The following is a 288,358-nucleotide window of genomic DNA, read 5'->3' as shown; positions in this document are numbered from 1 at the left end:
AGGCCCATTGCACTTACAAGCTGCCTTTGTAAACTTTTTGAAAAGATGATAAACCGCCAACTTTTGCATTTCCTTGAAAGAAAAAATCTGCTCAACCAATTCAAGTGTGAGTTTCGAGAGGGTAGATCCACCACCGACCATCTGCTGCGTCTCGAGGCAGAGACCCGAGACGCTTCCGTCCACAAACAATACTTCCTCTCTGTGTTTCTCGATAGCGAGAAGGCTTACGACACAACATAGCGTTTTGGAATAATAAGGTACATGTCTCATCTGGGTGTGAGCGGTAAAATGTTTTCCATAATCGAGAGTTACTTGTCCAATCGGACATTCCGTGTCCATGTGGGCAGTGTTCTCTCCCAAAAATTCGTCTAAGAAACGTGAGTACTGCAAGGTGGTGTACTTAGTTGTACACTTTTTATTTTTATTATCAAAACAAAGCCCTTGCACTTGTCCATCCCCCGCAATATGTTCTATTGTACATATGTCGGTGACGTTTAGCTTGGATTTAAGTCATGCAACCAGGATATGTGTTAGTGGCAGGTTCAGCTAGGTTTAAACGAGGCCTGTAACTGGCCAGAGGGAAATAGTATCGACTGAACCCCAAAAAGGTCGTGTGCCTTGTTCTCCTGAAAGAGAGGCATTCGCTAAGAACCTGACATATAACATAACTGTCAACGTCTGTCTGTCAAAGCCGAGCGTAAATTCTTAGTCCTAATTTTGGACAACAGGTTAACCTTCATACCGCACATCAAGTATTTTAAAACAAAATGTGTAAAAGCCATGAATGTTCTAAATGTGTTGTCACGATGTACGTGGGGTAGTGACAGGCAATGTCTCATGAACTTGTATAGAAGCCTCATTCGCACCCGCTTAAACTATATGGCTGCTGTTTATCAGTCTGCGACTTAAAGTGCTTTGAAGATGCGGGACCCCGTGAACCATTTTGGCATTCGCCTTTTTACGGGTGCTCTCCCCACCAGCCCTGCTGAAAGCCTGTATGCGGAATCGAATGAGTGGTGACTCCACTTACAGACAAGTTACACATCTTTTTTGTACTAACTCAAGATGAACGCAGACAAAGAACACCCCTTAATATGACAATGAGTGATCAGTCTTACTCGGTCCTGTTCTACAGCCGGGTTTCGTTGAGGCAGCCCTACTCACTTCGTGTGAAAGGCCTCCCTGAGGAAACCGGTGTGCCACTTCTAGAACACTGTTTGATGGCTCCTGTTGTATATGTGCCGCCATGGCAGTGCCAGTTTATAGACTGTGACATATCTTTTGGGGAAGTCAGAATGCATGCGCCTGTTGCACACATCTGCACATGCTTTCATGAACTCCAACACAAATACAGTTGTTCCGAATCATACACCGATGCCTCAAATACGAACACTTCTGTCTCGCACGCATCAGTCGGCCCATCTTTTTCAGATACCGGTACTGTTCATCCTAACAAGAGCATCTTTACTGCAGAAGCTCATGCGATACTTGCGGCCGTTAAACACATTAAAAAAACAAAACTACAAAGCGCAGAAATATGCACAGATTCACTAAGCGTGGTGAAAGCCCACAATACCCTGAAAGAACACAATAATTTCCTTCTTGTATCTATTTACTTGCTCCTATGCACAGTATACTCTCTCAAACAGGATGGCGTAGTGATCTGTGTGCCAGGACACAAAGGGATAGAAGGAAACGAATTGGCGGACCACTTGCCTGCATCTTCCAAGCGAACCAATGCCAATACAACAGTGGCGATCCCTACACTCGACCTGAAACCTCTCCTCAAATGAAACCTCAGGGCTTTTTTGGCAGCGCACATGGGATACGCACACACGAAATAAACTGCATGTTACCAACCCGCAACTCGGTCAGTGGCCGGCAATATGTAAGTAACGCCGCACGCAAGTTATGCTACCACGACTAAGAATAGGACGCACATATATTTTGTCTGGTGATGATTCACCATTGTGTGATTCATCCCTTGTGATTCAAGGAATGTATCACCAAACTGTGACACATCCGGTGACTCATGAAATGGCACTCTTTGACCATCATATGGCCCTTGTGCCATATAGCACCACACATTATAATGCTTAAACGTGGAGTTGTACAGCCTTCTCAAAGCGCTTGGTGATCACCGGTGGTTCTATAAAAAAAAAGATGGCATCGTTCAATTTTGCGTAGACTATAGCCGCTTAAACAACAATACGAAAAAGGATGTCTACCCGCTACCACGAAAAGACGATGCTCCTAACTTTTTACAAGGTGCCGAGTACTTTACATCGTTGGATCAGCGTTCTGGGAATTTGCAGGTGCCAATGGCTGAATGTGATCGCCCTAAAACAGTCTTTGTCATGCCGGATGGCATATATGAGTTCATAGTCATGCCAGTTGGGCTCTGGAATGCGCCTGCGGGATTTGAGTGCATGATAAATACCATCTTGCGTGCCCACAAGTGGAATACTTGCTTGTGTTACCTGGATGACATCGTAGCCTTTTCAGCTGATTTCCCGCCACATCTTGGGCGTCTCCACAAAATTCTTACGTGTCTAACTTCTGCAAACCTACACTGCAAAAACTTTTACGCCCTAAAGGACGTAAAACGGGTGTACGCATTAACGCACCCATTTGAACACCCTGTTTACTCTCCATTTTTAAATTTAAGGTCTTCGTGAATGAAACACGCTCAGAACACCCCATTTACATTCTTATATTTGGGGTGGTATGAACACGACAACAAATGATTGATTAATAAGTGGGGTTTAACGTCCCAAAACTACCATAAGATTATGAGAGACGCCGTAGATGAGGGCTCCGGACATTTCAATAACGTGGGGTTCTTTAACGTGCACCGAAATCTGAGCACACGAGCCTACGAGGCTGCAAATTCACAAAACTTTCGGGCTGATTGCCTATATTGTTAGTATACATTAACCATCTTGATACCAGCAAGGCTCCTACTACTAGTTGCTTACAGGTCTAGTAAAGAATCGAAGCAAAAAGTGATGTGACCGAAACGCAGTTTTCATTGATGAAGCACGCAAACTACTATAAGACGGAATATACAACAGGAGCGCCGCTTGTCCAATGGAGTAAGGGCCGATTCTCCTGTATCTGTTTCTTTCATCAGTGTCATTTGCGAATTAGCAACATTCACAAAGTGCACTGATTTGCCTGAACAAGGCAAAGTTGAGCACATTGAGCCTTTCCCCCGTCGCCCATAAGATGAAGCTTTTAAAGCTGGAGGTAAAACGTCCGCCAGCTGCAAAAGAAAAAAACAACAACTGCACCGTAGTTATTTTTTTGACCACCACGTCAACAGGCCAACAGGTGCCTTAAAAACGAACATCGACGTGATGTATTTTTAGTAGCCACGTTTTGTTTAGTTACTGTAGCGAATGTTCCGCTTCATGTGTCCTTAAAGGGGTCGTGAAACGGTCGCCTTACAACGACAATGAAGTACCATCGGCAGCCACATGCACTAACTGTATCATGAGCCTGAGTGGACCGGCATAGAAGCTTTGCCTATGGAGGAACATGGAACTCAATGGTATATCGAGCACGCGCAAGAGGCGCTCATTGGCGTCTGGCATAAGCTATCCGCGTCCCCCAAGGACGCTGCCTAATATGACGTCAGAGTTGAAGTTAGTGCTGATTGCGTATGACAAAGACGCTGACGAGTGTTCCAGTTGCACGCACGCAAATGCCGAAAAGTTCCGCGTGCCTCGATAGGCAAAGAATTACCTATTATGATGTCACCTAGTTAGTGCGTGTGGATGCCGGTGGCTTCGCATAGTCCCTTTAGAGCGAGCCTTTCACGACCCCTTTAAAAATGCGTCATGAAAATTAGGAAGAGGACACCGACCTTAAAGAAAAATGCACAATAAAGACATTTCGGTGACCTTAACGCAGCCTCGTTCACAATGACCGGAGCCTTGTTGACTAAATTGCGAACAAAGCTCTCCTCAGGGGAGCCGAAACGCATTCTCCAGTTCTCTCTCTCTCTCTCTCTCTGTTTTTTGTGGATCCCCTTCTTTTAATTTATGTTACTTCCCCAGCAGACGAGCTTCAGTCAAAGCCTTGACTATGTAGGTAGTGAGAAATCAACATTGATGAAATATTTTCAGCCACGGTGTTGTTCCAAGGGCTACAAGCTAAGTACTAATATATTGTCGCGACGTGGAGACAGAAGTAGTATTTAACAGGTTGAGAAAGAAGCAGCAAGTCAGTATTTTTATTTACCGCGCGCCAGAGCGTTCCTATTCTTTCTTGTTATTGCTTTCTGCATAAAAGCGTGCAGATGCGCGTATGCGCTGTCGTCTTCGTCTTCCTAGCAGCATGCACGTAACAATATGTTCTCATCGAGAAGTGTGACGGCCGATGCATGCAATGTTGCGAGGAGCAATGTCTTTACCGAAATGAAAGTGCTGTTAAAATATTGCCTGCGTGACCCTGAATGCGCAGTTCCTAAAGACCCATAGAGGTAAGCAAAGCCATCAGCCTAGCTTTTTACCAGTATTCCATACATTAGGTCGGTGAAGGTGCGCTAAATATTGCTTCTGAATATTACAAATGCGCATTCTGACTAGCAGCTCGTGCTGGCCGCACTGCACCGTCACGATGTTCACTGCGATTCAGATACACTGTTATAAAACGAGTATAACGCCACAGATCACTTCCGCAAAAAAAGAAAAAAAAACGAAAAAAAGCAGCGACCGCGCAATCAGTATAGGGCTGGAGCTAGCCTTAAACTGCATCTAGCCAGTCTGAGAGCGCCCCAAGGAGCCATCAAGTCTCGTCGCCTAGACAACCTCGGCTGCCTGGACGCAGAGAGCGGGAAAGAGACCGGGGTCGTCTTACATGTCACTGCGTGCGCTGGTGAAAAACTCTCCCATGTGTGCGTGAGGGGCGCGTGGCTTCTCGATCGCTAGAGTTTATTAGTCGGTGTTTAGTTTGAAATGTGCCTGCGCTCTGTGCTCGACCTGTGTGTTCTGTTAGTGCTGATTATTGCGAAGGTGCCCCATGCTGAAGGCTGGACCTGCGGAGTCGTATTGTGGAGCACTCGAAGTGAAATAGTGAGTACCGCTCTCACGTTGTTCCGTTCTGCGCTTTGTTAACTGCGTGTGCACGAGAATAACGCCTTCGAACGATTTTGTTTTCAACTAGTTGATGAAAAATTAGCTTTTATTTACTTAGCGAGAATATTTGTCCGAACTGTTTCACGGCGATGATGGCGAAGTGTGGTTGTAGGCAAGTTTTTTGTTTGTTTAGATTGCTTGGAGTGCAGAGCGAACGCGCGCCGCTAAGGTTCGGCGAAAAATTTGAACAAATTTTTGCGATGCCCTTTGTGGGCCGCCGTGTTTAACGGGGCCCGCTCGTAATGAACATCAATTTTAGTTTACCAATTATTACATGCGTGATGACGGCGCCAGTTAGCTCTAAGCATCAACCGTATCTAAGACGCATTTGCTTGGGCATGTTCGTAGTTCATTTGCTGTCTTTTTTTTCTTATTGCACAAAAAGACCGAGAACGACAAACAAGGGCGTGGTGTCCATGTCTTTGTTTTCGGTCCTCTTTCGTTTTGTGCGCTAATACTACCGTGATAACTCGGGTTGATGCATTGGATGACAACACAGCATATTGCTTCACGTTAGGTTTGCCTCGCGAAGTTTGCCTACTTGTTAATACCATTGATTTTGTTAAATTCGTCTTCACCTGTATTTTCGTCTTCGCTAAGTACTTCAGATGTTAAAAGTATTTTCGCTATGTTAAGTGTATAGTTAGTTTTTTTGTTGAACGAAAATACTTTAATGGTATACATACTGCGTGGTATCTAAGCATATGTTGCAGCCAAATTGTAAGACTGGGCAGCAGTTCAAGGAACACAACACGCACAGCCACTGAACAGCCTACCCTGCGTCGGAAAAAGTTCTGCTTTCGCAGCCTGCCAGCATGATTGAAAGAAATGGCCCTAATTTAGCAGTATGCAATGATCATTGAGTGAAAGTAACAGCGTCACTCTATTTCAAATTTCCCAGCCAATTTGGCGGCTATGGCAAATGTGTTAAAAAAAGTCGTGATGATTTCATGCACTGAAAACAGTGAACTGCTTGTAAATTTCGAAGAGAAAAATTTTTTTGGTCACGTGGTTGCCTTTTAAACTTCCCAGAACGTTGTATGAGTGTTGTTTGTGAAACAAAAATATTTTACAGGTACCGCTCCGTCTTTCTATACCAAGTATGATACATGTTAAGTAAAGGGGCTTATGTATGGTGATTGATACTCAGTAATATTATTATAATTTTTCGGCCACATACGTCTACAAGTTTTTTTTTCTCGTAAAGCTTGACAGCTTGAGAGGTATAAAATATGTTGCCTCAAAACATACCTTATGTGGATTAAGTATTCACTCCTCAGATATTCATTCAAAGTGCAGTGTTGAAATAGAAAAATGCAGATCTAACACATTTTGGCTAAATTATTTGAGGCGTATGTGGTCGAAAATTGATAATACTATTACTGAGCATCAAACACTTTTCGTAAGCCCTTTACTTAACTTGTAGACAAAATTCGGTACGGTAGAATGAGAAGTACTTATAAAATTATTTTTTTAACAAACACATAGACGAGATTCTGGGAAGTTCAGGAGGCAGACACGTGAACAAAAAATTATTTTTCTGCGAAATATTCTGGCAGTCATCTTTTTTATTGCGCTAAAGCAGCGCGATGTTTTCAAATACATTTGAGATGGTGGCCAAAACGGCTGGACGTCTGACGTGAAATAACCTCATAGCCAATTATTCCATTATATAATCTTGTCAATGTGAGCTAGTTCAAGAACACTAGTATCATTCGCATTTTTACACGTAACTACACAGTACCTAATTTTACAAGTTACCTGCACTGAATACCTTCTCAATGCGCATACCGTCATGTATGCCCAGTGGCATTGTGTTTTTGTGCAAAACAGATAAAATATATATATTGGCGACTGTTGGCGACGCACATAAACAGGCAAGAGCTCTTTCAACACGTTTTAAGCATGAATAAAGAGGTCCTATCGAAGAAGCGGAAGGCGCTTCGAGCAAATGTGACAACGCTTACGAGCGAAATTGATAAGAAGATAGAAGAAGACGCCAATCGAGTGCAACTTATGACGCTTCTAAACCAGATAAAGAGCGTCTCACAGACGCTAAGACAAGTTAACGAACAGATTGAACCGTTCATTGAAGAAGACGACGTGGAAGCAGAATTTAAAAGAGTTTTGCATTATGAGATGAAAATCGTTTCTGCAACGACAAAAATAGAGGAGCAATTACGCGAGTTAGAACAAACGACTCAACTGACTACGAGATTAGTCACAGAACAGGCGAGCTCAGTGCAAGGTACTAACCAAATCTCGGAAACGCAAGAGCTTGTTAAGTTGCTACGTCTTGAGATGATCATGTTTGATGGGAAAAAAACAGCATGGCCAAGGTTTTTGCAAGATTTCGAGACATCGGTTCATAACAGAGTGAACATGCCGAAGAATAAAAAAATGGCAGCATATCCACGGAGTGAATGATGGGAGAGTGGGGCGAAGCATCCTTCCGTCCATTCGTTCTTGCTTCCGTCCGCCCACGCGTGCGTCTGTGTGGCCGCCCGTGCGTCCATCCGCCCGTCCATGGGTGAGTCTGTTTGTGTGTCCACACGTCCATCTTTGCGTCCGTCCCTGCGTTCGTCCATGCATCCACTCCTGCGTCCGTCCATGCGTCCATCTATCCGTGCAGCCATCCGTGCGTCCGTCCACGCATCTTTCTGTGTCCGTTCGTCCACCTATTCAACACTCCAAGTATCACCATCTAGCATCTTTTAATCATATATTCCTCATATAGAAGCACCGCCATCCAGTGGACATTCCAAGGACTGAACGAGAGGCAGACGCACACTTTCTTATGGGTTGCGCTTCGTGTCTACTTCCCACCTTTAACCACCTCGAGTTCATGGTATATACTAGTTCACTGTATTCATGGCACTGCGGCTCAACGCTCGCTAAAGCTTTCCAAAACCAAGGAGGTTACGCCTAGTGAGTATAACGTAGCAACCCTTCCTTGTCAGATGGTGCTCAATGTACAAGCCAATGGCTGCTAAGGGAGAGTGAGAGACAAGAGCATGCGGCTTTTAGTTAACGCGCACGCTGCGAATGTTTCATTGTCCGACAACGCACACAAGAAATCTCATATCGGCACCACCTTTGAGGTCAAAATGTAAGACTGGTTACACACTGCTACTACGACTACGAGGGATGAACGGGTGCCGCAATAAGGAGTTACCTTATTGCGGCACCTGTTCCTTCGGCACCCGCCAGAAGGTAATTATTATATAATTACCTTCTGGCGTCTCTGAGCGCTGAGGCTGCGTCCCTCATAGAAGGTTTGCAGTTTTCTGATCAGAATTACGAGCACGCAGTCGCTCTTTTGAAAGAAACATTCGGACGACAAGATCATTTAAGAGAGACATACATAAAAGAGCTAGCAAACGTGGAAGCAGTGAAGAGTCCTAAAGATTTATATGGGTTGAAGAAACTCTTCCAAAAGTTGCAAGTGAACACACGAGCATTGCAGTCGTTAGGAGTGGAAATTGATAGTTATGCCACAGTGATAGCTGCTGTAAATTCTGTGCTACCGGTAAATATGAGGATTGAGATGAAGATGAAGGAGATAGAGAAATGTGACAACAGACCAGTAACTACAGAATCGGACTCAGCGTCAAGAGACAGCACGAGCAATTTGAAAGAAATTATGGAGGTTTTGAAGATATATATACGCAGCAGAGAAGGAACTCGAGAGGAAAAATACGACGTGACCCAGTCACCGCAGAGTACGAGGCGGACTAGAACATCTACGCTTCAAAGCACCTTGATTAAAAAATGGATCATCTGTGAGATGACTGGACACTACACGGAAGATTGCAGAAGAAGCACAACTATGCAACAGAAAAAAGAAGCGTTGCAGCGGGAGCGAAGATGCTTCAGGTGCGCCAGACCTCTCCAGACGGCGAAGATATGCCACGCTAACGTGCGCTGCAAAACATGTAGGGGAAGGCACATGACATCCATGTGTCGACCACGTACGCCTGCAGGAAAGTCAGCACAGCAGCAAAGCGGTGATGATGTTGAGAAAGTGCGTAAAAGCGCGCAACCTGACCGGTTAGTCACCAGCAAGTCCTGCAACATGCACGCACAGCAGTGTGGTGAACACAAGTGCATACTACTGCAGACAGCCTTTCCATGGATGGAGGGAGAAGACAGTGGATGCTACGCACAGATTCTGCTGGACATTAGGAGCCAGAGGACATTCATCCGCAAAAAACTGTCAAGAAAACTAGTGTGCAAGGTAAAAACATCTGAAAGGATTACTGTGGGATCGTTTGGAGGAGGAGAGATGGAAGTAGACATGAAAGTCGTCGAGGTCAGCATGAGGAAGGACCCCACATCGGAGCCAGTCAGGATTGAGGCACTGGAGATAGAAGTTATATGCTGTGACGTGCTACCATGGTCACCATTGACAATACACGAAAGAGCGAAATTGATGGGAATTCGTTTGGCTGACGACAATCAGAAGATGGACAATGAAAAAAATGGAAACTTCGATATTGATTGGAGCAGATTAATACTTGACCGTAGTCACTGGTTGGATTTGCGAGATCCATCCAAAAGTAATGGCAATAGAAACGATGTTGGGATGGACGCTCCAAGGTCCTGTAGTACTTCATTGTGTGCTAATGAAACCATCGACGGTTATGGTACTCAAGGTCAGTGCCAAGTCGGGCACGGCTGTGAACGAACTGCAGCGATTCTGGGACTTGGAAAACATGGACATCAAGGAGAAACGAGCAACAAAGATGAGCGATGAACATGTGCTAGAGTACGCCCGACAAACAATGGAGTTGAAGGCGGCTACCATGCAAGAAAAACGTAACATTGGGCGACAACAGCACCATTGCGAAGAGGATTCTTATCCAGGTGACAAAGAAATTGTGCAAGGGTAAAGATGAGCTCCTAGCCTATGACAAAGCTATATATGAGCACTTCGAGCATAAAATAGCAGGAAGCGTCGAAAAAGATTGATTGATTGATATGTAGGGTTTAACGTCTCAAAACCACTATATGATTATGAGAGACGCCGTAGTGGAGGGCTCCGGAAATTTAGACCACCTGGGGTTCTTTAACGTGCACCCAAATCTGAGCACACGGGCCTACAACATTTCCGCCTCCATCGGAAATGCAGCCGCCGCAGCCGGGATTCGAACCCGCGTCCTGCTGGTCAGAAGCCGAGTACCTTAGCCACTAGACCACCGCGGCGGGGGGCGTCGAAAAAGATGCTGGGTCAGATACACAGATCAAATTTGTATACTACATGCCTCATCAAGTGGTAATTAAGAAGGACCGAACAACGACGAAAATACGGATCGTCTTTGACGCATTGTCAAGCCAGAATTCAGGCAAATTCTTGAATGACAACTCTGAAAATGGGCCAAACCTAAACCCCGAACACACAAGCTTGCTGATGAATTTTCGATTTCACAAAACCACTATATCAGCCGACGTGGAAAAAGCATTTTTGCAGATCAAGATACATGAAAATGACCGAGACGCACTACGATTTATGTGGTGGGAAATAATACCCAGCGAAAAAATGCCAACCCCGAAGATAAAAACGTAGAATACGATGAGGGTTACTTTCGAAACTACACCAAGTAGCTTTCTTCTAGCGGCCACAATTAATCGTGATTTGGATAAATTCGAAGAAAAATATCCTGCAGTTGCGGTGCAACTCCTGAAAGGAATCTACGTCGATGACGTTTTACTAGGAGCCGACGAATACTCGACATCGACAAAGATATACAAAGAAGCACAAGACATTTTTCGCAATGCGGGAATGAATTTAGGAAAATTGATTTAAAATGACGCCGAACTTTGATGATGCCGAAGTTTGATGAAGAAGGAGATTATCTGGATGGAGGGATAAGAAAACAGAGACAAATCAAGATTTTGGGACGGAAATGAAATTTCGTAGACGACGTGTTCAGTTTTTTCGACACTACATGGCGAAATGACAAGGACACGAGACAACTCTCAAAAAGACAGGTTTTGCAAGCCATGGCAAGACTATATGACCCTCTAGGTTTTTTGACACGATTTTCAATTAGAGCAAAAATATTGCTGCAAAATTTTGGATGGATAAATTGAAATGGGACGACCCGTTACCAAGCCAGCATCTATCAGCTTGGAAGGACTGGTCGGAGGAGCTTCAGCACTTAGATGACTTCAACGTTAACAGATGCTATGACAACAGGCAAGCTGAAGTTAAAGTATCGACTCTAATCGTGTTCTCCGATGCAAGTCCAATGGCGTATAAAGCAGAGGCATACATTGTAACAGAATACTCCGATGAAAGCAATGCAGCCAATTAAATCAGTGGAAAAGGTAGAGTCCCTCCTACCAAAAAGATTACACTAGCGAGATTGAAGTTGTTGGGTGCCACAATATCAGTCAGATTGGCCAGTCTGAGAATTTCATCAGGAAACTAAGGAGTGTGAAATTATGGACTGACTCTCAAATTGTATTATGCTGGATAAAGTCAAACAAGACGAAAGATCTGTTTGTTCGCAACCGCGCAGCAGAAATCAAGAGCAAGTCCAATGAGAGTCAATGGGGTTATGGTAAAAGCCATGAAAATAATGCAGATTTGATGACAAGGGGGGGGGAAGATGAAACACTTGATGAACAGTGAATTATGGTGGAAAGGCCCCTCGTGGATCAAGAATGAAAAACAAAAGCCTGGTTATGACATCACGCAAGAATTGGACAGTGATGACAACAAAGACGAAGAAAAGACCGTGGCAAGCTTAACTACCACCACGAGTCAAGAAAAGATAATCGATGGGAACAGGTTTAGATCATACTAGAAAGCAATTCGAGTTGCCGCGTGGGTGATGTGTTATATAGGAAACCGATGAATAGAAAGGAAAACAGGTTCACTCACAAGAGAAGAATTTGACAAGACAGAGTTTGTACTGATGAAGCAGGAGCAGAAAACGTTACAAAATGCAGTGACACGAATATATGACAACACGAATCTGTACAGCACTAACATCTTCGAAGAAGATCAAGGTGTCCTAAGAGTAAAAGGGAGGCTTAAGTGGAGTGATTTGAGCTTTGATGAGAAGAATCCTATTATTTTACCAAGAGAAAGTCACTTTTCAGAACTCCTTGTTCTGAACGCGCATCAAGTGACAATGCACGGTGGCGTTGCGGCAACATTGACACATCTAAGAAAGAAGTTTTGGATTGTGCGTGCCCGACAGATGGTGCATTATGTGATAAAGAAATGCATCACAAGTTGGAGATTTAATTCTAGACCAATGGCACAAGAAATTTCACTACTACCAGCTGACATAATAACACAGACGAGGCCATTTGACACAGTTGGTATAGACTTTGCAGGACCGCTAAATGATCAAGAGGAGAAAGGCGACAAAATTACAAAATTTTACATTGTGATATTTACGTGTGCAGTAACAAGAGCCATACAACTGGAGTTGGTCAAGAGGATGTCATCAGAAGCACTTATACAAGCATTACGAAGATTCGTAGCAAGAAGAGAATTGTGTACAACTATTTACAGTGATAATGCAAGAGCGTTTAAGAAATCTGAGAAAGAGACAAACAAGATATTAAAGATGGAAGATGAAAGTGTGCAATGGTATATAAGTAACCTGAAAATAAAATGGAAGTTTATTGTAAAGTTAGCTCCATTGTGAGGAGGATTTTATGAAAGATTGATCAGAAGCTTTAGGACGTCCACGGCAAAAACTATAGGTGCTCGATTTTAGAAGAAGAACTACGGATTATGGTTGAAGCAGAAGAAGTAATTAACAACCGGCCTCTTACTTATGTGTATTACGATCCTAACAAGCCACAAGCCATCACACCGGCGGAAGTTATAGGAGGCAGGAGCAATGAACACACAGAAAGAAAACAGACTCGGAGAATACAGTTTGCTCAATTACTAGAGTGCAAGAAAAGAGGCAATGATAACATGGTGGACCAGATGGAAAAAGAAGTAGCTGAGGGAGCTTAAGTGTGCCAGCAGAAAAATAGAGGGTCACAGAACCATACAAGAAGGAGATGTACTTCTGCTTGGAGAAGCGTGAAAAGTAACACAGTGGAAACTCTGCAAGGTCGAAAACATTTTCTCAGGCAAGGATGAACTAGTGAGAACATGCTTGCTTCGTACACCTGAAGGAAAATTAGTCAAGAGGCCGATTCAACTGTTGTATTCGCTCGAAGGTTGCATCGGTTGAATCTGGCTGGCGGGAAGATGTAGAAAACAGATTGAAGATGGAGCTCGGGGACGAACAAGAAGAGGTGGCCTGGCGATATCACCACTATGCAACTTTTGTTCAAAATTGGTAACTATAGAGCACTTTTTTTTATTATGTCGCCGATACAAATTGCTCAGGAAAACATTCTTAGCCCTCCCAATCGCTAGCCTGGGGTTGAATTTCACTATAGAAAACATACTTTCCTTCGGTGCTTACGATCTGGGCTTCAGCCACGATAACGTTTTCTACGCAGTTTGCAAGTACCTGAATGAAAGTAAAAGAATTAGGCTTTTAATTGCGTGATTATTAATCATGCAAAAAAAATAATTCCAACGAACACAAGAGTATTGTTTAACCATGCTGATTCTTATTCAAGGTAATGAATAATTGTCTTATCTGCACGAGTGACAAGCAACTATTGCACTCCTTTCATTCTGACTAGGGTGTCTTTTCTTTTTTCATTCTTTTTTCTGGTGGGTGGTTTCGATATTAAAAAAACTTACTTAATTAAGTCATCGATTCTTGGCCGATCCCCCTGAGTGGGTACGAGCCATGTCCGTGGATTCATCATCATCATCATCAGAGCCACGCTCTGTATACCTTTGATTTCTCGTTCTGTCAACAATAAACCGAAGACGTATCGGTCCTGCGTTCTCTCTGGTCCTTCTGAAACAATGCAGTCATCAGACACAGTTTTTCAGGTTAGTTGACTGTGTGCAAGCTGCTACACCTTTTCTTTACTGTGAAACATAGTTTATTAATAAACGTAACCATAATAATTGCAAATAGTAACACTGCCTTATGTTACGTAAATATAAAGCACAATTTAGTTGTTACTGGCGTGCCTCATAAACAAATAGAACATCATCTTCATGAGTTCGGTTGGTCTCCCTACATTGGTTAGGATCTGCTTCATTACGTCACATCTGTACTGGCCCTCCTCCTGGCGCTGTCGCTTTGCCTCACGGGATCGCTGATCGATGTGCACGAAACATGTCCGTTTGTGCAACACAATTGAGGGGCAACCTTAACAAAATCACAGCGATTACTGGTCACTGCTTATATTTTAGAGGAGATGAGGAATTTGTGAACAGGGGTTGTGCAACGAAGCCGATGTACCTTTCGACAAGCGGATCTGCATACTTCAGTTGCTACACTTGGAAAAGACAAGTTCACAATTCATAACATCGGCTTCAACAACACCCAGTCTTCACGGAGCGTTCATATCTGCGACCTTCTTCAATAGACGGCGTGGTTTACACTTAATACAGTTAATTAAAGAAGGCGTAGAAACCCACGTTTTCAGTTATTACACAAATAACTACACCAAATACAGTGCGCGTGTAATAAATATTTCGCAGCACAACATTTCAGACACGTCTCATGAAAACGCAATATCTGTGTCCTTGAACGTGCAAACAATGTTGTTGCACCGATGGTGGGTGTACTAGTTGTAATGCTAAACTATCTCTCTCTCTCTACACACACACACACACACACACACATATATATATATATATATATATATATATATATATATATATATATATTAGGGGTAATATATTCATGGGCCAGTGAAGGTATGGAATATGGCACAACGGTAGCGTTGACAACAAGGATAAACATATTTATTTCCCAACAGTTTCCGGAGGGGTCCTCCCTTCGTCAGGGGATGACTTTAACTGACCTAGACGTACAACCTTCGTTGCAAGCGCATCCCTCTCACCATGAAAAATGTTTGCGAGAGTGAGAAAAAAAGAAAACCCACTGTAATCGCTGAGCACCAAACCAGCCTGCGCGCATCCGAATGTCGGTGGAAGTCTACATCTGGTTCTCATGATGTGCCGGCCAGTTCTCGACGTGTGTCGGGCCACCCAAGATCGTCGCCGCGGTGGCGGGAGGGGTCTGCGACGGCGTTGTCGTGCTAGCCGGCTCTGTACGAACTATAACCTGCTATAGTAAACGTTCCTACTTGTTGCGGTTTTAAAAACGATTGCCTTCGTAATCGCCTTTGGGCGAAGACTTCAGCGACGTCCGTTTGACTGCTAGCCGCTTTCGGCTACCGCTACCGTCACAACAAACAGGAAATGCTAACAGTGGTGGCAGCGGTGGAATGTCATCACACTCACATTTATAACAATGGTGGCAGCGATAAGATGCTATCGAACCCGACTTTATACCAGTCTAACTGTCGCAAACATTTTTCAAGGCGAGAGGGATGCGGCAGACAAAGTGTGAACGTCCATATTACTATAACTCATCCCCTGACGAAGGAAGGACCCCTCCTGAAGATGTTGGGAAATAAATATATTTATCCTTGTTGACAATGCTCCCGTTGTGCCATGTCCCATAGCTGTCTCTCTTCTCTCTCTCTCTCTCTCTCTCTCTCTCTCTCTCTATATATATATATATATATATATATATATATATATATATATATATATATATATATATATATATATATATATATATATATATATATATACGAAGTCTTGGTAGTCTTGACTGCGTCAGCGTTTATTTGAGGAAAGACCTCGCAAAATGAACGGGCAGAGCCAGTACACAGACGATGACGATGATGATGACCCAGAGTGGCATTGAGGACAAAGAGACAAAGGGATGACGGTGATTGTAATCACGCAGGGATGAAGACGATGTAAGTAAACAATAACCAATGCCCACACTATATATATATATATATATATATATATATATATATATATATATATATATATATATATATATATATATATATATATATATATATATATATATATTGTTACGCCTACGAGGGGTTTATTCGAAGCAGACGTAACGGTCGACTCGACGGTATACCGCAGTGAACGCGAAGCAGCGAGCTCTTGCCACGAACCGAACGTCCTCTTCTGCTACCACCATGTTCCCCGCTACACAGGTGCACATACCTAAATTACACATGTGGTAACACTTCCCTCCGCGCAGACGAAGCCCACTGGGCGAGTCAAACAGTCTCTCGAGGAATAAAGCGCTTCAAACGTGCAACATGGACAAGTTCAGTTTTTGCAGACCGTCGGCCGTTTGAATGGAGACGCGCTATGCGGTAAACTAAATCACTAATACGGTCTGCAACAAGATAAGGTCCCGCATAGTGCGCTAGCAGTTTCTCGCTCAAACCGCGTTTTCTAGTTGGTGTCCACAGCAACACTAGGTCGCCGCGATTGTACGTCACGTGTCGGCGTCGGCGGTCAAAATGTGCCTTCGAGCGATCTTGCGAAGCAAGAGTGCGCAAATAAGCAAGGCGTCTAGCTTCTTCTGCCCGGCAGATGATCTCGGATATGCAGGGATCACGGTGGTCCAAACACGGGAAGATGGTATTCAGGGTATGACAAGGTGGTCGAGCATATAGAAGAAAGAAAGGACTGTAGCCGGTAGTTTCATGCTGAGCGGTGTTGAATGCATATGTGATAGAGGGTAGAATACTGTCCCAGTCCTTGTGATCGGATGCAACATACATAGACAGCATGTTCGAGAGAGTTCTGTTCGTTCGTTCAGTTAGACCGTTCGTTTGGGGATGGTATGGCGTAGAGTGCCGAAACCTTGAAGCACAGACACGAAGCATCTCTTCCATCACGTCTGCTGTGAATTGTCGGCCACGGTCACTGATTACGATTTTGGGAGGTCCATGTCGAAGAATTACAAAACGTAGCATGAAGGAAGACACATCGGCTGCAGTTGCCGATGGTATGGCAGCTGTCTCGCAGTACCTGTTAAATGGTCGGTGCAAACGACTATCCAGCGATTTCCATCAGACGACCGGGGAAAGGGTCCAAGGAGGTCAATCCCGACTTGTTCGAATGGAGCTCTAGGGGGCGGCACCGGATGTAATCGCCCTAAAGGAGCACTTGTTGGGCGCTTATGACGTTGACACTCGCTACAGCTAGACACGTATCGTTCCGTCGTCTGGCGCATTTTGGGCCAGTAGAATCTTTCTTGAAGACGGCACAGAGTTTTCGCTGTGCCTAGATGACCGGATGTTGGGTCATCATGCATAGCCTGCAAAACATAAACGCGAAGACTCTTCGGAACAACCAGAAGATATCGTGAGCTGGTGTTGGTGTAGCTCTTTTTGTACACTAGCCCGTCTCGGATGCAAAAGCGCGTAGGCGATGACTTTGGTTTGGTAGCAAGAAGCTGTTGTACGGTGCTGTCCCTTTGTTGCTCATCCTTAAAGGTCTTGTTATCGGGAAATGGGTGGTCGAGTGATGCAATGTAGGTATCGAAGGTGTCCGCGTCACATTCAATCGTTGGAAGCGGCAGTCGCGAAAGACAATCCGCGTCAGCGTGACGTCGGCCGCTTTTATAGGAAACCGTGAAGTCATATTCTTGTAGACGAAGTGCCCAGCGCGCCAGCCGACCAGATGGGTCACGCAGGTTGACCAACCAGCAGAGAGAATGATGGTCTGTCACGACGGTAAAGGGGCGTCCGTACAGGCAGGACCGGAAGCGCTGCACTGCAAAGACTACTGCAAGGCATTCTTGCTCTGTGACAGTGTAGTTACGCTCGGTCTTGCTGAGCGAGCGACTTGCATACGCTACGACGTGTTCTTGATTATCCAAGCGTTGAACCAGGACAGCACCTACACCAATACCACTGGCGTCTGTGTGAATCTCAGTGGGAGCGAGAGGATTGAAGTGGCGAAGAATCGGATGGGACGTCAAAAGAAACTCCAACTCCGAAAAAGCAGACTCGCATTCCGGGGTCCAGTCAAACTGCGCACCTTTCTGAAGCAGACACGTGAGCGGGTATGCGATATTGGCAAAGCCAGGAATGAATCGGCGAAAGTATGAACAAAGCCCCAAAAAGCTTCGCAGTTCTTTCACCGAGCTTGGCTGCTTAAATGCCTCCACTGCGGCCGTCTTGGCGGGATCCGGTCTTATGCCTTCTTTGTTCACTAAGTGTCCAACGAGTGTTTGGCGCTCTCCAAAACGACATTTCTTTGAGTTCAGCACCAAGCGTGCTTTGCTTAGACAGTCCAGTACGAGACCAAGGCGTGTGTTGTGCTCACAAAAGGTGCGCCCAAAAATTACAACGTCGTCCAAGTAACACATACACACTTCCCACTTCAATCCACGTAGAATGTTGTCCATAAATCGCTCAAAAGTTGCGGGCGCGTTGCAGAGTCCGAACGGCATCACATTAAATTCAAATAGTCCGTCTGTTGTAACAAATGCCGTCTTCTCCTTGTCTTCCTCGTGCAGTGGAATCTGCCAGTAGCCTGACCTCAGATCCACAGACGAAAAGTAAGAGGCCGATGATAGACAGTCGATAGCATCATCAATCCGCGGGAGTGGGTATACGTCTTTTTTAGTGATGGCGTTGGGACGGCGGTAATCAACACAAAATCGCCATGTCCCATCTTTCTTCTTCACTAGAATTACTGGAGCGGCCCACGGACTACATGATTCTTGAATTACATTTTGCTTGAGCATCTCGCAAACCTGTTCATTGATCACTGCGCGTTCGGAAGGTGATACACGATATGGTTTCTGTCGGAGAGGTCTGTGAGATGTCGTGTCGATTCGGTGCTTTATACGAGAAGCAGGGAATGACGGTGAATCTTGCTGTGCGAAATCAAAAATACCAGCATGTTTGCGCAGAATACTCGCCAGTTCATTACGTTCCTTGGTGCTGAGTGACTTATCAATCATAGCCATAATGGTGGCGTCCCTGGCGTGCAGATTATCGCAACGGGTCTTATCCGGGGAATCATTGCTTTCTGCGAGAGTGGCAAGCGACAATACTTGGTGTTCACGAATCTCTGCAAGTTTCAGACCCTTCGGCAGCACTGTAGGTTCACTAGAGCAGTTAATCGCCCATAAACCAGTATGCCCTTGCGCAACCGATAATGTACAGTAGGGTATTAAAACTGTCTTCTTTATGCAACTGAGATGCACGGGCTCCACAGTTGCGTCAAATGTTTTCTCGCTTGCAGGTGAACAGGCAACAGGGACACATTTTGCAGACAACGGCGGCACAGTTGTGTCCACAGACACGCAAAGAGCACTTTCTTGAGAGGGCGAGTTTTCCATAAACGAAACTGGGATATCAGAATCTACTGTAATTTGTCCTGTGCGGCAATCAACAGTAGCACCACATAGCTTCAAGAAATCGAGTCCCAGAATGACGTCGTGCGTAGTATGAGGGAGAACAGCAAACTCCGCGACAAAGTTCTGGCATGCCAAACTAACAGTCACAGTGCAGACACCAACAGGTTGTAACACCTCTCCGCTCACTCCACGAAACGTATCAGGACGATCCCAACGAAACATAACCTTTCGTCCAAGAAGGCGGGTGAAAACTAAACTCATCACTGACACGCTTGCACCTGTGTCCACCAACGCCATCGTCGGTACACCATCGATAAGCACTCGAACCTTATTTCTAAGCATGGAAGCTAACGGAGGTATATCTGTTGAAATCGAGGAATGTCCGGAGACCTCACCTCCAACGGCCGCGCCGGCTAGTTTTCCGTAAGAGGCGAGGAGTGGCGGCGCCGAGGAGACGGTGATCGGTTGGCACGAGGGGCAGGTGGTGGTGTCACACTGCGGTCAGAGGCCGGAGATTGGTTTCGTAGTGGTCCTGGGATCTCGTAAGACGCGCTTCCCGGGAATGTCGGTGCTCGGGTAAGGCCAGAACGGTTAAATCTCGGTGATCGGTCGTACCTTGGCGGCTGCCGGTAGTTGCAATACCTGGCAATGTGTCCTTCGAAGCCACAGTTGTAGCAGACTGGTAGAGGATGCTCGCTGAACCAATGCTGAGACCGCTCAGCTGTGAAGGGTCGGTGACGAGCTTGCTGAGCGGGGGCTGCCCACCTCTGTGTGGCGGGGCCGTGCCGAAGGCGTTGGCCATATCGCTGGTCGGCCGTGAATGAGTCACGACGTGGCCTCGGATTTCCAATTTCGCTGATGTCTGCCACACATACCGATGGTGGCAAAGTAGCTGATGGTGCCGCCGTGTAGTAGGGTGGATTGGTCGGTGGATGAGGAATGGTTTCGTCGACCCTACCACCTTGTCGCTGCAGCTCTTCACGCACAATTGCCCGAATAGTAGCCGCAAGGTCGGTGGGCGGGCTCACGTCGACGCTGGCAACCGTTGTCACATTTGCCAGCCTACCAAATTTCGGGGCGATGCGACGAGTCTTCAATTTTTCAAACGTGCGGCATTGGCGTTGGACGTCGGAGGCAGAGGTGAGGTCATCCCTGCCTATCAGAAAATTGTAAACGTCTTCCGCTATGCCTTTCAATAGGTGTCCGACCCTGTCTTCTTCGGACATCTGCGGGTTTATAATCTTGCAAAGCTTAAGAACGTCCTCTATATAAGGAGTGCAGGTTTCTCCAGGAGTCTGGGCTCTTCCAGCAAGAGTCCGCTCCGCGCTTTTCTTTTTTGAGTCGGAGTCACCAAAACACTTCTTGAGTTCTTGAGTAAAAAGAGCCCATGTTGTCAAGGACTCTTCGTGGTTTTCATACCACATCAGTGCAGTGTCCGTGAGACCGCTCAGCTGTGAAGGGTCGGTGACGAGCTTGCTGAGCGGGGGCTGCCCACAGAAACAGCGCGACGTTTTCCAGCTGATCGATAGAGTTCCAGTGATTGTACCGGCTCACCCTTTTGTAGTGCGTTAGCCACGCGTCCACATCTTCTCCTGCCATTCCCGCGAACGGGCGGGGTTCCATGTAGTGATGCCGAGGTGCAGTCAGTGTAGATTGACGCGAAGTCGAGGCGGTTGATTCCTGACCTTCGCTCTGGGTCATGACGACTGTTGTCGGCGGCAGACCGGCAAGACGACGGCTCCGGCGAACTCCGAACAGCTGTGGCTCCGTGGTACGTCGACGTGTCGTACCCCGCACCTCCACCACTCTGTTACGCCTACGAGGGGTTTATTCGAAGCAGACGTAACGGTCGACTCGACGGTATACCGCAGTGAACGCGAAGCAGCGAGCTCTTGCCACGAACCGAACGTCCTCATCTTCTGCTACCACCATGTTCCCCGCTACACAGGTGCACATACCTAAATTACACATGTGGTAACAATATATATATATATATATATATATATATATATATATATATATATATATATATATATATATATATATATATATATATATATATATATATATATATATATATACACGCGACCAGCCACGGCGGTGTCATTACGGGTCTTCTACACATCGCCGCATCCGTGCCATAAAAAAAAAGGCCATGACTGTTCTTCGGCCTCGTTTGCCAGCTCTTGTAGGCAGGCTCTTTAGATCCTATTGAGAGAAAGTAGGCCGTAATAAGAAATCTAGCGAGACACACACTTTCAAAAATATTCAAATAAACGCTGGTTGCACTACAAACAAATCAGGGCACTGCTCAAACCTGCTAATGTATAAATGCCAATTATCTTACACCTGTTCATCAGGTTGAGCCACTTCTTCCGGTACCTTTCGGGCGTGGCTAAATGCAGGTCAATATGTTGAATTATTTTTCTGTAAGCTCAAAATAGCTAATTACCGATAAGTACAACTAATGTTACATTCATATTTCAGAACATGCTCTTCGATGCCCTGACACAATCACAGCTACTTTGCCTTTTCCAAACGCGAATGCTAATATTTGTTTGCACAGTCATGAAGTCTTAATAGTTTCACCAAGCAAACCGAGAGCGTAGCTGCCACACTCTTGTTGCGAGGCTGCTACGTGCAACGAGCAAGCGTCGTTAGATCACTAATCAATGGGAGTGTGCTAGCTGCATTCGCAACTACATTTCGCACGGCAACCGTATGTTAAAAATTGCACATCGAACAGCAATTGTTGTCATAAGCTACAGTTACAGTCACTGGCACTTCAGTCAAGGTTTCGCTGGTAAATGCATATTAACTCTAAAATAAATAGCAGAAGCTGCCTTTTGGTAACTTAAAATCAGCAAGAAATTCTCAACAGGAAGGCTTTCAGTTTTATTACTTGATCCAGTGTCTCTATTGATTTAAAGGTTCATTATTTTATTTACTTATTTACTGCAGCTGTTGATTGTCGTAATTATGATTCGGCTACAGCAGAAAAAAGTATGAGGTGAACGCACCGAAAAAAAAATAATCTTTTGCGGATTTTTTCGGCACTTCTTAAAGCAATTACATATTTATTTATCCATACACACACACAAAATTATAGCGGACGTTCGTAAACTTGTGGATCTTTTACAAAATCCTTCATAAGCGGCTGTCGCTGGAGCGAAAGTTTCGACAAACCAAGTTGCATGCGTCAGTTGCTGCCATGACAAAGACAAATGCATTTGTCTTCTTCAACTAGACTCCAATGACGCCCCTAATTCCAGGAATTGTCATCACATATACACATGTCAACCACAAAATGCCATCGCCCAACGGCAATTTACTGCGAGCCTTGCTTCGCAGCATTACTTTGTCCGTGACGAAGTGCCGCAGTTCATGCATTCTACTTATAAGGCACTTGGCTTGATCCTCGGTAACTGTAAGATAAAGTATTTTGCACTGATATACGCATGCAACCCGCATTTTGTTCTTACTTAATCAAAGCAAAGGGTGAGAGGGCGTGCTCAATTCTACGCAGGCACTGTTTCAGGTAGCAAAGAGCAGGCACACACGCACAGCGGGGCATCTCGGTGGGCGCCGCGCGAATACTACCGGAGTATTGTGCCGCGGCGCCGAACCAGAGGATACAGCGTAGTTCACTGTGCATCGTCTGCCACGGTGTCACCGACGTCGCCGCGAGCGGCGATATATACCCTGCGCGCGCAGTTTTACCAGCTCATGCGACGAAGCAAGAGGAACCGAAGCAGACGACGTGCGCCTGCGCACGTCGTCCCAATTTTTTATTCGACACCACGCCCCGTCCCTTCCATTTACCATCTTTTTTTAGTGGTTTTGCGCTGAATCGATTTAGGAACTAAGTGCTGATACTACCACAATATCATTCTTGAATGCTTTTACAACGAATAATGTCATCATACGAAAAATTGTGTCGTTGTGTTTCTCAAGGCTTTCGCACTCTGTGAGATTTTGGGCAGGAATCTTGGCTGCGAAATTTTTAAGTTGGCACGGCGACGGGATTATTACTTAGGTGGTAGTCGTTTTTGTGCGTGCCGGAACGGATCTCACTGGAGTCGATCACTACAACAATTTTCAAAGACAGTGGTTATTTCTAATGGAAAAAAGCCAGACACAGTTCCAAGGCCTGAGAGTGCACGTTCAAGCATATTACTATGTGATTTTTTGTACTTGTGCCAAGATAAACTCAGGCCAGAAAATAACATTTCTTTTATATCTTCGCACGTTCTGCTGATATCTAACCCCCCTCCCCCCCACACACACATGCACGCGACAAAATATTCGGTTCATACACCTAACTTGGCTTGTTATGCTGTGTACAATATAATTGTACATATCCTTACTCTGCCCTAACGGCTAAAGGCACTCTGAAGTGTTATGTATTAATGAAGGTGCAACACAGGCCAACTTGCAGGCCAATCACAGCCCTAGAAAGGCCTACTAAAATGCTCTTCATGTAACTTAGACTGATTAATAAAAAGATGGTGGTCATAAAACTAAATACGCGTAATGAAAAAGGCAGTGTATGCAGCTGCAGTGAGAATATGCTTTATTGTCCAGCTCTGTGACAAGCAGCGCAAGAATAAGGTACACAAAGCTGAAGAACTATACCACATATTGTATATAGTGACTCGCTTCAACTTTTCGTTTCTTTACATTTACGTGGCTAGAAGGGCAAAAGGAGCAATTTCTGCAACTAGCGCCATGGCACGCGACAAAAAATGCACATAATGAAGAAGAATGGGTGGGCATTTTCTCACGTAAAAGGAGGAGCAATATACATCGCAGCTATAATTTTTGAGAAAAATTAAAGATACCGTTACAAGCAACGTTTCACGTAGCAAATAGAAACATTAAATCGCGGAGTACTGCTGAATATGTTTTTCAATTGATATGAAGATTATCCTGCGCATTACGTGTCATATTATATGCCACATATGTTACCCAGATTGGCAAGCATTGTTACATGCAAACTTTGGTTGTTGCATTGTCTTTCACAACTTTCTTATCCACGAACCACGTCTGCAAGTGAAAGGTGCCACCGAAAAGCAAAAAGTAGGCAATGAGAGAGAACTGAACCACTCAGCCATGCTGTCATATAGTAATTTTCAGCAATATATTTCATATAGTTGAACATGCTCCCTTACAGCTGGACGATAAAATGCGTATACTGATTCTACCAAAACTGTTTTTTTTACTACCCGCCAACGCCAAGGTAGTGCAGTGGTTATGGTGCTCTGTTGCTGACCCGCAGAAAGCGAGATCAAATCTCTGTCCTTTTTTGATGCAGGCGAAAAGTCTTGAGGCCCGTGCACATTGATTTGGGTGCATGTTGCAGATCCAAAGTCGTAAAATTTCCAGTGTGCTCCACTTCGGCGTCTCTCGTAATCATATCATGGTTTTGACGTGTAGAGCCCCATCAGTTCACTCTAAAAATTAAGAGTGTTGTGCACTCTCTCTGGGAAAGTACTTTCTTGTTTTATAATTCACTCTTTTTTCGAGAGGAAATCTCCTTTTGTTGAGCCAGAGTTCAGCGATTCTCCCATAATGGGTCAAAGCACTCTCCCTAAGCAGGGTAGCATGACGCTGCCCGAAGGAGAGTAGCATGACCCCTCCGAAGAGAATAGCAGCAGACCTCACGAAAAAAAAGCAGAAGTAAGGCCGAAATTGGGATTTTAATTGTTTTTGACGGATTTGCTCATGTGCAGACCGTAAGCATAGTTAAATACGAGCACTGCGACAAAAAACAAAAAAAAAACAACAGGAAATAAAATGTCACAACAACTTGGTTTAGCGGGACTTATTTCAGTGGAACCTTTGACCTCTAGACGCCTAGCAGATTGCGAGCCCGACGCGCTAAACACTACACAACACTAAAAAAAACACGAAAGGGGTGTTTATTTCTTCACGGTATAAGTAACGTTGATTATATGCCCGTATGTTTTTGTTCGGATGCGTAGATATAGTGTCTTCGCGCTTGTCAAATCCAGCCGGACTGTAGCTAACGTGTTCACTATCTTCGTTTTGTGCTTCGCGAGATCAGGACGTCTTGACGATACGCCTTTTTCAAAGTAAAAAAAGGAAGATTAGCGCTACCAAATTATATGAACGTCATTTGCACTGACTCACTAAGTGGTTAGTCGTTTCTGCCTACGAAACACCACGCAACTGAAGTGCACACTAAACAAATTAGTTTTATCCCACCCCCTTGTTCATATTTTCGGTCATTCTTGTTCACGTTCTACGACTAAAGCCACCATACTTCTTTTTAGCTACAACGTAGCACGTAAGGTTTACGGCACCATCGCCCCTTGTTGATTGTCGTAGTGAAAAACATGAACTTTATTACGAGGAGAGACTTATACTTGTTTGCGCTGAGTTTCGATCGTGACTAATTGAAAAAAATTGGTATTCGCTTATTTCCCTACACAGATCCAAGGCTAAAAACACTATTATTAAACGTTTTCTTCTAATGCTCAGAAATACACTAGGGAACGCTGAAAAGGCTCTTATTTTTTTTAATGATCTCTAACGTCTGGACAAGCAAATACAGAACGTTTTTACAGCATATATGCGTGGTTATTAGGTGGTGCTAATCACTCGCGGTGTGCCGATGCATCTAAAAGTAATCAAGAGCAAGAGTATAGTATAACCACGTTTTACTCCATCATGCCTCAAGAGTATAAGGGAATTTCACTCTCTCAAAAAGACGAAAAGTAGAAAACTGTCTTACTCTCTCGTTTCATACAGAGTGAAAATTAATTGCACTCTATCTGATGCTTTGGGAGAGTAGAAGAACACTCTAAAGAGTAACTTGGCCTTTTTATTCCTGCGATGCCTTCCACAGTTTTTAGTGTTGATCATTAACAACTATGTTTTTACTGTTGCTCAGAAAAAATTTCAATAAAAAATCTGCAACTAACTTTCTTCTTAACATTTAGCAGGTGCCTATGTTGGTGCTTCGCACACATTTAGCTGAAACTGTGTATGTTCTCGGTAAAGAACAGATAGAATGTCTTCCGTGTGGACATGAATTTCAAGGTCCATGCTCAGAGAGCGAGGCCGAATAACCTTTCATTTGGTGTTGTCGCTCGCAGGTACAGCGTTAGGGGCCTCAGGGATGAAAAAACAACTTTCTACTTCAGTTGCGCTCACCGGCAGAGTTGCTAGAATGTTTAGTAGGTGGTGCACGCTTGGTGGCGGTGGTGAAAAACATTTACTGAAACTATTTATATTTGAGAAAGAAGGACGACTCTAAGAGCCGACTCGTTACAAGCTCTAGGAGGAGTCCCTAGTCCGGGACCCCTGTGGCTTCTGCGGTGGCACGCGCACTGGCCACGAGGGCTCTTTGGCCCGCGATGGCCGAGCAGCCGAGCAGGACAGCCTCCCAGCTCTCTCTGATAGTGGATTTAGGGGAAGTGCTTGCGGGGACCGCCGGGATAGAAAGGATGCCCACACCATGTAAAAAGTATCCGCAAGCGGATGGGCACAGTGCGGGCATTCCTCGCAGAAGGCCGGATTGAAGTGCTTAGGTATAGGCGGGCACAATACTGTGTTGGTGTAAAGGAGCAAGAGCCAGCGCTCGTCAAACTAAGTCAGGCCGGGCGATGGGGGCGGAAATCGCAACCGCTTGCATCGCAGACATGCTCAGCGTTTCTGGCTTCTCTCGCTATGGCTTCGCAGGCCATACTGCTAACTCCCCTTGCAATGCCGAAGTTGAGATAACGTTCGCGTAGACCTCAGCAAACTTCTCGGCTTTGGGAAGAGTGGCAGATTCGGGAATATTCTGTGGCAGAAGGAAAGAAAGCATCTTCAAGCTGTGCTGATCGATTTTAAAGCGCTCAATTAACTGGTATAATATAAAGTCCAGACAAGGCCAGCAGTACTGAAAGCCTAATGTCCTCTTCAACGCTAGCCCCTGGCATGTAACTTCGTTGAAGCTTGCTACCTGTTACAAGCGGAATCCTCATTTTCGCCAATTGTCAAATGTGCCCTGGGAGCAGCGTCGCCTTTCAGAAAATAATCAAGCGTTCTACCGTACGGCATTTCGGCGCGACCATCGAGTCTCATAGAATGGCGCTGATCGACCCAGGACATGAACTACCCAGCAATACATGTATAGGTAGCGTATTTCAAAGGGGTGACTTCGCAATGCAAGGAAGCAACGCGCCGAGCAAAGTTCGGGCAGTGACCCTGAATGCGAAAAACGATAACTTTAGCGACGATGCATGTCGGCTGGTAAAGTTCCGCATTAAACACTAGCGCTTGTTTCTCACCTAGCAGGAATATTAGCGGGTATACATTTCCTCCACTTCCCTTCAGGCGCTCGCCCAGTATCTTACTCACGTGAGACGTCTCACGTTTATGATTGCGCCCACATAAAAGGCAGCTGGTTTCTGTAGGGTTGCGGTGAAATACCACAAACGTGAATGAACGCGAAAGTGTTTGTGGCAGCAGTGAAACTCAAGCGACTTGCATCAAAATGCCCCAAACAACAAACAGGCATGGATCGTGCACGGTAGATTGTGTCGCATGCGCTGCAGTTCTCGTGAAGTTCACGCGTTCCGAGAAATGAATTACGGCGCACTATGGCTCTGAACAACTCCAAAGTTCATTCCTTCATCACTGGTGAATCGATCACTGAAGATTTTGTGTGGTTCGAGGCTGCTCCTGCTCACGCTTGTGTGAGTGCTAGAAACACGAATGCACGTATGCGGCGCGGTGAAATGTTCTGTACAGTTCTGAATGTGTTGACGTATAGGGAAATGTCAGCGGCACAATTGCAAACAACGGATGACAACTTCCTGCAACGTTATCGCTTCAGGGCGCCGAGTGACGAAATCTACGAAAAAATAACGAGAACTTTCCGCATTTTATTGCTTGCATCTAGGTGTTTTAACACATATACGCAGCGAACAAGCTATTTTTTTTTGTGAGTAGGTACAGTCCGGTCGCACATGCACTTTTGATTGAGTCAAAGTCAACATTAATGATCAATGATTACCTTGCCCTCCGAGATTGCATGATAAAACCTCTACGATTGGAGTACTTCATTGCTATCAAACGTCACAGTGCAAGTGAAAATCTGCCCAAAAAATAACGTGTGCAAAATCGTGTTGCGAACGTGAAGCATATCTTTAAAAATACTTATTGCGTATCTCAAGTATGCTAGGATTCGCTTAGTAAAGGAAAGAATGTTGACCTAAAGCTACTACTGCGTCAGCAATGCTTGAGATATGGGGATTAACATAAAAATATTACCCATAAGCATGCATATTCTAAGGCAAAATTACCCAAAAAAGGAGTAACGGAGCCCAATAGGCGCTCGCGAGGAACGAATAGACCGTTGAGGAGCAACCAGAGAAGGAAGCGTGCCGCGTGCAAACCACTTAGTCTCTAAACACGCTTCAAAAGGATGAGCCGCCCCCAAAATGCGAGCAGTGCGCAAACTGTTGCCAAGGTCACAAGCCGTCCTTCTCCTCCCCCGGCTCAGATTCTCCCCGTATTTTGCTGGCGACGGTTCGCGTTGTGTCGTCCTCGTAGTGCTCGACCACAGCCGTCTTAATTCGACGATCTAGGAAAAACGACGTGGTGCTTGATGTACGCTTGGATGAGCGTGCGTTGCTGCTTTTACGTTTCGCCGCACCCATGAAGTCTGGAGCAGGTCTCGACACGTCACCACGCTGCGCTCTATATCCCTGGCTTCAAGATAGCCACGACCAACACACGACAGCAGTTGGGAACGCCAACATGGCGGCCGAGAAGAGAGCAGGCCTATCGAATACATTACTTCAGTCCGACTCCGGGCATAAATCAACGCTGGATTCTTTCGCAAGTAGGTGATTATTCTTTATTCTAGTCTAATTATCGCGTGTGCGATACGGATGGCGTTTGCCGGCAACAGGCTTGGTCATGTTGTATATCGCGCGCACGAAATGCACCGCGAAGGACAGCTTGGTCGTCTGCAGTTCACCCGTGTTTTGCGACCACCTGGAAATTAGCCGCCATTGCTGTCGGCCTCCCGTACGCTCCCTCGTCAAGTGCTCACCTGTCTTCCCCGCCGCGTTGAGCTCCAAGCTCACGATATTGAGCTGAGACCTCGTCGCTGTGTTGAGAGTCGTTGAAAACATAATGCGGGTTTTTGTAACGAGCTTGGTTGTAGTATGTCGGGTGCTGTAATTGCACCAGCACGGGCTGAAGGGGCTTTCGCTAGCGTCAGAACTCCGTGAAATTTTGTCGCCATTACAGTTGGCTTCTCCGTCTGTCGGCCGCAAGCAGCTCGGCGCCGTCCGTTGGCAGCGGCGGCGGACACATATTTGTGCGCTGCACTTTCACTCGCTCGAGTTTGTGGAAAAGGGCCACATTACCGTCGATTTTTTCGGCGCTAGCTCCAAACTAGCGTGGCGCTGTTAGTGGTTGCGGCTAAGCGTATGCTCGCTCTCCTGTTTGAAGTTCGCTGGTGGAAGACACTCCGCGTGCCGCGCCGTGTTTGGTCTCGCGTTCGCTTGCTCGAGCTGAACGACGTCGCTCGCTTAGAACTCGCTGACTTCTTGGTGGCGCGGTGGTTCGCGGAGTTGTGACTGTGGCCGCCGCTCCTAAGCTGTTGCACTACGGGGATCGAAATGAGTATTTGACAATATGTGACTTTACGGGGAAATTATTAGCCTGCCATATCTCAGGTATGTTTTTATTTCACCTTGCATGTATTTCTCATATGCACTCGTATTCATCCTCTGTCATGTGTGACTCACCATTTTACATACTTATTCTGCAGCCGTGGGCACACACCGTGTTGAAGGCTGTGTGTGCTGAAGTCTGCGATGCTTGTTATCCATCTCTTACGTCAGAGCAGCTTCAGAAAGACTGTACAAGATGTGAAGGTAAAGTTATTTGTCAGTCATATTTTACACCCATGTTTTTATACTAACTTGCACGTACTTGTCATATGCGTGCATCTTCATCTTCTGTCACGCGTGTCTAACTGTTTCCACAATGTTATTGTACGTACAGCCGTGGGAACACAACAGGCAGAAGGCTGCGTGCGCCGGCGTCTGCAATGCCTGTCATCTATTGCTTCCGTCGGAGGAGCTCCACAAGGAGTGAACAAGACGTGACAACGAGACTGAACTTGTGTACTTCACCATGAATTCACTTAAAAGAAGGGAGAAACTTCATGTGTATGTAGAAAAATAGAAGATTTGGACGTCTCACTTTTGTCTTTCGTTGTCGTCGTGACTGTGAAAGCAGTTTCATATAGGGGGGTAACTACTTTTTTGTGCGTTATTTTCTGCGCTATTTGTTGCTCACTGCGCATAAAAACAGGCGAAAAAAGTATTGGGCCTGGCAGAAAATAATAAAAAAACAATGTTTGAACTGGGGATAAAAAGTTCATCCGATTGGAGTGTTTGAGTGGATTAACCGTTCGTCCGGCGAGGTGCAGCTGTAAGAACTAACGGCTGCCCGGTAAGGTGTAAATGTGGGGATTAACAGTTGCCCTATAAGGTGCAAATGTGAGGACTAAGTGTTAGTCCCTTAAGGTGAATTGTGGTACTTATTGTTACTCACTAAAGTCTAAATGCGAGGACTAAATGTTAGTCCCTTGAGCTTGTTGGTGGGGATATTAGACCAGGTGCTGTTAGTCCCTAAAAGAATTAGTGGTTGTGGGAGCCCTATATGTCCCCCAAAAGACGAACCACACACCCTTTTAACACCATTTTGGCTTAGAGTGCAGTCAAAAACATCGACAGTAATAAATTTGCTCAGTAAAGTAAGCTAAAGCAAATTGTATTGATAAGTGTACAAAAACATGCTGCTTATACCTGTCATTCCTCGTTGTAAGCGGAACCGTCCTTGACCTGTAAAACACACTGTAAACACAGATGGCGTAGTGCACTTCGCCGCGAAGAGCACTACGCCATTTTCACTTAATATTAACCAGTAACGATGTCTTCTCCAATTGGGTGGGTCATCGCAATAATGCGTTTTTGAAGACTAGTCCATTTCATGGTGTGACGAGAGACAGTTGCTCCAAACGGTGATCGTACCTGTCGTTTACTGTATTTTACTGTACTTCTTACAATGTGGCCCAACCGCCGTGGTCTAGTGGCTAAGGTACTCGGCTGCTCAACCGCAGCAACGTTTTTAGATTTAATATCTAAAAACTTTGCCCGCAAGTCCTGAGATCGAATCTCGGCAGCAGCGGCTGCATTTTCGATTGACGCGAAAATGCTGTAGGCTGGTGTGTTCATATTTGGGTGCACGTTAAAGAACCCCAGGTGGTCTAAATTTTCGAAGCCCTTTACTACGGCGTTTCATATAATGATTTGTGTTTTGCAATCAATCATTCTTCCAGTACTTTTACTTTCTGTCTTCACAACCATACACATGGGGAGAGGGGTAACCTTATGACTTGATATACATGCACACCACTTGCTTAAAATACCGCCGATAGTGACGTCACAAAGTACAGCTGATGCCTGTGCCCCCCCCGCCCCGGCGTCGGGTCGGTGTGACCCGCCCACCAAAAAAAAAATTGTGGCTACTCCTCTAGCCGGCAGCTTGCGCTCTTGCCATAATACGCGTGGTGCCTGCTTCTTGGTCCAAGGAGCACGGTCACGCAGGCCGTGTTACCTGTATTAGTGGAGGCGAAGAAATCGGGAGCAGTAATTACGTGTCCAACTAAACCTTTTCTCCCCCCACCCCCCTGAACACACACATTGCATATACACATTTACAATAGCTCGCGCTCTAAATTTTTATCTCTCGAGTTGCGCAGCGCTTTATGAACACAACAGAACCAACAGCAAGCCAGTAAGGCACATTACATAAGCAGAACAGTGGCAGAAAGAACTGTCGTCTTGCGCCCTCAAGCAAGCACATATATTTGCTCTGTAAAAAAAAAACTCGTACTAGGATGCCGTGTACTGAAACCTAAGCAATTTTAGACTCGCGATCGCATAAGCACATCTCAAATACAATGCTTGCATCTACACGAGCCATTAGAAGGTCACGAAATGATTTCGATTCGTATCACTGGGCGTTCTAGGTGTTACTAGATGCGAAACTGACTAGTCTGTGTAAACTTGTCCCTCCTCACCGAGAGGGTGCCAGTAGGTCACGCTTTCTCTGAAAGTGCGCGCGCGTGACGTCACTCACTCAGCCTGTCGCCGCTCGCGGCGTGTATATCGCTCGCTTCCCTCTCCACTGCTCGAAACGGTCGAGCCCACCTCTCCCGTCGGCGTCATATCCTCACCCGCGCCCTCTCTCTCCCTCTGTCGGCGAGAAAAAGCCGCGTGTAGCCACGTTCGCGTGCCGTCCTTTAGCTAGGCTTTGGTCCCGCGGCGCCGGCAATGTGGACAGCGCGCCGCGGCTTGCCGCGCGATCACGTCTACAGGCGGGACGCTGCCGGGGCATGCTTCCCGCAAGTGTGCACGTACCTTTCCCGACTGTCGCTGGCATTGCGGCTTAGCGAAGCCGATCGCGTTCCTGACTGGTGACGTTGCGCCTGGAACGCCAAGGAGGCAAGAGCCAGGGATGGCGAATGGAAGCGTCGGCAGTGGAAGATCAGCCATACCGACGAATTGCGAGTCAAGAACGCCGATCGCGTACGATTATAGAGATGGCAAGTGGGTAACACTGACGAGGCGCGGGTCAAGGAAGTCAAGCCCAAGCGTCTTCATTGCATCCTTCTTCCCGCGTCTGTGTTTCAAACAAACGCTTACTCCAGTAGGAGACGCTGGAGCATCAGGAGCGAGCGGACGTGCGTCGCATGCGCTCCGTTGAACGTGTAATCTCGTTGACATGATAACTCCAGTATAGTCGCCGGTGCTGTGTCAGGTCATCAAGTTTTAACCGTCCGCGAACAGCACACCCTTCCTGATGCTCTAGAGCCCCCCCCATTCTTCTCTATAGCCTCCAGAAGAACCCATGTGAGCGAAAAGATTGGCCGCTAAGGGTCTCGGAGTGCGGCAACACGTTCGCTTCGGCTCCGTACAACGACATCGAAAATTGCTAATCGCTGGTACCTCGAGTGCCCTCAACTCGTAAAAGTGAGCGCTTTCTACTGACACCTCTTGAGGCTTCGGTGAGCGTCAGGAGGGCCGTAAGGCTAGTACATCAAGCCACGTCACGCCAACGCTGTGCTAGGCCCCACGACGCGCCGCCCTGCAGCCTACCCACCAGAGGCCAGCATGGAGGTTCAAGTTCCGGGTGGCAGTATCCGGGTGAGTTGGGTCCCCCAGTTTATAATCTTGCAAGTATGTGACAGAAAATTGCTGTAGATACAGGTACGCCATTCATTATCGGCTCGCACACACCTGCTGCAGTTCGCCGCAGCCAGGCGACTGGTGGCGGTCCACAGGACGTGGCACCTGTGGACGAATTTGACGCCCGTGTAGCGAATGCGCTGAACCGAAGCGATTTCCGGAATCTCTAGCAGCCTGGATGTAGGTGCCCCATTGAAGGTATGAATGCAAACACGTGTGCTTGTATACTCAGCTAGACAGCACGCTTGCACGGCGGTGTCAGGAATGTGGAGATGAACTTATGTCGTCATAGCTAAAAATTGAAATAATAACAGTTCATTTATACCACTAACCTTCTCGCAGCAGCTCATCTTGACAAATGTGTAAAAAACACTGCATTTCAAGCTGCTTGAAGATAGGACGAAGCTTTCGGAGGTGATTATTTTGATTAATGTTGAGATTGTACTGAGGCTGATTGTGGTTGCGATAGTTATATATTTTTTTATTCAAAGAGATAGTGCTGAGACCGATTGTAATATAGCGGTGATTCTTCTTTATAGCTGATATGAAGTTCTGAGTTCCGCGTTAGGTTTTGACTTCATAATCACAGCTTCATTAGCTATCGTGTCTGGTGTAGAGTTTTCTTGTCGGTATTGCCGCCTTGCATCCGCTTCAAATTGTCTCAACTGCGCGTCAGCTTGGCGTTTTTCCGGCTTAGCCTTTGTTTCCTTAGCCCTAGTCTGTGGTGTAGAACTTTGTTGTCGCCGTTGCCGCTTTGCATCCGCTTCCTTCTCTTTTGTCTCCACGGTAGCTTCCCGCTGATGGGGACGCTGATACTCAGCACGTCGCGCTTTCCTGCGTTCGTCTTCTTCCATATGAGAGAAGAGAATGTGTGGTATGGAACGTGGTTATATATACATATATAGCGTTGACAGCAGCGCCATAACATCTACAATTAACCACAGCGCCCTCTGTTGCTTATATGTTGAAGGTTACATGGAAAACGGTTACCACCAACGCCCTCTGTGGCTTACAGTTGAAGGTTACATGGTGTTACGCACAGACGGGAGAGGGCGGACATCGAGAAGTGTTAAGGAGCTTCGCCCCTCAAACACGTCAAGAAGTTCTGATGAGCTCAAGCTTTTAGGCAGTGGCAGCAACAAGCCAAGTAGCTATTGAACGAGCAAATTTTGCAAAGAAATTGCTCATGCAGAGGAGCAGTAGATAAATTGCATACAAAAATAGTGAAAAGAACACTGAAAAAAGGTGCAACAGCGGGTGTATTCATAAAAGAAAGCCCATCATGAGCACCGCTTGGATTTTGCCTTTCAGGGTGAAAACACTAGTTGCATCGCAGCGGGAGCGTGGAGGGAGGTGACAGAACAGTGGTGCTTTCAGGGTGTGCTATACGTGCTGATGTGGCATGAGATGGGCATGTGACCATTTTGCAGCCCCCCTCTCCCCCTCCACACACTCCAGAAACCTATATGCAATATGAAGAATACTAATTGTGCACTCTAACAAAAACATAAAAAAACGACAAGAGAACGATTTCAGAGCAATGCAGATGATCACTGACAAGAACGCAACAATGGTAAAAACGGATATCAATCATGAACATTGCGTTTTTGAGGATCTTATGAGCATAACGGCGAACCACTGCATCCATATCAGGCATGCTGCAGCGGAAGAATAGGCATGCCGTATTCACAAATGTAGCCAAAGAAATTAGATTAATTTTCATTTCCTTTTTTTTGGTATGAAGGGCAGATGGACTTTATTCCCGCAGTTCTGTATGACTTGACCCTTGGAAGAAGCTATCCTGCGTATGCGACACCCTCAGAAACACTAAAACTTCTGTTTCGTGTTTTAGAAAAACAGCAGAGAACGTATACCTCTGGCAAGGAGGAGCAAGTCGACTGCGCCGGGTGCCTGAGAGCATTGTAATCGAATACACTAGGTGAAGACACCGTTGACACAAACCGATAACGAGTACAGAGGGAACAGACCTTGTTTGGCGAAACTATACGGTTATCAAGCCTTTTTGTGTGCAACGCTTCTGTTTGCTCTTGCATGAAAACGAATTTCGCATACGGTGCTTGTGCATGAGTTGACCATTATTAAATGGTGTACTTATGTTCTCTTGTTAGATGAACAGCAAGACAATCATTCCATTGCAGATCTGTCAAGACCACGTCGAGAAACTCTTACAAGACTGTTTAAAATACCAAGTAATATAAAAAATGATGTCGCATTTTTTAGGCCTAGCCAACCAGAAATTTGCATGCCATATCAAGAACTCACGGAAGGTTTGTGGCCCATCCGCCAATATTAGCTGGTTTTGCTTGTACAAATATTTGTTTGAGCACTGTAGCTAATTGTGTGTTCGCACCTAATATCTGAATATCGCGAGCGAAAACCACACACACTAAAGCGGCAGTTTACTGCAAGCATACTTCTCTATCATTTTTTAGTACCCAATAGTTTTATAGAAGGCGTAAATAAATGCACAGAACTTATAGTACAACCAAGTTGAGACACAGCTACAACAAAAACAATGATAAACCATAACAATGAAGAGACAGTTCTGCATGTTCGTATGTAAACCACAGCCACAATGCTATTCATTTGGCATGGTTTAATAACTTTAGGTGGGCAAGCAGTGAGGGTCCATATTTCATACACTATGTATAAGAAAATGCGAAAATTCATACACAATTATTCTGCGAGATCGAAGAAATGCCTGTTTGCACTGAATCATTTTTTCATGAAGTTTAACAGTGCAAAGTATACCACTTTACGGTTGGTGATCTGTGTGTATATGAATGTTGGAAGTTCTCGACGAGTTGCACTTTTCAGTGTGCCCTACTTTTGGTTTAAACAAGGAGGAAGCCTAAATGAATAGTTGTACTAACGCAATATCGAACAAATAACGCCACTGCAGGCCACCTTTTACAATCACTTGTCAGGGCAGCAGAGTATCTTGTGACTGGCACACACGTGCAGGTGTTGCAGCTTAGCGTTTGTGTAAAGTACGTATTATTGATGATCTGGTTGATTTAGGCACATAATTGTCGCTTTCAGTATTTCAAGCAGTAATGTTGCATCAAGAGAAATAGCTTTAAAAAATAATGGTACGCAAATAATGTAACACTTTCAAAGCAATCTAAATTCATACACAATTATTTACATACACAATTTGGCAGTTGTGACGGCTCGTAGGTGCAGGACTAATTGAACACATTTTCGTAATGTAGATAGCCATTGACTCACCACAAGAAACCACTACGCACTTCGGTGTCCTTCGCTGGAAGCCTGAAAGCAGCGCGGCATTGGAGGCAGCCCGGCAGCTACCCGCAACGCAGCATTGGGGGCAGCTCGTCAGCTATCCACTGCACAATTACCAGGACACTTGCCGCAACAAACCGCTAGCTGCAAGGTGCCCTTCACCGACGGTTCAAGGTCGGCAACGCATCGGCGAATTCCGGAAGCTACTCGTAGTGCATCAGCGTGAGTACAAAAGGTAGCAGTCGACACTCGGCGAGACATTTGGCAGTGGTGACGGCTCGTAGGCGCAGGGCTAATAGAACATATTTTCTTACGGCAGGTTCGTGTTTTTTCTTTTGTTTGTTATAGATACACTTCAACCTCTGCGGTCACTGCTGCCATCTTGTTGTGTGCTTTCGTACTTACCGAATTACGTTTGTTAATGATTCCATGGATGAAATAAAGCAGTTTATACAATATACTTACGAAAATGAATCTGAATCAAAGCGTACGTTAAAGGCAATTACTCTTTTTCCTTCCAGGCGAGAGGCTCGTACTGCTTCCTCGCGAAAAGCTCGCCGCTGCCCAAATGCCTCCTCCACGGCCAGAGTGCAGCATTCATGCCCCCCTTCAGTGTGACGAAGAACACGTTCTGGAGCCCGATGACTCGCCTGTGGAAAGACAGTATACTGCCACAACACACGGATGGTGTAAGGAGAGTCACCTTCTTATTTGTTTTTTCATTAGGTTGCGGAGCTCCTTTCCGAGTCGTGGCAGTATCCCCAAAGGCGCAACGTACCGAATTGTCACGACGACTACTTTGAAAATTATGGTGAAAAATCTCAAGAAATATATATAGCAGCAAAATCCAATAGAATTACCTGAAATTGCCACAGAACTTCGCACCATGTCGAAGTCCAAACGTTTCGATGGTTTTGTTGGAGCTATAAATGGCAACACATAAGTATAGAAGCTTTAACCAGTATGCCAGAAGGCTATTTTACCAGGCAGCATTTTCACTCAATTCAACTGCAGGCAGTCTTTGGCCATCGGGGCATATTCGTTGACATTTCTCTTGAATATCCTGGAAGCGTCCATGATACCCTGGTTCTAAAGAATAGTCCTATGTACACCAGAAGCCTTTATCCACCTTTCGGATACGCTATTTTAGGCGATTCCGTGTATCTCAACAGGGTCGCACCAATCGTGATCCTAATGCCGTATAGCACAACCCGACCTGTGCAGGTCCACCTCAACAGAGCCCACGCAAGAGTGCGTGCAATCGTTGAGCGTACCTTCTGCTTTATGAAAAGCCGCTGGAAGTCGGTGTTCACAATGGCATTGGAGGTGTTTGTGTACAAGGCAACGGATGTAATCGCTGCATGTGCAGCCATGCGTATGCGTGATGCATCAACTGAAGAACTCGAAGAAGACTTCGACATTAGTGGGGACTACGACTATGACACGGAACCTCCGTCCAAGGACCTAGCAGCAGAACAAAGAGACTGTATGGCCGCCCGATTTTGCTGCCCTACGCCGTGCGGTGATCATGAGTACAATGCATGTAGCAAACAGATTGAAGATAGAGCTTGGAGGCGAGGAAGAAGGGGCGAGGGGCACGCTCTGTAAATTTTTTATTCTTGTTCTGCTAACAATAAACCGAAGACGTATCGGTTCTGCGGTCTCTCTGGTCCTTCTAAAGCATGGTGCCGTGACCCGGGTATCTGAGGACAGACGCAAAGACTTCAACCTTATTCGTAACAACGGGTTGAAGAACGAAGCAGGTCAAGGACGAACCATCGAGGTAAGGACCACAGCCGACGACTGTTGGCGACGCACATAAACAGGCAAGAGCTCTCTCAACACGTTTTAAGCATGAATAAAGAGGTCCTATCGAAGAAGCGGAAGGCGCTTCGAGCAAATGTGACAACGCTTACGAGCGAAATTGATAAGAAGATGGAAGAAGACGCCGATCGAGCGCAACTTTGACGCTTCTAAACCAGATAAAGAGCGTGTCACAGACGCTAAGACAAGTCAACGAACAAATTGAGCCGTTCATTGAAGAAGACGACGCGGAGGCAGAGTTTAAAAGAGTTTTGCTTTATGAGATGAAGATCGTTGCTGCAACGACAAAAATAAAGGAGTAATTACGCGAGTTAGAACAAGTGATGCAACTGACTGCGAGAATAGTCACAGAACTGGCGAGCCCAGTGCAAGGTACTAACCAAATCCCGGAGACGCAAGAGCTTGTTAAGTTGGTACGTCTTGAGATGATCAAGTTTGATGGAAAAAACAGCATGGCCAAGGTTTTGACATCATTTCGAGACATCGGTGCATAATAGAGTGAACATGCCGAAGAATAAAAAATGGCAGCATATCCACGGAGTGAATGATAGAGAGTGGGGCGAAGCATCCGTCCGTCCATTCGTTCTTGCTTCCGTCCACCCATGCGTGCGTCTGTGTGGCCGCCCGTGCGTCCATCCGCCCATCCGTGCGTGAGTCTTTTCGTGCGTCCACACGTCCATCTGTGCGTCTGTCCCTGCGTTCGTCCATGCATCCACTCCTGCGTCCGTCTATGCGTCCATCCGTCCGTGCAGCCATCCGTGCGTCCGTCAACGCATCTGTCTGTGTGTCCGTTCGTCCACCTATTCTACACTCCAAGTATCACCATCTAGTATCTTTTAATTATATATTTCTCATATAGAAGCACCGTCATCAAGCGGACATTCCAAGGACTGAACGAGAGGCAGACGCACACTTTCTTATGGCTTGCGCTTCGTGTCTACTTCCCACTTTTAACCACCTCGAGTTCATGGTATATACTAGTTCACTGTATTCATGGCACTGCGGCCAAACGCTCGCTAAACCTTTCTAAAACCAATGAGGTTACGCCCAGCGAGTATAACGTAGCAACCCTTTCTTGTCAGATAGTGCTCAAAGTACATGCCAATGGCTGATAAGGGGGAACGAGAGACAGGAGAATGCGCCTTTTAGTTAACGCGCACGCTGTGAATTTTTTATTGTTCAACAATGCACAGAAGAAATCTCATACCGGCACCACCTTGGGAGTCAAAATGTAAGACTGGTTACACACTGCTACTACCACTACGAGGGACAAACGGGTGCCGCATTAAGGAGCTTCGCCCCTAAAATATAATACCTTCTGGCGTCTCTGAGCGGAAAGGTTGCGTCCTTTATAGAAAGTTTGCAGTTTTATGATCAGAATTACGATCATGCAGTAGTTCTTTCGAAAGAAACATGGGGACGACGAGATCATTTAAGAGAGACCTACGTAAAAGAGCTAGCAAACGTGGAAGCAGTGAAGAGTCCTAAATATGTAGATGTATTGAACAAACTTTTCCGAAAGTTGCAAGTGAACACACGAGCATTGCAGTCATTAGGAGTGGAAATAGATAGTTATGCCACAGTGATAGCTGCTGTTGTAAATTTTGTGCTACCGGTAAATATGAGGATTGAGATGAAGATTAAGGAGATAGAGAAAGGTGACAACAGACCAGTAACTACACAATCAGACTCAGCGTCAAGAGACAGCAGGAGCAGTTTGAAAGAAATATAGAGTTTTTGAAGATATAAATACGGAGCAGAGAAGAAACTCGAAAGGAAAAATACGACGTGACCCAGTCGCCGCACAGTATGAGGCGGACTAGAACATCTACGCTTCAAAGCACCTCGATTAAAAAATGAATCGTCGGTGAGATGACTGGACACTACACGGAAGATTGCAGAAGAAGCACAACTATGCAACAGAAAAAAGAAGCGTTGCAGCGGGAGCGAAGATGCTTCAGGTGCGCCAGACCTCTCCAGACGGCGAAGATATGCCACGCTAACGTACGCTGCAAAACATGTAGGGGAAGGCACATGACATCCATGTGTCGACCACGTACGCCTGCAGGAAAGTCAGCACAGTAGCAAAGCGGTGATGATGTTGAGAAAGTGCATAAAAGCGCGCAACCTGACTGGTTAATCACCAGCAAATCCTGCAACATGCACGCACAGTGGTCTGGTGAACACATGTGCATACTACTGAAGACAGCCTTTCCGAGGACGGAGGGAGAAAACAGCGGACGCTACGCACAGATTCTGCTGGAAATTAGGAGCCAGAGGACGTTCATCCGCATAAGACTGTCAAGAAAACTAGTGTGCAAGGTAAGAAAATGCGGAAGGATTACCGTGGGATCATTTGCAGGAGGAGAGATGGAACTAGACAAGAAAGTCGTCGAGGTCAGCATGAGGAAGGACCCTACATCGGAGCCAGTCAGGATTGAGGCACTGGAGATTGAAGTTATATCCTGTGACGTGCTACCATCGTCACCGCTGACAATACACGAAAGAGCAAAATTGATGGGAGTTCGTTCGGCCGACGACAGTCATAAGACGGACAAAGAAAATAAATATGGAAACTTCGATATTGATTGGAGCAGATTATTACTTGACCGTAGTCACTGCTTGCATTTGCGAGATCCATCTAAAAGTTGTGGCAATAGAAACGACGTTGGGATGAACGGTCCAAGGTCCTGTAGGACTTCATTGTGTGCTAATGAAATCATCGACGGTTATGGTACTCAAGGTCAGTGCCTTGTAGGCCACGACTGTTGACGAACTGCAGTGATTCTGCGACTTGAAAAACATAGACATCAAGGAGAAACCAGCAACAAAGATGAGCGCTGAACATGTGCTAGAGTACGTCCGACAAACGATGGAGTTGAAGGCAGGAAGATACCAAGTGCGGCTACCATGGAAGAAAAATGTATCATTGAGCGACAACAGCACCATTGCGAAGAAGAGGCTTACCTAGGTGAGAAAGAAATTATACAAGGATAAAGATGAGCTCCTAGCCTACGACAAAGCTATATGTGAGTACTTCGAGCATGAAATAGCAGGGAGCGTCAAAGAAGATGCTGGATCAGATATACAAAACAAATTTGTATACTACATGCCTCATAAGAAGGACCGAACAATGACGAAAACACGGATCGTCGTTGAGAGCATCGTCAAGCCAGAATTCAGGCGAATCTTTGAATGACAACTTAGAAAATGGGCCAAACCTAAACCCTGACATCACAAACTTGCTGATAAATTTTCGATATCACAAAACCACTATTTCAGACGACGTGGAAAAAGAAAGGAATCTGCGTCGATGACGTTTGATTAGAAGCCGACGAATATTCGACATCGACAAAGATTTACAAAGAAGCACGAGTCATTTTTCGTAATGCAGGAATGAATTTGAGAAAATTGATTTCAAATGTTGCCGAACTTTTATGACGCCGAAGTTTGATTAGGAAGGAGATGATCTGGATCGAGGGATAAGAAAAAAGGGACAAATCAAGATATTGGGACTGAAACAGAATTTCGTAGATGACGTGTTGGGTTTTCCCGACACTACATGGCGAAATGACAAGGACATGAGACAACTCTCAAAAAGACAGGTTTTGCAAGCCACGGCAAGACTATATGACCCTCTAGGTTTTTTGACACCAATTTCAGTCAGAGCAAAAATATTGCTGCAAAATTTTGGATGGATAAATTGAAATGGGACGACCCGTTACCAAGCCAGCATCTATCAGCTTGGAAGGACTGGTCGGAGGAGCTTCAGCACTTAGATGACTTCAGCGTTAACAGATGCTATGACAACAGGCAAGCTGAAGTTAAAGTATCGACTCTACTCGTGTTCTCCGATGCAAGTCCAATGGCGTAAGGAGCAGAGGCATACATTGTAACAGAATACTGCAATGAAAGCAATGCAGCGTAATAAATCAGTGGAAAAGGTAGAGTCGCTCCAATCAAATAGATTACACTAGCGAGATTGGAGTTGTTGGCTGCCACAATATCAGTCAGATTGGCCAGTCTGAGAATTTCATCAGGAAACTAAGGAGTGTGAAATTCTAGACCGACTCTCAAATTGTATTATGCTGAATAAAGTCAAACAAGATGAAAGATCTGTTTTTTTGCAACCGCGCAGCAGAAATCACGAGCAAGTTCAACGAGAGTCAATGGGGTTATTTTAAAAGTCATGAAAATCATGCTGATTTGATGACAAGGCGGGGGGGGGGGGGCGAGATGAAACGTTTGCTGAACAGTGAATTATGGTGGAAAGGCTCCATGTGGATCAATAATAAAAAACAAAGGCAGAATCGGACAGTGACGACAACAAAGACGAAGAAAAGACTGTGGCAAGCTTAAGTATCTCATTTATTGTAATAGAGTCTCTGTCTTACGTAAAAACACTTTAGGAGCCGTTTGCCATCTTCTCGGAATAGATTCAAATACTGAAAACGTGCTTTCTTTCGGGGCTTTGTGTCTAGGCCACAGAGACGGGAAGATGGTTGACGCATTGCAGGAGTTCGTCAAAATTTCAAAGAGGTTTAACTGTTGAAATCATTGTTCGGTAGATTTTGAAATTTCCAAATTCTTAATAAATCAAATACGAGGCTTCATTGCATTACACTACAGACTATTTACAATTCAACTATCAGATATGTCTTGTTCCATCTTTATTTTATGACTCGTAAATGAAGTAATTTCAATCGGTTATTAAACAGTCCGGTTCTTGGCCAATCCCCCAGCGTGGGTATGCGCCACATCGTCAAGGATCTTGACTTGACTTGACTTGACTTAAGTACCACCACGAGTCAAGAAAAGATAATTGATTGGAATAGGTTTGGATCATACTAGAAAGCGTTTCGAGTTACCACGTGAGTGTTGTGTTATATAGGAAACCGACGAAAAGAAAGGAAGCCAGGTTCACTCACAAGAGAAGAATTTGTCAACGCAGAGATTGTGCTGATGAAGCAGGAGCAGCAAACGTTAGAAAATGCAGTGACACGAATAAATGACAACACGAATCTGTACGGCACGAACATCTTCGAAGATGATCAAGGTGTCCTAAGAGTAAAAGGGAGGCTTCAGTGGAGTTTTTTGAGCTTCGAGGAGAAGAATCCTATTATTTTACCAAGAGAAAGTCACTTTTTAGAACTCCAAGTTTTGAACGTGCATCAAGTGACAATGTACGGTGGCGTTGCGGGAACATTGACACATCTAAGAACGAAGTATTTTATTGTGCGTGCCCGTTAGATGGTGAATTATGTGATAAAGAAATGTATCACATGTAGATTTATTTCTAGACCAATGGCACCAGAAATTTCACCACTACCAGCTGACATGATAACACAGACGAGGCCATTCGACATAGTTGTTATAGACTTTGCTGGACCGCTAAGTGATCAAGAGGAGAAAGGCAACAAAATTACAAAATTTTACATTGTGATATTTACGTGGGCAGTAGCAAGAGCCATACAACTGGAGTTGGTCAAGAGGATGTTATCAGAAGCGTTTATACAGGCATTTCGAAGATTCATAGCTAGAAGAGGATTGTGTACAACTATTTACAGCAATAATGCAAGAGCGTTTAAGAAAGCTCGGAAAGAGATGAACAAGATATAAATTATGGAAGATGAAAAGGCGCAATAGTATATCAGTAACCTGAAAATAAAATGAAAGTTTATTGTGGAGTTAGCTCCATGATGAGGAGGATTTTATGAAAGATTGATCAGAAGCTTTAAGACGTCCATGGCAAAACTATAGGTGCTAAATTTTGGATGAAGAAGAACTACGGACTGTGGTTGTTGAACGAGAAGGAGTAATTAACAACCAGCCTCTTATGTGTATGACCATCCGAACGAGCCACAAGCCATCACACCGGCGGACGTTTAGAAGGCAGGAGCAATGAACAAACAGGAACAAAACAGACCCGGGAAATACAGTTTGCTGAATTACTAGAGTGCAAGAAAACAGGCAATTTTAACATGGTGGACCAGATGGAAAAAGGAGTACCTGAGGGAGCTTAAGTGTTCCAGCAGAAAAATAGAGGGCCACACAAATATACAAGAAGGAGATGTACTACTGCTTGGAGAAGCGCGAGAAATAACACAGTGGAAAGTCAGCAAGGTCAAAAAGATTTTCCCAGGCAAAGATGGACTAGTGAGAGCATGCTTTCTTCGTACACCTGAAGGCAAATTAGTCAAGAGGCCGATGCAACTGTTGTATTCGCTCGAATGTTGCTTCGGTTGAATCTGGCCGGCGGGAAGATGTAGAAAACAGATTGAAGACGGAGCTCGGGGGCGAAGAATAAGAGGCGGCCAGGGGCACGCTCTGTATACGTTTTATTTCTCGTTCTGTCAACAATAAACCGAAGACGTATCGGTCCTGCATTTCCTCTGTCCTCCTGAAACAAAGCAGTCAACTGACACAAGTTTTTCAGGTTAGTTGATGGTGTGCAAGCTGCTACACTTTTTCTTTACTGTGAAACATAGTTTAATAATAAATGTAACCACAATAATTGCGAATAGTAGCACTGCCTCATGATACGTAAATATAAAGCACAATTTTGTTGTTACTGGCGTGCCTCATAAACAAATCGAACATCATCCTCACGAGTTCAATTGGTCTCCCTTCATTGGTTAGGATCTGCTCCATTACGTCACATCTGTACTGGCCCTCCTCCTGTCGCTGTCGCTTTGCCTCATGGGATCGCTGATCGATCTGCATGAAACATGTTCCTTTATGCAACACAATTGATGCGCAACCTTAACAAAATCACAGCGATTACTGGTCACTGCTTACATTCTAGGGGAGATGAGGAATTTGGGAACACCGGTTGTGCACCGGAGCCGATGTACCTTTCGACAAGCGGATCTGCATTCTTCAGTTGCTACACTTGGAAAAGACAAGTTCACAATTCATTACGTCGGCTTCAGCAACACCCAGTCTTCACGAAGAATTCATATCTGCGACCTTCTTCAATGGACGGCGTGGTTTACACTTAATACAGTTAATTAAAGAAGGCGTAGAAACCCACGTTTTCAGTTATTACACAAATAACTACACCAAATACAGTGCGCGTGTAATGAATATTTCGCAGCACAACATTTCAGACACGTCTCATGAAAACGTAATATCTGTGTCCTTGAACGTGCGAACAATGTTGTTCCACAGATGGTGGTTGTACTAGTTGTAATGCTAAACTCTCTCTCTCTCTCTCTCTCTCTCTCTCTCTCTCTCTATATATATATATATATATATATATATATATATATATATATATATATATATATATAAGGAGTAATATATTAATGGGCCAGTGAACGTATGGAATATGGCACAATGGTAGCGTTGTCAACAATGATAAACATATTTATTTGCCAACAGTTTCGGGAGAGGTCCTCCCTTCGTCAGGGGATGAGTTTAACTGACCTAGACGTACAACCTTCGTTGCAAGCGCGTCCCTCTCACCCTGAAAAATGTTTGCGAGAGTGAGAAAAAAAGAAAACCCACTGTAATAGCTGAGCACGAAACCAGCCTGCGCGCATCCGAATGTCGGTGTAAGTCTACATCTGGTTCTCATGGTGTGCCGGCCAGTTCTCGACGTGTGTCGGGCCACCCAAGATCGTCGCCGCGGTGGCGGGAGGGGTCTGCGACGGCGTTGTCGTGCTAGCCGGCTCTGTACGAACTATAACCTGCTGTAGTAAACGTTCCTACTTGTTGCGGTTTTAAAAACGATTGCCTTCGTATCCCGCCTTTGGGCGAAATACGAAGCCGCTTTCGGTAGCCGCTTTCTGCTACCGCTACCGTCGCAACAAACAGGAAATCCTAACAGTGGTGGCAGCGGTGGAATGTCATCGCACTCGCATTTATAACAATGGTGGCAGCGGTAAGATGCTATCGAACCCGACTTTATAACAGTCTCACTCTCGAAAACAATTTTCAAGGCGACAGGGACGCGTCAGACGAAGTGTGAACGTCTATGTTAGTTTAACTTATCCCCTGACGAAGGGAGGACCCCTCCCGAAACTGTTGGGAAATAAATATATTTATCCTTGTTGACAATTCTCCCGTTGTGCCATATCCCATAGCTGTCTCTCTTTCTCTCTCTCTTTTTCTCTCTCTCTCTTTCTCTCTCTCTCTCTCTCTCTCTCTCTCTCTCTATATATATATATATATATATATATATATATATATATATATACATATATATTGTGAAGTAATGGTAAAGGCAACCTTTATTAGGCCCACAAGACACGATAAAGCGATTACACCTAAGGCACAGAACTCAGGCAAGCCAAGTCCCCACTGCAGATGAAGACGACGACCACACATGATGATGAATATGTGTAAAGATAGTAGATGTGCGTAATGCATGCCTACACTAACTCCCCCCCCCCCCCCCCCAACGTGAAAGCGGTCATTTTGACTGCAGTTCTTGGCCGCAGTTTAAAGCGAAGAGGAACGCCGTATGAAAGGCTTCATGCGGGATACCTGGACTGTTTCTGCTGCCCTGTAGCGGCGGTCCGTCGGAAGAAGAGCTGGTGCCACGCGATAATTCACAGGAGACGTTTGCTCCAAGACAGTGTAGGGGCCAATAAAACGTAATTGAAACTTCTCGCACAGGCCGGGAATGCGAATGGTTGTAAGAAGAAGGACTTCGTCGCCAGGGCTGAAGGACATGGCACGATGAGAGGCATCATATTCAAGCTTGCGATCCTGTTGCTTGGCTTCAGTGTTGACGCGAGCCAGCTGGCAGCAATGAAGTAGACGAGACACGTATTCTTCACTTGAAGATGAACATGGTTTGACAGGCGCAGAGAAGAACGAAACATCGAAGAAAGAAGAGGGAAAGCGACCGTGGACGAGGTAGAACGGCGAGTAACCGGTTGTGTGCTGTACAAAGGTATTATACGCAAAAGTGACAAATGGCAAAATGGTGTCCCAGTTTCTGTGGTTGGGTTCGATATACATCGCTATCATATCTGACAGTGTACGATTAAAGCGCTCAGTCAGGCCGTTCGTCTGAAGATGGTAACTGAAGTTTGTTTTGTGTGTAGTGCCGGATGCCTTGAGCACTTCTTCGACGAGTTTTGAAAGAAATACTCTTCCACGGTCGCTCAGGATTACAAGAGGAGCTTCGTATTTAAGGTTTATTGCTCGAAGGATGAAGTCAGCCACTTACGAAGCTGATGCAGAAGGCACGGGAGCTGTTTCGGCGTAGCGGGTCAGGTGGTCAACAGCTGTAACTATCCATCAATTGCCCGTGACAGTCATAGGAAGTGGACCATACAGGTCAAGGCCAACTACCTCGAATGGTTGCAGAGGACACGGGAGCGGTTGTAATTGTCCACTTCGAGTTGATGTAGGCAGCTTGCAACGCTGACAAAGGGCGCATGAGGCAACGTACTTTGCGGCACAGGTGGACAAGCCCGGCCAGTAGTAGTGACATCTTATGCGGTCATACGTTTCCTGAAAGCCCATGTGTCCAGCAGACATGTCATCGTGATATGTCTTGAGGAGTTGAGCCCGAAGAGAGCGAGGTAGAACGGGCACCCAGCGTTATCAGGGTGGTAGATATGACGGTACAGGACGTGATTGTTGAGCCTGAATTGCGTCAGCTGTCGGCGAAGACGGGCGTTAGGGGACCGGCAAGTCTCGACAAGACGGTCCATGATGTGGCGACAGTAAGGGTCAGCACGTTGGTGAGATAAGAACAAACCACACTCGCTTGGAGTAGTTGGATTCACAGTAGCTAATGACGAAATATGCAGGGAAGAGCCGGCCGAAAGCTTCTCGAGTGTGGCAGTGGAGGGTTTGTTAAGTGGCTCCGAAGAGAGAGGGCGACGCGAAAGTGCGTCGGCGTCTTGATGTTTGTTTCCCGACTTGTATGTAATTGTGACGTCGTATTCTTGCAAGCGAAGAAACCAGCGACCAAGGCGGCCGGACAAGTTCTTGGTTGTTGAGAGCCAGCACAAGGCGTGATGGTCCGTAACCACGGTAAAGTGGCGGCCGCGGAGATAAGGTCGAAACTTTTGTATCGACCATACGACCGCTAGGCACTCCTGTTCGGTGGTGGTATAATTCTATTCGGCGGGGGTCAGTGCACGGCTCGCGTATGCGACGACTTTCTCACGTGAAGATTTGTCTCGATGTAGGAGAATTTCACCGTTGCCTCGACCACTAGCGTCTGTATGCAGGAGAGTAGGCGTGGTTTCGTCGAAACGGCAGAGGACTGGGTTGGATGTGAGTGCACACTTCAGTTGGGCAAACGCGGCTTCACATTCAGGAGACCACACAAAGGCGACGCCTGATCTGAGCAACTTGTGCAATGGTGAAGCTGCTGAGGCGAAGTCTCGAATGAATCGGCAAAAATAGGAAGCAAGGCCGATGAAACTGCGCAAATCTTCGGCTTTTTCAGGACGTGGGAAGTGTTGGACAGCGGATATCTTGTCTGTATCGGGACGAATACCGTCCTTGCTTACGATGTGGCATAACACTTCAATCGTCTTGCTCGCAAAACGGCACTTCTTGGTGTTCAGCTGAAGGCCTGCGTTTGCAAGGCACGTAAGAACTTCGTCCAGTCGTTGCAAGGGCTGAGGGAAGGTTGACGAGAAAATAACGATATCGGCTAAATAGCACAAGCAAGTCTTCCATTTCCAGCCTCGTAAAACTGTGTCGACCATCCGCTCGAATGTTGCTGGAGCATTGCAAAGGCCGAATGGCATGGCGTTGAATTCGTACAGCCCATCTGGTGTTGAATACGCTGTCTTTTCTTTGTCATCCTCGTGCATGGGTATTTGCCAGTAACCTGAACGCAGGTCTAGGCTTGAGAAGTACTCGGCACCTTGCAGTGAATCCAAAGCATCGTCTATGCGTGGCATGGGGTAAACATCCTTGTGGGTAATCTTATTGAGTGCTCTGTAGCCAACGCATAATCGCACGGAGCCATCTTTTTTTCCTTACTGAAACAACAGGGGATGGCAAAGGACTCGCGGAGGGACGTATTATGTTTCGGTGCAGCATATCGGCTACATTTTGTTCAATTCTCTCACGCTCAGACGAAGAGACGCGATATGGTCGATGGCGTACGATGGAAGTGCCATCGGTCTGGATACGATGCCTAATAATGAACGTCTGTCCCAGAGATGAGGAATGGGCATCAATCTCCTATGCTTTTGTAGCAAGGCAAGCACCTCATCTGTCTGTGAAGAGCTCAGTTCTCGACTAATAGTCGCAGCAAGAACAGAAACGCTTGATGAACGTCCAATAAAAGGAAGGTCAGAACATGCTGGCATAAGCGGGACAACAGAGACAGGTTGGGATTCAGTAACACAAGCCATTGTGGTGTCTTTAGGAATGAGAATTTTGTCAGACGACTGGTTTGTAGTGTAGAGAAGTCCCGAGCCATTGTGGAACCGCGCTAGACCTGAAGCAAAGACTATACCTCTTGCGAGACAGCGTGCAGATGGTTGGACAAACACGTCACCAGAGTCGATCACATTAGAAGTGATGGGAACTATTCGCTGATGACCAGGTGGTAGCTCGGTATCTTCAGCAGCGAGCAAGCGAATGGGTTTGTCATCCGCATACTGGGCATAGTCAGTTTCCAACATATGAACAACATTTTCTCGACAGCAGATGGAAGCGTTCGCCGTAGACAGAAAATCCCAGCCTAATATAAGCTGGTGGGCACAAGAACTCAGCACAGAAAATTGCACAAAATGAAGAAGACCAGCAATGAAAACACGAGTGATGCACATAACAGCAGGTCAAATGGCGTCCCCTTGAGCAGCGAGAGGTGTAGGTCCATCATAAGGGGTGGTGGCTTTTCGCAGACGTGAGAACAAAGAACGATCAATCACAGACAAACAAGCACCAGTGACTATTAAAGCGTCCACGTACACACTTTCTAATAAAACAGATATCGTATTGTATGGACGCGCTGGAGGAATTTCTGTCTTTTCGTTCGATGCAGCTTTTCCTCCAAAAGCTGCAGAGGTTAGTTTTCCGGGTGTTGGCTAGTGAATTGCGAGACAGGTCGCAATGGTGACGTGGAGCGGCGGAGGGGTAGGGTGAGCGGCGTCTAGTAGAGCGGTAAGAACTGGTTGGCTCAAATGTCGCAGTTGGAGACGGTGAGCGACGTAGCGGTGGATCATAAGGATGACGTTGGAAAGCGTACCAGCTTGTCCGATCATCACGTTCGTAGGTGTCGAATCCACGACGCTCGTCCTGCTGACGCTTTCGACAGACGCGTGCATTGTGACAGACGCGTGCATTGGGGCAGTAATACCGCATATTACTGCGGTATTATAGCCGCAGTATTAACAGATCGGACGAGGCGGCCGCTATGGCCGCGAAAGGGCTGGCTAGGCGCACTCAGAGTTAACGAAGGCAGTGGGACAGGCGTCGAGTGTGCGGGCATCGGTTGTACGACGGGTGGTGAGCCAGCGAGGACTTGTGCGTACGTCGGCTGGAGTCGAGGTACTGGAGAGTCTACATACGCTTGCCCGGTCATGGACACCAACTCCTCTTTGATAACGTCGCGCAAAACAGTGTTGGAGGGGGGAGGTGGACTCGGTGTCGTTGAGAGCCCGAAAGATTGCAGCTCTTCCCGAATAATCGCCCAGATCATGGCACGCAATGAGGCATCAGTCCTGGTGGTGTTTTCAGCGCTCTCCGGCGGTAACGGTTCGGATTCAAGTTGCTCTAGGCGTTGGCACGTGGCAACAACGTCAGCGACTGTGGTCGGATTTTGTATGACCAAGGCATTGAACGCGACCGTGCCGATCCCTTTCAATGGATGACGAACTCTCTCTGATTCAGACATGGAAGTGCTGAAACGGTGACAGAGAGCAAGCACATCCTCTATGCACGATGTGCAAGACTCGCCACATTGTCGCTTGCGAGCATCCAGTGTCTTCTTTGCGAGAGCTGAACGAACCACTGGGGTGCCGAAAATTTGGCGAAGCTGTTGCTTGAAACTTGTCCAGTCCGTAATGTCCATTTCATGATTGAAAAACCATGTTTTGGCTACGCCTGTCAGATAGAAAGAAACACGGCGAAGCTTGGTAGGATCTAGGATCATCCCAGTTATTAGTGGAACTCGCTCGATTGAACAGGTCCAACCAATCCTCCACATCTTCACCTCGAAGTCCGGTGAACGTGGGCGGCTCACACTGGTGCGCGGTGATAATCGACGATGGATAGGCCGTGGTAGCCGGAGCCGTGAAAGTAGACACAGAAGCGCCGATTGGCTCGTCCTGAGGCATGTTACCGGACACCTGGCACAAACGACGACCTGAGAGGAGCTCCAGGAGGCAGAGCGGGCTGGGATAGGACGGAAGATCGTAGAGCACACTCCACCACTTGAGGTGTAACGGTGAAGGCAACCTTTATTAGGCCCAGAAGACACCATGAAGCGACCACACTCAAGGCACAGAACTCAGGCAAGCCAAGTCCCCACAGCAGATGAAGATGACGACCACTCATGATGATGAATATGTGTAAAGATAGTAGATGTGCCTAATAAATGCCTACAATATATATATATATATATATATATATATATATATATATATATATATATATATATATATACATGAAGTCTTGGTACTCTGTACTGCATCAGCGTTTATTTGAGGAAAAACCTCGCAAAACGAACGGACAGAGCCAGTGCACAGACGATGACGATGATGATGACCCAGAGTGGCAATGAGGTCAAAGAGACATGCGGATGATGGTGATTGTGATCATGCAGGGATGAAGACGATGTAAGTAACCATTAACCAATGCCCACACTATATACACACATATATATATATATATATATATATATATATATATATATTATATATATATATATATATATATATATATATATTGTAACGAACAAATACAGTGCCGGAAGCTGCAGCAGCTATTTATTAATGGCGAACTTGTGCTCGTCAACTAAATACACAAAGGTTGTGAGCTCACTGGTCAAAACCTCGTCAACTTCTCTTGCGTCTCGCCTTGAGCTGTCCTCGAAAAACCGCCAGCGTTCCTTGTCCAGCGCGTGATGTGGTGACACCTGCAGCCAGCGTTGCATGGCGCGATTAGAGCTTGGCGCAAACCGCCAGCGTTCCTTGTCCAGCGCGTGATGTGGTGACACGTGCAGCCAGCGTTGCATGGCGCGTTTATAGCTTGGCGCGTTTGGCTTGTCCGTTGGTGTGGCAGAATTCAAAGTAACAGGAAGCGGCGCAGGACTTCGGCAGGTGCCTAACAACATGCGGCAATATATATATATATATATATATATATATATATATATATATATATATATATATATATATATATATATATATATATATACGCAACCAGCCGCGGCGGTGTTATTACACATCGCCGCATCCGTGCCATAAAAAAAGGCCATGACCTTTCTTCGGCCTCGTTGCCAGCTCCTGTAGCGGGCTCTTCAGATCCTATTGACAGAAAGTAGGCCGTAATAAGAAATCTAGCGAGACACGCACTTTCGAAAATATTGAAATAAACGCTGGTTGCGCTACAAGCAAATAAGGCAACTGCTCAAACCTGCTAATGTATAAATGCCAATTACCTTACACCTGTTCATCAGGTTGAGCCACTTCTTCCGGTACCTTTCGGGCGTGGCTCAATGGAGGTCGATATGTTGAATTATTTTTCTGTAAGCCCAAAATAGCCAATTACCGATAAGTACATCTAATGCTACATTCATATTTCAGAACATGCTCTTCGACGCCCTGACACAATCACAGCTACTTTGCCTCTTTCAAACACGAATGCTAATATTTGTTTGCACAGTCATGAAGTCTTAATAGTTTCACCAAGCAAACCGAGAGCGTAGCTGCCACACTCTTGTTGCGAGGCTGCTACGTGCAACGAGCAAGCGTCGTTAGATCACTAATCAATGGGAGTGTGCTAGCTGCATTCGCAACTACATTTCGCACGGCAACCGTATGTTAAAAATTGCACATCGAACAGCAATTGTTGTCATAAGCTACAGTTACAGTCACTGGCACTTCAGTCAAGGTTTTGCTTGTAAATGCATATTAACTCTAAAATAAATAGCATAAGCCGCCTTTTGGTAACTTCAAATCAGCAAGAAATTCTCAACAGGAAGGCCTTCAGTTTTATTACTTGATCCAGTGTCTCTATTGATTTAAAGGTTCATTACTTTATTTACTTATTTACTGCAGCTGTTGATTGTCGTAATTATGCTTGGGCTACAGCAGAAAAAAAGTATGAGGTGAACGCACCGAAAAAAAAAATAATCTTTTGCGGATTTTTTCGGCACTTCTTAAAGCAATTACATATTTATTTATCCATACATCCACACAAAATTATAGCGGACGCTCGTAAACATGTGGATCTTTTACAAAATCCTTCAAAAGCGGCTGTCGCTGGAGCGAAAGTTTTGACAAACCAAGTTGCATGCATCAGTTGCTGCCATGACAAAGACAAACGCATTTGTCTTCTTCAACTAGACTCCAACGACGCCCCCAATTCCAGGAATTGTCATCACATATACACATGTCAACCACAAAATGCCATCGCCCGACGGCAACTTACTGCGAGCCTTGCTTCGCAGCATTACTTTTTCCGTGACGAAGTGCCGCAGTTCATGCATTCTACTTATAAGGCACTTGGCTTGATCCTCGGTAACTGTAAGATAAAGTATTTTGCACTGATATACGCATGCAACCCGCATTTTGTTCTTACTTAATCAAAGCAAAGGGTGAGAGGGCGTGCTCAATTCTACGCAGGCACTGTTTCAGGTAGCAAAGAGCAGGCACACACGCACAGCGGGGCATCTCGGTGGGCGCCGCGCGATTTTTACCGGAGTATTGTGCCGCGGCGCCGAACCAGAGGATACAGCGTAGTTCACTGTGCATCGTCTGCCACGGTGTCACCGACGTCGCCGCGAGCGGCGATATATACCCTGCGCGCGCAGTTTTACCAGCTCATGCGACGAAGCAGGAGGAACCGAAGCAGACGACGTGCGCCTGCGCACGTCGTCCCAATTTTTTATTTGACACCACCCCCCGTCTCTTCCATTTACCCAACTTTGTTTTAGTGGCTTCGCGCTGAATCGATTTAAGAACTAAGTGCTGATACTACCACAATATCATTCTTGAATGCTTTTACAACGAATAATGTCATTATACGTAAAAATGTGTCGTGTTTCTCAAGGCTTTGGAACTCTGTGAGATTTTGGGCAGGAATCTTGGCTGAGAAATTTTTAAGTTGGCATGGCGACGGGCTTATTACTTAAGCGGTAGTCGTTCTTGTGCGTACCGGAACGGATCTCGCTGTAGTCGATCACTACAATAATTTTCAACAGACAGTGGTTATTTGTAATAGATAAAAGCCAGACACAGTTCCAACGCCTGAGAGTGCACGTTCAAGCATATTACTATGTGATTTTTCGTACTTGTGCTAAGATAAACTCAGGCCAGAAAATAACATTTCTTTTAAATCTTCGCACGTTCTGCTGATATCTAACTTCCCTCCCCCCACACACACACACATGCGCGCGACAAAATATTCGGTTCATACACCTAACTTGGCTTGTTATGCTGTGTATAATATAATTGTACATATCCTTACTCTGCCCTAACCGCTAAAGGCACTCTGAAGTGTTATGTATTAATGAAGGTGCAACACAGGCCAACTTGCAGGCCAATCACAGCCCTAGAAACGCCTACTAAAATGCTCTTCATGTAACTTAGACTGATTAATAAAAAGATGGTGGTCATAAACCTAAATACGCGTAATGAAAAAGGCAGTGTATGCAGCTGCAGTGAGAATATGCTTTATTGTCCAGCTCTGTGACAAGCAGCGCAAGAATAAGGTACACAAAGCTGAAGAATTATACCACATATTGTATATAGTGACTCGCTTCAACTGTTCGTTTCTTTACATTTACGTGGCTAGAAGGGCAAAAGGAGCAATTTCTGCAACTAGCGCCATGGCACGCGACAAAAAATGCACATAATGAAGAAGAATGGGTGGGCATTTTCTCACGTAAAAGGAAGAGCAATATACATCGCAGCCATAATTTTTTAGAAAAATAAAGATACCGTTACAAGCAACGTCTCACGTAGCAAATAGAAACATTACATCGCGGAGTACTGCTGAATATGTTTTTCAATTGATATGAAGATTATCCTGCGCATTACGTGTCATATTATATGCCCCATATGTTACCCAGATTGGCGAGCATTGTTACATGCAAACTTTGGTTGTTGCATTGTCTTTCACAACTTTCTTAACCACGAACCACGTCTGCAAGTGAAAGGTGCTACCGAAAAGTAAGGAGTAGGCAATGAGAGTGAACTGAACCACTCAGCCATGCTGTCATATAGTAATATTCAGCAATATATTTCATATAGTTGAACTTGTTTCCTTACAGCTTGACGATAAAATGCGTATACTGATTTTACGAAAACTGTTGTTTTTACTACCCGCCAACGCCAAGGTAGTGCAGTGGTTATAGTGCTCTGTTGCTGACCCGCAGAAAGCGAGATCAAATCCCTGTCCTTTTTTGATGCAGGCGAAAATTCTTGAGGCCTGTGCACATTGATTTGGGTGCATGTTGCAGATCCAAGGTCGCAAAATTTCCAATGTGCTCTACTTCGGCGTCTCTCGTAATCATATCATGGTTTTGACGTGTAGAGCCCCATCAGTTCACTCTAAAAAGTAAGAGTGTTGTGCACTCTCTCTGGGATAGTACTTTCTTGTTTTATAATTCACTCTTTTTTCGAGAGGAAATCTCCTCTTGTAGAAGCAGAGTTCAGCGATTCCCCCATAATGGGTCAGAGCACTCCCCCTAAACAGGGTAACATGACGCTGCCCGAAGGAGAGTAGCATGACCCCTTCGAAGAGAATAGCAGCAGACCTCCCCAAAAAAGGCGGAAGTAAGGCCGAAATTGGGATTTTAATTGTTTTTGACGAATTTACTCACGCGCAGACCGTCATCATCATCATCAGCCTGACTACGTCCACTGCAGACAAAGGCCTTTCCCATGTTCCGCCAGTTAACCCGGTCCTGTGCTTGCTGCTGCCAATTTATACCCGCAATCTTCTTAATCTCATCTGCCCACCTAACCTTCTGTCTCCCCCTAACCCGCTTTCCTTCTCTGGGAATCCAGTCAGTTACCCTTAATGACCAGCGGTTATCCTGTCTACGCGCTACATGCCCTGCCCATGTCCATTTCTTCTTCTTGATTTCAGCTATGATATCCTTAACCCCCGTTTGTTCCCTAATCCACTTTGCTCTCTTCTTGTCTCTCAAGGTTACACCTACCATTTTTCTTTCCATTGCTCGCTGCGTCGTCGTCAATTTAAACTGAACCCTCTTTGTAAGTCTCCAGGTTTCTGCTCCGTAGCTAAGTACCGGCAAGATACAGCTGTTATATACCTTCCTCTTGAGGGATAGTGGCAATCTACCTGTCGTAATTTGAGAGTGCTTGCCGAATGTGCTCCACCCCATTCTTATTCTTCTAGTTACTTCAATCTCGTGGTTCGGCTCTGCGGTTATTACCTGCCCTAAGTAGACATAGTCTTTTACAACTTCAAGTGCACTATTACCTATCTCGAAGCGCTGCTCCTTGCCGAGGTTGTTGTACATTACTTTCGTTTTCTGCAGATTAATTTCAAGACCCACCTTTCTGCTCTCCTTGTCTAACTCCGTAATCATGAGTTGCAATTCGTCCCCCGAGTTACTCAGCAATGCACTGTCATCGGCGAAGCGCAGGTTACTATGGTGTTCTCCATTGACTCTTATCCCTAACTGTTCCCATTCTAGGCTTCTGAAAACCTCCTGTAAGGACGCGGTAAATAGCATTGGGGAAATTGTGTCCCCCTGCCTTTAAAATACGAGCACTGCGACAAAAAAAAAGCAAATAAAATGTTACAACAACATGATTTAGTGGTACTTAATTAAGTGGAACCTTTGACCTCTAGACGCCTAACATATTGCGAGCTCGACGCGCTAAACACTACAGAACACTAAAAAAACTCGAAAGGGGTGTTTATTTCTTCACAGTATAAGTAACGTTGATCATATGTCCATATGTTTTTGTTTGGGTGCGTAGATATAGTGTCTTCGCTCTCCTCAAAACAAGCCGGACTGTAGCTAACGTGTTTATTATTTTCGTTTTGTGCTTTGTGAGATCAGAACGTCTAGACGACACGTCTTTTTCAGAGAACAAAAAGGAAGATTAGCGATACCAAATTATATGAACGTCAATTGCACTGACTCACTAAGTGGTTAGTCATTTCTGCCTACTAAACACCGTGCATCTGAAGTGTACACTAAACAACTTAGTTTTTATCCCCCTCTTGTTCTTATATTCGGTCATTCTTGTTCACGTTCTACAACTAAAGCCACCATACTTCACTGTAGCTGCAACGTAGCACGTAAGTTTTACGGCACCATCGCCCGTTGTTGGTGGTCGTAATAAAGAACATGAATTATATTACGAGGATTCAATTATAGTTGTTTGCGTTGAGTTTCGATCGTGACCAATTGAAAAAGAATGGTATTCGCTTGTTTTCCTACACAGATTCAAGGCTAAAAACATTGATATTAAACGTTCTCATCTAATGCGCTGAAATCGACTAGCGTGCGCTGAAAAGCCTCTTATTTTTGTTTATGAACTCTAATGTCTGGACAAACAAATACAGAATGTTTTACAACTTATATGCGTGGTTATTAGGTGGTGCTAATCACTCGCGGTGTGCCGATGCATCTAAAAGTAATCAAGAGCAACAGCATAGTATAACCACCTTTTACCCTCTCATGGCTCAAGAGTATAAGAGAATTTCACTCTCTCAAAAAGAGTAAAAGTCGAAAGTTGTCTTACCATCTCGTTTCATACAGAGTGAAAATTAATTTCACTCTATCTGATGCTTTGGGAGAGTAGAAGAACACTCTAAAGAGTAACTTGGCCTTTTTACTCCTGCGATACCCTCCGCAGTTTTTAGTGTTGATCAATAACAACCATGTTTTTACTGTTGCTAAGAAAATGTCAATAAAAAAAACCTGCAGCTAACATTCTTCCTTGCTTTTAGCAGGCCCCTTTGGTTGGTACTACACACACATTTAGCCGAAGCCGTGTATGTTCTCGGTAAAGAACAGAGAGAATGTCTTCCGGGTGGACATGTATTTCACGGTCCATGCCAAGAGAGCAAGGCCGAATAATCTTTTATTTATTGTTGTAGCTCTCAGGTACGACGTTAGGGGCTTCAGGGATGAAAAAAGAACTTTCTACTTCAGTTGTGCTCACCGGCAGAGTTGCTAGAATGTTTAGTAAGTGCTGCACGTTCGGTGGCGGTGGTGAAAAACACTTCTGAAACTATTTACATTTGAGAAAGAGGGACAACTCTAAGAGCCGACTCTTTACAAGCTCTAGGAGGAGTCCCTAGTGCGGGACCCCTGTGGCTTCTGTGGCAGCACGCGCCGTGACCACGAGGGCTCTTTGGCCTGCGAAGGTCGAGCAGCCGAGCAGGACAGCCTCGCAGCTCTCTCGGGTAGGGGGTGTAGGGGAGGAAGTGATTGGGGAGACCGCCGGGTTAGAAGGGCATGCTCACACCATGTGAAAAGTATCCGCAAGCGAATGGGCACAGTACGGGCATTCCCCGGAGAAGGCCGGATTGAAGTGCTTAAGTATAGGCGGGCACAATACTGTGTTGGCGTAAAGGGGCAAGAGCCAGCGCTCGTCAAGCTTAGTCAGGCCCGGCGCTGGGGGCAGAAATCGCAACCGCTTGCATCGCAGACATGCTCAGCGTTTCTGGCTTCTCTCGCTCTGGCTTCGCATGCCATAATGCTAACTCCCCTTGCAATGCCGAAGTTGAGATAACGTTCGAGTAGACCTCAGCAAACTTCTCGGCAGTGGGAAAAGTGGGAGATTCAGGAATGTTCTATGGCAGAAGGGAAGAAAGCATCGTCAAAGTGTGCTGATCGATTTTAAAGCGCTCATTCAACAGGTCTGTTATATAGTCCAGACAAGGCCAGCAATACTGAAAGCGTAAAGTGCTCTTCAACACTAGCTTCGGTGATACTGGCTACCTGTGACAAGCGGAATACTCATTTTCGCCAATTGTCAAATGTGCCCTGGGAGCAGTGTCGCCTTCCAGAAAATAATCATGCGTTTCACCGTACGGCGTTTCGGCGCGACCGTCGAGTCTCATAGAATGGCGCTGATTGACCCAGGACATGAACTACCCAGCAACACGTGTATAGGTAGCGTATTTCAAAGGGGTGACTTCGCAATGCAAGGAAGCAATGCGCCGAGCAAAGTTCGGGCAGTGACTCTGAATGCGAAAAACGATAACTTCAGCGACGATACATGTCGACTGGTAAAGTTACGCCTTAAACACTAGCGCTTGTTTCTCGCCTAGCAGAAATATTAGCAGGTATACATTTCCTCCACTTCCCTTCAGGCGCTCGCCCAGTATCTTACTCTGTGCGCGAGACGTCTCACGTTTGCGATTGCGCCCACAATCGAAGGCAGCTGGTTTTTGTAGGGTTGCGGTGAAATACCACAAACGTGAATGAACGCGAAAGTGTTTGTGGCAGCAGTGAAATTCAAGTGACTTGCATCAAAATGCCCGAAACAACAAACAGGCATGCATGGTGCACGGTAGATTGTGTCGCATGCGCTGCAGTTCTCGTGGAGTTCACGCGTTCCGAGAAATGAATTATGGCGCACAATGGCTCTGAACAACTCCGGAGTTCATTCCTTCATCACTGGTGAATCGATCACTGAAGATTTTGTGTGGTTCGAGGCTGCTCCTGCTCACGCCGCGCCGCATACGTACATGAATGTACGTATGCGGCGCGGTGAAATATTCTGTACAATTCTGAATGATTGACGTATAGGGAAATGTCAGCTGCACGATTGCAAACAACGGATGACACCTTGCTGCAACGCTATCGCTTCAGGGCGCTGGGTGATGAAATCTACGAAAAATAACGAGAACATTTCGCGTTTTATTGCTTGCATTTGGGTGTTTTAACACATATACGCCGCGAACAAGCTATTTTTTGTGAGTAGGTACAGTCCGGTCACATATGCACTTTTGATTGAGTCAAAGTCAACATTTCTGATCAATGATTAGCTTGCCCTCGGAGATTGCATGATAAAACCTCTATGATTTGTGTACTTCATTGCTATCAAACGTCACAGTGCAACTGAAAACCTGCCCGAAAAGTAACGTGTGCAAAATCGTGTTGCGAACGCGTAGCATATCTTTAAAAAATACTTATTGCGTATCTCAAGTATGCTTGGATACGCTTAGTAAAGGAAAGAATGTTGACCTAAAGCTACTACTGCGTCAGCAATGCTTGAGATGTGGGGATTAACATAAAAACGATTCCCATAGGCCTGCACACTCTAAGGCAAATTTAGCCTAAAATGAGTAACGGATCCCAATAGGCGCGCGCGATGAACGAATAGACAGACCATTGAGGAGCAACCATAGAGGGAAGCGTGCCACGTGCAAACCACTTAGTCTCTGAACACGCTCCAAAAGGATGAGCCGCCCCTGAAATCCGAGCATTGCGCAAACCGCTGCCAAGGTCTATAGCCGTCTTTCTCCTCCCCCGGCTCAGTTTCTCCCCGTGTTTTATTGGCGATGGTTCGCGTTACGTCGCGCTCGTAGTGCTCGACCACAGCCGTCTGGATTCGACCATATAGGAATTACGACGTGGTGCTTGGTGTACGCTTGGATGAGCGTGCGCTGCCTCTTTTACGTTTCGCCGCACCCATGAAGCCGGGAGCAGGCCTCGACACGTCACCACGCCGCGCTCTATATCCCTGGCTTCAAGATAGCCACGACCAACACACGACAGCAACAGTTGCGAAGGCCAAAATGGCGGCCGAAAAGACAGCAGGCCTATCGGATACATTACTTCAGTCCGACTCCGGGCATAAATCAGCGCTGGATTCTTTCGGAAGTAGGTGATTATTCTTTATTCTAGTCTAATTATCGCGTGTGCGATACGGATGGCGTTTGCCGGCAACAGGCTTGGTCATGTTGTATATCGCGCGCACAAAATGCACCGCAAAGGTCAGCTTGGGCGTCTGCAGTTCCCCTGTGTTTTGCGACCACCTGGAAATTAGCCGCCATTGCTGTCGGCCTCCCGTACGCTCGCTCATCAAGTGCTCACCTGTCTTCCCCACCGCAGTGAGCTCCAGGCTCACGATATTGAGCTGAGACCTCGTCGCTGTGTTGGGAGTCGTTGAAAACATAATGCGGGTTTTCGTAACGAGCTTGGTTGTAGTATGTCGCGTACTGTAATTGCACCAGCATGGGTTGGCGGGGATTTCGCTAGCGTCGGAAATCCGTGAAATTTGGTCGCCATTACAGTTGGCTTCCCCGTCTGTCGGTCGCAAGCAGCTCGGCGCCGTCCGTTGGCAGCGGCGGCGGACACACATTTGCGCGTTGCACTCTCAATCGCTCGAGTTTGTGGAAAAGGGCCGCATTACCGTCGATTTTTTCGTCGCTAGCGCGGCGCTGTTCGTGGTGGTGGCCAAGCGTACGCTCGCTCTCCTGTTCGATGTTCACTGGCGACGGACACTCTGCGTGCAGCGCCGTTTTTGGCCTCGCGCTCGCCTGCTCGAGCTGAACGACGTCGCTCGCTTAGAACTCGCTGACTTCTTGGTGGCGCGGTGGTTCATGGAGTTGTGGCAGTGGCCGCCGCTCTTAAGCTGTTGCGCTACGGGGATCGAAATGAGTCTTTGACGATGTGTGACATCACACTGCAATAAATAGCATGTCATATCTCAGGTATGCTTTTATTTCACCTTGCACGTTTTTCTCATAAGCGCTCCTATTCATCCTCTGTCATGTGTGACTCACTATTTTACAGACTTATTATGCAGCCGTGGGCACACACCGTGTTGAAGGCTGTGTATGCTGGCGTCTGCGATGCTTGTCATCCATCTCTATCGTCAGAGCAGCTTCAGAAGGACTGTACAAGATGTGAAGGTAAAGTTATTTGTGAGTCATATATTTCACGCATCCCTGTCCTTCCTCATTTATTCCTCCTCCTCCTTCTCCTCCTCATATTTTACACGCATGCTTTTATAGTAACTTCCATGTACTTCTCATATGCGTGCATCTTCATGTTCTGTCATGCATGTATAACTGTTTTTACAATGTTATTGTACGTACAGCCGTGGGAACACAACAGGCAGAAGGCTGCGTCCGCTAGCGTCTGCAATGGATGTCATCAATTGCTTCCGTCGGAGGCGCTCCACAAGGGAAGAACAAGACGTGACAATGAGACTGAACTTTTGTACTTCACCATGAATTCACTTAAAAGAATGGAGAAACTTCATCTGTATGTAGAAAAATAAAATATTTGGATGTCTCACTTTTGTCTTTCGTTGTCGTCGTGACTGTGAAAGCAGTTACATATAGGTGGGTAACTACTTTTTTGTGTGTTCTTTTCAGCGTTATTTGTTGCTCACTGCGCAGAAAAACAGGCGAAAAAAGTATTGGGCCTTGCGGAAAATTAATAAAAAACAATGTCTGAACTGGGGATAAAAAGTTCTTCCGATTGGAGGTTTTGAGTGGATTAACCGTTCGTCCGACGAAGTGCAGCTGTAAGAACTAACGGCTGCCCGGTAAGGTGTAAATGTGGGGATGAACAGTTTCCCTATAAGGTGAAAATGTGAGGACTTAGTCCCTTAAGGTGAATTGTGGGACTAATTTTTACTCATTGATGACTAAATAGGAGGACTAAATGTTAGTCCCTTGAGCTTGTCGGTGGGAATATTAGACCCGGTGCTGTTAGTCCCTAAAAGAATCAGTGGTTGTGGCAGCCCTATTGGTCCCCAAAAAGACGAACCACACACCTTTTTAACACTATTTTGGCTTATAGTGCAGTCAAAGACATCGACAGTAATAAATTTTCTCAGTAAAGTAAGCAAGAGCAAATTGTATTGATAAATGTACAAAAACATGCTGCGTATTCCTCTTATTCCTCGTTGTAAGCGGAATCGTCCTCGACCTGTGAAACGCACTTTGCCCTGAAGAGCACTACCCCATTTTCACTTAACATTAACGACTAACGATGTCTTCTCCGATCGGGTGGGTCATCGCAATAAGGCCTCTTTGAAGACTAGTCCTTTTCAAGGTGCGACGAGAGGCAGTTGTTCCAAACGGTATCGTACCTGTCGTTTACTGTATTTCACAGTACTCCTACAATGTGGCTCTACCGCGGTGGTCTAGCGGCTTAGGTACTCGGCTACTAATCCACAGCAACGTTTTTAGATATAATATCTAAAAGTGTTGCCCGCAAGTACTGAGATCGAATCTCACATGCTTTGGGTGCATTTTTAATGGAGGCGAAAATGCTGTAAGCCGGTGTGTTCATATTTGGGTGCACGTTAAAGAACCCCAGGTGGTCTAAATTTTAAAAGCCCTTTACTACGGCGTTTATTACTACGGTGTTTTTCAATCAATCATTCTTCCAGTACTTTTACTTACTCTCTTCACAACCATACACATGGGGAGAAGGGTAACCTTATGACTTGATACACATGTACACCATCTGTATAAAATACCGCCGATAGTGATAGGACAAAGTACAGCTGATGCCTTTCCCTCCCTCCCTGCGTAGCGTTGGTGTGACCCGCCCCCCAAAAAGTATTTCTCGCTACTCCTCTGTCCGGCAGTTTGCGCTCTTGCCATAATACACGTGGTGCCCACTTCATGGTCCAAGGAGCACGGTCACGCAGGCCTTGTTACCTGTATTAGTGGCGGCGGAGAAATCGGGAGCAGTTATTACGTGTCCAACTAAACCTTTTCTTCCCCTCCCCCGAACACCCACATTGCATATACACGTTTACAATAGCTCGCGCTCTAAATTTTTATCTCTCGCACTGCGCAGCGCTTTATCAACACAACAGAACCAACAGCAAGCCAGTAAGGCGCATTATATAGGCAGAACAGTGTCGGAAAGAAGTGTTGTCTTGCGCCATCAAACATGCATATATATTTGCTCTGTGAAAAAAAAACCTCGTACTAGGACGACGCGTATTGGAACTTACGGAATTCTAGACTCACGATCGCATAAGCACATCTCAAATACAATGCTTACATCTACACGAGTCATTAGAAGGTCATGAAATTATTTTGATTTGTATTACTGGGCGTTCTAGGTGTTACTAGATGCGAAACAGACAAGTTTACACTAGCCTGCGTAAACTTGTCCCTTTTCACCGGAAGGGTGCCAGTAGGCCACGCTTTCTCTGGAAGTGCGCGTGCGTGACGACACTCTCTTAGCCTGTCGCCGCTCGCGGCGTGCAATATCGCTCGCTTCAACCTCTCCAACACTCGAAACGCTCGAGCCCACCGCTCATGTCGCCATCATATCCTCACCCGTGCCACTTCTCTCCATCTGTCGGCGAGAAGAAGCCACGGGTAGGCACGTTCGCGCGCCGTTCTTTATATAGGCTTTGGTCCCGCGGCGCCGGCAGTGTAGACAGCGCCCCGCGGCTTGCCGCGCGATCACGCCTGCGGGCGGGACGCTGCCGGGGCATGCTTCCCGCATGTGTCCGCTACCTTTTCCGGCTGTCGCTGGCGTTGCGGCTTAGCGAAGCCGATCGTGTTCGTGACTGTTGACGTTGCGCCTGGAACGCCGAGGACGTGCGAGCCAGGGATGCTGAACGGAAGCGTTGGCAATGGAAGATCAATGATGCCGGCGAAGTGCGAGTCAAGAACGCCGATCGCGTACGATTATAGAGGTGGCTAGCGGGTAACAGCGACGAGACGCGAGTCTAGGAAGTCAAGCCGAAGCGTCTTCAACGCAGCCCTCTTCCCGTGTCTGTGTTTCAAACAAACGCTTACTCCAGTAGGAGACGCTGGAGCATCCGGAGCGAGCGGACGTACGTCGCTTGCGCTCCGTTGAACGTGTAATCTCGTTGACCAGATAACACCAATATTGTCGCCGGTGCTGTGTCGGGTGTTATAACCGTCGTCTGTAGGCGCCTTGCTGTCGCTGAGAAGCGTAGCCGGGCAGCGCTCCCACGCCTGGAACCCCAGTTCTCTCGGAATCAGCGCCCAGAGCTGACGGGGGAGCGGCGCTCTTTTAATCCTCAAACAAGTAGCTGACTGGCCGGCTGCCTATGCCCACCAGGTATTCTCCCTGCTAGCCGGAGGATGAGATAACAAAGACAGCATCTTCTTTGGAAGAAACCGTGGCCGCCGCCACAAATTGCCCTGCTAGTTGAGCGGACAGATAGGCGGACCGTTTAATCTATGCTGTCAGGAGCTCGGGACCCCTCGACGAACGGCACACACATGACAAAGAAGAACCCCTCTGGCGGCACCTTGCAGTGCAGTGATCACGACTTAATATTGGATGTTCACGTGGGGCGTGCATGCTCGTACCACTCGCCTGTTGTGTGTGTGTGATTGGTCTTCCACTCAAGGAAGCTCATAATGACGCCGCAGTGTGCGGGACGTCGTTCTAAACCATGTAACGGTTCAACCACCACGTTTGTGGTTTGTGAACTCCTAACCTTTCTATGCTGTAAAATAGTGTAAATAATTGCCATAAACCTGTTTGTTTTTCATATCCCCATTTTGTGAGCGTTCGTTTCCTCAACCCGAAGCTGCCCCACGCTACCACAAGAGACCGGGTAGACCCCGGTCCACAACAACTGGTAAACAGTGCTGAGATCTGCAACAACTGGTGAACAGCGCCGAGAGCCGCAACAACTGGTGGCAGCGGTGGGATACGAAGCTACAAGAGACAACAACAGTCGGCACAAGGGAAGCAACTGTCTCGAGACATGGATCACGTATGGGTGAATGCTTGGCTTTTCCTTTGAGTGAACCAGGTTCTAAACGAAGGTAAATTTTAGAACTCGTAGTTAACTCTACTGCAAGACTCAGTTTCGCCGTTTCGGGAAGTGGTTCTAAAAGAAGGTAAATTTTAGAACTGGTAGTTAACTTTACTGAAAGACTCAGTTTCGCCGTTTCGCGAAGTTATTTTTGGAAGTAGTGAGCACTGAGTACGATCATGGACTTACGGGAGCTGCAGAAGTCAGACTTGTTGCTGTTGTGTGAGGAATATGGGATCAATACAAAGGCTTTGGCACGAAAAGCCATAATCATAAAAGCGATTAATGATTTGGGAGCTGATGATGAGGAACTAAGCGAAGAATGGCACCTCATCATTGAAAGAAAGTTAAGAGCAGCTCAGATAGAAGGAAAGGGAGTAGACGAAAAATCTAGACCTCGATATAAAGTTTTTCAAACAAGATAACGAGTTGAGTAAGAGGTTGGGACCCCAGCGAGGAGTACTTCTTCTCGAAAATGAGGCAGAGTTCGGGATGTCTAGGTACATGCAGCCATATGAGGTATCATGAGATATGGGCCTGTATCTTAGACTCTTTGAACGAATGTGTAGTCAACGGAAGTGTGAGCGAGACACCTGGTCTACGAAGCTACGCATGGTTCTGCCCTGCGAGGCCGCGGATGTTGTTGTGCGACTCAGTGAGTAGCACGCGAACAATTACGAAGTGTTGAAAGCAGAGCTAATCAGGAGATTTGGAAGTTCTGTTAGCCAAAAAAAAAGACTCGCACCGGAGTCTGAAAGCGAGGCGCGTCACAAAGCGCTGGAAGTTGAGGCGCGTCATGAAGCGCTAGAAACAGAGATCGCGCCTGAGAAGGGCCCGCGTATTCTAAAATCCATCAAGGTAGAGTATGCTGAGAACGAGGCCGTGGCCGGTCTGGAAGTAGGGACGATGTCGAAAGACGCTCCTTGCGTGAATGAGGAAGGTGCCAGCAGCCCTGATGGGCCCAGTAAGAAGCTGGAAATTTTCTTCGTGCCTCAAGAGGACGTTTCGACATCGTCAAATGTAGGCATGGTTAGCGCAGTGGCTGATCAGAGTAAGAACGCCACGCTTCAGCAGTGCAGCGATAATACCGAGCTTGTTTCCAAACATTGTAGAAAAATAAAGAAGCGGAAGCGTTCGGCACTGCCTAAGCCAAGGACAAGTCCCACCCTGTCGCCAGAAAGACGAAGGTGTAGGCATTCAATCAGTTTTGGGAAACGTCAATGGTGGCGTTCGGAGAGGTACAAGCGGCAAGCCAGGTGTACAGGGGGAAACGAGGTGCGTTACCCCAACGAAAAGCGCGGTCGCGTTCGATGACTTCGGGAAACCGGCCTTGCCCGATGGGTTAAATTCGAAAGGGCAGAGTGGATAAATACCGCGTAGGGGAGAACACAAAAGAAAAATGGCGAAGGTTTCAACCCTGCTTCTGGCGTCCCTTTCAAATTCTTGAGGGGAACAGGCAGAAGTGAAAAATGAGGTGTGACGGCATTGCACTGCTTAGAGTTTGTTCATTTTTTAACCTCTGGCGTGCTCGAAAACCGCCGGGACCGTGACTCCAACGTGTGCGATTAAAAATAATCTAGTTGAGAAAGGGGGAACGGTCAGTTAGAGTAACTTTTGCACAGGCATGTTAAATATTGTTACTCAGTGTTGCTTTGGAGATGCAGACGTGAGTCATTTAATTTTGTAGGTTACATGATGCGGTGTAAATATTTCAGAAAACCGCCGAACCAAAGGCTGAAAGATAGCACAGAAGTAATTTATTCATTAGTGGAAAATTTGCATAATGTTAAAAACCGAGAAAATGTGTTATTTTTCTAGTGTTTCATAGGTTTAGTGTTATGTCGCATGCCTTCACTGTAATGTGGATATGGCGTGAATGAGCATTTGAGGGAAGATGTTAACATAGGCCGAATAATTTGTAAAATGATTAAGCTTGGCGCGACACGGTGTAGTTGTCGTTACGCGCTATGAGAATCGAAAGCCATTGGGCACAGTTTTAGCATAAACCAGTGCAATTGCTAAGAGGTGCGTTTGATGAGTATAGCACCTGAGATTATTTTTGTGTTGTACACAGAGTGTTACAACATAACGTAAGTATGTTAGAAACACTTTGAGGGATTATGCGTTTGGTTAATAGTGCCGTGTCATTTGCAGTGCTGTAGAAATGAGAATAATTGAAAACGCTCAGGAGAGCTTAGTGGTTTTTTTCTCCAGAAGCGTTTACATAAGCAGGTAACTTTAACCAAATGAGCCTTTTAAAAAGCAGTGTTTGTTTCGTATGTTTTGCTGGTTTTCTTTGAAGACGATTGATCAAGTGATCATATCAGCGAACAGTAAGCTTTTTTTTAATGTTAAGCAACGAAGACTTTTTCAGCCACAGCGTAGGCCAAAGTTAAAGCTAGATAGCTTACTGTATCAGTAGTAGACAATTATTGGCGGCCGTAAAAAAGACGGACAATAGAACAATTTTAGCGCTCGCTGAATTCGAGTTCCGGATCGATGCTCTCAGCGGGACAGAACCGATGAAAGTAGTCAGTGACGAAAAGAAGGAGGCTGCGTTCTATGTCTCGACGACAGTGGCAACGAGTATGATGCGCTCTACTTGAGCCAGAATTTGGGCTCTCGTGAGATAACGTACTGCGCTTCAGGAAATGAATGCGCTTTCCTTGTGTAGGCCATTCATCAGTTGCAGTGTTATCTCAGAGGTGCTAAATTTAAAGTAGATACAGACCATTTCCCCGTTACTTGGCTGCAAACCGTGACATCAAAGAACAGTCGCCTTGTGAGGCAGAGCTCGATTCTTCGAAAATATAATTTTGGCATTAGGGAAAGGGCAAATTGAATGGAAACGTTGTCGCGCTCAGCCGCTCTTTCCAGGCCATTTTGGGGTGCTCTTGATGTATCGAAATTGATATTTTAGTTTTTTCGTGCATCTTTTTATGTGAATTGTGTAAGGTAGCATGTCCCTGCGAGCAGCAGTGGTGACTGCTGCCCTCCGTGACGCTTCTGGCGAGGGGGAAACTGTTATGACCGTCGTCAGTAGGCGCCATGCTGTCGCTGAGAAGCGTAGCCGGGCAGCGTTCCCACGCCTGGAACCCCAGTTCTCTCGGAACCAGCGTCCAGAGCTGACGGGGGAGCGGCGCTCTTTTAATCCTCAAGCAAGTAGCTGACTGGCCGGCTGCCTATGCCCGCCAGGTATTGTCCCTGCTAGCCAGAGGATGAGACGTCGTGCCGCCACGACGCCGTAAGCCGTTCCAGAGAGGACAACGAAGACAGCATCTTCCTTGGAAGAAACCGCGGTCGCCGCCACACATTGCCCTGCTAATTGAGCGGACAGTTCGGCGGACCGCTTGATGTATGCTGTCAGGAGCTTGGGACCCCTCGACCAGCGGCACACACACGACGAGGAAGAGCCCCTCTGGCGCCACATTGCAGTGCAGTGATCACGACTCAATATTGGATGTTCACGTGGGCCGTGCATGCTCGTGCCTCTCGCCTATTGTGTGTGTGTGATTGGTGTTCCACTCAAAAATGAGGAGTCTGAAATGGCTCATAACGACGCCGCAAATTGCGGGACGTCGCTCTGAACCATGCAACGGTTCAACCACCACGTTCGTGGGTTGTGAACTCTTTCTATGCTGTAAGTTAGTGTAAATAGTGCCATAAACCTGTTTGTTTTTCGTATTCCCGTTTTGTCACTGTTCGTTTCTTCAACCCGAAGCCGCACCACGCTGCCACAAGGGACCGGGTAGACGCCTGTCCACAAGAACTGGTAAATAGTGCTGAGATCCACAACTGGTGAACAGCACCGAGAGCCGTAACACGGGTCATCAGACAGCGAAAATTGCTAATCGCTGGTATCTCGCGGGGCCCTCAACTCGTAGAAGTGAGCGCTTTCTACTGACACCTCTTCAGGTTTCGGCGAGCCCCAGGAGGGCCGTAAGACCAGTACATCAAGCCACGTCACGCCAACACTGTGCTTGGCCTTGCGACGCACTTCCCTGCAGCCTGCCCACCTGAGGCCAGCATGGAGGTTCAAGTTCCGGGTTGCAGTATCCGGGTGAGGTGGGTCCCCCAGTTTATAATCTTACAAGCATGCGACAGAAAACTGCTGCAGATACAGGTATGCCATTCATCAGCGGCTCACACACAGCTGCTGGTGTTCGCCGCAGCCAGGCGACTGGTGGCAGTTTAGAGGACGTGGCACCTGTGGACGAATTTAAGACCAGTGTAGCAAATGCGCTGGACTGAAGCGATTTCCGGAATCTCTAGCAGCCTGGATGTAGGTGCCCCAGTGCAGGTATGAATGCCAACATGTGTGCTTGTATATACAGCTAGACAGCACGCTTTCACGGCGGTTTCAGGATTGTGGAGATGAACGTATGTCGTCATGGCTAAAAATTGAAATAATATTAGTTCATTTATACCACTAACCTTCTCGCAGCAGCTCGTCTTGAAAAATGTGTAAAAAATCACTGCACTTCAAGCTTTTTGAAGATAGGGCGAAGCTTTCGGAGGTGATTATTGTGACTAAAGTTGAGATAGTACTGAGGCTGATTGTGGTTGCGATACTTATATATTTTTTTATTCAAAGAGATAGTGCTGAGACCTATTGTGATATAGCAGTGATTCTTCTTTATAGCTGATATGAGGTTCTGAGTTCCGTGTTAAGTTTTGACTTCATAATGACAGCTTCATTAGCTATCGTCTCTGGTGTAGAATTTTCTTGTCGGTATTGTCGCCTTGAATCCGCTTCAAGTTGTCTCAACTGCGCGTTAGCTTGGCGTTTTTCCCGCTTAGCTTTTGCTTCCTTAGCCATAGTCTGTGGTGTAGAACTTTGTTGTCGCTGTCGCCGCTTTGCATCCGCTTCCTTCTCTTTTGTCTCCGTGGTAGCTTCGCGCCGACGGGGACGCTGATAATCAGCACGTCGCGCTTTCCTGCGTTCGTCTTCGTCCATATGAGAGAAGAGAATGTGTGGTATGGAACGTGGTTATATATGCATATATAGCGTTGACAGCAGCGCCATCACATCTACAATTAACCACAGCGCCTTCTGTTGCTTACAAGTTGAAGGTTACATGCAAAACGGTTACCACCAATGACATCTGTTGCTTAAAGTTGAAGGTTAGATGGTGCTACGGACAGACGGGGGGGGGGGGGGGGCGGACATCGTGATGTCTTAAGGAGCTTCGCCCCTGAAACAAGTCAAGAAGTTCTGATGAGCTCAGACTTTTTGGCAGTGGCAGCAATGAGCCAAGTATCTATTGAACGAGAAAATTTTGCAAAGAAATTACTCATGTAGAGGAGCAGTGGATTAGTTGCATACAAATATACTGAAAAGAACACTGATAGAAGGTGCAACAGCGGGTGTATTGATAAAAGAAAGCCGATCATGAGCACCGCGTGGATTTTGCCTTCCAGGATGAAAACACGAGTTGCATCGCAGTGGGAGCGTGGAGGGAGGTGACAGAACAGTGGTGCTTTTAGGGTGTGCTATAAGTACTGTTGCGGCATGAGATGGTCATTTGACCATTTAGCAGCCCGCCGTCTCCCCCTGCACACGCTCCAGAAACCTATATGCAATATGAAGGGTACTAAATGTGCACTTCAACAAAAATATGAAAAAAAACGACAAGAGAACGATTTCAGAGCAATGCAGATGATCACTGACAAGAACGCAACAATTGTAAAAACAGATGTCAAATATGAACATTGCGTTTTGATGATCTTATGAGCATAACCGTGAACCACTGCATCATTATGAGGCACGCTGCAGCGGAAGGATAGGCATGCCGTATTCACAAAAGTAGCCAGAGAAATTAGATAAATTTTCATTTCCTTTTTTTGTATGAAGGCTGATGGACATTATTCCCGCAGTTCTGTATGGCTTGACCCTTGGAAGAAGCTGTCCTGCGTATGCGACTCCCTCAGAAGCACTCAAAGTTTTGTTTTGTGTTTTGGAAAAACAGCAGAGAACATATACCTCTGGCAAGGAGGAGCAAGTCGACTGCGCCGGGTGCCTGAAAGCATTGTAATCGAGTACACTAGGTGAAGACACCCTTGATACAAAACGATAACGCGTACAGGGGGAACAGACCTTGTTTGGCGAAACTATACGTTTATCAAGCCTTTTTGTGTGCAACGCTTCTGTTTGCTCTTGTATGAAAACGAATTTCGCATACTGTGCTTGTGCATGAGTTGACCAAAATTCAATGATGTACTTATGTTGTCTTGTTAGATGAACAGCCAGACAATCATTTCATTGCAGAGCTGTAAAGACAAGGGTGAGAATAACTGTCACAAGACTGTTTAAAATACCAAGTTATATAAAAATGATGCCGCATTTCTGAGACGCAGCGAACCAGAAATACACATGCCATACCAAGAACTCACGGAAGTTTAGTGGCCCGTCCGCCAATATTAGCTTGTTTTGCTTGTACAAATATTCGTTTGAGCACTGTAGCTAATTGTGTGTTCGCACCTAATAATTGAATATCGCGAGCAAAAACCACACACACACTAAAGCGGCAGTTTACTGCAAGATTACTTCTCTTTTATTTTTTATTTACCAATTTATGTCATAGAAGGCGTAAAAAATGCACAGAAATAATAGTGCTAACAAAGTGACACACAGCTACAACAAAAACATTGATAATCTTTAACAATGGAGAGTTGTTTCTGCATGTTCGTATGTAAACCACAGCGACAGTATTATTCAATTGGCATGGTTGAATAATTTTAAGCGGGTAAGCAGTAAGCGTCCACATTTCATGAAATATCTATAAAACGTTGGGAAACTTCATGTACAATTATTCTGTGAGATCAAAGAAATGCCTGGCTCCATTGAATCATTAAGTTTAACAGTGCAATCATTAAGTTTAACTCATTAAGTTTAACAGTGCAAGGTATGCCACTTTATGGTTGGTGATGTTTGTGTATATGAATGTTGGATGCTTCTCGACGAGTTGCGCTGTTCAGTGGGCCCTACTGTTGATTTAAATAAGGGAAAGCCTAAATGAATAGTTGTACTAACGCAATATCCAACAAATAACGCTACTGCAGGCCAGCTTTCACAATCACTTGTCAAGGCAGCAGCTTATCTTATGGCTGGCGCACGTTTTATCTAAAGTACGTATTATTGTTGGTCTGGTGGATTTAGGCACATCATTGTCGCTGTCACTCTTTCAAGCAGTAGTGTTGCATCAAGAAAAGTAGGTTTACAAAAATAATGGTGCGCAATAATGTAACACTTCCATAGCAATCGATATGCCCAGTGAAAGTATTTAACCTAGGTCATATTTTTATATATTAAAAATACCGCATATGTAACAGGGAGAGGTGCACAACTTACATGAAGATTTTTTCACGCACCACCGTTGCAGGTGCCCTCACTAACGAAAATGGACTTTTCCGAACATCTGTCCAACAACAGTTCCTATTTAATGATCTTACGTTAAATTGTTTGTCATTGATGAAAACTTAGACTATAAAATAATGTGTCACTCCCCCCCCCCCTTCCAAGCAACAGCACACTGTAAAAAAATATATGAGATTTAAACAACTCGTTCTTTACTAGATGTAGACTCGCATTGCATGTTTTTGAGATTCTTGTACCTTATACTGCAGGCACCTATGACGCCATCAGAGATGTATCAGGTAAGCCTGAAATAATTCAAAATGTCGTATTCTGCATATCAAATTTTTGTGCATCTGTACAGTTCAAGCCAGCAAAAAAGAAAATTGTGCAACTGGTGAGCATAGAGAACCACGTATTTTTATTTTCTTTTAAACCACACAAAGTACAGCAACCAAAAGTTCCTCGAAAAGTTGCTTATTCGGATTGACTAAATATTTGACCCTACCCGTATACGTCTACAAATACAATTTATTTATTTATTTGTCTTACTGTTAACGCTCACTTGAGGGTCATTACAGGGAGGGTGAATAATTGAGTTGCACAAAATTAACTGTTTGAAAAATCGTAAGATGAGGCTGTAACATATAGCATAATTATATGAGAAACACGGTGACATGCTTTTTCACTCAATATATTTACAACATAATCTCTATGACCAATGAAACATTTCTAAGGAAACACATACATGAACACTGCAAACTATACATTCTCAACAAAATGCCCATCAGGAGCAACCTCAAAATCACTGAAAGTTCTTATTTGCACCATATCGTTCGGTAATTCATTCCACATAATAATAGCATCGGGAAAGAAGGAAAATTGGAAGATATCTGTTCGAGCATGTATTGGTTGTATGAATGTAGTGCATGTTGTTCTTGGAAACCTTTTGTAAGAATGCTTCAAATAATAATCCCAGTTTATTTTCCCTCCGTCATGCAGGATTTGAAAAAGAAGTTTCAACCTTTCTTTCCGCCTTCCTAATTCTAGCGATTCTAACTTACATTCATTTAGCATTTGAGTAACAGAGTCCTTTCTTCGATATTTGGAGCAGATGAAGGGAGCTGACATTCTCTGAATGCGTTCTAAATTATTTTTTAGCACCTTTTGGTGTGAACTCCACACAGCGCTAGCGTATTCTAATCTCGGACGCACATACGTTTTGTAGGCAAGCAGCTTGACATCTTTTGTGGCTTGGCCTAGCTTCCTTCGTAGGAAGCAGAATTTTTGACATGCTGATTGACATATGTTATTGACATGAGGACGCCAGCTCAACTTATCTGTTATAGTTACACCCAAGTATTCAAAAATCAGACTTTCACCAGCATATTATCACCAATGTTATATGCAATCAAAAGCACTTCCTTCTTTTTTGTAATGTGTGTGTAAGTGGATTTTTATTGTTAATTTCTGTACCCCATTTAGAACACCATAATTTTAGGGTTTGCAAGCACTGATTGATATTCACTTGATCTTCGCTGCATGATACCGGACAATAGATTAGGCAGTCATCTGCAAATAGCTTAATTTTTACTGGTGGTTGGACAACTGATAATATATAATTTATGCATAAAAGAAAGAGTAGGGGCCCCAATACAGATCCTTGAGGTACTCCCAAATACACCTCCCGATTTCCCGACATAGCATCTCCCACTCTAACTGCTTGTTGTCAATTGCTTCGATAATTTCTGATCCAACTGAGAACCTTCTCACTAATACCGACATTGCGAAGCTTGAATAGCAGCTTACGGTGTGAAACTCTGTCGAACGCCTTCGAAAAATTGATACATATAACATCTATTTGCATACAGGCATATACAGCTATACACAAGTCATGTATAACTTCAACCAGTTGTGTGACTGTTGAAAGGCCACCTCTAAATTCATGCTGAAAGGGGCATAATAATTGATTTTGTTCTGGAAATTCCCGAATATTTTTTGCCACTATATGTTCAAATATTTTACGACAAACCGATGTGAGTGAGACAGGCCTATAATTTTTCAATGTCGTTCTATCACCACCTTTAAAAATTGGGACAACAATTGCTCTACGCCAATCTTGAGGTAACGAGTGGCATTTTAAAGATTTCTCGAAAATAATCACTAGGTAGTATGACAGCCACTCTGCAAACCGTCGCAAAAATTGATTCGATATACCGTCAGGTCCACATGACGTTTAGGTATTTAAAGAAGTATTTGATTGAATATACCTTCTCGATTAATATTTATATCATCTTCCTGAAGTGTCACTGTAGTAACTGATTCAATTTCTTCATTGTCACTCTGATACTTACAGAAAACCGATTGAAAAAATTGATTGAGTCTTTCAGCTATATCTGACTTTTCTGTGATTACTTCTTTCCTTCTACAATAAGATCAATTCCCTCATTCGCTTCCTTAAAAAAAAGCCAAAACTTACGTGGTGAGTTCGTTAGAAAGTTAGGGAGTGTGTTATTGAAAAAATGTTTCTAGGATTGTGCTATCTCTGCTGTCAAGTTTTTTTTAGCACAAGATATTTCGGTCGAGGCCCTATGAGTTCTGCGCAGTGTTTTTAGTTTACGCTTCGCGTGAATTATTTTCCTACTTATCCATAGATTTCTTCGTTTTGTCTTTTTAACGCGAGTGGGTATGAAGTTGTCTGAACAGTAAGCTACAATTTTCTTGAAACGTTTCCAGATCTGTTCAACGCACTCAAGTTTTGATTGATTGATTGATATGTGGAGTTTAACGTCCCAAACAACCATATGATTATGAGAGACGCCGTAGTGGAGTGCTCCGGAAATTTCGACCACCTGGGGTTCTTTAACGTGCACCCAAATCTGAGCACACGGGCCTACAACATTTCTGCCTCCATCGGAAATGCAGCTGGCACAGCCGGGATTAGAACCCGCGACCTGCGGGTCAGTCGCCGAGTACCTTAGCCACTAGACCACTGCAGCGGGGCGGACTCAAATTTTGATGCCTCCTGAAATTCGCTAAGCGACATTTCTAAAAAAAAGTCCAGGATCGCCGTATCATCAGCACGATCGTAATCTTTGATATGTGCATACACATGACGCTTTGCTCGAAAGCCGGTATCAAAAAATGCGTCAACCACAACCATTCTGTGGTCTGATATGCCGTCTTCTACTGATACGGCCTAGTCAGTCACTCTACTCGATACGAAAACCAAGTCTAACAATGACTGTGACGTAGGGTATAATCTTTTAAGATTTGTGTGAGGTTATGAGAAAACATCAGCTCTAATAACCTATCAGCAAAACGGGTTTCCGCATGACCAGTTGAAAAGCTTATCCAATATATACGCGCTAAATTAAAGTTACCAGCCATTATCAGACTTGTGTTTTCATTTACATATTCATACAAAAACATATTTAATTCTTCTAAAAACTCGGGTGGACTTCCGGGTGGTCTGTACACGGCTCCGTTGAGATGCGTATATTTAGCGTACTTCACCTTGCACCACACTGTTTCTGGCAACTGGCAATGTACTATTGTTGCCGCTACGTTGTTTTTGATTTTCACTGCCACACCACCACCTCGGGTGTCCCTGTCCCACCGGAAAGACCTTGTATCCTGGCGGTAGGATGCAGTAATCTGTTATAGCATTATTCAACCATGTCTCCGTTAAGACAACAACATGGGGGCTCTGTGAAATCAACAAGGTTTCTAAATCTGTTACTTTATTTGCAATACTTTGCGCATTCGGTGGAAGAATTCTTAGCTATGAACGCGCCATCTCCGATGATTTTAAGCCACTTCCATCGGTCAGCTTTGGCACATTCGAGCTGCTAAGAGCGGAAGTTGCAGAGCTGTGGTTACGATCCTTGTTATCGTTTTGTTGCTTGCATTGAGTATGAAAATTTCGTGTCGGATCCCACTGATAAATCTCGCCGTTCACTTTTAGCTTGTCATGGATGAACTTCACTTTTGCTCCTTTTGCCCTTTCGGTTTCGTAGCTTTGCTATAACTTTTTCCTAGCGTAGACAATTTCCTTTGGGTAATCATTGCTGACACTAATAGTATTCCCTTTCAATTTTTTGCAGTTTTTAGCACACTTTCTTTTTCGCGTTAATTGTAAAAATTAATGATGACCGGTCTTGAGCTACTTGGTTTTGCTTGCCGAGCCGGTGGATTCGGTCAACTGATTTTACTTTAATATCCAATTTGGCGTCAAAAAGTTTATGAACAATAGTTTCCGTCAGGTCTGACTCGGTTTCATCAGAATCATCCGGTAGGCCAAAAAACGAGTAGATTACTACGTCTACTCCTGTTTTCGTAATCAACTAACTCCTGTTCTTGTTGCCTAACTATAGTTTCCAGCCTGCTAATTCGCTCGCTCATTTCTTCAATAACTCTAAAATAGTCCGTCAACTTGTCAGTTTTAATATTGAAATCGGATATTTCTATCCTCATAGCATCTATCTTGATTTCGGATGCTACTTGTTTTTTTAATATTTGCTCCAACATCTCAGCAGTTCTTGGCGCCGGGTTTTCCTCAACATCACCAGACTTTAAAAGCATCAACACCACAGACCAGCAATCAATGACACAAGCAATACAAAGTTGAGGGCACGGCAATACTAACAAAAATCGATTTTCACTACTATAACATGCAGTGTTAGAGAGGTAACGAACCTGCATAAACAGCAATGCCGACTTAGACATGTTGCCTGCAGACCATGTGCCGTGCCCTCGGAGGGTTCCTTGGTTGGGCTGCTCCTTTTCTAGCCGAGGTGTTGATGACGTCACTGATGATAGACGAGCCGTCCAGGTGCTGCTTTCAGAGTCCTGATAAGTTCCGTCGAAAGGCAGCCAACTTTTGCCACCAGTTGACACCGATGAAGGTTGATCCACCCACTTGTTGCTCACAGTTATCTGATGAGACTCGTGGGAAGGTAGCCAGAATGTGCCGCTCGTAGTTGTCGCTCCCGCAATCCACGAAAGTGCCTGCATAAACAGCTATGCCGACTTAGACATGTTGCCTGCAGACCATGTGCTGTGCCGTGCCCACAATAATAGAGAGTAATAGAAAACATAGGTACAGGTGCGCGCAGTCATGAGCAAAAGTTTGGGGAAGAATCGTTGTAGACAAGCTTTTTCTATCCTTGAGGCATGTACAGTATCGTCCACTCTTGGAGGGAACACGGCAACGCGTGGCTGGCGGCCCGCGCGGCGCAAACTGGTGGCGAGATTTGCAAACACAGCGCATGCGCATAGACGCGAAAGGGTGAGGCTTGCCGTGTTTCGTCTGCTACTTTCCGCTCCGGCGCTTGCAGTGCGCTGGATACCGCGTTCGCTTTTCCACGATGCGATTTATGTCCCCGGCACTCTCGCTGCTCCTCCCCAGGTAATCAGCGTGAGGAAAAAAGTGCCGTTTGTTTGTTGTGGTGCTTTCTCGGCAGCTTTGTTGTGATTTCATTCATGGCCACAGCATCCAGTTTCAGAATTCATGCGAAATGAAAAAAAAGCCATGTGCATATAGTATTAAACAAACCTTAAAAAACACGTGCTTGAAAACACTTCTATGTATTCCACTACACCGAGACACAAAATTATATAATTATTGTGGATTGCAGTATCCAGCAAATGTTAGCTATAACTCGCGTTACATTTCGTTTTCTTCGTTGAAGCGAAAACGCTAGAAGCTCCTTATTTGAAATATGCGATAGCATTCACTTTTCTGAGAATCATTACGTTTCACCAATACGCGCGCTGGAAAACGGTGTACGTAGAACACTACGGAGTAAAAAAATTTTATTTCTAAAACCTTTGTGACAGACAGGTCGAGTGAGGTCAGATCTGTACCCTCGAAACACAAAATAAAATTCAGATCTGTGTAAGCAAAGTAGGACTACGCATTACAGAACAAGGCACTGAAAATTTTTTGTAATACTGATGATTGCGCTGGCAACGAGAAAGTGGCTTTTTCGCGATAGAAGTGACAGCATGCTGGCTCTATTCTTTGGTGTACAGCTTGAATATTCGAAGCCTTTCGTCCTCAGGTACTCTAGCTATGCCGCTTCTAAGAACTAGCTCTGCCGAAAATGCGATCAGCGAGTAAATACGCCCCCAGCTGTGGAATTCTGTGAAAGTGATAACGCAGCCCATCACTCGCGTAGCCTGGTGTTTTTGCTTTCCAAACGAAAGCTTAGGAAATCGGAAGCTTTCCAAACGCTGTTCAAACCAGCCAGCTGGTTTTGATAACAAACGTGGAAATCGATCGCCGATGAAGCGAGCAAGACAATCTTGTCGCTGGCGCGAGCAAAACTTAGGGCGGGGAAGTAGCAGACGATGCGGGCAAGTACCGCCCTTGCCTTTCAGCGCGCATGTTCCGCGTTTCCAAATCTCGCGATCAGTTGGCGCCCCGCGGACTGCCAGCCACGCACTCGCGTGTTCCCCCTAACAGTGGATCGTACTGCACATGCTTTTTGCCATCAAGTCATCTGCATTAAGTGCCCATACCTCACTATTCCGCGAAAGCGATGTACACTACGTTGTATTTGTAAAAGAACGCAACAAAGATCCCAGTTCGTATTTCCGGCCTTTTAACAGCAAGTAGATAAAAAACAATGCTCATACATGGCATTAGCCTGTCATAAGCAGTCAAAATTCACAATCACTGGTAGTACCATGCAAATCTAAGCCCCGATGGTTTTGCTAGAATGTGAAGCCATAGCAGAAGGAGCACGCAAGTGTTCCCTTTATTAGTGGGCCCGTCTGTAGAAAGAGCGTAGGTGGAAGAGCTTTGCGATAAGACGCCGTACTTCTGTCTTTCCGCAAATGCTGCATTAGTAACGCATTGGATGGAAAGACGATGCACTCTGAGACATTACAAAAAAAAAACGTTATCGCACTCAAATTCAGACGAGTCTGAGTGACAGCACTCTGTAGCCTTCTGGCGTTTTACGTAATATACCTGTATGAATAAAAAGAAATACTACCACGGCGTAGCTGGTTGTGTCGCAGTAAGGGTGCACTGCGATTCTTTGCAATTATTTAATTTTTTTCCGGAGATTCTAAGTGTGGGAGGAGTCGACCTATACTCCGGCTTTTGCAGCACATAAAAAATAGAGCTAAACCGTGTATATGCGTGTACACATTCAGCATGGCACAGCTTTGGCCACTTTGTTCAAAAATCTCGTGGTGACTACTCTGGGAGCACTCAAAGTAGGTTTGAGGAAAAGGCGCTCTATCACACCAAAGGTGTTCAAAAGCTTTCGCTCATATTGACAGGTAAATATCCAGTACGCTGAGACAACAGCTGCCAGACCCTCTTCTGCATTTTTAACACTGAAGAGCTTCTCCCGGTCAGGTTGCACGCAAAGGAAGTTGCCTTCCTCAATTTTTTCTCCTCCAGAAAACACCACACAAGGTGTTGCAGGAACGCACGGCTCCTGTAAAAGCAAGAAAAATATTGCACCATTACCGAGAGGCTATAAAAAATTAATTTTATTTCTTTGCACATAGTTCGCTATTGTAGAGCTTCCTGCGGTTATACATGACATTATTATAACGCAAAGGTAGTAAAAATAGGAACAGCAAGTCCAATTTTTGTGCGCGCAGTTTAGGTGTTTGATTTCTACAACATATTCTTCAGTAAATCAGCAGGGGCAGATAAATGCTGAGACAAAATGGTGCCTCAGGGCTGAAGAAGGAAAACCACATGAGCAGAGATGGAATTAACATTTTGCTTTTTGGAGCAGATTCAGGAGCAGAAAAAGTGGTGCTTTGGAGAAGCCTTAAGTGTCTTTGGAGCAGCAAGAAATTATAGTTTAGCGCGGCTATTAGTGTTTCCAGAGGAGATGCATGTTCCTAACAACTCCTGCAGTCTGAAGCATCCCATAAATATTTATATTTATTATTAAACAGGCAGTATGCTATATGCAGCTAGTACCCAACTAGTATAACAGCATCACTCTCATAAATCCAGGGGGAGTCTAGAGTTCCCTTGTGTTCAGGTTGGGAGGGCAACCCTTGCAAGTGTCCCCCTTGAGATTTAGCTTTAGCGCATGATATAAGTGAGTTAGCAGTTAAGCATAGTGCAATCAACTTTTTAAAAGGCTGTTCAATATTTGCTGCTTAGCTGTGTTAAACGCTTCTCAGCTGTATAAACTATGAGAAGTGCAAAGAGGTTAAAAAATAGACTCAGTAGAACTGTCTATTTGCTCTCGCTCAGGCCCCATGCTACCTTTTTAAAATTTTATATCGAAGCATGATATTGCCACGTTCCATTTCCCAAGTTTTTGTTATCGTCCCAAAACACCACATGATTCTCAGCGCAAACCGCGCCTGCAGTTTTCGAGAAGGTTCCGGACTGTAGTAGATCATTTCGATAAGATCACGCCCACTGTGCGAACGGTACAGATTGTTCTGGAACCTACGCCACGGCCAGCGATAACGCTAGAACATTCGACGGCAAGAGTATAAATGCCGACGCGCTTCGCCGCTTGTCAGTTGTTGATCGAAGGCCGACGCTCCGTTCGCCGCTATCAGTCCGAGACTGCTATCTGTGCGAGACAGCTGCTGTAATTGGACTTTCCGTTTACCGGGCACAGGTTCGCCCAAATAATTAGTTAAATCCCAACACGAAGTCTCCTGTCTTCGACCACGTCACGACCCCGTGACATCTGGTGGAGGTGCTGCTTCGTTCATGTACCGGACGCCCCCGTCAAGCCGTGAACCCAGCCCACGTCGCGGAGAAGACACCGACGCCAACCAAGAGCAGCGAACAAGCCGCCGACAGCAAGGGCTACCACCGGAGTACGGGCCTCTACAAGACAAGGCGCGGAAGACCAAGGCCATGACCGCGACTGCAGCGACAATGACAACCGCAGCGTCCCAGCCCACGATGGTCATGCATCAACCCAGGGAACCACCAATTTTCCATGGGTCATCGTTCGAAGGCCCGGAGTCCTGGCTAGAAATATACGACCGTGTGGCCGCCCTCAACCACTGGGACCATGACGAAAAGCTGCGTCGTGTGTTCTTCTATTTGAAAGACACCGCAAGGACCTGGCTCGAAAATCGAGAGTCCATGCTTCGAACGTGTGATGTTTTCTGCGGCGCATTCCTGCAAACGTTCGCGAGCATCGCTCGCAAAGAGAGGGCCGCTGCTCTACTAGAGACCCGGGTTCAGCTACCAAATGAGAAGGTTGGAATTTTCACAGAGGAGATGACCCGCCTGTTTCGTCACGCTGACCCAGACATGCCTGAGGAGAAGAAAGTTCGTTTCCTCATGCGAGGGGTCAAACAGGAGCTCTTTGCGGTACTAAAGAGGAATCCACCGAACACCGTCCAAGAATTTGTATCCGAGGTGACCACCATCGAAAAAACCCTTGACATGCGCACCAGGCAGTATAATCGTCGCCTGACTCCAGAATGCGCTGCTGCTCAAACCAGTGACTCCGAAAACCTGCGTGAAACGATCCGAGCGATCGTGCGGGAAGAGCTGCGCAAGCTGTTGCCTTCGGCGCAGCCTCCAGTGGATTCAATCGTTGACATTGTGCGAGAAGAAGTTCGGCAATCGCTTCAAATTCCCCACGCACCGCTGCCCGAGCCGGAAGCTATGAGCTACGCCGCTGCACTGCGCCACAATGCTCCTCCCCGTCCACGCCAAAACGCCGCCCCATCGCACTTACGTCGACAGACGCCACCGCCGCCACCACCCCCACCAACGTCATACTGTTCGCCAGCGGCCCAGCGCAGTGCACCGAGGAAGACTGACGTCTGGCGTACCCCTGACCATCGCCCGCTCTGCTACCACTGCGGCGAGGCCGGACACACATACCGCCGTTGCCAGTACCGACAGATGGGACTGCGTGGCTTTGCCGTCAATGCACCGCGTCCACAGCCAGGAGAACGACCACGTGACATCGCCGACTACCTGACAAGAACTCGGTGGACACCACGAAGCCCTTCGCGTTCGCCGTCGCCCAGCCGCCGCACGTCACCGCACCACCGGCAGTACTCTGGCCCAACGCGGGGCCGGTCCCCTAGCCCGTATCCGGGAAACTAAGGGCAGCAACCGGTGGAGGTGCGGTTGCTGTGCGACGAACTACCGAAGATCCTCCGACGACGACGACGCCGCGACGGAGCTTTCCGAACACAATGTTAACCAGGCAAAGCCCTGACGGCGAAAGCTCACTTACCGAAGGTGGCCTGACGACGCAACACGGAAGCAGCGGAACAAGCCGACGCAGCCATGACCCGACACCACGCCCTAACTGTAATGCAAGACGGCGAACTAGCGACCTCGACGTTCTTATCGACGGCCACAGTGTGACCGCTCTCGTCGATACTGGAGCTGACTATTCTGTCATCAGTGGGTCGTTCGCCACGAAGCTAAAGAAAGTTAGGACAGCTTAGAAAGGCCCTGAAATCCGCACAGCCAGAGGACATCTCGTAACGCCTGCAGGAATCTGCACAGCGAGAGTCACCATTAACGACCGTATTTATCCTACAGACTTCGTAGTCCTACAGCATTGCTCGAAAGATGTCATCCTTGGCATGGACTTCTTATGCCTCCATGGTGCTGTCATCAACCTAAAAACAAAGTCGATAACGTTATCCACAAAAGAAGCACTACCGCCGCGCACGCCGTCAGGACACCATTCCTTGAATGTGCTGGAAGAACAAGTCACCATTCCGCCTCGCTCAAGCGTTATTATTTCAGTCGGCGCTCTTAAATCACCTGACTTGGAAGGTGTCATTGAAGGCAGTCAGCATCTGTTGGTCACCCGAAATATTTGCGTCGCAAGAGGAATTGCAGAGCTGCGGGGAGGCAAAGCAATGGTTATGCTCACAAATTTCAGCAGTGAGTACAAATATGTGAACAAAGGAACAACGGTCGCATACATCGAAGAAATTGTCGAAGCCACCAGTGCTTTCGCCCTCGCCGATTCTGCGGAACCTGCTCAGAGGAACCAAGCCCCTCCCATAGCTTTCGACGTCAATCCCAGACTTCCGAACGATAAGCAAGAACAGATCAAGGCCCTGCTCCTGCAATACGAAGATTGCTTTTCGTCGTCATCGAAAATTCGGCAGACCCCAATCACGAAACATCGCATCATAACTGAAGGAAATGCCAGACCACTCCGTCAGAGTCCGTACAGGGTTTTGACGTGAGAACGTGAGGCCATGAAGAGACAAGTTGATGAAATGCTGCGGGATGACATTATCCAGCCGTCAAAGAGTCCATGGGCATCCCCCGTGGTGTTAGTGAAGAAAAAGGATGGGACCCTACGTTTCTGCGTCGATTATCCCCGCCTGAACAAAATCACAAGAAAGGACGTGTATCCTCTCCCACGAATAGACGACGCACTTGATCGGCTCCATAACGCCAAGTACTTTTCGTCAATGGACCTCAAGACTGGCTATTGGCAAATCGAAGTCGACGAAAGAGACCGAGGGAAGACGGCGTTTATAACACCGGACGGCCTCTTGGAGTTTAAGGTGATGCCCTTCGGCCTTTGCTCAGCACCTGCAACTTTTCAACGCGTTATGGACACAGTACTGGCAGGATTGAAGTGGCAGACTTGCCTTGTGTACTTGGACGACGTCGTCGTGTTTTCCTCGAGTTTCGACGAGCATCTTCGGCGCCTTGAAGCTGTACTCCAAGCCATCAAGACTTCCGTACTCACACTGAAGCCAGAAAAGTGCAGATTTGCGTATGAGGAGCTTTTGTTTCTGGGGCACGTTATCAGCAAGTCTGGAGTTCTTCCCGATCCACGGAAAACAGCCGCCATCGCCAACTTCCCGCCGCCAACTGACAAGAAAGCCGTGTGCCGATTTCTGGGCCCGTGTGCCTATTATAGGCGGTTCGTGAAAAACTTCGCCCGCATCGCCGATCCTCTCACTAACCTTACCAAGGCCGACGTGGAGTTTAAGTTGGAAACGCCGCCGGAAGACGCTTTCCAGGAGCTTAAACATCGCCTCCAGACGCCTCCGTTACTTGCCAATTTCGACGAATTCGCCGAGACAGAAATACATACTCACGCAAGCAGCGTAGGTCTTGGTGCCGTTCTTGTGCAGAGGGCTGACGGACTTGAAAGGGTTATTAGTTACGCCAGCCGATCGCTATCCAAACCAGAAGCAAATTATTCCACAACAGAAAAGGAGTGCCTCGCCATCGTCTGGGCTACGTCGAAATTTCGCCCCTACCTCTACGGCAGGCCCTTCAAAGTTGTCAGCGACCACCACGCATTGTGTTGGCTAGCCACCTTGAAGGACCCTTCAGGTCGCCTCGCACGGTGGAGCCTGAGACTTCAAGAATATGACATTACTGTCATTTACAAGTCCGGCAAAAAACACTCCGACGCCGACTGTCTCTCTCGTGTGCCTGTCGACCAACCGCTACCCGACGACCCGGATGACGACTTTTTCTTAGGAACGATAACTACCGACAACTTCGCTGGACGACAGAGGGCCGACCCGGAACTTAAGGCCCTAATAGAATACCTCGAAGGCAGGACCGCCGAAGTCCCGAAGGTATTCAAGCGCGCACTTGCGTCGTTCTTTCTACGAAACGGTCTTCTACAAAAGAAAAACTTTTCACCGCTTCGAGCTAAGTACCTCCTTGTGGTGCCTTCAGCTCTGCGACCAGAACTCCTGCAGGCCCTGCACGACGATCCGACGGCGGGGCACTTCGGTGTGTCTCGCACGCTCGCGAGGATACAAGAAAGGTACTACTGGCCACGTCTTACCACCGACGTCACTCGTTATGTGAGAACATGCCGGGACTGTCAGCGACGCAAGACACCGCCGACAAGGCCAGCGGGACTTCTGCAGCCAATTGATCCACCTTGCCGACCTTTCCAGCAGATTGGTATGGACCTACTGGGGCCATTCCCGACGTCGGCTTTCGGAAACAAGTGGATCGTGGTAGCTACCGACTACCTCACCCGCTACGCCGAGACAAAAGCCCTGCCAAAAGGCAGTGCATCCGAGGTAGCTAAGTTCTTCGTCGAAAATATCGTCCTACGTCACGGCGCCCCAAAGGTCCTTATCACCGACAGAGGAACGGCATTCACTGCCGACTTAACTCAAGCGATCTTGGCATACAGCCAAACAAACCACCGCCGGACGACAGCGTACCACCCACAGACCAACGGCCTCACCGAGCGGCTTAACAGGACGATCGCCGACATGCTGTCAATGTACGTCGATGTCGAACACAAGACGTGGGACGCCATTCTTCCGTATGTGATCTTCGCATACAACACGGCGGTGCAGGAGACGACGCAGATATCTCCATACAAATTAGTCTACGGAAGGAGCCTGGCAACGACGCTCGATGCCATGTTACCCAACGTCACCGACGAAGAAAACCTCGATGTGAGCGAGTACCTTCAACGCGCCGAAGAAGCCCGACAACTTGCGCGTCTCCGTATCAAGAATCAACAGACGACCGACAGCCACCGTTACAACCTTCGACGACGCTTCGTGGAATACCAGCCCGGTGAACGTGTTTGGGTGTGGACGCCGATACGCCGACGTGGACTAAGTGAAAAGCTTCTGCGACGGTACTTCGGACCGTACAGGGTGGTTCGACATCTCGGCCCACTTGATTACGAGGTTGTCCCCGATGGCATCACGAACTCTCAACGACGCCGATCGCAACCTGAAGTCGTCCATGTCGCGCGCCTCAAGCCGTTTCATGCACGTTAACAAACTGAACCTGTGTTTTTTTTGTATTATTGTTGTATCGTAATTTATTCATTGTTCTTTCTTGCATTATTATTGTACCGTCACCTTTAGTTAAAGCATCGGGACGATGCCTTTTTTCATAGGGGGGCAATGCCACGTTCCATTTCCCAAGTTTTTGTTATCGTCCCAAAACACCACACGGTTCTCAGCGCAAACCGCGCCTGCAGTTTTCGAGAAGGTTCCGGACTGTAGTAGATCATTTCGATAAGATCACGCCCACTGTGCGAACGGTACAGATTGTTCTGGAACCTACGCCACGGCCAGCGATAACGCTAGAACATTCGACGGCAAGAGTATAAATGCCGACGCGCTTCGCCGCTTGTCAGTTGTTGATCGGAGGCCGACGCTCCGTTCGCCGCTATCAGTCCGAGACTTCTATATGTGCGAGACTGCTGCTGTAATTGGACTTTCCGTTTACCGGGCACAGGTTCGCCCAAATAAACAGTTAAATCCCAACACGAGGTCTCCTGTCTTCGGCCACGTCACGACTCCGTGACAATATAAAGGACATGACGATTCTTATAGCGTAAGGTCAGAACGATAACGGGACGTAAATACCAGCACTACTTCTTCTAGTGCTCGTCTTCTTGTCCCTTTGTCGTCATTTACAGCTCGCACTTGGGCAATCGTCATGTCCTACCAACTAGCCCACACTGCCGCGCTTCTAAGTACGATTAAAGGGGTCATGAAAACAAAGCTTGCTTTTACATGATAATACGACCTCATTGCAAGTCACACGCACTGACCAGGCGACGCCAGCCTGACTATACCTGTATGGACGCTTTGGTTATCGAGGAACGCGTAACTGCATGACATCTGCAAGCGCATGCAAGGGAAGGCCATTGGCGTCTTTGCTATACACAAACCGCTTCCTACAATTACGCTGCTTAACATGGCACGAGCTGCAGATTTCAAGCTAGCACACAGATTGCGTATGGCAAAGACGCTAATGGGTGTTCCAATTGCTCGCACTCGTGAGTACCGTGGAGCTCCACTTACCTTCATAGGAAAACGTAAATGCAGCTTTACTCTACTTACGCTTACATCACCTACTTAGTGCGTGTGCATGCCGGGGGTTGTGCATTGTCATTTTATGCGCAACTTTTTCATGACCGCTATAATGCTCATAGAAGAAAAGATACAACCCCTATTAGAAAAAATTTGCAACCACGGCCTAATTGTGGTCACCCCTTAGGATTTTTGAGCATTTATGTTACTGAGTAGAATAATGGTGTATGCAGCTTGCTTTTGGTTTCCTTTAGGCTCACTGCATGGTCAAATGGTTCGAATTCTTTGTTTTTAGTTGCAAACACCATTTCGGGGCAGGTTTGGAGCAGATACTAGGAAATATTGCATTTTGTAGCAGCATGGAGCAGCATATCCCTTTTGGAGCAGTTTAAGCAGCACTTCCATCACTGCATGAGAGGTTTCAGCCTAATGTACTAGACAGAGAACAATGAGATCAGCTTTTCCATTTGCTCACGGGAAGCAGAAAAAAGTTGTGGACATGCAACATTTGTACACTGAAGGATGTAAAGCAAAGTTGCATTTCGTATGTAAGGAGCACTAAGACCTGAGCGAGTTGGATGAATTTAACGCTGTCAAACTTCGCAGTAGAACTTAACATGAAGAGTTAAACAGATAGGCCCAGTTTCTTTTTTGTACATGACACCTTTGGGTACAATACGTGTGTATACTCCTGTGTATGTACACGTAGACACACGTGTACAGTACGCATGTGTATATGCGTGTACACATTCTTCCTGTCAACTTAAATATATACAGTTTGCATTACTGTCACCGTGGCCACCACCCTCTTAGGACCCCCCGCTAGTTGAGATGCTGCGCGAGCTCTAGCAATGACATCAAACTAGTGCTATGCCTCTCGCATTTCTTTATGTTTTCCCTTTGTGCGGCTTGCCAATAGCAGAAAGCAGGGAGAGTACAGAAGAACGTGGAGACCTAATGACCCTGTCCTCCGCTACACTTCTAATTTGTAATGAGATAGAGCGTCACGGTTCCGCCATCTTAGAACACCCAACGCAAAGAACCTGTCTGTGACATCACGTAAAAATTATGTACTGTATGCACAAACTGTGTATGGTTGTTGGTTTCAATGCATCTTAGCGAGCGAAATCTAAATAACCGGTGCCCTGCTGGAACGCATGTGGTTTGTTGTACTGCAAACAGTATTTTGCACACTATCGCACCACTTTTGTGCAGAAAGAATATAATTTTTTATTAGCCTGCAGGTCTACCTACGCAGGTCTACCTAAAAGCAGAGAACAATCTTCTGCTTTTTGTCTGCAATGAATACATGTCTTCACAGAAATTCAGGGTGACAATTTAAAAGTTGTGTATTTTTTGAATTAGCTCAAACAACTGTCGCGTATAAATCAGCTCTATAAATATAACGCTTTGTTTGTTGACTGTAGGACTATCACCGTGAAGCAAACCACACTTGTGAGCACTGTTTAGAGCAATACTTATACTCAAGATGCAATCTACGTGAAAAAACTCGCAAGAAAATTACTCCCTCTTGAACAAACAAAGACGACAGACCACCAAGTTTTTTGACATTTCCAGACAGACTTTGAAGGGCTCCAATTGTCAAAATGTCTGCAGGGATGGCAACAAAATTGATAGTGAACACTTAAGTGCACTTTTTCAATCGTTTCCTAGAAAGTGAAAAAGGTTAATTTTCTTTAGTATTTGCCGATTTCCCACAACATTCTTTATCGACGCATGTAACTATGCCCAACACTACATCAGCTCATTTTCATTCAGATATCAAACAACATGCCAACATGCCACCTTCATTATTCCGCTTGGTCACTGTCAAAGAATTTCAGTTCAGCACTAGACATGAGTTGAAAAACTCAAGAGCTAAAGAACCAAACATTCATGCACAGAAGTACTCTAGAAGCTAAGGGAAAGGTAAGGGAAAGGGAAAGGTAAAAGATGTGCTATAAAGGGACGACTATGAGACGAAACCCAGCAAGACTTATTTGTCATGAAGTGCCAGTCTAAGGGGTGCCCTGAGGCGTTTTCAACACTACTCACGACGTGTTTGCAGCCTCTCTGGAGACATTTGTTGCGCCTGTTCAAGCAATATCATTGCAGCTGTTTCGCAAGGAATCTGGCACGTTTCTGCCACTTTCACAATTTTGTTGATCCCGTGTGTGATACCAGGCAATGGGTCAATCTTAGTGAGTCCCGCAAAGTCATTGCATAACTGGAGAAAAAAGAGAGAAAAAATGCATACAAAGTGCTATGAAAGTCGGTACAAGATTTAAGTAGCGTTTAAATACAGCAATTGAAGAAGGCTAGCACATCGAGAAATTTATTACTGTCAGTCCTTCTTGTACGGCCGTCGGGTGTACATTTCCACCAGTTTATGCCTGGGTGATCAAGATCACCCGTTAAAGATACGGAAGATCGGCGATAATAACTACATTTTATCAGGCTGAACGAATCATCGAGTTTTTTTTGTTGAAGTTGGCTGGAGAATTAGGTGGACGGCAACACACTCTGACAGCACAGGTTACAAATGACAATATCTGTAGCACGACCTATAACATTTCAATGTTGATTTCTGCTTCAATTATGTGAGCGTGGAAAGTGTTATTTACAGCAACAAACACACTGGCACCCCTAGAGATCGTTCCATCTTTCCTATGAGAAACAAAATGGCCCTTTAATTGTTTCTTGCAGAAGAGGGGAGCTCACACTTTGAAAATAGGTTTCTCAAAGTGCTACAAAAGCTACATCTTTATGGCATCTTCAACTGGTGGCAACCATGGCGTTTTTTGTGCAGTCGTGCGGTGCCGCATGCTCAGCTGGGCTAGCCATGACACGATGCACGCCACCGTGAAGGTCGACCGCGGAGCGTGGTGATATCCAATCAACTCGCGCACATTCAGACCGCGCGCGCCGGCAGACGACACGGTGACGTTTCATCATTTCAGGCGTTATTTAAAGGTGGTGCTGCGAGAGAACACGGCCGGGTGGGACAGAAAAAGGTGCGTGAGCTGACATCGCCCGACTGTACTCGCACAAGGCTACTTTGGTGCAACGATTTCACTGGACATCGAAGGCGATGCGAAAATTACCGTAAACCTCGTTGAGTTGGTACAGAACTGATGCAGCACAACCGCCGGGAGAACAGATGTACCTACTGTACACGTAGCGTCTCGCAAGTATATCTCAGTACATGGTCTTCCATTGTTTGCTCTTTTATTCCCAGTACAAACAGGACGCTGGAAATTGTCATCTCCTGAATGGCGTCTCCCACAGACGGTGCTACTGTCATGAATTCGAGTCTTGTAGTTCACTGGTCGTATGGCTTGTAGTGGGGCGTGAAACTCGAGCAGTGTTTCAGAGATCGTGCTACAGAGCGCCCGGGTATATGACGTTGAATTTACGTACATCTGTTAAAAACTCCAGCAATGATTTATGCGGAAAGGGGGATTCTCTACCGATGAACAATCATGGTTGCAGGGTATCTGTTGTCGGTAAGGCAATAAAAATTGCCTTTTTTGTGATAGCATGTAAATCACTGCACTGGATGAGGATGTGCAGGACCATGAGCTGTTCTCCCCATCTCTCTCAGGATAGTTCATCACGACCAGACAAAAGGTATGAATCTGTCGAGAGTGTGTGTCCTATCTGTGGTCTTGTAAGTGCGAATTGTGTGTAGCGTGATTTGGATACTGTTGGCCAATTTCTAATTCTCGGTTTGACAACATGTCGTTTGTTTTCTGTTTGCCTATCCCATAGGCACTGCCAGCATGCCCTGAGCTCTGTTGTAGAAAAGCTTTCAAATGAAGTGCAGGGACAGCTATAGAAATTGGTGTGACGTATGCTCGACAGTGGATGTTCGTCAGCCTGTTTCCAAAATCTGGCGGGTTTTCAGAGGCATGCGCATGCCTCTCCAGCAGCTTCACCCTTTCGCCGAATTCTCCCTGCACGAACAAAAATCCCCCAAAGAGCTCCCAGAAGGATACTGCGCACTACCATCAACAACTTCAACGCCTTCGAGCTCATCTGCATGTAATCAGCCTGGCAACTCACGGGTGGCAGTGCCAGCGCTAGACATACTGCTCACAATTAAGGAACTCGTCACTACTATCGATGACTCGAACAGGCGCACATCACCCGGCCAGGACGAAGTAAACCTTTGAATCCATTGCAAAGCTACCCCATGCGTCCCGCCTACGATTCCTAGAATATTGTAATTCCTTGTGGATGTCTGGAGTGGTCCCCACTGAGTGGTAGCTGGCGAAAATAAGGCCTATTTTGAAACCTCGTAAGCAGCCAAAGGGCTACACCTTTTTCCGGCTTCTCGCCCTACTGAGTTGCGTTGGCAAGCTCATGGAGCGAATGATTCACGATTTGCATGATTCCTTAAAAGCCGTAAAGAATTTCTCCTAGAAATAAATGACTTGCACCAAGGCAGGTCGGCTATCGAGAATGACATTGCACTTGTCGGTTCCCTTGAAAAAAACCTCTCCGTGGGTCGAATCCCGACAGTCGTATTCCTCAACGTCAAAGCAGCTTTCCACTCAGTGTTTCACCATGCCATTCTCGCAACCATGGACGATCTCGGCGTATAGAATGGGAGCTATACAAATTGATTGACAGCTATCTACAAAAGCAGGAAATATATATGAGCACTCCAAACGGTTCCGGACAGTTCTATACAATAGATAAGAGTGTATTCCGGGGAGCCCTGCTGAGCCCGCTGCTTTTCAACCTTATCCTGACAAATATAACAAAGACAGTTCCTCGAGAAGTACACATCGCCATTTACGCCGATGACATATGTATTTGGAGAACTTCAAGTTCACGTTACATCACCACACAGCGACTTAAAGAAAGCTTTACAGAACATCTTCACGTATCTAGCGCCCCAAGGCATGCACCTTTCACCAAAAAAGAACGCAGTCATTGCTTTCATGAGAAACAAAATGAGCAAGTACGCACTACTTCTGATTGGACGGCCGCTGACCTATGTATGGTCTCAAAGATTTCTGCGAATCGTCATTGACAGAAATCTTTCCTGGTCTCCTCAGGTAAAAAAACTTCGAAATAGAATAGTAGAAACAATTCGACTCTTGAAATTCATGGCTGAACACAATGAGGATGTAGGGGCCGCTCAGTGCAACTGCTTGAGAAAGCATATATTGAAGTAACATTACGCTACTGTCTACCGGTGATTCACCGGTAATCTCTAGTAAATAAGAGGCTTTTGGAAGCCGCACGCAACAGCTGCCTACGAATATGTCTAAGGCTCTCAAAGAGCTCATCAGCGCTGGGAACTGTAGCGGTAGCAAGATGTCTCCCACTGGATGTGATCTCTATTAAAGAAACCATGCGTACTCATCTTCGTCATGTGTTACACGGCAAAAAGCATTTCCTCTACCGCCTTCACCTAACGCACAGCAAATCTCTGTTCGGCCAATCTGAGCAAATGCTTCAACTCTCCTTTGTTAGCCAGTCACAAAAATTGATCCCTACAACATTTCCTCCCTGAACGCTTTCGTCTCTAACTATAAAAGAAGTCGTACCTGACATCAATAGGGCAAAAAGAAGAATGTCACAGGTTGTGCTGTTTTACTGTACTCTCCTCTTCTTAACCAAAAACTGTGCTCACTCGCATATGTACATCCAAGCTTCAACCACTCAGGAGACTTCCGATTATGGACTTTATATCTCTTCCACAAGACAAATGCTATCCTGTCGACTGCAGCGGAAGATATTGTCGACGGCAGCAGAACTTCATGACATCAAGAAGCGGTCCTTTACATCTGGCGCCAAACGCCGGACTGATGGGTAATTTTCACCGACTCCAAGGGAGCACTACAGATATTGTTTAACATCCTAAATAAAGTAACTTCTTACCCTGTTTCATTCAAAATAACATACCTACATCACTTGGCTATTACCGCAGGGAACTCGAGCATATTTCTGTGGATACCGGCTTACGAAAAAGCAAGTGAAGTAGCACGCAAAGGTCTTTGACACCACAATTACAGACGAACTTATTTCACGAACTTGGATGCTGGACTAGCTCGCTGGATTCCATGCCGACCGGTTTTGCCCCCGCGATCTCCGTCGCCGACCGGCTCGCCCTCCGCTGTTTTCTGACGCCGCGAAGCTCTCGCTGAGTGGTGCCCCGTCCCTGGACTCTTTGAAACGTGTACATCTATCCTATCTTCTCTTTACTTCTGTACGTGGGTGTCCTCATCTCCATCCCTATCGCTTTTAATCCACCCTATCCTTTTTAACCCTTCCTTACTCCCATCTTTCATGAGCAACTGTTGAGGCGAAGCACTATGATGGAGACAGTCATGGAGCTCACTTTTATCTGCCTTTCTCTTTTTTAAGAATCAATTACACAATAGGTGCTGTTCAGATGGCTAAAAGACTTGCGTTTGAAGAAAATAAGAGACGCTGGACCCTTTCGATGCATTGTTATAACTTCCTTCACTCAATCAACCCGTATGTCAGAAGAAGGCTCTTATTCGAAATTACTCGACATCTGAAAACGCTATACCATCGTCTTCTACATAGTGCCTATGTTAATAGCCTACGGTACCGCTTCGGTCAGTCAACGAGCCCGTACTGCAACAACTGTCGCTTCATCAAAACTGTGGAATATATTGCAACGGGTATGAGCCGAGAGAAGAGAAGAGGAGGAAGAAGTGAACTTGCGCAGATACCGATGCCAATACGACCGAACCATCAACTTCGCCCTGCTAATAAACACCGTTCGACTTTAACCGTAACAGTTTTGTGGTCAAGGTGCGGGGTACTCGCCGAAGACGACGGAGTCACTGCTGCTAGGTCCTCGCCGAAGCCGACGCCTCGCGCGACTGCCCCCAACACTACCGGAACTCGCGATGTCAAACAACAGTGACCTACAGTCATCTTCAACTCCTGTGGTGCGGACACCCGGTGCCTGGATGCGTCAGTTGGAGCCACGGCCTTTCTCAGGAAAACCCGGCGAGCACGTGTAAGAATGGCTGACACACTACAAACGCGTGAGCAAGTGCAACGGCTGGGATGCTACGGCTCAGCTAGAGTATGTTGCTCTCTTCCTGACAGACACTGCTCTTGTGTGGTTCGAGAACCACGAAGAGCCGCTAACAACCTGGGATCACTTCGCTATCCAACTCACAGAGTGCTTTGGGGATTCCACTGCGAAAAGAAAGCGTGCCACTACTTCAGCGTGCTCAAGTGCCAGGTGAGACTTGTACCACATACATTGAGACGATCCTGAAGCTGTGTAAGACGGTGAATCCTCGTATGTGCGAAGAGGACAAAGTCGGGCATCTTCTGAAAGGTATTGCCGAAGTCGTGTATACCTACTTGATTGGCAAGGAGAGCCTCAATTCGGTAGCTGAAGTGATCCATCATTGCCGCACGTTTGAGACCTTGAAGCTACACCATATCACGCCAAAGTTCAGCAGGTTGGTGAATGTTGCGACGGTTGCAAGCATTGAGGACAGCTGCAGTATTCATTGGGGTCTTGCTACCTCTGTGAGACAAATCGTCCGAGAGGAACTCGAGCGACACAGCAAATCAATGAACGCCGTGAAGGCCGAACAGCTCGGTTGCGTTTTTAGTCAACCTCACGAAGCACCAGTGGTTTCTCGCTGTAAGCTACGCCAGGCGTTGCAGACAGTCGAACCGATCCCATGCAAGAGCACCACCGTACGTTTGCCTGACAACGTGACGCATGGCCAATGCGCTTATCGGGGTACGATGACGAATCGGCACTTAGAAGATCGTATCTTCTACTCGCAGCGTCCGAGCATGGCTTATTCTGAAGTCTACAACGGCGGTCGCCCTTCACTTGTTTGCTACAGCTGCGGTGCGACAGGACACATCTCTCGTTTTTGTCGCTGTCGCCGCCAGACGAGGTTTGGCCCACCATCGACTTGGCAGAACTTTGAAGGCGTCAACGATGATCATTGCCTGGCAGAACGTCGCGCAACAAACGCTATAGGCTCGCCACCTAGGAATTATTTTAGCCATTTTAACAGGAGGAGTGACTCGCCAGCATCAAACCGCAGCCTGACACCACCAACCAGTCGCTCCCGCCGTTCACCATCCCCACGGCGACGTTCTACACCACCGCCTCCATCGGGAAGCTAGCCGGCGCGGCCAATGGAGGTAAGGTCGCCAGCTGGTCTCCGTTTCTCCAAACTGCTCCTCTTCCGATCATGGTGTCCCAAAACAAAGTATGTGTGTCAATTGATAGTGTGCCTGCAAATTGTTAGTGGATACTGGTGCTACGGTTTCCGTCATGAGTGCCACATTCAAAGAAAGGCTTGGTCGGAATGTTATGTTCCCGTGGAATGGTCGTGTGACGTTTCGTGGTGTCAGTGGAGAGTGCCTCGCTTCTTTAAGTATTTGTGTTGCAAGTGTTTTGTTTGGTGCTGAATATCTTGTCACGAAATTTTCGGTAATACCGCGGTGAGATCATGATGTGATTCTTGGGATCGACTTTCTTCAGGATTGTGGTGCTTCCGTTAATTGTGGCACTGGCAAAATTACGGTGAATAAAGCGCTTTTGTCTACGCGTCCTGAGATATCTTTACCGGGGAAAAGCTGTTTCGTCGTGTCGATTGATTCTCTTTTAGCGCCATGGTCTTTATCACGTGTTCCTTTTAATCTTGCTGTTGCCGACCTTTTATCGTTTGACGCGCAAATTCAACCACTTGCGACGGGTTGAGTGAAGAAAAGTGTACTTGCGCCTCGTTTTCTCGTGACAGTTGTGGATGGCACTTCAAGCTTATGGACTTTCAGTTGTTCTTCGGTGCCTGCTGTTCTTCCTCGTGACATGAAGCTTGCCGAGTTCGACGAAATCACGTACGGCACTATAACCGTTTCAAGCGAAGAGCAGCAGTCTGAAAGAAGGGTACCCCAAAGAAGCAGTTCTGAAGAAGAGATGTTAAGGATAATCAGCAAGTCGCTATCCTCACATGAACGCCACGCTCTTGCACGTGTCCTTATGACACAACTTTCGATGTTAGATTTCACAGAAGGTGATACGGAGACTTCACTAGCACGTTCTCGTGCTCATCACAGAATTGACACCCAATCTGCACAACCCGTTCGTCAAAAACCTTACCGCGTATCGTCGACAGAGAGAGCAGTTATTGCTGAACAGGTCACCGATATGTTGCGGAAAGGTGTCCAAGAGTCATCTAGTCCGTGGGGAGCGCCTGTGATCTTAGTAAGAAAAAAGGATGGATCATGGCGCTTTGGCGTTGATTACAGAAAACTAAATACGGTCACCGAAAAAGATGTGTATCCGCTTCCTAGAATTGATGACGTCATTGATTACCCGCATTCTGCTGGCTACTTTTCGTCACTGGATTCGCGATCAGTATATTGGCAAATACCCATGCACCCAAACGACAAAGAGAAAACGGCCTTTGTGACACCTGATGGCCTTATGAATTTACTGTTCTGCCGTTCGGTCTTTGTAATGCACCGGTAACATTCGAACGATTTATGGACACAATACTTCGAGGACTTAAATGGGAAATTTGTTTGTGCTGCCTAGATGGTTTGGTGATTTTTGGCAGCACACTGAACGAGCATAACAGACGTCTTGCATACAAAAGGCCGGCTTGATCGTAAACTCTAAGAAATGTCGTTTTGTTGAAACGGAGACATTAGTACTTGGACATCTCGTTAACCAAAATGGAGTAAGGCCAGACCCACGAAAAATTGAGGCCGTCAGCTCTTTCGAACCACCAAAATCGGTGCGGGAATCGAGGAGCTTCTTGGGCCTATGCTCATATTTGCGTTCCGAGGTTCGCTGACGTGGTGCATCCCCTAACATGTCTTCTTCAGAAGGACGTCCCTTTCAACTGGACTTCAGCTTGCGACGATGCGTTCCGCCAGCTAAAGTTTCTACTAACGTCGGGGCCGATACTGCGTCACTTCGATGCATCTTTGGCTACGGAAGTGCATGCCGATGCTAGTGGCATCGGCATGGGTGCTGTACTTGCGCAGCGTCATCAAGGAGCTGAGCACGTAGTGGCTTATGCCAGTCGCTCTTTCAACAAAGCTGAACGCAATTATACCGTAACATAACAAGAATGCTTGACAGCTGTTTTTGCGGTACACAAATTTTGACCTTCTATCTATGGACGTCCGTTCACTATCGTTACCGACCATCACGCTTTATGCTGGCTGGTGAATCTTCGTGACCCGAATGGTCGACTGGCACGTTGGGCTCTTCAACTTCAGAAGTACGACTTCGTCATCTTGTTCAAGTCTGGACGCCACTACGCAGATGCCGACTGTCTCTCCCGCCTTACCCTGAACACGACTGAGTGTCAAGAAAACAGTTTTGACAACTGTTTTGCCTCCATTTCTTCTACATTCCCAGACTTGAGTACTTTAAAAAAAAGCAAGAGGCTGATATTAGCTTGGAGCCATTACTTGCAATGGCATCGCGTCCTCAAGCCAACGGCTGCTTTTGTGTCCGTGACGGCCTTCTATACAAGACAAATTATTCGGCTAAAGGCACACGCTTCCTTCTAGTCGTACCACAGAGCCTACGATTTGACATACTCAAGGCCATGCGCCGATGTGACAGCTGGTCATTTCGGGTTCATCAGAACTTTGAATGGGACACAAGAGCGCTTTTACTGGCTCAGAATGCGGGGCACAGTCAAGCACTATGTCGCAATTTGCGAACAATGCCAACTCTACAAGCGGCCTACGACTCCTCCATCAGGTCTTCTCCATTCGCTGCCACCTCCTCATCTACCATTTAATCAAGTTGGTATCGACCTTTTGGGCCCATTTTCACGCTCGTCTAACAACAATCGATGGGTGATAGTGTGCGTCGACCATCTAACTCGTTACGCACAAACTGCAGCGATACCATCCTCGACAGCTTCATAATTCTTCAGCATGGCGCTCCTAGAGTGATCATTAGTGATTGTGGTCGTCAGTTCGTTGCGGAAGCCATCGAAGAACTCGTTCGTCTGTGCAATTTGCAGTTCCGCCATTCATTTTCATATCACTCTCAGACGAATGGGCTCGTAGAACTTACGAACAGAACTCTGACTAACATGTTGGCCATGTACGTATCGTCTGACCACAAGGACTGGGACGGCGTTCTTCCCTTCATTACTTATGCCTATAACACGGCCAAACATGAGACAACCAACTACAGCTCTTTTTACCTCCTTTACGCACGTTCACCGTTAAGCTGCATCGACACTATTCTACCATTTGACTTCCATAGCGACAACTCTGTCTCCCGGACACTCTGCCTAGCCGAAGAAGTCCGGCGTTTTGCTCGTCTTCGTACTGTGGCTTCGCAACACCAATCAAAGGAAAACTATGACAGCCGCCATCAGTCTGTAACATACTGCAAAGGAGACTTTGTGTGGTTGTGGACGCCACAACGTAAACGGGGCCTATGCGAACAGTTTTTACCTCAGTACAGTGGGCCTTTCGTTATTGTTGATCGCTTGAGCGATTTGACATACGTGGTAGCCCGGCTGACATCAGCTGGCCGTTGGTCAAACCGCACCCAGCTGCTACATGTCGCCCGCCTTAAACGGTTTCACCCTCAACATTCAGAATGATTCATACTCGCCCAGCGGGCTTCGTCTGGAAGCTGGGAAAAGTAACGGGTATGAGCCGAGAGAGGAGAAGAGGAGGAAGACGTGAACTGGCGCAGATACCGACGCCATTACGACCGAACCATCAACTTCGCCCTGCTAGTAAACACCCTTCGACTTTAACCATAACAATATATTGTTTGAGTGTAGAGCGTATGCTGAGGAGCGTGCGCTTTATGAGCATAGCATGCATTCGATAACCGAGAGGAATTTTTTCCTTGACTGAGTATTGGGACCTTTAAACTGCCCCACTTCACAGAGGCGTGCTATGAAACGTTTGTTTGCGTGCTTGGACAGGATCGGTCAGCTAGACAAACTCTAGCTGTAGTTTAACACGCACGAAAAAAACTATTACCGCGCGTCCTCATTCAATGGTCAGAAAGGCTGTCTTTTCCTTTCTTTCATATTTTATCGTTACATGTTGTTTTTATTTTGTCTCTCTCCCCGTTCGTACTTTCAATCCTCAATACACTTCTCCATGCAAAATAGCAAGTCAGCGATTTATATATACTGGTTAAATCCTCTGCTTTTCAATAAAGAGTTCTCTCTTTCGGTTGCTGTGGCCATGAATGGAATCGCAACAAAATTACCGACAAAGCACAACAAGGAACGAACGGCACTTCTTTTTCCTGCTTGCTGATTACCCGGGGAGGCCTAGAGAGAGTGGCGCAGACATGAATCACACCCCAGAAAAGCGAATGCGGTATCTAGCGCATGGCTAGCGCCGTAGCGGAAAGTAGCAGACGAACCGCGGCAAGTCTCACGTTTGCGCGTCTAGGCGCATGCGCTGGGTTTTTTCAAATCTCGCCGCCACTTTGCTCCACGAGAGTCCCCGGTCACGCGTTGGCGTGTTCTCTCTAAGAGTGGACCATACTGTACCTGTTGAAGCGTTCTAACCGACGTAAATTACAAATGCTATGTGGACATTTGATTATTTTGCATTATTTCCCCATCTTCTTGCGGCTGTGGAGAGGCACCTACTTCCTCCCCCTCCTCACCATAACCAGGTGTTCTTGGAAGCGCATCAAATCTTTGGGAACATTGGACTAAAACACCGGCTTTAAACGCCGCCCCCAACGTCCTAGGCCATGAATGTCATTCTCTCCTTTCGCCTCCTCTTCCCGTCTTTGCTTTAATTTGCTCATTTTATTGTATACGCTAGGACGTTCTCTCATTTATGATTACCGAAATCGCGTCTGTTCCTCGCTTCCTTCAACCTCTCGCGCAATCTCATGGCCGTGACAGATCGCCGGCGTGCTCCATTTCAGTGCTGCTAGCGGCTGGTTTCCGGAAGTTTGCTGAAATACAGAACTAGATTGTACTCCATAATAGTTACAAAAGGTCAGTTTTGCCAGGTAATATATATAACAATCACCAGCTGTACTGGAAAACAAAATTTGAGGTCAAATAGTGTTCATGTAGACGATCATCTTGAAAACAGGCATTTATAAGCATATTTCGAAATTTAGGCCAAACGGTCAAACATACACATTTCCAGGCATTATAAAAACACTATAAAAGCTCTCCTTGACCTCAAATTTATGCTCATATATCAAAGTGGTAAGATGGGAACGCATGGAACAATATAAGCGCCTGCATATAATCTGGTCTGCACTAACGACCGCGTAATTTATCGTAAAATATTTAATGACAACGACATTCATTCTCTACAAGCTGAACTCGATAACTTACTTCATTGGTCTCATTATTGCGAAATGGTTCAAAAAATTAAAATTCAAGCTTATGATAATTTGTCGGTCGAATGCAGCTTGTCCAACTTACTTTCTTTATAGTCAGCACTCAGAAAGTGTAACATCTTACCGTTACCTGGGCTTCTACACAACTAGCACTCTCTCCTGCACAATACATACAAAACATACAACATCCAAGGCTAGCATATCTCCGGGTTACCTTCGAAGGAACTTCTGTCTTGATATATTTTCACTAAAGTTCTTATTACTACATACCACGCATATTCATCTTCAAATGAAATATGCTTCATTTGTATGGGAGCATGATCAGGCAACATTATCTCACATGTCAGAATTGTTCAAAATTGTGTAGCTCGTTTTGTCTCAATTTGGCTGATTACCATCGATAAAGTCGTCACCCCAATGAAGGTATCTCCAAACCTAGTCCTTTTAGCTGCCTGCCGAAAGTACAGTCCCATTTGCCTGCTTCACAAAATTTTATGACAGTCTGATCTTTTATTACCTATTAATCAAACCTGCTCAGCAAAAAAGTCACAGTCCCCATTGCCACACAGTAACACATGCCCAATGAAATTTCCGAATAGCTTCTACTGATTTAAATTCCTTGTCTTCATCTTAGGCAACCATCCCTGACACCACAATTTTAAGCATATCATTAAAACAATCTTCACCTAATTACGACGTCTTATGTTTTACCCAACAATTACTTCATTTTGCTTAATGCCTTACCACCTATAAAACTAAATATATTGGTAATTCCTTACTTTTTCGTTACGTTGTAGAGTTTGTTAGTTGTACTCATTGTTCTGCCACAATCACTTGCTTTACTTGTGTGATATCTGCTTTGTATTATTTTTTAATGTCGTACAGTGCCCATTCCCTTCTGAAAGATACCGTGTACCCTCAGGGTAAAATAATAAAAAAATTTGTAAACTGCTTTTGATGTCCATGATCGGCTGCCTGAACAAACAAAAGCGCGCGTGGCTGCATCTATCATACCCACAGCTACTGCGTACTTTACTTTGACACTGTCGTTTCAGCGTTGCCTGGTGCCCTTCAAAGAACGATGCCGGCTCTTCATAGCATTCACACACACGCACAATAAACAAACACGATATCAACGCAAACACGCGAGCTGTACAGCCGAGAGCGAACGCTGGAGTATCAACCCGGCCAAGCCTTCACCTTATAACTGAGCAATGAGACCGGCGTCGTGTTATTCTCACGGCGGCCTACCTGTTAGCCAAGATGCTCACTGAACTCGTTCTCATTTGCACAGCAGGGATGAAAATGCCTGCACCAGTGACAGCGCTGAAAGCTAAAACAGTGCGTTTGTGTGGTGGTCATCTGAGTGAGTATATGGTATCAGGGCTGCAAATTTTTTTCCGTACACATTTGAAGAAATAGAAAACAAAAAAGTTGCACTTGTTTTTGGAAAAGGATAACGCACTAGCTTATTAGCTCACTTTTTTGTGATAGTGCATATATAATAAATGTTAGTCTGGACATGAGGTGGTGACTCCACGTAAATGAAGAACACAGTTTTCCGTGTGATCACCAAAGAGTTGAAATTTTGGCGCAGCTTTGCAGGGATAAATTATTCCTTGGTAGTTCGGCAGGTTCAACTGATAGCAGGAATTCTGCACGTTGCTGCAGTGCTCACCGCATTTTTGGCCTGTACGTGTTTCGGCAAAGGGTGCATGGCGTACGGCTGTGCTCTTTAGATTTCAGAAAATCGTCCCTGAGATTTCCTTTTAATTGTTTCTTTGAAATGCGGGTCACGTTAGAGACCCGGAAGTCGTAAGCTGCTGTAGCCGCGTGACGTAACGCTCCATATGTGGCATATTGAGCGTGCGCCAATGCCAGGAAGTCTTGTTCTTGTTCTTGTTCACCTATTGTACGTAACGCATACCCACAATGGGGGATTGGTCAAGAATCGAGTGGTTTTAAACAATATTGTTCAGATTCAGAATGATGGAGATATAATAAAGGATTACCGATGACCTAGGAAAGTGTGGTGCTTGATCTAATGCACACAATTATTTAAATAAAGAACAAATTTATTCGTAGAATAGAGCAAATATCTTATTTATATACGCATATAAATTCGTAGACACGTTAGGGTAACAAAACAGATTAATTAGTTAAGCTATTAGTTTTATCAATATAGTCCCAGACAGCCGTGCATACTGTCGCATTAGAGAACCCTGAAATGAAAGCTGCAAAAGCAAAATGACAGGCACAGATAAGTCCTTACCAATAGCACGTGAAGGAATTTCTAAAAGCGTTTTTCGTAATGTGTGAAACAACCTGCAGGTCGAAAAGAAATGATCTAGTGTTTCAAATTCATCACAGAACGCGCACAGAGGCGAAGGTGCCTGAGTAGACCTGTGTTTATAGAAATATAAATGTGGCACCCGGCAACGCAGCCTTCTGATAGCTACTTCTTGTCTACGAGTGCAGCAAAAGTTTCTTCGCCAGGGATATAATAAATGGCGATATTCTGTAGAGTTAGTTTGTACCTTTAAGACTATCATAAGCGTACTTCTGCGGAATCGAGAAGCAGTCACATAAACGGCTGATGGACAGTGCGGTAGAATCGGTTCGCAAATACGACTTAGCTAACTAATATGCTATTTCCTTTAGAAATAAGCCTTTATGTCCAGGCGCCCAAACTAATCAGACTTTTCTCAAATGCGCAAGCCCTAGTGCACGGAACGCCTTTGTAACTTGATTATCAGCACCAACAGAAAGTGCCGCACAGGGAGATAAGGAATGTGTTATTGTTACAGCTGATGTAATTGCTGCAGTCTTCTTGCTGTTGTTGTTTAAGTGTCTCGATGATGATGAGTACGCAGCGTCAACAAGAACATTAATAGCAAAAAAGCGACTCGTGCGCTTCGCATGACACAAGAAAAGCCACATATAAAAATTGTTAAATAAAAAGAAAAAAAGCGTGACATATGAGGTTAGAGAACGGGAAAATAGAAGGATCAAGCGAAAGAAAAGCTAAATAAAGAAGTAGGAAAAAAAAGGCATATAAAGTATGAAAAAACAGCAAAAAGATGGAAAAGAAACAAATGACAGAAACTGAGAGAAACTGAAGAGCAGAACTCATCAGAAACTGATGCACATCAGAAACTGATGTGCAGTATCTTTTAGGCTTGGCACTCCTAGTGGGATTGCAAGAGCCTACCGTGTAGGTTTGGGGTGTTCAACCCCAAATATCAATCAAGAGCCTACTGTGACATGGTCTTGACATTGACGAAGGCAGCAGTGGACGCGTTCAAGGCAAAACCTTCAACAACTAAATGACACACTACGTCACGCTGCAAGTGCCACATGCTTTAGATGTATAATAGGCGCAGGCTGTGGGTAATTTGAACATCGGCGGAACGCCTCCTATTTTGCTAGGCATCCTCTGAAACTACACAGAAAAGAATGTTTTTTGAAAATGAAGTGAAATTTCCTAGCAGCTCTCTTCACAGAAAATTTCTGTAAACCTATGTTTTGTGTCTTGAAGTTTTTTTTGTGTTCTTACATCTTTTTATTTTAGTTTACATAAATTTAGAGCAATTTTGTGCATGCATATTTTTCAGTTTTGTCTTACACAAAAAAGCTATTTTTTGTTTTCTTCTTTCGATTATCTTACAGCTCTTTTTTGTTTCATTGTACAGAAATTGGTGCTGAATAACAAGTTTCTGTTTTCAGTCAAAATAACTGTTTCTCTTATTGTCTAGTGTTATTTATTTGTTGCATTTCGTTTCCCTAAGGGAAAGCTTATGCATAAAGATTGTCTTTTATATCGCTTTACAAAGGCTTTCCACAACCGTAATAAGTAGTTGTTTCGTTTGTAGTTTCGTCATGCAAGAATGCTTTCGCTTAGCGCAAGGCAATGCCATAAAGATGAACAAATTTCGCTTCTACAATTCACAAACATTCCAAATTTTTTTATAATATCTGCGATTTTACGCGCCAAAGCCAGCATACGCGTGAGAGGCACACCACTGTGGATGGCTTTCCAAACTAGGATCATCTGGTGGGCTAAACATCCACTGAGCTAGTACGCTAGACGGGCCTATAAATGCTGCGGGAAAAAGAGAAGCCGCCAATTTCAGGTCAGTTGCTGAACACTATAGCCCCTGGCCTACCACGGCTGTAATTATTACGATAGCGAATATGCGGGCCCTCTCGGCTAGAATTTGCCGCCGGCGTCGCCGTCACTCACCGTGTAAATATATATATATATATATATATATATATATATATATATATATATATATATATATATATATATATATATATATATATATATATATATATATACATAAACGGAAGAAAGGCAATTCAGAAAGAGACTCCGGTGCGCGGAATCGAATGTGGGACCAGCGAAGTGTGAGTACAAGGCGTTGACCACTGAGCCATGAAGGAACACCTCTTCCAACATTCAAACCACAAGCTATTCATAACTACCACTTACCACTAGTGAGGATCATCTCGAGGTGCACTATCAAGTTTTCAGCATTACGAGCAAGATGGCGCATTGAACGGGCGTCACCACATCGTCACTACGTGGCCGCGCGCGCTGTCACTTCCCACGCCTACTTTGCCCCGCGGAGAGGGAGCAGGGTAAACGCTAACGTGCACGTTTATCTGGCGGTGGGAACAATCGTACCTCTTGGCTGGCCTTGGGATTCCACCGGAACGATGTTGTTGTAGTTACCGGGCGCACAAAGGTCTCGGCAATCGTTCCACAGTCTCTATTTGCGAAAAGGACGCGCTTTTTGGACACAGCAAAGTAACCATTGAGACGCTTATTCGCGTTCATCTGTACCTGTGAGCATATTCCTTGCGGCGCTTGTGCGCGAGAAACGTGGGCACATTTTTATTTGCTTGCCATTGCGCGTGTGACCTTGAAAATTATGGCTCTCGCGTTCATTTATTAGATTTGCGGCAAAAATGTGACTCTTTGTAGAATTATCTCAAGAACTACACCGGCGAAAAGATGCTTGCACCACTCAAATTAATAACACTACGAAAACAGACACGCTTCAGTGGATTATTGTGCCATAATAAAAGACGTGAAAGTGTTTAATCAAGCGTAAGAACCACCACTTTTAAATAGCCAGCTTCAAAACATTAACAACAGTATCAATCTTGTCACTGTATATGCAAATAAGCCATATATATATATATATATATATATATATATATATTTATTTATCTATTGCCACGTTCCATTTCCCAAGATTTGTTATCGTCCCAAAACACTACACGATTCTCAGCGCAAACCGCGCCTGCAGTTTTCGAGAAGCTTCCGGGCTGTAGTAGATCATTTCGATAAGATCACGCCCACTCTGCGAACAGTACAGATTATTCTGGAACCTACGCCACCGCCAGCGATAACGCTAGAACATTCGACGGCAAAAGTATAAATGCCGACGTGCTTCGCCGCTTGTCAGTTGTTGATCGAAGGCCGACGCTCCGTTCGCCGCTATCAGTCCAAGACTGCTATCTGTGCAAGACTGCTGCTGGGATTGGACTTTCCGTGTACCGGGCACAGGTTCGCCCAAACAAACAGTTAAATGCCAACACGAAGTCTCCTGTCTTCGGCCACGTCAGGACCACGTGACATCTGGTGGAGGTGTTAGGTAGAACCGGCGTTGACATGGTCGCCGTGGTCGACGTCAACGTCTTGGTTTTCTGAGCCTTGTCCAGTAAAAGCCCGTACTCCAGTGGCAGACCTTGTTGCCTGCGGCTAACTCACTGCTCGTTGCTGGCGTCGGTGTCTTCACGACGTGGGCGGGGTTCACGGCTTGACGGAGGCTACGGCATGTGTATTTCGCCTTGGAAGATGCTGCTTGGACCTGGTTCGAGAATCAAGAGCGAAGCCTCACAACGTGGGACGCCTTTCGCGCCAGGTTCCTCTCCACTGTCGCAAGTGTGGTGCGCAAGGAGAAGGCCTCCTTGCTCTCCTCGAAACCCGCATGCAGATGCCAAATGAAAACGTGGCGCTATTCACAGAAGATATGATTAAACTCTTCCGCCACGCTGACTCTGACATGTCCGAGTAGAAAAGGTCCATCTATTTATGCGAGGAGTAAAGCAGGAACTCTTCGCCGGGCTGATCAAAAACCCACCAAAGATGGTCGCCAAATTCATTTCAGAAGCATCTACGATAGAGAAGACGCTCGAGATGCGCACGCGGCAATATAACCGTAGCCTCTCGTCTACAAGCTACGTCGGCATTCAAGCGCTAGGAACCACTGACTTGCGTGAGACGATCCGAGCGATCGTGCAAGAGGAGCTGCGAAAATTACTTGCTTCAGCCGCGCCTCACGTGGAATCCATCGCGGACGTCGTACGCCAGGAGATCCAGCAGTCACTGGGCGTTCCTGAGCCTCAAGAGCCGCAGCTGCAAGTCATGAGCTATGCTGCTGCAGCACGACACCACGCTCCCCCATCGCACTTCCGTCTCCAAACGCCACCACCGCCACCACCCCCACCGACGCCCTACCGTTCGCCAGCGGGCCAGCGCAGTGCGCCGAGGAAAACGGACGTTTGGCGCACCCCTGACCACCACCCACTGTGCTACCACTGCGGCGAGGCCGGGCACACTTACCGCCGTTGCCAGTACCGACAGATGGGACAGCGTGGCTTCGCCGTCGATGCATCACGTCCGCAGCCAGGGGAACGGCCACGTGACATCGCCGACTACCTGACAGGAACTCAATGAACACCACGAAGTCATTCCCGTTCGCCGTCGCCCAGCCACCGCATGTCACCGCACCCCCGGCAGTACTCTGGCACAACGCGGGGCCACTCTCCTAGCCCGTATCCGGGAAACTAAGGGCAGCAACCGATGGAGGTGCGGTTGCTGTGCGACGAACTACCGAAGATCCTCCGACGACGACGACGCCACGACGGAGCTTTGCGACACAACGCCAACCAGGCAAAGCCCTGACGGCGAAAGCTCAATTACCGAAGGTGGCCTGACGACACAACATGGAAGCAGCGGAACAAGCCGACGCAGCCGTGACCCGACGCCACGCCCTAACTGTAATGCGAGACGGCGAACTAGTGACCTCGATGTTCTTATCTACAGCCATAGTGTGACCGCTCTTGTCGATACTGGAACCGACTATTCCGTCATCAGTGGGTCGTTCGCCCCGAAGTTAAAAAGTTAGGACAGCTTGGAAAGGCCCTGAAATCCGCACAGCTAGGTCATCTCGTAACGCCTGCAGGAATCTGCACAGCGAGAGTCACCATTAACGGCCGTATTTATCCTACAGACTTCGTAGTCCTACAGCGTTGCTCGAGAGATGTCATCCTTGGCATGGACTTCTTATGCCTCCATGGTGCTGTCATCAACCTAAAAACAAAGTCGATAACGTTATCCACAGAATAAGGACTACCGGCGCGCAAACCGTCAGAAAACCATGCCTTGAATGTGCTGGAAGAACAAGTCACCATTCCGCCTCGCTCAAGCGTCATTATTTCAGTCGGCGCTCCTAAATCACCTGACTTGGAAGGCGTCGTTGAAGGCAGTCAGCATCTGTTGGTCACCCGAAATATTTGCGTCACAAGAGGAATTGCAGAGCTGCGGGGAGACAAAGCAACGGTTATGCTCACGAATGTCAGCAATGAGTACAAACACGTGAACAAAGGAACAACGGTCGCATACATCGAAGAAATTGTCGAAGCCACCAGTGCTTTCGCCCTCGCCGATTCTGCGGAACCTGCTCAGAGGAACCAAGCCCCTCCCAAAGCTTTCGACATCAATCCCAGACTTCCGAACGATAAGCAAGAACAGCTCAAGGCCCTGCTCCTGCAATACGAAGATTGCTTTTCGTCGTCATCGAAAATTCGGCAGACCCCAATCACGAAACATCGCATTATAACCCGAAGAAAATGCCAGACCACTTCGTCAGAGTCCGTACAGGGTTTCAACGCGAGAACGTGAGGCCATGAAGAGACAAGTTGATGAAATGCTGCGGGATGACATTATCCAGCCGTCGAAGAGTCCATGGGCATCCCCAGTGGTGTTAGTGAAGAAAAAAGATGGAACCCTACGTTTCTGCGTTGATTATGGCCACCTAAACAAAACTTGGAAAATGGAACGTGGCAATATATATATATATATATATATATATATATATATATAGTGTCAAGTGAATCCTCCGTGAGCTGTCACAACGTGGTTTATTTCGACGTTTCAGCCTAGAGTGTGGCCTTCATCAGAATATATATTAAAATAGACGTGTTGTACGTCGAAAAAGGTTCAGACGCAGCTTGGCAAAATATGCTTTATCAGGCAGGTCTGGCTAATGGCGAGCGGCGTGCGCGAGCTACTACTGCAGCCCCCCCCCCCCCCGATCATCGTCGTCTTCTTCATTGCCAGCAGAGCATCCGTTATTCAGATTCATTAATTCATTACAATTACTCCCCGCGAAATAAGGAGCCATCCTGGCGACCTATGGACTAGTAAACACGGGAGGGTCTTAGCAGGGCTTAAGTCTCGAGACGTGGACAATTTCCTGGCCACGACGACGTTGGTCAGAAGATGGTTCCAGTGGCTCAATGAGGTAATTCACTGGTGACGTTTTTTGTAGCACACGATATGGGCCGTGATACTTGGGGACCAACTTGGTAGAAAGGCCAGGTGTAGCAGAAGGGACATGCAGCCAGACGAGTGAACCTGGATCGTAGGAAGTAGTGTTACTTGATGCGTCATGGTGGTGCTTTTGGCGTCCTTGGTCTTGGGTTGTGAATGATCTTGCCAGTTGGCGGCATTCTTCAGCGTATGTAGCGGCTTGAGACAAAGTCGTGGACTCTGAGGAGTCAGGTTTGTACGAAAGAATGGTGTCCATAGTGCAAGAAGGTTCGCGTCCGTAAAGGAGGAAAAAAGGAGAGAACCCAGTAGTGCTTTGAATGGCGGTATTATAGGCGAACGTGATAAACGGGAGCACTCGGTCCCAATTGGAGTGGTCTGACGAGATATACATAGACAGCATGTCACCAAGGGTGTGGTTGAAGTGCTCTGTCATTCCATTGGTCTGGGGATAATAGGCGTTTGTAGTGCGGTGAATGACGTGGCACTCACGCAGCAATGCTGTGATGACGTCTGACAAGAATACGCGACCACGATCACTCAGTAACTCCCGAGTTGCTCCATGACGTAATACGATGTTGTGAAGTATGAAAGTCGCAACGTCTTTTGCTGTAGACGAGGGAAGGGATGAAGTTTCGGCATACCGCGTGAGATGGTCGACGGCAACTATGATCCAGCGATTACCGTCAGCTGTGTTGGGAAGGGGACCATAGATATCGATGCCGACGCGGTCGAATGGTCGAGATGGGCATGGTAAGGGTAACAAGGTACCGATGGCGTGATAAGGGGGAGTTTTTCGTCTCTGGCATGTCGAGCAGGCCCGAACGTATTGTTGTATAAAACGGTGCATGCCACGCCAGTAATATCGGAGACGTATGCGAGAATAAGTCTTCAGGAAACGTGCGTGTCCACATTGGGGGTCGTCATGAAACGTGGAACAAATTTCGGATCGCAGATGACGTGGAATCACGAGTAGCCACTGACGTCCACCGGGTGCGTAGTTGCGTCGGTACAGCACGTCGTCGCGAGTGGCGAAGTGCTCGACTTGCCGACGCAAAGAGCGAGAAGGGGGGGAAGCCGTCCGCCCAGCCAGGATGTCCACAATCGAAGTAACCCACGGGTCCTTGCGTTGCTCAGATGGCATGTCGGCGATGGTGACGGCAGTGGCATCACAGGTTAGCCTTTCGCAGCAGTCCGGGTCTGGGTGTAGGGGCGAACGGGGTAGGGCGTCTGCGTCCGAATGTTTTCGGCCGGAGCGATAGACCACTCGAATATTATATTCTTGGGGGCGTAATGCCCATCGGGCGAGGCGACCGCTTGGATCCTTCAGTGACGACAACCAGCAGAGGGCGTGGTGGTCAGTCATGACGTCAAAAGGGCGTCCGTACAAGTAAGGTCGAAATTTCTTTATCGCCCAAATAATGGCCAGGCATTCCTTTTCAGTGACGGAATAGTTGATTTCGGCTTTGCTAAGAGTTCGGCTTGCGTAGGCAACGACGTACTCTTGGAAGCCGTCTTTCTTCTGTGCAAGAATAGCGCCTAGCCCGACACCACTAGCGTCGGTGTGGATCTCTGTGGGTGCCGATGGGTCGTAGTGTCGCAGAATAAGCGGCGACGTGAGGAGGCGGCGCAGTTCATTGAAAGAATCATCACAGGTGGCAGACCAGGCTGAAAGGTCTCTAGAGCCGGCGAGGAGCTTGGTCAAAGGAGCGATGATCGTCGCGAAATTGCGAACGAAGCGCCGTAAGTAAGAGCACAGGCCTATGAAGCTTCGGAGCTCTTTCATGGTGGTCGGTTTGGGAAACGCTGAAACGGCTGTAAGTTTGGCAGGGTCAGGATGAATGCCGTCTTTTGAAACCACGTGGCCAAGGATCGTAAGCTTTCGAGCGGCGAAATGGCACTTCTTTAGATTCAGTTGCAGCCCCGCGGCAGAAATACACGCGAGAACTTTCTCGAGGCGGGTTAGATGGGTTGCGAAGTCAGTTGAAAAGACGACAATGTCATCTAAATAACAAAGGCAAACGTTCCATTTGAGGCCTCGAAGAATAGAGTCCATCATTCGCTCGAAAGTAGCCGGCGCGTTGCAGAGGCCGAAGGGCATGACTGTGAATTCGTAGAGCCCGTCAGGCAAGATGAAAGCTGTTTTCTCGCGATCGGCCTCTGCCATGGGTACCTGCCAGTATCCAGAGCGCAGATCTAAAGAAGAGAAAAATTCGGCTCCCTGTAGGCAGTCCAAGGCATCGTCAATGCGTGGCAGCGGATAGACATCCTTGCGCGTGATTCGGTTGAGACGTCGGTAGTCCACGCAAAACCTGATGAATCCGTCCTTCTTCTTCCCCAACACAACTGGAGAGGCCCAGGGACTGCTTGACGGTTCGATTATGCCACGTGTCAGCATGTCGTCAACCTGTTCAATAATGGCACAGCGTTCGGTAGTTGACACACGATATAGACGCTGCCGTAATGGCGTCTCTTGACCGGTATCTATACGATGAACAACAGATGACGCTCGACCTAAGGAAGGCGGATTGTGGTCAAACGAGGCCCGAAAACGCTGTAGGAGCTTGGTCAGCTGTTCCTGCTGCCCAGGCGTGAGGTTGCAATCAATGAACTTGCGGAATACATCCATAGGTTCATTAGCGTCAGCTGCGAGTGTAATGGCACAAGTCGGTAAAAATGGCTTGTCTGGATAAATCTGGTCTTCGAAAATACAATTTAAGGTCTCGGGGCTCCCCAGACATTCGCCGCGTAGCAGGATGTATGGGCAAGCAGAAACGTTGCACGCATAAAGTACCGCCGAACCATTGGAAAAGTTGATGACGGCAAACGGGAGGACGATGGTTCGGTGTTGCACACTAGCTATAGTTGGTTGGAACAGGAGCGTCGAGTTAGTGGCAGCAGGGGAAAACACAGGCACTAAAACGGCGGACAACGGCGCGATGTGGACGTCAGCTGCGGCAAACACTTTTGAGGGACTGTGGTGGTCGATATCAAGGTACGGATTCGTCAACGTGAGTTCAGCACGAGCGCAGTCGACGAGGGCCTGATGGGTAGAAAGGAAATCCCATCCTAGTATGACGTCGTAAGATGAACGTGGGAGAACAACAAAGTTGACGGCGTACGAAACATCTTGAATAAGAACGCGTGCTGTGCACTGAGCTGCCGGCGCGATGAAATGGGAGGTGGCTGTACGCAGAGCAAGATTCGTAAGCGGCGTTGTAACTTTTCTCAAATCGCGACACAGTTTTTCACTAATTACAGAAACGACGGCGCCTGTGTCGACAAGTGCACGTACAGCAACACCTTCTACTAGCACATCAATTTCGTTGGTCGGACAAAGAGGAGGTCTTAGAAAGTTCGATGACGACGCAGTTCTTGCCTCCGGAACTGCGGCTGTCAGTTTTCCCCTCGAGCGGGGCTCGTGCGCCGAAGCATCGGGGAGACAGATCGGCGATGGGGTGGTAGTAACCGGCGAGAATCGACAGGGCGTCGTGGGGACAATGAGTCGGTGATAGGAGAAGATGGTCGCTGTGGATTCTGGGCAGCTTGGTAATTTGCAATATTCCCATGGTCTGGAGGCTGGAAGTTGCGATGGCGACAGTAGCGTGCTATATGTCCCACGAAACCGCATGCGAAACAGATGGGTCGATTATCCAAGGTGCGCCATGGGTTAACGACAGAAGGTGCAGGTGGCGAAACGGGATGGGATACCGTGTATGTAGGCAGCGTCGTAGGGTAGGAGGACCCGGTGCCCCGGTATGCGCCAGAGACAGGTGGGGCTGGGGGTCTAGCAACGACGGCAGCGTAGGTCAACGGCGTAGGGACGGGTGGCGATGGAGGCAGTGCCTGCGTGACCTGTGTCTCAATGACCTGGCGTAAAGGTGGGTCTAACGAGGTCACTGGCGCGAATGCTTCTGCCACAAGAGAAAGCTGACGCGCAACTTCTTCACGAATGAATTGTTTTATGTGGGGCAGTAAGACGGTGTGATCCGGAGCGACGTCATGCACGAGGGCGGAAACCTCAGCCGTATCTTCAGCGGCCCTGCGCGTCAAGACACGCTGCTTACGCAACTCGTCGTACTCCTGACAGAGCTGGACAACATCGGTGACGGTCTGTGGGTTCCTAGCGACGAGCATCTGGAAGGTATCGTCGTCAACTCCTTTGATGATGTGCTTGATGTTGTCGCGTTCGGTTAGAGATTCATCAACGCGCTTGCAAAGAGACAAGACATCTTCAATGTAACTTGTAAAGGTCTCATCTCTGCGCTGGACTCGACTACGGAGACGCTGTTCCGCGCGAAGCCGGCGCACTGCGGGACGACCGAAGACCGTGGCGATGGTGGTCTTGAAGGCGGACCAGTTGGTGATTTCGCCTTCGTGGTTCTTGAACCAGAGGCTGGCCACATCAGCGAGGTAAAAGCGCACGTTTGTGAGCTGGTCGCAGGCGTTCCACTTGTTGGAAGCACTTATGATTTCGTACTCGACGAGCCAGTCCTCGACGTCTTGTTCGTCGTTGCCGCGAAACATTGGTGGGTCGCGTTGCCGAGGTACGCCAGTACAGTAGAGTGTCGTTGGTAAGGCAGCTTGAGAAGGGCCAGGAGCAGTCATGGTGAACGGTGAGGGTAGCGTCCGATTGCGAAGTTCCAGGTTGATGGGAACCCCGGCTCCTCCACCACTTAAAATAGAGGTGTTGTACGTCGAAAAAGGTTCAGACGCAGCTTGGCAAAATATCCTTTATCAGGCAGGTCTTGCTAATGGTGAGCGGCGTGCGCGAGCTACTACTGCAGCCCCCCCGATCATCGTCGTCTTCTTCAATGCCAGCAGAGCGTCCGTTATTCAGATTCAATAATTCATTACAATATATATATATATTGCCACGTTCCATTTCCCAAGTTTTCGTTATCGTCCCAAAACACCACACGATTCTCAGCGCAAACCGCGCCTGCAGTTTTCCAGAAGGTTCCGGACTGTAGTAGATCATTTCGATAAGATCACGCCCACTGTGCGAACGGTACAGATTGTTCTGGAACCTACGCCACCGCCAGCGATAACGCTAGAACATTCGATGGCAAGAGTATAAATGCCGCGCTTCGCCACTTGTGAGTAGTTGTTGATCGAAGGCCGACGCTCTGTTCGCCGCTATCAGTCCGAGACTGCTATCTGTGCGAGACTGCTGCTGTAATTCGACTTTCCTTTTACCGGGCACAGGTTCGCCCAAATAAACAGTTAAATCCCAACACGAAGTCTCCTGTCTTCGGCCACGTCACGACCCCGTGCCATCTGTCGCTGCAGTTGCGGTCATGGCCTTGGTCTTCCGCGCCTTGTCTTCTAGAATCCCGTACTCCGGTGGTAGCCCTTGCTGTCGGCGGCTTGTTCGCTGCTCCTGGTTGGCGTCGGTGTTTTCTCCGCGACGTGGGCTGGGTTCACGGCTTGACGGGGGCGTCCGGTACATGAACGAAGCAGCACCTCCACCAGATGTCACGGGGTCGTGACGTGGCCGAAGACAGGAGACTTCGTGTTGGGATTTAACTGTTTATTTGGGCGAACCTGTGCCCGGTAAAAGGAAAGTCCAATTACAGCAGCAGTCTCGCACAGATAGCAGTCTCGGACTGATAGCGGCGAACAGAGCGTCGGCCTTCGATCAACAACTACTCACAAGTGGTGAAGCGCGTCGGCATTTATACTCTTGCCATCGAATGTTCTAGCGTTATCGCTGGCGGTGGCGTAGGTTCCAGAACAATCTGTACCGTTCGCACAGTGGGCGTGATCTTATCGAAATGATCTACTACAGTCCGGAACCTTCTGGAAAACTGCAGGCGCGGTTTGCGCTGAGAATCGTGTGGTGTTTTGGGACGATAACGAAAACTTGGGAAATGGAACGTGGCAATATATATATATATATATATATATATATTGTAACGACGAGAAATAAGACACAACGCCTTTGCTGCAGGCCGGCTGTTCTTATTCTGCTTCGTCTTCCTCCTCGACCTCCTAGCATGCGAGTCTGTGCCAGAGAGAGTTCCAGTTTCGGTTTTCGTCATTACACTCGGCCATGACTGCTAGCGCGCAAAGGGCAATTTTCTCTGGAGGGCGGCACTGGGAGTGCCGTGGTAGTCTGTCATGTGCACGCCTCGAGCTGTCCTGTGGAACTGTCCTGTACTCTGGTGGACGACCCTGGCTGTGTCGAGGTGGTCGTTGCAGGTCGCGTCCGCGCGGCAAGTTAATGTAGTCACCTGGAGAATGTAAACCCAGCAGGTGATACTGGCTGGTGCGGAGTGATCGCATTGGTGGCGGACCATCGCGATGACTACCCCTTCGCTGCTTGGATGACATTGCAGGGACACCAGTATGCAGTACTGCGGCCCACACTGAGCGGGGACGCCTGCGTTGTTCAGAGCGAGGGAAGGTACGATGGGCTATATCGATAGATATCAGCGACATCGCTGTGTAGACTTTGCGCGTAGACTTGCGACGCAAGTCGTGCTCTAGCGTCTTCGCTGATGCACTGCTGGTCGAAGTGGAGGTTTTTGCCAATCCGTCACGTGCGTTCATGTCGACATGGCCAGTTGCCTCGCCATCCGGAGCAACCGTGAACTGCACCGGAATGACTTCGATGGCATCCTCCTCAGGTGGAGTAGGCACTTGTGGCTCGTTAGGGGAGACGGCATTTGGCAAGTTACGAGCGTCCACGCACTCGGCCAATGACGGCAAAGGTGGCAGGGGATGGTGCGGCTCCTTACTATGGGTCAAACTGGCCGTTGTGACGTGTGCTTGGTCTCCGGCTGGTTGTGAAAGAGCCGCCGTCGTCACGCAGCAGGTCAATGGATCCAGGCCATTTGGGGCTGACCAGCTTGGAGGCTGGCTCACTGGCTTCTGTGCTTTATAGGCGGTCCTAAGTTGGGTCAAGGGTAATTGTGTGTCAGGTGTCGACGCGGAGTCAGAGATCTGCCCGGAGGAGTACACCGTCCAGCTTGTCTCGATGATTGCCGCAGGGTACTCTGGGAAGCTGTCCGGGGAGGGGGCACGCGGCACAGCTGTAGGGGGGCGCGGCGCCTCGTGAGGTTGATCTCCGAGGTAGGGCAGGTTGGCAGAGGGTGCAGCTGCCTCGTCGTTGTGCTTCTCAATAGCCCCTTGCTCGGTAGTGGCGAGGGTAGAATGAGAGGTAGCAGTGAGGTCAGACTCAATTCTTCCAAACGCAGCAATGAGCTTGGCGCTCCAGTCCGCCCAGGACTGCTGCCGCACGCCTTCGTACCTGTGCCACGCAGCAGCAGGATTTTGAAGGCGGTCTAAGGCCACGCACCACTTCTGATTGTCGCTCCATCCCTTGCGAGCTCCGAGAGCATTGATGGTAGCCACCCAATCGACGGCATCGTCCTGGAAGCCGCGAAACTCGGGTAGCTCGGAGGCAGCCGGTGGTGGTGTCACGGCAGGCGAAGCTCCAGAAAATAGCGACGCCACACAGCCAAGTTGGTGTGAAAGAGCCGCGAGAGTATACTGGAGCTTGCTGCGGCTCTCGGGGGAAGTTGTTGAATGGTCTTGCGAGGCGGCCGCGGCCAACGCCTCATCGATAATGTGAAGTCCCGGCAAGGCAGCAGGGAATATCGCAGAACTCGACGCTGTCAGGGCGCCGACCTCGAGGCGGAGTCGCGCAATGGTGCGCGAAAGCTCGGTGGCACTCTCGGGCGGCCCACATGCGGAGCCAGTGGGGACGTGTTCCCCGATCAGCGTACTCACTGCTGTGGTACCCTCGGCCGAGGGAGCTTGAACAGCACCCCTGAGCGGCTGAGGTGCCGATGAAGCACTGAGCAGGACGTTGTCGCAGTGGGAAGCGTGAACGGCATTCCCGGTCAACGACAGGCCATGTACTGTCGTGGTGGGGCCGGGGCAAGCCTGCCCAGGAGCCATCGAGAAGGCCTGGACGCCGTCCCCGAATGGCGGCACAGGTGCTCCCGGCTGCAGGAGGGCTGTCGGCTCCATGATCGAGGAAGCGTGAACAGCGTTTTTACGATGAGAGAACCACGCTGCCGATGATCCACGAGGGTACGGACAGGTGGCTTGTGCCGCAGGGTTCACTTGTCGACCTGTGCTCACGGCACAATCCGTGGCGAAGGACGCGTAGACGGTGTCCCTTTTCATGAAGAAATACCGGTGATGGGTATACTAAAGCCGCCGAGGAGGCCTTGGCGCCATCCCCGAACGGTGGTGGCAGTGGCGGCAGGTGAACAGCTGCTGAGGAGGCCTTGACGCCGTCCCCAAGCGACGCTTACCGCATCTGCATGTCGGCGGGCGTCCTGGATGACGAAGCCGGGACGTATGACGTCTTCTTCGTCGACTGCGCCATTGTAACGACGAGAAATAAGACACAACGCCTTTGCTGCAGGCCGGCTGTTCTTATTCTGCTTCGTCTTCCTCCTCGACCTCCTAGCATGCGAGTCTGTGCCAGAGAGAGTTCCAGTTTCGGTTTTCGTCATTACAATATATATATATATATATATATATATATATATATATTTATTTATTTATATATATGTGTGTGTGTTTGTGTGTAAGTGTGCGTCTGTGTGTGACGCTACAAAATGGAGACACGCCGTGGTCTACATGTTATGCATTCATTCTAATCCACACAAACACACACACACACACACACACACACACACACACACACATATATATATATATATATATATATATATATATATATATATATATATATATATATATATATATATATATATATGATCTAACAGACACTAATGCCAAGGAATGTACAGGGGAAGTTATTAGAACCAATGGAACATAAATAAGAAGAAAGAAAAGTGGGTGAATAAATAACCAGCCGTGAGCAGGAATCAAACCTACGACCTTCGAATAACGGGTTCGATGCTTTCGAAGGTCGTAGGTTCGATTCCTGCTCATAGCTGGTTATTTTTTCATTCGCTCACTTTTTTCTTTTTATTTACATTTCATTGGTTCTAATAACTTTCCCTGTACAATCCTTGGCATTACTGTCTGTTAGATCTCATTGATATTGTGTCAAAAAACGGGAAAACGAGCCCTTAGGTATACACCTCTTTACATATATATATATATATATATATATATATATATATATATTGGAACGGGGTTTATTGGCGCAAGTAGTACTTGCACAGCAGGTCTATTGATGCGGGAACCGGGCGGCAGGAACCGACGCAGGAAACACAACGCTCGAGGCCACAGGTCGTGCTCGGCTCCTCTTGCTAAAGGCGTGACCCACTGCGGCACATATTCTTCTTCCTCTCTACAATACCCCGGCGACGAAGACGAGCCATCCTGGCAAGTCAAGGTGATGAGATTAGGAGTGGGTCGTGATATGGCTTGAGACGACTCACGTGGACAGTCTCACGACCAAGGCATCGCCTGTCTGTAGATGGCGTGACCGGCTCGATCACGCATGTGACAGGAGATCGACGTTCGACGACGCGATGAGGACCGTGAAACTTGGGGGCAAACTTAGCGGACAGACCTGGGGAGTGGAAGGGCAGTCGAAGCCAGACAAGCGAGCCCACGGCAAAAGTCTCGACTTGCTGGTCGCGGTCGTGGCGGTCTTTTTCGAATGCTTGCTTGTCCGAGGTGAATGATCGGGCCAACTGACGACACTCTTCAGCGTGGTGCAAAATTTCAGAAAGAGGGCTGAACTCTGAGGCGTCGGGACGATACGGCAAAATGGTGTCAAGGGTGGAGCATGGCTCACGCCCATATAGAAGAAAGAATGGCGAAAAGCCTGTGGTTGACTGCGTCGCGGTGTTGTACGCATAGGTCACAAATGGGAGAATGACATCCCAGTTTGATTGGTCGGAATTGACATACATGGCGAGCATGTCTCCTAGCGTTCGGTTGAAGCGCTCAGTTAGACCATTATTCTGCGGGTGGTAGGCTGTAGAGGTGCGGTGCACCGTGCGGCATGCCTGAAGGAGTTGTTGTAGAACTTCGGATAAAAAGACACGCCCTCGATCACTTAGTAGTTCACGTGGTGCCCCGTGACGCAGTACGATGCGTCACAAAATGAAATTGGCTACGTCACGTGCACCAGCCGTAGGTAGTGGAGCTGTTTCAGCATACCGCGTCATATGGTCGACGGCGACAATGATCCATCGATTTCCAGTGGCAGTGTAAGGAAGGGGACCATATAGATCGATACCAACGCGGTCGAAAGGGTGCGCCGGACACGGTAGAGGCTGTAATAATCCGGGTGAATGGGCAGCTGTCTTTCGTCGTTGGCATAATGAACAAGACCGAATGTATTTCCGTACAAAAGTGTACATACCATGCCAGTAGTAACGCTGGCAGATCCGCTGATATGTTTTTAACACACCAGCGTGAGCATGTTGTGGGTCGGCATGAAAATACGCACAGACATCAGATCGCATGTGGCGTGGTATAACCAAGACCCATTTACGACCATCCGCGTGGTAGTTTCTGCGGTATAGTTGCACGTTCCGTATCGCGAAATGTGTGGCTTGGCGGCGAAGAGCGCGTGGGTACGCAGACGTTGAAGAGTCGGAAAGAATGTTAAGAAGAGATGTTATCCATGGGTGTTTCCGCTGTTCAGACGACATGCTTGTGACGGAAATGGGAGCGATGGAGAAGTTGGTGTCCGAATGCAGGTCTGCGGTGGATCTCACTGGTGATCGTGAGAGGGCGTCCGCATCAGAGTGTTTTCGTCCTGAGCGGTAGACGACACGAACGTCGAATTCTTGTAGTCGAAGAGCCCAACGTCCAAGGCGACCTGAACACTCTAAAAAAAAGGGAGCGAGAATGGAGAAACGGGCTCCGTTCCTCCTTCGGCGCAGCGACTTCCTCCCTTTCGGGCGCTTTACCCGTCGCGCCCTCTCGCGGCAAGGACCAAAGGAGCAACGTTCCTCCTTCAGCGGTCAAGTTCCTCCTCAATCACGGGGGTCTTGCTCGCGCGCGTGCGCACGCCAAGCCTATAGCCGCCCGCTGCCAGTCGCGAGCGATTGCTTTAACCTAACATTGTTGTAAGCAATGCAGGAATGATTTTTCTTTTGTTTTATTAGTACAGAGTAAAAGCCTCTCTTTTTTTTATCGTCAGGCACTCGCACGATGCTCCGCACACTTCCATGTGTGTCTCGTGTTGTTTCATACTACCAATTTGTCACGAATACAAGGAGCTCTGCTTCCCAAGCAGTCTTGCTTTATCGATTACCTTAGAGTGTAAAAAAAAATCATGATTTTTTTCGGTGTCGACATAGTTGGTAAGCCCACGCATTTTTAGTTTCGCACGGCACCAACAGCACTCATGAATTCAACGAGGCGCGTAAAAAAGCATCACACTTATTTTTTCAATAGTGTAAGAAACCTGATACCACTCTACAGTCCATGCGTGAAAGTACGATCATATACAATTGATAGAGTTATACGTGCCACTACCACCATATGGATGTTCTTTGCAGTTTACCCCCATTCGAATACGGCCGCCGTGGCCGGAAGTCGTAGCTGCGTTCATCAGCATAGTCACACGACACCCAATAAGGCTATGCTACCCCGGCAGGTGAAAGCACAAAGGGAAACAGGCTGCGAAGTTTCACCAAGCGTTTATTCGCCAGACTAGACTACAACCATCAGAAACTTTTTAAACATCATCATAACTAAACTTTTGTGAAAAGTGAACCAATGACTTCTGTAGGTTAAACCAAATTCTCAATCGCATTCGTTTTGAATTGCCCATGCCAGCACTGAGAAGTAGGAAGGAATTATGCACGCGAGCAGTATGTCTTTCTCGTCCATGATTCTCCTTTGTCGTGAGAAACTCAACACAAAACGCACTTCTAGTAGCAGCTGTGCACAGCAAGTAAGTACTAACGCTCACTCACCTTTGTGAAAAGAGTATTCCGAATCCAGAGTAATAACCACCACAGCCACAGCGCTAACAACAAAGTTGTGGCACGCACTATGATTGCAAGTTGACACGCGAGGCGAATCGCGAGAGGCATCTGAAGCAGAAAAGTATGCAGGCACAACATTCTATAAAGTTATAGTAAACTTGCGCACTGCAGCGATAGTTCCTCCACTCAAGTATGAGAGCTCCCGCAACGCCAACAGCCACTGTCATGGCTCACGAAAAAATACCGTCGGATGCGAGGTCATCGCTTATTTATCTCGCAAGACCCGTGTTGTAACGTACGTATACACTGCTAGGACGGTCGTTACCGCATTAAAACATTGTCATTGAAGGGCTAGTGGTGTACTATATCCATGGCTAACGCCCACACTTGTGGTACGCACGTAAAAAGAATATAAGCAAACGTTAAGACGAAACAACTAAACGAGGTCGACGTGACCACAGAACACCTAACACGACGAAGACAAAGTTTGGTCTGCATGCTGCGCCCTCTCCAAGTAAGAAGAAAAAAAAACGTGACCTCCGAAATGGCTAACGCGTGGCAAGTGTTTGCAATCTCAGAGGCTTCAAGAAAAAAAAAAGTAACTGTGGCAGTGGTCGACAGATGGCGCAGCGTTCGAATTGCCGTGGGCATTCTAAGCACGGTTTGGGGCATCCGCCTTCGTGAAAACCTGATAAGCTCTAGTAATTATTCCGTTCATTACTGTGCAACCATTGATTAACTAAGGTTTACCTAAGCATCAGATACAATATATTTACGTGTGCGCATGTTGTGGTATTGATAAAAAACGTGAAAAAAAGTGTAAGAAAACCTACTTGTAACCTGTGCCACTCAGGTCAGTTGAAATTCATCGCTGTATAAGCTGGCGCGCTTCACAGTAGAGTGTGAGTGAACACGTCGAGGTGTGAGCCGTTGGTTTTGAATGGTTGATTGGGCTGTTGTTGCGTACTTGTTAGCGTATACGCTAGTGTACTTGTTGCGTACTATTTGTGTACTATATATGTGACCATGTGTGCATGTGTAGCTATATAGATTGCATCAGCACATAATAGGCTTTCGGTGTCCGTAAGTAGTCTTGAATGGGTTGATGCGTAAAATATCCGCAAGGGAGCCGTGATAGTGTGTAATAACAACAAACGTCGCAACAGTCAACTTTTTTTTAACTTTGATCACTCCCTCCAGATGGCGCCACCTACCACCTACTTCATTGCTTTGACGCTCTCACACCTCCAGCCATTTATATATCGTTGAACATCTATCTATCAAAGCTGCACTACGGATTCGGAATGGTTTCGCTGCGATCGAGTGTACGGTTTGGAGGCACATCTCGTGACCTGCGGACCCGTAAGCGCATGAATAACGTCGCTACACTATGTGAATCTGCGAGAAATAAATACAGCAAGCCTAGCATGCACTCTTCAGGTGAGGGCTCTGCAGAAACCGTGTCTTTCGGAGTGAACGTGGCTTCGCTGACCGAACGAAACGTACTTGCTCCATCGTTCTCTTTCGCGATGTGTTCACTGCCACAGGTTCGTCTGCTTGTTTTTATAATAATTTCGTTCAATATCAAGCTCAGCGGGACCGTTTTTTGTAACTTTCAGTGCCGTGTACTCCTTACCAGTCGAGAATCGTTGTATTTGCTAAGCCTACTCGCTTCGCCGGGGGGCAGCCATGTTGATTTTCATAAGGAGGAATGTGTTTCTCCGTGGATGAGGGAGCAACGTTTCTCTATTTGAAGACGAACATTGGGGACCGCCGTTCCTCCCTAAATGGAGAGTACGTCACTCCATTTTTTTAAGAGTGAAGGATCTTTTAGCGACGCCAACCAACAAAGTGCATGGCGATCGGTCACAACGTCGAAACTCTGTCCGTACAAGTAAGGACGAAACTTGCTTAACGCCCAAACGATTGCGAGGCATTCTTTTTCAGTTACGGAGTAGTTCATCTCCGCTTTCGTGAGTGCGCGGCTTGCGTATGCGACGACGTACTCTGGAATACCTGGCTTTCGTTGCGCGAGTACTGCTCCCAGACCAACGCTACTGGCATCTGTGTGCACTTCAGTGGGGGCACTTGGGTCGTAATGGCGTAGAATCGGCGGGGACGTAAGTAGGCGGCGCAGTGTAAGGAAAGCTGAAAGCTTCGTCACATGCCGGGGTCCAGTTAGAAAGATTAGCTAGACCGTTCAGTAGTTGTGTAAGTGGGGCTATTATTGTTGCAAAGTTGTGGACCAAACGACGAAAATACGAGCACAAGCCGATGAAGCTCCTAAGTTCTTTGAGTGAAGTCGGCTTCGGAAAGTCTGCTACGGCTCGAAGTTTGTCTGGGTCGGGGCAAATTCCATCCTTTGTCACAACGTGACCAAGTATCGTAAGTTGGCGAGCCCCAAAGCGGCACTTCTTTAGGTTAAGCTGGAGGTTTGCCTTGGTAAGACACTGAAGAATGGTGCGCAGACGGTCGACGTGGGTAGGGAAATCAGGAGAAAATATAATAACATCATCGAGGTAACATAAGCATATCTGCCAATTAAGGCCGCGTAAAATGCTGTCCATCATTCGCTCAAACGTTGCAGGTGCATTGCACAAGTCGAGCACATCCTCGATGTAGCTTGTGAAGCCTTCTCCTTGAAGCTGTGCGCGTCCCCGTAGGTGCTGTTCGGCACGGAGCTTGCGTACCTCGGGGCGGCCGAACACATCGGTAATGCGTAGCTTAAAGGCACCCCAAGTGGCAAATTCCGACTGGTGGTTGTTAAACCAGAGACTCGCCACCTCTTTCAGGTAGAAGGGTACATATTGCAGCTTCGAAGGGTCGTCCCACTTGTTGCTTGCGCCTACCTTTTCAAATGTCGACAGCCAATCTTCTACGTCTTGCTCATCAGTACCGTCGAAAAAAGGTGGATCGCGCACGCGTAGCGCAGTGGGAACGATGACCATCGGAGGCTGGGTCGTACCTTGCTGGATGGTTTCTTCAGCCATGTCTGGGATGGCACGTAGTTTCCTGTTGCGGAGTTCCAGGTTGAGTTACCCCGCACCTCCACCACTCTGGAACGGGGTTTATTGGCGCAAGTAGTACTTGCACACCGACGCAGGAAACACAACGCCCGGGGCCACAGCTCGCGCTCAGCTCCTCTTGCTAAAGGCGTGACCCACTGCGGCACATATTCTTCTTCCTCTCTACAATATATATATATATATATATATATATATATATATATATATATATATATATATATATATATATATATATATATATATATATAGCTCTTTCTGTATGGTTTGAGTGCTGAAATTGCCCTGAAGGCTACTGGTAACGGGTTTTGTATACGTCAGGCTGGTGCATAACTATGCGGAATTCGGCGCACTGAGAGCAACAATGAGCGTGTTTGTAAGCTGCTCAAAAAACCTTCACATTAGCTCTTTAAGGTCTGCCGTCTGCAATCAGTGACAAACATTGACCCAACATAGATTGATTTGTGGGGTTTAACGTCCCAAAAACACCATATGATTAAGAGAGACGCCGCAGAGGAGGTCTCCGGAGATTTCGACCACATGGGGTTCTTTAACGTGCACCAAAATCTAAGTACACGGGCCTACAACATTACCGCTTGCACCGGAAATGCAGCCACCGCAGCCGGTATTCGATCGCGTGACCTTCGAATCAGCCGCCGAGTACATTAACCACTAGACCACCGTGGTGGGGCGTTCCTATATCTCGAAAAGGCATATGATACAACATAGCGCTTTGGAATACTAATAGACCTGTCCCACCTTCGCGTGCGTTGCATAATGCTTACTATACAAGAAAGTTAGCTGTCAAACCGGACATTCCAAGTTCGAGTAGGCAGCGTTCTTTCCCATACAATTGCCCAAGAAACAGCCGTGCCGCAAAGTGGTGTACTTAGTAGCACACTTTTTATCATCAAAATGAATTCTTTGTGCTTGGCCATTTTTCGCAGTATGTTTTATTGTCGACGACGTGCAGCTTTGTTTCAAATCTTGTAATCTGGCCATGTGTGCGAGGTAGGTTCAGCTTGGTTCGATCAAAGTATCCAATAGGGCAGATGAAAACGGGTTCCGACTGAATGCACCGAAAAGCGCGCGTGTCTTGTTCTCCAGGAAGAGATACATTATTTCCGAACCCGATATTCAACTACATGGGCACCGTCTTTCCGTTAATACCGAACACAAATTCTCAGGCGTAATCTCGGACACCAAGCTAACCTTCGTACTACACATCGAATATTTAAAAACAACTGCATAAAAGCTATTAACGTTCTAAATGTGTTGTCTCGCACTACTTGGGGAAGTGACAAGAAGTGTCTAATGAATCCATATAAAAGCCTCATACCTACCCGCCTAGACTATAGGGCAATAGCATATCAGTTGGCGGCACCTACTGCCCTGAAAATGCTTGACCCTGTTGATGATCAAGGTATCCGTCTCTCTACGGGTGCTTTTCGCACTAGCCCCGTGAAAAGGCTGTGCGCGGAATCGCACGAGTGGTAGCTCCACCTAGAGAGATTTTACATGTATTTTAAATATTATGGTAATGTAAATGCAGACAAGGGTCACCCATCACACTACACAATTATTGACATGTCAAGCCTCGCTGTGTTTGACAAACGGCCTTCTATGACAAACGGCCTTCTATGCCCTAGTCACTCCGTGAGAGAGGCCTAGTGAAGGAAACCGGTGTGCCACTTGAACACCGTTTGATGGCTCCCGTAGTATGCCTGCCACCGTGGCAACGGCAGGTGATAGATTGCGACGCGTTTTTTGTAGCATGGCTGAGTCATTCCGACGTCACCGGCCATTTCGTTAAAATCACATGACCTGTTACGTCACCGTTCTTGCCTGTATCTACTTCGTTTCAACCACAATAAACGTTGTTCATCATCCGACTGCAAGCTCGCTTACATGGTGGCAGCTGTGCCTAGCTGAAATGGCCACGCCGCCAGCGATTTTGCCGTCAACAATCTTGCCACCGCCAAAGCTACTGGACACATTGGGCAACAGTTGGCTTGCATGGAAAACTGGGAAGAGTGAGTTCACGCTATTTTCCACTGCTACCCAGTTGACAAAACAAGCGAAAGAAGTGCAAGCAGCCACGTTGCTAGTGATTATTGGCGAATAGGCAAGGAAGGTATACACCTTCTTCACGTTTGACGATGAAGAGGACAAAAATAACGCAGACGTCTTAATTGCCAGAAACGAATTCAAGCTGTCATGAATTTCTATTTGGGTCAAAAAACCAAAGGAAAGGCGAACCTTTCAATGAGTGGCTGACGGAGCTACGAATGTTAGCCACAAACTGTGAATTTGGGGTAATGGAAGACCGGCAGCTGCGCAGTCGTATTATTCTGGGTATTCGTGAGAAGGGCCTGCAGCAGAAACTAATTGCGGAAAACCCTCCGTACAATGAGACTATCGATATCTGTCACACGCAAGAGCAAGGGAAACAGCAGTTTCGTCAAATCAGTGAAGCCGCGGGACCAGCGCAGGATACGGCAGTTAACGCAGTCGCAAAGAAAGGGGATGCCTGTGGCAGCTGCGGCTATCGCTCACACCGCGGCGAAAGATGCCCCGCCACCTGTAGAGCATGCAATAAGTGAGGAGGATTTAACCGCTTTGCCCGAGCATGCGAATCGACTACGCCTTTTCGAACCGTTCCTAACAAGAAGAAAGAACTACGGGAACTATGCGCAGAAGACGGCGATTTTTTTCTGCAAACATTATAGGTGAGCACGGTCAACACAGACCACTGGAGTGCGACGGTGGACATTGAAGGCCAACCAATGAACTGTGAAATAGACAAGGGGGTTAATTCTTGCGTCGTTTTAAGGAGGAGCGTTGCAAAGCTACCGGATCTACCAGAGCAGGCTTGCTGGGTCGCGCAAACAGCATTTTTCGGTCACAAGGCAACCCCAAGCAAAAGTGAACCTGCTGCTTTCAGCCAATGGGAGGGTTCACGAAACATTCTACATCATAGAGCAAAGTGTACCAGTGACTCAGCCATGCTACATCTTACTTGGAGGTTACGAAGCATGATTCAATTGCACATATCCAGACATACTTCCTAGAACTACAACAGAAATACATATGTCCTGAGTTCTTCACGGATGCTTTAAAGTCCGACACTTCTGTCTCATACGCAGCCGTCGGCCCATCGTTTTTGGAAGCCGGTGTTGTGAACTGTGATTCAAGCATTTTTACCGGCGAAGCTTATGCGATACTGGTGGCCGTCAAACACAATAAACAGTTAAAACTACAGACGACAATAACAAATACAGATTCCCTCAGCGTAGTAAAACCTCTGAAAACTCCTAAAAAGCACAAGAACCCTTCCTTTGTCTCGCTTTATTCACACTTATGCACCGTCTACTCATTTAAGCAGCATGTTGTAGTCTGCTGGGTGCCAGGACACCGCGAAATTCAAGGCAACGTTTTGATGGACCAGCTAGCTTGATCCGCTAACAAAACAGCTTCATCAATACCAGTTACTGCACTCGACTTCAAACCTTTTTTAAAACGAAGGCTTCATTGGCAGAGCACCTGGGACACACACACAGATAATAAATTGCATGTCATCAAGACGCAACTTGGTCATTGGCCGCCTGTCTCGAAATCACGCCACACAGAAGTAATCCTTACAAGGTTACGAACAGGACCTACACTCACAACAAATTCGTTTCTTTTGTCTGGGGACGATCTACCTATGAGTGGTAGATGTGGAGAAGCACGCACCGTACTGCACATTCTAATACAGTGTAAAGAATTAGACACGCTAAGAAGACAACAGTTTCTGTTACCCTACCGACAACAGATACCACTCCATCCTGCAATGTTCGTCGCTAGGGAACCACTTTTTAGTCATAAATCATTGTTAGATTTTTAAGAGAAATTCGTACTTTTCATATCATATCCCCGGGCATTCCGTAGCATGACTTCACCAGGGAGGTCTCTGCTGCGGTGGCTACGCTCAACGAGGCACTTGCCTCACGGCCCTTAGACGCAAGGGTGTGAATGAGTGAGGCAGTTGTGCTGATACTATAGATGTCCACCATCGTTTTTATTATCACAAACTTTTTCCATCCATTAGCATCACACACCTTTCATGGCATGGTCATGATTTTATTACTACGTGTTTTTTAAACGCCTCAGCGCGAGGACTTTATGGCCCTTATACAGCTGCTTATCACAATCATTGTCCATATCTCTAGTAAGGTGAACTGGCACTCATTGGCCAAGGAATGGCGCTTGCGCCACCAAACATCAAACATCATCAATATTTCCCAGAGGAACTGATTTTGGGCCTCTATACAACCATAAAACAGCCTGTCATCACAAACATTGGTCACCGCGAACACCGCAAAAAACACCTGGTGCTCTTTGGCTGTTTATGGCCCTTGTGCCAAAAAATCCACTAATTATTATGAGCAGCTTTAGATTTCATGAATGATCGATGCGCACATAACCCCAGCTGTGTGGTTGTTTGAAAGCACAAATATGGCGGACGTCGCCGGAGCAGTGACATGGCCGTGACGTGGTCAGTGTAATCGCCCTACTGTGGCGTCCCTGCCCGAGGCATTCGCCAGACTTACATACAGAGCAATGACTCACCACCTTCATAGAGAAGGCGATGATCTTTCATCGACATTTCCAATGAAGCACGCAGATATGCTGCCATTTTTATCGTGTTTTTTATCGTGTTCTTGTGTTTATCGTGTTCTCTGAATTAAGGTCTATCCCTGACGTGAATATTCAAGAGCAGTTTCAAAAACCAATTTCAGCGCAGAACGCGTGTGCCGCACGCCAGCGTCAAGCGTGCTTTGTGTATTGTGGAATGCTTCGAAGCAGTGGCGTATGAACTTCATTGTGAGTGGGGGGAACCTGCCCCACTTGTCAGCCAGTATATATTGTTAAGAGCAAGTTCACGTATAAACACTTGTTATTATTGAACAAGCGTTAGCCGCACCAAGCTGGTTCAGGCAGGAACCCGGCACGCACGAGCCACACGGACGTCAACATCTTTCACGCTGGCAAAGAGTTGGCGCCACTATGCTCTGGTACAATACTCCCTGCGCAGAAAGAAGCCAACCTGGTGACCTTATGAAATTACACGACAGGGGAGTCACAGCACGGTTTGAGGCGTGATACGCGAAACGTTTCACGCCCACGGCAGCGTTGGTCTGAAGGTGGATCGATGCGTTCAACTTCATAGTTGACAGGACATGTTTGTCGCACCACATGGTAGGGGCAATCACATTTCGACGAAAGTTTTGGGAAAAGACTGGGAGGGTTAGGCGGGATCCAGAGCCAAACTAACATTCCTGGATTGTAGTGGGTCCTAGACGCAGAGGCATCGTAGTCAGTTTTCTGGCGCCATTAGAATTGCGCGGTAAACGAGCGAGCGAGTTGACGACAATCTTCGGCATGAGCAGCTGCTTTGTAATTAGACGTCCCTTCGGTAGCACCAGGTCTGTAGAGGAGAAAGGTGCCCATGGAGCTTGATGGTTTGCGTCCGTACAGGAGGAAGAAAGGAGAGAAGCCGGTGGTTGTTAGTGGTGGACAGTTTTACGCATACGTGACAAATAGCAGCACTTGGTCCCAATTAGTGAGGCTGTCAGACGCGTACATGGCAAGCATATATCTCCAAGGGTACGATTAAGACGTTCTGTAATGCCATTGGTTTGAGGATAGTATGCTGAGGTTTTCCGATAGACAATGCGACATTCCTTGAGCAGCTCGTCAACGGCGTTCGAAAAAAACACGCGTCAACGGTCACTCAGTAATTCACGAGTTGCACCGTGTCGCAAAATCAGAGGGTGAAGAAGAAAGGAAGCAACGACTTTCGCATTCGTAGCCAGCAGCGCAAATTTTTCAGCGTAGTTTGTCAAATGATCAATGGCGACGATAATCTACTGGTTGCCTCGAAGAGTGTTGGGTAGAGGACCATAAATGTCAATTCTGACGCGGTCGAATGGTTTCGCTGGGCAGGTTCAGAGTTGCAAAGGGCAAGCAGTGCTGTGAGAAGGCGTCTTGCGGCAATGACAAGTAGCACATTACCGAACGTACTTGCGAACGTGCCGATACATGCCGCACCAGTAGTACCTTATGCGAAGGCGAGAGTAAGTCTTGAATACTCCATCGTGGCCACACTGGGCTCATCGTGAAAAGCAGCGCAGATGTTCGAGCGCAAATGAGGGGGGATGACAAGGAACCACCTTGGGCAATCCGTTAGGTAATAGCAGCGATATAAGAAGCCTTCACAGACAGCAAAGTTTATTCCTTGACGAGAGAGGGAAGGTGAAGTCGATTCTGACGGACTGGGAGAAAGAAATGTCGACCAGAGAATTGATCCAGGGATCCTTGCACTGCTCGGCTGATATTTCGATGATGCTCAGTGATGACGAATAGAAGACGACATTTAGTTCGCAGGCAAAGTCAGGAGGCAGTGGAGAACGGGATAAGGCATCGGCGTCTAAATGTCTGCGTCCTGAGCGATAAACAACACAAATGTTGTGTTCCTAAAGGCGTAAAGCCCAACGAGCGAGGTAGCCAGTAGGGTCTTTCATTGACGCTATCCAGCTTATGGAATGGTGATCTGTGACAACATCCTCGGCTGCTGACCCGCAGGGCGCGGGTTCGAATCCCGGCTGCGGCGGCTGCATTTCCGATGGAGGCGGAAATGTTGTAGGCCCGTGTGCTCAGATTTGGGTGCACGTTAAAGAACCCCAGGTGGTCAAAATTTCCGGAGCCCTCCACTACGGCGTCTCTCATAATCATATCGTGGTTTTGGGACGTTAAACCCCACAAATCAATCAATCAATCAATCTGTGACAACATCAAACTGGCGTCCGTAAATGTAAGTGCGACATTTTCCTATAGCCCAAATTATAGCCAAGCACTCCTTTTCCGTGACGGAATAGTTGGACTTTGCCTTCTTTAGAGTACGGCTGGCATAGGCCACAACGTACTCGTCACAGCCATCCATGCCTTGAGCAAGAATAGCACCGAGGCCGACACCGCTAGCAACCGTGTGAATCTCAGCAGGTGCATTCAGATCGAATTGCCAGACAACTGGAGGAGACGTGCGTAGCCGGCGCAGCGCCGTGAATCCGTCATCGCAAAAGGAATTCCAGCCCGAGATGTGCGCGCTATTAGAAAGAAGCTGAGTCAGGAGGGCGATGATACAAGCAAAATTGCGGATGAAACGACGAAAATACGAGCACCAGCCTACGAAACTATAGAGCTCCTTCATGGTAGTAGGCTTGCGTATTCGGCAACGGCACGCAGTTTGGCAAGGTCTGGCAATATTCCGTCTTTTGAGACGACGTGGCCAAGAATTGCTAGCTTGCGGGTGCCAAAATGACATTTCTTTAAGTTCAGTTGAAGCGCGGCTGCCATAAGGCACTGGAGAACTTGTTCCTGACGAGAAAGCTGCGTTTCGAAATTTTCAGAGAATAAACTATGCCATCAAAATAGCAAAATGAGATGTTCCAAAGTCCCCAGAGGACACTGTCCATCATCCTTTCAAAAGTCGCCGGCGCAATGCAAAGACCATTAGGCATTATATGAAACTCATGTAAGCTGTCAGGGATTACAAACGTTGTTTTGGACGGTCTAGTATGGCCATTGGCACTGGCCAAATCCAGAGCGCAGATTCAGGGAAGAAAAAAACTCCGCACCTTGAAGGCAATCCAAGGCGTCATTATAGCGTGGCAGCGGATGAGCATCTTTGCGTGTGACCTTTTTTAGTCGCCGATAATCCACGCAAAACCTAATGAAGCCATCTTTTTTCGCACGAAGACCACTGGCAAAGCTCAAGGAATGTGGGAGTGTTGAATGACACCACATTGGAGCATCTCATCGACGTGTTGAGTGATCACGTCACGATCAGTTTGCGAGAAGCGGTAGGGGCACTGACGAAGTGTATTATGATGACCAGTGTCGATTTAGTGAGCAAGAACTGACGTGCGTCCCAAGGGAAGTTGTCCGTAGTCGAAGGAGGCGCGGGAACGGTCAAGCAGTTGAAGAAGCTGATTGAGCTCGTCTTGCGTAAGCCTGGTGTCCACGCTCCACAACAGAACGTCTTCGTAAGGTAGTGAGGGTGCGGTGGCAGCCGTGACAGCATCCACGGACATCGGCGTCATTTCATAACGGGCATCGAAAGTAAAGATGGCATCATAAGCGTCCAGATGCCCAATACATTCGCCATGTAATAAGGTAGCGGGAGAAGGGAACAGATTGCACACGTACACGGCAATGGAACCATCGGCAAGTGTTATGACGGCAAACGAGACGACAAGGTTCCGGCGACGAGCGCATTCTTGCGAAGGTATAAAGAGGGCAGCTGAGTCAGGGACGGAGTTGCACAAAATAGACACCGCGGCGACCAAAAAAGCAGAGATGACGACGTCAGTGGCGATGGTCACCTTTTTAGGTGAGCAAGGGAGATCTATGAATGTCGTGCTGAACAGAAACAAAACGAGTTGTGCACGAGCGCAGTCGGCAACCGCATGATTAGCGGAAAGAAAGTCCCATCCCAGGATGATTTGATGAGACGCATGCGGAAGGACGACAAATTCAACGATGTACAACACCCCCTGAACCACAACACGAGCAGTGCATGTGGCAGAAAGCTGGACGTGCTGCGAACTCTATGTGCGTAAGTAAATATCAACCAGTGGAGTCGTCACTTTGTTCAGTTTGCACAATAACCTTCCACTCATTACACAAATAGCAGCACCTGTGTCGACAAGAGCAGTTGTGGCGAAACCGTCCACAAACACGGCAATCTCTTTAGGGGGCGAAAGTTGAGGCCTCGGAAATTTCGTCAGTGGCGCAGTTCTTGCCTCGGGAACTGCGACTCTTAGTTTTCTTCCTGGGCGTGGTTGGAACGGCGAAGCATGGGAGAAGGAGACCGAAGATGGGGGGGGGGGGGGAAGGAGATCGACGTGGGCTGAAGTCTGGTCGACGTGAGTGGTGGTCAGGTGCACCAGGTGTAACACGCGATTGTGATTGCCAAAGGATGTTGCCGGCATGCTGAGCATCAATCGAATAGAATTTATGGCGACGACAGTAGCGTGCGACATGTCCTGAAATACCGCAATTGTAGCAGACGGGCTGGTTATCCGGAGTATGATAAGAGTTTACAGGTGCTTGAGGTGGCAAGAAGAAATTATTTACCGGATAATAAACTAAAACTGGTGACCTTTAGTAGTTGGTGGCTGTAATGTATAATGGGAGCGGCGGTTGGGAAGGAGGTTGATGGACGGCTTCTGAATAAGTCACTGGTGCAGTAACTGATATTGGGGATGTGGGTGATGGGAAAGCCTCAGCAACTTGCATCTGAATAGCCCGGCGAAGTGAGTGGTTCAGCGATGTGGGGGTCTCGTTGATGGTGGCCACAAGAGAGGGCTGTCGAGCAACTTTCTCTCAAATGTACTGTTGAATTTGAGGCATCAATACGGTGTAGTCGATGCCACTGCTTTTGCACTCCAAAGCCGATATATCCGCTGTTTGCGTATTAGGGCGACATGTAGAAATTGGCTGCTTGCGCAGCTCATAAAAACTTTGACAGAGCTGAATCACGGCTGTGACGGCCTGTGGATCTTTGGCCACAAGCATATGAAAAGCATCGTCATCAGCGCCTTTCACTATATGCTTTATTCTGTCAGCTTCCGTCATCCTCGCATCCACTGACCTACACAGGCCGATCACATCCTCAATGTAGCTCGTGAAGCTCTGAACCTTTCGCTGAAATTGTCTCCGCAGGCCAAGTCCAACGCGAAGCTTGCGCATAGCTGGACGACCGAAAGACGAGGTCACGGTCTCTTTGAAAACCGACTAGGCGGGGATGTCGGTGTGGTGGTTGGTGAACCATAGGTTGGCCAAATCTGTCAGGTAGAAGGTGACGAGAGTGAGCTTCACAGGGTCATTCCAATTGTTAATTGTGGTGGCATGCTCGTACTCTGCTAGCCAATCCTCGACATCGTGATCTTCAGTGCCCTTGTAGACTGGTGGGGCACGCAGACGAAGTACACCAGGGCACATGACAGTCGGCAGCGTGGAAGAGACTTGTGGGGGATCGACGTGCTCGGTCATTGTGGAATCAGATGGTAGCTTTGGAGCTCCAGGATGTTACCCAGCAAGTTTCCAGCAAATGAAACGAGCGAGTTCACGTATACACACTTGTTAATAATGAAGAAGCGCTAGCTGCGACAAGCTGGCTCATGCAGGAACCCGGCAAGCACGAGCCACACGGACGTCAAGGTGTTCTTTCACACTGGCACAAAGCTGGCGCCTTTATGGTTCGGTACAATATATATATATATATATATATATATATATATATATATATATATATATATATATATATATATATATATATATATATAATCAAAAGAAGTGTATACATAAGGCCTCGTTTTTCCGCGTTTTGACACAATAACTCTGAAATGTAACGCACTATAATGCAAAGGAAAATATAGGTGAAGTTATTAGGCCGACTTGTAAATGTGACAAAAAAAAAGTGGGTGAAAAGATAACTTGCCATGGGCAAGGGCTGAACCTTGTATGTATATATATATATATATGTATATATATATAAATTTATATATATTATGACGTTTGGGCTGAGACAGCGTTTATTCAGCCCAAGGGCTCAGCAACGAACGGTCAGTCTCAGACAGATCGTGCACACAAACGATGATGATTGTGGTGACACTCAGAGAAGATGAGGACAGAGACCCAGGCGGATGATGATGATTATGATAATGCATATATGAAAAGAAGCGCATGAAGAATGCCCCCACTAATTCCACCCCACATCGAAACGGATAACCTGGCCGTACAAAGTCAATGTGACAGAGAACGTCGCTTGAAAGGCTTCATGCGAGACACGTGCACGATCTCTGTGTTGCGGTGACGGCGGTCTGTTGGCACGACAATTGGGGTCACACGATAATTAACGGGCGAAGTCTGCTCGATAACTATGTAGGGCCGAATGAAGTGTGGCTAAAGCTTTTCACACAGACCAGGGGTATGAATAGGTGTGAATAGGAGCACCTCGTCACCAGGTCGGAAAAGTACAAGGCGATGGAATGCGTCATAAATGACTTTTCGATGTTGCTGTCGCGCTTCCTTGTTGATGCGAGCATGATAGCGACATCGGGCGAGTCTTGAAATGTATTTCTCGCTGGAAGACAGAGATGAGTTGACGACATTGTTGGAAAAGGGAACGTCGAGGAAGAAAATAGGGGAACGTCCATAAACGAGGTAGAACGGCAAATATCCGGTGGTGCGCTGAACGGCCGTGTTGTAGGCCAAGGTGAAGAATGGCAGAAGAGTATCCCCGTTTTCACGGTCTGGATTGATGTAGACGGCTATCATATCAGCAAGAGTACGGTGAGTTTTCTCGGTGAGACCGTTGGTTTAAGGATGGTAGCTTGAAGCTGTCTTGTGTGTTATTCCAGAGGCGCGCAATACTTCATTTAGCACTTCTGACAAGAACACCTTTTCGCGGTCAATAAACAATATACGAGGGGCGCCATGGCGCAGAATGATGGCGTGCAGAACGAAGTCATCAACTTCTGAAGCAGAGGCAGTTGATACAGACGTGTTCTCCACGTAGCGTGTCAAGTGGTCTACTTCAGTCACTATCCATCGTTTGCCAGTAGATGTGACGGGAAGAGGGCCGTAAAGGTTATTACCTACAACCTCAAATGGCGTTGTGGGGCACGGAATTGGCTGCAGAGGCCCGGCAGGTGCAGTTGTCTGGATTTAACGACACTGGAACGGGACACAGGAACCGACGTAGCGCGTAATGCTAACAGAAATACCAGGCCAGTAAAAGCGACTTCGGATGCGGTCGTAAATTTTGTGAATATCAAGATGTCCGGCAGTCAAGTCGTCGTGTAAGGCTTTAAGCGCGTCAAGTCGAAGAGAGCGTGGTAGCACGGGAACCTAGCGTTGGTCATCTGGCTGGTAGATGTGACGGTACAGAACTCCATTCTCCAGCTTAAATCGCAAGAGTTGACGACGATGTCGCGCGTTATGTGGATGGAAAGCTCCCGAGAGCTGGTCCATGATACGCCTAAAGTACGGATCAGACAACTGTCAGGAGTGAAATGTGCGCTTGTCTTCCGAGAATAGCTGGTCTATTGAGGCGAGCGCAGGCGCTGCAGTAGAAGTGATGGCTGAACTTCGACTGATGCTGAGCTGGGTATTTGGTAGCGGGCAGCGGGTAAGGGCATCGGCTTCTTGGTGTTTTCTACCTGACTTGTAATTGATATCGAAGTGATGTAAACGTAGAATCTACCGACCCAAGCGTCCAGACAAGTTCTTCAACGTGGAAAGCCAGCATAGGGCGTGGTGGTCGCTAACGATCGTGAAATGACGGCCGTGGAGGTAGGAACGGAACTTTCGCACTGCCCAGACCACAGACAAGCACTCCTGCTCAGTTATGGTATAGTTCTTCTCGGTTGCGTTTAATACTCTACTTGCATACGCAACTACTATCTCTTGTGAAGAGGTGTAGCGTTGGAGCAGAACGGCTCCTATAACGCGGCCGCTAGCGTTCCTATGTAGGATGGTCGATGCGGCCTCATTAATGTGGCGGAGTACAGGTTCGGACGTGAGGGCACACTTTAACTGGTCGAATGCCGTTTGACATTCTTCCGACCACAGAAAGGGCACGTCAGAAGCAAGAAGCTGGTGCAGCGGAGCCGCTATTGATGCGAAGTTTCGTATAAAACGGCGAAAATAGGAGGCGAGACAAAGAAAACTTCGCAACTCCTGCGGCCTTTCGGGGCGCGCGAAGCGACGCACCGCAGCAATTTTGTCCGGATCCGACTGAATTCCGTCTTTGCTCATGATCATGACGTGGCCCAAAACCTTGATAGCTTTTGTGGTGAAACCGCATTTTTTCGTGTTGAGTTGTAGACCAGCAGTGGCAACCACGTCAAAACGTCATCCAAACGTTGCAGGTGCTGACTAAACCTTGACAAAAAAATGACAGTTTCGTCCAAGTAGCAGAGACAGGTCTTCCATTTAAGGCTGCGCAGCACGGTATCGATAATGCGCTCAATTGTAGCGGGCGCGTTGCACATCCCGAAAGGCATAACGTTAAATTCGTATAGCCCGTCGGGCTATACGAATGCGCTCAATTGTAGCGGGCGCGTTGCACAGCCCGAAAGGCGTAACGTTGAATTTGTATAGCCCGTCGGGGGTTGCAAATGCCGTTTTCTCTTTATCCTCCTCGTGCATCTTAATTTGCCAGTATCCGGAACGCAGGTCGAGGGAGGAAAAGTATTTCGCGCCTTGTAGAGAATCAAGGACATTGTCGATGTGAGGCATTGGGTACAGATCCTTGCGAGTTATCTTGTTGAGCGCCCTGTTATCGACGCAAAAGCGCACGGAGCCATTCTTCTTGCGAACCAGAACCACAAGCAACGACAAAGGGCTAGATAAGGCGAATTACCTCTCGCTTGTGTATGTCAGCTACGTTTCAATGATTTTTCGCTCAGCAGGAGACATGCGGCAGGGCCGGCGGCGTACAACAGATGTTCCGACTGTGTGGATTTGATGCGTTACAGTAGTAGTGCGGCCCAAAATCAAGGTGTAAACGTCGAAGGAACTTGCGTGTTTCTTTAACAAAGCAAGTAGCTGCTGCGTCTGTGAAGGTGTCAAGTCGTCGCTAATGGCTGCAGTAAAGGCGGAAGAAGAAGCAGGCTCACTCCTAGGGCTGTCGTTGGAGGAGACGGCATGAATTGGCACGACGCATACAGGCTCGGGATTTGTCACGCAGGCTACCGTGGTGTTATGGGGAAGTAGAATTTTTCGGATGTTGTATTCACAGCGGTGACAAGTGCGGAACCATTAAGAAACCTAACTACATTGGAATCGATAATGATGCCTTTAGCGACGCAACTAAATGATGGTGAGACCAAGATGTCGCCATGGTCAATGTGCTTGGAGGTAATAGCTACAATCTGCTCTTGACCTAGTGGTGATTCGGTATCTTCCGCAGCTGTCAAATTAAGTGGCCTCTGCGGGTCATTGTTGAGCGTGCAGCCCGTGTCGGTGAGGTGGACGACGCGTTGGCCACAGAAAATAGCCGCGAAGGCAGAAGAAGGAAGATCCCACCATAAAATAATTGGTGAGAGCAGTCAGTCAGGACGGCGAACTGAATGTGGTGTCGGATACCATCAATAAAAACGCGGGCTGTACAGAAAGTGGAAGGGCGAATTGTATACCCCTGTGCCGCAACCAACGTGGGTACATCGTAAGGGGTCATCACTTTTTTCAGACGTTGGCCTAAATCGACGTGCATAACACAAAATGCCACACCCGTGTCCACCAGAGCATCCACGGACACTCCTTTCACTACCACCGAAATTATGTTTCACGGGCCTGAAGGAGAAATATCAGTTCTGATTCGGGATGCAGTTTTTTCCCCAGAAGCTGCATCACTTAGTTTTCCGAATGACTGTTAGTGACGGATGAGGCGGGCCGAAGTGGGGAGGAGGAGCGGCGAAAGGATGATGTTGAACGGCGTTTAGAGTTACTGCTGTTCCGAGGTACTCGATGCGGGCGGAGAGGGAGACCGGTTTGGAGGTGATGAATGGCGTTGAGCTTGATAGTGCACACCTCTTCACGCATGTCGTAACCGCGGCGTTCATCTTGTTGGCGCTTGCGGCAGAAACGAGAAATGTGGCCGCGATACCCACAGTAATAGCAGACAGGGCGGGAAGAATGCCAGGGTGGGGAGTAAAAGGCGTTAGGGGCACTTGGATATAGCGCGCTCAGGTGAGCCGTAGAAGGGTCAGGTGGCATCGAACAGTAGTTGACCGGGGGAGTGGCAGCAATCGACGCGTAGTATGGTTGCGGCAATGTCACGTGTACGTTGCTCGGAGGCGTGGCAGCGACTTGAGCGTAGGTTGATATGGTGCGAGAAACAGCTGGTTGTACGAAATCAGGGCCAGTCACGGATGTAAGTTCATCCCTGATGAGGTCACGCAAAGGAACTCCAGAAGACTGTGTTGAACGTGGTGAAGAAGGTGTGAAGCCCATAGACCGCAAATATTCTCGTATAATGTCCCGGATGAGGTCACGCAGATGGCCTTGGGACGTGGAGTGGTGGTCGCCAATGTCCGTTTGGATACGAACGGAGTAAAACGGAGTAGAATGGTAGCTGGATTTTGCGCAGCGAGGGCATTAAAAGCAACCGGTCCAATGCCTTTAAATATGTGGCGTACTTTGTCCGATTCTGGCATAGATGAATTCACACACCGGCACAGTGAAAGGACATCCTTAATGTAAGAAGTGTAAGATTCGCCGGGATGTCGGCGAATATCGAGGGTCATCTTCGCAATGGCGGAACGAATCGCCGGTGTCCCAAAAACATGTCGCAGATGGTGCTGGAAGGTCGCCCATTCGGGTAAGTCAATGACGTGGTTGTAATACCATGTCTTCGCCACACCGGTCAAGTAGAAAGAGATGTAACGGAGCTTGGAGCTATAGTCCCAGTGATTAGCAACACTCACGCGGCTTTACTCATCGAGCCGCCAGTCTTCCACGTCTTCCCCGTGAAGACCGGCGAAGAGAGTGGGATCACGCTGGTGACTTTGTATGTAAACAGGAGGCACGGCTGAAGACGGCGGGGGGAGATGGCAGCAGCGATGGTAGCAGCGCCGGCAGGCTCGTTCTGTGACATGCTGCCAGACAGTGGGGGCAATCGGCGGCGTGAACGCAGCTCCAGGGAGTCGAGTGATGTGGGAGAGGACCGAGAACCGAAAATGCACCTCCACCACGTATCACGTTTGGGTTGAGGCAGCGTTCATTCAGCCCAAGGGCTCAGCAACGAACGAGCAGTCTCAGACCGAGCGAGCACACAAACGATGATGATTGTGGTGACACCCAGAGAAGATGAGGACAGAGACCGAGGCGGATGATGATGATTATGATAATGCATATATGAAAAGAAGCGCGTGGCTAAGGTACTAGGCTGCTGACCCGCAGGTCGCGGGTTTATTCCCGGCTGCGGCAGCTGCATTTCCGATGGAGGTGGAAATGTTGTGGGCCCGTGTACTCAGATTTGGGTGCACGTTAAAGAACCCCAGGTGGTCGGAATTTCCGTAGTCCTCCACTACGGCGTCTCTCATAATCAAATGGTGGTTTTGGGACGTTAAATCCCACAAATCAATCAATCAATCGACGAAAAGAAGCGCATTAAAAATGCCCACAATATATATATATATATATATATATATATATATATATATATATATATATATATATATATATATATATATACTGCAAGCGAGTTTAATAGCGACCCCATGTAGTAGGCTGGCAGCCGGTACGGACAGAAATGCTCGAGCCGTCCAGCGTCTACAGCTCGTGCACCCACTCGCGCTTCGCACTCAGAGAGAGATGGTCCCACTAGGCAGTGCCTTGCGAATTCCCCACTACAATACCCCGGCAACGAAGACGAGCCATCTTGGCGACTCAAGGTGACGAGAGAACAGGAGGGTCGTAGCAGGGCTTGAGGTGACTGATGTGGACCGTCTCACGACCAAGGCGGCGCTTGTCCGTGGACGGCTTGAGCGGTTCAATCACATAGGTGACAGAAGAAGGGGGCTGTATGACGCGGTAAGGGCCAGTATACTTCGGTGCAAACTTGGGAGTCAGGCCAGGAGAGTGGAAAGGCAGTCGGAGCCACACGAAAGAACCGACGGGGAAAGTGTCCTGAACAAGATCACGGTCGTGGCGATCTTTTTGGAGGGCCTGATTATCTGCTGTGAAGGACCGTGCAAGCTGACGACACTCTTCGGCATGTTCGGCCATTTCAGAAACTGGGCTGAACTTGGAGGCATCAGGATTGTATGGCAGAATTGTGTCGAGTGTGCTGCATGGGTCACGACCATATAAAAGAAAAAATGGAGAAAAGCCCGTTGTTGATTGAATCGCCGTATTGTAGGCATACGTCACGAAAGGAAGGACAACGTCCCTTTTGGAGTGGTCGGAATCAATATACATAGCGAGCATGTCTCCGAGGGTTCTATTGAAACGTTCCGTCAGGCCGTTCGTCTGAGGGTGGTAGGCTGTTGATGTGCGGTGTACCGTACGGCATGAATGTAGGAGCTGCTGCAGAACATCGGACGAAAATTCGTGACCTCTGTCACTCAGGAGCTCGCGTGGTGCACCATGACGAAGAACAAATCGGTGCAAGTTGAAGGTTGCAACGTCACGAGCGCCGGCCGAAGGTAGCACTGCCGTTTCGGCGTACCTTCTCAGATGGTCGGCAGCCACAATCACCCATCGATTACCACCAACAGAGCACGGTAGTGGGCCGTATAGGTCAATCCCAACACGGTCAAATGGGCGTGCAGGACATGGCAAAGGCTGCAATTGACCGGGTGAATGATGGAATGTCTTGCGCTGCTGACACTGGGAACATGAGCGAATGTGTTTGCGTACAAACGTGTACATACCCCGCCAGTAGTAACGTTAGCGGATCCGCTAATACGTCTTTAGCGTACCGCCTTGTGCGTGTTGCGGCTCAGCATGAAAATATTCGCAGATATCAGACCGTATATGGCTGGGTATGACTAGCAGCCATTTACGACCCACCAATTGGTAGTTGCGACGGTATAACAGGCCATCCTATATGGCGAAATGCGTTGCTTGGCGGCGAAGAGCATGCGGGTAACCGGAAGTTGATGCGTCAGAAAGCATATTCAAGAGCGAGACAATCCAGGGGTCTTTCCGCTGTTCGGATGACATGTCTGTGACGCTGATGGGAGAGAGGGGAAGGTCAAGGGCTGATATTTCCGTATTATCAGATTTGACGGGTGATCGTGAAAGCGCATCTGCGTCAGCGTACTTTCGCCCCGATCGGTAGACGACGCATATGTCGAATTCCTGGAGGCGTAGTGCCCAACGTCCGAGGCGACCAGAAGGATCTTTTAGTGAAACCAACCAACAGAGTGCGTGATGGTCAGTTACCACATCAAACGTTTGGCTGTACAAATAGGGGCGAAACTTCTTTAACGCCCACACAATCGCCAGGCACTCTTTTTTCGTAACAGAATAGTTGGCTTCTGCCTTAGTGAGGGCGCGGCAGGCATAGGCGACCACATACTCCGTAAAACCTGGTTTGCGTTGCGCGAGCACTGCACCAAGGCCGACGCCACTTGCATCCGTGTGTACTTCGGTCGAGGCAGTAGGGTCGTAATGACGCAGTACGGGTGGTGAGGTAAGGAGTTGGTGCAGTGTTGTGAAGGATTCGTCACAGGCTGCAGTCCAATTCGAAAGATCTGCAGGACCAGCAAGGAGTTTGGTGAGCGGAGCGATGATGGAAGCAAAGTTCCGGACAAACCGACGAAAATAGGAGTTCAGGCCCACACAGCTCCGAACAGCGCCTACGCGGACAAGCACAAAGGCAGGGCGAGAGCTTCACAAGCTATATTGAAGATGTCATCGATTTATGCCGCCGCTTTAACCCTGAGATGGCCGAACAAGACAAGATTAGGCATATCTTGAAAGGAGTAGACGATGATGCCTTTCAAATGTTGCTGGCAAAGAGCCCAAGTACCGTGTCCGAACTTGTGACCCTGTGCCAGAGCTTGAAAGAGATTCGGAAACAACGTGCGTCAGTTCGGCGGTCGACGACAGCAGACGACTCTCTCACTGCCCTGGCCGTCGGTGGTGACAGCACCCTGCTGGAGCAGATAAAAGACTATGTACGCGAAGAGGTCGCCTGACAGCTTTCGTGTCTTTCGTATCTGCCGACCACCGAAGCACGAACGAACCGCCTAACGCCGACAATCAGACAGGCTATTCAAGAGCAGGTCTCCGAGGCGTTGCCATTACCTACTTCTGCTTTTCCACCAACACCTGTTGCCGCGCCACTGACTTATGCGGCCGTCGCGGCAATGCCTCCACCTCGTATGCCACTGTATACGCAAAAACCTGTGCGACCTTCCACCGCGCCGTTTCCACCTACACAGCTGCACGGTGGAAATCCTTGGCGCACTGCTGACAACCGGCCCATATGTTACTTTTGCGGAATTCCAGGTCACGTTGCACGTCCATGTCGTCGGCGCTTCGCAGTTAATGCACCAAGATACGCTGACTTCTCGTTTCGGCCTCCATACCCAGCACCTCCACCACTTTGCAAGGGAGTTTAATAGTGACGCCAGGTAGTAGGCAGGCAGCCGGTACGGACAGATATGCTCAAGCCGTCCACTGTGTACAGCTCGTGCACCCACTCGCGCTTCGTACTCAGAGAGAGATGGTCCCACTAGGGAGTGCCTTACGAGTTCCCCACTACAATATATATATATATATATATATATATATATATATATATATATATATATATATATATATATATATATATATATATATATATATATATATATATATATATATATCTTGTGAGACGACGTCAGGTACGAAGGAGCGACCGTTTTATTGTCAACCCAGACGCGCGAGCCAGCAACCGAGCAAGCAGCGAGCCGCTACGATGATGATGATCACGGTGCTTTGTATGCGCAGGTGAAAGTGAAAATGATGAGCAACACAATCAGCGCTCACACTATTTCCCCCCTACACGAAAGCGGTCTGCAAGACGTTCATTTAGTAAGTGTATGAGCGCTGGATATAAGGTTTCAGGCGAGACACATGGACGATCTCGGTCCCGCGACGACGGCGATCAGAAGCCGAAGTAACCGGCGCGACGCGATAATTTACGGCCGATGTTCGTTCAAGCACGGTGTAAGGACCCAGGTATCTGTGAATGAATTTTTCACAGAGGCCGGGTGTGCGAACAGGTGTCCAGAGGAGCACTTCGTCGCCTGGGTAGAATGACACAACTCGACGTGTCGCATCACAACGAACTTTTCGCTGGGCCTGAATGGTAGAGGTGTTGGCGCGGGCGATTGTGCGGCAGTGGTTGACACGGGCAGCGAATTCTTCCGGAAGGGACGCAGATGGGACAGAAGGCGTGGACAAAAAGCTGGTGTCTAGAACAAAAGATGGTGCACGGCCATACACAAGAAAAAACGGGCTGTAACTTGTAGTGCGTTGTATGGCAGTGTTATAGGCAAACGTGACGAAAGGTAGTATTGTGTCCCAGTTCTTGTGATCGGGTTGGACATACATAGAGATCATGTCTGACAAAGTTCTATGAAAACGCTCAGTAAGACCATTGGTTTGCGGATGATATGCCGAGGTGGTCTTATGGATTGTGTCAGAGGCCTGTAAAACTTCAGCGAGCACACGAGAAAGAAATGTCTTGCCACGGTCACTCAGGAGAACACGAGGGGCGCCGTGGCGCAGGATAATGGCACGCAGAACAAAGTCGGCTACTTCGCTGGCAGCTCCAGTAGGAAGAGCTGCCGTCTCAGCGTAGCGAGTAAGATGGTCTACGGCAGTAACGATCCAGCGGTGACCGGCGGCGGTAAGCGGAAGGGGTCCGTATAAGTCTATGCCGACGAACTCGAAGGGAGCGGATGGGCACGGGAGAGGCTGTAGAGGGCCGGCGGGAAGAGATGTCGAACGTTTTCGGTGCTGACATGATGAACAGGAAGTGACGTACCTGGAAACACTAGTGGAGAGGCCAGGCCAGAAGCAGCGAGTCTTAATGCGATCGTAGGTTTTATGAAAACCCAAGTGGCCAGCCGTCGGGTCGTCATGAAAGGCTTCTAAGACTTGGAGTCGAAGTGAGCGAGGTATGACCGGGACCCATCGGCTACCGAGAGGATGGTAAGTTTGTCGAAGTAGCGTTCCGTCATGAAGTTTGAAACGCGTGAGTTGTCGTCGCAAGCGGCTGTTGGGAGCACGAGATGAGCCGGTGAGCCGATCGATGATTGTACGGCAGTATGTGTCTGCACGTTGGAGCGAGGTGAGGTCTGCGGATTGAAGGAAGTCATCCGGTGCAGTGGGCTCGATGGGACTAAGACTGGTCATCTGCGTGGTCTCTTGGCTGGGAGGTGCTGCGCAGCAGGTAGATGCGTCATGATTTTGCAACAGCGGACAGCGTGACAAAGCGTCGGCATCTTGGTGTTTGCGGCCCGACCGGTATGTGACACTGTAGTCATACTCCTGCAGTCGGAGCACCCAACGACCGAGGCGTCCTGACAAGTTTTTTAATGATGACAACCAACAGAGCGCATGATGATCCGTGACGATCGTGAAGCGGCGGCCATACAAATAGGGGCGAAATTTTTGCACGGACCATACGATAGCGAGACATTCCTGTTCAGTGATGCTGTAATTGCGTTCCGCTGGGGAGAGAGTACGGCTCGCGTAAGCCACGACTTGCTCTTGTGAAGCCTGGTCACGCTGCAGCAGAACAGCGCCGATTCCGTGCCCACTTGCGTCAGTGTGTAATATAGTAGGGGCTGTGGGATCAAAATGGCGAAGAACTGGCCCTGACGTGAGGCATCGCTTCAGGGTCTGGAAAGCAGCTTCACAGTCATCTGTCCAAAGAAATGATGCACTTGTGGTCAGGAGTTTGTGAAGAGGAGCCGCGATAGTGGCAAAATCACGGACAAAACGGCGGAAGTAAGAGGCTAAGCCGAGGAAGCTGCGAAGGTCTTTGAGCGTGGTGGGCTTAGGAAAGTGCAGCACAGCGGCCACTTTGTCGGGATCAGGTTCGATGCCAAGCTTGCTGACAACGTGGCCTAACACTTTGATGCTGCGGCTCGCAAACCGACACTTCTTGGTATTTAGCTGGAGACCGGCTTTGGCTAGACATGTGAGCACCTCGTCTAGACGTTCTAGGTGTTGCGAGAAGCTGGATGAAAAGATGACGATGTCATCCAGGTAACAAAGACAGGTCTTCCATTTTAGGCCACGCAGCACTGTATCGATCATCCGCTCAAATGTGGCTGGGGCATTGCAGAGCCCAAAAGGCATCACATTGAATTCGAAGAGACCATCAGGAGTAGCAAACGCTGTCTTCTCTTTATCAGACTCATGCATCGGGATCTGCCAATACCCAGATCGTAGGTCGAGACTTGAGAAATATTCTGCACCCTGTAAGGTGTCAAGTGCATCGTCAATTCGAGGCATAGGATATACATCCTTGCGCGTAATTTTGTTTAGTGCCCTGTAATCAACGCAAAATCGGACTGATCCGTCCCTTTTCTTAACTAGGACAACAGGAGAAGACCAAGGGCTTGTGGAAGGTCTGATAACGTTGCGTGCGAGCATGTCATTGACTTGTTCCTCGATGACCTTGCGTTCTGAAGACGACACGCGGTAAGGGCGACGGCGGATAATACGAGAACCGTCTGTGGCGATGTGATGAGAGGTCACCGTAGTTTGACCTAAGCCATCCGAACAAACGTCAAAACAAGTCTTGTGTTTTGTTAAAAGGGCCATTAAGTCATTAGTTTGCGTTGGAGTGAGATATGGACTCAAAGTGGCTTTAAGCGCATTAGATGAGCCTCCTGGTGGCGTACACTTAGCGACTGACGGCGGAGACGATACAGTGACGACACATACCGGTGCTATGTCGATAAGGCTGGCAACAGTGGACCCCTCTGGCAGTAGTTGTGGCTCTGTTGTCGTGTTGTAGGCGGTGAGACTGGCATGACCACGCGAAAACCGCACTAGACAACATGCGATGGCGATTCCTCGGAAAATGCAGCGCTGATCGGGGACAACCACTGCGTCACCGTCAATGGTATCGCTGGATCTAATGGTGAGGATACGTTCTTGGGCCGGGGGCAGTACAAAGTCTGCAGCTGCAACAAGGTGAGGCGACGAAAAATCGTAAGCACTAGAATTTTCAGTGTCCGTAATGCGAATAACGGGCGGACCACACGAAATGACAGCGGAAGCGGCTGACAGGAAGTCCCAGCCCAATATAATCGGATGAGCACATGAAGAAAGCACAGCCAATTGTATATGGTGACGAATTCCGTCGATCAGAACACGAACAGTGCATTGTCCAATAGGGTAAATTCTATTTTCATTAGCACCACATAACACCGGACCAACATATGGAGTTTGCACTTTTCGTAGACGATGACATAGTTCGCGATCAATGACCGAAATGGCTGCTCCAGTGTCCACGAGTGCGTCAACCGAAATGCCTTCTACACAAACAGTTAGTAAATTTGCAGGGCGCGCAGGAGGAATTGGGACAATTCGACGACAGGCAGTTTCTCCTCCAAAAACTGCAGCTGCTAGTTTTCCGAGTGGCTGTCGAGGGGCATCAGGGCAGAACGTAAAGGCGAAGTAGTACGGCGGAAGGGCGATGGTGAACGACGGCGGGGTGAGCGGGAAGAACGAGGTTCACCGTGGGACAAAGGAGGCGAAGGCGAACGTCGTGACGAGGGAATGTAGGTTCCTGGAACGTAGGGGTCAGACCTCGCAGCCCGGTCACTCTCGTACGAAGAATAACCTCGTCGTTCATCTTGCTGGCGCCGACGGCAAAAGCGGGAGATATGTCCTCTTATGCCACAGTAGTAACAGACGGGGCGCGTAGGGCGCCAGGCAGGGAAGTGTGGTTGTGGTGGTGCCTTGGCTGCCATCGCAGCCAAATGGTCGTATACGACGTCCGTAGTTACAGGTGGAGTAGGTGGAGGAGGCCGTGACACGACTTCGGCATACGTAGGCACATGTAAGGGCACAGGAGGCGGGGCACGTGCGACGCTCGTCATCGACGCCAATTCGTCCTTTATAATTTCCCGCAGGTTAGGAGGGGGTGAGCGGGCAGGTGAAGTCGGTGCGCTGGCAGGAACAAGGCTGTGAAGTTCCTCTCTCACTATGGTGCGAATTAGAGCTCGCAGCTCATGCTCGCCAGTAAGACGAGTGTCATAGGAGGCGTGTGGAAGGCGCATTGAGTAAAGTGCGTCCAGGCGCTGGCAGGTGGTAATAATGTCCTGAACTGTTGTCGGGCTCTGCATGACAAGAGCATTAAAGGCGACGGAGTTGATGCCTTTCATTACTTGCCGAATACGATCGGCCTCCGGCATGTCCTTTTGGGCGCGGCGGCAGAGGGTCAGAACGTCTTCAATGTACGATGTGTACGATTCGTCAGGCCCCTGGATGCGGGTAGCGAGCTTCTGTTTAGCTACCTCAGAGCGTCCTGTAGAAGTGCCGAATATTTGACGCAGCTGCACCGTGAATGCTGACCAATCAGGAAAGTCGCGTTCGTGGTTATGATACCACGTCTTAGCAACCTCCTTCAGATAAAAGGGTACATAGCGCAGCTTATGTGCCCCATCCCAGTAATTGCAAGCACTGGTACGGTCGTAACTGTCCAGCCATTCTTCTACGTCCTCACCGCGAAGGCCAGAAAACACTGGAGGGTCTCGTTGCGAGGTACTCACGGTGTGGTGAGGCCCAGCAGGCTGAGCGGGTGGTGCGAAGAAGGCGGTAGGGGGTGGGTCGTTTTGCGCCATCACTGTTGGCAAGCACAGCCGTCGACCTGATCGGAGCTCCAGGGGTGACCGGTAGTGCACGAGGACTTGGGAATCACAGCACGCTCCACCACTTGTGAGACGACGTCAGGTACGAAGGAGCGACCGTTTTATTGTCAACCCAGACGCGCGAGCCAGCAACCGAGCAAGCAGCGAGCCGCTACGATGATGATGATCACGGTGCTTTGTATGCGCAGGTGAAAGTGAAAATGATGAGCAACACAATCAGCGCTCACAATATATATATATATATATATATAAATATACACACGGTTGATACGGTATGAGCCGAGCCATGTTTTGGGGACAAAGGTAGAGGAAGAGGAAGGTACTTGGTTCGGCCTACAATCGCCATCATCGCCAATCGTCGCCTGATTTCTCCTGTAAATAAACATAGTTAAACTCAATCTAACCGTAACAGGTTTACGGTGGAGGCGCGGGGTACCTGACCAAGCAACACGGTTCTGCAACAACCTGAGCTACGCCGAAGCCGCCGAATTGCTGGGCTGCCCCCGTCACCGTTGGTGGTCGAGATGTTTCACGGTTAAGACGGAACCCTGAACCCTACAGCTGACGGTGCTGCACCACCAGTTACTGTGACACCTTCACTACCAACCTCAGCCACGGCTGGTCTTTGGCAGCGTCAACATCTGATGGAGGCCCGTGCTTTCGGGGGCAAATCTGGCGAGGACGTGGACGAGTGGATCAAACATTACAAACGGGTGAGCAACTACTACTCATGGGACGCGGCAACTAAGTTGACTAACGTGGTGTTCTTCTTGGGGGACACGGCGCTCATATGGTATGAGAACCATGAGGACGCCCTCATGACGTGGGAACGCTTCGTGTCTGAATTCAAGGAGTGTTTCGGGGACACCGTGGCAAAGAGGAAGCAAGCAGAACAAACGCTGCTGCAAAAAGCCAAGTCCCAGGCGAAACGTGCACGATGTACATCGAGGCGATTCTGAAACTATGCAAGACTGCTAACTCTTGCATATCCGAGGAGGACAAAGTCGGCCACCTGTTGAAGGGCATCGCAGAGGATGTTTATCACTTTCTTATCGGCAAAGACAGCATTGGTACAGTAGCCGATGTCATACGGCATTGTCGTAAGTTTGAGACGCTGAAGATGAGGCGCTTTGCTCCTAAATTTAGTCGATTACCTAATGTGATCACGGTAGCGAGTGTTGACAACTATGCGCCTTCTGATCTTGCGTCTACAATACGCGAGATCGTGCGTGAAGAACTCAGTCGACAAACTCGCGCGACGCCTTGCGAAGCTACACCCTTGCCAGTTTCACGCCAGCATCAGCATCCTGTTTTCATTGCTGCAGCAGGCATTGAGGAGTACGACTACGTTTCTGGCAAACCACCGCGGCCGCAGCGCAGTCACTACCAAGACACCAGGCACCAGCACCGCTTCAGTTACCCTCGACAGCTGGCCACCGACTATCAGAACCCGAACGATTGCGCACCTGTGTTACTACGCCCTTGCGATGCTTTCCAAAGTGCATATCGTCAACCTCCTGTGTGCTACAGCTGTGGTGCTCCAGGACACATTGCTCGGTTTTGCCGTCGGCAGAGAGAGATGACATCGAAATACGAGCCATTGTCAAGACTTCCTCGTGGTGGCCACAATTATTTTGACGATCCTCGGTGGTCCACGTATCCCAATAGCACTCTACGACAAGGGAGCTGGCGTGGAATCTCCCCCGCTTCTGACCGCAGCTTGACACCTCCGCCTGGCCGAACGCATCGCCCTCCTTCACCTCTACGGTGGCGGTCGCCACGACCACCACCGGGAAAATAGCTGGCGCGGCCGATGGAGGTGAGGTCGCACAACAGAATTCACCTCATGTACCTGATTGATTTGTGGGGATTAACGTCCAAAAACCACCATATGATTATGAAAGATGCCGTAGTGAAGGGCTCCGGGAATTTCGACCACCTGGGGTTCTTTAACCTGCATCCAAATCTGAGCATATGAGCCTACAACATTTCCGCCGCCATCGGAAATGCAGCTGCCGCAGCCGGGATTGCCACATATACCCCCGCCAGTTACGATCGACAAAAACCGGATATGTGTGTCTATAAACGGATTGTGTGCAACGGTTTTAGTGAATACTGGTGCCACAGTTTCCATTATGAGCAGTTGGTTTAAAGATAGCTTAGGCCGCAAAGTTTTGTTTTCCTATCAAGTTTCTGGTAGATTACGTGGCATGGGCGGGGATGTACTTCAACCCGTAGGAGTAAGTGCCGTGAACGTGTTAATGACTGGAAAAACATTCCCAACTGAATTCCTGATTGTGAATCAGTGCACACATGATGTTATTCTCGGCATTGACTTCCTCCAAGAGTGTGGCACTTTCGTTGACTGCGGTACGGGTGAAGTTTCTGTTTGCGGCGGTGATGCCCTTCCCGCTTTTGTTGAGCAGCAGCTGCCTCCGGAAGACTTACTGATTGTTTCCAAAGAGCTGACATTACCACTATGGTCTGTGAGTTCAGTAGCCGTATCTCCTGCAATAGCTGCAGTATCAGTCTTTGATGCCGTCGTTCAACCTCTCATGGTTCAGTGTGCAAAGAACGATGTAATAGTGCTTCATTCAATTATTTCAATTACTAATGGCTGCGCGTTTTTGTAGGCACTTAATTTTTGTCTGCGCCGATTGTCCTTGCTCGAGGAATGATGCTCGCACTGTTTTATGGTGTCACAGAAAATTCAATTGTCGCCATCAACGAAGAGGAAAGTGAGAAACACGTGGGCACCTCTAAACAGAGTACCTTCTCTGAGTCCCACATTCTTGCATGGTTAGCAAGACGCTACGGTCACATGAACAACAACAATTGGTCCAACTATTACACCTACATGGGTCAAGGTTTGACTTCGGGGAAAAGGGTAAGCGACTGTTTTTGCCATGCTCTCGACCACAGCATGCCATCGACACTGGCTTTGCTCATCCGGTTCAGCAAAAGCCTTACAAGGTGTCGTCATCCGAGCGGAAAGTTATAGCTCAAGTTAAGGACATGTTGCAGAAGGGCGTTATGGAAGAGTCGTGCTGCCCGTGGGCAGCATCTGCGGTTTTTGTACGTAAAAGAGACGGTTTCTGGAGGTTTTGCGTCTATTATAGACGATAGAATGCATTGACTAAAAAGGATGTATATCCGCTGCCTCGGATCGACGACGTAATTGACTGTCGAAATTCTGCTTCGTAGCTTTGTTCACTCGATCTACGATCAGTATATCGGCAGATCCCCATACACCCTGCTGACAAAGAGAAAACGGCATTTGTGACACCGTATGGACTATATCAGTTCAATATGATGTCATTCGGGCTATGCAATGCCCCCGCAACTTTTAAAAGGTTTACGAACTCGATTCTTCGCGGACAGAACTGGGAGATCTGTTTGTGCTATATGGAAGTCGTTGTCATCTTTGGCCGCACATTCGAAGAACACAACGTTCGTTTGAACCTCGTTCTGGACTGTGTGGGAAAGGCTGGCTTGGTCTTGAACTCTAAGATGTGTCGGTTTGGTGAACGGCAGGCCTTGATCTTTGGCAAAGATGGGTCAAGCCTGAGCCCCGGAAAATTGAAGGTTTCAGCGCCTTTAGGCCACCTACGTCTGTAAAAGAACTTCCCAGCTTTCTGGGGTTATGTTCTTATTTTCGACGCTTTGTGCCTAAATTTGCGGACATCGTGTACCCATTGACTAGCCTCTTGCGAAAAGACAGTGCATTCGAGTAGACATCTGAATGTGACGCTGCGTTTTGTCAACTCAAATTTCTGCTGATATCAGAGCCGATTCTACGTCATTTTGACCCATCTGATCCTACTGAAGTACACAGCGATGCAAGCAGTATTGGCGTCGGAGGCGTTCTTGTTCAGCGCATAATGACAGAGAGCATGTCGTTGCCTATACAAGTCGTTCCCTCAGCAAGGCTGAAAAAAATTACACTGTGACCAAACAATAATGCTTGGCAGCCGTATTTGCTATTCAGAAGTTTTGTTGTTACCTGTATGGGCGTTCTTTCACGATTGTAAGAGACCATCATTGCCTATGCTGGCTAGTTACTCTCCGAGACTCACTGGACGCCTGCACCCTGGGCTCTACGCCTCCAGGAGTTCGACTTTAATGTTGCATAAAAAAGTGGACGGCGTCATACTGACGCTGATTGTCTTTCTCGCCTTTCATTGTCTACGAATGACGACAATACAGACACGTTCGACATCTGCTTTGCAACTGTTTCACGCGCGTTTCCTGATGTCAACACGTTCTAGCAGGAACAGCGCAATGACTTGACTTTAGACTCCTTATTCGCCACTGTCGGAAGCCGCTAGGGCAGTGGTGGCTTTTGTCTTCGCGATGGACTGTTGTACAAGGTGAATTTCTCGGCAAATGGTGCGCGGCATTTGCTAGTGGTTCCCCAAAACCTGCGGTACGACGTTCTCTATTTCATGCATGCTGACCCGACGTCTGGCCATGTTGGATTCATCCACACTTTGCAGCGAATTCAAGAACGCTTCTACTGGCCTAAATTGCAACAATGTACGAAGCAATACGCCTCCAGTTGCGACAAATGACAGTGCCACAAACGTCCTACAAGCAGTCCACATGGCCTCCTTCACCCTATAACGCCGCCTACAACACCTTTCGAACAAGTTGGTATCGACCTGCTAGGACCGTTACCGCGGTCTTGCAACAACAACCGCTGGATAATAGTCTGCGTCGATCACCTTACCAGATATGCGGAAACTGCTGCGATACCATCATTTACAGCGGATTCCGTTGCCTCTTTCTTGTTACAATCCATCGTTCTTCGCCATGGTTCACCTCGTGTCATCAACGGTGATCGCGGTCGCCAGTTCGCCGCCGACACTGTAAAGGAATTGCTTCACCTCTGCACATCGCTGTTTCGCAATTCAACGCCATATCATCCCCAGACGAGTGGTCTTGTGGAGCGCACAAAGCGCACGCTTACTAATATGCTGGCTATGCATGTATCCTCAAATCACAGGAATTGGGATGACATTTTGGCATTCATCACCTATGCTTATAGTACGGCGAAGCACGAAACCACGGACTTCACTCCATTCTACCTACTCTACGCTCGACCATCGCGCAGCTGCCTCGATACGATACTCCCATTCAAGCTCCATACGGACGATTCAGTTGTCAAACACTGTGCCGAGCTGAAAAAGCCCGCCAAATTGCCCATATTCGCACACTGGCATCGCAAGGTTGCTCCAAGGAGAGGTATGATCAACGCTATGACACCATTTCATTCGAAAAAGGGGACCTCGTGTGGTTGTGGACCCCTCAGCGGAAACGTGGTTTATGCCAGAATTTTTTTGTGCACTATGTCAGGCCATTCCTTATCTTAAATCACCTGAGTGACTTTACCTACGTGGTGGCACGCTTGATGTCAGCTGGTCGTCGGTCAAGCCAAACACAGTTGGCGCATGTAGCTCGTCTCAAGCAGTTCCAACTCACACTACGCCAATGATTCGGCTCGCCCAGCGGGCTTCGTCTGTGAACCGGAAAATGATACAGTATGAGCCGGGCCTTGTTTTGGGGACAAAGCTAGAGGAAGAGGAAGCTACTTGGTTCGGCCTATGTTCGCCATCATCGCCGATCGTCGCCTGAATTTTCCTGTAAATAAACATAGTTAAACTCAATCTAACTGTAACAATATATATATATATATATATATATATATATATTGTGGGCGTTTGTTATATCGTTTTCATCCCTGCATGATCACAATCACCATCATCCGCTTGTCTCTTTGTCCTCATTGCCACTCTGGGTCATCATCATCGTCATCGGCTGTGTACTGGATCTGGTTGTTCGTTTTGCGAGGTCTGTCCTCAAATAAACGCTGACGCAGCCAAGACTACCAAGACTTCATTATATATATATATATATATATATATATATATATATATATATATATATATATATATATATATATATGACGCTATGAGGAATGTCAGACGTGGCCTAGCTCATACTGCTTGTTTATTTCCATTTTCACTTCTTCCTTCTCAGCTTCTACACGAATCATTGCTAGCATTTTACGTTACGAGATTCCCCTTCTCCCGAAGAAAAGCGCGTGTTGCATATAACAATCCATGATGAACAAGAACTCTTAGAACACAATGCTCAAATGGGCAGTAGTTCAACATCACATTGAAGTTGTGTAGGGTTGCACAAAGACTTCACAGTTGAGGGCCACAACACGGGGTTATCAAGGACAGCTCTGGTGGGCGAGGCTGGCTGTTACGCTCTGGACAACATAAGCATGCTTTGAGCGTGGAAAGAGATGAAAACGCTGCAGGCATTCTGGTGCGGAATGAACGAGGTTAAAACTCCTTGCAGGACGGAGAGTTTTGTAGGTGTCGAATTTTTCGCCGTGAGTGATAAAAACGCCGTGCATGCAGTTTACGTGCCCGTTGATCGTGGCTGATTGGGGGCTGCTTGTGTTCTTGCAGCGTACAAGTGGTTGTTTTGGGGTTTTAGGAATTTTTCTATGGCGATAGTGCAGATGTTCAGACCGACAGCGCAATCTTGAACAGTGGTGCAGAAAAGTTCCTTCGCCTTTCTTTCTGCGAAGCGGGCTCAGATGCGGAATCGGTCTTTTCTTTGCGGTCATTGTTCACGTAATTCTTTAAGCCGCAAGTATGCTTGCGATGTAGCTTTAGTCCTTTGTTGTCCTTGTTTGTGTGGCCGTTTTAGGTTTCGGGGTTCTCCTTATTGCTTTTGTTCGCGTTGCTGATGTTGCTGTGGAACGTGTTGCGGTGGGAGCCATTCTTGAACATCAGGCTGGTTTTCTTGACAACTTGAGCTAGCGTCCAGCCGGCAGCTGGTAGTCTGTGGGCTGTTGTAATGCAGCTCGAGCAACGAAGATAATGCTTCAGAGTTGACAGAAAGCTCTTCAGAAGCCTCTGCGACACTGTTTACTACAAATAGCTCTTGCGCGTGGCAGCGTGCGATGTTCGATGCGTCTCAGCCTTTCGGTTTGCTTCCACTGTCGGGTGTGTATGCACTGGACAGTGATGCATGAGCCTGTGTGGGAGGAACTTGGCTCGACAGGATATTTTCCCGGTACGTCAGCTCGCATCCCACACATGGATCCATGTGTGGGATGCGAGTAAGCGGCAACATGTTCCACATTTTTCCGTTTTTCTTGGTCGCCTCCGCTGGCGGCGCGTCTTACCTATACCCAGTAACAATGCCTGAATTACCCGCTCGTTTCCGGCGGCTCTCCGTCGCTCCTTTCTAGTTCCTCTCCTTCTTCTGCTTCTTGTTGTCTGTTGCTACCTCGTTCGCCCGTTTGTCTTTTTTTTTGGAGGGTCTTTAAACTGTGAGGGTGACCCTCTGCTACGGGAACTTGTATCATTTCACTTACATCCTCCGAAGAAGGCTGGTCCACCAGCCGTAACTGTTAGGATTAAATAAATATTTTATTGTTTTGTTACCTATACTGCACTATTCTCGAAGTTTATAACTTTTTTACGGTAGCCGGAAGAAACTCTGATCATCTATTTCATCTATATATATATATATATATATATATATATATATATATATATATATATATATATATATATATATATATATATATATATATATATATATATATATATAGGTATGAGATATGGCCCAACGGGAGCGTTGTCAATAAGGATAAATATATTTATTTCCCAACAGTTTCGGAAGGGGTCCTCCCTTTATCAGGGGATGAGTTATACTGACATGAGCTTCCAAACTTCGTTGCTGCCGCGTCCCTCTCGCCTTGAAAAATGCTTGCGAGAGTGAGAGGGAACTAGAAAAAGAAAAAAAAGAAAAAAAGGGGGGGGAGAAAAAAGACGAAAAAGAAAAAGAAGGAAAAGAAAGAAAGTAAAAAGAGGAAGAACCACTGTCAACACTGATAACGAAGCCAACTGTCCGTCTACATCCACATACGGATCATATCACGTGCTGTTCAGTTCTTGACGTGTGTCGGGCCACCCAAGATTGTCGCCGCGGTGCCAGGAAGGTCCGTGACGGCGTGCATAAAGAAAGAGGTTTCCCCGTAATGGGTCGGTCGGCGGGCGGCGTGCGTAAAGAAGGAATTCCCGTTAATGGGTCGGTCGGCTATTTACCTTTATTCTTCGTCCGTTTTCCTTCAATGGTCATCAAGTGTATATATATATATATATATATATATATATATATATATATATATATATATATATATATATATATATATATATATATATATATATATATATATATATATATATATATATATATATATATACGTCTGTCCAGATCACCCATGTCACCCGCAAGATGCCATGTGCCTCGTTGCGACCTTACTCTCCATGATCGCCCCGGACCTCGAACCTGAGAAGTCAGCCACGCTATGCAGCCTTATGGCTTCATACCATGACATATTTGACATCGATTGCCGTCCACTCACCCAGACTTCACTCGTAATGCACTGCATTAACACTGGTGATTATCTTCCCATTCATGGCCCACCATACCGGGTGTCTGCCCCAGAGCGCTAGGTAATTCAGCAATAAGTCATCAAGATGCTTGCGAAAGGGATTATTGAGCCTTCAAGCCTACGGCATTTTTGTGGTTGTCCGTTCAAAAGATTACACGTGGCGCTTCTGCGTTGACTACCGCCGTCTGAATAGAATCACGAAAAAGGACGCTTGTTTTTTCCCCCTCATTGATGACACCCTCGATTGCCTCCATGACGCCCGATACTTTTCTTCAATAGACCTACGTTCTGATTATTCGCAGATTGTTGCCGACAAAAAAGGCCAAGAGAACAATGCATTTATTAAGTGCAGACGGGCTATACCAGCTCAAGGTAAAGTCGTTTGGGCTATTCAACGCCCCATCTACGTTCGACCGCATTATGACCTCTCTGCTACAAGGGTTCAAATGGTAAACTTGTTTTTATTACCTGGACGCTGTCGTTGTATATTTCCCAACATTTGAGAGACACCTTAAGTGTTTGTCAGCTACTCTGAACATTTTCCGAATTACTGGCCTTCAATTAAACTCGTTGAAGTGCCACTTCGAACGCCGGCGAATGACAGTGTCGGGCCACATTGTAGACGCATCAGATGTGCAGCCGAACCCGGAGAAAATTCGTGCAGTGCTAGTTTTTCCGTACCCTAGTCAGTCAAATACATCCGCAGTTTTGTAGTACTTTGTTTCAATTATAAGAGGTTCGTGAAAGATTTCGCAACCGTCGCTCGACCCCTCCCAGAGCTTCTCAAGAAAGCCATCACATTTTTTGTCGGGTACCACCCAAGCTGCCACTCTTTCTCACCTAATCACGTTACTGAAGACTCCACGTTTATCGGCTCACTTTGACCCATTCACTCCGACAGAAGTCTGAACCGATGCTAGTGGTCACGAGGTCGGAGCAGTCCTAGTTTCATGCCAGTGGGGACACGGCCGAGCTACTACCTATGCTAGCCGCCTCCTCACATCTGCTGAGCGCAACTATTATATTACAGAGCGTAAATGTCTTGCTCTTGTTTGGGCAGTCTCAAAGTTCTTCCCTTATATATAGTGCACAAATGTCTGTGCACTGACTGACCATCATGCGCTATGTTGGCTTACGTCGCTGAAGGATCTTGCTGGCTGGCTCAGGCACTGGGCTCTGTGACTGCAAGAGTACATCTACACAGTGACGTACTAGTCCGAACGCCTACATGAGGGCGCAGACTGCCTGCCCGCTACCCGGTCGCTGAATCGAGCACTATGCCTGACACCGACACAGACCCTTGCGTCTTTTCCTTTTCGCAAATGACACGCATCGGTGAAAAGCACGGCTGTGATGCGTCCTTGCGTGCTAACGTGGAACACCTTGAATCGACATTTTCCGATCAGTCCTATCACTCTTTTGTCCTCCACGATGGCATATTATGAAGAAAAATATTTGAGCCCGATGTACCGGCGCTGCTGCTTGTCATTCCGAAACACCTTCGCCCAGAATCGCTACACGAACTTCGAGGCCTTCCGAATTCCGGTTACTTTGGTGTGTCACGCACTTACTATCCAATACGCCGACGCTTCATTGGGCCATGGCTTGCACGCTCAGTCAGAAGATACGTTGCTGCTTGTGAGAAATGTCAGCCCTGCAAAACAACGTCGACGCTTGCCGCCGGGCACCTTTGACCTCTTGCAATTGTCAGCACCGTTATTCCATGTTAGATTAGAGCTACTTGGCTCTTTCCCCTCGTCTCCCTCGGTCAACAGGTGAACAGCCGTGGCCACTGACTACGCCACGCGTTATGCTATCACACAAGCTCTTCCTACAAGCTGCGCCACGGATGTCGCCGACTTCCTCCCAAAAGACGTAATTTTGTAACACGAAGCTCCATGGCAGCTCCTTACAGACCGTGGCCGCACCTTTTCATTGAACGTCATAGCCGACGTCTTGCAGTGCTGTCAAACGAGTCACAAGCTCGCTACTTCATTCAACCGTAGAAAAATGAACTCACGGAGCTTCTGAAACGAACTCTTACAGACATGCTCGCTAAGTGTCTATCTTCCAAACACTCCGACGGGGATCTTCCGTTCCTGTACGTCACATTTGCCTACAATTCTTCACGCCTTGACACTGCTGGTTACTCTCTATTTTTTTCTGTTATTGGACCAAGAATCAAAATTGCCTCTAGACACCCTCATCTCGTCTCCTACAGTACCGGCCAGTGAACATGCCATGGACGCCATAAGTGGTGCTGCCCACGCGCGTGATATCACCCGTACTCGCCTTCTGACCTCTCAAGAGAAGCAATGGCGTATGTTATATCAATGACACAACGACGTACAGTTTTCATCTGGTTCTCTAGTCCTGCTATGGTCTCTAACCCGGCAAGTTTGGCTTGTTGGCAGAACTGCTTACTCGCTACACAGGTTCATGCCGAGTCCTTCCTGAGGTTACTACCTTGACATGAAATTGGTCTTGTCATCCTGTGCCCTTATGCGCCCCGCAGGCTGCCGATATTGTATGTGTTGCGCGCTTGAAGCCATACCACACTCCCAGTGACGTTGACATTAAAACGAGTCAAGACAGCGCTTCTGCCGCCGGGGATTTAACTACATGCATGCAAGGAGGAATAAAAAAATGCTGGAGTAAAAATAATTGCCAAGAAGTGAAGCCATGTCTGTGGCAAGATGGTGGTTGCGGCAGCCATCTTATAAGGGGCATGATAGAGTGTCACAATTTAGCGGTTAAGAATGCAGCGTATCCCTCACACGCCCAACGAATGTAATGTGAAAATTTTTCGGGTGACACAGTGCTCAAAGTGCGTCTTTAACTTACTAGTTTTACTTAGTGATCCCGTGAATGGAGGCAAATGTTTTGGGAAATTCAGTCACCCATACTCGTTTTTGTGTGTTATTTCGTCGGGAACAACTTTCTTTTAATATAGAACTAACGTAGAACTTACGCTAGCATATCAAAACCGCTTGATCTCTAAGTGGGCACTATCAGAAAAGAGCATGTTTCCTCCATATTGGCAGTGGCAAAAACTGGCTTCACTTCTGCTGGCAAGGCATTGTGGGAACTTCCACTCCAGCAATTTCTTTTAATCCTCCTTGCACGCATGCATGCATATTGACATTCTAGGGGGCGATGCGCGTGTGCGCCTGACGAAGAGGACGAAGGGTTGTCCCCGCTCTGTCGCTGGTCAACCGGGCACGCTGCTGCTACTGATTTGAAATATATCTCATCCACAGCCTCGTCAACACGGCGTCTCTTCTGTTCCGTAACAAGATAATGACAGTGATCGAAAGAATACGCTCAGCCATTGCCTCCTCTATTTTTCAGTGCACGGCGAAGGAGCGGATTTCAATGAGAAATGGCCGTCGTTGCTAGTGCGGTGTTTAGCTGCGAAGCGCCGCATCTGGAATAGACATGCCGCCGCGTCGTCTCTCGCGCAAACGAATGCCACGGTTGCATTCGAAACTGCTATACGGCTTGATTTTCGGCTGTATTCACTTTGTTTAAGGTGTAATCGAAACTTGGAAATGAGAATCGTGAAGCACATGTTGTTCTGGACACCCAGCGCATTTCAAAGGCATCTCTCGTTCGCCACTTGATCGAGGTGCTCGCGCGTCGTCTGCTAGGCCGATACCAGATAGCTCATGCCAGTAGTCAGCGGAAAATCGTTTTGTCACCATTGCGTTCGCTTGTCTGAGAGTTGCTTTTTTGATTAATTAAAAGTGGACTTTTGAGAGAAGGCTTTGCCAGTGACTCGTATAAAAAAAATGGGTGCTGGACATTCCCCGACGCTTGCTACTCTCCTAGCAGACTATGCGCAAGCCTAGAGTTCTTGCACTAATAGCACAAAATGCCACTAGACTTCTTCCAGGGATATAGTTCATCATTCGTACCCTTCGCAAAGCATTACATTGTTGCAACCGAGAAAATTCAAGCACAACAAATTAAGGTACTATTGCAGGTGATTTCACCATAAGAGAACCTAAACAATGAGATTGTCGTGAAATAAAAAAAAGAACATCTCCATATGCGGCGCGATTTCTGCTATCATGGTCCATGTTCTGAACAGACGCTATTCAAAACATAGTCAGATGTCTTACACCGAATCTCAACTTGATACGAGGTGACAGGCATGAAAGATGTGGCCTTCGGTCAGTTGATTAAGCTTGTCTGTGCATTCGTGGAAGGATTGTTGTAGCCTCAATATTTGGTTGTTGGCCCGTGTGCTCAGATTTGTGTGCACGTTAGAGAACCCCAGGTGGTCGAAATTTTCGGAGCCCTTCCCTACGGCGTCTCTCGTAATCATATGGTGGTTTTGGGACGTTAAGCCCCACATATCAATCAAGCCTCAATATTCGGCTGCTCAGCTCTGTTTCTTCTTCCCCGGTAGCGAGCAGAGTGGAGGCCGAATGGCGGTGTGGTGCCCATGTGCTCTCATTCACCTTAGGGACACAATGTTAGCGTTGCACATGGCAGTGATCGCGAGGCAGCGGTGCTATACTGATAGACTCATTTGTTGACGGTTCGGATGCAGTTCACTCCCGTTTAGTGATAACAATTGCCATGTTGCCAAGCGTGACGGGTAGTCTTGCGCCACCACTACCTATAATCTATAAAATAGTCGGGTTGTAAATGACGGCTACATGTGAGGATGTAGTACGAAGCTTTTTTAGGAGACCAATTGTTCTGCCTAAATACTGCAAGCACGGTACCCCGAACAGCAGCGAAAGCTGCAATTTCATGAAGCTACAGCCGTACAGTGCATTAAGGCGATAACTATAAATGCCTAATAAAGAGCGAAAACAGATCGCTGGCGGCGTCCGCCATCGTCTCGAGTCGACTACGTGAACATGAATGATGCAAGAATTTGTATGCTAAAATGTCATCATATGACGTCACATGTCATAAATATTTGTGACGTATCGAAGGTCACATAACGTGACGGCATAATACAACATTTTCGCTTGTTGAAATGGGCCGACCATGAAGGCAGGTCATAACCAGCTGAGGGGTAGAAACCTAGCTTTGTCTCCGATCCTTAAAGCAGAAAGAAAACAATTCTGCGCGCAGAAATATCCCGGAGGAAAGTAGAAAACTTTCAGTGCATGATTCTCTCACAGAACGCTTGTGCCCGTGCTCAGTATTTGGAATTTGTTTTCCTAAAAATCCTGGGAGCTGCCGCTCCCTCAATTGCGGTGATGCTTCAGGACACACCTGGGAATGTTCCAGGCGTGCAATCGTCGCGCCGGGCTTCGTCGTCCAGGAAGCGTAGCAACGCGTCGAGCGACACGGAGAGCGAGGCAACCGACTTGTACTCGGATGGCTTTGAGTCATCGAATGATGACTTCACGGTCGTCATGAATCGAACTACAACACCAAGACTGCTGCGGATGGCATTGTCGGCAAGTGTTTCCAGCGTTAAGACTGCACCACAGCGGTGGCCGCACGCTATGGTGTTCATGCCCGAAGACCCTGCATCTAACTTGTGACTCCTTAACAGGCAAGTTCTTTCTGTGCTTCTCGAGGAAACCGCGCCGAATGAGATCAAAGACGTGAGGATCAATGCACGGAAGAATGTCCTTGCTGTAGACGTTATGCACCGTAGCGCACTGCAAATCCTTCGGCGCATAACAGAAATCGGCAACGTGAAATTTCGGCCAATGGTCGCTACAGGTTGTAATGGCACTGGAGGCGTCATTTATGATGTGGATCTTTCCAACCCAGCTAATGACCTGCCAATACTAATAAAGCCAGTGACAGAAGGCACCCGCATCACGCACATTACCAGACTCGGCAACTCACGCTGCTTGAGGCTTGTGTTCGAGGGAGACAGGCTTCCCTCGTATGTCAATGTTGGCCATGTTCGTCACTCAGTGCGTCCATACGTACCGAAGCCACTGCAATGCTACAAGTGCATCAAGATGGGACACGTAAAAGGTGTCTGTGAGAACAAAGTTGTGTGTGCGCGGTGCGCTGCATCTCACTCAAAAGACGCCTGCGGTGCCTCCATGTTACGATGTCCAAACTGCCACGGTGCTCATGAGGCCTCATGCAAAGATTGCCCGCGGGTGCGAAACGAGCACGTGGTACTCAGGCGTATGGTGCGGGACAATTCAATGCACAGGGAAGCTGCCGCTACACTACGCCGACGACGGCGTCATGGGTGAAGACCGTCACGAAAAAACTGCTCTACCGATAGAGAGATGTCATCCTCTATCAAATAGGCTGACCCACAAACACCGAGCTCACTGAAGACGGATACTGCCAAACAGAAGGAAGGGACAGCAGTCGCACCTTCTGGACAGTGGCCCTCACTTTCACGAAGTCAACCTACTTCGGAGCTGCATGAAATCCCGCCGCCCTCGACGACCGCTCAAACCAGTGATGCGATGAATGAAGATCAAGTGATAAGCTTGCTGCAATCGCTGATGAGTACCATGCGTGTCCTACTGAGTAATATGAAGACTTCGGCTGCGCAGACCGCACTGCATATGCTGGACGCCCTGAGTCCGGTGCTTTCAGCTCTAAGTTAAAATCATGGCCAGCGAGGCACCGTCGTTTCGAGGGGAAGTCAAGAATGCATCTGTCTTTCAGTGGAATGCCAGAGAACTGAAGTCGTGCATGTCTGACTTTAGACAGTTTGTATTTGTGAACCGCTTCCTCATTATCGCGATTTGTGAACCCAACCTGTCTGCTTCAATCAAGCTGTCAGAATATGAGTGCTTTATGTCCTCCACTCACAGAGACTGCAGCAAAGTTATTGTATTCATGCGCCATGACCTCGCTTACTTTCATTACAGAGTCTCGCCTGATGAAGGAAATGAGTATGTGTGCCTTACTGTGAAGAAGGATAAGGTTGCTTTCATGATTGTGACTTTATGATTATGACTTTATGATTATGATTATGACTTTCATGACTAACACGGTATTCTGACATTGACTGCAAGGCGATGGGTGATCACTGGTGACTTCAATTCCCACCAGTTCCTATGGGGAAGCTCCAGGGTCAACTCTATAGGAATAAAATTGGTGTCCTTAGCCTCGGAGTACAAACTCTGCGTTTTTAATGATGTAAGTCCTACATATTTACGCGGTTCAGCCTATAGCAGCTGCCTGGACCTTACATTGGTTACATTGGTTTCTCGCTCACTTACCAGGAAAGTGCACTCACTGGTTTTCGGATCTTGAACACGGGGCAGCGACCATATACCAACTTACCTGTGTATAGAAGGTTTCACCTGCTCCAAGTTTTCAAAAGGCCTCAAATTCACCGATTGGCCGAAATTCAAAATGTTAAAGGAACACTGCCGTATCGACGGCTCATCATATAACCTAGAGGAGTAGATAAAGGATGTCCTGCAGAAAACCACGCATTGACTTTTGACTAGTCACAAGCACACCGATTTCGACATCGAGCTTGAGAAACTTCGCGCATTACGCCATCGTGAAGAACGAAGGTACCGGCGGACAAAGTGCATGGATTATTTGAGGCTGGCTAGACGCTATAAAAAGAAAATTCAGCGGCACATGGATAAACTGGTTAGGCGACGTTGGACATCCTTTTGCGAGTTGTTGGATCCACGAAAGCCACTATCACTGATACGGCGAACTGTCCGGGGTCATTGCACAACCTTGGGTCAGCGACACCCGTTTACATCTGTGCCACTTCACCTTCAATGCGGAGAGACTGACGTCGCAGAATTTTTCTGTAGAAGAATTGCCGGTGATTTCAATTTCAGAGTATCAAGAATGGGAACTTTGGCAACCCACCTCCCTCAAGTGATCCCCGTATGGAATGCCAGTTTTCTATGGATGAGCTAGAGGCTGCACTGGGCCTGTGCAGACGTTCATCAGCACCCGGACCTGACAGCATTACCTATCGTGCCCTTTGTAATCTTGGAGACGAAGCTCGGAAGGCACTCTTACGCCTATAAAACGACTACTGGTAGGCTGGTATGGTTCCCCAGGCATGGAAGTCAAGCCGCCTCATTCCACTTCTAAAGGCTGGTAAATCTCCTTGGGATATTGCCTCATACCGTCCTATCGCACTTGCCAGTTGTGTGAGAAAAACAATAGAACGAATGATTCTAGCACGAATGGAGTGGTATTTAAAGCACTACGAAGTGTATAAAGTATCCATGACCGTATTCAGGCGCGGCCATTCGTCAATCGACAACGTTGTTGATCTGGTGACATATGTTCAACACCAGAAAGCCTGTAAAAGACTGTGCGCCGCCCTGTTTCTAGACGTTAAGGGGGCTTACGACAATGTCCCCCATGAAGCCATTCTTAATGCTTTGGAAACAGTACGCCTTGGTGGCAAGATATATATGTGGGTGTACAGCTACTTACAGCTGAGATCATTTTACGTGATGACAGCGAATGGCCCAACACCTGATTATTACAGCAGCCGAGGAGTTCCTCAGGAAGGAGTGCTAAAGCCCTACAGTTTTCAATCTAACTCTCATTGGTCTAGTGGAGCAGCTACCTAGCACTGAGCAGCTACCTACGCTGATGACATCTGCATTTGGTCATCAGGTGTGACAAGGCCTCAGCTTCGCGCCCGCCTTTAGAAGGCTGCTACAACGACGTCATGCTACCTTCGTAAACAAGGCCTCAAGGTGTCCTGCGAAAAATGTGCAGTGGTAGCGTTCACGCGGAAACCAAAGTCTGCTTACAGCATATCGATTAATGAAGAATACATATTGTTCAGCAAAAGCCACAGGTTCTTGGTAGTCATAATAGATAGAAACTTGTCGGGGATCCACACGTGAACTATGTGAAGAAGCGGCTGATCGCAACATGCCACGTGTTCTAATTCCTTGCAGGAAAGAATTGGGGACTGCCCATACCATCCATGCTACAACTGTACAGAGTGCTGTTTATCGGATTCTTACGGTACACCTTACCTGCAATATCTAACACCGGCAAGACCAACCGGCGCGCAATTCAGAGCATTCAAGCCCAAGCACTTAAATGCCTTGGATTATATAGCAGTGCTTCAACGGCTGAAACGATTGCCTTCGCTTAAGATCCCTCGATAAAGACGCATATTACTACCAAGACAATGCGCATGCACCTCAGGCGTTTTGCCAGGACCCCTTCTCACCACCTGGCGAGCCTAGCTGCTAAAAGGCCCCGCATGACATACGGCACTACTGGCTACAAGCGTCGTTCATCACTTGCTGAGACGTACGCACCTGCATCAAAGCCACTGCTTCCTCTTTGAAGCTTGAGCCGACCGCGAGATCACTAAATGATTCAGGGAATGAGGAGAAAATCGGACTTACCGACACATGTCCTGAAACAACTGAGTCTATTCCTACTGGAACAAAAGTACAGTAACCACGTGAACATTTACACGGATGGCTCTACTACGCTGTCTAGTGGAGTAGTGGTTATACAACCACAAGGGTTAACTCGTGGTTTTAAGACTTCACATGTGACAACGCCAACGGCGGCAGAACTCGAGGCTCTGCGCAACGTACTGGAACACATCAATTCAGAAGAAAGACCAGGTAAATGGGCTGTGTTTTCTGACTCAAAACCAGCGTTACAGTGCCTGATATCAGTTCTCCGACGCGGATGCCACGACAAGTTGACCTACCAAACCGTGAAACTTCACCACCTTTTCATACAAAAAGGCCACGACATCGTCTTTCAGTGGTTACCTGGGCATTGTGGTATAGGCAGCAAGGATTCTGCAGATCACACTGCTCACACGTCACATAAAGAAGCGAACAGCGTTCCGATTCCGCTTTCAAGAGCGGATGCGGTGAGGCAGATTCCTCAACTGGCCCGCAGTCTCACACTTACTGAGTGGAACACACCAAGGTAACAACGTACAAGAATGCACGAGCTCGACCCTTCACTACAACTCCGGCCTCCACCCGGCCTACATCAACGTGCATCTTCGCTTCTCTATCGCCTTTGGCTGGGAGTTGCTTTCACGAAAGCTTGTACCACGTTAATCGGAATTACTGACAGTGCGACGTGCGATGTTTGCGGCACCGACGAAAATATCGAACACCTGCTGTGGCATTGTCCTCGATTTGCCTCCAATAGACAAGTACTTGCCAACGCGATGCGGCGACTGTATGATCGGTCTCTTTCTGTGCAGGTGCTGTTACAGCAACGTCCACATGTCTCGACAACCCACAAGGCAGTGAAAGCCCTACTGTGTTTCCTGAGAAAGACAGGCTTGTGTGAACGCCTCTGACATGCGGTAGAGTTCTACACGCTGCAGTAGAATTCCTGTCAGGCTCTCCCTCCTTTTTTGTTTTCCCTCTCTTCCCTCTTTCTCGTCTTTCTTGTCCCCTTCCCTAATCCCCTAGTGTAGAATAGCCAACCGGATGTTTTTCTGGTCAACCTCCCTGCCTTCTCCCTTTTGTTGCTTCCTTCGTTCCTTCAGTGCATTGAATAGGAAGAAAATGAGGATAGTTTTTGCCTTTCAGTCGTCTCAGGTGAATCCATATGGGGAGAGGCGTTTTTTTGTAACTAATGAGAAATAAAAAAAGACAATAAGATTTATTTCCGTCAGTTATGCAGAGTGGTACACGGCAGTACTATATACTGAGGCATTTGTTTTGCAACTATTGAGAAATGAAAAAATACAATCAGATAGCTTTCCGTCAGATATGCATAGTGGTACGCTGCAGTACGATATATTGAGGCATGCGGATGATGAGGTTGCAACAGCTTGAAAGAGAAAATAAAACGCAAACCCTATAAAACTCGAACGCATTTATTGCACCGGTAGCACGGCCCTACAAAGCCTGGTGAAATCAGTGCGCCGCTAAGTTCGTGTTACTTTTCAACCTCCTGCATTCTTGAATGTTGGCGAGAAGCACGAATGCAAATTAACTCGCATGAAAACGTGAATTCGCGTGCTTCCTAATACGAGCGGCCCTTCTGTTGGATGGATGGATGGTTAGATGGATATGGCTGTACCCTTTAGATCGGGCGGTGGCTAGCGCCACCAAGTCGTAATACTTAATGAACCAAAAACTAGATTTATTTTTTTTCTTTAAAAAGTGAGTTTGAGGATTCGTACTTTGCAGTGAAGTGTTTAATTTTCACTCGTGCCTTGACTTCAACCACCAATTAGATAACCTCTTTCTAGTTAGGTCTACCCGCTTAAAATTTATTTTGCCTTCCCGGTCCCTAAACCCCAGTGCTTTGAAAGACTCAGCGCCATCATCCTGAACTATTAGGTGAAGCCCTTTACAGAACATTATCAAGTGTTCGACAATTTCTTCTTCCTCTCCACACGCACTGCATACTGTGTCTACCCCTTCGTATATGGCCCGATATGTCTTGGTTCGCAGTACTCCCGTCCTGGCCTCAAACAGTAGAGAACTACCCCGAGTATTATCATAGATCCTTTGCTTGGCAATTTCCTGCTTAAAGGTTCGATAGATCTCTAGTGCGGACTTCTTAATCATGCCCATTCTCCACATGTCAGTCTCCGTTTTCTTCACTTTCTTCTTAACCGATAGTTCTTTTTGGTTTGGCCACCTGCTGTTTTCTAAGTATTTACCAGTCAACTTCCTGGTTCGCTTCCTCCATTTTGTATCGACATTCTTCATGTACAAGTAGCTGAAAACCTTCCTAGCCCAACGCTCTTCCCCCATTTCTCTCAATCGCTTCTCAAATTTTATCTTGATGCTAGCTTCCCTGCCCTCAAATGATGTCCATCCCATATCACCTTGTACTCCCTGATTTGGTGTATTCCCGTGTGCTGCTAAAGCAAGGCTACCTATTCCACGTTGCTTAATTTCTAATCTTGCTTGAACTTCTGATCTCATGCACAAGACCGCATTGCCGAACGTCAGCGCAGGAACCATGACCCCTTTCCATATTCCTCTCACAACATCATACCTATTGTAATTCCACAGTGCCTTGTTTTTCATCACTGCTGCATTCCTGTTACCTTTAGTCGTCACGTATATTTCGTGTTCCCTAATGTACTCGGTCCCATTGCTTATCCATACGCCCAGATATTTGTATTTATCTGTTATCTCTAGCGTGACCTCCTGTATTCTAAGCTCACTACCTTCGTTAGCATTGAAAATCATGACTGCTGATTTTTTCTTACTGAATGTGAAATCTAACCTATGTCCCTCATTACCGCAGATGTCCATCAATTTCTGCAAATCTTCCTTGTTGTTAGCTATTAGCACTATATCATCTGCGTACATTAATGCTGGTAGTGCATGATCAATGAGGTTTCCTTGTTTGACTAAAGAGAGGTTGAAGCCCAGTCCACTTCCCTCTAATTTGGCCTCTAATCCTTGTACGTACATCATGAATAATAAGGGTGACAGGGGACACCCTTGCCTAAGCCCCTGTTTTACCTCTGCAGGCTTGGATACCTGTTTTCCCACTTTATAACTACCTTCTTACCTTTATAGATATCCTATAAAAGATTAGTGAATACGTGTTCCACGCCTAGTGCGTCCGGTATTCCCCACAATTCCTCTTGAACCACGCTATCGTACGCTCCCTTGATAGTCAAAAATGCTTGCCACAGGGGCCTGTGTTCCTTTTCTGCTATTTCTATGCACTGCGTCAGTGAGAACAGATTGTCTTCCAGCCTCCTGTGTTTCCGAAACCCATTCTGCAGTTCCCCAAGCACCCCCTCATCCTCTATCCATGCCTGCAGTCTTTCCTTTATAATCTGCATCGCCAGCCTGTAGACCACTGATGTAACTGTTATGAGACAGTAGTTGTTTATGGCATGGTGGTCTGCTCGTGCAGCGCCACCATGCGGCACCGGCAAGCGGAGGCGAAGCGCGCGCTTGACGGCTTGAAGAGAGCGTTCGCTCTGGCACTGAAAAAAAATAGAGGCGGCACTGGCTCAGCTTGCTTGCCATATTGTCGGGGCGCTCACGGAAATGTTGGACATTCCCAATAATACTTTCACTACTTGTTTCCCTGTAAAATGAGCAAAGCCTAATACAATTTCGGATACATTCTCATGAAAGATCGTCCTTGATGACCTTCTTTGTCAGGTTGATCCATTTATAGCGCTACAAATATGCACTGTTTTGAACTATAAAAAGACACGCTGGACCGCCAACAGAAAAGATCTCTCACGCGAATGCTTTCAGGACGGAACAGCGGCTGGCGGGTACTTCACCCGCACCGCGCTCTCGATGCGCCATCCAGTTCTACCGAGTGAAGACAGCCGGCCAGACCACACAGATACGCCAGATACCGCGCAGTAACAAACAGCCAACCGGAACTATGAGTTCCTAGCAGGAGTGGTCAGCACCGCCATGTTATGCAGAAGAAACGACACAACATTAAATAAGTTGACATTATACACAGGCAGGGCGCCACGAACGGCGCTGCCGTCTTTTGCAGAATGAAGCGAGTTGAAGGGGAATGCAGCAGGCTAATTTTGCGATGGTGTATCTATAGTCCTACTTTAACATTTCTAAACAAATTTGGCTATTTATTTGTGGGAGGCGTCCGACTCATACCAAGATGTTTTTATGCCAAGCGCGCAGAGTTGTGGACGATGCCTATAAAAACACCAGATGGTAGAAATGTCCATAGCCCTCCACTACGGCTCCCGTAATCATATCGCGGTTTGCAGACGCAAAACTCCAGGTAACACTATAATTAAGCACCATTCCTTTGCGAATAAAAGATAGCGCGACATTCTTTGAAAGGTAGCGAGTTGCCGTGCTTGCCAGAGGCGTTACCAGAATTATTTTTAGTGGAGATTGGCGTTAAAGCACCTTTTGAGCACGTTGATGTGTGCGTTTCTACGTCTTAAACGTGCTTAACTGTGGTACTTGGACGTTAGGATGTTTTGAATATGTCTTACTTGCCTTTAAGCAATGAAACAGCTCCATTTCTTCTTTATAATCCAGATCCAAGGGAGCATGGCGAGGCGATGCGATTTGCTACAAGTTTCCTCTATTCTTGCAAAGGCGAAATTCGACGCATGAACATTCCTTCAGTCGCATTAGAGGTGACGTTATTATACAGTATGTAACCTAGCGTGTGATCCAGTGCTTGAGATAAATATCATTGCCATAAATTATTTTCTTATGTGAAAGAGGGGGAACACTTCTTGGAGACCTGAAAAAAAACTATTTTTACTAGTTGTACTTGGTAAAATAGCTTCTTTCATCCGAAATTCCGAGTGGCGGTGGGGCTTTAGGGCACTCCTCGGGGCTGCAGGCCTCGTAGAGAAAGACTAAAGGTGCTTTAAAAGGTACTAAGATGCGAAGCAGACGCTGGATTGTTTGTATTGGGAAGTCACTAGGCTTTGTGGACGAGCAAAGCTTAGACCTCTCTTTTTTATTCATTTCTGTATTTATTTTGCTTTTTCGTAGCAGCTCTGCGCTAATCACTGCCACCTTTTTATGGCTTATTCACATTCAAGTGCTTTTTAGAAAAGATAGGTGCCGCTGCTATGCAGCCATGTTACGTTTATTTCAAGTGATCAATATTGGTGTTAAATCGTGATCATTTTTTCAGCGCTCCTGGTCATATTGTGGCCGTGAGCTAGTCCCTCCAATCACTGAATGAGTGATTGAAATTCGATTTCAATATATATATGGTCTGGGTCATTGTTTTGTGGGTAGTGAGTAGGTCTGTATATGTTGCGGCTTAGCTTTGGTCCAAACGAACTGCTCCGCACATTTTTAATTACCTTATAACGTCAGCAGGATCTCTGCAATTTTTTTTGCTGTATGCACAAATATTCCACATGAAAAACAGTAATTTCGCAAACGTGGCGTAAGGCGTTAATGTATTTTTGGTATAGCTGAAAAACGAAGCCTGAAGGGGTCGTTTCACGTCCACAAAATTAGCGACTCTGAAGATTTCTTTAGAATCAGACAAAAAGCCAAATACGAGGATGCTTTAAACAAATCCATCTTGCGAGGAAGCGCAGCCACTATTACAAAGAACACACAACACAAGCGCTTGTGTTGTGTGTTCTTTGTAATAGTGGCTGCGCTTCTTAGAAAGATGGATTCTTACCAACTGGCCCAATAAAATTGTTGATTGCTTTTAAATAAACATAGCAATAACACCAAACTGCATTTTTTCTCATTATTCAGAACCTCCACAGGGCCTGTACTGCATTTCGCATGTGCTATGCTGTCATAGACGACAACTCAAACGTAAGTATGAACCCTAGACTTATAAAGACAAACCTTCCTTACGTAGCAGCGAAAGGCATAAATAATTTCGGGAAGAAAAGCATTCTAGCTTAAACGTAGTAAAATAGAAGTCGGATGTCACGCACATCAAAGCCCTGTGGAAACGGTAATTTATGTGGGTAAAATGACACCCTCCCAATTACTAGGGTGCCGATATTGTAAGCAGACGGCTAAATCGTAGCGTTAGTCATGACTCATAAGTGTGGCTCGCCTTCTGATAAAGAAAATAATGTTGCAGGTTAAAGAAAACCAAAAAAGCCTCTATTCATACTGGCGTGGGTTTGATACACTGTCGCACCTTGGTCTAGATAAATATACATGAGAGTCATCGCTTGATGGTCATAGACGTCTTTAATAAAAATGATTTGAATATTTACGTACGCGCTTACTCTGCTTACTCCTAGTAGTGCGCATGATGGAACTTAAGAAGATGAAATTATTAATATAGTTAATGTCAAGGAGAGAACCTCCTTTAAAAAAGGCACGGAGATGAATCATATACCTATCCGATTTGCTCTGGCGCTAAAGCAGTAAAAGCGGAAGCGTCGACGCCGCGCCATGGCCACCAGCCTCTGAATGGGTGAGCCCTAACTCACCGCCCCAGAGACGAATTCTTTTTCAGAGACATGCACTGCCCCACAACAGACGATGGACACAATTTCAAGCGCCCCTGTTCGACAAAAAGCGAGGTTGAAAGTTCAGTTACAAATTAACGGTCTGTTACATATTCATGTACAAATTAACGATAGTACAGCCTTTTTATAGAAATTGGTGCTGATATGAGAATTTGACGTAGAGCTCGTCGCCCCACTTCAAGGGATTGTTGTAGGCAGCAGCGCTACACACACTCATTGTCCTCAAATATGTACATCCCCTTTATTGGTTTATTTGCATATTTGTCAACATCGATGCCTAACGAGTCATTATTATGAGTTTAACGTTGGATCCAATAGGTGTGCCATTTCGTCAAATATCTGAGAGGCCAATTTACAGTCATAGTGCACGTATCGGCAACCAACCATTTAATAGGTAATCTGCGTATGGTTCTTTTTGGACCCACCTTCACCGCTATCCCCCATTAAACCTGAAAGTGCCCATTTTTTACCGATTACTTTGCTGTTTCTTTTGGGTATTGCGTGTCTGGAGTAAGTCGTGCGTGTAAGCAAACCTTTATTCTCCAGTTATATTGGCCCATTTACCAGCCCCACGACGTTCCGAATATTTCAGCGTGCGAGCAGAGTAAATTGGCCTATGTTGTATGTCATTGCTGAAGTCACCTTGAGCAAACCTTAGCGCTCTTTTTTTTTTAGTTTTGCTTCTTCAGCGTTCAGCATTGGGCCTTTTTTCACTTGTAGTTCGAGCACCTTCCTGACAACAGAAGTAAATAAAGATAAAGAAAAAACAGCAACAGAAAATAATAGAGGAAGAAAGAGAGAAAAACCAGGAGAGCTGTTTGAGCACATTTATGACGATAGAAGTAAAAAGAAATAAAGAACACAAAACAGGAAAAGCGAGAAAGCGAGGAAGAAAAAAAGAAAACATAAGCAGAAAGATAATAAAGGCTGCACTGCTCCGCACTTCAGTAGATTGCAGCATTCTGATGAACCAACCAAGCAGCCAACCGACTTCCGGCTTCGCACTACCAGTGCAAGCTGACTGCAGGTTTTTTAAAACGAAAATGTTTTATACCGTAGCCAAACCAGACGAAAGTGACGTGTTTAACGTCGGTAAAACGTCTAAATAAGATTAAAAAAATGTCAAAATAAGGCTGAAAAAACGTCGAAATAACGTCTAAAATACACACGTGACCAGAAAGCAAAAGAAAGTAGAAGTTCCGACAAAGAGGAGTCGAAATCATGACTTTCCAGTCCGCGACAGCAGAGGTCCAGAACGCTAGCCACTGTGCAACAGCCACATTTTTTTCTTCATTGCGGCATGTAACATTGAAACAACACCAAGCACTCTCCACCTACGTGGAGTGTGATTGCTATTGTTTGAATGTTACATGCTTCAACGCTTAATGTTTGTTTTTACATGCTGCAATGTTTGTTGTTTGTTTAAATGTTACATGCTGTTGTTGAACAAAACTCTATGCCATTGTTTCAAGGAAGAAATGAGCCATTTGCCACAAATACCTAAAATTATTTCAGATGACATAATTCACCATACCATTTAGAAAACCATCATTGTAGCAAAGTCTTGAAAAAAACGTCTTGCAGCGCGCACATATATTCAATAAAATAAATACGAACTGTCTGAGCGTATAAATCACAATGTGTGACTGCCATGCGGCTTCGCCATATGTTGAGCAAGCTAAGAAAAAAGAACATGTCGTATTATAAAAGGCCCGGTTCTATTGCTAAAAATCGAATCTCATGTGGAGTAAGAAGTAAAACTTTCCTAAGTGTTTCACGTAGAACATCCCAAAACAAAAATGCGTTCAGTGGGGGCGTCAGCGCAAGCAGGCGTTTTGTGTGTAGCGACACTACGAACCCGAGCTAACAAGGGGTTTCGATGTCTTCCTTAGCATAGCCGAGCGTGGTGGAGCCGTGTCCGGGGAAGAGGAGATTTTCTAGGCTGAGCCGACGCTGGGTGATTGGACCTTTAAGGCCCCCCGGCAGAGGTAACACACCCCTTTGACCCCGGCTTCACGTAGACGGCACCCCTGGGCTTACCCACCCAGGGGAAATCGGCAGTCGCCTTTTTCTTTCTCACCCTACATAGTCTTTGTCTTCGTCTTCGTCTTTGTCTCTCACTTTTCACCTTTCCTTTGTTCTACTTTCTTCCGTTTACTTCCAAACTTCGTGGCAGCTAGGGTTAACCCTGAGCAAGTAGCCTACCTTGGTCTAGGTGCATTGGGTTAAAGTTGCGTTGTACAGCTGGCGTGTGCAGGTTTTAGCATCCGCAAGCTTGTAGCGTCCCATCGTTGGGCTTTGTGGTGGGTGGCCGCACACGCTTTCGAAGAAAATGAAACAGGCATGTATAAAGCTGTTCCTCTGTAAATCATCGTACCGCCTTAATGCGCATACGCACCGATGACTTTGGTTTTTTTAACCGTTCAAATAAAAACTTCCTCCATTTCCATGTCATACATAGTGATAAAAGTGGCAAGCAAGCCAGAACTTTAACCCCCTTTGTAGTAGCCAGGTGTCTTACATAAACTCTTGCGGCCGGGTTAAAAGTTACCAAAATGGTCAGTGGAGACCTCCTCCTCGAAGTTCGAGAAAAAGAACAGTTTGAGGAGCAGCATAATCTTTCAAAACTTGGTGACACTCTGATCACTGTAACACCACACCGATCAATGAACACAACTCGTGGAGTGGTATCTGACGCTGATTTGCTTGGTCTGACCGAAGAGGAACTCCTGAAGAGGTAAAAGAGTCAGAATGTGACCAATATACAAAGGATCATCATCAGAATAGACAACAAGGAAACACGAACGGAACACCAATTACTCTCGTTCGCTTGCAGTAATCTGCCAAATGCTATTCAAACAGGGTACACGAAGACCTCTCTCAGGCCTTACATACCCGACCCTCGTCGTTGCTTCCAATGCCAGTGGTATGGACAAGGCATTAAAAGCTGTCGTGATCGCCAGTCGTGCGCACAATGTGGAGTCCTAGGCCACGTGTCTGAGAACTGCAAACAACCGTCACACTGTGTAAACTGTGAAAGAAGCTATGCCGCATATTCACGCTGCTGCGTATAGTGGAAGAAAAAAAAGAGATAATTATGTTGAAGGTGAATGAGAACCATTCATTTAAGGAATCACGGCGAAGAGTCTCGCCATTCTGTGAACCTACATATGCTGGTGTGGCGCGTCAGGGGGCACCGCCGCACCAGCCTTCGCCACTCCTTCGGCCCGCGCACACCGAGCCGGTGGTTGTGGCACCTGCCCTCAAGGCGGCTGTAGGCCAGAATACACCGAATACTCCCGAACAGAGACCGGAGACTCCAGGGTTCTCAGGTCTAAAGGCCTCACGTCACGAGGCGAGGCCCTAAATTCGAACTAACAGCTCGCACGTGCGGGCATTCAGTGCCTCCAAAGAGGTAATTGATACGTCTGTACCCTTTGTGCCGAAAGAGCGGCGTGGCTCCTTAGATCGCGCCGCTCCAAGAAGCCATGCCACAAAATGCAGGCATTGTTATTCGAGCGCCGCGGAAACAACCGTATAATAGTAGACTATCAGGTTATAGCTAGCGCCAGCAATGGCGAGAAGTTGAACGAGAGGGCCGACACGCATTCCAATGGGAGAGCCACTATCTAGGTATTCAGTAGTAAAGTAGGCCGTATTCTAGGAGCGAAGCTCCTTAAACCGCCACCCGTTCGTTCCTCGTTGTAGTACGTAACACGTCTTACGCTTTGACCCGCAAGGTGATGTCATTTAGAGATTTCTCCTGTACGTTGTTCAACAATAAAAAATTCGCAGCATGTGCGTTAACTGAAAGCCGAATTCTCCTGTCTCTCAATCCGCATTAGCAGCCATTGGCATGTATATTGAGCCCTATCTCACAAGAAATGGTAGCTGCGTTACACTCGCTGGGCGTAACCTCCTTGGATTTAAAAAGCTTTAGCAAGCGTTGGGCCGCAGTGCCATGAATACAGTGAACTAGTATATACTATGAACTCGAGGTGGTTAAAGGTGGGAAGTAGACACCAAACGCTAGCTGTAAGAAAGTGTGCGTGTGGCACCTCTTGTATAGTCCTTGGAACGTCCGCGGGGTGGCGGTGCTTCTATATGCGGAATATATGATGGAAACATGTGACAAGGTGGTACTAGGAGTATTGACTAGTGGGACGAATGGACACACAGACAGATGCATGGACGGACGCATGAATGGCTGCATGGACGGATGCACGCATTGACGGACGCAGGGGTGGATGCATGGATGAGCGCAAGGACGGATGCACGGATGGATGTGCGGATGCACGAACAGACGCATGCAAGTACGGTTGGACAGATGCACGGATGGTCACACAGACGGACGCGTGGACAGACGGAAGCAAGAACGAATGGACGGATGGATGTGCACCCCACTCTCCATCATTCATCCCGTGGATATGCGGCCCATTTTTTCACCCCCACCCGAATGGCCCTAAGCTCGCGCAAGCCGGCCACCCGCTGAGACGCGCTGAGCGTCTACTCTGACGTGGGCGCTCTCTTCGCCCATAAACGATGAACGTCCAAGTGAACGGGGAGGATATCTCCCCCGAAGAGTTCTGGAGGGCACGGATTTGTGCACCATAAGATCTAAGACCCAAGTTAACCACGCAAACGCGCAGAGCAACACCCAGAATGGAGCCCGCTCCTGCACCAGTGAAAGAGCGGACTGCAACCGACAGCGTTCACGTTGACAACCGCGTAACATCAAGCAGCAAGTCATCAGAAACAGCGAAATTCCACTACTCCGAAGGTTTGATTTCAAGATTGTGACGAGAAGCCTCGACATGGCCACCACTAAAACCGTGCGCCTCACATGGGCGATTTATCGCACGGCCAACATACTGATGTACGAAGCAAGGGAGGACACGGATTGCTCCAACAACCATCAAAACATCTTCGTCGTGAGCACAACCGATGCCTCTCACGCCGATAAATACAGACAGCTTCAAGCCATCACCATCGGTACGAGGTTAGTGCGTACGAGACGGCTCCCGACTACACGGTTTGGAAGAAGACACCAAGTACAATCACACCAACAATGTTAACGTGCAGATCCCTCACGCCCAGGCAGCCAAACGGCTCAGCAACACCACGACCATCTTCGTGGTGTTTGAAGGATGGTGCGTGCCCACTTACGTTAGGTACGGCGGCGCTCTTCTTCTCTGCACCCTCTATCGCAAGCAAGTTGACATGTGTCACTGCTGCGGGAGACTTGGTCACCGCATGGACGTGTGCCCGAATCCCAAGGACAAAGTGTGGCGTGGTCGCGACGCCCATAACCCAGACCCCAACCACCAGTGTTCCCCCGATGCAAGCTGTACGCGGGCGCACACATGACAGCGAACCGCACTGCCGCGCAATGTACAAGACGACCTACATCGTGACGAAGAGGCATTGGGAACGACGCAGGGCCACAGAGAAGGCAGAGGCCACGACTACAACAGATCCCACCGGCAAGCCCCGCTCGAAATCCAGGACCCCCAGTCAAAGCCACTCCTGGTCTCATAGCGGCCCATCGAGACCCCGAAAGCAGCAGCAATGCCGCGCTTGGAGCCAAACACCTGGACGGACCCCAACGAGGGACGCCAAGGCTACTGATTCGGTGAGCTTTGCAGATGCGGTGAAAGGGAAACGCGCAACGAACGTGGAGGCTGGCGGGAAAACACACGATATAGGCGGAGACAGCTCAGTTAACACGAATGACACAAACCATGCAAAAGCAAATGTAATGCATGCAGGCACAGATTAACGCAAAAGACGAACGCATACAAAAGCTCCACCCTGCCGTTCGCAGCGAGGCTGATCAACAGTCAATGCAAGAAACCCAATAACTCATAGAGCATGGTGAGGTTGAAGGTCTCATTACTGAACGCATACCCGTTATTTCACTTAAAGGGGCCCTGCAACACTTTTTGAGGGTAGTCAGAAAACGCTGCCGATCAGTAGTAGAGGGTCCCGACAACACGCGAGTCAAATATTAGAGCGCAGCACGTGGCCTGGAATCCACAATAAATTATCGAAATCAGCGAAAAATAGCTTTCTCTCCTTTGGACAATTCAGGGAATATGCACAAAAAATCACACGTAGCAAGCCCATCTATCAGCCATTGTTTGATTTGAACATGGCACGCTGGCTCGTTACTGTGATCACTGTGGGAGGCCGCCACTTGTCCCCGCGTACTTGAGCGATGACACTGAGAAAGCCGCGCCTTCGAAGAAAAAAAAAATGGGCAGATCCAACGTACAAAGGGAATCGATCATATGTGAAGCACGAATGAGAAAGGTTGTTATGCCCCTTAAAATCAGCACAACGCTACGAGGCAGAAGTAAACGATGCCGCACATGATTTCCGTGTCATAGTTATTATGTTTGGATGTATCGTTTACCTTCATCATCAATTGACATCACGTAATACCAAATGTAGTGTATGTGGAGCTAGCGGAATGATTGCAAGCACGCTGTGAGCATGGTATGTTGTCATCTTCTCACATGACACGCGTGTCAGAATTATCATGGTTGCACCAGTCATATACTTTCATCATCCGTTGACGTCACCAAATACCAAATTTCCTATATGTAGAGCCAGTGAAACGACTGCGAGTGCATCATGAAGGGCTCAATATGCTCCGACGTAAGGGTGACGTGTGCGCACGCTGGGCGCAGCGACGCAACGCGAGCGAAATGCGACGCCAGGCGTGGCTGGCGCAACCAGCGTCCGTCGGCGTCACCCGGCGGCAACCAGCACAAAATGCGGCATGCTGCCATTAGCGCTGACCACGTTACCCATCCAACACTACGTCTCCCTCTTTTGGTGATGGCGGGACGCCGGAGGCGCTGAAACGCGCAAGCGTCAAAGCAACGCAGCACGGCGCGCGCTAGTATATGGCAGGACTGGTGCCTGGCGTGGCAACGCCGGTGTGACCTGACGAAATGAACGCACTTGAGCACGCGCACCGTGTCAGGTCGAAATGTATTGTTGCCCTGGCTGCGGCATGTAATCATGTTCTCACACGACACGTATCTCACGATTATCACGTTTGCAACAGTCACATGCCTTCCTTATCAATTGACGTCATGGAATACCGAATTTGGCATTAGAAAAGCTAGCGAAGCGGCCTCAAGCGCATCATGAGTGTGGCATGTAGTCATGTTCTTACCTGACGTGCATGTCGTGGTTATCATGTTTGTATGCGTTATTTACATAGCTATGTCATCCGTTCGCGTCACGTAATACCGAGTTTGGTACATGTGAAGCTATCGATACGGCCGCGAGCGCATCATGAGCGTAGAATGTAGTCATGTTGTTACAATACACGCATCCCATGTTTATCATGTTTGCGCCAGTGTTTTACCTTCGTCATCCAAGGTTAAGTTTAAGGATGTTGTAGGTAGCCTTAAAAGCACTCGCGAGGTGTATAATGACCACCCCTTCTCTTGTTTTGCCGTGGAGCGCAGTCGGTGTGTATGCACTGAAGGAAGGGTTCCGAGAGAGCGGTTGATGGTATGGGCTGTCCTCTGCATGTGCCATGACTCGAGTAACAGCCTTCTCGTGAATAATTTGTTAAGCAATGAGCTATTTGAGTGAATTTATTCCAAAAGTGTATCAGGGGCTCTTTAAAAGGGCAGTAGATCCCAAGCGTACGCATGCACCAACAGGCGACGCCCAAGTGAAAGCAATGGAGGCTCGCTTAAGCAGTTTCGAGGAAACCATCACCGTGACCATCACGCGTGCGATTCAGCAGAGCTTGGAGAGCATTTATTTGAGGTTGTCCAGATTATAAGCTGCTGAGAGCGCGGTGGGGACGTCGCATAGCGAAGCGACGCCCCACATGTACCACCACATAACCATAACAAGATGCTCTTCGGAACAAAAACACACAATATTTCAGTGGAACTGCAGAAGTTAAAAAAAAACAAGCGCAATCACAACAATACCTGAAAACGATACCCGAACGCCCAGACGTCATCATACTGCAGAAACAAAGAGCCCCATCAAACTTTCAGGGTGCCATTTTATAACAGGCAAGTCGGATAACCCAAACATCACATCACTGGTTAACCTAGAGCTCACGGTTATCGAACACGACACCCAAGTCCAGGATATTGAAAACATCCTTGTAGGGACAATTCCACTGCGTAAGATGTCTGACAGCATATTCGTACTCAACGTCTATATAACAGTCCCAGGTGCCGCAAACACCACTTCTACGTCCTCTTTAACTGAGCACTCGATATCGCCCAGAGGCAATAACTCTTCATTAGAGGCGACTTCAACACGGTGCGTACGGCGTGGGGTTACAAACACGGAAAGTCAGGCATTTGTAGAAAACGGCGCAACTCGCCGGCCTTGAGCTTGTCACTGGCCCAGCAGAACCAAATAGGCAGGACAACAGCATCAGCACCGGCACCATGCCGGACCCTACTTTACGTGCAATACACGAAAGGTGACTTGAAGAAACACCCTGCAAGACTTTGGTAGAAGCCAGTACATTATCTCTATAGAAGCAAACGACGGCCCACAGGGACACAATGCTGGTCGTCAAATGAAGATCACTAATTGAGAACTACTACGAAAAAATCAAGACACGCAACAAGCTGAGGACATCAAAGACATAAAAGAATGAACCGACCATCTTTAGCGGGACATCAAGTGCGTGACGATAATAATCACGTCAACAGCTGGGCTTGATAGAATAGACACCCGGTTACTGAACACGTGACAAGGCAACATCCGACTGCAGTTCGCTGCAAACAAAATAGACACAATCGGAGACTGAAAAAACTGGAGAGCACAGCTCAACAAAGGAATATCACGCCCCCAACCTGCAACACCAATGGGAAGAGAAATGCGCGGATAAGGATGGTCAACTCACTACGAGTCGCACGTGGCAGATACTGCTCTCCCTCATAGTTCTCGCCAACACCAATACCACACGAAAACAAGGCATATGCAAAATCATACACACTTACAGGGGAACGGAGCAACATCTTCTACGGGAAGCGGAACTTAATTACATATCCCAAACGCCCCCGCAAGTTCATCCGGACTACGAGAGAGAAGGCAACGTCATCATAGACGCAGAATTCCCAATTGCCAAAATCGAGGCGACGCTTGTCAAACTCAATACCTAGTCAGCCCCAGGCAGAGATTGAATATTGAACGGGGCGCGGTGCAGTCTCAATTGCAGATCGCTAGAGGAACTCACAGATTATATTAATGAGTTTTGGGTGCGTTACCCCAGCATCGCCAAGAAGCACACATTTCAATTATACCGAAACCCGACAAGAAATGGCTGCTGGAGAATCTGGGACCTATTTCCCTCACATCGTGGGTAGGTAAACTGACGGAGCATGCGTTTCTCAATAGACTAACAGATTACCTCGAGGACAACAACCTATTATTTCACACAATGATAGGGTTCAGAAGATATCTATTCCCACAGGACGCCCTTATGGAACTGAAACATGTAATCATAGAAAATCCTGGGTGCTCAACGAGAGCCATCTTCGGCCTGGACCTGAAGAAGCCTTTCGAAATTGTTCGCCACGATGCCATATGGCGACAGACAGAGGATCTCTGAATGCGAGTGTACAACTACGTCCGGGACTTCCTTACGGGAAGACGCATGCGAGTTAGATAACTACAGGTTTTCTCTCTCACTGTAATTGAAGTGCCAGCTTAAATAATCTGCACGCCATTGAAATAATCTGAGCGCCAAGCTACTTAATCTTTGCGCCAAACAGTTATTACAAACGCCAATATATTTAATTCATGCGCCAACTCAATCAGGCCTCATGCCAGTGAGTTTTTTCCAAGTGCCACTGTTTAATCCCTTTGCCAATCACTTTTTTTCAGGTGCCAGTCAAGTGATTCCATGCACCATAAACCCATAGTTTGCCACTTTATATAGTATAAATATCAGAATAATGCAGAGATGGAGTCACAGGAGGAACTTTTGCCTCCTTTATGCATGCTAGCGCTTAAGAAATGAAGTTAGCAGTGCTATTTCTCACTAAGGCTTTGGTGTCATAGCTTCAAAATTAAAAAAACCGTGTGTAATAACTACATTTATCGGTGTTAAATGTATTTGATTCTAGAGTTCATTTTAGTCTATGCTTCATCGCTACTGCATTACTCCGGCTATTCATCTAGACCCTCGCATATCCAAAGATTCATGTCGTCTGCTTAGCAGACGGCATTCGGATACTCATTCGCTGAGGCTTTCGCAGTCGTCTGCTCAGTCCACTGAGAACAACAGGGACCGACAGATGATATTGATTTGTTCTTGAAATCAGAAATAACCACTTTAAAACTAAACTTGCATTTATATGGGTTCATAGGGAAATAGGCTTTTACGAAAGCATGGAAGGAGATACTACGGTTTTCATATAACAGACGACGCTTAGTGTTGCTGCAGCGCGTTTACTTCAGACACGTGTGTTTTCGTAGGGGCACATTTGCAGACGGCAAGAGAGCTTTGCTTGAAGTTGTGGCTGGACGCAAACGAGGACCATGCTTTAGGAACCCAGACGAACCTCGTTGAAAAAAAACAGCACAGTATCGATGGTCGACAGGGCTAGTATTGGGGACCTCTAAAGGCATGACCGTGACATAAACCAAGTGGTCCACGCACTAGACATCAACATAAACACAGCAAGATCGATTGCCGTTACCGACAGAGAAGCATCAAAGCATGGTGGGGGTTCAAGAAAGAAGTTTGGAGATGATGTCGTGAGTACTTTGAGTCAAATTGTCGGCGAAAACTGTACATTTACATTAGATAAGGCAGATAAAGGAGGCCCCGGAGGACGAAATGACAGGAGTAATAATCAGTGAAAGCACAGTCTTTCGCTTGCAGGATGACCACTGCTACTCGATGAAGCTACTGTCGCAGACATCCACAGATCGCAACCATGACCATACCAAGCACAGCTGCATGCTGCATGCGCAATCGGTGTGGTCTGATGGACCGCGTGTTTGCCGTTTTTATTTGGACAAGACTAAATTCAATATCTGGTATTCCAGTAACTTCGGCAGGGCACCTAAAGGACAACCAGCTGTGCACATGACCACAACGACAAAAGGAAACAAGCTCATTGGGTTGTTTTCAATGATTTCCTCAGCGAAGTTTCGGACCACGTGAAACGTGATGAGCCAAACATCAAAGCTCTATTTATTTTTGATAACGCACCTGCTCACGCCCGAGCAGAACAGGCGGCTTTGGCTAACTCCCTGCACTTTGTTAAGCGCTTGCCAACGTACAGTGCCTTCTTTAACCCCATAGACAAAAAAAAACCTTCTCGAAATTCAAGTCACACGTGAAGGCTTACCTGAGCAAACGTCGTCATTTAGTTTTAGCGACACTGCAAGGCATGACGAAAAAGAAGCACAGGCGCTCTTTGCTGCTCAATGCTGCTCACCATTCCATGCAGAAAATACAGCGCGTGAACTGCGCTGTCTTTGATCAGCACAATTTCTCTTTCATGCCTGCCGCTTTGCGTGAAGATGACTTGTGAAAGTCAGTCTCTGAGCCCTAGGAGACAGTTCTGTTTAATTAAATACACTCATCTGCGCCTATGTTGCATTTCTTGAGTAATTTGAAGTAAGCAATCACTATCTCACATATATATATATATATATATATATATATATATATATATATATATTGCCACGACGTTTAGCCTTGCCAATACGAATATGTGCCATGGTGTGAAAAAAGAAGAGGACTGTTGGTGTGCTCATGCTTTAACGTTCGGTTCGGCTCGACGTCCAGTGCTGCTACTATGAACAGACGTTGTGGTCGTTCTGTAATCACGTGACATTTTCTGGTGGAGGAGCGGGGTAGTGTTGTATGCACTGCAATGAGCAGCAAGGTCCCGACACTAGTCGCGACTTGGAAGAACCAGCCGATCTACGGCGTAGCAGGCGACAACTAGGCCTACCTCCTGAATTCGGACCATTTCCACAACTCGGCAATACTATGGCTAGTGCGGGAACGCAAACCCAAGAGACATCAATGCTGCCTCCTTCATGGTTCTTCAATGCCCTGCGAACCCCGAAGCCGTTCCATGGTGACCCTTACGAGGAAGTCGACGACTGGCTTGATGACTACATCCGTTGCGACAACGTCAACGAGTGGAACGAGCAGCGAAAGCTTCGGTATGTCTACTTTTATCTCAAGGACTCTGCGTGCACTTGGTTTGGAAACGATGAAGCTACAGTGACAACCTGGCCAGAGCTTTGCAACAAGTAGCGGAACACCTTCCGAAGCTCTGACCGAAAGAAGACGGCTCCTCAATTCCCGAAATCAGCGTCTGATAGAGAGTGCTGCCCTGTTGGTTGAGGACATGTCGCGGCTGTTCAGGTGAGCTGACTCCTGAATAACGGAAGAGAATAAGGTGCACCTCCTAATGCGGGGAGTGAAAGAGCAGCTGTTCACCGGACTAGTGTGGAACCCTCATAGCACTGTAGAGGATTTCCTCCGCAAAGCCACGACAATGGAGAGAATGATAAGGCAGCGTTCGTATCAGTATGAGCGCCCTGGCAGTCTTTCGTAAGTGTCGTCAGCCCTGCCAACACCTGACGTCACGACTGTAACAAACCTGATGAATCTTGTGCGCAGTATAATGCGCGAGGAGCTGCAAAAGCTGCACGTGGTGTCTTCTCCGACCCATGTTGCTGCTCTAACGGATGTCGTTCGCGAAGAGGTCCAGCAGCTGGTGCACCCCATGACGACTCTGCGTGAGCCTGAGGTCCAACCCATGACGGCCCCGCGTCCAGCCGAAGCTCCGCTATTAACGTACGCGGAAGCAGTCCGTACTCCTGCACCGCCTGTTGGCTATCCGTCCCGTCCGTCCAGCCTGCAGAAGGCGCCGTCATTCTACTCAGGACCACCGCAGTACGGCAACCCACCTCTTACACGGAAATCCAGTGTATGGCGTGCTCTCGACAACCGGCCTTTATGTTATCACTGTGGTGAGCCAGGTCACGTCTACCGTGAGTGCGCATACAGACACATGGGTCTTCCTGGCTTTCGTCCGGATGCTCGCCGACCCAGAGATGGTGAGTGGCCACGTGCTACCGCCGAATACTTGGCAAGCCAGTGATCCTCAACCCTTTCGCGTCGCCAATTCCGCTCACCGTCTCCACGGCGTTCCTCGTCACCTGGCCAACAATTCACCTGTGCGGACGTCGTTGCAGGAAGATCACCTAGATCCACAAGCCCGCGCCGGGGAAACTAAGAACAGCGACCTCCGGGGGTGAGGCCGCTGTTGATCGACCGTTACAAGACCTTCCCCCGATCTGTCTGCTGACATCCGACGACATCCTTTCAACGACGTGTGCCATCGACGACAAACGTGTCTCTGCTCGCATCTCTGTCCATGTCCACAACCACCCGTGGACCGCTCTGGTGGATACGGGTGCCGATTACTCTGTTATAAGCGCTGACCTCACTGCACAGCTAAGAAAAGTAACGACACCTTGGGGACGAGGAACCAATCTCCGGACTGTGAGAGGTCGCCTATTGACTTCGCTGGGAATATGCACTGCCCGCCTGCGAATTCGTGAGTTGACATACATTGTTTCCTTCGTTGTATTGCACGAATGCTCCGAATACCTAATTCTCGGAATCGATTTTCTCCGCGAGCATGGAGCCATCAGTAACCTTCGCGACCTGCTTATAACGTTATCTAACGACCATACAGCGCTACAAAAGGATGCAGTTGCACAGACCACAACACTTCGAATTGCTGAAGACACCGTTGCACTTCCGCCGCCAGCCAGTATGTTGGTAACTGTGGAGAGTGACTGTGACAACAAGAGTAGTGGCATCGCGGAAACTAACCTCTTGGTGCTCTTGGCTCGGCAGATTTGTGTCGCACACGCTATCGTCCAACCGAAACATCGGAGAACTCAGCTTCTGATCATGAACTTCGGCGGCCAGTACCAACACTTGGCAATGCGAACAGCGATCGCGAGCTTTGAAGCCATTGATGACGAAGAATGTTCCACTATCGCTCCGATTGCCACTGCTGCCGAAGGTGACACTGCATTAGCCAGTACAGTTGACATGAATTGCCAGCTATCTTCTGCGCAACAGCAGCAAATACGCATGATTTTACGTACGTATAGTGACTGCTTTGCCTCCACCTTCAAAATCAAGCAGACTCTAACCGTGAAGCACCGCATTATAATGCACCCAACCGAATTGCCTATACGACAGCACGCCTACCGCGTGTCGCAAAAAGAACAAGAGGCAATACGTTTTCAAGTGCAACAGATGCCCGACGACGACGTCATCCAACCCTCGAACAGTCCATGGGCGTCACCCGTCATACTTGTTAAAAAGAAAGACGGCATTCTTCGATTTCGCGTCGATTACCGGAAGCTCAACAAAGTGACCAAGAGAGACGTCTACTCTCTCCCACGTATAGGTGATTCTCTGGATCGACTTCGACATGTCCAATATTTTTCATCAAGGGATTTACGCCGCGGCTACTGGCAGATCGAGGTCGATGAACGCGACAGGGAAAAAAACAGCATTCATTACTCCAGATGGCCTCTGCTAATTCAAAGTGTTACCATTTGGATTGTGCTCTGCACCGGCAACGTTCCCAAGGATGATGGACACCGTCCTGTCTAGTATAAAGTGGGAATCCTGCCTTGCCTATTTAGATGACATCGTTGTTTTTTCCAAAACATTTGAGCAACATTTACAACGACATCAGTCCGTCTTCGTCGCTATTCGATCCGCAGGCTTATCGCTAAAACCGGACAAGTGTCATTTCGGCTACGAAGAACTAAAGTTCATCGGGCACATTGTCAGCCAGGATGGCGTTCGGCCAGACCTAGAAAAGACCATGGTCGTTGCTGCATTTCCTCCACCTTCGAACAAACGGGATTTGCGCCAGTTTTTGGGTCTCTGCGTCTAGTACAGGCGCTTTGTCCAGAGTTTTGCCAACCCCGCTGATCCCCTTACCCGCTTTTGTGTGGGGTCCAGACCAGAGAGCCGCTTTTTCTAAGCTTCAACAGTGCCTTCAGAGTGAACCCTCACTAGGGCACTTTGATGAAGATGCCGCCACCAAGCTTCACACTGACGCAAGCAACATCGGCCTTGGTGCTGTGCTCGTCCAGTGGCAAGACGGCGCTGAACGTCCCATCGCTTATGCTAGTCGCATTCTGTCATCTGCGGGAACTAACTATTCGACCACGGAGAAGGAATGCCTTGCTGTTATTTGGGTGAAAACAATGTTCCGGCCGTATCTGTATGGTCGTCCAATCAGAGTAGTTACGGACCATCATGCCCTCTGTTGGCTGGCGAATCATAAGGACCCTTCAAGGCGCCTCGCGAGGTGGAACTTGCGCCTTCAAGAATTTGATGTTACAGTCGTCAACAAGTCGGGCCGCAGGCACACTAATGCTGATTGCCTTTCGCGCGCTCCCCTCGCGACGACATCGAGTGAAGATGATACTGATGGTCATTTTCTTTGTGCAGTCAGTGAATCTGACTCGGCCCAACAACAGTGGAATGATTTAGAGATCCGACTACTTATCAAATACCTTCAAGGTCGCAGCTCGAGTCCACCATCGGCATTCGCACGTTCAAGGTCATTTTGTCTCCGCTACGACATCGACTACAAAAAAACTTCAAACCTTATGCGACTGAACACCTCCTCGTCGAACCATCAGGGCTACGTGCTGACATTTTATCTGCCTGCCACGATAAGCTTTCTTCCGGCCACCTAGGATTCGCACGTACCCTTGCCCAGATTCGGACTCGTTACTACTGGCCAAAGCTCACCCAGGATGTCGAGCATTACGTGAAAACGTGCAATCATTGCCAGCGCCGTAAAGCCCCACCTGTGCGCCCTGCTGGTTTATTGCAGTCTGTTGCACCCCCGTCACAACCGTTGAGTCGGCAAGGCCTTGCTTGGGCCCTTCCTGAAGTCGCATGACGGCAACCGCTGGATCGTAGTCGCTACCGACTATTTAACGAGGTACTGCGAAACGAAAGCCCTACAACGAGGCACCGCCAATGAGATTGCGTATTTTTTCATCAACAACATCGTCCTTTGCCATGGAGCGCAAACAGTTCTTATCACTGACCGTGGAACAGCCTTTACAGCCCAATTGATGCAAGACGTCACGAGACTTAGTGGAACAGCTCATCGCAAAATGACCGCATACCATTCACAAACCAATGATCTGATGGAGAGATTAAACAAGACGCTCGCTGACATGCTATCTATGTACGTCGACCGCGATCAGAAAAACTGGGATGAAATTTTGGCATACGTAACCTTCGCTTACAACACTGCGGTTCAAGAGACTACGGGTTTCACTCCCTTCCGGTTGCTTTATGGCCGAGAAGCAATTACGATGCAGGATGCCATGCTCTTGCCTGACATGACCGATATTCCTGCTGATGTGAACGACTTTATCCGGCTCGCCGAAGCGGCCCGCCAGCTTGCACTCGAGCGGATCCGAAAACAACGAGGAATCGATTCGCAGAGGTACAACTCCCGTCATCGCCATGTTATTTTTCAACCCGGTGATCTGGTCTCGCTGTGGATCCTCGTTCGCCAAAGGGGCCACTCAGAAAAGTCCTTATAGAGTACTACGGCGCCTCACAGCTGCCAACTACGAAATTCTGCTTCAAGACACAGCTCGGCGATCTTGATGTTCCCAGCAGGCCGACATTGTTCATGTGTCACGGTTGAAACCACACTACCCCCGAGTCACCTGACACTGCTTCATCGTGCGTCTTTTATGCGTGTACGCGATTACTTTAACTTTTAATTGGCATTGATCATCAGTGTGGTACTTTTTTTTCTTTGGAAGGGGGTGTAATGCCACAGGCATGGAAAGAGGTTTAGGCATGCCATTACGAGCATGTGCCATGGTGTGAAAAAAGAAGAGGACTGTTGGTGTGCTCGTGCTCCAACGTTCGGTTTGGCTCGACGTCCAGTGCTCCTCCTGTGAACAGACGTTGTGGTCGTTCTGTAATCACGTGACAATATATATATATATATATATATATATATATATATATATATATATATATATATATGTGTGTGTGTGTGTGTGTGTGTGTGTGTGTAGAAAGGAAGAGAGAGAGAGGACAGAATAAACAATTTAGTGATCGCACTGAATCCACAAGCTTCCAATGTGTGGTGAGAGAGGCACAATGCCGCGTAAAAAACGCGTACAGAAAAAAATGTAAGCTAGGCCCAAGAACAAATGGGCGTTCTTATCATTTTATTTCCTTTGTGTTCGTTTCATCGCGTTGGTTAAGCACGCCGCCAAACTATCAATCTAAAGGAACAATCAGTACTAGTCAAATGATTAGGGACACCTAATTTTGTTAGAATAAAAAGATAAGAGCTAAGAAAATTGTAAAACACCACTTCCATTGTCCGCATCAGAATGGTCAGTTTACGTTTTACGCGCACTGCAGGAGAAATAATCTCTAATTCACTGTGATCCACGATAGCCTCCTAATTTTGTGATGATGTAGCTGCCCTTGACCCATCACTGCCCATGGCCAGATTTTCGATATCTTGGTATGCATTCCACCACTCCTATGAACATAGTTTGTCCTTCGCATTACATGACCTGTTCCGATCATGTAATGTTGTAGTGTGTGGCAAAAGCAATTATGAGCTTTATTGACGAACACTGAATTTCATTGCGCTGTAAAATATTCTTTAACATGTTCCTGCTTTTTGTTTTGTCTCGTTTTGATTAAAATTATTCCACCTGGGCCAAGCACTCATTATACAATCTTGTGCATAGCAAATTATAAGCACTTCAAACACGGCTCAAGCAAACTGCGGCAGTAATTTTTTTATGATTACTATCGGTGATTAGCAATAGTAATGATTATTTTACCTTCTGACAATTGTCCTTTATACTGCAGGAACTGCATTTCAATTGTACTGCCGTTTTACGCCCCGTATGCTAATGGAATAAACTGACTGGCACCTCAATTAAAGTCATTGACCATTGGAATAAACATGGTGACACTTGGAATAAACTCACTGGCACGCGGCCTGATTGAGTTGGCGCTTGGAATAAATAGGTTGGTGCTTGGAGTAAATGTTTGGCACAAGGAATAAATATTTCGACGCTCAGAATATTTCTATGGCGTGCAGAGTTTTTAAACTCGCACTTGGATTAAAGTGAGCGGTAAAACCCGCAGAACCAAATTGAATCAATACTGGAAGCTCAGGCAAACCACCGGGCTCGGTGATCTCGTCGATGCTCTTCAACTTCGTCCTACTGGGGTTACCCGAACGATTACATGAAATTGACGGACTCAACCATGCGCTATACGCGGATGATATTACAATTTGGACGACAACTGGCAGCGACGGAGAGATCAAGGATCAGTTACAGGCGGCCATAGAATGCGTGGAACACTACCTCATAGGCACGGGGCTCACCTGTTTGGCCGAAAAGTCCGCATTGCTGCCATATAGACCAGTAAAAAAGGGACGCCCGCCCAAAGACTACGTCCATTCAGAAAAACTAGAAACAAAATTAACAACATCAAATTGTTAACCACTCCCAATGGTAAAGAAGATCCGGGTACAGGGGACGATGATGGAGCATAACGGTGGCAATGATGAACCACTGCGCAACATATTAGCAGAGACCACCAGTAATTGCAACTCATCCAACGCATCACGAACAAACATGCGGGCATGCGCGAAGGCAGCGTCACATGACTCATACAAACCTTTTTCACTTCACAACTAACGTACGTGGCACCTATTTACAAATTGACAATTGCGAAAAAAGACAAAATTAACGCCTGAATACGTAAAAGCTTGCGTTGGGACTGGCGCTCGGAGTTAGCACGAGCTAACTCCTAGAACTAGGGTTGCATAACACCCTCGAGAAATTCTTGGAGGCGCAACAAGTTTCCCAGCTCGAGCGCCTATCCAAGACCCACTCTAGCCGACAGCTGCTCGAAAAAATTGGCATCACAACCATACAAAGCATGGCATCAAGCTAGAAATTCCAAGGTTGGTACGCGAGCAAATATACGGGCTCCCATTGCTTCGCAACATGCACCTCAAACACAATACGGGACGTCGTAAAAGCCATGGCACAGCGCATTACCTTTCAGCTACTCGAACAATACGGAAGCGGTTTTTACTGATGCCGCACGTCATACTGACAAAAACAGTTTCATGGCGGTAGTTACCAGGCATCGTGGCAAATACATCACGAGCCTCACTGTGAACACAGCAGATGCCGAAGAGGCAGAAGAAGCGGGTATAACACTGCCCTCACACACACCAAGGCCACGTACGTGACTAGCGATTTTCAAACAGCAATTCGCAATTTGGCCAGTGGGTGCATTTCGCAAGAGGCGTTTAACATACTTCAGCCTTATCCTATACATCCAGGCGAGTTCGACTTGGATAACCGAAGGCACCTGCTATGGATCTCGGCTCACACCGCACTAAGCAACCCCCTACGAAGCGGCTCACCGCTTTGCTGGAGGCCACACTCACCGATATCGCCGGAGGACGATCAGCCGCCGCGGGAAACTGCAAACGTCTGGGCGGGGGGGATTGTATGACCAGGTTTCATGACATCACTAACACTACCAGTTATAGAGACGCATATACCGATCCCCCCACGAAAGGCTGAGCAGAACGCAAGTGGTACACTTCAGGCAATTAGAAACCGATAACCACAGAAGCCCCAGACTCGTGCACCCCATTTATCCAGACATTTACACAACAAGCAGATGCATATCATGTGGCAAAGTTACCACATATAGTCACATGCTGTGGGAGTCTCAGGGTATATTAGACAACTCGATCAGTGCCGATTCATCTCTCTTCCACCACCAGCCTCTGCTCGTGCTGGAAGGCCGCGGTGCTGAGCTCGAACCTGACAGCACAAGTCTGGGCCATCCACCGTGCTGGGGAAGCCGCTTCGAGACAAGTTCTCGGAACCGCATCCACGGTGGGCGCCCAGGCCGACTAAAGAAAAAAAAAACGCCAGACTCGAATTGTCTTGATTCGGCAGCTAAAGTTTATGTTCTTCTTCTCGTACTAAGCGCCTTGACACGGTAACGGTTGGTTCAAACCGGGTACTAGCACCGGTCGCGCGACAATTTGCGACTGGCGACGAAACAGCGACCGATTTTTACACCGGCAGAGGCTGCATGGTAGCGACCGGAAGTCACAACACAGGAGAGTCACGTACGGATCTCGTTAACACTCATAACTCTTGGGACTGGCGCCGATCAGCCTATCGCCGCCAGCCACGGTGCAAGAATACGTGCCGCCAGCTTACTGAGTGGAGCTAACCAGCGCGCCGCATTTATTGGTTTTGTCTATTCTGCTGCGTAACTCAGGGGACGAATTGCAACTCATGATTACGGAGTTAGACAAGGAGAGCAGAAAGGTGGGTCTTAAAATGAATCTGCAGAAAATGAAAGTAATGTACAACAACCTCGGAAAGGAGCAGCGCTTCAAGATAGGTAATAGTGCACTTGAAGTTGTAAAAGACTATGTCTACTTAGGGCAGGTAATAACCACAGAGCCTAACCACGAGATTGAAGTAACTAGAAGAATAAGAATGGGGTGGAGCACATTCGGCAAGCACTCTCAAATTATGACAGATAGATTGCCACTATCCCTCAAGAGGAAGGTATATAACAGCTGTATCTTGCCGGTACTTAGCTACGGAGCAGGAACCTGGAGACTTACAAAGAGGGTTCAGCTTAAATTGAGGAAGACGCAGCGAGCAATGGAAAGAAAAATGGTAGGTGTAACCTTAAGAGACAAGAAGAGAGCAGAGCGGATTAGGGGACAAAGGGGGTTAAGGATATCATAGTTGAAATAAAGAAGAGGAAATGGACATGGGCCGGGCATGTAGCGCGTAGACAGGATAACCGCTGGTCATTAAGGGTAACTAACTGGATTCCCAGAGAAGGAAAGCGGGTTAGGGGGAGACAGAAGGTTAGGTGGGAAGATGAGATTAAGAAGTTTGCGGGTATAAATTGGCAGCAGCAAGCACAGGACCGGGTTAACTGGCGGAACATGGGAGAGGCCTTTGTCCTGCAGTGGACGTAGTCAGGCTGATGATGATGATGATGATTCTCGCACAGCGTTCTCAGAAACGTCAAGGAGTTCGATTCAAGTGATTGTCAGACAAGAGAGCATCATGGCGCTCATGCGCTATAGGCCTCCCAACCACAGCCAGGGGGCACTGCGCCGCGCACGTTTGGCCACCTTTCTACGAGAACAGGTCGCTCGGTACCCCGCTCTCGCCTTCTGCTTGCGCTCTCTCAGCATGTTCACGCGCTCTTCACGCACTGATTACTGGTCGCACTGCACGTGCAGCGTCAGCCCTGACTTGCTCCGAAGGTTTAAAAAGATTTTAAAAACGTTTTCGCGGTGTGAGTCTTATCAGGATCAAGAGCGATTCATTGAAAACCTTAGCGGGACCGAGCAAGTCAAACCGATGTGCTTGAGCGAATGTTTGTGTATGTCGATGGTGAACAGCCACCTTTTTATGGCAATGAAAGTGAGGTCACGGCACGAATTTAAATGTATGTTACGGGTAAAACGCGCATTTGTGGCGGCAATTGTGTCTTTGTGGAGCTGTCGGCAAACTAACACCACGCTTTCGTGTGTGTTTGTACAAAGCGTTCGAATTCCCATTGCATGAATGCCAAGTTTGTCACGCGGCTCTAAATTTATAAGAAGGTCAGTGTGAAGAGACTGAACTTACGTCTGCTCTGTTGAGTGACTGGCACCATTTAAATGTGAAGTGTTCAGTTTCACAATAGTTTCACTTTTACCGAAGTTTTCATTGGATGTTAACAAGGTTGTATCTCAAGTTCAATGACACCTTGGATTTTTTTGCAGCTCCTTTGAAAGTATAAAGATGTGCACTGAAAAGCATTTTATGTCAACGACGCATACTTCTGTTTACACTGAGCGGCGACGCGAGGTCAACAGCCATCAGTTGTATAAAACACTTGTAGGGCTCACAGTATGCTATTTTAAGAGTGGCGTATTAAACTAGCAAGCTCCGCCACTTGCGCACTACCAATGGTTGTCTTGGAAAGCCAGAGCCCAATCACGAAACGTACAGTGGTTGCCTATTTGCTGTAGTTTCAGTTCAAAACCGTGCTTCCGTTTTAGTATGCGTCCGGTCATCACGTGCCTTTTCAGGTAATAGAGTGTAGTACCGTACACGAACAAAATATTTCAAAGCAACAAGACCGCGCAGTATAGGCAAACTGCCATAACCCACTTTTGACGCCTTTGATTATCGTACTGCTTGCATTGGAAATGGTAGACTTTAACGGGCAGTTCTCGGGTGTTCGTCATGCTTTACCTTTTGTAGCATCTAGCAATGCAACAGTAGTGCGTGCCGGCTTTTCAGGATTACGAAAGAGGGGCGTCCATAGCGTGTGAAATGCGAGATAACCGCCCTAAAGAACACGTTTTATGGGCGCGCATTGGGAAAACACAGCAAGCGCGGCCTGTTTGAGCGACCGGTGCTTTGCCCTCTTTCATCTAGGGCGGCCAATGATGCTGCGCAAACTTGAGCCATACCCCCGTATTCAGAAACGCTCCTCGACTCGACTTTCACCCTTCACTTGACAGAGTTGAGCACTGCGCCGCTGCTCGGCTGAAAATTATGCTGCGCTGCTCAAGAATCGCGGCAGATTATCGCTAATATGCAGTGACTTGCCATGCCTAGAGACAGCGCTCCCATCGGCTTTTTCAAGTGAAGGCGAAGGAACGCTCTAAAATACGGGGGTTAGAGTGCATCGATACCCACTCCACCGCTCAGAGTGATCACATCTGCGGCGGCCGCAATTATCACCCCCTCTGCATTTAGGCTTCACTCTTGCACGTAGTGGCCCCAAGCGTAACGCGAATGCTTGTAGCCCTGAGGAACTCAACCTCTAGACAAAACATGCTGAAAAAAGCTGGCACGTGAGCTCTGCAGCCTTGCTAAGACGGTGCAGGCATTCCAATGGCGGAGGAAGCAGTACGAAAGCTAGCAGCACATTGAGCAGGGAAGCGTGCATCGAGGCACCCTATTGAGCCAGTCTTCCCTTTGCCATGGTGTCAGCGCTGGTAGCACAGATGCCTCAAAAGAAAAGAAAAGCCGGTAGTGGTTGTGATCATCCCTTTGCTCACAAACGTTGGCCAGCCATGCAAGCCACGTACCTCCCGATATGCACTGAGATGACGAGCAGTATTTACCAGAGTGGTACGTATTCAGAAACGCTTCTTTTATTTAAATCAACTTACCACAGCCTCCATTGCAGCACAAACACATCTCCCACGCGGAGTCTGTAGTCGGTGCCAAGGAATAAAGTACAAACGCGTTCCAAATACGCTGCATTGAAGGTGGGGGGAAGCCAAGTTCAAGACAAACAAAAAGTAATTCTGAATAAGGGGAAAGATAACTCACAATCCATTTTCTCTTTATTTTGGACAGTATTCAGCTTGTTGCAAATGCCGCCACGCAAGTTTGACACTTCGTTTGAGCTGCTACGCCCAGTCATTCCCAAGCCAAGTGATCCGCGATGGCAATGGTGCCACAAAACCAGAGGAACGCACTCGTTTGTATCTGGCGGCAGGGGGCCAGTGCAATGACAAAAAAAAGAAACAATCAGCCTGAATATCAAGAAATACTGGCGTCACTTCTGGGCATCGCTTATTGGTTTCAGCAGCTGTCCGACTGTGGTCGAGCGACTGAAAAACAGGTCACGAAGCGATCAGACAAAGCTATCGCCTTGCGACCATTCGCGACCAGTCGCAAATGGTCGCGCGACCGCTGCTAGTCACCGTTGTGAACCAACCGTAACAGTGGTGTTTTCGGGATTATGAAATCCTACTGTACGAATACGCGAAAACCTGTTTTGCTCTTAGGTGTCCTTGTAAGCGTTCTCATTTTCATTTATTCCACATGTAAAAACACGCCGACAGTTATACAGGGAGGGACCACACGGATGAAAAAGTTTAGTTGGTGCTTCATTGGCCACGAAACACAATCGTTCTGTCTCAGGGAATGCGCTGGCGTCGTTACAATGTATTTCTGGAGCGGTGCGCCTGTTACACGACTGTGCCTTCTGCAAGAAGTGCATATAATTAAACGCCGTTCTTTGTGAGGCCAGATATCACAGCAGCGATCTATAGGAATAGACACGGTTTATGATGCTCCGCCGACGGGAGTGTACGGGCATTTGTGTGTAGAGAGGGCAGTTGGGAAAGAGGCAACGGTCAGCTGCGCTTCTGAAGCTTGCTTGCCACGCACAACTGCAAGATTTGGCTGGACCACGTATTGTCGACAGCAGCTGCTTCCCGCAGTATGTGTTTGTTTGCTTTTTGTCGAGCACAATTGGTGGTTCTAAACCACTTGCGAAAGGAGATGCGCTGGATGCATTCACAGCAGTTGCCTTACCGTTGACAGTACACCATTTCAATTTGAGACTTCTTTTTGTGACCGACAGACACCATGCACATATACCGTATGCATGCCCTGAAATTCCCCGAAGGAAATGTCTGTTCTGCGATGGACGAAGAGGAAATGGGCTAAGGATGAGTGCCTTTTTTTTGCAGGCAACCGTTACCCATGGTGTGTTCGTGCTTAACTGCATGCAAAAGCTGTTGGAGACGCTGAACACAGTTTATCCGGTGAGTGGATTGATGTCCTGGCTGTAACTCTCGACATCAATATTATCGTCCAATTTTTTTTAAGTGAAATACTTCGGTGCAGAGGCGCTGAGATTCCCCCGAAGTAGCATTAACTTTTCCAATAGACTTGGCGCATTCCATTAAGTATACCCCCGCAAGTAAATAGGTGAGCTTTATTTAGGAACGGAAGTATGACATCTATTGAGAATAAATGAACGGATGAATGGATGAACTTTCTTAGGTCCTTCGGAACGCGCTTCACTATGTTCCGGGCCGTTCGCACGTTGGAACAGAAAGATAATGTCTCTGTACTGCATCGTGGGCCCGTAGACTCATAACTGCTATTCCGTTCCGGAGCTGCAAGATGAAGTGAAGTAGCCGCGATAAGGCACGGATGCGATAAGTGCCCGCCTTTCAGGCCTTGTTTTCACTAGGCAGGGTACTCTTTTCCCATTTACGTATAAAGTTCCACCAAACCATTCACAAACATTTCCTTCAGTTCTAGGCTACATAGTGTCAAGGAACGACACACAGAGACATAAAAATCTCTTCCCAGGCATTGCGCGGTGCGCTACCACCCTACACCAACCTGGGCTTCTTCAGTAGGCTGGCATTGATCAGGCGTTGTTCACCCACGCCTTTTCACGAGCTATGTCTTTCTTTCCTTCACGCCAGCTGCCCGCGCACCAAATTCTCGATGTTGATCTCTGTCATTACACTCGGTCATGACTGCAAACGCGTGCAGTTCTGGTGGCCGCGGCCGGCTGCATCGTGGTGCTGTCTTGGCCACACTGCGACTTGGCTCGCTAGGTTGCCCTAAGCGTGTCTGGTGGGCAGCAGTGGCTAAACTATAATGGCTGGCACTGGCTGCACCGTAGCGGTCGCAGATCTCAAACATCCTGTGGTGTGCCTTGGAATGCTGCCGATGACGATGGCTCTGGCTTGTGGCGCAAAGGTGAGCGGGCCTCATGTAGCTTGGGGTCGCAGGTATCATCTCTTTTGTGCTGCTCTTCCACGTTTACACCTCAAGTCTGTATATAATGACTGAAGGAAAGATGAAAACAAACTTCGACCTTCCTGCACGCACCGCTGAAATACACGAGTACCGAAAAGCACAGCTGCGGCCACGTTTGTGTAGCACGCGAACAGCCGGTTTTTGCTGTGCGGGGCGAAACCTTGGGGTAGTATCAGGCTCTGACGTGGTCAGCCTGACAACTAGGCCATGCCGGCTCCTCATACACCACTTCAGAGCCCGAACAAGGTCTCAGCCCAAAGAGCAAAAGCCGACTGCTCGTGTGCTCTACGCAGACGTTGCCGCGGCTGTACATCGGCTGTGGTTCTTCTCCCTCCGAACTTGTCGACGCCCGGTGGATCAGCGACGGATGTCATGCGAAAAAGCTCTGTGCTGTGGTCCACGCGGCTTGGATAAAACACAATGGCAGTTCGAATACAGTAGTTCTTTTGGAGAACAAGCTCACAGGCCAGGGGCTGGCGTATATTGGGCTCTTGTGACTGGGGATTGCGGGGGTATTTGTGTGTGGCGGTGCGAAAGCCACGGAAGCCGAAGGCTGTGAAATGGAGTACTGCTCGTGGTCGCCATCGGTGTCGAGTGCGTCTCATTCCGCGTCTTTGATTCCGTCTGCGCAGAGTCTCCGGGGAACAATTAGGATATCGACGTTCTTCCCGTTATAAGCCATTTCGCTGAAAAAGGGCTGCTTAGTGGTTGGGGAAGCTAAACCTTTGGGACATTGTTCTTCCCGAGCTTGGGTGCCAAGAGGTACACTGTTGAGAAGGTTAGGTGCAGAGCTACCATCTGCGGTAGAGTCTGGGCTGACAGCGATAGGGTCGAAACCATGGAAAGTTGGCAGGAATACATACGTTAATCTGGCACATCATATTGGTCAAGAGCTTAGTCTGATGCCTTCGTAGGCGGGCCACGCTTTTGCAGTATTGCGAAAGAGATAGATTGCCACCTCCAATTTTCCCTGTTTAGTCCAGGCTTTGCGAGCTCCGACCGCGTTGATGGTCACTACCTAATTTTCAGCAAAGCCACGGAACTGTGTATTTGGCACGCAGGTGGTGAGGGTAAGACGCCAGGCTAAATTCAGTAGTGTGCCGACGCCAAGTACCACAGTTGGTAGGAGGGCTTCATGAGGGAACACCGGAGCTCGCGGTGGTTCTCGGGTGAGCTAGCCTCAAAGTCGTGTGAGGCGCATGATTTTGGCAAGGCGGTGGGTGAGAGCTTGGAGCTCGTCACTATTAGGGCGCTATTCTTGACGCGGAGTTGCGCGATGGTGTGCTGCAGCTGTGCGTGGCTATCGAATGATTCAGTTGTAGAGAAAGGGCCGGAACCGTCAACGGCTTTCCTAGGTGAGCAGAACCCATGTCTTGTCTCGTGAAATGGTATCGTGGTGTCCATGAAGCGATGTGGAGCCACCGAGAAGGCCTGGACGCCGTCCACGAAGGGCGCATGAAGAGCCGATAGGTTAACATATGAAGAACAGGCATGCACGCCGTCGATAGGCAAAACGAGCCCGTGCGAATGGTTGGCGTGAAGTGATGCGTCGCCGCACAAGTTCCCCGAAACCACAGTGGAGGCATGGACGCTGTTTCCTGCTGGTGGGATCGATACTTGTTGTGGAGGTCCGCAGGAGGGGTACATCAGCCAGGACGTGTGGCACGGCGTTCCTTGGGATCTCGTGTCAGAGTTGAGGCTCGCCAAAGTCTTTCAAGGACTGCGCCATTATCGAGAAACGACACACAGAGACATAGATACAGTGCCTATTCAGTAGGCCGGCTGTTCGTTTGTTTGTTTGTTTGTATCCTTCATGTTATGGCTCACACCCGCTCAGGATGGCCAAAAAGCGTAGAGTACTTTTTATGTGAGCTTCCAACTATGTGTAAGAATTAATTATTACGAAAATATAACTATTGTAAAAAACTCAGAGGAAGAGAGAAAAGGGAGAAAGATTTAAAAAGTTTGTTTTAGATATTTTCATTTTTGAGAGCGTGAAATGACCACGTGCACAGCTGCGTTTACTTCACCTAAACAGTGGGAATCTTTGTCAAATTACATTTTTTACAATAGACAACAGTATGTATTATCAGATTGGAGACTACAATGGCATACGTTTGGAGGCCGGCTGTTCTATTCACTAGCTTCGTCTTTCTCTCCTCCGCGCCAGCCGCCCGGGAGCCATAACCTTGATGTCGATCTTCGTCAATACAATCGATATATTTAAGAGAAGCAGTTAAACCGTCGCTAAACTCCGCGAATTCTTCGCAAAAGAGCTATCACTGCTATGTATGGCCTTTACAGAAAAAAGCGGGCATGTCTTAAATACTATTCGGATAGATTACGAAGGTTCGCGCGAAAAGCAGTTTAGAAGCTATTTCCAGCCGTATCATTATGGGAAGTTCTGAGTGCTGCGATTGAAGCGGAAAAATGTGTCGAGGGACCAAACGCTAATACTTAAAAAGCTTGTTTCATTCCAAGGTGTAATAATCACTATGTTTTACAAATGACATTTTCTTCGCCGGATAATTATATGGAGGTGTATTGAGCAGAACATCAATCACAATTTTTCACCATTACGAAAAATATTTTTTCCTAGCACCCTCTGCCTACGCCATTATATCCTTGAGTGCAGGCACTGCTTGGAAACTCGTCTGCGATGATAGACCCCCTCACGCGTTTTAGTATTCTGATAACACGTGAGGGGGTGTGCAGCTGGTTGCTGTCTGGTCATTTTGTAGCTGTTCACTGGCAAAATTTCGTGGTAAATATACGTACATCAATCATCAGCATATATATAGCCTCACACGGCATAACTAGTGTTGAGTTACATCATTAAGAAACATTAGAAAAACATTGGCAGATTCCACGCACAGTGGCAATCGATGATATTCAAACCACGAATGAGTGATGTTGATATGCCACTTTAAAATCAGCACAAAGTTACCAGATGGAGGTAAATGATTCCGTACATCACTTCCATCTCATGAATATTATGTTTGGATGTGTTGTTTAACTTCGTCAACTATTCAGGTCTCGTGGTACTAAATTTATTATAAGTGCAGCTAGCGAAACGGCCGGGAACACGCTAAGAGCGTGGTATGTTGCCGTGTTCTTACGTGACTCGCGTATCAGGATTATCAGGTTTGCCCTAGTCATATATTTTGTCATCCATTGACATCACGTAACACCAAATTCGGTATATGTGGAGCTAACAAAACGGTCGCGAGCGCATCATGAAGGGTCCAATATACTCTAATGTAGCTTTGACGCGCGCGCACGCTAGTCACGGCAACGCTACATTAGCAAAACGTGAGCACTCTATATAGTCTAACGCCAGGCGCGACCAGCGTCCGTCGCCGTGGTCTGACGGCAACCGGCCAGAATTGCGACAAGCTGCATTTCACGGCGATGCGATAGCCAGACAACGTTGCGTCTGCCTCTTTTCGTGACGGAGGGATGCCGTGCGCGCTGAAACACGCATGCGTCGAAGCAACGCAGCGCGGCGTACGCCTGGGATAATAAGGCAGGATCAGCGCCTGGCGTGACGCGATGAAATGAACGCCGGCGTCACGCGATGAAATGAACGCCGGCGAGCACGCGCACCGCGTCACGCCGAAATGTAATGGCGCCTTGACTGTGGCATGTAGTGATGTTCTCACATGACACGCATCCCATGATTATCATGTTTGCACCAGTCACATATCTTCGTCATCCATTGGCGTCATGGAATACCAAATTAGGCATATGTGAAGCTAGCCAAATGGCCGCGAGCGCATCATCAGTGTGGCATGTAGTCATGCTGTTACAGGACACGCATGTCGTGATTATCATGTGTGGATGTGTAACTTACTTATGTCGTCTATTCGCGTCACGTAATACCAAGTTTGGTACATGTGAAGCTAGTGAAACGGCCGCGAGGGCATCATGAGCGTAGGATATAGTCATGTTGTTACATGACACGCATCTCATGTTTATCATGTTTGCACAAGTATCGAACCTTCATCATTCATTCACGTCCCGCAATATAATATTTGGTATAAATGAAGCTAGCGAAATGGCCACCAGCACATCATGAGCGTGGCATATAGTCATGTTGCTACATGACACGCATCTCATGATTATTAAGTTTGCACGAGTCAAATAGCTTCGTCGTCCATTCACGTGCTGTTTCACCAAATTTGCTATATGCGACGCTAGTGGAACGGCCGCGAGCACATCATGAGCGTGGCATCTAGTCACGTTGTTACATGACACGCATGACATGATTTTCAAGTTACAGTCTGTCGCTTCAGTTCGCTATGCAATCATGCTCTACCATTCCAGTTTAAAAACATGCCATGTGAACGAAACCACCGCAAGAACTGCAGGACCGTGAAATCTAAATCATGACATTTATGACATATATCATGATTGTCATGTTATTACTGGTCAGATATGTTCATCATACAGTCATGTTATGCTACACCAAGTTTGGTATCGATACCATTACCGAAACGCCCTGCAGAGCTAAAAGTAGTGGGCGGCTAGATAGATAGATAGATAGATAGATAGATAGATAGATAGATAGATAGATAGATAGATAGATAGATACGCTCAATGTCGCCGAAGTTTTCTAAATATGATTCGCATTTTAAAGCAGAAACCCTAAGACGGTCCCCTTTGGCGCAACTGCTAATACTGAGACATCTGAAAAGCGAACACCTCCGAGTATCTCACGTTGGTTTCTATTTAGCAGGTACGTTTCGAACCACTTCAGGAGTGCCTTTGGCAAAATGAGACCTGTCAACTTTTGTAGCAACAGGATGTGAGATACGGTATGGAAGGCTTTCCGAAAGCCTAAAGAATTGTAGTGACTGGCAAATCCGAGTTAATAAACGCTGAAATGTCTTGGCAAACTTTTATTAGCTGAGAATCTCAAAAAAAACAAGCCCTGAAACCGTGTTGTGTTCCAATGAAGGTATTTCTTAATTTTTTGCCATGAATTTCACGTAATTATCATGTTCTGATGTTTGCATGCAACACCTGCTAGTTAAACTGGTCTGTAGTTACATGTTCTTGTTTTTTAACTACAATTGTAAATCGGAATAACATTTGGAGTTTTCCGGTCTGAAGATATAGCACGTACTTCAACAGGTATTTTAAATAACAGTGTTAAGAAAGGAGAAATCTATAATGCACTTTTAGTTGCGAAGTTCATCAATGCGTGAGTCATGCGTCTCCAGTGTATGGAGTAGTAGTAGTAGTACTCGTAATAGTGCCCCGCCGCGGTGGTCTAGTGGCTAAGGTACTCGGCTGCTGACCCGCAGAGCGCGGGTTCGTATCCCGGCTGCGGCGGCTGCATTTCCGATGGAGGCGGAAATGTTGTAGGCCCGTGTGCTCAGATTTGGGTGCACGTTAAAGAACCCCAGGTGGTCTAAATTTCCGGAGCCCTCCACTACGGCGTCTCTCATAATCATATAGTGGTTTTGGGACGTTAAACCCCACATATCAATCAAGTACTCGTAATAGTAGGTGGTCACCTCTTGTCAAGTCCTTGGTACGTCCACTGAATGGTGGTACTTGTATATGAATAATATATGATGAAAAGATGTGAGATGGCCGTACTTGGAGCGTTCACTACATGGCGGGCGGACAGACAGAAAAACGGATGTAAGTACGGACGCGTGAATGGACGCGCGAACGGACAGATGGACGGAGCACGGACGAACGGACGCAAGGAAGGACGCACGGATGAACCAACGGGCGCACGGATGAATGGAAGTTTTTTTCAAACACACCCATAACACAAAAATCGCGAGGTATTTCCTGGGAATGACGGCATGTCTATTCCTACCAGGTACCACTACTTGCACATGGACAGGGCCGTGTTTAAAAATTATCCTCTGATCAGCAGAGGGACTGATTTAGTTAGGGGACGAAGTCTTTACCGCTCACCATTCCCAGATCGAACCGTGGTACTACGCTGGTGAACTCGGAATCCCCGAAGGCCGCCCTGCAAACATCTAATTGTCATTACTTTGAAATTGTCTGGAATCATAGCCAGATCGCCAAGGTTGTCTGCCGATTCCCCTGCCCATACACCCCGATAGTTGTGACATTGTGATAGGAGAAACTGTCAGTTGCAGACTGATAACGCTCAGCAGTTTCGGTAGCTTGTATTTGTCCACCTTCATGTTTTGGGCTTTGGAAAGTGACACTCTAGTACCAACCACCTGGGCATCCAGAATAAGAGACTGCCGGTCTCGAGTGATTACCATGTCAGGAATTCTAGTTCCAACAGAAGTCCTAAAGTGCGCCTCTCTCTTTACGGGCCATCCTCGTTTTTAAAGCTTCTTGGCCACGTATTTAAAAATGTTATCGTGGCGAGTAATGCGGGTGTGATGGGTTCGATATCGTTTTTGCAAGATATCCCCCAAAGATTCCTGAGAATCGCAGTCGGCACGACAACGCTTATCGACTTCTCGACCTGTTTTCAGGCGAGTAAGGTTAGGCAATGTGGCTGTGTGGAAGTGGACCAAATCTATAACTTCCCTTCCTCTTAAAGAAGTTGGTTCCTTCACACAGCTACTAGGTCGATTCTCCGGCGTGGCGGCATCCTTCGAAGGGCCTACCATCGAATGAACTGTGTAACTCGGCTGCCCAGAATGTCGAGGATTGCCCGGCTGTGGAAATTAGAATATGTTTGAGTAGGCAGAGGTTTTCAGATTGTTGGCGGGAGCTTGACACAAGACACGTGTCTCCAGCCGCCACAACAGCAGGGCATGATAATTGCGGCAATCTTGCAAGGCGGTGCAGGCGTTGGCCTGGCTTGCTTGTCCGCAGACATAGAATGCCGAAGCCGCCTTCACCCATTAAAGCATAAAGGAAACTCATCGGCACATTGTGCCGTAGTGCAAGCCACTTGCGTGCCTCGGATCAAATCACCTGATCGTATCGACATAATGCCCTCGCCGACACTGAACCGAGTACAAGTCTGTGGGTCAAACGTGACATCAAACAAATCCGTAGGATCACAAAGCGTTGCTGGGGCTAAAGTGGCGCTTTTGTTACGCGGCTCAGCAGCAATTCCAACTCATGTCGGAGCGACCCTCCGTCCTTCCATGGCAGTAAAGAGAACGCCTAAGTATCTCAACATTAATGCTACAATCGTGGATGGCAACCTTTCTCCGTGAGGGTGAAAGCGGATGTTTCTGCGGACCTTTGATTTCGTTTCTTGCCCAGAAGGCAAGAAAACCAATGTTGACGATTTACTGGGGTTTGCCCGCAGGCCCTTTTCTTCCACTCGCAGCCAAGATCAGGTCATCAGCGATAGTCATATCTGAGACCTACAGATCCCCACTTGTAAAGGCCAACTCAGGGTCCAGGCTCTCTAAAAACTCATTGAGCACAATGTTGAATAGAAGGGGTGATAAGGAATCACCCTGGCACACACCGGCAGTGGGGTGGACCCCAAGGCTTTTGTTCTGGAACGCCAAAACTGTAGAGGATGTCTAGTAAATGTCGGTGACGTTGAGACAAAATCCTCTTGCACGCTTTTTCTACAGAGTCAACGTAGTATAGCCGGGTGCACACCACTGTCAAATGCTTTGGCTATCCAAACAGATGCCATGCACAAGGGCCATTGTTGTCTCCTTGCCTCATCAATCATCGTCGCTAACAACATGACGTCCTCAGCACATCCGTCTGCTGGCATGAAGGCTCTCTGCCTCCCGTCTAACTTCGCATGTCACAAAAGTAGCCGGGAGTACAATTTGTGCAATGATCGCACCAACACATGCGAAATAGTAGTAGGCCGATGCTGTAAAGGTTTACTGCATTCACAACCTTCGAGATTAAGAATGTCGTCGCCTGACATTGAAAAGTTGGCAGTCGTTTTTGAGGCATAAGGACATTCAACAGCACCCGAAGCATCATTATCGGTATGGCTTAGAGCTTCTTCGTTGAGAATCCGTCAGGTCCAGAGGCAGAGTTGGCAGGGACCATTGCGGACTTGATTTCTGCCACCGTTATCAGCGTTTGAGGGTTGAAGGTCGGGGAGGGCAGTTCAGGGTGGGAGGAGATTACAGCCTCCGGACTCGTCTCCATAATTCTTCGCCATGTCTTGAGGAATTCTGCTATGTCGGAGACACATGGTTCGGCTGAAACGTCAAGAATCTTCCGCGCACAGTGTGTTTGAGCTTTCTTGAAGAGACGCCGTGTTTCGGCGTCCTTTCTCTTTTTCCTTTGTCGGTTGCTCTCGAGCTGTAGTCGTTGTGGAGCCCTACTGGCGCCTCTTCTCTCCTCGACAAAAACGTCACCTAGGTAGTCATTTAAGAGCTGATTTACAGCCTGCCCTTCGAGAAAGCACTTTGTATTCTCCCACAGCTGTGCTCCTTGGAAGAACCTTGGAGGTGTTTGCTGAGTAAGGCTAAACAGCTCATCAATTACGGCGCTTCTTGCATCCTCATCGAACTCGTTGATTGCTTGCCCCTCATTACCATGGGGACTTGCGGTCATAGTTCAGCACTGCCTGCGCTTAGCAGCTCCTGCACCAAATCCCTGTATCGTTGAGCCCGAGAATGGGACTTTATAACATCCAACGTTCTGGACGGAAAGCGTTCGGCTAACCTCTCAATAATGTTTACACATTTTGCTTAAGCAGGTCTGTTTCAAACCTGACCATCAGGTAATTTTCTTCGTTGGTTCATCTAGGTTTGCTCCATTCGACATTATTGCCCGCATTGTATGCCTCGAAGTGCTTGTTTTTACGATGCAGACTGAGGTCAATCTTTGTTTTGAAAGCTTGTCAGCACTCTTGGCATCTTTCGTGCAGAACTCTCGTCAGAGCTGTTCCAGAACTTTGCCTTTTGCAATGAGAGGGACGCCTTGGTCTGCCGGGGTCGCATTTTCCCGTCTGCCGGGGTCACATTTTGAGGTAGCTTTGCGCTGCCTCGGTATCTCTCAAACCTTGTAAACTTTCTGACTGGTCAAGCAGACCACCATAAAACATAGTGTCCCCATCTACTTCCTCAGAATCTGAATCGGACAGTAGTTCAGCTAACAGGTTAGGCGCGAGTCACCATCTCCGTCGACCGCTAGGCCCCTCCCCCAAAACACTACAGGCTAACCCGTGGACTACACTTGGTCCAGGTGCTGGTGTGTCGGGGGGTACCCCTTGTGAGACATTGCCAATCTCACCAATTGAATAATTCTCAGTCGTTTTTGTTTTGCCTTCTCATCCTAGATCCGCTTGATTACTAGTTCCCGCCTCCGAAACACTCTAGGCTACCTGGTAGACCGAACTTGGTTCAGGCGCAAATGTGTTTGTGGGTGCCCTTTGAGAGACATTGCTAACTTCCACAGCTGGAACATTGGCAGCTGTAGCTGCTGTGCCTTCGGAACCTTGTGCATCAATAGAAAAACTCCGTGTTTCAGTGTGGATAACGAGGGCCCCCTCTATTTTTTCAGTGCACGGGCGAAGGAGCCGATTTCTATGGGAAGCGGCTGTCGGTGCTAGTGCGGCATTTCGCCGCCAGGCGCTGCAACTGGAGTAGAGATGCCGCCGCGTCGTCTCTCGCGCAAACGAATGCCGCGGCGGCATTCGAAGCTGCTATAAGGCTTGGTTTTCTCCTGTAATCACATTATTTAAGGTGCGATGGACACTTGAAAATGAGAATCGTGAAGCACGTGTTGTTCTGGGCACTCAGCTCAATTCAAAGGCTGGAGCCGCTCGCGACTACTTGATCAAGGCGCTCGCGCCTCGTCTGCTAGCTAGGCCGATGCCAAAAAGCTATGCAAGTAATCCGTGGAAGATGGTTTTGCAACCGTGGCGTTCGCTAGACTGATAGTTGCTTTTTTGACTAACTGAAAGTCGACCTTTGAGAGAAGCCTTTGCCCGGAGCTAATGATAAAAGCTTGGGTGTCTAATGCTCCTCGATACTTGCTACTCTGTAGTGGCGAAGCGCATTAGGCGCAAGGCTCGAGTTCTTGCACTGAATAGCACAAAAAGTCACAAGACTGTTTTCAAGGGTATAGGTCGTCATTCATTCCCCTCGCAAAGCCTGACATGTGTTGCCACGGAGAAAAACAAGTGTCAGAATATGAGGAACTATGACAGGTGATTTCACCACTTCAGAGCTTAAACAATGAAATAATTGTGAAATAGACAAGAACAGCTCCATATGCGGTGCGATTTATGCGATCATGGCCTGTGTTTGGAACAAGCGCTGTTAAAGTTTGAAGTCAGATGCCGACTCTCAACTTGAGCCAACGTGACATGCATAAAAAATGCGGCTTGCGGTCAGTTGCATGGGCTTGTCTCTGTGTTTATAAACGGATTGTTGTATCCTTATTATCTGGCTGCTAAGTTCTATTTCTTTCTGCTTCCCTCTAGCATCTTAATTAGGTAGTGAGCAGAATAGTGGCTTGATGAATATGTGATGTCGATGAACTACTGATTGGCTATGAAAGAGGAAAAGGAAGAGAAAAGCGCTGTCCCGTTACTGCCTCTCGTAATGAGGGCACCTCCACAGGAAAGCGCAGGGAAGGGGGAATGGGAATGAAAGAGACAGAAGAGAAGAGGTAAGAATGAAGTGGTAAAAAGCATTCGATCAGTGGTCTCGCGCACGCGTGCACGAAAACAAACGCGAAAGCGCGAGGTAAAGAAAGGCCCGCGGAGAAGCCGGGGGTGAGGAGATGCGCCCGTCAAAAGTAAGGAATAGAGGGAAAAAAAATAAATAAATAAAATGAACTACTAGACAAATGGAAAGAAGGCAGGGCGCTCCCGAACTGATAGTGAAGGGGAGAGAGTGTCTGCTGCCACAGGTGAAAAAAAAAATAAGAACAGAAGAGGAAAGAGAAGAAAAAAAAACAAGGAGAGGAAAAAAAAGGTAGTCAGGCAGCTCCGAGCAGCCCATGTAAACACGTACACGTGGAGATCGGAGCAAGAAAAAAAAAGGAAAAAGGTGTGATGCGCAGCGCGATGTAGCAGTAGGGGAAAAAAAAGGGAGAGTAAGCCTACGCGCAAATAAAGTATGCCAGACGCAACCGTCTGGGACTTACCACCAAGAAGGCCAGCGGCACAGTGATGTGCACGATTTATAACGGACCCGAGGCGGCGCCGGATTCTTGATAACCGGGTGTGTCCTCCAGGTTAATTCCAAACTGTTGGGCACAAGCCTCAAAGGTGAAGAGGGCCCAAGAAGCCACATTTCGATCATATCCAAGTGGTAGGGCTCTGAGCGCCCTTCGAAGTGCTTTAGCGAGGGTGGTCAGGTGGTCATTCCTTTTTTGGTCCTCAGGTTGCTGCGAGGTTGCAGCAGCGGGCTCCGTCGTTGCGCTTGTGTTGACGGTGACGGGAACCGGCGGTTGCAGAAAAGCGCGCGGTGTCTGCGTCACTGTCGAGCGCTTTTGGACGACAGTTGGGGCCGGCTGAGCAGTGGCCGAGAGCGGGGCAGTCGTCGTTGTTGTGGGGACGACGGGCGCACTCGTTGCAGGACAAGGGGCGGTATCCGACGTGGTGTCGGAGGTACCGACGAGCGCATCCCGGAAGGAGCGACCCTTGATGATGGAGGGGTTGCTGCCAGGGGTCCTGGCGTGCTGCAGGGCTTGGCGGCGAGTCACCGTGCCGTCAGTTGAGGCCATGATGACCGCAGCCTTGCGATGAACTTGCCAGGCTGGACAGCGGGGCTCGGTTGCAGGGTGTTTCCCGCCGCAGTTTAAGCAACGGGGGTGTGCTGCACACGACTCTGGGGCGTGCTTGAGGCCGCAGCGCAGGCACCGTTCGTCCCGATAGCAGGTGGCGGTTGCGTGCCCGAAGCGGCCGCAACGTGAGCATTGCAGAGGCCGGGGCTGTCGGGGTCGAACTGGGCGCCTTTGCTTGTAGAGCAGGATATCCGGTGGGACAGTAGTCCCAGCGAAAGTGAGGTTGAGGCAGTTGCCTCTGCGTACACCGGACACGATGGGCACGGGTGAGGCAAGGTTGTCGGCTAGGTCCTCGAAGGGGATCGATGGGTCCACTCCGAAAACCATGCCAACGCAAGTGTTGAGGTCGAGTTCTTTGGCTCGAACTTTCGTTGCACAAATCGTTCCGACCTCGAGTAGGGCAGTCGGATCGGTGTTGGGATGGCTGTCCACAGCAACAAGGTTGCGCCGGAAATTCACCCGCACTCGCTTGGTGGCTGGAAATCCCGAAAGGAAGGCGGCGATCGCATCCCTCGAAGCAGCCAGGAAGTTAGCCTTCTTCCCGACAGGCCGAAAGATGATGGTGGCCGCACATCCAATCGGAGGAAGGTCGTCAACAAGTTGAGGACCGTCGGAACGCGGGAGCGTGCATGGGGACACGCCGCGCTCGCTGGAGCCAGACGCCGTTTGCTTGGCGGCCGGGGTGGTTGAAAGAGATGAGGAAGTGTTGCTGCCAGGGGGGTATCCCTCGCAGATAGCCACGGCCGTGGCAGGAGACGAGCTAGATCCGGTATTCGCCTTCCCTTTGCTCGAAGCCGCGGAGACAGCAGCAGTTTGACGGTTGCTGGCTTTCTGCGGCAGGGGTATTTTAGAGCTGGCTGGCTTGGCTGGGGCCTGCTGCTGCTGCTGAGTTGGCACCGAGGACGATGCCGAGGCTGCCGGAACGGCATCCTGCTGCGTAGTTCTTTTTCTGGTGCCTCGCCGAGGTGCCATAGGTAGCCCTTAAAAGGGCTGCGCGCGAGGAGCGCGGAGCGAAGTTCGGGGTGAGGACGGGAGCGCAAAAAACACGTCCTCCTTGCTTGAAATCTCATCGGCTCGTCGATGAACTACCATTCACCTTCGGGGCGTAATGTTAGCGTTCCACACGGCAGCGATCGAGAGGCAGCGTTGCTACTGATAGACTCATTTGTTGACTGCCCGGATTCAGCGAGCTCCCGTCTTGTGATTTCAGTTGCCATGCTGCCAAACGTGGCGGGTAGTCTTCTGTCACCACTACTAATAATCTACAAATACTCGGGTTGTAAATTACGGTTAAATATTAGCATGTAGTACGAAGATTTATAAAGAGACCATTTCTGCCTGATTACTGCAAGCACGCTTTCCTGAACACCAGCGAAAGCTTCAATTTCATAGAGCTACAGCCGTACAGTGCATTAAGGCAACGGCTTTAAATGTCTGATCAAAAGCGAAAATTGATCACCGGCGTCTGGCGTCTTCTTGCGCCGGCGTGGTGATCACGAGTTATGCAAGAAATCATCTTTACGTTGAAATCATAAATGTTTCATATCATAAATGTGACGTATCAGAAGGTCAAATAACTTGACGGCATCGTATAACATCTTCGCTTGGGCCGATCATGAGATCAGCGCATAACCAGCTGAAGAACAGAAAACTAGCTTTGGCTTCAATTTCTTGAAGCAGTAATAAAACCATGTTGTGCACAAGTATATTCCAGAAGGATGTAGGAAACATTTAGTGCATTGAATTGGAAGAAAACGAAGATAGCTTTGCCTTCCAGCCGTCTCAAATTTTCATGAAAATCTTAGTGGATTCCGTCAAAAAAGTTGAAAGGTTATATCTCCAGATTCCGGTGCCTTGTTTCCCCATTAAATTTCTATTTGCACAGAGGTGGTCTGACACTCTTCCTTCTTTGTCTGTTCGGCGAAAAGTTGGAAACTATTTTTATTTATTTATTTGTCCTACTGTTAATCCTCACTTGAGGGTCGTTACAGGGAGGGTGAAGGATTGAGTTGCATAAAATAAAATATTTGAAAAGAAATTGTAAGATGAACTCTGTAACATATACCATAACTATATGAGAAACACAGTTACATGCTTTTTCACTCATTGCACTTTTAACATAATATCTATGACCAATGAAACATTTGTAAGGAAACACATGCCTGAACACTAATAACTATACATCTTCAACAAAATGCCTATCAAGAGCAACCTCAAAATCACTCAAAGTTTTTTTGCACCATATCATTCCGTAATTCATTCCACATATTAATAGCATCGGGAAAGAAGGAAAATCGGAAGATATTTGTTCGAGCATGTATTGGTTGTATGAATGTAGTGCATGTTCTTCTTGAAAACCTTTTGTAAGAATAATTCAAATAATCATCCCTGTTTATTTTCACCCCGCATGCAAGATCTGAAAAAGAAGTTTCAACCTCTGTTTCCGCCTTCTTAATTCTAGCGATTCTAATTTACATGCTTCTAACATTTCAGTAACAAAATTCCTTCTTCTATATTTAAAGCAGATAAAGTGAGCTGACGTTCTCTAAATGCGTTCTAATTTATTTTTAGGACCTTTTGGTGTGGGCTCCACACAGCGATAGCGTATTCCAATCTCGGACGGACATAGGTTTTGTAGGCAAGCAGCTTGACATCTTTTGTGGCTCGGCCTAACTTCCTTCGTAGGAAGCACAATTTTTGACATGGTAACATGCTGATTGGCAGATGTTATCGTCATGAGGACGCCAGCTCAACTTATCTGTTATAGTTACACCCAAGTATTTAAATTACAGTCTTTCACCAGCATATTATCACCATGTTATAAGCAAACGAAAGCACTTCCTTCTTTTTTGTAATGTCTTTGTAAGTGGATTTTTTAATGTTAAATTGCATACCCCATTTAGAACATCATATGTTTAGAATTTGTAAGTACTGAGCGATATTCACTTGATCTTCTTTGCATGATACCGGACAATAGATTAGGCAGTAGTCTGCAAATAGCTCAACTTTTGCCGGTCATTGGACAACTGATGAAGCATTATCTATGTATAAAGTGAAGAGTAGGGGCCCCAATACAGATTCTCGCGGCACTCCCGAATACACCTCCCGATTTCCCGACATAGCATCTCCCACTCTAACTGCTTGTTGTCAATTGCCTAGATAAGCTCTGATCCAACTGGGAACATTCTCACTAATACCGACATTGTGAAGCTTGAGTAGCAGCTTACGATGTGAAACTCTGTTGGACGCCTTTGAAAAATAGATACATATAACATCGATTTGCATACAGGCATCTACAGCGATACACAAGTCATGTATAGTTTCAATCAGTTGTGTGACTGTTGAAAGGCCACCACGAAATTCATGCTGAAAGGGACATAATAATTGAATTTGTTCTAAAAATTGCCGAATACTTTTTGCCACTATATGTTCAAATATTTTGCAACACACCGACGTGAGTGAGACAGGGCGATAGTAATTGAACATTATTATGTCTCATGTCGTAAGTACGCGGCAATTAGGAAAATACTTCTTGCAATTCTGTTTGCGAAGCTAGGTTTACGTTTAACAACAGAAACTGTACTGAACATGGTGCCTCCGTTTTGGGAAATCGCCACAGAGATGTATTCGATGCAGTGTGCAATTTCATTTCAGGCACTACACGTATTCTAACATAAGGTGCCTTTTATTAAATACTCAAAAAAAGAAGAGTCAGAAAGTAATTTTTCAAATGTCCATAACTATGAGACATATGTCCCAATTTATTCGAGTTTGGCACACTCAGCTGCCAAAATGAAGGTATAGTTATTATATTAGAGATTATTTTTTACCCAACTCTCTTAATTTCTTTTGAGAATGCCTTCTTTCAACATCTTTTTCTTTTCTTTTTTTGTAAGCAATAGCGCATATACCGTCTATAGGATACTGTATGTTTTCTTGGCTAATCCCCTGAAGTGGGTATGTGTGATGGATTCCAGGCTACAAACAAATAAACAAACAAGTCGTCTCAGGTGAATCAATAAGTGGACCGGCGAGGTTCGTTTATTTTGTAACTATTGAAAAATGAATAAAAAGACAATCTGTTGTTTTTTCGTCAGATATGCAGAGTGGTACACAGCAGCTTTATATACCGATGCGTGAAAACAAATGCGCTTCAATAGCTTGAAAGAAAAAAATAAAATTCGAGTGCTATAAAACTGAAACGCATATATCGAACTGATAGCACGGTCTGACGGAGCCCGGTGGAAACAGCGCGCCGCTGTGTTCGTGTTACTTTCCTGTATCCATGAAGTCATGAAGACTTCATGGATACAGGAAAAAAACTCGAAGAAGTAACACGAAGTAACACGAAGAAGCACGACGGCGAATTAACTCGCATGAAAACACGAATTTGCATGCTCCCTAATACTTGCGGCCGTTAAGCGCCAGCGTCCCGTGAATAGATGGGTGAATGAATTGATGTTGCTGTACCGTTTAGATCGGGTGGTGGCTAACGCCACTAAGCCATAATACTTAGTGAACCAACAACTAGATTCATTTTTTTTTCTTTAAACAGTGCGGTGGAGGACAGGTACTTTGCAGTGAAGGGTTTAGTTTGCACTCGTGTCTTGACTTTAGCCACCAATCTGATAATCTCCGTCTAGTCAATTCCACCCACTTAAAGTCTTTTTGCCCTCCGTGTTCCTAAACCCCAGAGCTTTGAAAATCTCTGCGCCATCATCCTGAACTATAGGGTGAAGCCCTTTACAGAACATTATCAAGTGTTCGACAGTTTCCTCCTCCTCTCCTACGCACTGCATACCGTGTCTACCCCTTCGTATTTGGTCCGATATGTCTTGGTTCGCAATACTGCCTTCCTCGCCTCTAACAGTAGAGAACTATCCTGAGTATTGTCATAGGTCCTTTCCTTGGCAATTTCCTACTTAAAACATTGATAGATCTCTACTGCGAACTTCTTAATGATGCCAATTCTCTACATATTGGTCTCTGCTTTCTTCACCTTCTTCTTAACCGATAATACTTTTTGGTCTGGCCCCTTGCTGTTTTCAAACTATTTACCCGCCAATTTTTTGGTTCGCTTCCTCCATTTTGTATCGATATTCTTCATCCACAAGTAGCTGAAAACCTTCCTAGCCGAATGCTCCTCCCTCATTTCTCTCACTCGCTTCCCAAATTTTGTCTTGCTGCTAGCTTCTTTGCCCTCAAATGATGTCCATCATATATCACCTTGTACTTCCTGATTTGGTGTATTCCCGTGAGCTCCTAAGCCAAGCCTACCTATTCCACGTTGCTTAATTTCTAATCTTGCTTGAACTTCTGATCTCATGCACAAGACTGTATTGCCGAATGTCTACTTGCACTCGTCGCACTCGCACTCGTCTACTCGTTCACCCGTAGTCTACTCGCACAGCGCCAGAATGGGGCAGTGGTGAGCGGAGGAGGAGCGCGCGCTGGACGGCCTGAAGACAGCGTAAGCACGCGCACTGAAAAAAAAAATAGAGGAGTCGCCGGGCTAACATTCGTTTTGTGGGTCATGCCAGTAGCCGTTTGGCGCACTTTGAGCTTAGCCCTCGTGCAGTGAATAGAGAGACCGCGCTGAGTCTCAAACTCTCAGTGGCATACAGTACTTATATCGGCAGTCTGCGTCGTCAGCTGCGGCTTCGTAGACCTCTGACACGGGACCTGGGAGCTTGTTTGGACGAAAGCACTAACGGCCTGATAGACACTTCGCCTCAATCATCACAATTCACTCCGTGGATATGCTGCAATTTTTTGGGGAACAAAATTTGGAATAAAGTCGGGACTGGTAGCCGAATGGATGTTACTCTTTCGAGCTGTAATGCGATACCATCTTTAGACGCGCAATTTCTCTCAGCTCTATCAGTTCACTGACGTCATGAGATTTACGGCTTTCGACTGTGAAAACACAGAGTGAAAATAAGCAATGAAGGCCTCGGCCTTCGCCATGATGTCTATGCCATGGCTTTCTTCTTCCATGACGTGAGGAAAAGCATCCGGTTCGTTTTGCTCTTGACATATTAACACATTTATTTTGGATTAGCTTTCGTCTCGAAGAGTGCAAAGAAACGTACTATGTGCACTACACATCAAGCACGCAACTTTTTTGCTCATTTCTTTCATATTTACGTACAGCGTAAGATTCCGCGAGAGGCAGTGCTTACGAAGGGCTCTATTTCTTCCGTTTATCAGGTACGAATTTCTTCAGTAATCCACGGTTTATTGTTTCGGCGCTGGGAAGTGTTGAGACGCGAGGGAATGTAAGTTTTTATTAGGGAAAATAATTTAGTTTTGAAAATATCCCATAATACATTTATGTCTAGCATGAACTGTTAGTTACAAACTGCGGAAACGTTTAGTTCACATGAATATGACGTGTTCTCGCCTTTTTTCACAAAGGAAGACCTTACGGGGCTACGCAGAGCAATGATTCTTGGTGACGCATGGTATCTTAGCGACAACGTCATGATCACTAGTACGAGGAGTCCAGTTGACACACCAGATCAAGTACATTGCAAAAAAAAAAAAAAATCAAGTCCAGTTGCACTGCCAGCCGTAACCCGCATTGGTTTCAGGGGCGAAGCATTTCTTAGCAAATGTCGGCGACTTTAAGCGTATCTATCTATCTATCTATCTATCTATCTATCTATCTATCTATCTATCTATCTATCTATCTATCTATCTATCTATCTATCTATCTATCTATCTATCTATCTATCTATCTATCTATCTATCTATCTATCTATCTATCTATCTATCTATCTATCTATCTATCTATCTATCTTGCCGCTTACGACTTTTAGCTCTCCTGGTCGTTTCGATAGTTGTATAGATGTCAAACTTGGTGTGGCGCAACATGACTGTATGAAGGACATATTTGACTAGCCATAACATGAAAATCATGATATTATGTCATAAATGACATGATATACATTTCATAGTCCTAGAGCTCTTGCGGTGGCTTCACCCACATAATATGTTGCAAAACTCGTATGGTATGACATGATTGCGTGGCGAACACAAGTGACAGACCATAAGATGAAAATCATTATATGTGTGTCATGTAACAATATGACTACATATCCCGGCTGCGGCGGCTGCATTTCCGATGGAGGCGGAAATGTTGTAGGCCCATGTGCTCAGATTTGGGTGCACGTTAAAGAACCCCAGGTAGTCTAAATTTCCGGAGCCCTCCACTACGGCGTCTCTCATAATCATATGGTGGTTTTGGGACGTTAAACCCCACAAATCAATCAATATGACTACATGCCACGCTCATGATGCGCCAGCGGCCGTTTCGCTAGCTTCACTTATGCCAAGTTTCGTACTACGGGACGTGAATGAATGACGAAGGTATGACACTGGTGCAAACATGATAAACATTAAAATACGTGTCAAGGAACAACATGACTACATGCTACGCTCATGATGTACTCGCGGCCATTTCGCTAGATTCGCATGTACCAAACTCGGTATTACGTGAGGCGAACAGATGACATAAGTAAATGACACATGCAAACATGATAATCATGACATGCACGTCATGTACCAACATGACTACATGCCACACCCATGATGCGCTTGCGGCTGTTTCGCTAGCTTCACATATGTCGAATTGGGCATTACGTGACGTCAATGGATGACAAAGGTATGTGTCTAGTGCGAACATAATCATGAGATGCATGTCATGTGAGAACTTGGCTACATGCCAGGGTCAAGGCGCCAACACATTTCGACGTGACGCGGTGTGCGTGCTCGCCGGTGTTCATTTCGTCGCGTCACGCCAGCGTTGCCACGCCGGGCGCCGGTCCTGCCATATACTCTAAGGCGTGCACCACCCTGCGTTGCTTTGAAGCATGCGCCTTTTAGCGCGTGCAGCTTCCCTCCATCACAAATGGAGGGAGACGCAGTGTAGTATGGGTAACGCATCGGGGTGAAATGCAGCATGTCGCCTTTCGCGCCTGTTGCCGTCGGGCCGCACTAACGAACGCTGGTCGCACCGGTGGCGCCTGGCGTACGGCTATACATTGCTTGCGTTTTGCAAACATAGTGTCGCTATGCTCAGCGTGCGCGCGCGTCAACGCTACATTGGAGTATATTGGGCCATTCATGATGCGCTCGCGGCGTTTTGCAGGCTCCACATGTACAAATTTGGTGTTACGTTACGTCAAGAGATGACGATATGTATGACTGGTGCAAACATGAAAATCCTGACATGCGTGTCATCTAAGAACATGACAACATACCACGCTAATAGTGTGCTCGTGGTCGTTTGGCTATCTGCACATGCACTAAATTCGGTGTCACGTGACGTTTATAGATGACGAAGGTCGACGAGACATCCTAACATAATTATGACACGAAAGTTATGTCGGCGTCATTTACCTCCACCTCGTAACGTTGTGCTGATATTAAAGTGACATATCAACATTTTTCACTCGTGCTTCGCATATCATCGATTCCCACTGTACGTGGGATCTGCCAATTTTTTTTAAGTCGAGGGTCATGCGACCCCGATGCATGTATGTAGTGGTATGAATATGGCGTGCATGTTTCAATACAAGGAGAAAAGAATTACGTTGTCGCGGCAGTTTTTCGGGATATTCGATTTCACTCGAGGTCGCTTGTAGGTTTGCAGGCCTGCCATATCTAGGACAGCTTTGCCTGTGGTCGTTCGCCTTACTTGATGTAGGTGTAAAATTATGACTCCCTCCGCTATTTTGTACAATGTAATGTGCACTTTAATAGAGAAAAGTTTCTCTGTGAAGGTGCTTATTTGTAAAGCTAAGGCCCCTCTTATGCACCGTAGAACTAGCGAGTCCATTTTTTTTCCCCTCAGACCTGATGCTTGAGAAAGGCGTGGCATAGAACACAGGGCTTATTACGTATGCTTAGGTTGGTTTGAGAGAGATTCTATCCTTGAAGCCACGTCCTTTCCGCGCAACGCTTCCAAATAACCGAAGGGCTTGCGGGGCAAGTCCTTGATTTTCTTAGCGAACTTCGGCGACATTGAGCGTATCTATCTATCTATCTATCTATCTATCTATCTATCTATCTATCTATCTATCTATCTATCTATCTATCTATCTATCTATCTATCTATCTATCTATCTATCTATCTATCTATCTATCTATCTATCTATCTATCTATCTATCTATCTATCTATCTATCTATCTATCTATCTATCTATCTATCTATCTATCTATCTATCTATCTATCTATCTATCTATCTATCTATCTATCTATCTATCTATCTATCTATCTATCTATCTATCTATCTATCTATCTATCTATCTATCTATCTATCTGTCTGTCTGCCTGCCTGCCTGCCTGCCTGCCTGCCTTCCTGCCTGTCTATCTATCTATCTATCTATCTATCTATCTATCTATCTATCTATCTATCTATCTATCTATCTATCTATCTATCTATCTATCTATCTATCTATCTATCTATCTATCTATCTATCTATCTATCTATCTATCTATCTATCTATCTAGCCGCCTACGACTTTTAGCTCTCCTGGCCGTTTCGAAAAGGTATCGATACCAAACTTGGTATGGCATAACATGACCTTATGAAGAACATAAATGATTTGTCATAGAATGAAAAACATGGCATGTATGTCATGAATGTTATGATTTACAATTCATGGTCCTACAGCTCTTGCGGTTGTTTCGTTTACATGGCTTTTTGCAAAACTGGTACGGTAGACATGATTACAAGACTAACACAAGTGACAAACCCTAACCTGAAAATCATGACATGCGTGTCATGTAACAACATGACTACACGCCATGCTCATGATGTGCTCGCAGCCGTTTCGCTAGTTTCTCATATACCAAATTTGTTAATACTGTACGTGTATGGAGGACGAAGGTATGTGACTTGTTCAAACTTGATAATCTGGAGATGTGTGTCATGTAACAACATGATTATGCGCTACGCTCATGGTGCGCTCGCGGCCGTTTAGCTAGCTTCACATGTATCAAACTCGGTATTACGTTACGCGAACGGAAGACGTAGACTAATGACACATCCAAACATAATAATCACCACATGCGTGTCATGTAAAAACATGACTGCATGTCACACTGATGATGCTCTTGCGGTCGTTTCGCTAGCTTCACATATGCCAAATTCGGTATTACGTGACGTCAATGGATGAAGAAGTATGTGACTGGTGCGAAAATGATAATCATGATATGTGTCATGTGAGAACATGACTACCACAGTCAAGGCGCCAATACATTTGGACGTGACGTGTTGCGTGTGCTCACCGGCGTTCAGTTCGTTGAGTCACGCCGGAGTTGCCACACCAGGCGCTGGTGTTGCCATATACTCGCAGGCACGCGCCGCGCTGCATTGGTGTGACGCATGCGCGTTTCAGTGCGTCCGGCGTCCTCCGTCCCGAAAAGAGGGAGACGCAGTGTTGTCTGGGTAACGCATCGGCACGAAATGCAGCATGTCGCCTTTCGCCCCGGTCGCCTTCGGGCCAAGCTGACGGACGCTGGTCGCACCAGTGGCGCCTGGCTTCAGGCTATACAGTGCCCGCGTTTTGCTAACAAAGTGTCGTTATGCCCAGCGTGCACGCGCGTCAATGATACATTGAAGTATATTAGGCCATTCATGATGTACTCGCGGCCGTTTTGCTAGCTCCACGTATACAAAATTCGGTATTACGTGACGTCAATGAATGACTAAATATATGAGTCGTACAAACATGATAATCCTGACACGCGTGTCAAGTAAAAACATGATAACATGCCATGCTCAGAGAGTGCTCACGGGCGTTTAGCTTACTCCACATAAACTAAATTTAGTATCACGTGGCATGATTGATGACAGAGGTAAACGACACATCCAAACATGATAATCATGCCACGGAAGTCACTTACGGCATCATTTACCTCCACCTCCTAACATTGTGTTTATTTTAAAGTGTTTATTCAAAGTTTATTTTATCAACCTTTCTCATTCTAGCTTCGCATATTATCGATTCCCACTGTACGTGGGCTCTGCCAATTTTTTTATTATGCAATCATTTTATATGATTGCTGAATTATATTCATATTGCTGAATAATATTCAGCAATATGTACCTCACTCATCACAATGAATTTAAGTTACGAAGGACGTCACTTGTTTCAGCACGATCTAGAACAAATTATGGTACTCAAACTCTTGACCATCAAATAGTAGATATATGTAACAGTTTTCCTTCTGTAAAGGAATTATCACAGATAAGCAGATCTGTACATTATTTTAAAAAGCATGTAAGGTTACCCTTCGATCCAGGATGAAGTGCTTGATGCAATATGTTTTGCCACTTGCGATGCATACTTTTGTTCACCAGGTTGTACTTCACTGCATTTCAATTGTTAAGCTACGCACATTGTTAGCTCCACTTGAATTCTGAATTATGATGAATACTATTGCACCTCTTCATTCTATAAATCTATTCACAACTTTATTCTGATGGACATATCAACATGAAATGGTGTTTTTAGGTTTTCGTACTTCTATAGCGATATTGCTTGAAATTCCATGACTTCTCTACAGTGATGCTGATGAATTGTGCTGTACTGGATGTGTTTCGCTTTCCTCACCACTGTCCTTGTTTTTTGTTTTTCTTTTGGGTTTTTTGTTCCCGAAACTGTTTACACGAGTATATGTCTCACTCCTTTTTTTTGTTTACGAGCCGGGATGTAGGCCTAGTCAGGAAACAGTTTCGTCTGTTCCCTTCTGCCTCATCTCGGTGGCATGTAACTGTTGTGTACACATGCCAGAATAAACTATTAATATTTCGTCTATTCTCTTGAATAAACAGTTTCCTCTCTACTTTTTATCGAATTCCCAGCTGTGCTCGGTACGGTGTGACTTTCGGTTTTGAGACGTATAGTTATGAATTTTGCGGAGAGCGTGAAGGACCCCTACTGGCAGCATAGATAACCAAAGTGTTCTCCGCAATCCGGTGGTATCCTCGATTTTCGCATCACTACCCTGGTTTTTCCAGAGGATGATGTGTTCCGCATACATACTGAATTTTAATTCTTCTGGTTCTCAGAGCAGCAGGAATCCCCACAACACCATATACAATAGGAGAGCAAAGAACTGAGCCCCACGGCTTAAACCTGCTACCTAAATGGATTGGGGGCGGATAAACGTTTCGGAATCGAAAGTAATGTACAACAACCTCGGAAGAGAGCAGCGCTTCGAGATAGGTGATAGTGCACTTCAAGTTGTAAAATACTATGTCTACTTAGGGCAGGTAATAACCGCGAAGCGGAATCACGAGATTGAAGTGACTAGAATAAGAATGGGGTGGAGTACATTTTGCAAGCACTCTCAAATATGACAGGTGGATAGGCCACTATTCCACAAGAGGAAGGTATATAACAGCTGTACCTAGCCGGTACTTAGCTACGGACTAGAAACCTGGAGACTTACAAAAAGGGTTCAGCCTAAACTGAGGATGACGCAGCGAGCAATGGAAAAAAATTGGTAGGTGTAACCTTAAGAGACAAGAAGAGAGCAGAGTGGATTAGGGAACAAACGGGGGTTAAGGATATCATAGCTAAAATCAAGAACAGAAAAAGGAAATGGGCCGGGCATGTAGCGCGTAGACAGGATAACCGCTGGTCATTAGGGGAGCTGACTGGATTCCCAGAGAAGGGAAGCGGGTTAGGGGGAGACAGAAGGGTAGGCGGGCAGATGAAATTAAGAAGTTTGCGGGTGTAAATTGGCAGCAGCAAGCACAGGACTGAGTTAACTGGCGGAACATGGGAGAGACCTTTGTCCTGCAGCGGACGCAATCAGGCTGATGACGATGATAGAACGTTTAGGAACTTCAAGCGGGAATTTTCATCTGACGAAAAGCCCTTAATGTAACCGTATTTTTCCTCTGCTACCCCGATTTCTTGAAGACCACGGAAAATAGCGTGTAGCTTCGTTTATGAAATTATCAAATACCTAGGCATTAGTCAAGTCTGCGAAGTATTACTTTAGCATCTAAGGAACGCGATTCGATTATATCATAATTGAATAGGAGCATGACGTCCTGTCTGCACAAGCGTTTTCTTCTATGAAGCACGTAAGCAGGGTCTGAAATACGTGCTCCATGATTCTTGCTATGCACGAGATTAAAGAAGATATGTCTCCGATTTCCTATTCTCGCTGCTGATGACGAAAACACGCTGAAGTTACGGGTCTCAAATTACGTCAACTGGTATACGGTATATAATAGATCCTTTATTTATCATCAAGATGAGGAGGAAGGCTGGGAGAAAAAGCTGTCAACCGGTTTCATACCCATTCTTTTGAATACCGTTTTGAGAAGGTTTTGCCTCCACAAAATTTTTCCTCCACATAGTGAGTATTATTCGACTAATTTGTCCTTGATGCGAAACAAGGAAAGAGGGGAAGAAAGTTGACTAGGTCTACGCATATTAACAATTATCCATCCATCTTCTTCAGAGAACCTTGGTTTTTCACCTAGGTGGGTGTCAACAGTTCTTTGTCCATTGCGTCGGAATGCATTGCCGTGTTACAACTGATGTGGACCTTCCTGTCAGGTGACATATTGTATTCTGGAGCACGTTTTTCACGAAAGTGCGTGCAGTCGTTCGTTCTCGAGAACGCGTGGTGGAATCGTCCGATTAAACAGTTACACAGGTTAACGTAAATTCTGGTTTCCAGAGAAATGCGCGACGAAAAGAAGGTTTGGATCCCCGGGACAGCTCATCGATGCGTACTCATGTTATCAGTCGAATAAGAATGGTTGCAAGTCTAGGACACGTCGTGTGAAAGACGTCAAAGCTTTGTCACAAAGGTGAAGCAATGAACGCGAGAGCAACAATTTGAAAGGTCACGCGCAGAATGGTAAGCAGATCGAAGCGTGCCCCGCGTTTCTCGCGCAGAAATTACGCACGAAACGTAGTCACAAGTCCGGATGCACGTGAATAAGCGTTACTTCGCCGAGTCCCAAAAGCGCGCGCTTTTCGTGAACGGAGACTGCAATGATTGCGGTGATCTTTCTGCGCCCGGTAGCTACAGCAGAATCATTCCACGTAAAGCCCGAGGCCAGCCAAGGTCTGGAATGCTCCCCTCCTCGCCACCGCGAGATAAGAGCGCGCGAGGGAGCGTAGCTTCTTTCGCTAAGCCGGGAAAAGTACGCGTAGGAGATTAGAGCGGGCGCCGCTGCGTGATGAGGTGACGTGCGCTCATGGTGTTAGCCTTCTGGTAATGCCGAAAACACAGCTGCGCAAGTAGTAGTTATAAATATCTCGCCGTTTAAACGACGAAGAAACGTTCTCCGGGGTGGTTTGGTGGTTAACGCCTCGCATTCACGACGTAGAAGTCCCGTGTTCGATTTCGCGCGGCGGTATGCTTTTTTTCTTTTTTCTTTCATGCGTTTTTTTATATGTAGATACATATACATATACGATGGATGACACCGTTGCCAACGCCTGCGGCAAAATCCAGCTGAGAGTACCCATGCAAACGCTAACACAATAATACCTTTATTCGCAAACCGCAGCGTGCTTCGCGGAAAATCCCTGTATCTTCGTTCATAACCAAGGAGCCGACACAGACGAGTGGCGATGTCCCCAGACAGCTTGTAACGTGAATGAAAAGCGCCTCCCGCGAAACGAAGTGGTTAGTCGTGCGTGATGTCGATGGGAGGAAGGACACACAGGCGCAAAGGATCCCGGGTTCGGAAGTGCCAGAATCCGCGAGATCGGGCGCTTCTATGCTGCAGCGATGCAGTTGCTTGTAGTTTTCCGTCACTTGGCTGCGCACACCAGTTCCAGAAAGCTTTAGCTGCTCATAGTGCACATTTTTCTGGATTTTGAGTCGAATGCGTAAGGGTTTGACATTGAAGAGTTATTTAAGTGTTGCACTGAAAAGAGAGATTTAAGTAATGTCATTGCTCTCCCTATTTCTTGCATATGAAGCATTTCACAGAGAAGTACAAGATCGACGCACAAGATATGTTCGATGCGCTTAGGGTAAGTTGCAAGATGAACCGTCGGATGGTAAGCTGACCAGTGTGAACGGATGACTGCTACTTTGTGTTGCCGCTGTTTCTGTTGTCTGTCTCGCTTATGTTGTCTTAATATCTGCTTTGCTGGCGCTTTCATACGCTGTATCATTGCTGCTTAATTTACCGTTATTTCATTCATCTGTCGAAGTGTTTGAGAGCAGCTGTACGCCTTACTTGTGGATCTTTAGTGGATAAAAAGAAGAATAAACTGCATATATAATAGTAAACCTAGAAACAAAAAAACTTCATCGTAGGAATGATTGATTGATTGATATGTGGAGTTTAACGTCCCAAAATTACCATAAGATTATGAGAGACGCCGTGGCGGAGGGCTCCGGAGATTGCGGCCACCTAGGGTTCCTTAACGTGCACCCAAATCTGAGCACACACGCTTATAACATTTTCGCCTTCTTCAGAAATGCAGGCACCGCAGCCGGGAATCGATCCCGCGACGTGCGAGTCAGCAGCCGAGTTCCTTAACCACTAGACCAGTGTGGCGGGGCCAGCGTAGGAATGACGTAAAAAAGTTGGAAGTATCAGAGGATATACATCGGAGAAAAAGAATTACTAGAGATGAAAATGGGACGTCCTGTTCTAGGCGCCCCTATTCCGATGGCGAATGCGAAGTGAAACGATGCGCTGCATAAATGAACACTGATAAGGGACAAAAGACCATGACTTGCAAGGCCCTTGCGCACTAAAAAATTTTATTCAACCGCATATGCTTGTTGTTTCTTTATTTGCAGTTACTGCAGGCCCTCCTCGAGCCCATGCAGGAGTGAAATACAAATATACAATCAAACAGTGTTTACTTATACAGTGAATATCATTGCATAACTGAAGTAATATACAAACAGGAAGTACACAACCCGAAAGTAATATGAGTGTTTAGTACATAATAATTTATGACAGACAACAAAATTTCGCAAAAACTTTTTCAATACACACAAGTCTCTTAAATCATACACAAATCAAGTTATTTTCAATAAACATCGTCTCATCAAAATACTTAAACTCTCAACATGTTTTATAAATCAATCCGTCGAGGCAGCATTAACTGCCTCTGCAGCTAGTGAATTCTAGTAAAAAATAGCGCGAGGCAAGAGAGTGAACATTGGGCATTAGAGTGGCTAATTCGCTACCGGGAAGTTTTCTCGCGATTCGTACTTACTGAAAGATTTCAAGGTTGCTTAAGATTGTGTTCCCGTGATAATTGAAGTCCCCATGGTAATGTTAGTGGATTAATTTTAATCTGGGTACTATTCTGCGTTGCTCGAGTTCTGGTAGGCTTGCCTTAATACGTACATTTTTTAGACCAGATTGTCGGGAGTTCACGAAAAAAATAAAACGTGAATATATATTTTTGATTCTTTTCATTTTGTTAAATCAAATATTGTTGCTGAGGGCTCCAATTAATGTCGGCATGCTCTAATTGTAGTCACACTAGTCACACACACACACACACACACACACACACACACACACACACACACACACACACACACACACACACACACACACACACACACACACACACACACGCACGCACGCACACACACACACACACACACACGCACACACACACACACACACACACATATATATATATATATTTATATATATCTGGCACTACTGTGAGTCATATATACTAATATACCTTCCCGCAGTTGTAGTGAAGGTGCGAGGTGCGACGTATTATCACAAATTCTTCTCGTCGCGCAGGAAAAAAATCGAACTGATCCCATCATGGGGCGACCGGTTTGTTCAGTAAGTCAAGAAACATGCAAAGCTGTAGTCTTTACTAGCTGACGCGTCAACACTCAAGGTAGCTCAGGGGAGCGACTGCGTACTGACCCTGCTCGAGAGTACGCTGGTGAACTCTGCTTGGCGCCGTGACAGTCAACGGGCATTATAAATGGCGCGTACTGAATTTGTTTTTTACTTTTAATCTTGTTTTATTGCGTCCCGTATACATGACTATAGTAACTTCCTAAAGAAGTGATAGTACCCTCCTGTGTAGGGTGGGTGGTGGAAAGACATGTGAACACAAAGATGGAGCACTCTCTATTTATGGCACCAAACATCTGAAGTGTGGATGCCTAGAGACGCTGAATTTCTCCATTACCGAAAAAGGTGCTTTGGGATGTTTCTTTGCCCAGGCGAAACCGCACAAACTAAACAGCAAAGAATACATAACGATGATTGTGATCGCGTGATTACAAGGACCATCACATCGGTTAAAAAAAAAGCGAAGAAAACGGGATCAAAGTGATTTCTTCAGCTACTCAAAAACTGTGCGGGCTGTGCAAGAAGGCAAATGCTGAGCAGCTGCTGCAGGAAAAGAGTGACATTGCGCATATATATAACTGTGTAGAGTGCTTATCTGGCACAGTGCATAGAATTACTCTTACATGCTACAAGACGTAAGTCGACTAATCCGGCCAGTGCCTGAACAGAATGCTGCGGAAACATGAAGTTTTGGTAGGTCAGCTGACGAAGTTCGGTGATTTAGCAGTAGACTATTCTAACTGTATGTCAATACCATGTTTCCAGAAGAAGCTAGGACGTCTGGGAAATAAAGGAAGGAAGAGAGAAGTGAATCAAGCGTTCTTTATGAATGAGAGACTGGCTGCAGTTGTGCAAGCGTACCCTTTTTTTGCGCTAGATTGAGTCAGCGTTAGGCATTTAATGCGAAAGCATATAATGTCTCACATTAGCGCACGTCCGTCCGTGTATTGATCAGTGCGAGCTGTGGTCGCTCCCCCTTACCCTCTCTGAAAAGTCCCGTTATGGCCGACCGGCGCATAGCAACAGTTGTTTCGCCACTTCTGCAACCCCTCGCCTGTATATTTTCACCATCATGTTATTTATATCGAGCGCAAAAACAAAAACGAAAATAATCGAATAGGAACAAAAGAGATGAAAACACAAAAAGATGTGGCATAATCAGTCGAACGATCACAAGTTTCGACCGAACACACTTTGAAACTGACAGTGGCCCCATCAATGTCTTTTTATGCTAAGTGGGGGCGGGTTAGCAAGAGAGGAACACTGCAGTTTTGCATATTTCTTGACTTAGTTAACAAATCGGGCCCTATGTGACACATGAATCTGATCAGTGAATCTGATTAGTGCTTGCGTGATACGAAATGTTCGTTAAGATACGTGGCAACTCTCGCTTTTTATCATTACCCACAGCATACACATATCAGCTTCTGGAAGTTTTCTGTAGTGACATATGTTTTATAATTATTGTTGTGTTGCCCTTTCAGTCAAAACTCAGCCTGTTTTACTTACATATCGAATTCTTAAGATCATCTGAAGTTTATGAATCTCACAACATTTTACGTGGAAACACGCGCGGTCTCAAGATTCGCGTTTCCGTAAGTGAGCAATTTCAAATTCGCTAGCACCGCGCTGTCTGTGTTTGTATGCTTACTGATAGGTAGCAGCACACAGCAAGCAGTTTGCTTGTTGAGGGCTTTGAGTGGAAAAGGCATCCACGTCGAGATTGTGCATTGCATGTAGAAATATTTGTTGATATCCTGTTGCGAAATGGTCATGGCAATGAAATGCGCGTTGGCGGCCACAATTCAAGCCTATCCACTAGTTTCGTCTATGCTTCGCCTTTACCTTCCGAACAGCATTGTTCAACGGATTCATATTCGACGATATTCATGTTCCGGTCGTGAACATCCTAATGCAGTAAATTGCCCCGGCTATGTTGGTAAATGTTTGTGTTCTGTTGAAGAAACGATTTCGTGTTCATGACAGCGCAAGTAATTATGAAGGTGCAATGTGTTGAAGAAACGATTTCATGTTCATGACATCGCTAGTTCCAAACAATCGACGCGTTACAATATGTTCCAAACAGTCGACGCGTTAAGTATTTGGTTTCATGTATCAGCGATGGCGCTACTCGCTATCGGCCTACTCATTTGGCAAATCCGTCAGTCAGGGTCGGTATATACCACCTAGGAGTGCGATTCAATTCATACGTAAGTTCTAGTTCATGCAGCTTTCTGCAGCTCGCAGAGGGTTTCGCAGAGCATCGTTCATGAATGGTAAAAGAGCTGAAATGCTACCTCTCACACCACGGCAATTAATCAGGTCAATATATTCGATGGTTAGGGAGAGAGTATCTTCGTCTCATGTGCACTTCAGTGCAGCGGATGACTTTAACCAGTGAAACTAGCACGAGCCGTTTGTCTGCACATCCTATGTGTTGCTATGCTAGCTGATGGGTCAGCCCCTCTCCGCGGGCCACCGTGAATTGGACTGCTCACTGCCTATCGTGGGCAATGCAAATAGCGTCACGTCATTCGTCATGCCTTAGCTAGAACTCCAAGCTTGACTTTTCTCGTTAAAAGCGTTACCAAAGCTGCCAGGCGATTGCGAGGGCTAACGTATATAATGCATGATCATAACCATCATCAGTCACAGTATTCACAGGAGCGCTTGCCGTGATGACGGGACATGCTCTATGAAAACTGTCTCGCAATATCTCGAAGTAATAATTATGGCTTTCGAGTCGCAATGAGCAAATCCGTGAGGCTCCACTTAAGTCTTTTCTCCTGTTTTAGTTCTCCTGTATAGTCTCACCTTGGTTGGTTTCACTTACCTGCAAATAGACAGACGCAGAAATTTACACTTATTTAATAGATATGATTCAGATTGTAAATAGTAGCCCATATCTATTTTCAGACATATTCTGTTTGCAGCTAATGGCAGCTGGTACATTTTTCCCCCTAGAACAGCGCTCGTGGTGATCATAATTTGGATACAACATTCTGATAGATAATACAGGTGTTTATGTTATTATTGCTACTTTCTTGCCTTTACAGCGCTGCGCTGGTCACCTGCTTCCAAGAGATGGCCGTTACATGCTGGCATGTATTTCTTACCTTGAATATTTCCTAACTGGATAAATTTTGAGAACCTTTACACGTCGAAATAACAGAGTTCTCTAGAGCACTGCGTAGCAGTGTGAAGAAATGGAGTGCGGAACCCTTCAGAGTGAAAACTTCAGAAAACACGAGCTTCTGGCTCACTCAAACTTGTTTGGAAAAACCAGCATTCTGCCGCGGAAAGTGGATTTTGCTTACGAAATAAAAGCAAATCAAGAAAGAAATCCGGGCTTGTTTTATTGCACATATACCAAAAGTTTATTGCATTCAGCAGTGAAGTCTACCTAGCATACAAGCTCACCAGGAGCCATTGCCACTGTAAGTACTCTTGCGAGATCACTGATCCTGGTACTCCCGCAATCTATCACCGACTGTTTCGTAGATTGAGCAAGGCCAAGGGCCTAGCCACGCACTAGCACAAGGCATCGCATGTATTTGAAATGGAGCCATAAAAATTCACTTTGAAAGTTTTTTTTAAAATTCAAGACCCTTATTTTCGTGTGTAAGTGTTAAACGCAATACTGATATCCACTGCCTTGTCCATGTTTCCTTTACTTAGAGTATGCTTTTGTCATATGGTGCGACTCGAAATTTAAAATCGTTGATTACTACAATTTATTCGATAAACTTGACAGTAGCTTCTGTCCGTGAAGCTGTCACATATTTCTGTGTTCTTAGAAATGGGTAGTATCATTTCAACCTCGAGAGATTACGCGCGTGAAGTCTTTTCGAAGTTGCCATGTACGCACTGCGTGGTGGTAAAGGAATACGCGCATTCTGTAATGGTTGAGCAGCTTCAAATCACTAAGTCGTTACGATGATCAAACGTTGGGATGCCCGCTGGTAATGTAGATTTGCATCGCCCATGATAATGATGTTTGGTGCTTTGTGGCGCAAGGACCATTTGATGGCCAAAGAACGCCAGTTCATGGAACAAGAGATGTGAATAATAATTGTGATTAGCCACTGTATAATTGCCTTAAAATTCTATGACCTAAGGCGGGTAATGATATAGAAGTAATAAAATTGTGACCATGCCGTGAAAAGTGTATGGTGATAATGGATGACGGAAGATTGTGATAGTAAATATCATGGTGGCAATGTATGGCATTAGCACAAGTGCCTGGATCGTTCATAACCTTGCGTCCAAAGGTCTTGAGGCAAGTGCTTTGTTCAGTGTAGCCACTGCAGTGGAGACCTCTTGAGGTCGTGCTACGGAATGCCCGGGTATATCACATGAAAGGTACGGAGTTCTCTCAAAAAAGCCAACAACGATTTATGCGTGAAAAGTGGTTCGCTACCGACGAACATTGCAGGATGAAGTGGTATATTTTTTCGGTAGTGTAATGGAAAGTGTTGTCTTCTTAGCGTATTCCAATTATTTACACTGAATCATAGTGTGGAGTATGGTGAGAGCTTCTCCACATCTATCACACAAAGGTGAATTTCCATGAGGAAGTTGCGGATTGATGACATGCAATTTATTACCTGTGTGTGTCCCATATGCTCTGCCGAAAGCCCCGGAGCTCTCGTTTTAGAAAAGGTTTCAAGTTGGGTGCAGGAATCTGTACTGATGTATTGGTAGTGGTTTTATTGGTGGATCTAGCTAGCTGGTCCACAAGAACACTGCCTTGTATTTCGCGGTGTCCTGGCACCCAGCAGACTACAACATGCTGCTTAGATGAGTAGACTGTGCATAAGAGCGAATAAATTGAGACAAGGAGAGGGTTCTTGTGCTTTTTAGAAGTTTTCACAGCTTTTTTACTAAGCTTAGGAAATCTGTGTATATAATTGCCTTGTGTAGATTTATTTGTTTAATGTCGTTAACAGCCGCAACTATCACATAAGCTTCGCTGCTGAATATGCTTATATCAGAGTGCAGGACGCCGGCTTCCGTAAAGAATGGGCCGACGGCTGCGTACGAGACAGAAGTGTTGGACTTTGAGGCATCGGTGAAAAACTCAGGATATGTATGTGTATTTCTGTTGTAGTTCTAGGAAGTATTTCTGAATATGTACAATTGATGCGTGCCTCGTAACCTTCAAGAAAGACACGTTGAAATTAATCGCCTGCCACTTCCACGGTAGCAGGTATACAGCGGGAGCCATCAAACGGTGTTTAAGTGGTACACCAGTTTCCTTCGCTTGACCCCTCACATGGAGTGAGTAGGGCTGTCTCATAGAAGGCCATTTCTCAATCACACCAAGGCTTGACATGTCATTTTTGTAGAATGTGAAGGATGTTCCTTGTCTGCGTTCACTTTAAGATAATGTTCAAAAAACACGTAACATCTATGTAGGTGGAGCGACCATTCGTTTCATTCCACGTACAGGCTAGCCGAGGGGCTAGTGCGAAAAGCGCCCGTAAAGAGGTGGATGCCTAGATGATGAACAGGGTCAAGCATTTTAAGGGCAGTAGGTGTCGCAGACGGGTATGCTATTGCCCCATAGTCTAGGCGGGTACGTATGAGGCTTTTATACAAAATTAATAAACAAAATTTGTCACTTCCCCGCGTAGTGTTGACAACAATTTCAGAACTTTCATTGCTTTTATGCACCTGTTTTTTTAATACTTCATGCGTGTTATAAGGTTGGCCTGGTGTCCAAGATTAGGCTTAAGAGTTTGTGTTCAGTATTAACAGAAAGACGTTGCCCATGTAGTTGAATATCGGGTTTGAAATGAATGCCTTTGTTCGTGGAGAACAAAACACACTTGCTTTTCTGTGCATTCAGTTGGAACCCATTTTCTTCTTACCAATTGGAGACCTTGTTCAAACCAAGCTGAATCTGCCGCTCACACAAGGCTAGATTACAAAACCAAGTCGCACGTCATCGACATATGTGCAACGTCGTCGACATAAAACATATTGCGAGTGATGGACAAGCAAAAAAATCATTTTGATGATAAAAAGAGTGCAGCTAAGTACAACACCTTGCGGTACTTCTGTTTCTTGGACAAATTTTTGGAAAAGAACGTTGCCCACTCGGACACGGAATGTCCAATTGGACAAGTAACTTTTGATTATGGGAAACAATTTGCCATGCAAGCCAAGGTGAAGCAGGTCTCTTAATATTCCAAAGCGCCATGTTGTATCGTGCCTTTTCGATATCGAGGAACAGAGAGAAAAAGTATTGCTTATGAACGAAAGCGTTTCTTATTTGTGCCTCGATACGAACAAGGTGCTCGGTGGTGGATGTACCCTCTCGAAACCAGCACTGGAATTGGTTGAACAAATTGTTTGTTTCAAGGAAATGTACAAGTCGGCAGTCGATCACTTTTTCGAGACGTTTGCACAGGCAGCTTGTAAGTGCAATAGGCCTATAACTCGAAATTGAAGAAGGGTCCTTGCCCTGTTTAATTGATTGATTGATATGTGTGGTTTAACGTCCCGTAAAACTTGCCCTATTTCAAAATGGGATTATAATAGCCTCTTTTCAGGACGTAGGGATAGCGCCAGAGATCCAGATAGCATTGTACAAAAAAGTAAGGTTTTTTGCGCTGCGATTGATAGATTTTGTTAACATTTTCTACACCACATGGTCAGAACCTGGGCGGAAATCATGCAGGAGTTCAGTGAAGTTTGTCACTCAGCTAAGCTTAAAGCTTGGTTTCACACCCCATATCTTGTACATTTGGTTCGAGTTTTCGCTTTTCTATCTTTGTTTTGTATTTTTAGAAAGCATCAGTACGGTTTGACGCGCTAGACACCCGTTCTAAGTTTACGCCAAGGAAGTTCGCTTGATGTTCCAAGGTGTCACCATGTGTTTTTACGGAAGGGAGTGCGTGTACTTGTCTTCCTGCTACCCTACTAACCATGTTCCAGACTTTAGCCTCCTGTGTATATGAAGTGTTACCAATAAGAGCTTCTGCCAGCTTTGTTTTCTGGCCTGCTGACGCTTTCTCTTGCGCTGAGACTTTATTTTCCTAAAGCTGTCAAGATTTTTGGCCCTCTGTGACTTCCGAAGCAACCTCCATGCTCTGTTGTGCTGCTTGCGCGCATTTCGGCACTTAGAGTTCTACAATGGCAGACGTGGTTTGCCAGCGTGTCCATTTGTTTTGGGGATGAATTTTATGGCTGCATAAATAAAAAACGCGGTGAAATAGTTGACAGCAGCATCAATGTTTAACGTACATATGTCGCGCCAACCTACATGAGTGATGGTATAAAGCTGTTCCAAGTCGGCTTTGAATAATAGTCATTAGGAAACCTGTGGCGGGCATTCATCGATATAGGTGTGCTCAAGGCTATGAAAAAATGGTCACTTTCCTAGTGATTAGCGATGACTATCTAGTGGAGTAGAGGCACAAGCGATGGAGATACTATGCTTAGGTCTGCAGTGAGGTTATAATAGTTTGGTTCTTTTTGATTCAGAAGACACGCGCTGCAAGAGAGAAGAAACTGTTCAGTCAGTCGACGTCGGGCGTCACAACGAGAGTCACATTATAGCCTACTATGTGCATTCAAGTCACCAAGGAGAACAAAAGATTCCGCAAGTTCATTGATTAAGGACTGGAATTCAAGTTTATCAAGGTGATATCTCGGACGTACGTAAAGAGTGCAAATTGTGATCAGTTTGTCGGAAAGCACAGCTCGAACAGCCTTTGCCTGAAGGGATGTTTGAAGTTGAAAGTGTATGCATGCAATCCCTAATTCACTATGATGGCAACACCTCCAGATTATGTCACGGCATCGTCACGGTCCTTTCGGAAAATAGCGTATTTACGTAAAAGTTGGTGTGTTTTGGGTTTAACTGTGTTTCTTGTTCACACAGCACTTTTGGTGAATGTTTGTGTAAACGTTTTCGGACAGTGTCAAGGTTCTCTAGAAGGCCCCAGACGTTCCATTGTATTATTTGAGTGTTCATGCTGAAAGTAAAGTAGTGCTGTGTGTACGAAGAGCGAGTGGCTGTTTAAACGGGAAGTTTGAATTCAAGAAACAGGGCCTTCACTAGGTCCCGTTATCTGCTTTTTTTGTTTTCCTAATGTGTTGTACGGAGCCAAGCCGCTCTTCGTAACCAAGGGTACCGACGTAGCCCCCTCGAAGGTACTGGATGCCCGCACGTGTGAGCTAGTAGTTCAAATTTTGGGCCTCGCCTAGACAGGTGAGGCTTTGAGACCTGAGGACCCTAGAGTCTCTCGTCTCTGTTCGGGAGTAGGCGGAGTAGTCTGGACTACAGCCGCCTTAGGGGCAGGTGCCGCCGGCTCGGTATGCGCGGGCCGAAGGAGTGGCGAGGGCTGGTGCTGCGGTGCCCCCTGGCACACCGCGTCAGCATATTTTGGGCCATAGAATAGCGAAATGTTTTTCCTAGCCTCCTTAAAGAAAATGTTTTCTTTCGCCTTCAGCGTTATCATCTCATTTTCTTTCTTCCAGCATGGACAGGAACGTGAATATGCAGTATGTTTTCCGTCACAGTTTACACAGTGCGACTGCTATTTTCAGTTCTCAGGCACGTGGCCCGGGGCTCCACAATGTGCCCAGGTCTGGCGACCACGACAGCTTTTAGAGCCATGTCAATACCTCTGACATTGGAAGCTACGACGGGGTTTGGTATATATGGCCTGAGAGAGGTCTTCGTGTAACCTGTTTGAATGGCTAATGGAAGTCTACTTGAAGCAAACGTGAGTATTAAGTGTTTCGTTGCTGTTTCTTTGTTGTCTCTTCTGATGATAATTTTCTCTACATTGGTCACATTATAGCTCTTCCACACTTCCTAGAGTTCAGTCTCGGTCAGGTCAAGTGGGTCTGTGTCGAGTGCCACTCCGTGAGTCGTGTTCATTGAGCTATGTGGTGTCACGGTGATCGGTACGGCACTGAAAGTTGAAAGATTGTCTAGCTTTTAAAATTGTTTTTTTTTGTCCCGCACTTCGAGGAGGAGGCCTCCGCTAGCCATTTTGGTTACCTCGTATCTATCCCCGAGAGTTTCGGTAAGACACCTGGCAACTCGATAAGACACCTGGAAGCAAGCCAGGTGGTAAGACACCTGGCAACTCGGTAAGACACCTGGAAGCAAGCCAGGTGGTAAGACACCTGGTTTGCTTTCCAGTTTTCTCGGAGTGAATGACGTGAAAGTGAGGAAATGTTTCCATTGGCTGGTTCAAAAATTTTGTCATCGGTGCATGCCCGCTTCAAACCGGTTCAATCGGTAAGCAAGGAGAATATTCTATGTATGCGGGTTTTATTTCAATTCAGCAGCGTTGGTGGCCACCCACCATGGAGCCCAACGAGGGGAGGCTGCAAGTGTGTAAATACAAAAACTTTTTCGACGCCAGTGTTACAACGCCACTATAACCCAATGCGCCTTGACCAAGGTGGGCTATTTGCACAAAGTTGCCGCCAAGAAAATTAGAAGTAAAAGGCAGAAACAGGAAGACACGAAAGATAAAACGTGATGGTAAAGACGAAGATGGAGAGAGAGAGAGGTAGCAAATGGCGACGGCCGAGTTTCTCTGGGTGGGCCGTCCAGGGGTGCCGTTTACGTGAAGCCGGGGCCGAAGGGCTGTGTTGCCTCGGCCGGGGGGCCTTAAAGGTGCAATCACCCGGCTTTGGCTCAACCTTTAGGTTGTCTTTTCCCCGGACACAGCTCAGTCACGCACGGCTAGGAGTGAGAGAGAGTGTAAACTCCCCGTTAGCTCGGGTGCATGGTGACGCTACGCATCAAACGCCTGCTATCACAGACGTTCCTGCGGGGGCTTGTATCACCCAATATCGCTCAGATATGGCTGTTAATACTATAAGGCACGTGTGTCTGCAAGGCCAGAACGTTATTTTCACTGCATTTCCAGGCACAAAAACTTATTTGGTAAAACACGTGCTTGCAACAGAAACGGCCTGGGTTCGGTGTTCGCTCGAATAAAGAAACTTCAGTCATCTCATTTTTGTTCTTCTTCGATTGCTTGGTCAAACACAAGACGACAATTTTTCGCTCACAGCCAATGACGCTGACGCTGAAATTCCTGCGAAGTGAGCCCTCTAGTGCTGTCGAGTTAAAAGACCGCGGCAGCTAGGCACTCGTGGTGACAACACTAAAGAAGTAGTGTGCTGACTGACTTGCTCACCCTCATGTCAATTTGCCTCCCTCTATTATACTGCAGCGTTAAACATTACTTGACACTTAACCATTCAACTGGTTTAAACTACTTTCACACTGAACCTCACTTTCATATACGCCCCGCTGCGGTGGTCTAGTGTCTAAGGTACTCGTCTGCTTATCCGCAGGTGGCGCGATCAAATGCCGGCTGCGGGGACTGCATTTTCAATGAAGGCGAAGATGCTGTAGGCCCATGTGCTCACATACGGGTGCACGTTAAAGAAGCCCAAGTGGTCGAAATTTCCGGAGCTCTCAACTGCGACATATCTCATAATCATACGGTGGTTTTATGACGTAAAGCCCCACAATCAATGAATCAATCAATCAATCAATCAATCAATCGATCTATCATCACTTCCATTTACCACCATGGTACATAACATGCATGGCTATGGCACAATGACAAAGACGATTGCCAACAGTTAAATAAGCTTACATCTACCGCTTAAGGGTAGCATGAGCGTGAGGCGATGTCAAGGAGCACGGGGGGTGCACACCTTGTTTGCACACCACGGCTTTGACACGTTTTAGCTGGAATACGACGCGTTGGTTCATCGGGCGTCTGCAGAATCTGGTTCCCCGACGTCATCGTATAATTGCTGAAAGAGTGTAAGGAAGAGGGAGACCACAGCGTGTTTGTTACGCTGCTCACAACTAGGGCTCTAGTGCAGAAGTTCTGTCTGTTCTTTTCCTCAACCTCTCTATTCATATTTATGCAAGCCGACATGCAATAGCGCGTGAGCGCGTTCTAGCAGTGCTTTGGAGTGCTCTTCAGCATGTGCAGTAAGTATTGGCACGTACACCGGATTGAACTACGCTATCAGCTGCTTTGCATATAAACAAAATTGTTATGTTCGGCTGACATAAGTGTCTTAAGTATGGAAGCTGCTGTGGACTTTCTAGATTGATATAGCACCCAAATGCACCCCACAAAAAATTGTGGACTGCCTCGAAATTGCGTCTCCTATGTTCGTATAAATAGTGTTGAAAAGCAGCCAACAAACAAATCAAGGTATGAAGGTTCTTTCAACGGTCACTGACAGGCGATTATCTCGCCAATCTTCAAAATAAAAATTCTGAACGCAGGATAACGCACCAGCAGAATATACAGAAGGGAAAATTGACAGAAGTTTTTATTCAGTATCAATTCATGTACACCTGGGGTTAAAAAATGGTGGAATATAATCAGTAGAGTTGCAGGAAGGCAAGTGTATTCACCTCCACTGCTAAACACACAAGGTGACTGCTTGAAAGACCAGGAAGCCTTCCTCGCAGAACACGTTGAGCAGGCATCCAGCTCGTCGCACTGTTCCAAATTTTCAAAAGATACCAAATAAGAATCGAAAAACTGAAACTAGAACCCATATCGACAAAACGCGAGGCACTCAACGAATCTTTCTGTTAGCTTAGCTACGCAGATCACTAAGCTGCAGCGTAAATCTACCCCAGCCTCCCACCATGTAGCTTCTGAAATTTGAAAACACCTTTCGTCCAAAATTAAAAAAAAAAAAACCTCTTTCCCCGTATGATGCAGCTTGGTTTCTGAGCGAAATCATGTTATTCATGAAGAAAAGCCTTTATTATTCCATTTCTAAAACTGGGTACGACCCATACTTAGTTTCCATTTACATGCCGATAGCTCGTATACGAGCTACTCAGTTTAATGGTTCTGGAAAACACGGTAAATAGGGGGCTAACACAGTCAGTCTCAAAGTGTGTGTGTGTCTTGGAATACGTGTTCGAGCTGTTAGGTCGCAGCGCACGTGGATCTTAGGAGCCGATGGCAGAGAGGTCGTCGGTAGAGGTCGCTTGAAGGTGGTGGCGGTTTCCCTGAATTACTGCCTTGAGAGTTTGTGTCGGGGAGGCAAAATACCGCAGCCGATTTTGGGACGGCCAAACGAGCGCCGCGGTCCTAGCCATGCTCCTGACCCAACAGAGGAGTAGAAGCGCGAGATTAGGTTACGATCTGTTGGCGATATTGGCCAACGCGGGTGGCGCGCCCGAAAGAGACCGTCCCGGGCATTCCTTTTCTTCTTACTGAGAGCAAGGAAGAGGGGAAGCACATGCATTGTTTTGTTTATGATTGTTTTTAAACTTTGCGGGATTGCGTGGTTGGAAGACCAAACGGTGAGTTCGTTGGGCGTGGCACGATAGGATGGTCGTGCGATAAACGCTGCTTTCCACCAGACTCCGGCGCTTCCTTCACGTTGCCAGCGTGCACTTCGTTCACCAAGGGGTTGTCGATACCTACAACTTCTCAACATCGAACTTAACCGGCGAAGTGAACAGGATTGACAGAGCCCACAGAAAGGAAGACGCCGGAGCCTTGGTTAAGGTTATCTGCTACATCATCACTGTGACTCGGCCGACTTTGAAGGCTTTAGGATGCCAGCAAAAGAGGTGCGAAAAGTGGCTGGCTTCGGAGACCGTTTGAGGAAGTTGGAACACTCTTGGAGCAAACCTGAGAAGCCTATGGCCAAAGTGCGGTTGTACAAAGGATTGAAGGAGGACGGAGAAAAAGGGTCTGCAAGACGCAGATGCTGATTATTAAGGGATCAGCGCTATGGCGAGAGAAACTTTGCTAGGAAGACAACAGCGTCAAGAGTAATGTTGCTTGGCGTCGGCAGTGATCCCACAACGTAGAGCGCAGAACACATCGGAACATTGCTGCGGTATGGCAATTGTGTGGTGCATTTTAAAATCTATTACTTTATTTCAACACCACTCCGAGCTTCAGTGCCATCGGACGTGTGGGCAGTCGTGGAATGAACAGTCTTCCGAGTACGTCAAAACTAGCAGTGACCGGAGGAGCCGGCAGAAAGTATCGCTTCGTGTGGTAAGATACGTTTAGAGCTCTCTTGTGACGGTTCTGTAGTGGATTCATTGACGTTCCGGCACTCTTTCGGAGTTTAGAAATATGAACGACATGGACAACAGTTTGCACGCTGGTGCCCGTGTTGAGTAGCACAGAGTCATTAATCAATCGAGTAGCACAGACTCAATAAAGCTCCTGATTGAAGCTCGCAAGTTTAAGCTAGAAATTGAAAAACTGAAGCCGTCCCGCGTATCACATGATGCCGCTACGTCTCGAAAAGAGGCGAGTGGGATAGGAGAGTACGCGAAAAAAGTAAGAGCCATTCTCGCCCTCATGCCTGTGAACGACACCTTGATTCTGACATGGTTTAGGAATGTAGACGCCTCTATGTGTGCTCTGAGAATTCCCGAGGATATGCAGGGCACTCTAAGACTGCCTTTTCTCCGTGACGCGACGAGGACGTCCGTGATTGTCCAGTCGGTCAGGGGCACACTCTCTTATAGAGAACTTCAAGAAAATGTGCCTAAAGAGCTCACGGTGACTCCAGCTGAATACCGCAGACAGTTCTTAGACATAAAGCAGGAGGCAGGGGAGTGTTGAGGTCAGTTATACCCATGCCACACAGGTAGAGAAAATGACATGTACCTTTGGTGACATGTATCTTTGGCATGTATCTTTGGTGACAAAATGACATGTATCTTTGGTGGCAAGAACACATATTGTTCTTTGCCACCAAAGAACAATATGTGTTCTTTGGTGGCAAAGAACACATATTGCATGTGTTCTTTGCCACCGAGTGACTCCCCGCTATGAAGCACTTTGATCTCAGGGACCAAACTGTGCAGTCCGTTCTTTCCCCGCTGCCATGCATTTGCTACCGATTTATCGTCCATTTGCTCTTTCACAAATGAGCCTTCAGTAGGTGGTGTAGGATGCTCTTTCTCTTCTGTGTGACCCCCCTGCAGGAGGTTTACTGCAGCGTCTACGTTAGTTAGACTAATGATGTTTTCTCGATCCTCTGGTGCTGGTTTAACCTCATCGCTCTCCCCACCCTGTCTGTTGACATAATTTTCTATTTCCTCATCTTGCCCTACACTGACCTCACAGCGTGCGCCACCTTTAACACCGTTGTTCGATTCCTAACTGTCCTCAAGAGGCGGAGCATTATCGGCGCTAGTATGGGCTGCCGACTCTACCCCATTTACTCTCGCTAAAGCTTCCTCTTGCTTCTGCGGTACCTCCACTAATGCATACTCGCCGCCCTCGAAATCATCCTCTGACTTATACGCAGCCAGGCGAAGACAGACATCATCGTCCAAAGCCAGTAGCAAGTCTGCGCTTGTGGCTAATTCAGGTGTCACCACAAAGAGCAACGGTAAGCACTAAGTAGTATTTCCCAGAGGACACGGCAGGTCGAGAGGAACTTACATCTGCAGTAACAGCTTGGCCGAATGCGCCCGTAAGCTTCGTGTTACTACTGCTCTGCACCAGAATTGCAGTTGAAACTTTACTTGTCTTTATTACGGTAATATCCACCCTGGGGTTCATACGAGCCGTTCAAAGACTTTCCCCAACGAATACTCAACTCGCACGTTTCCTAAGAGCGTGCTGTTTTCATTGACCCATTCGAACATCCCGCCTTGAACGCTTCCTCACCTGTGTCTATATTTTTGCGGTTATTCAGGTGCACGCCATGGCGCGAACTACTATCATCCCTAAAACAAATGGACACGCTGGCAAACCACGTCTGCCATTGTAGAACTCTAAGTGCCGAAATGCGCGCGAGCAGCACAACACAGCATGGAGGTTGCTTCGGAACTCACAGAGGCCATGAGTTCTGAGGCCACAGAGGCCATGAGTGCAGGCCATGACGCGAACTACTATCCTTCTGATAATGTTCCGGCTCTCCGCAAGCGTAGCACAGCATACGGTCAAGGGGTAAGCCACCCGCGCAGTGGATATGCTGCACTTTTTTTGCTATACTATAGGGATAGCTTGTCACTCTATGCAACGTGCTTTCCTGAAAGTTTGCCGCAAGCTCGGCTACTTCTTTCGCTTCCAGCCAGCTTCTGATTTCACCCTGAGTGACGAACGACCTAATTTTAGGGGGCGTGAGTTGCTTTAGTCTATCTGCAACGAGCAGAGCCTGCAACTGCTCGAATGAACTTACTCCTCGGCTGCTTAGATACTAACTGAACATCATTTCCAGCCCTGCAGAAACAAAAATATAGAAATTAATCCCACGTACCCCTATTGAAAACCTTGTGCAATTGCTTGCCAAAGTTGGTGACGCCTTGGGGGAGCCAATAAGTAAACAAGACATAGAAATATGCCACCGTTTGCCAGCGCGGAGTGCCACTTCGCAAAGTAACACGGCACCAGACCCAGGTGTTGCAAAGAACAACGAGGTACGCCCTCATGCAAGCGCTGTTCCCGATCGCGGTAGCAAAGCAGGCAGTGATGCCCCCCTGAACGAAAACATCGTGGTTGTTTTCAATCGCCGAGCTAAGAGGGATGTCATCGTTAAGAAAGCAAGGAGAACTCGATTCACAGCTGAGGAACTGGGTTTCACAACTAAACAGTCTGTTTTCGTAAATGAGCACCTTTGTCCCCAACCGAAAAAATTGCTGGGTATGACGATTGCTCGGAGACGGGAAATGAACTGGCGCTTCACGTGGGCAAGTGGTGGCAAAATATTTGCGTGTGAAACGGAAACATCTCGTGCAGTTCAAATTACATGTGAAGCTGACTTGCACAAGATGCACGCGGCCACTTCAAGCAGCCACGGGGCATCTAGCATGCCGTAGGCTTATCTGATTAGCACTTTTTGTTTTTTCGGCGCGACCTTTTTTTCTTTTTCTTTTTTTCCTTTTGTTAAGATGGCGATATTACCACGGGATGTCAATATACCTTACACTAGTGGCTATTGCAGTATCATGCACTTAAATGCTCGCTCAGCTCGCAACAAGCACGATGATATAACTACGTTTCTCGACGAATTCTCGTTTAAATTCGGCATCATCATGATTTCTGAAACTTGATACACGTGCAATGACGAGGTACTATGCTTGCCAACGTATAAATCGTTCTTTCTAAACAGGCCCTCTCTTCGAGGGGGACGTGTTTTGCAACTAATTGCTGACCATTTAGTTTGCAGCCTTCTCTCAGACTTTTCAGCTATTACACCAGACTATGAGGCATTATCACTAGCTTGTCACAAGTATGTATATGTAGTAGTTTATCGTCCACCTGACGGAAAAACAGAAGCGTTTTTTCAATTTCTTGAAAATCTGCTTACGTATGCGTGCACTAACAAGTTGCACATTATCATAGGGGGCGACTGCAACATAAACCTTTTACAGCAAACTGAAACCTCTGGTAACTTCCAACTACTACTTGATTCCTTTGCGTGTGCTAATATTATTACTGAACCTACACGTGTCACTTCAGATACTGAAAGCCTTATCGACTTACTTATTACAAATGACGTAAGTGATTCAGCCGTATCTGGAACTGTTATTGCCAATAATAGTGATCACTACCCTATATACATGTTTCAAAATCGCAACGAGTATCTTAATCGTGCAAAAGTATCAACTCCAGAATCATACAAAATACAGGAAATTAGTAACAAAACATTAGACACTTTTAGGCGTGAAATTGCGCAGATTTGTTGGTATCCTGTCTATAAATCAGTTAACGCTAATGAGGCGTATGAAATATTCATGTGCCTGTTAAGAAAAACTTACCATAAGTGTTTTAAATATAAAACTGTCGAAACCCTAAAGAAAGGTCGGAAACAATGGATGACGCGAGATTGTCTGGAAATGATTAGGAAGAAAAATCTACTGTACGCGAAATTCGTGAAAACAAGACACCATAACGATCTTTCGGAATTCAAGGGGTATAGAAATTTTGTAACGAAGCAACTGAGAAAAACTAAGAATGCGTACTATGAAGCTCTCTTCAAGAGGGTTAGCACTCGTGGCAACGTGCTTTGGCGAGAAATAAATAAGCTTCTAAATAGAAGTTGCCCTCGAGACAACGCACTTGAGTTAAACATAGATAACAAGATAGTAAAGGGTCAATAACTCGCTAATAAATTTAACGTGTACTTCACAACGCTGGTGTCCTCTGATTTATCAAACCCTTCTCGTTCCTGTAATAGTGATTACAAGGACTTTCTAGGTGTGCCAAACATGAGCACCGCATATTTTTTAAACACAACTCCTGAAGAAGTATTGTCTGTATTTATGTCACTAAAGAGCACTACTGCTCGGGACATAGATGACCTACAATTTAGACCTATTAAAGCAGCACTTGATCTTTTGTTATCTGTTCTTACCCATCTGTTTAATATCTGCTTATCCACGGGAGTTTCCCCAGAAAAAATGAAGCATGCGAGAGTTGGTGTCTTATACAAATCTGGTGACCGAAATATCTTTTCTAATTATCGTCCGATCTCGATACTTCCTGTTATATCTAAAGGGCTAGAGAAAATCATATATCAACGTGTCATGTCTTTTTGTGAAAAGTACTCTATATTATCACCGCATGAATTTGGCTTCCGACGGCGCATGTCCACGGAACTGGCTCTCCTCACACAAAAAGAACTCATACTTAACTCATTTGAAAAGAAACTGTTAACACTGGGTGTTTTTATTGACTATTCCAAAGCGTTCGATAGAATCAACCACAAAGTACTCTAGGCAAAATTGTGTCATTATGGTTTTCGGGGAACCGCACTTGACTTTCTGAAATCTTATTTATCACAAAGAAAGCAATTTGTAGTTATAAATGACAGCCAATCCTCCCTACTAACCATAATGTCAGGTGTACCTCAGGGCAGCATATTAGGGCCCCTACTGTTTAATATTTATATAAACGACATAACAAGTGTCAGCAAATATGTGCACTTTATAATTTATGCAGATGACACTAGTATATTTTTTCATGGTAATGATTTAGGTAAGCTTGCAGACTCAGCCAACAACATTCTTAACGACATCTTCATATGGAGTACTGCAAATTATTTAATGATCAACACAAAAAAATCCAAAGCTGTGGTATTCGCACCGGTTCAGAAGGCTGTCTGTCGTGGTTTGGATATATATCTCGGGCCCGAAAAAATTGAGGTTGTCAAAGAAGTTTCATTATTCGGAGTAATTTTTAATGAAAATCTTAATTGGGACGAACACGTTAATAAAATAACTAGAAATATAGCTAGGACGTGTGGTGCTCTCTGTACACTTCGACAGATACTTCCAGCAAACATTAAACTTTTACTCTATAATACGTTGTTTTCATCTCACATAAAGTATTGTAGTCTAGTGTGGGCAGATACATCTAAAGCAAATTTGAACAAAATAATTTTACTGCAGAAAAAAGCGATTCGTCATATTGCAAACGTACCATACGACGCACATACAAGTCATTTGTTCAGAGAATATAAGATTTTACCGATCGATCACATACACAGTTTCAACCTTATTATGAAATACAAACAAAGCTTGCTATCAAACAACGCTTGTTTTCTTAAACTCTGTAACCTCAGAAAAAATACACAATCCTATTATGACATTCGGAAAAGGCCTTCCTGGTTCGTTCCTTATTCGCGAACTAATCTCGGTTTGAGAAGACTTGAACGCTGTATTCCAGCTTGTTTTAACATGTTTGAAAATAAAAACATCGACATCTTTAATATACATAAAAAACAACTTAAGAACCATCGAAAATGGCGGCGTGTAGTTTAGCTTCTTCTAGTTGTCCGGCTACAGTACTATATGTAAAAGAAACAACCTATAATAGTGCTCGTGTGTAACATGGTATCCTATGATGTTTGCTTTCTTTGACATTTTTTGTTGCTTTTTTTACGAGTAAAACGTGCAACATTTCACTCGTCAGTGTTTCCCTTGTGCATTAAAACTTGTGCTTTTCGCATACCCAGTGTTGTAAACGTTGTATAATCATTTTGTAATACTTTGGTAGCCGTTTAGCAACGTGTGCATTGTTTCATGATTGAACGCACGCTGTTTTCTTTTGTTTTTTGTTCTTTTTCTCTCTTTGTGGTTTCCTTATCTTATGTAAACCTGAAACTGATGTAATTTTGATGCATTTTCTTTTTATTTCCTAATTTCTTGAAGTTTTGAAAATCGACGTCAAATTGTTTTTTCATGTCTTGTGCTCTGCTGATTTCTTTGTCATGCCAAGTGAAAAGGGATAGGAGCCTCGTCAAGCTGCTAACATAGCAGCTTTTCGCTCTTATCCTTGCGTTTTCTTTTTCGTAACTCTGTGAAGAAAATGCTCAATAAAACTGAAACTGAAACTGAAACTGAAAGGAAAGCCACAAACAAAAGTGATTTAAAGGTTTATGCACGGATTTGCGACTCATATGACGTTCTGTCTGTATTCAAAGTGGAGGCCAACCTATATTTTTAAGAGTTCGAAAAAAAAACAGTTCAACCGGGACGACTATCTGCACGTTAAAACACTTGGAAAGCTGAAACATGGAAAGCCTAAACAACGCACTTGTGGACGACCACAAGCGCGCTGAAACACTTCGACACTTCGGAAAGCTGGTGCCAAGAACTTCGTCTCTTGAACATGATACTTGTTCCCCGCCCAATCCCTAGTACAGAATCGTCGTGCACATGAACGTATCACGTTTTTTTTTTCAGATACCAGCGCACTGGCATGCGGAGCTGTCGTTTACGCTCGAACAAAGACTATGAACGGTAGAGTAAATATAAGACTTACGGTCACTAAATCAAGACTCACACCACTCAAAGCATTAACGCTTCCGAGATTAGAACAGCTGGGAGCTCTGATAGTGGCAAGACTAATGCAAACAGTGCGGACAGGAACATCCATCTATCACGAAAAGCACTTGTGATCTGACTCGACGGCTGTTTGTGGATAGATAAACTCAGGCCCTTATAAATGGGAAGCTTTTTTATCGAATAGGGTAAAGGACATACAAGCTCAGAGTTCTTTATATTCGTTCTTTATATTCTCGGTGGAGTTAGCTTCATCAGTTCGTACGAGTGAGCGAAGCATGAAATAACGCAGTTCAACGTTGCGTTTACACCGTCAACTTCTTTTTGTCTGTCTTGTTTGTCATCACATCTGTAATGGTAGCGTTATGAAAAACATTGAAATGAACCAACCAGTCCCAGTCATCCTTTTACAATGTGCAGAAGACTAAAAAATGAGCTTAAATAGTCGCACCCCTCAGCACCACGTACCAAAGCTTAAGTTCATAAGGTTTGCCTGGCAATCACAGGTTAGTGCGAATGGACAACAGGTGCTTGTCAGGCGTAGCGAATCGGCAGTTATATTCCACCACCAATCTTGATTTTGCAGACTAATTTCATGACAGTTGCAACGCTGCTTAGTTTTTAAGCTAGGGCAGCAGTGTGTTGCCGTGCCTTTCATATGACATAGTGCTCCGTGTGTGAAGGGCACGTCTCACGCATGCTCCTCTTTTCTTCTTTTTTTTCATTTCTTCATACACCGTAAAAGACATAAACAGTCCAAAGTTTTCCTTCAAGTTTACTTAAATTTCACTCTCATCACACTTTCTTTGTTACACTGTGAATATTAGGTGCTTGTAAAACTCATGTGACAGACTCCGAAGTGGCTGCGACATTTAACAGTAGGAAACGAATGCCTTCTGTGAAAACTATCTTTCTCGTACTTATAGCAGAAAAGAACTGTAGGAACTTACCGAGTGAAAATATATCATTCCAAGGTTATGGATGATGTTTACCAAGCAAGCGAAAGCACTTGGAAAGTTGTTAAAACCTTAATATTTTGAGAAAGTGTCAACATTCTGATACAGTAGAAAAAGAGCAACCCAGTGTTTGTAAAACTGAAGAAAGTTCACGAATCTTCTGGTTACGATTGATGTTCTGAGATGAGAGGCCAGGCCGTCATCTGCTGCTACAAAAACCGACTGCGTGTTTCGTAATTCTATATTCTTCTCAGGTCAAGCAATGAAGACACTGCAGTTTATTGTTGTCATATGCTTGCTAGCAAGCGTATTGTGAGTATTTTTCAGTGTGTTTGTAAACGGTACATGAATTTTCGAAACACATTTAGAAAATGCTTTACAATATAGCACGTATTTTTTGAAAAGGGTGCCTAATCACTGCGTTCTGGTATATTGCGCGTTTTTAAATAGAAAATGAATCATATCATTACGAAGCACCCAGGGCCGTGGTTAGAATGTTTTTGGAGGGTGGAGAGGGGACCTAGTTGGAGGCTTTGAAAAACTCGTATTCTCATTGTCTATTCTCGGCGAAATGCCTCGCTTCATCGTAACGACAGGGGGGGGGGGGGAGGGGCTAGAAATAGTGGCGACCAACAACAGAGCTATGTCAATCGATTTGCCTTGAGAAACGTGTCGTATTGTTAATGTTGATGTGTGTATGATTGCTAATTACTGTAAGAGCATTATACGTATAACAAAACATAAAAACTGCAGCAGATCCATTCCATACTTGTAACGGATGTTACATTATGCACTCTGCCAGGTGGCAGATGCTGTGCAATCTTTTACGTTTAAGTAGCTAGATTGTAGATACGACCCATTCTAAAAACGTAGGCTGTACGTGGGACATTACGCACAAGACGCTCAAACTGCACTAACGCCTAAAAGAGGGTTTAGTGTTCAATGTAGGAGTTAGAATATGCGTATGAGTGTGTGCTTCTTTTCCATGAAGAAGCAATCAGCACTCCGTCCCCCCTCTGATGTTGACGTGCATGTCATAGAAGCAGGAACAGTGGAAACCGAAATGACGCAGTATTTGCAGCATGCTTCAATTGCCGATGGATGCCACTTGTTCATCGGCCTACGGAACTGTCTGCCCTACTTGGCGTTGGACAGTCAAAATGAACACGACGAACCGCAGTGTAATCCGTACTTGTTTTGTTCATGCCAGCTCTAAATTGAGGTTGAATTTCACCTCAGCAATGGTTATAGGCAGAGCTATAGTGAGAGCTAGTTTATAAATACTGAAAAAGAGTCATAGGGTGCCCTACGCATTCACCAAAGTCCTAGGAGTTGACAGGCAACTGTCGTAGTTTTTTTCTGATGCACTATTGCGACGTCTTCATGTGTGTGGTGAGTTTTACGCATAAGTATCACTAATGAATTTCCAATATTTGAGTTTATATAATTTATATGGGCTCTGAGCTTTTTAACATCGTACTACTAGTTTTAAGTGAATATTTACACTCATTAGCATTCTAATCACTTCATTTGTTTTTATCATCGCCTTATGTGCACGTTGATGCTGTAACTCGCGTGTCTGTAGGGTTCACTCGCCAAGACATTGCTGATTCTCTCGATCGCCATGATTTCTTCGTTTGCTTTCCAAGCGGTCGACGCAGCTCCACTGACTTCTGCTACGATGTAGCACTGATAGAGGATCATCTTCCATATTGCATGGATTTCGCCTCGTCTCAATAAAAGGGAACGCGCGTTCGGTTTGTCATTTTTGGAAAAATTTTGAGATGAAGCTGACTGTTCAGCCAAGGACCCCTTCACATAAGATTATTAGCTCCTTAAGAGCGTCCCATTCGGTTTAAATATTAGCCAGGCATCGTCAATCGAGCAGAGAGAGCTGAGTTCCTCGCAGTGGCGTGTACCGTGGGCTTTGCCTGCCCCAAGTTTGCTGGCATTCGGCACTAATGGTACACAGAAACACGCGTCCTTTCACAAGTCTGGCTACAGTCCACGCACTCATGCCAGGTTCCTTTCAATGGCGAAGTTCCTCAAGCTGTGGGTCGTGCGTCCGCGACATATGTAGATGTAGTGGCAGTAGGAAGCCACCTTCACAGCCGGACTAGTGGAGAGGCACACACGTATTCTTTGAAATTGAGGAGAAAACCCACGCACTTTAATCATAAACAAAACATAGTTGTTTCTGATGAAATGGTTTACAGATACGATTATCGGTGACTTCATTTACAATAAATTTGCCTAGAATTTGATGCCTACTAAAAAAAACTAGTAACAGAAGGACGCACTTGGAGCTTTATCTGACCAGAAAAGGCTGCCACATTAAACTCGATGGGCGTAACCTTCTTGGTTTTAGCAAGATATAGCAAGGGTCGGACCGCAGTGCCATGAACTAGCGGAGGTCAAAGGTGGGAAATATACACGAACCGCAGGCCGTAAGAAAGTGCGCGCGTGCCGCTATTCCAGTCGGGCCGTGTCACCTCTCGTTTAGTCCTTGAAATTTCCGCTGGATGGCGGTACTTCTATATGATGAATATATGATGAAAAGATGCGAGATGGTGGTACTTGGAGGATTCACTAGATGGATGGACGAATGAACAGACACACGAATGGACGGATAGACAGATGCACGGATAGACGGATAGACGAACGCACAGACTTACGGACGGACAGTCGCACGAACGGACGGCCACCCATACCGACGCACGTAAGCGAATACGAACGGACGGACTGACGGATGCTTTATCCCACTCATTATCAGGCACTCTGTGGATATGCTGTGATTTTTTGTTCGGCCCCGTCTCCGTCCTAACACTGTTTTAAAACGATTGTCTTGATGGTATACTTCAACACAGAAATTTTGGTCTCTGTCAGTTTGTTTGTTTGTGGGTGTCTTCTACTCCTCATGTCGGATGATTCCGGCGAAAGCTTGAGCGCGTGCTCAACGCCTACACATCTTGACCTGGTAAGTGCTTTAATACTTGTTGATATGCTCAATGAAAGAAAAAACAAAACAAATATTACGCATACTTGAGGCGCAACATCAAACAGTAAATAATCGGTAGTGTATGTTTTATCTAGAAAATACCCGGTTATATCCTAAAGACCGTAGTGTTTACTATCGTCACGGCGTCGTGACGTGAACGAAGACAGTACACTCGATGTTAAAAAAAAAACGATTTATTCGGCCGAACTTCTGGTCAGGAAACTGAAGGTCAGATTGCAGCAACACATGGTCACTGATAGCGGTGAACAGAGCGTAGACCGGCGATCAAGTAATCTGACAACCGCGAAGTGCGACAGCAATTATACATGTTTCGTCGAATATTCCAGCCCTATCACTGGTCATCGCGCAAGTTGCGGATTAATCACGAGTGGTCGCGTCTAGTGGGCACTCTCAACAGAACAATCTAAAATGATCGCGAATGTTCTCGAACAATCACGCGTACTTTGCGCTGAGCATTCCTGGTACAGGGTTTGTAGAATAAAACAAAATCAAACATCAATTCAAAATAAGAAACGGGCGTGGCATTTCCCCCGTCTTAAAAAAAGTGTCGTCCCGATGCTTCAAACAGAACGCGGACAAAAATACATGCACACTGACAACAACAGTAAAGAAAGTTCAATTAAATTAGGTACAAGACAAAGCGCAGAGAAGCGACCATTATTACTGTCCTCAGGTTCACTAACGCATATGAAACAGCCTGAAGCTAGCGAGATGAATGACTTGAGGCTGTGCATAGCGACGTTGAGTGTTTGTGATAGCCTCGAGGACAACATAGTAGTTGAGTAGGCCAAGACGTAGAGCTATAGCATACCCTGTACGATCCGAAGTATCGTTGAAAAGTTTTTCACTCCGTGCACGTTGGCGAATCGGCAGCTACCCCCAAACACGGTTACCGGGATGGTATTCCGCGAAGTGTCGTCGAATATTGTAACGGTGGCTATCAATTGTCTGCTGGTTCTTGATGCACTGGCGGGTGAGTTGTCCTGCTTCTTCGGCGTGCTGAAGGTAGACAGTCACGTCGAGGTTTTCTTCGTCAGTGACATTGGCAGCATTGCGTCTAGGGTGCTGGACGGGTTCCTTCCGTAGAACAACGTGTATAGCGACATCTCAGTCGTCTCCTGCACCGTCGTGTTGTATACGAAGGTCACGTGCGGAAGGATGGTGTCCCAGGTCTTGTGTTCAACGTTGACTTACATGGCCAACACGTCGCCGATGGTCTTGTTTAGCCGCTCAGTGAAGCCGTTCGCCTGTGGGTGGTTCGCTGTCATCTGGCGGTGCTTGTATGGATGCGTGCCAAGATCACCTGAGTTGATTCCGCAGTAGAAACCACACCTCTGTCGGTTGTGAGGACTTCTGGGGCACCATGACGCAGTACGATGTTCTCGACAAATAAATTTGCTACCTCGGTGGTACTGTCTTTTGGCAGCGCCTCTGCCTCGCCTTAGCGGGTGAGATAGACAGTAGCTACAAAAATACATTTCTTCCGGAATTCGACGTCGGGAATGGTCCTAGCAGGCCAATGCCCATTTGCTGAGACCACCGGCGAGGTTGCTCGATGGGCGGCCTAAGTCCAACTGGCCTAGTTAGCGGTGTGTTTCATCGCTAACAATCTAGGCAGGTTTTAGTGTATGACGTCGGCAGTGAGGCGGGGCCAGTAATGCTTTTTCTGTATCCTCGCTAGCGTGCAGGCAAAGCCAAAGTGTCCAGCCGCGGAATAGGTAGGGAAAGGGAGGCATTCAATCCTCTGATTTGTATATGGGGCAAGTCCTAGTCCGAAAACCATGACGCTCTGTGGCGTAACTCTAACCCAGCCCTACAAATTTCCCCTAAGAGTATAACGGAGCTCAGGATCTATTCAGTTAGCCTAAACACAATTGGCCCAGATATTGCAACTGTAAAGCCTACGCTCGTACACTCCCCGTTTCAAGACGGTGACGCTTCGCGTCTTAAGTCATACCCGGCCTTACAAAGCCGCTGGAGTCTTCCCTGCAAGTGTGTTTACCATAGGTGATGTAATTCACAATTTACAAGTGATTTTAATACGAAAAAACATGGTCTATGTTTCGGCATGCTACTTTAGGTGGTTTTCATGCACACCAAGTATACCAACATAGGTCGCATTAGCGTTTGTTGTCAAGTTTGTATTTAGTTTTCCCACGAAAAATACGTTGGTAGCATGTACATGAATTGTAAGCTTAGCGTTGTTATGATTGCTCAATCTTACCAATTAAAATTCTAAAGAGAAAAGTATCAAAAATGCTTCCTCGGGGCCTGCCGCATTTAAGCTCTTTTCGGACACAGTATTCCATCTGCAAACTAGCATTTGAGTTCAGCATTGTGAATAGGATGACTATGGAGGACGTCTTACTACTCCATCACTTTATATAGTAACTTTATTAAACGAATGAAGTAGTTGACCAACAAAGTAGTTCGAAGAAGTCTCAATAATAAGCCGTGTGTTAATATTTTACTGTAAGGGTTTGCTTATACAGTAAACACTTCTTCATTCCATGCCCGTTAGTTCGAATATTTAAATCAAACGGCCGTGTTCTCTTGGCTGGCCAATGCATATATTGTTGAACTGTGGCAGAACTCTCATGTATTCGTTGAAGTTTGGCCGAAGCTCGGTGTATTCAGACGTTTCTTGGAGCGCACAGAGCGTGAAGTGCTACAAATGTACGTTGTAATGGCAGAAAAATGACTTTCGCTGACAGCCGAAGTCGGTGCGGCCTTTACGAAGCCGCGGTCATCACCCGCCATCACGTTGATGATATAGACACCCATTGTTGGTACGGAACACGTTATAACGTTGTTGGCATGTAACCACGTATTGGATCAGAGGAAGCTTGGACTCGGAACACAGGGCAGCTGAACACCGTTCGCGTTGTAAATAAAGTCGTAAATAACAAAAACATGCTCTTGCAGTGTTTTTATGAAAAAATGCAGCTTCGCACGTATTGGTGCCAAGCCTGGAGAAATGGCGGATTATGGAAGCCTTCTTCATTTCTTTCGTTCCTCTACTTCTTTTTGTTGCTGCTTTTTTCTTTAATTTCGTCCATTTATTTCTATTTATTTCTTCCTCTCTCTTTTTCTTCTTAACTTTTTTAGTATTTGTATTTTCTTTCATAGTTTTCCCCTTTCACTCTTTGTTTCGCTCTTTTGGTCCTTTTTGCTGTTTCAATACTAGTTTTTGTCTGCGTTTCTTAGTATAAAAGACCGTTGAACGAAAGGCAACCGTAAAGTACGGCTCCAAGATCTTTGCGAATCATACTTGCGAGTCATACTTTACGTTTTCTTCGAATGCCATGTTGCCACGCTGCAAATAATTACGCTCAATGAAATTTTTTTTCTATTTTCACGTTTCAAGTTAGTAATTGTAGGAACACGTCCCAAATAAAGGTAGTTTTGAGAAATAAAGAAAAATGAAAACAGCTAAAGAAGTTGCACCAGCAAATTGAAACTGAACATCTACAGCTGCGATTCAAGCCAGGGCCTTTCGAGTGGGAAAGGCACATTCTACCTTTGCACCACTTTTATGGAACTACGCTGAACTCTTAAAACGACAACACCCTACAGACTACCGATCACGGCGCCTCGAGTGGCTTTTTACCCTGTTTCGGCTTCAACGTCTGTACGTTCATGCTGCGACCATTCTGAGCATTCCCCTGTTCAAGTACACTCTAGCTTCGCCAAAAGACAGCCGAGTTCTAAGCTATGAGTTTACGGCAGAGAATCCGGCTGCGCACCTCTATCTGCTGACACGGTATTGCAATGTAGGTTGACGATAGGGTAGTGCATGAAAGTGAAGAAATAAACGTATCCAATGCAAAAAGCAGGGGATTCTGTTTCGCAAAACTTTGGGTCTTGTTAGCGATTGCCTCAGGTTTGTACTTCTCAAAAGCATGCCAATGAATTCATTTTTGTTAAATCATCGCTTTTCAACGCGTGCTTATTGAACTACGCATATGTTTATCTTTCAATAAAGTTTGAGTTGGTGGTTTGCGCTGTGTCCTCGTTACTTTCTACTGTGTTAATATTTTTTGCGCACTATACCACTAAAATGATTTTTCTCAAATTGTAAAAAAAGTTCGTATCACTTGAAATCACCTGCGTTATACGCGACGTCGCTAATTTGTGAAAACTCGTTGCGTTAAAAATGTTTGTGCACTATAAAGAGTGCTTTACTGTGGTGAGGTCTCCTCGGCATTGCCTCACAGTGTCCCCTGAGCGTAATTTAAAAGGATTCTCGTCGATAAGATTAGCGGTGGCTTTTGTAGTAGTTGGCTACACAGAATATTGCGCAGTTAATAAATAATTGTAGTTGTAGTGTAACGATATCGAGCCGTTAAGCACATGCACTGTTCTCTGGGAACTGCTTTGCGGCAGGATAAAATCAATATTCATAGAAAAGGATAAGAAGCTGCGCAGATGAGCAGTCTTTTTAGTCCAGATAACTGTGGACGTAACCATCTCTCTGCTCAGGTCAATAAATTTGCAGGAAAAACCTCAAAGATGGGCTTCCCTCTGTGCTCTAGACAGCTGCTCATCACATCATTGCGAGCCACGCCAATTTGTTGCAAATTACCAAGTTATACATTAGGTGAGGCTGGTAAATGGGTGACTAAACTGCCAAGTATTTTTAGCTCTCATAATGTGGCCTCCTTTAAAAACACTTCTACTGCCTCGTGTACTCATTTTGGCTGTGATGTAGAACAGTGGCGATTCCATTCGTTTTCCAAGAAAGATAATTTTTTAGCCAAGAAGAGTGCGCTATCGGTTTATATGGCGTTTTCTATTTGGTTCCCACCTGCACCTGGTTCACTTGTATATAAATACATGCTCAGGCGAACCACAATAATTGACTGACAGAGTGGTATAACGCTCTAGAGCCCCTGCTGAGTAGTAACCGCGTTTACAAAGTTTGAGTAAACGACGCGAAAGCGGCCAGAAAATCAGAAAGTCTACAGTGCGTAGTCGCGACACATGGAAAAAACCTCGTCGCCCCTCTCCCCTCCCATCAGAAGTCTAGAAAAAGTATGTTAAAAAAGCTCATATAGTATAGTTACGTGGCTGATGCGCTGATTCAAAATTTCACCCCAGTAAGTTTCTCAGTGGACAGCTGACAACGACCACTGCCGGAATTGGGGGAGGGGTCTCAGCATTTCTCGTTTTCGTCAGTGGAGGAGGAGGAGGCAGCATCCTCTTGCAAACTCAGGTGATACGCCTATGTTGGCAGTAGTGAGACACTCACGCAACAAGTTGAGTGAGTGTCAACCTACAGGCGTACCTGGGTGTGTGCTTCTGGGCGTCCACTACTACCTATTTATTGAAAATAAGCACAATCACGTTTTTTCCCAGCAGCACCTCTTCGGGCGATTAGGATGACAAAGAATTTTCCAGGTAATCAATAGGTTAAGTCCAGCTGTGATAAATGCTAACGAAAAGGAAGCGTTGAATGTCGTTGAACTACTAAATGTCGTGACATCTTCACTAATGTTTACTACTTTTTTCACAGGCACACCAGTTCCGGACTAAGGTCGATATGGCAACACAAAACTTGCCTTAAATTTGTAAGTTTACATGTCTCTCATCACACTACGCTTATTCAAGGGCAGTTGTTACAGAATTTAATTTTGCTGCTGGTCGTAATTTTGCAGCAAAGGGTACTTACTGCTCGGGGAACTGGTTTTGAGGCACTAGTTGGTAGTAAATGTACGTGTGCGCAATAACAGTAATGAACACGTAATTATAGTACACTCCCCCGCCAAGGCACCAGTATACAAAATATAATGACGCTTTTTCTTGATGACATGTACAGATGTTGCGATTACGCGCTTATCTGGGACGGGTCTACATATCCACAACGTTCGCGGAATTCACGTGCTTTTGGTAGGGTAGTGTACCATCCCCACGTGGTTGTGATTCTTTGCAGATGCTCACTGTTGCACGAGGAAAGTCTTTGTGATTTCAACAAATCAGTTGTTAGTCTACAGCCGGGCTCTCTACCTGTGTTTCTTCGTCCCAAGTACAGTTTACACTGCTGGACTGTTCCTTGACAGGACTGTTGGAGCGGTGGTAGTTTTGCTTTAAATGCGAAGCCCTTCTAAGAAAAAAAAACTTCAACCATTCAATTATTCTATCTCGTTAGCACGGTTCTCACGTGCTCTCGGTGCTCACAGCGTCGTTTCCTCTACTTGGTATGTACAGTGAATGGTCGAGCAGTACTTGAGTATACATGACGAACACGATTTACAGTTCATAACAAGAATAACGGGTGTTGCCCAGCACATGCTTATTAAAACGCTTTCGATGGTGACGTCTGGCCGCTAGCTACGTGCCACGGTTCATGATAACCGAGTAAAAGCAGGAAATTCACAGTCTATACTGACGATAGTGAGAGTGGGCTTAGGAACCCTTAGCACGATAGCTTTATCGAGCTCGTGTCGTACAAAACTCAGTACCGCCACCGTTGGTGTTCTTTATATGTGGGGTTCAACGTCCCATAATAACTTTATGATACTGAGAGGTGCCGTAGTGGAGGACTCCGGAAATTTCTCCCACCTGGTTTTCTTTAACGTGCACCCTAATCTGAGAACATGGGCCTACAGCATTTTCACCTCCATCGAAAGTACAGCTGCCACCGCCGGAATTCGACACTGCAACCAGCGCGTCAGCAGCAGAGTACCTTAGCCACTAGACAACCATGGTGGGGCTCGTCGGTGTTGTTGATGAGCTAGAGGTCGAAGAATAAAATTCATGGCTTGATATGGTCTACAGGAGTAGATACGAGGCAATCTACACGGCAGCATGCACGTATTCTCCCACTGAGAAAAGTAAGGGTGACTTCGCCCCTGCACTACCCACTGGGAAACCAACAACTGGGACCAAGTTTTACGTCAACAAAGCCATCACGTAAATATATAGTGACGTTCGATAATGAATTTCATGCCTATGTCGCGAAAGGAACTGTTGTTAAGAAGGGAGATTTGTAAAGAGTCTTTTCCGCGTATATATATATATATATATATATATATATATATATATATATATATATATATATTGTTAAGGCGTTTAATAGCCGGTCCACAGCGAGCAAGCACAATGGCGACAGTAACGGCCAAACACGGGCTCTCAGTGCGAGCGGCGTCCTTGTTGGGTAGCCCCACTAGAAGGTACTCAAGAGTTCGACCCATTTCATAGTTCGGAGGCTTCGCTACAATTACCCCGGGGTCGAAGAGGGAGCCGCCTGGCGACCTAACAGCTTGTTATTATGAGCGGGTCATAATAAGCCTTCAGGCGCTCCACGTTGACGATGTCTCGCCCACGGCGGCGCATGTCCGAAGATTGTTCAACGGGTTCGATCAGATAGTTGACGGGTGAGGTGCGCTCGATGACACGGTAGGGGCCTTCGTATTTGGGACGTAGTTTGGAAGAGAGGCCAGCGGCAGAGGTCGGGATCGAGAGCCATACAAGCGCACCAGGAAGGAACGTGGGCTCAGAAGTGGTGCTGGCATCACGGATACTCTTCTGCCGCTCTTGCTCTTGCGTCGTAAAAGTCTTGGCAAGCTCGCGACACTCTTCAGCAAGCCTGGCTGTCTCGGAAATAGGTGTACACTCAGATGGATCCGGCGTGTACGGGAGTATCGTGTCCATGGTGTGCGACGGGTGCCTTCCGTACAGCAAGTAGAAAGGTGAAAAACCAGTCGTGCTCTGAGGGGCGGTGTTGTAGGCGTAGGTGACGAAGGGCAGTATATTATCCCAATTAGTGTGGTTGGCAGCGACGTACATAGAAAGCATGTCGCCGAGGGTGCGGTTAAAGCGTTCGGTGAGGCCATTCGTCTGTGGGTGGTAAGCAGTAGTTTTGCGGTGGACAGAATGGCACTCCGTCAGAATGGCTTCGACGACTTCCGACAAGAAGACACGGCCTCGATCGCTGAGAAGCTCTTGGGGTGGTCCGTGGCGCAGTATAAATCGATGCAGCAGGAAGGACGCAACATCGCGCGCAGCAGCCGCAGGGAGAGCGGCGGTTTCGGCGTATCGCGTTAAATGGTCAACGGCAACGATGGCCCAGCGGTTACCAGCCGACGTCAGAGGAAGTGGTCCATACAAATCGATACCTACGCGCCCAAAGGGACGGTCAGGGCAAGGTAACGGTTGTAGACTGGCGTGCGACATGTGAGCTGACGGTTTACGGCGTTGGCAAGTGAGGCAAGAGCGAACGAACTGCTGCACATAGCGGTACATCCCGCGCCAGAAGTAGCGTTGTCGAATGCGATGGTAGGTTTTGAATACCCCAGAGTGCGCGCAATGCGGATCAGAATGGAAGGATTCACATATCTCTGACCGCAGACTGCGGGGTATCACGAGTAACCACTGCCGGCCGTCGGCGTCGTAATTGCGTCGGTGTAGAAGGCTGTCACGAATGGCGAAATGGCGAGCTTGACGACGCAATGCACGCGTGGATGGCGTTGCGGATGGATCAGAGAGCAAGTCGATCAGCGGGCCGATCCAATTATCCTTTCGCTGTTCGGTAGCGATTATGTCAACGTCAATGGCAGAAACAGCAGCCGAGGATACTGAGCAGAGCACATCACCTTCAGGCAGAGGGGAGCGCGAGAGGGCGTCGGCATCAGCATGCTGGCGTCCATTGCGGTACAGCACGCGGATGTCGTAGTCTTGTAAACGAAGAGCCCAACGGGCGAGACGGCCTGAGGGATCCTTCAATGATGAAAGCCAGCATAGTGCATGATGGTCGGTGACGACATCGAATGGGCGACCATACAAATACGGTCGAAACTTTGTAAGAGCCCAGACGATCGCCAGGCACTCTTTCTCCGTGACGGTGTAGTTTGTCTCAGCTCTCGTGAGCGTACGGCTTGCATATGCTACGACATATTCAGGGAATCCGGGTTTGCGCTGCGCCAGGACAGCGCCGAGGCCTACACCGCTGGCGTCTGTGTGCACCTCCGTCGGGGCCGTAGGGTCGTAGTGGCGTAGAATGGGAGGAGATGTCAACACATGGCGGAGCTTCGCGAACGCGTCGTCGCACTCAGACGACCACGAATTGAGGGACCCGTTACTTCCAAGGAGCTTCGTCAGCGGTGATATGATCGTGGCAAAGTTTCGTATGAAGCGTCGGAAGTACGAGCACAGGCCCACGAAACTACGCAGTTCTTTGACGGACGCAGGTTTGGGGAATTCGGCCACGGCCCGAAGCTTGGCTGGGTCAGGAAGAATGCCATCCTTGGACACGACGTACCCAAGGATGGTGAGTTGCCGTGCTGCAAAGCGGCACTTCTTCAGATTTAGTTGCAAGCCGGCATTGCTGACACGTGCAAAAACTTCTTTCAGACGTTGGAGGTGCGTAGAGAAATCTGGAGCGAACACCACAACGTCATCGAGGTAACACAAGCACGTGTGCCATTTCAAGTTGCGCAGAACGGTGTCCATCATGCGCTCAAAGGTCGCAGGTGCATTACATAGACCAAACGGCATGACGTTGAATTCGTACAAGCCGTCGGGTGTGATGAACGCAGTCTTCGGTCGAGCGTCATCAGCCATGGGTACTTGCCAGTACCCCGAGCGCAGATCGAGAGAAGAAAAAAATTCGGCTCCGTGAAGGCTGTCAATTGCGTCATCGATGCGCGGCAGTGGGTAAACATCCTTGCGAGTGATCTTATTGAGCCGTCTGTAGTCTACACAGAACCGCGCAGAACCATCTTTCTTCGCAACAAGAACAACAGGAGACGCCCATGGACTGTCCGAGGGCCGAATAACGTCGCGTCTGAGCATATCATCAACCTGCTCGTTAATTTCCCGACGTTCAGCAGGCGACACGCGGTAGGGACGTTGCCGTAATGGTGGATGGGCACCAGTGTCGATACGATGCGTAACAGCGGACGCACGACCGAGAGAACTTCGCCCGACATCGAAAGAAGAACGATATTCTCGCAACAGGTTCAGAAGCTGGGAACGCTGTACCGACGTGAGGTTGTCATCAATGCAAGGGCCAAATACATCAGGAGATGACGAATCAGAAGTGGAAACAGCACTGATGGTACGCAAATTGGGACAACGCGAGTCATCAGGTACGTCCAGGACTTGTGCGTTATCCACTGGTTCCACTCTGCCGAGACATTCCCCTCGAACCAAGGTAACAGTGTACGGGGATGGGTTGGTCACGAAAATAGAGGCGTTGCCCTGGGTGATTTGCACGGTCGCGAAAGGTACTAGCAACCCTTTCCTTCGGCAAGCACGGTCGGATGGCGAAACGAGTGCAATTGTGTCGGAGAGTCCAGCGCAGTAGACAGATACACCCATCGTGGAGCTTGGAGGCACTATGGTTCCACTAACTTCCCCTATACAACTCTTGGCATTACTGTCTGTTAGATCTCATAATTATTGTGTCAAAACACGGAAAAACGAGCCCTTAGGTATAATTTTTTTCTTATATATATATATATATATATATATAGTGAAGGAAAGTTTAAATGCTCGTTTTCTTTGTTAGACAGAATATACTGATGAGAGGAAAGAGCGTGAGACGACATAAGAGACTTTTTGCCTTCTCCAATCACGAATGAGTTGGTACGCCACTGCAAGGTAGTCAAGTATTGTGCTACAGATCAACGTTATTGCTTCGAACTGGTTTCAAGCACGTCATATAGAAGGGTCAATACAATCCACATTTTCATAACAATGGGATAAAGTTTACATAAGCACTGCTGTACCTCTGGGCATACAAGCAGTGCTCAATTCCACTGGCAACTGCTGCTTCGAAGCACGAATATCACCGCGCTCTTAAGCAAGCTTCTTTGCGACGACACAGGCGTACGTTCTGTAACCTAAATGACAGTATTAAGGTGCTCCGTCAGCCGCGCTTGAAACGCCAGTGTAGTCGACGTACCTGGTAATCCCATACCATGCCTACCGCTGGTTAGTTTGTGCAAATACGTTGATCCAACTAGTAGTAATTGGCACAAAGCTAAGAGACATGCGCTGACTGCTTGCTATTAAACCAATTCCCACGATGCGTGGGATATGGTGGATATGTCCACAATGCAGAAATAGTCTCAGCAGCTCTCAAAAAGTGACTTAGTGACCATTTGATGCTAGAAGTCATTCTGGCATAGCAGGGATGCCGCCTCCACGATGTTCCCATGCTCCTGCTCTTTTAGGCCATGGCATTGAGCCACGCATTTTGGCCATGTATTTAACATGTGTCAGCACATGGTTATTGGCATAATGCGTGATTGCTTTTATAGCTCCCGTATCGAAAGCAAGTATATATGCGAATTTTAGTGGTCATGGCACTCACTATTGTTCGTCAAAAATCTTGATCAGCTTTTTTTGTTTACATTTTTACCATACTAAAGGAACATTGCATGCGGTTTAAAACTTTGCTACAGTTTTTATGTCATAGAACATGCCATACATAGGTTCCATTCTCCACTACTGTTCTAATAATGAATTATAGAGACCGAGGTAAGGTCCTGTAAAACAATGCATCTGGAGGTGAGCGAAAAACCAAGGAACCGTTGAGGCTGATGGCAGGAGGAGACAAGTGTGTTTTATTTTGGGGCGCGTCACATGAGAAACAAGGCGCGTGGGCCTGTGCCTGCACCTGAGTGCGTCATAATTAGTAGGCGGCCGATGATGACCATGGCCGCTAGTGGCCTCCCTCCATTTATAAGAAGGAAAGTGATGCACTGACATTCATGAAACAGCCTTTCGATGTGAGACCATCGGCTGAATCCTGCGTTTAAGCGATGACAAAGACAGTACATAACTTTGACGTTGTTGCAGTGTAGGCGGGTTTGCCTCTGTCGATTGCTCTTCACGCCTATTGAGCTCGATGAAGACAGATTCGAACCGGATGAGCACTTTGAATGGGCAGCCGTAGAGAGGCTGAGGGAAGGTCAGGTACCTTGAACCAGGCGAAACACTTGGCTCGCTGAGGTGATGTTGTTGCGTATAAAAACGTTAGTTACAATGAATATTTGACTAGCGCCGGGAGGCAGCTGTGCGGAGAGGAAGCGAAGATGCTGCACGAACATATCCGGACCCAGCGTAGTGACAGTAGCAGGCGCGAAACGTTCACCAGTTATAAAAGTAATGTTGCAACATGTACCAACTCCGTAGCTGCGCAGCCGAAGTCTTCCATGAAAGACAAGCCCATGGCAAGCAGCATAAGGGGAACACCTTCAGCTCATGACGAACGAGCTCGACGATCCATCAAGGTGGCTTTAAAATGACGAAGACGTTCAATTTTACCATTTGCTGATAGTTGGTACATGGTAGAATGAATATGGCGTACGGCAAGCAGGCACGTCAGTCGCCCAAAAGATCGCACTCAAACTGTTCGGTGCTATGGTGGTAACAACGTGGGGGCAACCAGAGCGTGGGATCAGGTTCTCCCAGCGACGGACGCTGAAGCCATGGTAACTAACAGAAAAAAAGTACACAGCGCTAAACTCACAGCTAAATTTATTTCGAAAAAAAGAACATATATAGAAAATCAAAACTGCGTAGAAATCAAAACTGCGTATATGCGCAAAAATACAACACCATAGGAATAACGTCTTGTCTAGAAAACAGTTACATACCTGAAAGCAATTCATGGATGACTTATACAATCATGATTGGATTTAGGCCAAAAGGCTTCGGCTATTTAACGCGTAGACCGATGAACATGTCGCGTCGAGATAGATGTTGGGCGGGAGATATTGCTTTAAGCTTGAACTCGCGTGTCCAACAGTCTCATACCCTCGCTAGTCACACTGTGTCCAAGGAACTCGGTGTTTTCTACAGAAAAGACACAATTCATTGGCTTGATGAGAAGGCCGTGTTCCTGGACCCGAAAAAAATAGGAGGCGCAAATGGTTGCAGTGTTTGGGGGAAACAGTACCTAACAAAAGGTCGTCTAGGCATGAAAATATGAAGGCTAGTTCACGGGTACTTTGTTGATAAACCTCTGGAGCGTCTGAGCAGCATTCGACAACCCAGGCGGTATGTGGACGTGCTCTAAAAGCCCAAATGATGTCACAAATGCAGCTTTCCGGATGTCCACTGGCTCGACCTTTGAAATGTCTACTTCACTGGAAATCACCACTGCCGCGAGGTTGGCTGCGAAGTCGTGAATGTAGAAAAGGGAATATCAATCAGGTACCGTGCGCTCATTGAGAGTACGGTAGTTGCTTCGTGGGCGCCAATCACAATTTGGTGTCATGTGGAGGTCTAACTATCAACTTCTCGACGAACTCGACGACGAACGAATGATGCCTAGTTGTAGCGCGTGGCCAAGTTTGATAATGGCGATGACAAGGTGGTCCCTAGCGAGGCGTGTAGGGAGCTAAAATATTAGACAGCCAGTAGTGATAACATGATGCGTGACGTTGTGATTCACTGGCAGCTCAAGCTTGAAAGATGCATAATGACTGGAAAGCCTGAAAGAATTGATGCGAACATAAATGATGGTATTTGTGGTGATGTTTCCTTCATGCCATTATTCTATGCTAGGCATCTATCTGAACGCGAGAGAGCGTGAAAAACTTCATGGCTCTGGTTCACAAGTCAACTCGGTAATTTTGTGCGTTTATTTCAGTGCCGCCCAAGCCAGCCAAATTGCAAGAGTGGTTGCACCTGTTTTTCGTTCTTTTTCTCCAATCACGTTGGCGCCTGTCTCAACGCAAGTATTTCTCGACCATGGATGTTCCGTGCAATAGGAGGTCCTCATGCTGAGTAAACGTACACCATTCGTTCGCAAAGTTTCGTTCCAAATAAAAATCGCTGCATTGTAACGTGTCTTCATTTACGTCACTTTCGAGGAGAAACGAGGCTAAGGCCTGCTGACATGGGTATTATGAGCTTCACCATTGGCAATTCCTGCAGAACTGAGTTACCATAGGCTAAGCGGCCGAGTCATGGTAGTGCATAGGATACCACATCGTTACGGCCACGCGATGGAGGCGGAAACGCTGTAGTAGGCCCGTCGGCTCAGATTTGGGTGCACGTTAAAGAGCTCCAGGTGGTCAAAATTTTCGGAGCGCTCTGCTACGGCGTCTCTTATAATAACATGTTGGTTTTGAAACGTTAAATACAACATATCATCATCATCATGCTATTGGCCACGAGATCGAGCAGAGTCGTCGCCTGGCGTCAACGGGCAGAAGAGGTGAAGTGTGGATTGCTCTGTGCATCATCTGCTAGCCTCGTCATCTTTCTATGTGCACGTACATCACGCACATTCTCAAAGTAGGGTTTGCCCGGTCATGTCAGCGCAAGTGTAACTGTTTCTACGTGTGCCTGAAATGATGTACGAAATCATTTCGTCTTGCTCAGCTGCAAATGCATTGTATTAAGACCGGCAAGTGCCACTTTTTAGAGTGCTGTTCACTGCAGTTGTACCTTCTATACACCAGAATAATTTCGGAGTGTCTGCCACTTTCTGTTTTAAGCAAATCGGAAAATGCTCTTGGACTCCTATCAGACATGAGGATTATTAAATGGTGTGTGAATGCAGCGTTTTCTAGCGACTTGGTTGCAAAAAAAAACACAAAAAACAGGCTCTGAGCCATGTACTTGCGCGCTCTTGGTAGCTGTACAACTACGGCACTATAGTTTATCGATCATGCGAGGAGCCTTAGTTGTGTTTATCTGGCCGTGGTACCAATACATAAAGGTATTACTATCTCGTGAGCTGTGACACATCAGTACGTAAACTGTGCTTAAAAAAGAGTTACCGTGCGCTACCGGGTGCTTATATTATTAAAAGTGTCCAGACGTTGCAAAATTGTTCAGACGGCATGCCTTATATAACGTCGAACGATTTCACAGCAAATTTCATCTTTATTTATACGTCGTTTTCAGCGTTTGTGTGGCATTGTTAGTGACCGACGGAAGGCAGTGGTAATTTTTTGTCTTAAAAAACATGCTTGTCCCAATAACCAGGCTTTCGTTGCAGCACTGTCAAGCAAGTAATCTATTGATAAAAGCTTTCTGCTGAACTCCTTTATAAGATTTTTTATATATATACTGGTGCAAGAACATGTGCGTACACGTGGTAAACGCAGTGTAGCTGACAGCGCCGTCAGCCACTAAGCTTACCTGACTAGACTTATCGAATGTACCACATTTTATGATGAACAGAATGGCAGAAAATCATTTGCGTAAAAGGTGGGGAAGGTGGTACTGAGCTAATCGCACAGATATGCAGGAATTCTACAATCTTTTTCTTTTTTTGTAGTATGAAGTGACAAAGATGTATATAAGTAGTTCAGCCACGCTAAAGCAGTGCGTAGCAGGCGCAACACAACCAAAGCACGTACAAAGAACGCAGCGAAGGCGTGAAGTATAGTGCGCCTGATAGCGAGTATATATATATATATATATATATATATTATGACAACTCGGTTGTAGCGAGGTTTATTGGCCGTGAACTCGGGAACGAACAAGCGCAACGGACCCGACAAAGAAGCGCTCGTGCCAAGCAGATGATGATTGTCAGCCAGAACATATGATGATGATTGACTGTTGTTCAGATGAGGATGAAGCGCATAATAGATGCCTACACTGATCCCCCCCCCCCCCGTGGAAGCGGCCAGCCTGGCCGCTGCGGGCGGGTAGTCAAGGTGACGAGGAACGTCGTGTGAAAAGCTTCATGCGGGAAACGTGTACAATTTCGGTGCTGCGGTAATGACGGTCAGTTGGCACGACAAGAGGCGTCACACGATAGTTGACAGGTGAAGTCTGCTCTAAAACAACATAAGGGCCGATGAATCGAGGCTGGAACTTGTCGCAGAAACCAGGTGTGCGAATTGGTGTCAATAGCAGCACCTCGTCACCCGGTCGGAATGATACCACACGATGAGAGGTGTCGTGGACGGCCGTCCTTGTTTGTTGCGTAGCTTCCGTGTTCATACGAGCGCGCTGGCGGCACTGGGCAAGGCGAGAAATATATTCTTCGCAAGAAGAAGGTGATGTAGGGCCATTGCTGGTGAAGAAGGAAACATCGATAAAGAAAGTAGGTGAACGTCCGTAAACGAGATAAAACGGTGAGTAGCCTGTTGTGCGCTGAACAGCGGTGTTGTAGGCGAAAGTGAGGAACGGTAGAAGTTTATCCCAGTTTCTGTGATCCGGTTGAATGTATACGGCTATCATGTCGGCAAGGGTTCGATGAAATCTCTCGGTCAGACCATTTGTTTGAGGATGGTAGCTAGACGCCATCTTGTGTGTGGTACCGGAAACGCGAAGAACTTCACCTAAAAGCTGTGATAAGAACACCTTTCCACGGTCACTCAGAAGTACACGAGGTGCACCATGACGTAGTATTATGGCCTGAAGGACGAAGTCAGCAACTTCCGATGCTGAACCAGTAGCTACTGAAGTTGTCTCGGCGTAGCGTGTCATATGGTCTACGGCGGTGACTATCCATCTATTTCCAGCACCAGTAACAGGAAGGGGTCCATAAAGATCGACACCGACGACCTCGAAAGGTGTTGTAGGGCACGTCATTGGCTGTGACTGACCAGCTGGGGGAGATGTCGGAAGTTTGCGAAGTTGGCATGGAGAGCAGGAACCCACGTACTTTGCTAAGCTGGTAGAAATCCCAGGCCAATAAAAGCGGCTTCGAATGCGGTCGTAGGTTTTGTGAAAGCCTGGGTGGCCAGCAGTCAAATCGTCATGAAAGGCGTTAAGTACATGATGTTGAAGAGCGCGTGGCAGAACAGGTACCCAGCGTGTGCCGTCAGGATGATATATGTGACGATACAGCACACCGTCCTGAAACTTGAAGTGCTCGAGTTGTCGACGAAGGCGTGCATTGGGTGGACGCGTAGCTCCTGAAAGGTGGTCTATAATGCGCCGACAATACGGGTCAGCCTGCTGGTGAGAACTGAAGGGTTGTTCATCATCGATTGGCGGTTGGTACAGCGAGGCGAGCAAGGCAACAGAAGTGGGAGTCACGTCCGCACTGGTGTCGTTGGAGGTGGCAGCTGGAGTGTCGAACGACGCTGTAGGTAGTGGGCAACGAGAAAGAGCGTCGGCGTCTTGATGTTTTTTGCCCGATTTATAAATAATCTCAAACTGATACTCCTGTAGGCGTAAAATCCAACGACCCAAGCGTCCGGACAAGTTCTTCATTGTAGAAAGCCAGCATAAGGCGTGGTGGTCCGTTACGATGGTGAATTGACGGCCGTCCAGATAAGGACGGAACTTTTGTATGAACCAAACCACAGCGAGGCACTCCTGCTCAGAGATGGTATAGTTTTTTTAGGTAGAAGTTAGCACTCGGCTAGCATATGCGATGACCCTTTCCCGTCCAGAGTTATCGCGTTGGAGGAGAACAGCACCTATACCGCAGCCGCTGGCGTCGGTATGCAGGAGTGTTGGGGCGGTGTCATCAAAATGGCAGAGTACAGGTTCTGACGTCAAAGCTTTCTTCAATAGGTGAAACGCCGACTTACATTCCTCGGACCACACAAAGGGTGCATTAGATGCAAGTAGTTTGTGAAGTGGCGCAGCTATTGAAGCGAAATTTTGTATGAAGCGACAAAAATATTATGCGAGGCCAAGAAAACTTCGCAGATCCTTAAGTCTTGTGGGGCATGGAAATCGAAGGACGGCAGCGATCTTTTCGGGGTCAGGGCGAATACCGTCCTTGCTGACGACATGACCGAGAACCTTGATGGATTTGGTGGCGAAACGGCACTTCTTAGTGTTGAGCTGCAGACCCGCACCGGCGAGGCATGTTAGGACGTCATCCAAGCGGCTCAGGTGCTGAGAAAACGTTGATGAAAAGATGATAATGTCATCAAGGTAGCAGAGACACGTCTTCCATTTCAGACCACGCAGGACGGTGTCGAGCATGCGTTCAAACGTCGCGGGCGCATTGCAGAGCCCGAAAGGCATCACGTTAAATTCGTATAGGCCATCGGGGGTTGCAAATGCCGTTTTTTCTTTGTCGTCATCGTGCATGGGAATTTGCCAATATCCCGAACGCAAATCAAGGCTTGAAAAGTATTCGGCGCCTTGCAGTGAATCAAGGGCGTCGTCGATGCGCGGCATGGGGTATACGTCCTTGCGTGTGATGTTGTTAAGTGCCCGGTAATCAACGCAAAAGCGCACGGAGCCATCTTTTTTCCGTACCAAAACAACAGGGGATGACCAAGGGCTAGTTGATGGATGAATTATTTCTCGTTGGAGCATGTCAGCGACGTTTTCCTCGATGATTTTTCGCTCAGCGAGAGACACGCGGTACGGGCGACGATGTACAATAGATGTTCCCTCCGTCTGAATGCGATGCGCTGCAGTGGTAGTTCGGCCCAACGTTGAAGAGCAGGTGTCGAAAGAATCGGCGTGTTTCGTTAATAACGCAAGCAACTACTGCGCCTGCATAGCTGTTAAGTCATCACTGATAAGAGCTGTGAAGGGAAAGGATGAGGCAGGCTTACTCATAGAACGGTCGTTGGTAGAGGCAGGGTTAAGTGGCGTGACGCTGACAGGCTCAGCATCCACAACACAGGCTACTGCAGTGCCCTCTGGCAGGAGAAGTTTTTCTGGCGTTTCATTCGTAGCAATGACGAGCGCGGAGCCATGGTGAAAGCGTACGACACCTGATGCAAGGGCTATACCTTTTGCGACGCAAGTCGACGAAGGGGACACCAAGACGTCACCGTGGTCGATGTCCTTAGAGATCAAGGTCACAATTCGTTCTTGGTGTGGCGGTAGTTCGAGATCTTCGCGAGCGAACAGGCGTAGAGGCTTGTAGACGCCTTCGTCAAACATGGAGTCCGTATTAGTTAAGTGCAGAATCCGTTCACCACAACATATAGCGGCTGAAGAAGATAGGAAGTCCCACCCTAGAATTAGCTGGTGAGAGCACCGGGTAAGCACAGTGAACTCAATGTAATGCAAAATGTCATCAATAAACACACGAGCAGTACAAAGAGCAAAAGGGCGGATAGCGTTCCCTTGGGCTTCGACTAGATTGGGTCCATTATAAGGTGTCATTACTTTCTTCAGGCGTTTGCACAAATCATACCTAATCACAGAAACTGTAGCACCGGTGTCCACCAAAGCGTCCACGAGAACTTCTTCCACCGTAACAGAAACCATGTTGAACGGGCGTGCTGGAGGAATATGAGTCCTACTGTTACATGCAGTTTCTCCTCCGAAAACTGCATCATTCAGTTTTCCGACCGGTTATCAGTAGTAAGCGAGGCTGGCCGAAGAGGAGAGGAGGAGCGACGGAAGGGCGAAGGTGATCGGCGTCGGCTTGAACGGTAAGTGTTCCGCGTCTCAGTCGACGCGGGCGGAGATGGAGACCGCTGCTGTCCAGATGAATAACGCCGAGCGTAAGAATCCCCTCTGGAAAAGTCCCGTTCGCGCATGTCGTACCCGCGACGCTCGTCCTGCTGGCGCTTGCGGCAGAAGCGCGATATATGGCCACGATATCCACAGTAAAAGCATGTTGGGCGAGACGGGCGCCAAGGCGGGTAGTAGAGGTCGTTCGGCACACCGGGAGATAGCGCACTCAAGTGGACTGACGGAGGGTCGGGTGGGATTGGCCGGAAGTGGACCGGTGGTGCAGCAGCAACCGGCGTGAATGATGGCAGCGGTGAAGTAGAGTTTACGTTGCGAGGAGGCGCGGCCGCAACTTGCGCGTACGTTGGAGGGCTAGACGGAGGTGGCTGGACGTAGGCTGGACCGGTGAATGATGTTAGTTCCTCCCTTACGATGTCACGGAGGGCCATGCTTGAAGGCTGTGTGACAGATGGAGAAGGTTGTGAGATGCCCATTGATTGAAGTTCTCTCGTATGATCTCCCGTATCATGTCACGTAGGTCCCGGTCTGCGGTACGGTGTTCACTATTGCCCGACTGAAGGCGAACAGAATCAAGTTCGTCGAGACGCTGACACGTAGAGACGACGTCCGTGACAGTAGAAGGATTCTGGGCAACAGGGCATTGTAGGCAATGCTTCCGATGCCCTTCAGGATGTGGCGCAGTTTGTCCGACTCGGACATCGAAGAATTGACGCGCCGGCAAAGCGCAAGGACATCCTCGATATAAGATGTGTATGACTCGCCGGGATGTTGTTGGCGAGTATCTAGGGCCCTCCTCGCTAGAGCGGATCGAACGGCTGGCGTGCCGAATACTTGGCGAAGCTGCTGCTTGAAGACAGGCCAGTCGGTGAGGTCGATCTCATGGTTCAAGAACCATGTCTTGGCAACGCCCGTGAGATAAAGCGATACTCGGCGGAGCTTGTTAGAGTCGTCCCAGTGATTAGTTGCGCTTACCCGCTCGTAGTTATCGAGCCAGTCCTCCACATCTTCGCCGCGGAGACCAACGAAGATCGGAGGGTCATGCTGGTGGTTTACGATGTAAAGAGGAGGGGCTTGCGGCGCAGTGACGGCTTGCGGCGCAGAGACGGGAGCCGAAAGGGCATCCACCCACTCACTCTGAGACATGTTGGCGGACTGAGGGTCCAAGCGGCGGCCTGAACGGAGCTCCAGCGAGTAGGCGTTGTAAGTAGAGGTACTGGGAACGTCAATCGACCTCCACCACGTATGACGACTCGGTTGTAGCGAGGTTTATTGGCCGTGAACTCGGGAACGAACAAGCGCAACGGACCCGACAAAGAAGCGCTCGTGCCAAGCAGATGATGATTGTCAGCCAGAACATACGATGATGATTGACTGTTGTTCAGATGAGGATGAAGCGCATAATAGATGCCTACAATATATATATATAGAGTCATGGTGGTTGAGTGGCCGTAGCGTTGCATATATTCAAGTAGATCCTCCGTGAGCGGTCACAACGTGGTTTATTTCGACGTTTGGCCTAGTGTCTGGCCTTCATCAAAATTCATCACTCTAACCTTCATCCTGATGAAGACCACACTATAGGCCGAAATGTTGAAATAAACCACGTTGTGAACGCCCACAGAGGATATACTTGAACATATACATAATATATATATAAATATAAATATATATATATATATATATATCTATGTATATATACATATAAATAAATAAATAAATATATATATATATATATATATATATATATATATATATATATATATATATATATATATGCGTGTGTGTGTTTGTGACGCGAAAAGGCAGGGATACTTCTCCAACCACCATCCCTGCCTTCTCAAGTGAGTGAGTGAGTGAGTGAGTGAGTGAGTGAGTGAGTGAGAACAACATTATTATGGTCCAGTGTAGACGCTGAAGTTGCCACGCGTCACCCGGCTGCTCCCGCGTGGGGGCCGGCAGGTCTAGCCGTGGGAATTTGTGAGGATAGATTGCATTTAGGTATGCTAACTACGGGTACGAATGGGTTGAAGTAAGCGCAACGAGACGGCCTGTGCTCTATTGAGTTTTGAATGTGGCATTGGGAATGCCGCCTTGCCATGCAGTAATAGTTGGTAATCTCGTAGTGTGTAGTAGGTGTGTCTTAAGTCCCACGTCGTCGGCACTGGAGCCGTCGCCCAGGTCGAGAGCGACGCGGTCAGTGAGTGCGCGCGCTGCTGTGTGGGCCGACTCGTTCGGGTTCAGTACAACGCCGTTTACGGAGCCGACATGTACGGGGAACCAATGTATGGTGTGAGGGACAATAGTATCGCTGGTGGAGCTGTTCAATATCCTGGCTGCCTGTGTTGATATGCAGCCCTTTTGAAAGGCTCTGACTGAGGCTTTGGAGTCGCTGTACACCTCTTCGCACCGATCATCAAGCAGAGCGAGTGCGATGGCCACTTGTTCGGCCACCTGGGGATTTGTTGTGCGTACTGTGGCGCCAATCGTAGTCGAGCCCGTGTGGTCCACGAACACCGCTTTGAACTTTTTGCCGTCTCGATATGCTGCAGCGTCAACGAAACTTGCATTTACGCCACCTTTTTCCAGTTGTTTCAGTAGAGCCGTCGCCCTTGCCCGACGATGTCCCTCATTGTGTACAAGGTGAGTGTTGCGGCGTATTGGGGCAACAATGATGTTTTGCTGTATATGTTTTGATATACGCACGTTATTTGTTTCCAGCTCCATTGCGTTAAAACCTAGCTCGCAAAGTATGCGCCGACCAGCCGTCATAGTGGACAAGGGAGCCAGCTGCGAGCGTTGCTGCGCTTCCGCTATCTCGGCAGCAGAGTTGTGCACACTGAGCGCGAGCACGTTCTCAGCGTGTGTACGACGGTCGTTCTTGACGGTCTTTCTGATAATCACGTCGAACTTGTCCCACTCCGACCTAAGCCAGTTTTGCATGGCAACGGTGTAGGTAACGTGGCAGAGCACAAACGCATTCATAAGCCTTAACAAATTCTCTTCCTTAAGGCCTCTATGTCTCTCGGAGACTCTTTTGACGAGTCGAAAAGCGTTGTCAGTCTTGGCGACCATCTTCCGCAGAGCAGTGCCGTTGCCACCCTTCGCTTCAATAAACATGCCCAGGATCCGGATGGTATCTACCCTCGGGATTTGCTCGCCGTCACCCGTGTAAATGTGTATATCGCTTTCTTCGACGGGTTTCCATCCCTTAGGCCAGCCACCTCGTTCTTTTCTATAGAGCAGGAGCTCCGACTTGCCGCGTGAGCATCTGAGTCCCGTTTGGTGCAAGTACGACTCTACCTCGGCGACTGCTTCTTGAAGGGCACCTTGCATCCGGACTTCGCTACCGCAAACGCACCAGATTGTGATGTCGTCGGCGAAGATGGTATGCTTGATGCCGTCCACGCTACCCAGTCTTTTCGACAGTCCGCTCATGCAGAGATTGAACAGCAACGGAGAAATCACAGACCCCTAGGGCGTGCCTCGATGACCGAGTGGTACGTCGTCAGAGAAGATCCCGATGCGCAGCTTCGCTTTTCTTCCAGACAAGGAGGACTTGATGTAGTTGTACAGCCTGGGCCCAAGCTCGAGTTTCACCACAGTCTCCAAGATGAATTCATGCTTGATGTTGTTAAAAGCCTTTTCTAGGTCTAGGCTAAGAAGAGCCTATGTATTTCTAGAGTATTCATCAAGGATTTGGTGCTTAATGAGCAGCATTGCATCCTGCGTTAAAAGGCTGGTAGGAAACTCAATCATATTGTGCATATAAATCTCATTTCCCTCCAGGTAGTCGTTAAGTCTGTTGAGAATTGCGTGCTCTGCCACCTTGCCCACGCACGATGTGAGGGAAATGGGGCGAAGATTCTCAACGCTAGGAGACTTTACTGGCTTGGGAATGAGTACGGTGTCAGCTAGCTTCGATTCCTCAGGAACCCTTCCCGTTTTCCATGCTTCATTGATGAAACCCGTTAGACGTTCTATGGATGCGTCGTCGAGGTTTCTGAGGGCTCTGTTCGTGATCCCGTCTGGCTCTGGTGCCGACTTGCGATTGAGCATTTGTATCATTCTCCCGATTTCAGCCTCTGAAAAGTCTTCGTCTAGTTCAGGTAGAGGAGGATCGCCATACTCTGGGAACACGCCGTCTTCGCCCTCTCGTTCGACCGGCACGTACTTGGAAAGTAATCGGATAACAAGTTCGTCCACCCCCTGTTCTTTAGTGGCTTCGTGAAGGGCACGGGCTAAAGTATGCCTCTGGTTGGCTCTAGTGCTGTGCTCGTCCAGAAGGTGCTTCAGAAGGTGCCAGGACTTGCCATTGCTGATTGTACCATCGACAGACTCGCACAACTCGTCCCACTGCTGTTTGCACAGTGTGTCGTAATGTTATTCGATTTCTTTGTTCAACATTGGTATTTTTTGCCGCAGCCTACGGTTGTGCCTCTGCTTCTTCCATCGAGAAAATAGAGCCGTCTTGGCTTCGAGCAGGTGGGCAAGCCTACTGTCCATCTTCTCCACATTTAAATCTGTCTTTATCTTCTTGGTGGCAGCGGTGGTATCTCTGCGGATGCCCTCGCACCATTCCTCGAAATTGTCAGGAGCACTGGCCCTTGTACCACGAATTCTGCGAAAAAGATCACAGTCAACCACCGTGAACTCTCGGACTCTTCTACAGTCCACTATAATAGAAGTTTTCAGAACGTAGTGTTCGCTGCCAAAATTCATGGCGGCGTTGGCCCATGTAGTCTTTTCAACATTCTTGATGAAAGCGAGGTCTGGCGTCGTGCCCCTGGTCACAGAGTTGCCTACCCGCATAGGAAAAGCCTTATCAGTGAATAAGGTAAGGTATAGTTCGGTGGCGTCCTGCCAGAGGTCGCGACCTATTCTCGTCTCACACGTATCCCCATAAGCCATGTGGGACATAAAAGTCACCGATTATGACAAGGGGCTGAGGACCGGCTAATTCAACAGCCCTTTCGAGAAACGTCTTGAAATGCTGGCGCCTGTGCCTGGGTTTACTGTAGACATTCAAAACAAAAACACTGTTGTTCGGCTGATTGCGCCTTGGTGTGTGAAGTAGGATCTCTACCATTACACATTCGATATTGCATCTGGCCATCTGCAAGTTTTGGGCGACGTGCGTCAGCTTTTTAATTATAAGTGTGCAGACACCTCGTCCTCCTGACTGGCCAGGGACTGCCCGGTAACCATAAATGGACGCTGCAGAGGCTAAGCTCTCTTGAAGTGCTATGATTTGAGGTTTCTTCACTATTGTTCCAAAGTACTGCTGCAAGAGTGCTCTTTTACCAGCGTACCCCCGGCAGTTTCATTGCCAAATACAGACAGTGTCTTTATCCTTATCCATTATGGATTCTACTTTAATCACCGCCCTGGGGAGTCAGTGTGGCTCGAAAAGTTTGTTCATCTTCATATTTAGCTTCTCAGCTATCGCCGTGTACGGGAATGGCCATTTCCACGTTGCCAGGCGACGCACCCTCTGGCGCAGATTCAGGCAGTTTGGCGTGAATTTCTAGGGCAATGGTGGGCTCGTTCATTGCCCTAAGCCCCTCTACTGGGTCACTGAGTGCAGCCTGCATCTGCCTAACACTCTCCGTGAGGCTAGCTACACTCTCTGCCACCATCTTAATTTTCTCTGTATTTGTAACCAGCGTTTGCTTAATCTCCTCGACTTGAGATAAATGTTCTTAAGCTTGCTTACTACCGCTCTGCGTTTGGTTGCCATGGGCCCATGACCAATAGGAGCCGGAACCGGCGTATCGGTGGTTTCGCCTTCAGTTTTGCTGTGCATCGTGCTCAACGTTCTTTTAAACTCCGCCATTTCATTTGCCATTTTAGTAAGCGTATCCTTAAGCTCGGCGTTTTTCTTTTTCAGTCGTAATATCTCCGCGCCTCTAGCCTGCTCTGGGGATGGGTCGCATTGCATGGGTTGCTCGCCGTCATTACTACGAACCCTGTCGGCCCAGGTTAGGCTTGACTTGCCCCTGTTCTGGTCCTCGGTGGCGTAGACTTCCCCGGACAGCTGGAGTCCCATTGCGTGCCCGCAGTCTGTCCTGGGCGAGGGGTCCGGTATGGTGTTCGTTGCGTTAGTCTTTCCCTGGCCAGATCCGAAACCGTGTCCGGAACGGGCACCGGAGCTGGGACGTGGTCTGGTGCCAACCCTGGATTGAGACCGTGTCCTGGACATGGAGCGGGCTCCAGATCTCGAACGGGATTCGAGACGCAATCTGGACGTGGAACAACTCCTGCAGCTGCCTCTGGTTCTGGATCTCTCTCGTGATTTGAATCGGCCTCCAGGAGTCGATGGTCCGGGCTGGCCCTGCTGATGACAGTCGTTGAGATCGAGGAAGCCATCGACATTCATGGATGGAGACCTCTCCTGAAGGGCGCGGGCCCTAAAGCCTCGCCTGCGCCTGACGACATAGGGTATCCGATATTGGTGCTGGCATTCCCTGGATCTGGTGAGGTGCTTTGCGCCACACAAACTGCATAATGGTTCGCAAACTTCATCCTATTCTCGCTAGATAGCTTGTCTGCAATCCTTGCGGACTGAAGCGTTGGGCGTTGGACAGATGTCAGAGCAGTGTCCTAGTCGACCGCAGGCATAGCAACCATCAACTTGCTTTCCGTATAAAGGGCACTTGATGAGGGTGCCGCCATAATAAACATAACTGGGAACCTTGTACCCGTCGAACAGCACTATGATCACGCCAGTATTCTTGATTCTTTTTGCTCCGAGGGCCAGTGGATTTCTCGCGTTGACAATCTTCCAGTCGATGGCTCCTGGATCATCACTAAGAGGAATCCCATGGATGACTCCCTTGCAGTTGGCAGGCGGAGCAGCAACATATGCACTGACTTCGTGGCGCTGTCCGGCCACAGTAATAGCTTCAACGTTAACGTAGCGCTTAACATTGTCTTGGCTCGAAGTACTGACGACCATAATATTTTGCAAGTGATTAGGCACATTGTGTCCGTGTTTTTCTGTTACGGACCGAGCCCCGCTGCACTCCATATGGCCTCTGCCACGAGTGACGCACCAGACTTACTAATACACAGACCACCTCTCGGCCTCACGACGACCTTAGTTTCTTCACATGGCAGCGGTGACGTCTTACTTCCCCTTATAAGGTTTTTCTTTGCATCTCTGAAGCTGTGACGGCCAGGCGTAGGTTCTTGAGCACTTGTCTTAGACGCCAGCATTCCGGCGCCAGCAGCTCTACTGGCCTTCCTCACTTCCGATCGTCTTTTAGTCACCGTAATCCACCCGAAATCCTTGTTATCCTTTTCAGCGTCCCCCGGGGTCTTCGATGATTCATCTTCCATCTCTTAATGTGGCGAGAACAAGTCCTTTTATGTTTGAGACGTGGTGCCTGTGCACCACGCAAAACAACGGCACGGCCGGGCCGAACGGTGGCGCTGTAGCTGCACACTTAGCGTCGTCATCACGAAAGTCACCTATTAATGTACAAATAGTCCACCCACTGGTGTGATTCTTGTGTCCACAGCGTCCCGGTGATCTTATAAGTCCGTTGCGAGCTAATTTCGTGTGAATGCGGCCTCACATAACACTAAGAAGCGAAGAAATCACTGGAGCCAATCGCAACGCGTCCGACCTGCACTGCGCCCACCTGGCCTTCCTCTCGCGTGACACACACACATAATATGAAATCTTGGTAGTCTTGGCTGCGCAAGCGTTTGTTTGGGAAAGACCTCGCAAAACGAACGGGCAGAGGCAGTACACAGACGATGACAATGATGATGATCCAGAGTGGCAATGAGGACAAAGAGACTAGCGGATAATGGTGATTCTCATCATGCAGGGATCAGAACGATGTAAGTAACAAACGCCCACACTATTTCCCCCCACTTGGAAGCGGAAACCCTGGTCACCATAAGTCAAAGTGACGGGGAATGTTTCGTGAAAGGTTTGATGCAACAAACATGGACAATCTTTGTGCTGCGGTAGCGGTGGTCTGTTGGGGTGACAAGTTGTGTCACACAATCATTGACCGGCGAAGTCTGTTCTAAAACAATGTATGGCCCGATGAAGCCTGGTTGGAATTTGTCACAGAGACCAGGAGTGCGAGCAGGTGTCAGAAGCAGCACCTCGTCAGCAGGTTGGAAAGACACAACGCGGTGGGATGCGTCATAGGTGATCTTCCGCTCGCGCTGTCTCGCTTCAGTATTGATGCGAGCCTGATGGCGAGACTGGGCCAGGTGGGAAATGTATTCTTCGCTAGAAGACTGACATAAATTCCCATGGCTGTCAAATAAGAAGACGTCGAGAAAAGTAGTCCGGGTGCCTCCGTACACGAGGTAAAATGGTGAATAGCAAGTTGTTCGCTGAACGGCGGTGTTGTAAGCGAATGTCAGGAATGGTAAAAGAATATCCCAGTATTTGTGATCGGGTTGGACGTAAACGGCTATCATGTCAGGAAGGGTTCGGTGAAATATTTCTGTGAGACCATTTGTCTGAGGGTGGTAGCTTGACGCTGTCTTGTGAGTAGTTCCAGAAGCACGCAGTACTTCATTTACCATTTGTGACAGGAACACCTTGCCGCGGTCACTAAGCATTACACGAGGAGCCCCATGACGCAGGACTATGGCGTGTAGAATAAAGTCTGCAACTTCGACAGCTGAGCCTGTAATAACGGAGGAAGTCTCAGCGTAGAGTGTCAGGTGGTTCACGGCGGTCACTATCAATCCTTTGCCAGCAAATGTGACGGCGAGAGGCCCGTAAAGGTCGACAATTACAACCTCGAACGGCATTGAAAAGCACGGAAAAGGCTTTAGAGGTCCAGCAGGTGCATAAGTGGGGAGTTTACGACGCTGGAATGGGTAACAGAAACCGACGTACCGCGCTACACTAGAATGAAGGCCAGGCCAGTAATAACGACATTGAATGAGGTCAAGAGTTTTTTTTTAGACGAAGATGACCAGCAGTCAAGTCATCGTGGAAGGCTTCGAGTACCTGAAGTCGAAGAGAGCGTGGCAGTACAGGAACCCAGCACTGACCGTCAGGGTGGAAGACGTGGCGGTAGAGAACCACAATGTAAAGCTTAAAGTGCAGAAGTTGACGACGAAGTCGCGCGTATGGTGGATGAGAAACTCCCGAAAAGTGGTCCATAATGCGTCTGCAGTATGAATCGAACCGCTTGCGGGAGATAAATGTTGGCTCGTCACCCGAAAAGGGTTGCCTTATTGATGCGAGCATATAAACTTAGGTGGATATGGCGGTTGAGTTCTCACCAACGCTGATATGGGTAGTTGGAAGCACGCAAAGAGATAATGCATCGGCGTCTTGATGTTCTCTACCTGACTTGTAAGTTATGTCAAAGTTGTACTCCTGCAAGCTTAGTATCCACTGACCCAAGCGTCCGGGCAAGTTCTTCAGTGTAGAAAGCCAGCATAAGGCATGGTGGTCCGGAATGATTGTGAAACGTAACGATTGGCCGTGGAGATAGGGACGGAACTTCTGCACCGACAAAACCACAGCCAAACACTCTTGCTCAGTTATCGTGTAGTTATTTTCGGCAGGGGTGAGTACGCAACTGGCATATGCAACAACTTGCTCTAGGGAAGACTTGTCGCGTTGTAGAAGAATGGCTCCTATACTAAGGTAGCTAGCGTCGGTATGGAGGATAGTCGGTGCGGCTTCGTCAAAGTGACAGAGCAGAGATTCAGACGTGAGTGCCCACTTCAACAGGTCAAATGCCGTTTTACATTCTTAACACCACAGAAGGGGACGTTGGAAGCAAGCAGTTGGCGTAATGAACCAGCAATAGAAGCGAAGTTCTGGATAAACCAGCGAAAATACGAGGCGAAGCCAAGGAAACTGCGAAGCTCCTTCGGTTTTTCGGAACGCGGAAACTGAAGGACTGTGGAAATCTTGTCAGGGTCGAGCCGGATGCCATCTTTGCTAACGACGTGTCCTAAGACCTTCATAGATTTGCTAGCAAAAGAGCATTTGTTAGTGTTTATTTGAAGCCCAACACTGGCAAGGCACGTCAGAACTTGATCTAATCGTTCTAGGTGCTCAGGAAATGCTGACGAAAAGATAATAATGTCGTCCAGGTTGCAAAGGCAACTTTTCCATTTCAGGCCGCGCAGCACGGTATCTATCATGCACTCAAAAGTCGCCGGTGCGTTGAAGAGCCCGAAAGGCATCACGATGAATTCATATAGCCCATCGGGGGTTGCAAACGCTGCTTTCTCCTTATCGTCTTCATTCATGGGGATCTGCCAGTACCCAGAACGCAAGTCGATGCTTGAAAAGAACTCCGCGGCATGTAGGGAATCAAGGTCGTCGTCAATACGTGGCCTAGGGTACACGTCGTTGCGTGTGATCGCCCACAACAAATATATATATATATATATATATATATATATATATATATATATATATATATATATATATATATATATATATATATATATATATGTGTGTGTGTGTGTGTGTGTGTGTGTGTGTGTGTGTGTATGTGTGTGTGTGTGGTGTGTGACGTGAGAAGGCAGGAATGGTTGGAGAAGTAGATGTGGAAAAAGTGCTTCGAATAGAACATGGCGTATGAGCCAGGCCACGTCTCCCAGACATCATAGCGTCCCACGAGTCGACAGGATGAAGACCTCGCAACCACTTAATCAACCGGCAATCATCATCAAGGACCTCAGCGAGACGCAGTGACTGAACGCGCACCACAGAAGTGCATCGCCACTGGACATCGTTGAAACCATCATGACAGAACCATCGACCTACCTTCCCATCTCCACGTACACCGGAGCAGCGGACAATGGACGCGTGCAGGAGCGGTTCTACCTGTTCCAGCTCCACGCTACCACTGCATCATGGTTGGAATGGCAGATGATCACCAACTTCACTCACTACATCTCCGGTGAGGCTTTCAAGTTTTAGTTGACACACATATTAGAAAACGACAAATCGTGGCAAAACATAAAAGAAGAAATGACTGCATGTGTTTCGCGACTATGATGAAGACTTTTTTATTGCCAACCATCTGGAAACAGTCGAACTCGGTCGCCACAGTCAAAAGCACTGCTCACACTTTGGGCCACCTAGAATAAATCGCCCTTTGAAACAAGACCAATTAAAGAACCTTCTCACTGAAAGGCAGCCAGATCTGTTTGCAGGAAGAGTGCACACTGTAAACCAAATTACACCCATATCGGTGTAATATAGTCAATATAACTCACATCCCTACACCCCACAAAATGGGTGTAACAAGCAGGACTACACCTATACCATGGGCGGATTGCTTCACTTTCACCCTAGGTACGAACATTTTTGGGGTGTAAGAGCAAATGTACACCCAAGTAATATTAAGGGCGTAAGTGTGTAATCTTGCTATGACACCTTAACACCCTTAAATAACAAAAGTTGTGTAGGGGTGTAATTCACCCAAGCAGCAAAAAAGGTGTGGGGGTGTTCATGCAGAATCACGCCCCTACACTCATGCGAAAAATACCATAATCCGAGTGTTACCCCTTTCCAGTAGGCCCCCGTGGAAGCACATGAAAGCTTAACCTTTAGCTAGAACTTTCATGCAGAGATGTCCGATTGTAGTGGCTCCTGCCACAGTGTGGTAATACTGGCCCTAGCACTGCTTTTATGGTGCATATATGAAGCACGGCATATAAGGCTCTCATATATAACATGTAATTCTAGTTGAATGCAAAGGCATCACTCAAAATAAGCTGTCACACATAACACAACGTTCACAAAGCCATCTCATAGTGCAAAACGAAATGAAGGGTTTTTTTGTTAGACCCAGAGCACATACAAGTTTCAGAGACAAATGGTAGCTCATTCGCAAACCTTTTCGAATTATGCAGAGCAGTTTGCCATTTGCTACAAAAGTAGACCGGTAATCAGTCGTCAATAGTATGGCATGGAGCTCTAACGACCAAGGCATGCATATCAAAGTACAACAGAAAAGCCTTTCTTTGCACTTAAAAATAAAGAACTAATTTTAACATGCTTCAATGCAACACAAAAGTACAGTGCAGTGAAGCGTACAGACAGCAGGAAGAGTAGTGCAATGCAGCATGCCTTATTTCTCCAATATACTGAAATAATATATCAAAGCACACTGCAATTGTCACATTGATACGCCGCAGTTTGCATGTGTTGTGTCCTGCCTTATGCCTAACATGCAAGGCTAGTGGTATTCTGATGAATGTAATGACAAAACCATCTTAAAATAGCATTGTTATTTTACAATAACCCTTGTGTCTTCAAACATTCAGAATACTGGAGAAACAATAATACAGTAGTGAAAATACTAGGCAAAATACAATGGCTTAATAGTGGCAATAGATACTAACCATGCAGAACACATGATATAAAGATGTAAAATATTAAGCGCATCACTTATTAACATGTCCCCGTGAAACAATGCAACATCAGAGAACATAAAATGGACACACAAAAGCACGGTGAAAGAGTAATCACTTACAGCTAGCAGAGGTGAAACAGCCAAGCTAAGATCTGGAGCAATGTTTTGGAGCATGATATCTTGCTTTTCCAAGAAGAAGATTTAAAGTTGGAGCAGTATTCAGAAAAAACAACGCAGCATTTTCGAGCCTGAAATACCAAATTTACAACATTGATTGATATGTGGAATTCAAGGTCCCAAAACCACCATGTGGTTATGAGAAACGCCGTAGTAGAGGGCTCTGGAAATTCTGACCGCCTGGGGTGCTTTAACGTGCACCCAAATCTGAGAACACGGGCCTACAACGTTTCCGCTGCTATCGTAAATGCAGCGGCCGTAGCCGCGATTCGATCCCGCGACCTGGGGGTCAGCAGGCGAGTACCTTAGCCACTAGACCACCATGGCAGAGCTTCAAATTTACAGTAGTACAACAAATTAGACTGAATCACACAAAACAAAAAAATATTTAGAATTTTTTTGTTATCCGCTTATTCATTCAAAATACACGAGAGCACAGCTATTTCAATAAAAGCAGTCTCTTGAACTCTCCCACTGTGCAAACAATGCTAACCTCCGTATTCCCGAGCGCCCTTCGAAACGAATGTCGTCCTTCACTTGAAGTAGCTGAGCACAGCACCACCGCTTGTCCAAAAATGACGCTGCGTATTTAGGGAATTGCTGCAGATTATCCCTAATATTGGGCGACTTACTTTGCCGAGACGGCGCTGCAGTCGATTTTCTGAAATTAAGGGGAAGCATTTAGTGATAGAACGTTCTAAAATACGGGGGTAAAACTCACAGTAGCATTTGCCGAGCTTGTCAAACTGTTTGACGGGCAACCCAGCAATTCGAGATCTTTGTAAAAGAGGAGCTGAAGGGGGTGTCGAAAAGCAAAAAAAAAAAGTGGCATGCGTTTTTTGTTATTGTTGCTTAAGGCCGCGAAACCTCATAAATCATCCAAAATACGGCCAGCACTCATACTAGTACTCGCTATTGAATTGCATCTGCATGTGAGAGTAATAGACGGAAAAAATATTTTGTGTCCAGCGACAGCGAGCATTAGTAGCCGCTTCCAAATCTTAAAGCACTTTACCGCAGAGCAAAAATGTACTGTGGCAAAAGCGACCTAAAAAAGCATTTTGGTCTTCCCTGCCTATCAAAAAATTGTAGACGTCCTCTGTTATACCCTTCAGAAGGTGTCCGACCATGTCCTTTTCAGACATATACGGGTCTATCATATTGCAGAGCATCAGAACCTCCTCTATGTATGTGGTACACGTTTCTCCGGGAGTCTGGGCTCTTTGAGCCAACGTGCGCTCCGCGCTTTTCTTTTTCGAATCAAAGTCGCCGAAGCATTTCTTGAGTTCTTCGGCGAAACGATTCCACGTTGTTAAGGAATCTTCGTGGTTTTCATACCACATCAAGGCGGTTTCCGTGAGAAACAACGCGACATTTCCCAGTCAGTCGTTGGGATCCCCCCCGTTGTACCGGCTCACCATTTTGTATTGTGTCAACCACGCATCCACATCTTCCCCTGCTCTTCCCGCGAACGAGCGGGGTTCCATATAGTGATACCGAGTTGCAGCCGGCACTGACATTTGCGTGGTTGAGAAGGCGTGACCTTCGCTCTCGGTCATGATGGTTGTTGTCGGTGGCAGACCAGGAAGACGACGGCTCCGGCGAAGTTCAAACAGCTGTGGCTCCGTGGTTCGTCGACGTGCTGTACCCAGCACCTCCACCACTCTGTTACGTTTAGTAATGTGTTTATTACGCTGTGGCGTACTGGTAGACTTGAAGGGTTCGTGCACCGGAGGCCTAACTCGCTAGCCGAACGTCCTCTTCTCTAACTCTTCTCTAATCTGCCTGTTCCCCGATATTCAGAGGTTCATACCCAAATCACATATGCATAACAACACACACACACACACACACACACACACACACACACACACACACACACACACACACACACACACACACACACACACACACACACACATATATATATATATATATATACATATATATATATATATATATATATATATATATATATATATATATATAGTTAAGAATAAAGGAGCACACTTACGAAAATTTCATAATTGTTTACTCTACGTTTCGGCCGTGGCACGGCCTTCGTCAGGATTACAGCAGATGCTCTAATCCTGACGAAGGCCGTGCCACGGCCGAAACGTAGAGTAAACAATTATGAAATTTTTGTAAGTGTGCTCCTTTATTCTTAATTAAATTTGTACCGGACCCACAAAATTTCTTTTTGAATCATATATATATATATATATATATATATATATATAAATGAGATCTAACAGACAATAATGCCAAGGAATGTACAGGTGAAGTTATTAGAACCAATGGAATGTAAATAGGAAGAAAGAAAAGTGGATGAAAAAATAACCAGCCGTGAGCAGGAATCGAACCTACGACCTTTGAATAACGCGTTCGAATAACGCGTTCGATGAGCATCGAACGCGTTATTCGAAGGTCGTAGGTTCGATTCCTGCTCACGGCTGGTTATTTTTTCATCCACTTTTCTTTCTTCCTATCTACATTCCATTGGTTCTAATAACTTCACCTGTACATTCCTTGGCATTATTGTCTGTTAGATCTCATAAATATTGTGTCAAAACACGGAACAACGTTCCCTTAGGTGTACACTTCTTTTTCTTATATATATATATATATATATATATATATATATATATATATATATATATATATATATATATATTCCTATACCGCATTCTTGTTCTTCTAGTGACTTCAATATTGTGGTTTGGGTCAGCGGTTATCACCTGTCCTAAGTAGACACAGTCATTTACAACTTCTAGGGCACTATTACCCAAGTCGAAGCGCTGTTCTCCTCCCAGGTTGTTGAACATTACTTTAGTTTTCTGCAGATTAATTTCAAGACTTACCTTTCTGCTCTCGTCGTCTCGCTCCGAAATCATGAGTCGCAGTTCGTCCCCTGAGTTATTCACTAATGCAATGTCATCATCAAAGGGTACAATATTAGGGTACTCTCCATTAACTCATATCCCTAACTGCTTCCAATTTAGGAAAGAAAAATGATAGGTGTAATCTTAAGGGACAAGAAGAGAGCAGAGCGGATAGTTAAAAAAAGGTGAGTAAATGGACATCGGCCGGCCATATAGCACGTAGACAGGATAATTGTTGGTCATTAAGGGTACTAACTAGATTCACAGAAAAGGCGAGCGGGTTAGGGGATGGCAAAAAGCTAGGTGGGCAGATGAGATTAAGAAGTTTGAGGGTATAAAATGGCAGCAGCAAGCACAAGACCGAGTTGACTGGCGGAACATGGGAGAGGCCTTTGTTATGCAGTGAACGTAGTCAGGCTGATGATGATTATGATGATGATATAATAAATGTACATGCCATCAATGAAAAGAACGGGCAGCGCAGTCGTAGTAATGCAGTGTTTCTAGAATATATTGTCAAACTCTTGGCACAGCTGCTGCAAGCACGTTTTCGTGCTACCCACACTTCCTGGGCCCCCTCAGGACCATTAATACGAATGAGTTACCTTTTTAATCCATTTTCCATCATAAACACTGGTCGACAACAAACGTGTTCTTCAGTGTGTTAACACGAAGCGTCAAAACATGTCGACGCCATTGTCCGGTGATCTGATAGTTTTGCACCGTTTTGTGTATACCGCCATACTGCACTTGATAAGGACCTGTTTTGATGCTGCCGCAACAATGATGCAATCTGATGTAATGCGAATAACGTTTAAAGGCAGTCATTTCGTGGTCTGTGCAGACGTCGACGTATATGTTTGCGTATGCACGAAAACGTTTATATATGGGGAGCTCCAACTTCTCTAAAACACGTTGTCCGGCAACACGGTACGCAACTAATAAGGTATTTGGCTGACACGGAAGTGTTAAAGCGTACACACTCAAATTAAAGTTCCCTATCAGATAACCTATGCTTCTTTACCTACACAGCATTTATACAGTGTTTTTTTTTT

The 288,358-nt window shown here is 46.9% G+C and overlaps 1 protein-coding gene and 1 long non-coding RNA gene across 3 annotated transcripts; both read left to right on the top strand.

Moving 5' to 3' along the window:
- Positions 1-103,435: 103,435 nt before the first annotated feature.
- On the top strand, positions 103,436-232,123 carry LOC142786413 (uncharacterized). Of its 2 annotated transcripts, XM_075884098.1 has the most exons (6): positions 103,436-103,562; positions 172,572-172,672; positions 173,772-173,834; positions 199,156-199,230; positions 226,904-226,957; positions 231,837-232,123. In XM_075884098.1, the coding sequence occupies exons 1-6, from the start codon at positions 103,460-103,462 to the stop codon at positions 231,918-231,920; spliced, it is 480 nt and encodes a 159-aa protein (XP_075740213.1). In that variant the 5' UTR covers positions 103,436-103,459; the 3' UTR covers positions 231,921-232,123. The 2 variants fall into 2 exon arrangements, with proteins under 2 accessions (XP_075740213.1, XP_075740214.1); XM_075884099.1 differs by lacking the exon at positions 199,156-199,230.
- Positions 232,124-249,681: 17,558 nt separating this feature from the next.
- Positions 249,682-266,352, top strand: LOC119159884 (uncharacterized). Its single transcript, XR_005108148.2, has 3 exons — positions 249,682-249,846; positions 258,069-258,123; positions 266,157-266,352. It is a non-coding gene; the product is annotated as an uncharacterized LOC119159884 (long non-coding RNA).
- Positions 266,353-288,358: the final 22,006 nt, after the last annotated feature.

Source organism: Rhipicephalus microplus, unplaced genomic scaffold (genome assembly GCF_043290135.1).
Source record: "Rhipicephalus microplus isolate Deutch F79 unplaced genomic scaffold, USDA_Rmic scaffold_23, whole genome shotgun sequence".
Taxonomy (NCBI): domain Eukaryota; kingdom Metazoa; phylum Arthropoda; class Arachnida; order Ixodida; family Ixodidae; genus Rhipicephalus; species Rhipicephalus microplus.
Note: the sequence above shows the minus strand (reverse complement) of the source record. Positions and strands in the feature narration are given on the sequence as shown.

Excerpts from the sequence above, each read along its gene's own strand:
- LOC142786413 (XM_075884098.1), top strand. The coding sequence starts at position 103,460 with ATGCTCACTGAACTCGTTCTCATTTGCACAGCAGGGATGAAAATGCCT. Across the intron at positions 173,835-199,155 it reads TCATAGACGACAACTCAAAC|GCAACCGTTACCCATGGTGT; the intron begins GTAAGTATGAAC and ends TTTTTTTTGCAG. Across the intron at positions 226,958-231,836 it reads ATATGTTCGATGCGCTTAGG|CGCTGCGCTGGTCACCTGCT; the intron begins GTAAGTTGCAAG and ends TTGCCTTTACAG.